General features: G+C 42.0%; 4 protein-coding genes across 7 annotated transcripts; 2 read left to right on the top strand and 2 right to left on the bottom strand.

The window, feature by feature from the left end:
* The first annotated feature begins 410 nt into the window (after nucleotides 1-410).
* LOC142000366 (LHFPL tetraspan subfamily member 7 protein-like) lies at nucleotides 411-157,372 on the top strand. The gene is made up of 3 exons (XM_074974586.1): nucleotides 411-753; nucleotides 41,550-41,688; nucleotides 153,766-157,372. The coding sequence occupies exons 1-3, from the start codon at nucleotides 424-426 to the stop codon at nucleotides 153,990-153,992; spliced, it is 696 nt and encodes a 231-aa protein (XP_074830687.1). The 5' UTR covers nucleotides 411-423; the 3' UTR covers nucleotides 153,993-157,372.
* A 1,977-nt stretch (nucleotides 157,373-159,349) lies between these two features.
* Nucleotides 159,350-170,957, bottom strand: SPATA22 (spermatogenesis associated 22). Its single transcript, XM_074974761.1, has 8 exons — nucleotides 170,853-170,957; nucleotides 170,268-170,396; nucleotides 168,224-168,284; nucleotides 167,987-168,079; nucleotides 165,876-166,221; nucleotides 164,140-164,269; nucleotides 160,901-160,998; nucleotides 159,350-159,541 (listed from the first exon to the last, which is right to left on the bottom strand). The coding sequence occupies exons 1-8, from the start codon at nucleotides 170,893-170,895 to the stop codon at nucleotides 159,350-159,352; spliced, it is 1,092 nt and encodes a 363-aa protein (XP_074830862.1). The 5' UTR covers nucleotides 170,896-170,957.
* A 4,146-nt stretch (nucleotides 170,958-175,103) lies between these two features.
* Nucleotides 175,104-184,767, top strand: ASPA (aspartoacylase). Of its 4 annotated transcripts, none has more exons than XM_074974462.1 (7): nucleotides 175,104-175,232; nucleotides 177,211-177,473; nucleotides 179,652-179,847; nucleotides 181,101-181,194; nucleotides 181,815-181,922; nucleotides 183,185-183,294; nucleotides 183,855-184,767. In XM_074974462.1, exons 1-7 carry the CDS (start codon nucleotides 175,170-175,172, stop codon nucleotides 184,050-184,052), a joined length of 1,032 nt encoding a protein of 343 aa, XP_074830563.1. In that variant the 5' UTR covers nucleotides 175,104-175,169; the 3' UTR covers nucleotides 184,053-184,767. The 4 variants fall into 4 exon arrangements, with proteins under 4 accessions (XP_074830563.1, XP_074830562.1, XP_074830560.1 ...); XM_074974461.1 differs by lacking the exon at nucleotides 175,104-175,232 and adding an exon at nucleotides 175,586-175,682; XM_074974459.1 differs by lacking the exon at nucleotides 175,104-175,232 and adding an exon at nucleotides 176,154-176,276.
* Nucleotides 184,768-191,008: 6,241 nt separating this feature from the next.
* TRPV3 (transient receptor potential cation channel subfamily V member 3) lies at nucleotides 191,009-214,942 on the bottom strand. The gene is given in 18 exon segments (XM_074974942.1): nucleotides 191,009-191,275; nucleotides 192,397-192,467; nucleotides 193,175-193,287; nucleotides 194,684-194,955; nucleotides 195,399-195,465; nucleotides 197,310-197,475; nucleotides 198,286-198,359; nucleotides 199,057-199,158; nucleotides 199,702-199,860; nucleotides 201,007-201,183; nucleotides 202,431-202,711; nucleotides 203,832-203,972; nucleotides 204,195-204,371; nucleotides 205,056-205,213; nucleotides 207,794-207,880; nucleotides 209,616-209,720; nucleotides 213,841-213,963; nucleotides 214,818-214,942. Coding segments are annotated over 18 exon segments (2,493 nt in total). The 3' UTR covers nucleotides 191,009-191,180.
* Between the last annotated feature and the right edge of the window lie 1,176 nt (nucleotides 214,943-216,118).

Below are 216,118 nucleotides of genomic sequence, written 5' to 3'. Positions count from 1 at the left end.
CCGCTGTGGGTGGGAGGAGGGGAGGAAGGAAGGGGCCCGGGACTGGGACACCTGCCCGTGGCAGCAGCCGGCAGAGCAGCCTCGCTCCCTGCCGGCCGGCCGCCCGCCCCTCTCCGGAGTCCCGCGGCGCCCGCCGGGGCTGGATGTGCCGCGGGAGCCGGGCGCGGAGGCGGCCTCGGGTGTCACGAGCGGCTCCGGCCTCAGCAGCAGCTCCACGTGGGCGGCCCCGTCGCAGTCAGGATCCGAGCTGACAGCGGCTGGCTGGGGGGGGGACTGCACCGGGGCGGCCGCCGCCGCCTCCTCCCATGGACCTGTCCGGGTGCCAGCCCTCGCCGCCGCTCGCATGCTGATGTGAGGCTGCCCAGGGGGGTGTCCTGAGCTCCCTTGCTGCCCCCCCCCCGGCCCCAGCCCCAGCCCCCCCAGATGCATTCGCTGCTGGATCGCAAGAAGAAAGCAGGCGGCTGCGTGGATGCTGGGCTGGAGCTGCCGGCTGCAGGTTCCCTTCCCCAGCCTCAGAGGATGTTCAGCTGTGTGGGCTGCTTCTGGGTCCTCCTATCCTCCTGCCTGGTGGCCGCCTGCAGCTTCAGCTTCCTCTCCCCGGCCTGGATCGTGAAGGAGCATCTCCTCCAAGCCCACGGCGGGGTCAGCTTCGGCTTGCTGTGGCACTGCTCCGAGGCGCTGGAGCAGATGTACAGCTGCTACGCCTTCGGGGGCCTGGGCACGTTCCACGAGATCCCCTCCAGCGCCTGGCAGGTGAGGGGCTGGGGGAGCCCAGCGGCGGGGTGGGGGGAACCGGCTGGTCTGCCTGACCCCCAGGCAGGCGGCTCCCTGGGCTTAAACGGTGGCTTCGCTGCTGGTTTGGAATGCACCTTCCCTCCTCCCCTACGTTGGTTGTCTGATAGGAGCAGCCCTGCACCCTGGGGATACAGCCCGGCCGGGCAGTGCAGCAGAGGGGGTGTAGGAGCAGCCCTGCACCCTGGGGAGGGGATACAGCCCGGCCGGGCAGTGCAGCAGAGGGGGTTTAGGCGCAGCCCTGCACCCTGGGGATACAGCCCGGCCGGGCAGTGCAGCAGAGGGGGTGTAGGAGCAGCCCTGCACCCTGGGGAGGGGATACAGCCCGGCCGGGCAGTGCAGCAGAGGGGGTGTAGGCGCAGCCCTGCACCCCGGGGAGGGGATACAGCCCGGCCGGGCAGTGCAGCAGAGGGAGTGTAGGCGCAGCCCTGCACCCCGGGGAGGGGATACAGCCCGGCCGGGCAGTGCAGCAGAGGGGTTTAGGCGCAGCCCTGCACCCTGGGGAGGGGATACAGCCCTGCTGATGCACACAGGCGACCGAGGAGCTGAAGGCTGCAAAGGGCGGGCTGGGCTGTGGATCCGAAACTGATTTCAAACTCCAGAGGCTCTGAGCTCCCCGCAGGGAAGGGAAATCAGGAATGGCCCTGGGGGAGCCAGGCTGGCCCAGGACAGGTGTGGGCACGGTCAGGATCGCCTCCGAGCCCCGTCAGCCCAGGGAGCTTTCCAGGGGCAGGATTAGCTGGCGCTGATCCTCAGGATCCAACGCACTGGAGCGCGGAGCCCATGAGCCGGGCTGCCCAAACCAGCCCAATCCAATTAGGGCGGCCGGAGGTTCCGGATTAGCACCTGCTTCCCCAGAAGCATCTATTTTAGGAACCGCTGGGAGGGGCAGGCTCGGGGGAACCGGACCTACATACAGAGCCGTGTGTGAGCGGGGTGATGGCCCCTGGGAGCAGAAAGCGAGGCAGATCGCTTTCATCTGATTTCTTCCGAAAACTCGGGCAATTATCTGGTTCGTGCCGCTTGCCCGGAGCGGAGCGAATGGAGATGCACATCTCTTTGCAAGCACTTTAGGATTAAACTTCTGAGTTCCCCCCTCCCCTGCATTCACCGGGGTGAACCCCCTGGTACCACCCCTGTATCAGTGGGTTTCAGATATAGACACTGCAGGCAAATGTGGACCTGCTAATGGGGGAGAAAATGGGGAAAGAAAGGGAACAGGTTTTGCATATTTGAAAGTTTGGTTCTTACCACGGTACCCGTGCAGGAGAGACGGCAGGTGGTACCAGCACCGCACCCCTTGAGTCTTTCCAAGATTTTCCAACTCGGGCTGTGTAAAACTGTCTTTTGCACGCGTCGACTTCAGCGGGAGCTGTCCCCCTCGCCGCAGTCCGCGCAGTGGGAGATTAATGCCTCTCTGCTCGTTCTGCCCTGGCTGGTGCTACCCCTTGCTGTTGCCAGACAAAAGTTACCTGGACTGATTCTTCTTTGTGTTCCTGAGAGGTCTGCTGTCTTTGTGTGACAGGAGCTTTCTGCACTCGATACACCCTTTGAAACACACCCAAAATAAAGCAGCGTTTCAGCACCCAAGCGATGATTTATTCCCCTCCCCTTCATTCTTCATCTTGTTTCCTTTCTTTTTATTCCCTGCTTGTAACGGTGGAGGCTCTGACTATAATTTTCCTCCAGGTTTCCAAACATATGAGCTTTGAGCTGCGCAGCATTGCTCTGTCGCTGGACTCCCACCGAAGGGACGGATCCGGGGAAGGTCATGCCTTGTGCTTGACACAGTGGGGCATTTAGTGGTTGAATTTCTCAGGCTGTCACGGAATCAAACTGTTATCACTTGCAGGAAGCAAGTTCCATAGGGTATTGTGTGTTTAAACGGTCAGTGGTCTCTAAGATTGTCATGAATAACAAGTACCCCAGTTGTATATTGCACAGAGTGGAGCAGGCTAACCACAATGCTCCCTGTTTGGGCAGTAAAGGATTTTTTTTAAAAAAAGAATCATTCAGTTTTTAAAACTTGGCCTTTATACAACTGTGTACAATTTTGTCACTCAGATAAACACCTCCAGGTAATAACCTAACTTTAAAGATAAGTATGAAGCACAATAGTGATTCATTCCAACGAGATTCCACTACCCAGAGCTTCAGGGCTGTAATATCCTTTTAAGAAATACAGAAAAGAACTGAATACAAAGGCTCAGAGCTTCTTGAATGGATCTTCACTCCGAACAAACAATATTCAGGTATGAGGGGGAGACAGTGTACACAAGGTCTTAGTCACATTCCAGCCTCCTTTATTAGCCCCTCTGAAATATTTAATTAAGAACAGCATACAAACAATGCAGTTTGCTTCAGTGGAATGGGAAGAAAACGCCCTCCTGACTGCTTCCAGCTATGACACAGATGCCTTTTGTACTGGTTGTACAAGCAGGTAGAAGGGAATTGAAGTCCCTGGGATCTTCACTGAGAAGCAAGGTTGCTTTGGCTTCCTTTACAATCCATTGTAGGAGTGGCCCCAGGCTTTATAAACTCACAAGAACTGGGAGAAGCGCAGTGCTGCCAAACCCAAACATGAGTCAGGGTTTAACAAACTCATTGTTTGGTTATTTTTAAAAAATGAAATCTCCTGATTTCAAGCCAATGTGGGGTTGTTTTTATTTGCCTTCTGCTTTCTGAGCTTTCAGAGTTCACTCAGGTCACGTTCTCAAGTTTTTCTCTAAATCTTGAGAGCTAGAAACTTTTCTTTTTGAATGAAGGCTGAGATTCCTGTTTCCAGTTGACTCCAGGAACTGGAGCTTTAAAGAAGAAACACAAAATATCTTGAGAGTCTCAATAAAATAATGAGCATTGGGCAGCCTGGCCAATGGGGGAAGGATAGTTCAGTGGTTAGAGCACTGGCTTAAGCTGTGAGAGACCTGTGTTCCATTTCCTGCTCTGCCACAGACTTTCTTTGTGACCCTGGGCAAGTCACTTAGCCTCTCCGTGCCTTATTTGCACATTGGGGATAATAATGCTTCGTACCTCACAGGGGTGTTGTGAGGAGAAGTACATTAAAGGCTGTGATTTGCTTTGGGGTCTACTGATGAAAAGTATCATGTAAGAAATAAGCTTTATTAATCTGGTAATGGTTGGCTGTGAAGCACTGTGTTTTGCAAGCAAAGGGCCCTATTGGGAGTCAGTATTGCCGGGTCAGCCTAGTGGTTTGTATGGGGAAGAAGCACTCGCTCTGCTGCTTACATGAACTGTTCTTCCCACTTACCCAGATAGCTGTTACCCCATTTCAAATGTTTCCCCGTTCAAATGTGCTGATTTTGCAAAGGGGCGGGGGGAGCATTCAGCTCTGCAAATGATCGTTAATGTGAGTTGTGTGTTTGCACTTGGGGGATTATGTTAATCATCCTACAAATGATGCTTTGAATCATGTCTAGAGGTTAATTACCATGCCTTTCTTCTCTTAAGAGGGCCTTTTTGCTTGCTTGGAATTGCTGGCTTTTTTGCCTTCTCTATAATTACTTTTGCAGCTTTGCAATATCCAGGGTTCCTTTAGTTTAACTCTATCGCCCCTTAAGAAGTACGGCCTTCCCAGCCTGCTCAGGGTCACTTGTGCAGCTCTAAGGTGCACATGTCCTAAGTGGAAGGAACAGGATGATTTCCTGGGCATGCACAGGGTAGACACATAAGAAGGGGAAAAGTCTTGTGGGTGATAGACCTGCTTGGGTATGGCATGTTCCAAGCTTGCTACAAAACCAGAACTTGGAACACACAGACCCAAAGCATGGGTTCCTCAGAAAGGTGGCTGTTGTCTCTCTCTCCATCTCTGCCCTGACACGCAGACGGTTGTTGCTGGGATGATGCAGGCTGCAGACACAGGGTTCTCTTGCACTGGCAGGTCAGGAACGCGTGACCTCCTGCAAATGGCTGGTACATCTGTGCGACCAACACGCCATCAAAACTGAGACCCAGTCCCCTCATCAAAATTCTGGTGTTCATCAAGTAAGGAAAGACGACAGCATGTTGTTGCCCAGATTTAAGGCTCCGCAGTCAATGAACCAGTTTACGAGCGGAATCCGTATTAGAGCTATTCTTGTAAATAAGGGTCACCCGTGTCAGGGTCTTGGTCAGTCAGTTCTGTACAGTAATTTGGTGACTCGGAGCCTTAAATCTGGGCAGCACTGTCAGCCTCTCAGAGTTAAGGAGACTTGCTCCAGCTCCTCAGGGACACAGGAAGTCGGTATGAGTTCGTGCTACTTATTTCGGGCTCTGAGGAAGGCAAAAGCAGTTCTGTATTCTGAGAGAGTTTGTTTATTTATATATATTTTTTTTCCAATGGAAACATCAGGCTGGCCTGTCTCTTATGTCAAGTGCTGCAATTTGAAAGTGAAAGTGCTCTTTGATCTCAAACATCTATCTCCCCCCCCCCCCCCCAATAGTCTCCAATTATTTTCAGGCTTTGCAAAGCATGTCATTCAAAACAACAAAATAGTTGATCAGCCCCTGATATTCAGCCTGGAAACACATTGACCATTTGCCTCTGAAGAATCTACAAGAGGATGAACATTCTGTCAGCACAGAGCTCAAACTAGGGAATTCAGATTAGGAATGGAGGATTTGCCTGACCCAGTGACACCACTCGTCTGATCAAGTCTGAGATCTTGTCTCTAGTAGGATTCAATGCTCAGGCTTCAGAGAAAGTCAAAGCAAACCTCATAATGCAGCTAGCTAGTTGATCAGATACCACGATGATGGGCATGGAATGAAAACTAGACAGACAGACAGCAATGGAGGGGAAGGTGGGGGGCAAAATCCCTCCGTGGATCCTTTTAGGGTTGACCTGGGGCTAATCAACTCTAGCTGTGTAGCTTCTCCAAGTTGTACCTCTGCCACTTGACTCCCATTGTGATCTTAGCAGGTCACTTTGGGGCAGGGTTTTAAAGGTATTTGGGTGCTTAAAGTTGCAGATGGGTGCTCTGTGGGATTTTCAAAGCACCCAACTGCCTAACTACCATTGAAAATCCCAGTAGGTGCCCATACTTGGATTGTCAGGGACAGGGACTGTCTTCTTGTTCTGGGTTTGTACAGCGCCTGGCACAACAGGGTCCTGGCCCGTGACTGGGGCCCCGAGGTGTTAACGCAACACAAATAACAATAAGAACTTGACCCCCTGCACTTGTGCAGTGTCCTGTTGACTCACGAGGCAGAGCAGCTTGAAGGATCGGTACTTGTTTGGCATTATCAACACACGAATCGGTTGAGTCCTCAATACAAGAACCCTCCCAAGAGAGCGGGTTCTTCCGGGCTCCTGCTGTCAGTTACTTTGATTCCTAATTATGCTTGTACAGCTTTGGCAGGAGACTGGAGGGGCGTGTCAGCATTTCTGAAACCAGTGTCTTCCTCTCTAGGCATATTACTTAGCTATGGATTTTATGCTGTTTGATTAGGCATCCGGAGTTCTGTGACTTATATTCACTGAATGGAAGATATCCTTGATAATGGGAACACAGAACTGCTGTATTGGATCCAGGTCCCAACTGAGCAAAGCACTTAAGCCTGTGCTGAGCTTGGAGGACCTAAGCAGTCCCAGTGAAGTCAACAGGGGGTCACCTGTCTCCAGTAGCAGCCAGTCCCGGATGACTGAAAGGACAGCGTAAAACCACCATCATGGACCATTCTGCAATACCAGGCCTATGGGGCAATGTTTTTTCCTACAGCTAGGTGCTGAGTGGTTGGTTTGTCCTGGTTAAACTTCTATCCTGCCTAATGCAACTGCTGATGATACTCTTATTATTCATTACACCTTTTGTTAATTGTATTTGACTCTTTGCCTCAGTAATATCTTGTGGCTGTGAGTGCCACAGAGGGCTTATTTCTGTTCATCCATGCGGTTAGAGCTTAAGCAACATTGAAGGTTTGGGTCAAAAGCAAGGTGTTCATCTGGGTTACCCTTCCGGTCATTTCATTAATCAGCAAACAATAACTAAGGTTCAATTTGTGTCAAAGGTTGTGAAGAAAAGTTGGAAACATTAATCCGCTGTTTACTTCATCAGTCTGTTCCAGTTAGAGCAACTCTGGCAGGAATTAGACCATACTCTGTTCAGGTTCTTGGACAACACCCTCCGTCACCAAGCTATTGGAGCTCCTCCCAGTGGTGCATCAAGTGATATGACTCTCCTGAATGATGTGCGGTTCCTTCCCCATTTCTCTCAGCAAGGAGCAAAATTGTATACGGCTGTTGCTTTTGTTTTGTGATGTGCTCTTTATTTTATCCATGACGTCAAGGTTGGAGAAGTGGGCCTTCCGTTTGGATTGGACACTGTGGCATGCTATAGAAAACTTAACGGAGATAAAACTAACTGCAGAGAGGAAGCATGGGCTTGTGACTAAGACAATGGACTGGGAGTCCAGACCACCGCTTCAATTCCCAGCTTTGCCACAGACTCTGTATGTGACCTTGGGCAAGTCACAAACTCTGGGCCTCATTTCTCCAGAGTAAAATGGGACTAATAGCACCTCCCGGGGCATGGTGGATGAATTGTTTGTGAGCTGGTTGGATGCTCGAGGGATGAGCCATAGAAACATCTAAGTGGCTAGAAACTCCAGATTGGCCCATGTCAGAATTATTTTTGATAACTTCAGTTCAATGTGGAATGGAAACCTCTGTTTCAACGTGAAGTTGAGAGGTCAAGCTCTGGCTACATCCATCGGTGGGCAATGCTTTTACTTTGGAAAAGGTGCACAGTGAATGGAGAATGTTCAACTTTTATAACAGAAGTCATCAGGGCAAAACAAACAAATGGTGAGTCATTAAAGACGACCCTTGAGAAACAGGTATCCTGAGTAGATTGGTCAAGATTTTGCGGATTAAGTGTTGCGTCACACATTCTGTGGCAACTCAGAGGAGAGGACAGTGTGAGATTTGCTGAACATCATGGATGACATTTCAGGGGCATGCAATTCCACTGTGTATACCTCTAGGCCTGTGGACTGTATTGAGATGCTTGCAGGGGGCAAAGAAGGCAGTTGGCTGCAGTCACCTTCCATTCTATCCCCTCTCTGATGAGCCTTTGTTCTAAGGAGCAAGACAGGAGCGTTTCTGTGAGCTGTGGTGAGTGCTCCACGCCTAGAATGATTAGCCCAGCTCTGCCACTAATACTCGGAAAGGACTCATCTCAAGCAAAGATAATCATAGCCTGCTGGTGATAAGGTCTGAGCTGGTACCCAGTGACAGTGCACTGCATGCTGTCTAATTAAAATTTCATTAAGTCGCTTTGCGTCTCTTGAGGGAGGTCACAGGCCCACCATTGATGTGCTAATGTCTTCGTTTTCCCCTTTCTTTCTCTTCCACCATCATCCTCTTAGATAAAACAGCACCATTAGTAACTGCTGTCCTTTGTCCCCAGACACTATGGGCCTGGAAAAAAAGCAGCTGTAACTGATCAGCTGTATTATCTGTCTCTTACTTATTCCCTAATAAAAATGCATTTTTTGTTGTTGCTTGAATTGGCTTTTGGCATTAACCTCTCTCTCATTTGTGCTGAATAACTTGATGAGCTCAAAAACAGGGGAGTTATTCCAGTGCAGGGATTGTACAGTGCAGGGATTGTACAAGGTGTAACTTTGTTTAGAGAGAAGTTTAACTCACTGTGTAAGCAGGTAGTCATCAAACCCGTCCGTCGCTCTGGAGTTGCGTGGGAAATGTACCTTTCTGAGAGGAATCCCTCTCTTGATGCGCTGACTGTGCTGGGAGACTTGAAAATGCATGTGCCATTATGAATGTGTGAAATACCCCGGGGAACAGCATGGTCGTGAGGTGCGGGCTTTGTAAGAACGGTCTCTGAAAGAATAGCACGCGCTTTACTCTGAAGCTGCTGCTCACCCAAGAGCAACAGGTTCCCCTGGCTCAACAGGAAGCTGGATTATTTTTTAAAGCCAAGGCTTTCAAAAGTGCCTAGCAATTTTGGGTGTCCAGAGCGAGACCCTTTAAATAGGCCTGATTTTCAGAGGGTCAGTGCAGGGCACTTTTGGAAAAATCGGGACTCTAAGAGGTCTCAAGTTTGGGCTTCCAAAAGTCATTAGTCACTTTTGAAAATCTCAGCCCAAGTCTATTGAAACGTGGACTAAGAGCTAATGGGGAGTGAGGGTTTAGGAAAACTTTGAGAGTATCTAAAAGATCCACCCTACCTGGAGCTAACAGTATGTATCAACCATGTTCAAGCCCTCCACGTGTCTATTGCCTTGTTCTGGCACAGTCACTGAGGAACAGGCGACTTGTGATCCTGGAGCAAACCTCACCTTTAATATGGTACCCACAGAGCACACCTGCAGGGCCTGATCCTGGGAGCAAATGACTCTACTGAGAGCTGTGGGTGGTTGGCATCTCTAGATTAGGCCCTTAACCCATCATAAAAGAAATTAGGAATGGAGCATTCTTCTGCCTTCTGATGACATTGCTCGTTACAGTGCGTGCATCGGCCTCTAGAGTAGTGCATGAGCAGGCACAGGATGAAATGGCCCCCCCCAAAGCACGGATCTTCTGGGGAGAAATGGATTTGCTTATGCTGAAACTCATGGCCAGGATTTTGTTCTCCAAAGATAGAGGGAAGAGTCAAGTCCAGGCTCTCTCCAGGGTCTTATCAAACTCCTCTCCCCACCCCCAACTGCTGTCGTTGCAGCATGTAAATATGAACCAGTCGTGTCCCTCTCTGGGGAACACGTTCTGGTGGGGATGTGTAGGATTTTCCTTCATTAAAAGGGAATGATTTGAGCAGTCCAGAGCTCTTGCCAGTTGTCATGATGTTTAGATAATATCGGTCGCTTCCTGAGCACTGATTGAAGGTGATGAGCACACAGTTGCTTTTCAGTTCAGGTGTTTGGGGGGCAGGGAGGGGAAAAATAAAACAGGAAGAAGAAGAAACCTCCCAGATGACTCCAAAGGGAAGGAAATTGCCTCAGGAGTGTCAGAGGGTTTCCAGAGGGAAGGAGGAGGAGACAGGACAGTATGAGCTTCTCTTCCTCCATGTGACGCTAATGCTGGCCAGATGGCGGATGTTTGGTGCTGAAACTGGGGGCGGGGGAGATATAAATAAGCTGTTAGGTTTATCCACCCACTGCCATACACTCAGCATCTCCGTCCGCAAGAAAAACATCTGGCAGGAGAAGGAAGCGTCTGGTATTGCAATAATCCCAGTCCAGATCCTGAATCTGACTGTATCACAGGGTCTGTAGCAGCTGAGCTGTTCTCCAGTAGGCTGCACGTACCCCTTCCAGAGCGCCTTCTGCTGGATTAATTTCTGTTTGCCTGGGTAGTGCCTGCCCATGTGCTCTTTTTTTTTAATATGTCACCCCAAAATCTTCCCCTGCATTTGCTGGAGTATTAACTGTGCTGCGAGGCCGACCAAACCATGCAAGCTACAGAGGCTTTGCCTGATCGCCATGAGGACCTGCCTCTAAGGGTGAGAAGGAGCTCAGTCACCACGGGCCTTTCTGCTCTTGGCCTCTGTGCCGTAGCTGCCAACCCATGGGGGTGATCAGTGCCGATTGCAGGGGTGGTTTTAGTGATACGCCAAGCAGCTGGGGGAGTGCAGGGACTTCAGAATCCTCAGATGGATTGGAATAAGCAGGCTAGAGAGAAAGGGCTCTGTATCCCCTCTTAAAGCCCCCGGTGCCATTACAGTGCAGTGGATCAGTGTACCAGCATTTCAGCGCACAATGGAATCCATTCACTGACTAGGATTTCCAAATCCAGTGCTGTCGTTTGCACTTTTATCTCTGGGCCGTAATTCACACAAATATTTGAGGAGGAGCAGATGACTAATTTTTAAAAGGACTTCTAGCCCCCTCCCCGCCTTCACTGTGGAGCAATCATGTGCACCACTGACATGGCTACATTATGTGCCTGTGTCCCCCTTCCGCATGTGAGGAGGAGGAAGAGGGGTTGAGGAGGGGAGAGATTGCTTGGGGCGGGGCGGGGGGGATTCTGCGGTAGAGATGGAGATAATGTGGGACGTTGTCCACTGCTTTTCAAAGCCAACCTGGCCTCATTAGCAAACAAAACCCTCAGCCAGGATCAATCCCTCAGGGAGCCATCAGCTGAGCTGACGTTGAATAATTAAACGGAGTTTTCCTCTTTACCAGAAGGAATATGTTACGTGGCCTGTTAAGTCGGGCAGCTGGGACAATAACAAGAGGGGTTTGTATATCTTGGTATTGACAGCTCAGACGAGGAAAATCAGTCTGACTGAGACCGGCCGGGTGGGAGGATGGGTCCAGGTGCATTAGGGTTACCCCAGGGAGGAGGGAGTGTGGTGTGACATGGGTACATCAGAATTGTCCGGGTGGAAAGGGGGATGTCGCACTTGGGTTACTCAGGTGGGGGGAGGCAGCTACAAGTGTATCAGGGTTGCCTAGATTGGGGATAGGGCAGCGATTCTCAAACTTCATTGCGCTGCGACCCCTTTCTGACAACAAAAATTACAACAAGACGACAGGAGGGGGACCAAAGCCTGACCCCCCGGGCCGGGGAGCCGGAGCCAAAGCCAAACCCCAAGAGCTTCAGCCCTGAGGAGAGGGGGCTGTAACCTGAGCCCTGCCACCCAGGGCTGAAGCCCTGAGCCCCAGCAAGTCTAACACCAGTCCTGGTGACCCCATTAAAATGGGGTTGTGATCCCCTCTGGGGTCCTGACCCACACTGTGAGAACTGCTGGGATAGAGGAATGCAGCAGTGTCAGGGCTGGCTGAGCTGAGCTGCCCCTTGGCCTTGCAAACGTACGGATTTTTAGTGGTGATGGTTAATCTTGTACATTCAGGTGACTGTTTCAAGAGTTGGATGTTGGGAGGAAACGAGGCCTACCCATGCCTTGAATGGACCTCGATAGGCCATCTAGTCCAGTCCCCTGCACGGAGGCAAGACTAAGTATTAGCTAGACCATCCCTGCCACACCAGCGTGCCTCTATTCCCAACCTCGGCAACCGAAAGTAATTTGTTCCAGTGCTTAACTGCCCTGAGAAGTTAGAAGCTTTTCCTAACGTCTAATCTAAATCTCCCTTGAAATTTAAGCCCATGACTTCTTGTCCTGTCCTCCGTGTTAAGGAGAACAATTTATCACTCTCCTCTTTATAATAATTGTATATGTACTTGAAGACTGTTACCACGTCCCCCCTCAGTCTTCTCTTCTCTAGACTAAACAACCCCAATTTTTTCTGTTTTGTTTTTCATGTTTTCTAGACTTTTTATCATTTTTATTGCTCTCCTCCGGACTTTCTCCAATTTGTCCACATCTTTCCTGAAGTGTGGTGCCCAGAACTGGACACACTATGTCAGCTGAAGCCGTGTCCGTGCTGAGTAGGGTGGAAGAATTACTTCCTGTATCTTGTTGACAACACTCTGCCAGTGCATCCCAGAATGTCTGCTTTTTTTTCGCAACAGTGCGACACGGTTGACTCTCATTTAGTCTGTGATACGCTATAGCCTCCTCCAGATCGTTTTCGGCAGTACTCCTTCCTAGCTGATTAGAAGCCCAGAGAGATTAAGTGATTTGCCCAGGATCACACAGGAAGTCTGTTGAATAGCTTGGAACTGAACCCAGGTGTCCTTAATCCTATTCCGGAGCCTTAACCACAAGATCCTGCTGCCGTGAGATCACGGCCCCTTGTTACCGGGGCGGCTGGGGATTCCACCTTGGGAGATATGCGGCCGGTGACGTCCGTGGCACCAGAGTACAGGAAGCGCTACCAACCTTTGAGGTTGGTCACCCCGCAAAGTAAAGCCTTTTTTGGATGCTGTGACTCTTTCCCTTCTATGCAAACCACGATGACAGTCACGGGCTGTGGAAGTGCTGCTTGTTACACTGATTTCCTTGGGAAGTCAAATTATTTCCTCCTCCCCCCCCCCCCCCGAAAAAAAAGCTCACGAGAGGCTGCTCTCTGCACCTGGCCAGAACACAGGTTCTTGTTACGGCTGCATTTACAGCCTAGCCACACGCCCACGGGTGGGGCTGTCCTGCGCTGGGGCTGTGAAAAGCCCATAGCACATTGCCCTGGTATTCTGATCCCTCTGTCGCCCTACCGAGATGCGCTGAGCTGATCGTTTCTCGCCCTCTTTGCTTACAACAGTGCGGATACTTTTGCAGCAGAGAGGGTTGATTTAAATCAGGAGACTCACGGTGGGTGAGGTCATATCTTTTACTGGACCAATTTCTAATCAAGGCGATTTCAATCACCAACTTGAAAGCCTTGATGTAAACCGTCAATTCTAATCAGCTTTTCCATTTGTACTTCAAGTATTTTCTAACGGAAGGTGCATCCTCATTGGTTGATATAATCATTGTTTCCATGGTGGGTGGAGTCAGAACTGTTCATAGTTTGAGAACTGAGCCAATCACAGCCCAAGTAGGGAGACATTATAAAATAGGAGCTTCCCCTCCGCCCCCAGGTGGACTCAGTGGATGATCCTGATGAGACATGTGCTGGTGGGTGTCTCCTGCAGTCAGAGACCGGGTCCCAACACCTGTGACGACTTTGCCAATCTCTTGCCCTCAGCAGCCCAGCCCCTCGGTCCCTCACAGGATCAAGCCCTTACTACAGTACATGGCCTATTGTGCCATATTTATAAAGCCTGACCTCAAAAGTTAGATGTTTTCCCCTGATTCTCTCTTTATATAGGAAAACAGCCTTTAACTCAAAGTTTTTGATAGAGGCTGATAGATTCAGTATATCTATTTTTTATTTAAATGTTCTAAGAGATTATAATAAGCTTAGGCCTTAACATATTTTGTATTAAATTCAGATTTCATTTTAAACAGGTTTATTTAAAGTTTTTCAAAAAGAAAAACGTATTATAATTTAAATAACAAAATAAAAAAATCCGATTATTTTGATACTGTCCAAAAAAATCATCCATTTTTATCCACCCTGCTATGAAGCCTTTAATTTCAACATCAATTAGCACCCATTCAATGCCTGGCTGCTGGGAGTGATGATTATTTTTTCTCTGTCGGGTGCCTGGCAATGAGCCCAGCATCTAAAGCCACACTAACGAGATTGGCCTCAGCAGGACCCAGATGTTAACATCTGGATTCTTGGCATCAGTTCTTGGCCTGGCCTCTTTGGCTGCTAGGTGTTTGCAGTGGGTGAAGGCTTCTCTTAGGGTTCATTTTTTCTGCACATTCATTTTTGACAACACAGGGTCTTGGTGAGGGATGGGAGACCAGTAGGAGGTTAAACAAGAAGCTCCTTTGCTCAGATTCATTCCCAAGGCTTAATCCGCATTTTTAGGGCTCAAAAGCATAGGGGTAGTTTTCAGAACAGTTCTGTGTTGTCATGCAGTTTCTGTCCTGACTTTTCCTGCTGCACATGCCAAAGGGGAGTCCTGCTTCCTCAGTCTACTTCTGCAGTTGGGACAATGTCTGGGTAACATTTGGGTGCTGCACCTCCAAAACCTTTGAGAGACCCTCCTTTCCTCCCCCTTCCCCATCACTGATTCTGTAAGGCAGTGACTCGAGGTCCCAAATGATCTTCAAAGCTGGACCCCGCAGTGTGTATTTCTCGCCAGCGGATGTATGGCGGCTGGATAAAGAGACAGCTGGTTGTATTTATTGCCCCAGTACCCTGGTGAAGCGGGTGTATCAATCCACAGCTGTGTGGTCTCAGAGCAGAGCTCTGCATGCCCAGTGTCTCCCCTTTCAGGCCGCCTCCCTCTCCCACCACGACCCCTAACTTGCAGAGCTAATGGCTCAGCGTTTACTCGGCTGCTGTCCACTCCCAGCAGGCTTGTTCCACATGTAGAGATGAGGCTTTGCCTGTTCTCTCTGCTCCAAACAGGAATCTCTCTTTGCCAGCCCAGGGCTGCTCAGAACGCTGCTGCAAGGACCTCAACCGAAACCCTTGGGTCCCCCGTCAGCACTTCCTCCTATGGCTGATTTATTTTTTAATAAGGTTAGCGGTAGGCAAAGCCTTAGTAACATCGATTAAAAATCAACTCTAATTGATGGCACCAAGGCATGGCAGACAGATGATTAGAGGAACGTGGCTGGAAGCCTCCTGGGTTGTGTCCATTTCTCCTGAGTCGGGGGAAATAAAGCCTTTTGTACGAAGACTCTAGCGCACCCCATAGACGCCGTCTCTATCCCCAAGGTTTGGGAGGCAGGGAATTGGGAAATGATGCAGCAGGGCCATAATTCACAGGGGGCTCATGGCCTTTCTGCAGTGGCGGGGGCATCCTGACCAGTGAGAACTTGGGGAAGGTTCACTAACCTCACTGCTAAGCATCCTAATGAATGAACTACTTTCTGCAGGGGAGCACAGCACAGAGGAGACAACGCAGCCAGCTTCAGCAAGCACCCATAAATCCCACAGCCAGATTGGGGTATAGTCCAGGAGCATATACCTCTTCCTGGCTGCGAAAGTTCTCAGAGAACTCTTGGGATTCAACCTGGGGAGGATTTCGGGGTAAATGGCGGTCACATCATAAGTTTGTCACCTCTGCAGTACCGTGATGTCAGAGACCTTGGGTGTCAAACCCCAGTCCACAGGGCTCTTAGGAGCCAGTCAGTTCCAGCCCACCACCTAGTGACCCATTAACAGGTGTCAGAGTGCTCTGTGTCTGCCCCTTCCTGGCTCCTAGGCAGCCTGCAGACATAACGCCACAGTGCACATGGCTGCTCACTGCTGGTCTAGAGGGCTGGGCTGCCCTTTCTCATGTTCCTGAGTTGGTGCCTAGAAGTAGCGCGCTACCCACAGGGCCCCATACGCCTCCCTGGAATTGCTAAGTGGGGCAGCTCCACACTTCAGAAGCATGGTCCTTCTCCACTGTTACTTGGCATCTATTCAGATGTCCAATGTTCCAAGCAGCAAATTTATTTGTGTTTGGAGAATGATCTGCACTCTCCAGCACTTAGGGCCCGATTCTGAGCACCTGCAATTCCCATCGACTTGACTGGGAATCTGACTGAGTAAGGACAAATTTGACCCATTAGCTTGTGTCTCTGGTTTTGATTAGGCTCAGACTTCGCGTCACCGGAGTCTGTGCTTCCACTTGGCCAGGAGTCAGATGGCTGCACCTGCCCTGTATTGTTCGTAGAGCTGGCTGACAATTTTCCAACAGAACATTTTCTCCATTGGAAATGCCATTTTGTTGTGGGGGGGGAACAATGGAAAAGGTGTTTTGCTACGGCTGAAACATTCTGTTTCGATATTTTCAGAACAGAACGTTTCAGGGTTTGTTTTAGACATTCCTTTTCTAATTTTTTTTTACAAGTGTCAAAATTGAAATGAAACATTTTGGTCCAGAATCAAATTTTTTTGTGTGGAAATTTTGTTTTGTTGGAAACCTAGACATTCTTTGTTTTCTCTCTGATTCAGAATGAAACAAGTTTTGAAATCACAGAATTTCCCGCAAAATGGAAATGCCAGTTCCTGAACAGCTCTACTCGTTACAGTTCATACACGTGAGCCTCATCTCTGTGTCTTCTTTGGTAGCTGCAGGGAGATAAGGTTCTGCTGCAATCAGCCAGCTCACCTGATGGCTGCAAGGGCAGGACCGCTGGGGGCCACATCCTAAAGCAGCTGTCGGTCACATTTTGGAGACACTTCAAAGCTAGTTGAATCTCAAGGAGAAAGAAGGGTCCTAGCCTGCGTATCTTTCAAGGGGGAGAGGGGTAACAGCTGTTTGACTTGGAGGTGCCTGACAAAGGGGAAAGTGTAACCCTGTCCCACTCCTGCACAAAAAATAGCAATGATTTTTTGTGAAAAATTAAACAAATTTTGAAATAATTTTTGTTCTGCTGGTTTTTAAAAGAAACAATTTTTCATGGAAAATTTCAGTTTTAAAATTGTTTTGGTTTTTTTTTCAGGGGGGGGGAGGTGTTCTTCCCTTCTCTGGTTTTCCATTTTGGCACGGGAAAGGGAGGAGAATAAAAAACAAAGAAAAAGAAGCGACCCTGAACATTTGTTTTCCAAGTTGATTTAAAAAAAAAGAAAAGAAAAATTTTGCAAAAAGTGAGAATTTTTTTCACAAAAATTTTGTTTTTGTGAAATATTTTTGACCATCTCTGCTTTGCAGTGTCCATCTGACCATCTGTCCTCAGACTAGACCAAGGCTCTGCAGATGTCTTCTGGCTCAGTAGAGGGTCAGAGAAAAGATAGCCACTCTGGAAATACTAGTATCTCTGTGACCTTCACTCTTTTTTTATTTATTACCCCCTGGCTTTATTTTGTAATGAATTAATTTTTGCGTGCTCCGATTACCCCTTGGCTTGCTGGGATTCTGATTAGTTTACTGACAGTGACATGGTGTCAACTCCAACCTCTATCAATACCAGTACCCTGTCAAGTGTGATTACATCACAGGGAAGTAGCGCATTTCTCTTACTAAAAAGAGAACACCAAACCAGTAGTGAAGGGTCTGGTTCAGCCAGTACACAGAGAGGAAATGTACTGAGTGGGGGAGTGGTGAGGGGGAAGATTTGCACTGGGTGGAAACTACAAGGCCATGTTTTTAAAGAAAGCCTCTGACATTTGTACCTGTAACCCTTCTGCCAGGCAAAGCCAGCAGCAACCAGGGCCGGGTTCAATATCTAGGGGTTTCTTTCCATCAATACAGAACCATCTCGAGCCCCCCACCCAGTAACCTGGGACAATTACACACCAGCCCTGGGCACCTCTGAGAGGCAATACTTCCCCTCTCGCAAGCACAGAATCTGAAAAGAAACTTAATAAAAGGAGGGAAGTAACTCGGCGTTAATTTGGGAAAACACCACAAACAGGGCTCATAAACATAAACCATAAGCAAAAGACCCACCCCCAAGTAAGTTGGGCAGTGTCCTTTTCCCCTCAGGTTCTTAAACCCAAAAGTCCCTTTAGCGTTCCCATCCCTTCTGTGCACCCCATTCACAGCTGCTGTCCTTGGCCAGTGCAGACCCAGAGTTCAGAGGTGCATCTGCAGAATTCACCTCCCACCCTGGGTGTGTGGGGGGGTGTAAAGAGGCACCTTGCTCGCTTCGCTGCTGGAGCACTCACTTGTCGCCCCTCTCTATGGGGCTCTGCTCTGGCCCTCTCCGCCAGCAGCCCTGCTGGCCGCATGCTGCACCTCTCCGTCTCACCAGCCACTCGTTTGCCAGCTGTCTTCTGCGACCACCGGCCTCTCTGCTGTGACCTCTGCACATCAGTCTCTTAGTAATTTCCAGCTCTTTGCAGACTGGGTAGAAACAGAGCCCCATCTCAAGTGATCTCAGCTCTCAGTGATTTTTAGCTCTTAGCAGAAACACGGTCCCACCACAACTGATTTTTATCTCTGATTGAGCATTTAAAAGAACAGAGAGGCTCCTAATGAAGCCCATTTAGCTCTTTCTTTAAACAGTGGGGAAGAACAGGTTAAACCAGTCCAGGAAGGACCCTTGGTGATGGTGTGCAGTCTCCTAGATGGGACACCTGTCCCCAGTTCTCTTACTGTCACAGGGCTCTGGCATTCAAGCTTCTGGCTAACAAGATCCTTTCAGCTGAAGGTGACCCCCCTCATTTGGGACAGGTTAAGCACAGTCCTGCTTCCCTGTATTCCTACAATAATTACAACAATTTGATAACAGCATTTCACTCCCTCCTGTATTCAGTACTAAAGTGATTTGTACCCAACACCAGCGAAAATTGATTACTTTGGCACCGTTCTATGTGCTGAATATCTAAGCAGAGCAGGAGCAAACTGTATTTACATAGTAACAGCCGTGTTAGTCTGTATTCGCAAAAAGAAAAGGAGTACTTGTGGCACCTTAGAGACTAACCAATTTATTTGAGCATGAGCTTTCGTGAGCTACAGCTCACTTTATCGGATGCACCCGATGAAGTGAGCTGTAGCTCACGAAAGCTTATGCTCAAATAAATTGGTTAGTCTCTCAGGTGCCACAAGTACTCCTTTTCTTTTTGTATTTACATAAACACACTCAAAGTCTGTCCCCCTCCCAGCGAGCTGTCAGGGAAGCATTCATTCAGACCCTATTTACATATCAACAGATTTTTTCTTGTATAAAACCCTGCATTTGAATGTGCAGATTGAGTACATATACATCCAGCTTCCCGACTTGCATGTGCAAATGTGGGGGTGTGGATTTGCACATGGAAAAGTTTCCACACACAAAAACTTCAGGTACAAATCTAGAGCTTGAGCTGAAGCGCCTCTGAAAACTTGGCTTACATTTTAGCTCTGCATGGAGCACATCATATAGCCCAAGTGAGGGATATTTTAATATGAAAATCTGGCCAGAGACTATTTCAACCTTTATTTTTCTGTGGCAAGGAAACAATCAGGAAGTTTTCCCAGTTTGTTCTGGCAAGTCATCTATTGTCAGGTCCCAATCCTGTGAGCTCCTAAGCAGGTGTGTAACTGTGTGTCTTCATTGGGACTACTTGTGAGTGTAAAGTTATGCATGTGCTTAATTGTTTGCAGGATTGGGGTCATGCTCTGTGATTGGCATTGCAGAAGGTACTGTGGCCTAGTGGGCAGAGCACGGGGTGTGGCTTGTTTCCTATCCCACACAGCCATGTAATTATGCAATTGCAAAGTATTATTAATAAGAGTAAATAGGACAGTGGTAATACTAGCTGGGAGATTTGTGTGCCCTGATTCCGGTGTTCCAGAATAGCCTGAAATTGAAGCCCTTTCCACAGTGAAAATTCCAGTAAATGCCATTATAGGATGATTCCACTGGTGCCTGGCTTCTACTGGAGGATCAGTAAGCAGACCAATGGACCTGGTGCTTTGCTCCAAAATCTACTTGCTGGTTGGAATCTGAAGGAACCAATTTACAGCTATGCTTTCCAGCCAGCACCTTTGCTGCCCCCGTGAATTCAGAGGAGTTTAAATCATAATAAAGTTTTGGGTTCTTTTTATTTACCTTCTGGTTTTGGAGCCACATATTTTAGCTTTTCTATGCTATCACAAGGTTTGGAAACTAATTAAAAAAGATACTTGAGAACCGTATATAATCACATGACTCCAGGAGCTGGAGATTTAAGGAAACACCAAATATAGCGAGAGTGTGGGTGACTGGGGCAAGTCATTTCACTTCTCTTTGTCTCTGTTGGGCAGGTGGAGCTTGTCAGCCATGGCAGGCAGACCACCTAGGAGAAGAAAAACACTTTCAAAACAGGAACATCAGGCCCGGCCAGCCAGTTTGTAAAAGTTGTGCTGATCACACATGCTGCATGGGTCTGTACTGCTGACCCCGGCTAATGGGACAAGGCAAAGGTGAGGCAAGCAAGCAGTCCAGCTAGATATCATGATAAATTCGTGAGAGCTGGCACCGCTGACTCGGAGATTAGTGCTCCGATTATTACAGTTCTCATTTTCTCTGGTGTCCCTTCATTTCAGGCCATTGAGAGAACTGAGTTTGTTGTCAGGCTTCAGTAGGGGGGGCTGGGGAATATCCTATCTTGTCTGCTTCAGTCAGACCCTGAGAAAGCAACAAACAAAGCAAAAAGCCAAAGGTCTCCTGGAAGGGAAGGGCTGGGTTTGTGTCCGTTGATCGTTTCCTCCAATTAACTATGGAACAGAGAGCTGCCATGAAAATACCTTCCCCCTAGAGTAAAGTCTAGGTTAGAACTCCCGAGCTGGTACTTGCATTCTCTGGAGTTGCTGGCAAAAAATGAAGGAGGCCTGTGTTGGAGTTGTGTGTTGTGACTTAAATTCAGCATTTAAACTTCAGTGGTCCTCTACCGGATAGCCCCACCCTACCTGCTGGTTCGACTAGTTAAAGCACCTGTTGATTCCTGCGTTCACTCTGCCAATGTTGTGAGCCTAGAGCATCCACTTCTCCCTCAAACACCCCCACGCTCTCCCTTGCTGTATCCCTTGACATGGGAAAACAATTCCCCATCAACGCTGGGAAAGCTGCCACCTTTCCAAGCCCTCCTTCAAACCTTCCTCTGCAGTACAAGCCACTCCCGCTTGGCACTGGTTGGGCAAGCTGGTGTACCAGGACTTCTGCTAAATACTGTTCATTTTATTGTCCCATCATCCTCCCGCCCTGTTTGTCCATATTGTCCACCTAATGTGCTGTACTCGGCATTTGTGAGGCTTCCGCGTTGTTTAAGAAAAATGGGAACAACTTGGGAGAGGGTCCAGAAGACAGCAACAAAAATGATAAAAGGTTTAAAAAACCTGACCTGTGAGAAAAGGTTGAAAGAACTGGGCATGTTTAGACATGAGAAAAGAAGATTACGGGGGGACCTGATAACAGTCTTCCAATTCGGTAAAGGCTATTATACAGAGGGCAGTGATCAATTGTTCTACAGAGGGAAGCATTTTCCCGAGTAGCTTCACAGTTTCTACAGTGGGCGTTCTCTCTGCAAGATTGGGGTGTGAAAGACCAAGCATCGATTTATTTCCAAGTAGCCAGACACCTTTCCAATTGCTTGGACCTAATTTATCTGTCTTCTTTCCTATCTCTCTCTCCTCTTTTCACTTCGATAACCCAGCCATGGGCGCTGTATGTCATTGGACAGGTTAATGGATTTCTTTTTTAAATTTAGGAATATTAAGTATTTTTCCCCTGGGATGAATATTTTATAAATAATTTTTAATTTTTGGGGGGAGTATTTTAGCTGAAGTGGAGTCTGCAGCAGATTTATTGTTTAATGACTGGAGCTGCTGCAGCCTGCATGTCAGACCCCAAAGGTAATCAAATAATTGATATAGGATTGTTGTTAATCAGAATTTATTATGCTACATAAAAGCATATTTACAGCTCCACAGAGGGACTATTAATTTGTTTGGGGATAAACAATTAATCTCCCTGGGAGCGGGCACACAAAATACGACCTGTTTTTATGTCTTTTAACAGTGGCAGACAAATAACTCAAATAGCTTCTGAGCACAGGATTTCAGAGATCAATAGTGAGCAGGAGAGGGGAAGGGCTGCTCTCAGGAGCGTCTCTGCATCTCTCACCTGCTGTGTAATAAACAAGCAGGAGGTGAAGATGGTGGCACAGCCCTCTCCCTTAGCGTGGCTGAGAAAGAGACATGGTTGCATTGGAGGATTCATGGTTTTGCTTTCGAAGGGAGTGTCTGTATAAACACGGGCCTTAATCTGCAGCTGCCCTGATACTACGATGAGGGGCCCATTTAAATCTTTGCAATGACTGAACAGTGTGGCTGGGGAAGGCATAGTTAAACTGCAGGAGAAAAGGCCAGTGGAGAGGTCACTGAACTGGGAATTGGGGCACCTGCTTTCTGTCCCCAACTGTGCCACTGACCTGCTGTGTGACCTTGGTCTAATCACTTCTCTGTGTGCATCTGTTTTCCTGCCCATCCTTTGTCTGCCTTGTTCATTTAGGCTGTCAGCTGTTTTGGGGCAGGGACTCTCTCCAGTGATACATACAGTGCCCTGTGCAGTGGCGGGGCACTGCCATTCCTCTGCTTCGAGGCACCATTTTAATGCAAATTTTTTTAAAAAAGGAAAAATTGATAGAGAGGGGTGTCAAAAGGGCCCTCAGGATTCCAGACAGGACCCATCAAAGTGATTGGTGGTGCCCTGTATTTTGTTTGTTTGTTTGTTTAGATGCCTATCTTTAGGGCACCTAGCGCTGAAGATTTTGGCCAGCATGTTCCAAAGAGCCACTTAGAGTCAGAAAGGCGACTCTGCCTGTGACCTTGTGAGGTCCCCTGTTTGTTCTTCTCTGTTGAGCCTGTTTCAAATTGTCTCCATTGATAGAAGTCTGGAGACTATTTTTCAAGCTGCCTCTCTGCCCCTGACGTCCCCTGTCCTGCAGCTGGAGCCTCGCTGACTCTCAGAATGATGTGGGAGGCAGAACAGAAGCCGGCTCAGTGCTCCTGCAGGGCTATTGAAAGCAAACAAATCTGTTTGTGTCAGTAAAATGAGCCGATGTGACAGGAATACGTGCTGGGAGCAGATCTGTTGGGTCGCCAGGTGCCATTTCTACATAGTCATTTTTCTGATGGTAGCTGTACTTTATCATGTGATTAATGGCCCTTTTCCTGAAATTCACTGAGCTGGATTTTCACAAACAGCCTTGATGGATCACGTTTGTTTTTCTTTGTCTATTTTTGGTACCAGCCCTTCAACTGTATCCTGTTTCCTGAATCCTTTCCTTTGGTGCTGAGGATGATACAGCCACAAACAGAGAGAGACAGGCCAAATCTCCCCAGATGAAGGAGATGATTTCTAGCCAATAGTATTTAATATCTTTCCTTTTTTATTTTTTCCCCTTACACTTTCTGATTTTTCTTTGAATGCAGTTTGTTGGTCTCGTGGTGCAGTTCTGGTATAGCGCGTGAGAGGTCCTGGGTTGAAATCCTGGACTAGTCCATGCAAAGGCTGGGAATATAATGGAACTTTATCTTTACAACAAGATTGTCAGCGTTATGATAGTTAACGCTAACATATTCTGGAAGGGATATTAAACCTTGTGCTTCAGGGCTTAAGACAATCTCTAATGATCAGAGACCAGGATGAGTTCCAGTCCGGGCGACAGATTATCTCACATCTGCTGATATGGGGTTCTTTTCTTGCATGGCCACTGTTAGATACAGGATACTGGACTAGATGGATTTGATCCAGTATGGCAGATCCTATGTTCCTAAACTGCCCCTTCAAATCAAAGCCATTGGTGAATCTATGCAGGGAATTAACTTCTTATTCTCCTGATCAGGTCTGTTGTATAATACACAGGGTAGTAATTTATTCATTTGTTTATGCATGGGGCTGTTTCCCCTCCCCACCCTAGTCTAAGTCCCATCCAAGATGCTCAGTGAAAGTTTGAATACATGGAAACAAACCAGAAGAGTGGAAAATCCAGGACCCTGCATGGGGATTCTCCCACTGGGTGACTGGGACAGAAGGCTGCTTTTTGGACTCACTACCTTGCAGTCCTGTTACAACTAGTTAGTATTCATATTGCTCTTTCCATCTTCCTTGCACTTTGTGGGTAGTAGCCAGTCCTTGCAACATGCCAGTGAGGAGGGAAGAGTGATCTCCTTCACAGAGGGCAATGCTGACACACGGAGGGAGGAAGAGACTTGCCCAAGACTGGAGAGTCAGTGTTAGTACTAGAATTAGTTCTTGGGTCGCAGCCCTGCCCCTTGGTGCTGCTTCTGTCTCATGGCAAGATGACTTTTTTTCACTTTTGTTTACATAAGCATAGAAGTATATAAAGACTTGGCGCATTCATGCAGGTCCGGCGTGTTTGTGTGCATGGCTGTGCATACAGAGTTTTGTGTGTGCATCTCCATATAGGTATCAAGGGGTTGGATTTTTTTGCCTGGGATGCTGAAGGACGTTCTAGCATCTCTGCTGATGAACTGCCTACCAGAATGTCTTTAGATGAGTAACAAGTGCATAAAGCAGCTTCTGCAAGAACTTTTGATCTCCTTCTCCTTCTCCCTTGGGCCAAGGTGCTGAGCCCAGCTCATTCATCCCCGGTCAGGGCTGCTTACAGAAGGCAAGGGGTGAAGTGTCAGCGAGGTAGCTTGTTCTTTCAGTCCCTCACAGGTTCAACTCAGCAAGGGGGCAGTGGGTGGTTTGCTGTCATGTGACAGGCTGCATTCTGAAGCTCCAAGCCCGAAATTCTCCAGTTCTCTCACCAAGTCCCTAAACAGAGGACTGCAGAAAGGCACATGACACTAAATATCCAGTGCCTTGTTGCACGAACCCTTGGCTTTCTTACACATTCAGCAGCTGCTTTGCTTGCTTCTGTCGTGATCTTTGCTCTGAGCCATCAGTCAGGCCAAGCTGGAATTCAACTGCCAGAACCAGATTTCCATGTCATGGGAACCTCCTATCCTGAGGGGAACTGGGGCTCAGCTCTGGGGCGATGCCAAGATGAAAGCACAGGGGGAAAGTGCTCACGCTTCTTCTGCTTTGCATGGCTGACACCGGGCCACAGTGTGTTGTGCAGACTGCACGCACCATTACTCCCCCCAGATGCTGAGAAGGCTAAATTGCACATTTATGCAGGTTCTAATACCTCTGGCTTCATTGGGCTGCAGCCTATTCATCTTTCTGAAATGAAGCAATATCCCCCCATTGCGGTAAAGTAGATATCTATCACCAGGCTAATACAATCACTGTGTCTAAAGCCTATACATCTTGCTGCCCCAGCCTGTCATCTCCACTCAGCATTTAATAACTACCATGTGATGAATATGTCCCTTTTGAGGGCTAACTATTATTAAGCGATGGTTGAGAACTTGATGATAGACTGCAACAGTTTGGGCTCTCTTTGGATGCAAAGCATCTCCAGGGATTTGTGCAGCTGCAAGAAAGGTGACCTGTGCAAGCCACAAGGGTTTGTTCTCAGAGTTCTTACACATACACCAGGTGTGTGTTGGGCAGTACCATGCTCATGGTGGTCTGCTCTGCCAGCTCTCTGCGTGTGGAACGCCTGTTGATATCGGTTGTAGCTTTAGTTATCGCATCATGCTTTTGAAGAGCAGCTTGGTAACCTTGGAGAAGCCATGTATATAGAAGCAATTCAGCTTCTTTCCTGCTGGGTCTTTTCCTCTTCTCCTTTCAGGCTTTTGCATGCTAATGGGATCTGCGTTGTGAAGGCGTTCTGTTCTTATTGCTTTCTCTGCACCTGAGGCCATAACGCTCCATCTGTGGCATCACAATATGGCTGCAGTGGACCTGATGATGATGTCACAAACAAGAGAATGAGGCCTTCTTGTGCAGGAAATGAACAGCAGGAGCTGACTAATTCTGAAAGAGATCCTATTTGCATGCAAAGATCCTTCGCCATGAAGGGTGAGGAATACAGGAAATGTATACTGGTCAGGCAGAGTTGTTTCCTCATGGAGGAGTAAACCTACCTATACACTGCATTGGGGGGTATCTTCAGGGAAACAAAACTCTGCAGTGTCACTGCACTGACTTTCCTGGAATTAAACCACAGGAATGGCTTTGGTCCAACACATTTGTCAAAGGTTTCTTGTCGTAAGGTGTTGGATGCTCACTGGGTCTGATCCTACCACTCTTCTTCACGTGACTCGACTGTGGTCCTGTGGAGACCTGTGTCAACAGATGCTGATCTCTAAGTGTTTTTCATTTAGTGCAGTCAGAATGGTTTTCTTGAGGCAGAATGTGTGACCCTTTGGTTGGTCTGTAGGTTTCTGCGTGCATAGCTGTGAGTCTGGGGATGACGGTGAGGTATTAAGGTGGGCCTGCTGTTCTGTCATTGAGAACAGTTGAAGATTACAAGCGTCCAGTTTTTGAAGCAACATCCCAGTCAAGAGCTCCCCAAGTCCCACCCTTGGATTCTAAAATTGGCATAAAAAAGTCACTTATGTGCTGAAGGGCGAATATAAGCACCCCAAAGGTTTTGCCATCCGATTGAAGTGTCCTTACTTCCCAGCTGGACTCCCCCATCAGCATGGTGCTGAACTAGAAGCCCACAACTAGGGGTAGTGCAGAGGCTGGGTTGGAGACCTGTGGTGCTGGATTGGGCAGGAAGGAATCTGCACGTGTCAGGGAGCGCTGCTTATCGGTGAGTCAGAGCAGGGGCTGCTGTGCGGCACGAGGAGATTATGATAAGGCTCAGACCAAAAAGAAATGCAAATGATTTTCTGTGAAGCTGCTGACTTTAATACCAGGGAAGTGACTAGCCAATGGGTTAGCAATCTGACTGCACTTTAGAGGGTAAAGGAATTTGTGTATTTAATCTCAGACTGGAAAGGAGTCAGGTCGGAAGCAAACTCCATGGATGACCTCCACACACCCAAGAGCTGCCTTGCATACAGCTGTACCCCTTGATGGCCATCCCTTGTTCTCAGCCACGTCTCCTTGCTCCCAAACCCTGCGTCTGATCTGTGTGCTCTCAAAGATGGCCCAGAAGAGACTAATGTTTCAACAGGCAGATTCTGGCCCTCAGACAATGATGCTCCATGTTACTCCTCTATGGCTTGCTCCATGCCATTAACTAGATGGAGGCAACTCCCAGGTGAGACCACTTCAGCAAGGCTCCTACTGATTTGGCTACTTCCACCTCAGTGTAGCATTCAACCAAGGGAGGCCTCTCCCAGCTCTGCACATGCAGCTGCTGGGAATGCTCTCTTCACCCCACGGACAAGGGTCCTTCTCTGATTCCTGGCTACTGCAACATGTCGGATGCACGCAACCCCACCAATGTGATCTTGCAGTCACATTTATTGTTGACAGCCTCTTTATTCCTCATTCCCTTCAGACACCTGGGAAGGTGCCTTTCCATCTATTTAATTATGCTTTCGCAATACTGTTTTCCACACAGATCAGAGTGAATTTCGTCGCCTAATTTACACCAAATAAACCCCCGAGCGAGGTGGTGGCTTACCTTCTCTTCAATACATAATTAATCAAGTGGACAGAGGTGCCGGGCAGACATGTTATTAATAGCTGGCACGCACGTGTCCCAGCATTTCCAATGATAATTTCATTTCTGATCTGCCATGTTGATGTATTATTTACTGGCAAGAAGTGAGAAAATTGTTCTTTTTTCCCCAAAGCACTACGACTCCACTGCAGCGCTCCCTGAGGGAGCCATAGTTCCATTTAATTGGGGCCCTGCCTGGCTGACTTCTCAAGCATAGCAGCGGGTGCACACTCGCAACCAGTTGTTGCTTAGTCTTTTAACTAAAAGGCTGCGGCTGAAATGAGCCAGTTTCCATGTAATGCTGCCGATACCCACCTTTCCTCTGCTTTAACAGCTTAATTGTTTGGCTGTAGCAGCGTTGGCTTGAGATCACTTTATCCTGGATGTAACGAGCTTTCTTTAACAGCCGCCATAGAGAGGGTGTGTGGGGGGAGAGGTTCTGCAATTTTGCATGCTGTTCCCCAGTATACTGCATGGATATTGCCTGCCACGTAGACAGCATTGTGGATCTATTGTGTATTTTTTGTCATGAATATACATGACCTTTCCAGGCAAGTATTAACAAATCTTATATATAGTCTGTATTTGGTACCCTTTGAAAGACCCATTTTGGTTAGGTGATCCATTTATTATCTGTGTAGTTTGTTTTGATTCCAAAAACGGTAACTGTGCATTATAAAATCTACTTGATATGGGAAAAAGAACTTTGCCTTCCTATCACAGCAGAAACTGGGGTGGATGTCTGGCTTAATGTGAAAGATACTCCAAGTTCTTTATCCTTGCAATTCTTCCAGAACAAGATATTGTTTAAGGTACTACTGAATTCCTGCACGTTTGTTAAAGCTAGATTGGCAGCACTCAGCGAATGTTAGAGATGCAAACAGCCACATACCTGTACACACTATATGCCAGCCACACACTATACCTGTAAAAAATGCATGTGTTCTGGAACACCATATTCAGTGCGCTCTTAAAGATTGTAAGTGTTGCTAACTTTCCTTCTCCAAGCTTGTCTATGGTATTACCATTAAAAAATGGATTGCAGTAACTTCTTTAGTGTCCAAAAGAGTTATTCTGAGAAAATGGAAATCTGCAATTCCTCCCTCATACGCAGACTGGCTTAGTGAGCTCTCTACTACGACAATAATGGAAAAAATGACTCTGTCTAATAGGAACGCTTGGAAAAAATCTGATGATGTCTGGTTACACATGAAACGATTGCACACTTCTCAGTTTAGTATATATTAGTCCCTGATACTCAGAGGTTATGTTCTCACTGATTTATCTATTTAGTCACTTTAATTATTGATGCCCTGCATGACTTCTACGCTGGGTTTTTTGTTTGTTTTTGTTGGGTTTTCCCCCCAGGTTTTTACAAATAAATAATCCTGAATGTTGTTATCTATATGGTATTTCCATCTTGTGCATGTATTCAGAGCGGTTGTGTTTTATTATGTGTTTATATTTTATATAAAAATTATAAAAGTAAAGTTAAAAAAATCAAATCTACGTGATCCCGATTTAAGGCTGTCTGTCGCTTTTTTCCATAGAAAAGGATTTCCCCATCTTTTATTTTTCCACGCTACTAACGTTGGGAGATCCGTTCTTTTCCAAAAATGAGCTCTCCCACATCTGGTTGCTAGTGGTAATGGTGTTTGCAGTGGGTCCTTGCCCAAGCCAGAATTCTCCTTTGGACTGTAACCCAACAGAATCACTGCGGGAGCTCAACGTAGTTGTCTTGAAAGTTCTATTTATTATTTCCCTCCAGAATACTATGATCTTAAGGCGTTCCCACTGGATACAGTCCTCTCCAGCATTTGACTCCCCTTCTCATGTATTTTATTATGAGCCCAATTTGCCTCTAATGCTCTCAGTGCTGGGCCAGTTGCTGTCACGCTGTTTTATTACTGCTTGATTCCCTGCACATCTTCCACCTGGTGGGAGGAAGACTCTTGTCCCTGATGGAGAACAATGGCACACGGACAGTTTGTGGCAGGGGTATGGCCCTTAGCAATAGTCCTGGCCAGGGAAGCAACTCATGCAGATGCAATAGGGATAAGCTCTGATATATAAACCCCTTTGCTGATAATCCACTGTCCTCCAGTTGTTTGATAGGAATGATGCTGCGGGGGGAGGTTGCCACATCTCTCTTTCCCTGTGGATTTTTTAAGACATTGGTTTGACCTAATAACAAACGACACTTCACCAGCGAGATGATGAGGCTCCTTCCAGGTGCAAGCTTGAAAGGCAGGCGGCATCAAACTGACCACGAGGCCTGGATGCTTTAATCCTATCATGTCGTTGCATGTGCATTAATTATTGAAGAACTCTGCAAGCAGATCATTTGGTGGCCTCCTGTCTTCTTTGTTGTTTCCTTTACACCGAGGGCACGAGCCACAACAGAATAGACTCTTACTTACAAACAAAAAGAAAATACCTCCAGGCCTGCTCTGACACTGACTTGCTAGGGGACCTGGGACAAGCCACTTATCTCTGTTCCTACACAATTATCTCCTCCCTAGGGGTGTTCTGAATGTTTCTAAAGCCCTTTTCACCCCTCAGGGAGAGCAGCTGATCGTGTGTGTGTGTGTGTGTGTGTTTGTGTGTGTGTGTGTGTATATATATACAGGGAAGTAGGCCAGCCCTGAACCCGACCTGACTTTCCTCTGGGAGGGCTATCCTGCTGAACAGGGAGCCAACAGCAAAAGGATGCCCTTCCTCCTCCTGGAAAGCAACAAAGCTGCTTTCCCTCCTCACCAGTGTCCTAGTCTGGACCAGTGCTGACATGCCTTTCTGTGGTGTCAGTGCCATCCTGCCTGAGCTGCCCGCATGGCTTCACTCCTGCCCCTTGACCCTGTGGAGAGATTCAGGAGGTCCTAGGTCCATATCTGGGAGACACTGGGAACAGGAAGGTTCTGTTGGCCCAGGAGTGAGTGGCAGCCATTTCTCCCCCACCGCCTAGTGTGCGGCCAAGAGTCATGTCATGCAAGGACATCGTTAATTATTTGTATTGCGATAGCACCTAGGAGTCACGGACCAGGATGCCGTTGTGGTAGGCACTGTCCAATCACATAACAAAGGCATGTCTGAAGATATGTGCCATCTCCCCAAAGAAATGTGAAGTCCACTGGCCTCTTCTTACTCAATATAACGATTATCCTACCTAGCTCTTGCATAGCACTTAGTATAAAACCCAATCCAAGGCCATTATGTAATTATCTCTACTGGCTCATTGATAAACTGGTCCCATTTGCACTTCCCCTTCTGGAAACGTGGCCAAACTTACTGCCCCCCCAAGCCAACCACTCACACCTCAGCCTTTTAGCTCTGAGTAAGAACTTGAGTGGCTCATGGATCATTTCCAGAAGAAACAGTGAGATTGTAGGGGATTTGTACTAACATAATTAAGAGGAAGCCTAGATCATTAAAACTAATGTGCCTGACATAAGTGAGGAGAAAGAAGTGCTTCGCAGAGACCTCTTTGTGCCGTGAAATATTCATCAGTCTAAATATTTCATTGGGGAGGCCGTAGCTGCCAGTGCTAGGCCCGATGCTAACAAATCCAGATCTTCATCCCAATTCTGAGGCAAGAAGATGAATGGGTGGGATGTGTGTGGGGGTGTTTTTACATCATTGGATGAAAAGTGCAAAGCAAAATGCCCAGCAGAACCTGCTTCAAAGAAGAAATTAAAGATGTTATTCCTGAAACAACCGCTGTGACTCCTTAGCTTCAAGTCAACCTGCTTTGATTATTGTTCGCCTTGCAGTAGTGCCTAGGGGCTGCAGCTGAGATCAGGGCCCCATTGTGCTAAGTGCTGTACAAACTCATAGGGACCATCCCTGCTCCAGGCAGACAAAGGGTAGGAGGGGAAACTGAGGCATAGAGTAGGGAAGGGATTTGCCCAATCTCACAAAACAGATCAGGAAAAGAGCTGGGACAAGACCCCAGTTCTTGTGCCTCCCCAGGCCACTGCTGTAGCCAGGTGACCACGCTGCAGCCCTGCATCAATCTCTGCTGAGCTGTGGATTTTCACCAAACCAGCAAATTTTCTGCGTGCAGCACCGACCAGCAGACAAAGGCAGATTGACTCAGTGAGAAGCAGGATTAAGCCCTTTGGAAGAGTCCAGCTTTCCCTTATACAGACCTGTGGGTGGGCATCTGCAGTGAAGTTACTGGAGACTTTGGGGAGGGGGCGGTTGGCTTGAGAGGTGGAAGATCTGTGAAAAGCCATCTCCTGAGCAGAAAGAAAAAGCTCCCGGCAGCAGCCGCAGGAGCAGCCCAGAGAGCAGTTGTCGGACTGCTCCTGCTGGATTGTGATGCCTTTTTCTAGCACTTGGCTGGGGGTGTGTGGGATGCACGCATAAACCTAGATGCATGCGGTCTGCGTTTGCGGCCCCAGTCAGTCCGATTGGGGGCAGGAAGTGTGCAGGAGCAGATAATGCCTCATCGTTAGTGGATGCTTCCTGACCTGGATTCTTTTCTGCCTTGAGGATCACTCGTCTCTTTGGATCTGAGCAGCTCAAAAGACATCAGAGCGAAGCAGCTATCCTTGCTCAAGTGATTCATATGTTTGTCTCATGTATTTGGGTCGTGGGCACCATTCCCTGGGATGCAGAAGGGGCACGAGGCTGCCCAAATCACTGTCTGAACTCCCAGTGACTGAACCAGCACATCATCAGTAGTGAGTGTCATCGCGTGGGTGTGGAGTGCAATACAGGGGGCTGGTAACCCATCCCCCCATAATTTTTTCCCTTTCAGCAGGACTACAGGTCTGAGTGACATGGTGCCACCTCTGGTTAACGGCAGGGCTACCCCCAGATTCACTGCCCCCAGAGGGAAAGTCTGTGGCATTACCTTGGCTGGAATCTGGGCGGGATTTTGTGGCTAAAACCCTGATTCTGCCAACCAGCATTATTCCACGGCTTGGGTTTGACTTGTTCTTTTAATGACAGCAGCCGCCCCCACACCAGTCCTGCCCTGCTTAGCTGAGCTCTGCTGGGATTCTCCCCTTTCCTGCTTTCAAATGGTGCCCGAAGACCTTTATTCTGTTCCATGTTAGCTGTCAGACAGCCCCTGCCAGAGACCTGCCCTGCAGGCTCTTGTCGGCTCTAGGTTTTACATAGCGTATTAATAATCATTGCCATGGTAGCATTTGGATAGCTTGTGTGGAGCCCCCAGCTATAAATACCAGCAGGATTATTAATCACTGTGCAGCACCTGGGGGTGGTGGTGGTGGTGGGGTGGAGGGGAACGACACCCTTCCCACGCGTGCATTTAAGAAGCTGCTTTCCTGCATCTCTGCTCTCCCAGCTTGTCTCCTGCTAACATCACCCGGGGCTGCCCAAGGTCAGGCCTCCCAGATCTCAAACACAGCTTCCCTGGGGCTTGGGGCGAGCTATAAATAGTGCCAGCGGCAGGGCATGTTTATGCCGAGCAGCTCACACCCAGCCGTGCACTGGGGACTGCTTGTCTGGAGACAGGCTCTGCAGGAGTGGGTGGTTGTAGCATAGTGTCTGTTGAGGCCCACAACCCTGGGCCGCAGGGGCCCAGCAGTGGCTCCTGGAAGCTCGCAGACAGACAAGCTAATGTGCCCAACCGGTTGTCCGCTTGACTGGTTCTGCAGCTGACCTTCTCGGCGAGCGTTTGAGGCTATGAGGGAAAGCAGCAGCTGGGGGAGAAATGCCCGTCGGTGGGAGAAGCGAGTGAGCATTTGGCTCAAGAGATGAGCTGCCCTCATGGAGACAGCATCGGTGAGCTAGCATCACTCAGGTTCCATTGCTCACCCAGGGCAAGTGGTGATAAATGAGCTTCTGAGGCTAAAATCAGCCCCCTGGCAGAGTGGCCTCTGCACGGATCCCTCTCTTGCACCGCTGGCTAACCCTGCCCAGGTGGGCTCACCCCCCGGGATAGAGGGATTGGCCTTAGACAGCTCTTGTTCCCCCACCGCACAAATTTTCTCACCTGCCCGGTTAACTTTCCCACATCTGACTGGCGACGCACTGGGGCCTCCAGGGCTGCACCCGCTACGTTTTAGGGGTAGGGTGGAGCCCTGAAATATTAGCAATGACCCACCGGCCCAGAGAGGGGTCCAGATCTGCAGAAAGAAAAGGCCCAGCAGAGACGCTAGTCAACACTGGCTGGGTTTAGTCAGTGATGGAGCTAGAGAGAGCCTCGGTGTCTGTGTCCCCTTTACGTTCTCTGCAATCCAGTCTTGTCTCTTCTCCACCATGAAGGGCTCCAGGGCCCACAATGAGCCTAGGCCTAAGCCTTATCCTGGCCACCAGCTGAGGGTGTCGGCCTGGCCCAGGACGCTGCCCATACCACTGACTGAAAGGCAAAGGGCAGTATCCGGGGAGGGGAATGCTGGAACGCTAATCAAGGGCTATAGGAAAACAGGAGTACTTCCGCTTGGCCCAGGGAGGCTCTCTGGGCTCTGTGACCTCCCTCAAAGGCCCCAGAAGGACTGGAAGAGCTGCCAAGGGCCCCCCTGCCAAAGCTCCAACACCAGTGCTGATTTCTGCAGACGGGGCTTTCCTTCCTGAGTGCCAACAGACTTTCCGAGCTACCTGCCTGGGGTAACTTCTACTTAGAATAACCTTTGCCACTGAAGTGCTTTTAAAGGGGCTCAAAGCTGCCAGCTATCGAGACCTTATTGGTGCCTCTCCGCTTGTGCTGTCTGCCTGTGGGATTATCCTGCCCTTTGTTGTACTGTTCAGGCTGGAGACGAAAGGTGCCCGGCTGCAGAGTGACGTGATGGGGATGCACGCCTCATCTTTGTCGGGCTCCATCAGGCTTCTGCGCTCGTCTCAGCCACATGCGTGGCCACCCCTCTGCCACATTTGTAGCTGGGCTGCAGCCCCAACCTCAGATCCAGTCTGGGTCAGGCGGCATCTCCCTCTGTAAGTCCAGGAGACAGCAGGCTCCACCTTCTCGGCATCAACCCGTGGCTTTAACTGTAACAGAGAGCGACAATGCAGTGGGAGAACTCCATGTGGCCTGCACTTACGGGAATGATGCAGGGGAAGAGTCCCTCTCCTTTCCCCTCCCTTTCCAGACACCTGTCTGTTCGTCTTGCTCCCTGTTTGCACCAGGAGGAAAAGCTTTCACTGTCCTGTCTCAGACCCTTGCACAAATCCTCTGCTGCAGTTTAGGGCTCTCCATTGATTTGCAAACATGACATGGGAGACTAGATTCATGAGAGGAAGGAGAAGATCTGTAGGCATCAGAGGTGGGGATGGAAATCTGGCTTCTTAGTAGGTCGGGTTTGGTTCTCTCTTCAGTTTAGCCTCTAGTTCTCCACCAGTCCCTCATCCCCAGTGCACGCTCGCTGTGACACACAGCGGTGTTTCCCTGCTTATTCGATCTCAGCTGGATGTTTGCAGCAGCAGCAGGGCTGGTGGCAACAGCAGGAAGAGGGCAGCAACAGAGAACCGGGGGCAAACGCAGAGTGTCCTAAGGAAAAGTGGGAGCTACGTGGTTCTTCCCTTCTGCTCGAAAACTCTCCCCGGAGTGTCGCTTCTGGCACCTGGAGGAATTGCCTCCACTGGCCCAGAGACCAGCTACCTCTGGGCTCACTCCATCGCCATTCTGCTGGAGCCAGAGCGGAGCCGCCGCTGCGCGCAGAGCTGAATGGTCGGCAGCAGTGGTGGGATTTCGGGGGTAATTACGGCTGCTGTGGTTCTGCAGGAGGAGGTGGAGCAATGCGCACACCCCACAGTCAGCCCGTTTATTTTCCAAGGGGGGGCAGTTTCTGCCTGGGGAGGTCAGAGACGCTCACAGAAGACCAAGGGGTGATCTGTGAAAGTCAGCCTGGGTTCGGGGGGCCCCTGGTAAGATGGGGTGTTGAGGCCTTGCTGGCAATACACAGGGTGAAACTGGACTCTGAGCCCAAAGCCAAAGCAGCTAGGGGGCACTTACACAGGCGAGGGCTCAGTTCAGGGGGGTTGCAGAGTCCATTCCATTATTTGTTTGTGCTTCACAATTAATATTATTCCTCCCCTCCCCCCACAAGGAATTATCTCAGTGCCCAGTGCCCGTGATCACCCCTACACGAACACACCACTGTTCCAACGCCACCCTACAATAACAAACCAGTAAGTGCAGCTCAATGCCCAGGAATGAATTTATGAGAGTGACCCACAGCCTGCGGCCCAGCGTACGTGAGGAGCCCTACGTCAACAAATCAGCATTCCCAGCCCAAGGTGTGTAAGCGAACCTGCCATCACAAAACAACAGCACAGCAGTGTGCATGCGTGATCAAAGGAGGCATACTCTGGTAGGGAAACATCCCATGTGTGAGCTTCCAAAGGCTTATATTGTAAAAGCGCAGTGAGGCTAAAGAATCCTTCCATGATTTCTGACAGATACCCTGACAAGTTCATGTTTTACAGTGAGCCCTGGTAAAACGTTGGCACCCCAGTGGCAACATTTCAAGTGTCCATTAAAGCAGGAGCTTCTCTAGTGTTAAATTATCATGGAATGAACACCTGTGGAAATATCGCTCACGTGACGTGGGCATGAATAGCAAATGAATTCTTTATGGCCGGCTGGCGGCCTTGCCATGAATCCTAAATGAATTCTGTAATAATGGAACACTTGGCCTATGCCGTCCCTGCCACGCCGTACTGGGACGGCAAACGCAGATTATGGTTTAAGGATTTTATAATCTAATCTTTTCTTCTGCGTTGTGTCCACCTTGCTTATTTAAATGGTAAATTCTCTGGGACTGGCTTACCATGTGTACGTAGAACACTCCCTCTTTCTGTACGCGAAACACTTCTCTAGTGACTGCTTCTTAAAATAAAAAAGAGAAGGGAAGAAGCCGAGTGGAAAATGGCAAAGCAACAGTATAGTTCGGTCTAGTGCAGTGTCTGTGAATAACAATTTCTTCTTGGAAGCTGACCCCGGAGTGAAGTGAGCAAAACAGCCCTGCCAGCAGTGCATCAGCTGTGTAACTGCAGATGGGGAAAGCACTATTCTGGTGTGCAAATCATCCTATGCCACTGCATGTTTGAACAAAGCAGAGGGTATATTATGTTTTATAAATCCTTCAGGACCTAGGCTTATTATCGAGGTGGTGCTACGCCCATGAACAAAGGAACGCAAGCGATGGGGAATGAAAGGCAGCCCGCGTCAGTCACTTTCAGAAGGTGGGGGTAGAAAGGAATCCAAAGTGGATTGGAGAGAGGCAAATAGAAATGGTCTGGTGCAGGGAGGTGTTAACCCATGGACTTGAACTTCAAAGGGAAAATCGGATCGCTCTCTGACGTGGATTGCAAAGGGATGAGGAGAGCAGTGGGTTGCTGCCGTAGCTTTTTTTGCTCCTTTGCAAGAGCAGAACTTTCCCCCTGAATCTTTAGAGCAGGGGGGGCCAACCTGTGCCTCCGGAGGCTCATGCGGCTCTTCAGGAGTTACTGTGCGGCTCCTTGTCTAGGCACCGACTCCGGGGCTGGAGCTATAGGCGCCAACTTTCCAGTGTGCCGGGGGGTGCTCACGGCTCAACCCCTGGCTCTGCCACAGGCCCTGCCCCCACTCCACCCCTTCCCATGCCCTCCCCTGAGCCTGCCATGCCCTTGCTCCTCCCCCCTCCCTCCCAGAGCCTCCTGCACGCCACGAAACAGCTGATCGGGAGGTTCGGGGGAGACGCTGATCGGCAGGGCTGCCGGTGGGTGGGAGGCGCTGGGAGTGGGGCGTGGGGAGCTGAAGGGGGGCTGCTGACGTATTACTGTGGCTCTTTGGCACTGTACATTGGTAAATTCTGGCTCCTTCTCAGGCTCAGTTTGGCCACCCCTGCTTTAGAGCTTTGACTGTCTCCCCACTGCCCATTTAGCTGAACCTGACCCTAACACGTGTCCTTTGGCAGAAGAGGAGAAGGTCCATTTCTGCTCTCCTGCATTTTGTTACTATCATGTTGCTGCAATTGATTGCTATCCCAGCAGGGCGGAACCTGTTCTTGGTACATTTGGCTTAAATAACAAGCGAATGTGCAATCTCAGTTGCAAATATCGTGATAGCTACAAGGCAGGGACAGACTTTTCAAGTCAGATCTGTACTGCCTGGGTCATTGTTCCTGGAGGGCAGGGGAATTTTTATTAGGCTTTTTGGACAGCACCACAAGATTTCTTGAACAAACCCAATTGCTGTTTTCCCTGCATTTGCTTGATCGTGAGTCCTGCATCTTAACATGCACTTAACAGACTATTTAGTTCTGGATCCTGATTTATAACCTCTTTGGCGGTGGGGTCGGGGGGGGGGGGGAATGAAAAGAAGGGTTTTATTGGTTTTGTTTCTATGGTAACCATGGTTGCTCAGAAGCTGGAACAGGAAAAGAAAATTGTGCATTTTTAACCAGAAGTGTCACTGGGGCAAACGGGACACACAATGACTCAGAGCTGATGTTATACACTGGACACACCAGCAGCCCCATCCGCACTGCCAGGGTAACAGTCTATGCCACCCAGCCCTGCCATCCTTATTTCTGGAACACCTCTCATTACAAAGACCATCGCTCACATCGGATCCTCTGCTACATCCAGGGTTGCACCTAGCTTGGAAAATTTAGGTCCACCAGGATGGCCCTATCACTGGTACCGACAGGGGGAGTGCTCGAGGAGCCAAGACTTGGATGCTTTCAGCACAGCTCAGAGTAGGAGCAAAGGGACATGGTGGAGAAAAAGCCAAGTCCAGTGGACACTGCAGTCTCCATGTCTCTATCAAAGGTAGAGCTGCGATGTCAGTGAATTATTGGACCTATGTTTGCAGTCAATGTTCGTTACAGGAAAGAACCAGCCTCGGGAATGCTCCCTGGCTAGCAAGAGCTGTATACACCTCACAGAAATTAAGCCCACACTTTCTTAAGCACTGGCCTGTGCTCACAATCTCTCTCTTTGTTATTGTGGGTCTCGGTTCCTGTTTGTGTCGGTCAGTGCCCTGTGGAGGCTGAGCTGTGACAACAGCTGCCATGTTCAAGGTGTGTCAGCTTTCCCAGTATAACCCTGCTAGGGTGACCAGATGTCCCAATTTTATAGGGACAATCCTGATTTTTGGGTTTTTTCTTATATAGGCTCCTATTACCCCCCACCCCCTGTCCTGATTTTTCTCATTTGCTGTCTGGTCATCCTAAACCCTGGTGTTTGCCTCTTTTGTCCCTGTTCAAGCAGGCTCAGGACCCATGCAAAATCAGATCTTGCTTTCGGTCTTCAGTGGCATTTGCATTCCCATTTCCAGCACCCTTGGGGCATAAAATGGCCCTGTCACTTCTCTTGTCTGCCATGCGTGGGAACAGCTGCTTCTTGTCTGGAGGGAGCACGTCACATATTTGTTTTTTGTTACATGCTGAGTTCAAACTCCTGAGCTAAAATTATTGCTCTGTTCTTACCCTGGGGTGGATTTCAGGAACTCATCTGGAATACACACACGTGCCTGGGCTTCTGGTACCCAGTGGTGCTGAGCAATCACAGGCACCAACTGATGAGAGGCTTGCAGTGTGGCTCCTTGCCCATGCAGCTGTGATTTATTCCCCCCATTTCCCCCTGACGGCCACGGGATGCAGTGACATTTTCTCTTCTCAGTTTGCCTATGTTCTGGCCAGGTGAGAGCTGCAGTAACCTGATTTCTGCCTGCCACCTGTACCCTCACCTGTCCAGACTGAGCCACTCTCCAGCTTAACAACAACTCTCCGCTCTGTGGAGCTCAAAGCGCTTTACAGAGGGGAGAGAATATCACTGGTTGGGATTGTTACTAAGGGCCTAAGAGAGTTAGGCACCCTCTCCTAGGCTCCTGAAATCCCCAGCCACTATTGTACAAATGAGGAAACTGAGGCACCAAGGGGGGAAGTGTCTTGCCCAGGCTGGTCAGTGGCAGAGCCAGGTCTCCAGCTTGCTCCAGTCACGGGGGCACTGTTGTCACCTAGGGTATGTCCTGATTGCAATAAAAGATCTGCAGTGCAGAGTCTCAGAGCCCAGGTCAGTTGACCTGGGTTGCAGGGCTAAAAATAGCAGTATAGACATTTGGGTCCAGGGCACAGCCTGGGCTCTGAAACCTGGTTCTGGGGGAGGGTCTCAGGCTTCAGCCTGAGTAGAAATGTCTACACTTATTTTTAGCCCTGCAGCTCGAGCGCCACCAGCCCAAGTCAGTTGACCTGGGCTCTGAAACCCAGTGCTGCAGGTTTTCCTTTGCAGTGTAGACGTACCCTTAATCTTACTTGGCCACCTCTTGGAGGGCAGTTTGAGGTCACTGCTTTGATCCACTTTGGACTGAGCGATGCCCAATGATGGTGCCTCAGGCAGTGCTGGGGATGTGGCCGGGTGAGGAGTGTCTCCCCTGGATCCCAGAAGCTCTCAGTTCTGGTCTGGTGGGATCACAGTCAGGCCATAGAGGAACAAAGGAGAGATCCCCTGGCCCTGGCCCGGGCCCAGTCCAGCTGTCTTCTGAAGTTGTTCCTGATCCCATCCTAGATGGCTGTGTCCCAGTGCTATCTGTTTGCACCACGAATTAGCTGGGGTTTTATTTTTAGATGCTGTTCCAACTTGCACCCTCAGGGTGCAATGTTAAATGGCAAGGCAGTCATCTGGCAGAGGACAGTGCGAACCTGTGAAGATGCGAGCGGGATACCCACCTGCTCTGCCCTGAGAGCAGCTAGGAGGGTGGCGAGTTGCGATTGGCTAAGGATTGTGCACAGCCTATTATGGTTGTTATGCTATCTCCCACCCTGCCCTCTTGTTTCTCATCCACCTGCCAGGTCTTGTCGTTTAGGCTGTAAGTTCTTTAGGGTGTGCTGGGTACAGCAGGGGTAGTCAATTATTTTTTGTAAGGTCCAAATTTCTTGGTCAAGTTCCAGACTCCAGAAAAAATAATAAAATAAAATAATAATAAGTAAATAAAAAGATTTTGGGGTCCGTTCAAAAGTGTCTGGCAGTCCAAGTTTGGCCTGCGGTCCACCTATTGACTACCCCGGGATACAGTATGAAAATTACAAGCTATCACTGTAAGTATGAGGGGTTTCCTGGACTTGCTTCCTGGCTGGGGGGTGTTGTAGGGAAGCATCCAATCTGGGTCTTTCAGCAGTCAGTCTGCAAAGAGCCAGCCTAGGGTAAGTGGGGAGTTGTACCGCTCTGCCTTAGGGAGCAGCCTGCTTTGTCTCTCTGTTGTGGGTTCTCGTCTGTTAAGGTTCTGGATTTTAAGAAATAAAGTCATGTTACCTTGCAAACTTCCAGCAAAAGTATTTTATGTTTTTTCTAACTTCTCTGTTTGTGTGCCATAAACATACAGGGACCATCATTTACTATATGTCTGGGCAGCCCCTAGTGCAATGGGTCCCTCGCCTGGCTGGCCTGCAGATGCTACCATAATCTAAATGTCTAATAATAACTGCACTGCTTGAGCTCTGATTTGATCATAATAAATAACTAGAGACACTTTCAGAACAGAGAGAGAGAGAAAGAGTCTTATGAAAGCTGGTCAGAGGTGGGAGGGGGATGCACCATGGCCCAGGTGTCGGGGAGGGGACAGGGACGGCTGTGCTAGGGGACGCAATGCCGCCCATGTTCCAGAGTAATAACGGACTAGCGTTTCTTTAGGTGAATGCTGCAATGGAATTAGCCTAGTAGCAGGTCCCACTTCACAGGAGTAGAGCATCTTCTGAGAAGTACATATTAATGAGAGAACTTGCAGGCCTGGACGCGATAACTAGATACATTTTATCTATCAGTGGAGGCGCTGAAATGCATCGGAAGCATCTAATGGCACTTGTATTCGTTACATAATCCCGTCATGCATGTAATACATTTGCTATTATCACTATAGCCTGAATACTGATAACCCAGGGGACTCAGTGACAGGTGAGCCATGGGCTAAAGATTCAACAGTGAACTTAAGCACCATAACATGAAAGGGAAGGGATGGGGGAAGCCTAGTATGACAGTGCTCTGTTTCTAATTTCAGGGCAGAATAAATGTTAAAAGCTCTGTTGGGAGACCAGAGACATGATGTCAGATTAAAAGAAAATCCGTTCTATTAGTCAGCACTCCGGCTACTAATTCGGTGAAAAAATATTTGGAGGGCAGTTAAGATTCCAAAGGTACAGCTGGGCATTGTGAGTCTTGCATGGCGGGACATGAGGCCCCCCCAGGTGTCAGACCCCACCACCTCTCATGGGAAAGGCAGTGTTAAGTAATGGCTTCTCCTGCAATAGTCTAGAACATGCCGGTTACCCAGGGCAGTTTATGCATGTGAAACAGTAGGACAATTGGACGGGCAGTGGTAAGTGATGCCACCACTACCCAAAATCAGCTTGATTTCTGAGCTGAGCAAGTGGGCCGGTGGACGAACAGCGCTCAGCTCAGGGGCTGCCTGTTTTCATGCTCGCTGTCCCATTAACACCTGTGTGTGTATGTCCTTTCAGACGAGTGCAGTGCTGTGCTCTGGAGGCTGTGCCCTCTTGGCCATCAGCTGTCTGCTGGCGATCATCGCTATATTCCTGCCCAGCGGGCTCTGTGAGAGACGAGTGTGCACCCTGGCTGGCTACATGCAGACAGCAGCGGGTAAGTGACCTGGACCCCACCCTCAATGTTTTCTCTTGTGCCCTCTGTGGTTAAAATGGCGTTCTTATTTTCCAGTACAATTTACCGCACAGGAACTCTGGCCAAAGCTGTCACTGACCTCAGTGGGGCAGTGAATGCTCAGTGCCTTGGAAAATGAGGCCACTTATTTAGGTGCCTAAATACAGATTTTGATGTCTTGCTTTGGGCACCCAAATCTGTAGATTTTGGCTACGGGTCTTGAGACACCAAATTGGACCATCAGCTCTGGCATCCTCCACCTAGTAGCGGATAATGCTTCAAAGGAAGCCAACGTGCTAGTCACCTAGCATACATGGAAATGCGAATACATGTGAAAATAACATTAAGGCCCAAGCTGCAATGCAGAAGCTCTTCAGGATGGCAGTCTTGCTTACAAAAATGTTTGTCAAGAGTTGTCTTAACCAGACCTTTTTCTAATGCTGGTTTCTTAGTAGAAATTATTTGTATCACCAGGAAATTTGCTGTTCCCTTCTGTTAATAGTTTTTATTCTGTCCAGCCAGTTAGGAACATCTCAACTCACAGGTTTCCTTTTATTCTTATTCTTATTATTTATTCTCTACCCAACTTTTGCTGTAGCTTTCCTTAGAACAACAGAGAGATCATGCTATAATTGTGGACAGTCTGGTAAGCCCAGGTGAGATCCATTTCATAAAGAGGGGCCTAAACAAAGCTTGGAAAACACCTGACCACTGTGAGACATGATGAGATCTGCCAGATATTCTGGCAAGTTGTGCTCCACATTCAACTCTAATGAAGGGATGGAGTTACATTATGGTATTGTCCCACTGAACTCAGATATGCCTCTGTTTCTTCAGATATATTGGCATCTGAATTTGAAGCAGTTGTTGAGCTTCTTGGCTTGGTTTAGTTTGTGTGTGAACGCACCGGTGGGCTGGATTCTGCCTTCTGTGCTGGTGCAGTCACTGTAACAGAGGGCAGAATGGCCAAATTTCTGGTAGAGATAAAACTAGCTCACTGGGCTCAATTGTATTTTCCCCTGTACACGTCAGGAGGTAACTCTTCACTCTTGTTGTTAGGGCATGTCTGTTGCTTCTCCCTCACTCTGCTATAATAATAATAAGTGAGGATAATTTGCACTTGCATGGCATCTTTCATCTGAGTATCTAACAGCAATTTGCAAACACTAATTAATTCCCACAGCAGCCCTGTGAGGTAAGTAAATATTAGCCAGCAGGCGACGCTTTGCTTTAGATATTGTATCTTTTATGTGAATTACCATATTGATTCTTGTAATAGGAATTACAATTTAATTAAAATAAAACATTATCCATTGGGCGGGAGAGAGGAGAACAATGTCTCTATTAGTATTATTTGTATTGCAATAACGACTAGCAGCCCATCACGGACCAGGACCGCATTGTGCTAGGCGTTGTACCAACAGAACAAAAAGACCCTAACCCAGTAAACTGGACAAAGCTGGATTGACCAATGATCGCCCACAGATGGGAGACTCCTGGCTCCCAGTTCTGTGTGCCATCCATTCTCTTATGTACAAATGACAGCTCTCACTGTGGATTTGCATATTTTTGTTTGATAAAATTCCATACACAGAATTTAAGTGAACTCAAAAAAGTGTACGTATGGGCACACACACTTCATGTATGGTGTGAAGCAGGATTCTGAGCCAGTAGTTGAATGAAGAACTGCTGATTCACAAGGACCTACGCACAATCAAACCCATCATTCTTCATGCCTGACACCCCCGTGGTGATGTAACTAACTAGCCAAAGACTCATAGCATTAATTGCTACGCACAAAACAAGGGAACACAGGTTCACTTTGCTAACAGTGTCAGAATTGAAAAATACTGTAAGCAACTTCTGACATTTAGTAGGGCTTAAAAATATTGCCTCTTGAGACCCAAACCCTGTTTATAATGGGTGTCCAGATTTCATTCACGTTCTTACCATCACTGCTGTTAAAAGTTTTTGCATATAACTGCATCTCTGGAGACTTGTGAAGTCTCTGTTCCTTGTACCCAAGCTGTCCTGAAACAGACTAGTTTTATGCCCACACTGCCTTGTGTCGCCCCCATTCCCCACTCCACCCTTATACTACCCCAGCATGCCTGGGCAGAATGGCCCCACTTTATCTTCGTGGTTATTTGTGTTTAATTCTTTGTACCCCATTAACATCCTTCCAAAGGGTTTTAAAAACCTCTACAAGAAAGAAAGAAAGAGTTTAGTCTTGTAGCTCCTAATTTGTTGGTCAGAATAAAAAAATCCATTCCCCAAGAAGCTGATGACATTCCTGATGTATTTTTGTTCAGCTCCAGGGGTCTTCTCCTGGAAGCTGCCCCGGGATGGGGCTTGAAGTAAGGTACCCCAGACAGATGCCGTCGAGGGAATGGCAGGTGATGAATTCAGAGATTTTGGGAAGGGCACTGAAAATAAATGCCATGTCCTGACAGAAAACACCCAGAGCCAAACTTTAGTTACCTGCCAGGGAAGCACCCACTGCCATACACCTGTCTGTGTGCGCAGAACCCCTTGAGGCTGTGCAGGGGCCGGCACAGTGGCCTCACTGTCATATTTGAATCACCTAGGCCCCTCCCTAGGAGATAAATCACAGTTTAGCCGGTTTACTCGGTTCGGTCTCTTATGTGAAACCAAGGGGGGGAAGTGTTGTAAGGCCTGTGTTCCTGTTGTGAGCAGAGAGGCGTGCCCTCGTTCAACCCCCCCACACCGTTGTTTAATGCATTACGTGCTGTCTCCTGCACCTTTGCAGTCAGCAGCTGAGCATCCCCTGCCCCTCAAGGGCTGGGTCCAGCGTGCTCCCGGGCAGAGACTGGGACCAGGAATCTCTTTCTCCAGCTATAAATCTATCTTGCAGCCTGTGCCATTCACACCAACACCCACTGTTCTCAGGGAGTGCCTGACAGCTGTTGCCCGGCAGGGTTTATAGCTGAATGGAGAGTGCCATAGCGTACCTTTTAGAAACCCATCAGGGTGGGTGTCCTCAGGGGTGTACAGAGAAAACCTATCGCATCTCCCCAGTCATGGATGTACTGAGGTACCAGCAAGTCCCATAGAGGCAGATAGAGATTGCAAACCCCAGGCTTTGAAAGACAAGTGGCTGGTGGAGGTGGAGGTGTGTGTGTAGGGAATTGCTCCCTGAATGCTCAAGCGTTTGCCCGAAAACATCCTGATTCAAGACCATTGCTGTCAGGACTTTAGCAGAAATAGATGGTGTTGGTTCTGACCGTGATCCTGAGTTAAAGCAGGAGGACAAACCCACTGGTTTGTCTGTGCCATAGAATAAACACACTTCCCTGAAGATCTCCTCTTGCCCCAGAAATCCAGCAGAATTTCCACATGATATGCCTCATCATCTGACCTGCAGAATTCAATCAGCTTTTTCGTGTTGCGAGGGAAAATCCTGTTACACGGTACCCTCACTGCAGCGTTAAATATGAACTACTCCTGTGGGATCTGATCTGAAAGCAGATGGACAGACCCGTTTCTCCCATCCCACTGCACTGAGGCTGTTATTAAAGATGACTGTTCATGCTCGGCCGAAGGGATAATGAAAACGAAGAAGGAAGCTGCTCACCTGTGAGAATCGCTCTGGTTCCTGCCCCCAAATGGCTCGCTATTATATCTGTGTGTGCAGAGGCCAGGCTTCTCATGCAGCCTGCCCTTGCCCTCTGCTGCTGAACTTCCTAGTTGTTGGGGACAGCAAATAGAATCTAAGGGCGCCTCATGCCCCCGGTAAAGTGCTCCCCTGGGAACCGGAGAAGGTGGCTTCTTGCTGCAGCAGTGCTCTCTGAGCCTCCTCTCTGCTACCCACCAGCCATCGATGAGTTTGTTCCTTCCATCCTCCATAGAACCACAGAACTGGAAGGGACCTCAAGAGGTCATCTAGTCCAGTTCCCTGCACTCAAGGCAGGACTAAAGTATTATCTAGGGTGGGTCTGTTGCAGGAGAGTCAGGGTTGGCTCCTGGAGAGCTCTGCGGTATCAAGAATACTTTGTTGCTGTACTTGGCTCTTGATTTGATTGCTAGCTAGTGTCATAGATGAGCCCAAGTATCGGGGGTAGCCGTGTTAGTCTGTATCCACGAAAACAACGAGGAGTCCGGTGGCACCTCAAAGACTAACAGATATATTTGGGCATAAGCTTTCGTGGGTAAAAACCCATTTTTTCAGATGTATGGAGTGAAAGTTACAGATACAGGCATCTGTATCTGCCTGTATCTGTAACTTTCACTCCATGCATCTGAAGAAGTGGGTTTTTTTACCCACGAAAGCTTATGCCCAAATAAATCTTTAGTTTTTAAGGTGCCACTGGACTCCTCATCTCGTTGTTTTAGTAGATGAGCCCAGCGATCCATGGCAGTGCAATGTGCAGCTGAGCAGGGCGCCTGAGTTAAGGTCCTGAACGTGTTACAAGCTTCCTGGGCTCAGGGAGTGAGTGCTCAGCCCTTTAGGAAAACATCTCAGAATTGCCTGTCCCATATTTCCTCATTTGCCTCTTCTGCCGCATGACGCAGCATCAATAGAGACCAGAAGGGGCTCTGCCCAGACCTCCCTGGCGGAGGGCATGTCCCTGTGGCACACGGCCTTCACCCATTCTGGAGGTGCTGGGTAAATAAAGAAGTGAACTTAGGGTCATCCCTGAAGAAGTCTTCCTGCCTTTTGGACTGAAAACCTGCAGAGGGCCAAGTCTCACGCAGAGGGAAAGAGGAGGTTTTCTTGGTGGGTGGCTAGGCTAACTGGCCTCAGGATTAGAGCTTTATGTACCATTTTCAGTGGCTCAGGAGATGGGAGGAGGGAGAGTCCAGACTTCTTGTTGTGCAGCCTTTTCCTGAGCCTTCATCAGAGACTATGAAGGCACCACCAGGGGCAATTGCTCCAGGAAGAAAACAAGGGAAGCCAGTGCTCAGAACCACTGCTCCGTCCCCTAGCTCTGGGGCAGTGGTAACCTTCAGATCATCACACTTCAAAACGCATGTATCCAGCTCTGCATCCTGCTCGGCTCTCGCTCCCACCTAGCAGCTCTGGCTCAGGAACGGGTTTGGAGAAGAACATGGTTCGGGTGGTGAATTTCCCATGCCGTGTACCCCAGTCTTGGTTAACGTTCTCTTCTCTCCAGGCCTGGCAGCACTTTCCGCAGGGGGGCTAGAGCAAAGGAATGGAATAAATGCATCGACGAGTGCTCAGAGGGAACATGCAGCAGAACCAGTTCACAGGGTCAGTAACCAACCCAAGACTGAAATCACAAGGCCCTGGAGTCAAAGAAGATTCCAGCCCCACTGCCGCTTCATGGCTTTGCTTCGTCCCTGGTGAAAAGCCTTGACCGTCTGGAGATGGTTGGGGAGGAGAGAATCACTCGCCAAAAGTGTTATGGAGCCCAACCAAACAGCTGAGTCCAGTCTGAAGTCAGGATTCAGTATGGAGCAATGGCCTGGAAAGGCCCTTTCAGTCCTAGAGCTGGTGACACAGCATGCTGAGCTGCCCCGGAAGGAATCATACACCTTCAGAAACAGCCATGTTGCCCATCCCACTACAGAGACCCCAGAGGGTGACGCAGCAGGAAGACAGCTGAGTTTGTCTTTGCAGCACTTTCTACCAATACCCGTTCAACATAGACGTTGCAAAGGGGCCAGCCTTGCTTCGTCCTGGGTTGAGATGAGGCATATTTAGTGTGACTGCAAAGGAGGGAGATTATCCTGGAGAACATGTGGTCTAGTAGGTAGCAAAGAAGGCTGAGGATACTGGGCACATCACTTCCCCCACTCGCTGCCTCAGTTTCCCCCTTCTCCGAGAGGAACGATGTTCCAGATTAAATCCCCAGCTCTGCCACGAATGTCCTGCACAACACTGGGCCAGTCACTTAGTCGCTCTGTGCCTTAGTCCCCCATTTGTAAAGTGTGCACCACAGCACTTCCCTTGCTCACTGGGGTGTTGTGGATACAGGCCTGGATTTAGGGGCAGGTGACCCAGACGGCCACCTGGGGTGCTGGGCTTGGAGTTAGCAACAAAAGGGAAAATAGAATGTTTGAAGTAAAATGTTTCAGGTATTCTGTATGTGCTTTCATTTTTCACTAACCTCCTAGAATGTTCTGGACCTTTATAGAATCTTGTGGAACCTTCCAGGCTTTCTGAGATCTACATTTTCCTTGAACCCTCTAGAACGTTGTCAGCCAGGCCCTCATGGGAGTAAGAGGGGCCGGGCATAGCCAGTCGGTCAGTGAGATACAAGAACAAAGTGAAGTGAGAGCCCAGCTGTGATATTGTTAACCTCGTTTTATTGTGTAATTGTGAAAGTGTATATGTGACAGGGATAAATCATGTAGACAAATCGTGCATCACAGTCGTGAAATGGGCTTCAAATACAATATAAAAAATAAGGTATTCAAAAGTTTAACAGTTGGAGGGAGGGGTGCCAAAGACGTTCCTCGCCTGGGGCACCATTTGGTCTAGGGCTGGCCCTGTGGGGATGAACACATTACAGATGTGAGATGAAATGCATCCTAGAATACTCAAGGACCTGGCTGAGGAGATATATGAGCCATTAGCAATTATCTTTGAGAAGTCATGGAAGACGGGAGAGATTCCAGAGGACTGGAAAAAGGCAAATATAGTGCCCATCTATAAAAAGGGAAATAAGGACAATTACAGACCAGTCAGCTTAACTTCTGCACCCGGAAAGATAATGGAGCAAATAATTAAGCAATCAATTTGCAAACATCCAGAAGATAATAACGTGATAAGTAACAGTCAGCATGGATTTGTCAAAAACAAATCGTGTCAAACCAACCTGATAGCTTTCTTTGACAGGCTAACAAGCCTTGTGGATGGGGGGAAGTGGTGACGTGGTATATCTTGATTTTAGTAAAGCTTTTGATACTGTCTCGCATGACCTCATAAACAAACTAGGGAAATGCAGCCTAGGTGGAGCTACTATATGGTGGGTGCAAAACTGGTTGGAAAACCGTTCCCAGAGAGTAGTTATCAGTGGTTCACAGTCAAGCTGGGAGGGCATAACGAGTGGGGTCCTGCAGGGATTAGTTCTGGGTCCGGTTCTGTTCAATATCTTCATCAATGATTTAGATAATGGCATAGAGAGTACACTTATGAAGTATGAGGACCATACCAATCTGGGAGGGGTTGCAAGTGCTTTGGAGGATAGGATTATAATTAAAAATGATCTGGACAAACTGGAGAAATGGTGTGAAGTAAACAGGATGAAATTCAATAAAGACAAATGCAAAGTACTCCACTTAGGAAGGGACAATCAGTTGCACACATACAAAATGGAAACGACTGCCTAGGAAGGAGTACTGCGGAAAGGGATCTGTGGGTCTTAGTGGACCACAAGCTAAATATGAGTCAACAGTGTAACACTGTTGCAGAAAAAGTGAACATCATTCCGGGATGTATCAGCAGGAGTATTGTAAGCAAGACATGAGAAGTAATTCTTCTGCTCCACTCCATGCTGATTAGGCCTCAACTGGAGTATCGTGTCCAGTTCTGGGCGTCACATTTCAGGAAGGATGTGGACAAATTGGAGGAAGTCCAGAGAAGAGCAACAGAAATGATTAAAGGTCTAGAAAACATGACCTATGAGGCAAGATTGAAAAAATTTGGTTTGTTTAGTCTGGAGAAGAGAAGACTAAGGGGGGACATGATAACGGTTTTCAAGTACGTAAAAGGTTGTTACAAGGAGGAGGGAGAAGAATTGTTCTTCTTAACCTCTGAGGATAGGCCAAGAAGCAATGGGCTTAAATTGCAGCAAGGGAGATTTAGGTTGGACATTAGGAAAAACTTTCTAACTGTCAGGGTGGTTAAACACAAATAAATTGCCTAGGGAGGTTGTGGAATCTCCACGATGGGAGATTTTTAAGAGCAGGTTAGACAAACACCTGTCAGGGGTGGTCTAGATAATACTTAGTCCTGCCATGAGTGCAGGGGACTGGACTAGGTGACCTCTTGAGGTCCCTTCCAGTCCTGATTCTATGATTCTATGTTCAGACACTACAGTAATGGGGTTCTGATAGGTACTCTAGCTTGCTAGCTTTCTAAAAAGGGGACAGAGATACGTCCCCTCCTTTGTAAAGCACTTGGAAATCTGTGGGTGAAAAGTGCAATATAAGATTTTAATATTATTAATTACTTGTTGAGCAAAGAGTGCACAGTGTTGCACAGAACCTAGAAACAGACTCTCCCACAGGAATGCCCTCTTCTTTGCATTCAGGACTAAGCCAGTGAAGCTGCTTTATGGACTCATTTTAACCCTGCAGGTAATGGATTTGCTAATAAAGCATGACTTTCTCATGCTAGGTTGCTAGGGCAGCCGATGAAATTCACACCCTTCTGGGATGTTAAATCATTAATCCATAGAATGTCATTAGTTACAGGTCAGGAGGAGATATCAGCCTGCTATCATCCTGGCTCCCTCTCTATTTAAAAAATGACAGTGTGCATTGAATTTCCCCCAGCACGAAATGTGTAAGATAAAAAGAACATTAGGGCTGTTAATGAAGGAATTCTACAAGCGTCCGTTCAGCAAAAGAGAGGCTGATATATGGATGCGGGAATAGCTCGGCCGGCCAATTCATTATCACCCAGCAGCATTAATGTGCTGGGGATCTTCCAGCCTTCTGGGTATTAACTTGTACAATATATAAAATTCTAGGTGAAATTTTCTCTCTCTCTCTCTCACATACACCCACACAGAGCCCATTCCCCTGTGCACAGCCTGCTTACTCTGGATTTGTGTGGAGGGAAATGGGGGTGTGTGGCATCCAACATAACCCCTGCCAATTTGCAATCAGTGCATGCGCAGCTCTGGGTCTCCTCTGCAACTGCTGTGCGCCCCTCACATGGGCAATGGAATCCAGATAATCACAGACCCTGTAGCCATGTCTTCTCCTCCTCCCCAGTCCCATCATGGTGGATTATGTGGACCCGGTTGCAGAGCCTAGATCCACCATGCATACGGGATGAATAATCTCACTGCCTGCCCGCTCAACTTCACCCCCCATCCTGGGCAGCAGACTCAACTCTACTTGATAAAGACCTTTGCCTGGGGGGATTTTCACCCACTGGAGTGTAGAATCATAGACTGTAGGGCTGGAAGGGACCTCAAGAGGTCATCAAGTCCAGCCCCCCACGCTGAGGCAGAAACAAGTAAACCTAGACCATCCCTGGCAGGTGTTTGTCCAACCTGTACTTAAAAACCACCAACGACAGGGATTCCACAGCCTCCTTCAGCAGCTTGTACCAGAGCTAGACCACCCTGACAGTTAGAAAGTTTTTCCTAATGTCTAACCTAACTCTCCCTTGCTGCAGACTGAGCCTGTGACTTATTGTCCTGTCTTCAGTGGACATGGATTACAGTCAATCACCGTGCTCTCTCTCCTTTTTGTGACCCTGTTCTCCATCCACTCACACACTTTGTCTGTCTTGTCTATTTATACCTCAAGCTCTTTGAGGCAAGATCTATCTCTTACTATGTGTATGGACCGTGTCTAGCGCAATGGGCCCCGAACCAAGTACTACTGTCATACAAATAATTTCAAAAATCCACATCAGGCAATGTGGGGAGGAGGGAGCAACCAACAGATCCATGTAACTCTGGCTGCAACAGCTCCATCACTACCTCCAAATCTCCCTCTGCATAGGCTGCAATGCAGCGAGTCCCTGCAGAACACAGCTCCATAGTGTCATGCAACACGTCAGTGGCAAAGCTGGGAACACAACCCAGGTTGCCTGGCTCCTCAGGCCGGTGCCCGAGCCACTAGCCCACACAGTTAACACCCCCTGCGCGCAGGGCTTTGCATTTGGTGCTGATGCAGTTTGCGTTGAGGCCAGCACAGGTGCTAGGAACAGACAAAAATGTGTGGGAATGAGGCAGAGTCCCTGGAAAGGCAAGCGGCTGGGACAGTGAAATAAAATGAGGACCTCTGAGTGTTTTACTGATATTGAGCAGGCTGGCCATAAACCGTAGCCTCTATGCAGTATTGACAAACGAAAATGTACTAGGTACATTTGGTCAAGCTAATGGGCTGCTGAAGCCCTCAATGGGCCTCAGTAAGTGCTGTATATTGTGCCTTTTAATATCATTTCCCTATGGATTAATTCTTATTCAAACTGAGGTGGCCCTGAGTCAACAGAAGTAAGTCGTGCAGTTTATTGTGATTCAGACACGATGCATCACTCTGTTTTGTCATTTCTTTCCCCATTTCTCTCCCCTCCCTCCAAGTGGGAATCTTTGTTCGAAATTAATCTTTCCCCAGCAGGAGGGTGAGCACCAAGGAGAGAACCTCCCTCAGAAAATAATTACGTTTGTTGCATGGCACTAGGGTGTTTCTTTAAGGTAGAATCATTGTGGCTGTACTGTGTAGAATAAATTGTATGTAGGCCATGAAACAATGATCTCTTGAGTCTCTGCCCAGGAAAGTTCTGTCCTTGCTATGGACAAGTGTAGGACTGATTCTGTCACTGGTAGAGCCAAGAGTGCTCACTATAAAACTTCATTAGAGATCCTAGGAAATACAGTGCATACAGAGGAAGGATGGTTTTGTGGTTAGTGCACTGGGCTGACAGTCAGGAGATATGGATTCAAATTCTGGCTCTGCCATAGACTCACTGTGTGACTTGGGTCAAGTCACTTACTCCCTTTGTGTCTCCTCAGTTCCACATCTGTAAAGTGGAGGTACTAATACTTCCTTTCTCTGTTGTGATTGTAAGCTCTTTGGGGTAGGGATGATATTTTACTCTATGTATGTACAGAACCTAGCGCCATGGGGTTCTGATCTCAGTTGGGGCCTTCAGGCGCTACCATAATATAAATAAATAATGCGGCCACATTTGTTGCTATAGCACCAGCTAACTGTTCCCAAACCTTCAACGAGCTTTCAGTTTTTTAGCCACTCACAAGTGGAAACTATGGATGAATTGAAGTCAATAGCAAAATTTTCCCTGAGTTCAAGGGGCCCAAGATTTTACCCTGTGTGTGTGGTTTCCCCCAACAGATAAATGACATTTGTAAAAAACTGTGTACCCATAATGTGTGTACATGTATATTTGCATCTATATGTATATAGACATATTCTCTCATGCATCACATACCAAATACAGTTCATTCCATCTATCTATACTTTATTTGGTATATGATACATTAGTGAGAGCTCAAGCATTGTAAATACACAAGAGTAAAAAGCTGTTAAAGCCACATTTGAACTTGCCTCTGAAGTACCAGTTTAAATTGATTCGCTTCAGATACCTCACTCCAGCTTTCCCCGAGACCCAGGAGGAGCAGTACAGGGGGTGGGGACCGAGGGCTAGTGAAGTGTGAGGAGGGGAATTAATAGATTTTTTTTTCTTGCGTTTCTCTGCTGTTTTATGTTCTTGAATAGAGGTGTGTGTTAATTCCGGTCACTTTTAGGTGGCTATGTTAGTTGGTAGTAGCTGTGGTGCTGTGCAGACCTATGTTGTTAAATAATAAATACAATAATCATGGATTAGAATTTCATATTCATCATCTTTGTGGCTGTGATTATTACCTCTCTGGGATTCCCTGGTGGAAGGGAGCAGATCAGCAAACACATTATTTCTTCTCGTCAGAATATAAACAAGAACAAATATTGAATCAGCCTTTGTCCCAATCCTGCTGGCTCCCTTCTAATACAGATTTGACATGTATCCTCGTTAGTTGGGTGGCTTTCTGGGCTTTATCCTTTTCTCCTCTGTTATCAGTAGCAGCTTCTAACCCCTTGCAAAATCAGTCTGGACTTGGCTTTTTAAAGACAAGGGTGGCATGTTCCCACTTCCACTATTTTTGTCAGTGTAAGGGGAATTGGAGAATCCTTAGCTTCCAGGTTTAGATCTCCTGAACCCTGCTTTACAAAGGGGCTGGGCTACTTTAGCAGGCACTAAGACGGGTGCCTCCCACGTGCAGTGATATTGTCTGAAAGGTGGAAATGTGATAAACATTACTGGCTCCATCAATAAATTAACTTTCTCCCCCTTGATTTGTGTTAAACTCTCCTTTCCCGCTGCCTAACCTGACCTTTGTGTCTTGAAATTAAAACTTGGTTCCTATTTTCCCTCATCCCCATCCTCCTGCCCCACTTTGCAGAGCTAAGGGAATTTAGCAGAGCTCTGCAGACAGGAGCAAAACGAATACAGTATAATAAAAAGATGGATCCAGCCCTCTAACTTCAAGATAAAGGGCCAGGCATAGACAACCAGAGGCAATGAAAGATACTTTCACGTATCTGAGCAGGGGAGCCAGCAAAAGTAATGAGAAGATATCTGTACCAAGCTCAATCGTTTCAGCCCTTTCAGCTATAGCTGATCAAATAGACACATGGGGCTTTGAATTTCATTCACATAAATTCAGACATGGAGCCCGAATTGAACCAGGTGATGCAGGTTTGGGGCCTGTTTCTGACAGCAGCACCACTGAGAGCTGGGAGGAGGGGAGGTGCTCAGCGTCTTGCAAGGGATCAGGCCCTCGTGTTTGGCTCTTGGCTGCTATTTTTAAGCAGCTGAACCCCACAGCCCCTCCCTCATCGCCCCCTCTCCCCCAATTCCATAAGGAAAGACCATGTAAACTTTGTGCAGATAAACCAAAATGTGAATTGCAAGGCGAGCGGGTCTGGCAAGGCTATGGCGCTCTGGGGATTGCTTCCAAGAGAGAACACGATTTAAAGCTGGGGTGAGGGGACGAGGCAGAAAGGGGTGGACGGAAGGGCAGCTATAGAATGACTGCCCTTCGCAAGCGCCGCTGCTGCCAATTACCGGAGACATGAGACGCACATTGTCTCCAGCCACCACTGTTGTCCTCAACATCAACATCAGAGGGGGAAGGGCTGCATTTGTGTAATTTTCATCCCACCAAGTCTGGGTGCTCTCTCAGAGTGCAGCTCTTGCCAGAAGCTTGGTAGCTGTTAAAATGGCACCCTGGCCTGGGACATGTTTTTGCCTCAGACTCCATCTTGAGTTTTCTCAGTTTACCCAGACAAAAAAGTTTCTGTCCCCTCCCTGTTTGCTCTGGGATCTGACAACCAAGCTGGGTTCCTTCTGGCTTGTGCATCATCACCAGCCAGAAAGATTCTGCAGGCCAGATTCTGCCCTCATTTATACTTGTGTCTTCAGTGGGTTTACACAGGTGGAACCGAGGGCAGAATTTAGCCCTGCAATTGCACCTTAGTTCACACTCTCTGTTGATGATGTGTGAGCCAGGAGAGAATGCAACTCACTTCCCATGGCATGGTGAGCTCTGCAGGGCTCATGGCAGTGCGAGGAAGTGCGAATAGGTTTCTGTCACTAGAGTCAGCAGGTGTGACTGTGAATGCAGCCTGGGTGCTAATCTGCTGAGTAAGAATGAGGTTACAGCCACGTGGTCGTTGCCAGGGAGGAACAGCACTGTGGCTCAGGTGTCCGAACGGGGGCCAGCTTTTGATCATTGTAACAAACCTGTTCCAAAAAACTCCACTGGACAGAACAGGTTGTAAAGGGAGGGAGAGGACCCGTAATGCAGCTGTGTGTCCTGTAACCATTTCCTGCTTCTGATTTCACCCTTTCCTTGAGTTCCCAGAAGCTTGAGTCAACTGTCCTGGTCCAATGCCCCCACGTGCGGCAGCTTTAGCACTGACCTCCAAGAGCAGGGAGCGATTCACTATTTGCATTCCAGATGCTGAGTATTCATGGCCACATCAGAGACTTGAAAGAGGGAGAAAGGCAGAGGGAGGGGTGGAGCATGCCTGCCCAAACAAACCCAAACCTGACATGTTGGCAGAGGTCTCCACTGAGGGTCATTGGGAATGCAAAAGAAGCTGGGGCTTTTTGACACACTATCTCATGGGCTGATGAACACGGTGCGGTGTGACATTTAATTTCACATGGCCCCAAGGAATAGAGAAGGGCAAAGGGATCACCAAGACTGTTCAGACAGGACACTCGCCCTGATCAAAATCACACTTGCCTTAGTAGCTGATGATGCAGGAATACAAGAGAGACCGTTACCCTGATCCCCTGGAACTTACTGGGGCCAGAGCGAGGGGCACAGGTCTACCTTTTCCTAAAGTGATCAGCTGGAGATGCTTTAGGGGGGCGAGGATGCTTAGCACTTACTGAAAACTGGGCCCTTTTGAAAAACTAGCCCATAATATCTGCATATCCCAGAGATAAAGGGGCAAATTCAGCTCTGGCATAAACAGATACAATTCCCCTGGATGTCAATTCAAGTAGTTCCATGGCCAAATTTGGCTCATGGTATCTAAATCCTCCAGCAACCACAAATTGCATCAGTGGCAACAAAATGTGTTCGCCTTCTCTGAGACAGGAAAAATCATTCTGCCTGCCAAGAGGCATGATTCTTTCTCTTGCTTTGATCTTCTTTCCTCAGCCCTATTTATGGAGATAAGAGGCCAGTATACTTCGAGCTTCTTTGATTGAGAATTTGTTTCTCCTTGTCCTTTTAAAAATGATACTTAACAAAGAACATAGATGAGGAAAAAGTCCTTTGCCATATGGCGCGATAACATTCCGAAGGAGGAATGTTGGTTAAAGGACATTAAGTCTGAACAGAGCCATGCTCAGCTGTGTATTGCCTATGCCAGTCTCTCTGTAAGAACAGCTGCCATTCAGATTCTGTCTATCAGGTGCTGGGCTGGAGAACAAGGGCATAATGTTTATAGACCAACATTAAAATTAATCTTTGAGAAGCTATTGCACAGCGTTTCAAGTGAGTGCCGCAGGAAAGGCAGCTAAAAGGAGCACACGGGATTTATCTGTCTGGATAACAGACAACAGACTCACCGATCACCCTATGATCCCTGAGCACTCACCCTAACCCTAACCTCACAAGAGACCCCCATTCCCTGTTCTGAACCCCACAACCTAAATAGCATCCAGCAACTGCCATATCAGGGAACAAGACCAAAGCCAGGTATAGTTACAAATTAACAGATTTTTCAATTGACATAATTCCCCCCTCCCCTTGCAGGTAAATATAATGCTGGTGAAAGGTGCTAGCCTGACTGTGCCTAAAATGGACACAGTTTATCTCCAGGACAGGTACTGTTACTCCCCTCTGCATTGTTCCTCTCTCATGTGACTCAGCATGTAATTGCACTTGGTATTCTTGCTGATTCATGGTAGCCCAAAGTGAAAACCCAAAGCCAGGGAGAGATTGTATGCTGCCCTATGAACTCTCCTCCACCAGATGGTGTCCCCATGGCAGGTCATCTTAACCCGTCTTCGTCTAGTGTATGGTGAGGCTCCGGTATCAGAACAGGACTGGCCATACCCCTGCAGAGAACATACACACCATGTTGTAAGATAGACAATCAATGCAACATCGTAATACTTTGCACGGCTATAGTGCCCTTCATCCTGGGATCTCTGCAAACTTTATAGATACTTATCTGTTGTAGCTCACGAAAGCTCATGCTCAAATAAATTGGTTAGTCTCTAAGGTGCCACAAGTACTCCTTTTCTTTTTATAGATACTGTAAACCTGATGAATTAAACCTCACAACTCTCCTGAGAGGTAGGGAAGTATTGTTATCCCCCTTTTGTTGATGGATAAAATCATACAGCTAATCTCGAAAGAGATGCCAGGAGTCCTAACTCACAGTCTCACTCCCCTTTCCAGTTGATACTGTGTTTCAACTAGCAAAGAATAATGACATCACTCAGTAGGATTCCAAGGAAATGGCCTATTAGCATCACAAATGCTCTTGATTGGTCTGTGTGACACATTGTAAGATTCGACATGTCCCGCACTTGCATTTGTAAATACAACCTGGCTGAAAAATGCCTTTGATTATTATTTTTATAGGAATCAATGATAGTAGCAAAGCTAAACTTTGTATTGATCACACTAATTGTGTCCACTCTCCAGCTGGAGGGCATCTGAGCATGCAGTCTAGAAGTTTTCTGAGATCCGAAATGGCCTGAGCTGCATGAGAACTCAGCTAGTGGGTGGAATCTGAGACAGCATCAGAGGCTGAATAAACACAGTGAAGAAAGGCAGCTTTCCGAGCATCTGGGACGCTCACGACTAAGGAAAGGATTAAGGGTCTGGAATTGGATTAAACTGCTGGCAACTGCAATTTGGCCCCCAAAGTAGATTTTGTATATTGCTTAAGAAATTGCATTAAGCCTTGTAGGTAGACAAGGGGATCCAGAATGTGCAATGGGATGGAGCGAGCAGGGGAAGCTATCTGTTCAGCAGCAGGTAAAACTGAGCCATATAGTGCATGTGAAATTGCAGAAGCGACAATTGCTTCACTGGCCCAACACAGAGTTTTTAAAATAAATTCTGTTCAATATCCTATAGAAGGCTAGGAAATAGTTTCCTGAATACACTGTTTTGTTTCTCTTACAGTTTCTCTGGCTGTGAAAGTTCCTAAAGTGATTTCACCCATTTCATATCTGCAGCCGCCCAGAGCACTGGAGCCAGATAACATTTGTAAAGTTGAGGTTTGATTTTCATTTAAGTCATGGGAGAATCCTCCACACATTCTTCTTCTAGTTACCCGTGGGCTGCTGGAGGAACTGCTGTGCATTTCTTGGCAGAGATCAAAGACCTGCACACAGCCTCTCTTTGTGTGCGTAAACTCTCATTTGATCTTCTTTTGTTTTCCCCTTTGCTGTAGATTACTTGGACACAAGCCAGGCGTGGCTTTGCACTGGCTCTTTTGCAAACCCCATAACAAATGAGGTGAGCATTGTGAGTTCATCTGCAAACACAGCACAAAAAGAGGCATGTTGGTGTAAAATAGCTCTGCTCCAGAGCCTCAGCGGTTCCTCCTGTGGGCTGCAAGGGGCTTGCTTTCATCAGTGGGGCTCATGCATGTGCAGGCAGGACTGGAAGAAAGAAGAACGGCTTTGGCAAATGGGAAGACTTGGAAGCGGTAGGCCACACTAAAGCAAAAAACCAGGCCAAGGATCTCAAAGAGCTAACTCTTCCTGAGACGGCTCCACAATGCATGGGGGCCATCCCGGAAGCATCTGAGTTGAGACAGACAGCTGATAAAATGTAGATCTGCCCCACACTGCCAGAGCCCCAGTGGTGTAAACAAAGAGGGGGCTGTGAAGGCTCCAGGGCTTCAGAAATTCCTCCCACTCTGTTGGTCCAAAATAACCCCTGTCTCATGACACTCAGGGCATATGCAAAGACTCGTCTCTTTCCCGAGGTGTCTCGAAACAAGGGGTGGCAATTGTAAGGGTGGAGAATTATTTGAGAGGAAGGACTTCAGGGAAGTTCAGGAACCCTGTAGCCTGAAGGCAGGTAAGGAAGAGTGTATGCATCCAGCATTGTCCTCTGGAGAGAGGCAGAGGTTTGTTGGCTCTTTTTACCTCCATTTTGGAGGGCAATGTGCTGCAGATTGTGTGTTAGATCCAACATCTATGGAAGCCAGTGAGAGTGAGATCAGGCCAATAAGCTGCATTTTCAAAGCACTTGGGTTATCTAAGGAAAAAAGAGCACCGGTACATCCAGCAGGAGTGGGTGATGTAAGCCAGGGAATCCTTCCATGTTACTTTCGAAGGGCACAGTTATCCCTGGGACTCACCAGGTAAGGAGCCATGGAGAGAAAAGGTGTGGTGCCCTACCCTGTAACGTAGCTGCTCAGCATTGTGCATTTGCATTTACACTCACTCCCCTCAAAGTCGCTGTCCTAAGGTTGCCAGGGTAGGAGAGAAGACTGCACAATATGGCTGCTGCCTCCTTTGATCCAGGATGCTTCTTGAGATGCCCTGAAGCGAACAGCCCACCAAATGGCTTGTAATGGAGCTTCCGGCAGTGCCTAATGGCTCCCCACCCTCCATGGGGAGTTGATTATCCGTGTCTGTGCTGCTGAGCTCAGCTCCTTTCCCTCCCAGCAAACCCACCTGCCTAGGTAAGCTCAGCATAAAGCACTGAGGAGGCTGTTGCTGAATGAGAATGTTGGCTCGGGGAAAACATTTGAGGCATAGATGCTCTTTCCCCCTCTAGCAGATCTGACCCATGCTATGCAATTTGCAAGCAGATGTCTGCCAGGCATTCCTTCCATGGGCTGCCAGCCAAACCCAGACCCGCCATCCAGACCCTTGTCCCCTGCACTCTTTCTGTGGCACAGGGCTGCTGATGACACTGACCAATGCATTTTGTTGCTGAAGGCCAGGCCTGTCGCAGGAAGCAAAGCTCATTCCCTTTGACTTTGCAAGAAGGTTTCTGCCTAAGTCAGCGATGCGTTGCGTTGAGGAGGGCTCCGGGCGAGAGGCCCGGGGAAACACTCACATTTGGTCATGGTCTGCGCCTGCCCCAAGTGGCTCCATACTCACTGGGCCTCCCAATGGCAAGTCAAAGATCTTGCTGCACCCCAAGGATGGTTGGTCGCAGTCATTTGTCACGCTGGAATACAAAGCCCTCCGCAGCATTGCACCCTCACCTGTGGTTAGTACATCTCCCTGCTGAGCCTCACGTCCAGGGTTGTAGTGGATGGAAAGACAAGGGAGCGCTGTCAGTTCCCGGTCATGGGGCAGGGGGAGCTGTGGGGCAGCCCTGCTCTCCCAAGCCAGGAAGTGGATGCGAGAGCTTTTAGCAGAGAAGGGGAACTATGCATCACTTCCTCATGTCTGCTCAAGCACATGTATTTCTTCACGTTACTTATTCAGCCACCAAAATGAACTGAAAAGCCGTTTGTATGGTTAGCTTGGAGAAGGACAAGGGTGAGAAGGCAGTTTACAGATGCATCTGAATCCTCTCCCTGGAATTAAAAGGCCCCCAAAACTCCATTGAAAGGTCCCTTGTTGAAATCATTATGAGTAGCAGCTCAATGACTATTGAACTCACAGTAAGACAAAACAGATAGATTACAATGGAAAGAGGCAAAGGAGCCATCCAAAGGTGCATAGAAGAACTGTGTGTGCATCAGGTGATCATTTGGGGGAGTTAATATGAAAAAAAAACATTTGATTGTATGGGGAGAATAATGTAAACGGATGGAAGAACAAGATGCTAAACAATGAAAATAGCAGGCTGCAGATCGCAGGTGCCAATGTTGCTGCTACAAGAGGAGGGGATAGAAGAGGAAAACAGAGGAATGATCATACCTGGCGAGGAAGGGAGCCAGCAGGAAATGGGATGGAAATGATAGGGGTGAGAGGCAGATAGCAGCAGCTGAGGGATAAGAGTGGAGGGGAAGGATACTGTAGGAACAGTCTTTTCTTTCATCTGAGGAGATGCTATTATGGCAGTAAACCATGTGTGTGGGATCTAGGGTTATCCTCAGCAGGGGTCCCAAAATGCTCATCAGAAGGGGCAATTGCAGAGGTCATGGAAGTGCCTGTGATGTGAGACGCAGTGGCAAGCAACAGCCATCACAACTTGTATAATCTGCTGTCAGCTGTTGAATGGTTTCTGCCAGGCATGAGTCTGCCAGTTCCCTGCCCTCTAAGCAGCTGGTCATTTCCCACCAAGTAGACAGTAAATCCTGTTACTGAAAATACATGAACATTAATTGGTGCCGTGGGAACCTGGATTCGGGCAGAGAGGAGGGATGGAGAAGGCACTTTGTTACATTCAGTCTGGGGAAGAATGAAGGTTTAATGGCTGCTGTTGCACTGGGACTCTGCGGTTTCATTGGCATTGTGTTAGAGAACTGGTGTCTTAGGTTTGCCACTTGTCCTGTGTTGAGGGGGAGAGTTACAGTTCATCGTGACTTTTGCCTGCAGAGAACTGTCCCTTGGTGAAGTTAAGCTAAGACGCAATGACTTCCTAAACATTAGCCACCGCTATCTTGGTGTCACAAAATTCTCTTGCAAGTTCACAACTGGGAAGTCCCTGGTAAAAAGGATCTTTTTCTTCCATGCGATTTTTACACACTCATGATGGCTGCACCTCGCACGTTTTTGGGTCATAAAGGGTGGGGTAGGAGGCCTCCACTATCCTGCAGAGTGAGATATTAGTCTGTGTGGAGATCTAAAGACATAAGTCATGATCCTATAGGCCAGCAGTAAGGAGCTGGTGCCTGTGACTCCAGAATTGTTGACAGAGGGCTGGTATTTCTCTATTTTCCTTGGGAATGAAACTCTCTCTTTGGACAATCAGTTCTGTTATATCTAGCCAATTCCTTGTCCCAAGGAATAACCTCACAAGCGCTAACTTCAACCTGTTTGTGCACAGCTCAGTAATTGTGGGGCCAAATTCTCTTCTTGGAGATTTGCTACCATTTAATTGGATGGAGCGTGCATTTGGTGGCCTGATGTAAAAAATGGCTCTTATTCCTTTCTCTTTACTGACCGTTCTGGACGAGGCTTCCATGCCTGAAACCTTTATGTTGGATTCTTGGCATCCCCTAGGTTCCTTACGAGTCTGTATTTTTCAGAATAATGAAATAGAAAGAAGGAAAGTCTCACAGACCTACGGAGCAGCTGTTGTTGTATTCAGACCCAGCGGGCTGGAAAGGAAGGTGGCTTTTTAGGGAGCTTGGACCACTCAGTATTTGGGGACACTGGCATTCACTCTTTTACGTGTTATCTTCCCCATTCCCTCACAGTCATGTATTGGGGAATGCTAAAGGCCTGGCGTGTTGTACTGGAGATGTGTAATGAGAGGACTGTTAAACTCAGCGCACTTCAAGGAAAGAAGACAGAGCCTTACATGGGACAAAATTCAACCCCTCTTTAGCATGCTGTTCCTGGACAAACCCCCTCCCACTTACCCTGCTGTGGCTAAAGGTGGCTGCTTTGTTGGCGTTTCGTTACTGGATGTGAGACCCCAATCATGATGCTCCTGTTAATCCTTTCCCCTGTTACCTGGGCATGCCTGAAAGATTGCTCTACATGAGAAGGTCACGCTGTGGTCAGGTCTTTCCCATACAGGCTGGGGCACAGTTACGGCCCAGCCTGCAGGATCACTGATCCAGGCCCAGCCCCTCAGTAGGCCTGGCATTCAGGGAGTGGTTTCCTTTCATTTCACATAACGGCCTTTCTGATTCTGCCCGAAGAGGCTTCCTCTGCTGAAGAAGACATGCAGAGCTCTGAGGGTGAAGGATCCTTGACCCTTCCTGCATAGCTAAGAGTCTCTGTACTTCAAAAAAAACGCTTTCCAGCAACTCTGGGAGAGAATCAGAATATTCATAAGCGCCGCTGCAAAAAAGAAAAAAAATATGCAAACTCCTTGTATAGCCTCATTTAAATCCCAGCTTTGGAAACTTTATTAAGGCTTGGCAGGGACGGTTTGGTACTCATAGGAGCAGCTTGCTGTAAAACCTAATGGCATTTCAGAGCCAAGGTTCATGTGAACAGTAGAGGCATCTCGGTGGGCATTACAGATGTCGACTCAGGTTGCATTCTGCAAGGCTACTACAGCAGTTTAGAGAGAGGAAGGAGACAGTTGACTCTCTAAAGCAGCCTGCCTGTCTGTGATTATTGAACAACACAGGCAGGGATTTGGGAGGCACACAGAGAGAGAATCTCTCATTTTTCGATAAGAATTTTTCTCTTAAACCCATCTGAGGCCTAAAGCTTTAAAAAGCCCAGATTAAAAATAGCCCGTGTCATTTGAAAGTGAGTGCCTAGGGTATTGCAAGGCGGGCGTGGGGAGGGATTGTAAGGTTAGTATTGGGCTCTGCTGTCCACCAGACTTGGAAGAAGCGAAGTGTATCTTGGAGGGTCAGCATGGGGCTTGGTCTGTGCCCAATCTATGTGGAGGACGTGGACTTTCACCTCCTCCCTTAGCTGGCTTGGCCCTTGATGAGAGAGACTCGCCTGTTCAGAGAGCTGCAGTCGGACTTTTTGAACCAGGCATGTAATTATAAAGGAAGCCCCCGATATTTCACTCAGCTCATTCTAAACACGAGCATTATCAGCTGCCTTGAATACACTGCCTGGCTCATCATGCCAAGTGGGCGAGCAGTGCTTGCTAACGAGCCCATCTTCCCTTGACCACTGAATTCCAGCATGGCTCCCTCGGAACCTGAGGATTAGCCCAGACAGCATTGCCTGAAGGAATGGGTGCTTGTCTCAGCGTGTTTCTGATCTCTTTCCATTTCACTCCTCTCCTTCTGATGCGGCTGGAGGGCACCTCGCTGCTTCTGACACCACCACCTGGGGGCTCTGTTGGTCCTTGGTGAAGTGTTCTCTGATATCTCTCCCCGTTGGCTTGTGTTTCTTTCTGAGAGTCAGTGGGCTGCAGGGCTTCGACAGCAGGTGACTTTGCTGTTGCTTTGGGGTGGAATTCAGCTATCTGCAAAGGGCCAACAGGAGCTCTCTGCAGAGGGGAGAAGAGACTAGTAAACAGCACGGTCCCTTCTCCCAGGTCATTCATTCCCCCCACTTTTTTTAGCCAGCCTTTCAGATCAGTAGAGTCCTGTTCTCTCCAGATAGCACAGCCCCTGAATGGCAAGCAGTAAACACTTCAGTGCGCCTATCGATTTCTCTGACTAATATTGATCAGCTTGGTGACATATAGGTAACGTGTAATTAGTAACTGGGAAAAAAAGTAATGAGAGGGTCCTAAGGCTGGGCTCCAAGATGTGCAGGAAGTCTAACCTCTTGTCAGCATCAGAAAGTTAATGACAAATAGGGGAGGGGCAGCTGACCTGTCCATAGATGGACCTGGCTTGGTAATGGTCGAACCCACTATTAAAGATAGTAGCTAATCCTTGGAAAAGGCCTTCTTGGGTCTCTGATCTCATGAGCAGCAGCTTTTACGGGGAGAATCCATGAGTTACAGATGTAAGAGGAGAAGGGGGCTACTTAATAGAATTTGAACCTATGGAAAAGGCATCCAGACTCTTGTATTTGAAAAAGAAATCTGAAGGAGCAGCATGTAGAGGAGATGCTTAAAATGATGGACTATGGAAAAGCTCCTCTGTATAAAAATGTATATCCATAGGTATTTAAAATACACATCTATAAAACGCTCTACCCATTGGGGCCGTAGGCAGCAGTATGTGTGGGCATTTCACCAGCAACGTTATTGCTATTTAACGTTTATGCTGCCGTATCACTCAGATACCCCTCTGTGCTAGGCGTTGTACAACCACATCAGAAGACGCAGTCCTAGTCCAGAAGCACTTGCAGTTCTATCTGCTGAACTTCACCAAGCACTCTTTGTAAGAGGGGTAACAGAGCGCAGTGCCAGCTATGCTGAACAATGCGTGGGTAGGGAGACCTGACAAAGAGAGATTTTCCTTCACTGACAAAGCTGGGGGGCTCAGAAAAGGAAAGCATCAGTTTCTCTCCCTGAGTTTTATTCTGTGGCTTCGGTGCTGGGCTTTCAGGGCCAAATTCAGTGCTGGTATAAATTGGTACAGGGAGGGCATGCTGACAAATATTGGCTCCAGATGTCTTAACAGGCCTGTGGCATAAGCTGCTAGCTTGGGTCTCAAATAGACTGGGCACTTAGTCACGTTGCATCTTGAAGGATCGTTGGAGATGTTCTAGTTGGAGACAGTAAATAATAGCCAGTGGTGGGGGGAAGCAATCACTTCATGTTGACAGGAGTATCAGTAGTGATGCACACCACCATGAGACACACCTGGATGGTCAGACATAAATGGATCAAATAGCTGTATACAAAAGTGGGGAAGGAAACTATTTGGGGTTTGATTGTTGAAGCTGAGTTTTGCTGATCTGAGCCTGTTCTTGAAAATGTTGAGTAAGAAGCCAGGTCTGCTTCAGAGAGGCCAGTTCAGACCCTGTTAACAGATACACAGGAGCCCTGGCTGTGAAATTACCCCTCCCCAATATGATCACTGCAAGGGATTGGATTTGTAGGCCCGAGATTTCTGGTTAAATCACACCCTTCAAAATAAAATACAGAATGTGCCCTCCAGGATTCTAGGCTATTGAAGTAAATTGAAAGACTAGAGGGAGCTGCTCCAAGAATTTTGAGCATACGCGCACACACACACACACACAATTATAGTACATGGTAGGTTAGACTGTGGAGTAAAACCTTGTAGTGGGGGGTCACTCATTCTAATTATGAGGGGACTAGACTGTCTAGCTTCATAATCTTCTCACAAGGGTGCTGTGAAATAGGGTCAGTAGGGTGTGATGTGGAATAGACAGAATCTCCTCAGAGATCCAGTTGTGTCTGAGCCGTTGTCTGCACTAATTAAGGCATGGCTGCTCAGATATTAAGGCTACACAGAAGCGGTGTTTATAGTATGGGTTATTTAGCTGCTTATGGCCTTGATCCTGTGGGTCTTTGCAGAGCTTGAGCGCAGTGTGTGCTGAGGTGTGTGAGGGCTCCGGTAACATTAAGTACCAGACAGAGTGCTCTACATTAGGCCCTCCACACTAAGAAGTAATAAAACTCAACCACCCCGTGTCCTTGTTTCCTTACTCTAGGGTAAAAAAAAAGGGGGCAGAGTGTGAGTCTATCTGAGGAGACATAGGCGCAGGCATAAATCCTATCGTGCAAATGAAATGCTCTGCTACACACGCCCTTTCCAGACATCGCTCCTGCTACTAGGCTGGAGTAACGTGACAGCCCTGAAGCAGCAGCTCCGTAATGCAGGACCAGCACTGTGCCCCTGTGCTGGCTCAGGTCCCACCTGCTACCAGAATGGACATTTCTCCTCACTGCCTCGGACAACAGAGAACAGGAGCCCTCCTGCTGTTGACACTAAGAGATTGTTTGTCAGGAAGCAAATGTTTCCTGGAATTCGGAAAAGTGTTTTTTTCCTGGGGGTGGTGTGGTTGGTGGCGCTGTGTATCCTTCCAGGAGTTTATTTTATAAAAATAAAATAACTATTTTAAAAATAAACCCTTGTTTTTATCACACAGGCTCAGTCAGCTCCTCTCTTTCCTGAAGCAGCAGCTGCAGAGCATCCAACACAAACAGCGCCAGCATCTGGCTGTGGCCTTCTGGGGTTTCTCTGGGATTTGGGGCATTGTCCTGCTCTCTCACAGTTGTTTCCTGTCACAAGCTGGGAATGCTCTCCAGTCCCTTTCAGCCTGAATGCAGGGTGGGGAGTGGGGGCAGGGAGAGGGTCTCAGTCTGTCTGGAAACAAAATCCTCCTTAATCAAATGGAGACGCCTTGGTTTCCTCTGTGATTGTGTCTGGGTGACAGACGTTCCGCTTGCTTAGAGGTGCTGGGGCTCTGGCATGCTTTATAACAGCAGCTTTGTGTTCTTGTGGGTGAACTTCACCACTGTGCAGAGGGCCAGCACGGGGCTATGCTCTGTTTCAGTCCCACTTAAGCTCTTGAGACATGGATGTTGCCTAGGCTTTGGCTGAATTTCACCCGCTGTTGGCAGTGCAGTCTTGATATGAACAGGATTCTTTTGCAGTTGGTAGATTGTTCCACAAGGCACCCAAAGGGAAGAAGAGATTTAAAATAATGTCATAAAATATTTACTTAGCCCAAATGGCATGACATCGCTGCATTAGTCACTACATTGGTTAAATCACTGGGACTGTAGTTTATAATTACAGTGATAAAATTGTTTCCCGAAACATCCATAAACACCCGCTTTTAGAACTATGTGTTGGATAAACAAAATGAGAAGTGCCAGAAACTTAGTGAAGTCCACTAAGGATTTGGCTGTTGCTATGCAAGGTGCTCAAATATGATGGTGATGGGCAGGAATATAAAACCCTAAGATACATTTAGTTAGATAGATAGCCCCCACTCTATATATCCCAAGGGTGGCTGTTCTTTCTTTCTTTCTCATCTTCCTATCATCAGATTAAGTATCACGAACGACATCTTCGCCGTTCAAACTCTTTGATTTAAAAGGTAACCATGGCGATAGCCAACCAGGCAGATGGAGGCCTTTCATATATTACCATACTACGGACAATAATCTATTGGACAAGTGACCAAGTCATATTTATTTATTATTGACTGACACATGCTTTTACCTGCACAATGTCCTTTTCCTTTTATTTGAGGGGAATACGCCATTGTCCCTGAAATTTCCCCATTTTCGCTGCTTTAACTCCCCTCCTTGCTGGCTGAGCTGTCAAAAGCTGCTTACTAGTTGTTGAGCAACCTTTCAGATTATTGCATTAAAGGACGTTTAAGCAGGGAAAATTCAAATGGGAGCCCACAGGATTAATGGGCATCAGAGCTGTCAGATTTGATATAAGCAGGGTGCCAGGTTGGGAGATGCTACTATGTTTTGTATCACTCTTAACATTAAGGAAGCTTGAAGGTCACTCTGCTGTTTAGACAGATGCAAGTGACCAGGCCACAAAATTGGGGACGAGTGCAGAGTCATTAGCCCTGTGCCATAAAATGTTACTCTGTTTGTCTTTGAAATCTGGGGATGCAATTCACTGTGAGTGAAGTGCTCCGGGAGTTTTATTTGTTATCATGTCGAAGCTCAAGGGTTAAATTTAAATCTTCCAGCCTGTGCCCATGCTTTAAATCATGACTTTTTATACAAATGGATTGAAATACCAGCCCCTTTAGCGTCCGCTGAGAGCTGTAGCCAGTGTTACTGCAGTTTAATAAGTAGTTCGGCATCTTCAGAGTCTGCAAATGTTTATGTGCCCACAGCGTGAGATCTGCTAATGGAAATATCAGATACCGTTGCATGGGGATTTGGGTTTTCAAATATTTCAGGCCAGTGGTAAACTGGGGAAGTGGGAACAGATTAGATAACAATTTGACTCCTTTCCTCTGCCAGACCACCCAGAGGTGAGGTGGGAGCGCACCATTTCCAGGAGCAACCCATGCTGCTGTGACCATTCATGGGCTCAGCAGGGCCAGCAGTGTCATTCTGAGTGGTGATTTGCAAAAGGGGAGGAGTTGGGGGGACCAAGGGGAAGAATAAAGTGAGAGGCCGGGTGGCAACAATTGGAGGTTTGCTATTGATTTCAGCAGGAGCAGGACAGTGCTGCAATCAGGCCCTAATCCAATGAGGCACCTAAGCTTGTGCGTAACATTAAGCACATGAATATCCATTGACTGCAGCTGGCAGTCGTGTTACACACACGAATTCTTCAGGCAGCTCAGTCTTCTTGGAAGTTGTCATTCTTTACATGGACACACTGAGTGCCATGGGTTTGCGTATATATGTGTGAATGAGGGCTCTGGATAGCAGCCGTTGCATTGTCCCACAGCTGCATCCTGTCGGGCATGCTGACGCTGTGCTGTAGCCAGCAGAGACGTCTCAAGATTTGATGGCTGGGTCAGCCATCCTGGGTTTGTGAGGTCACAGTGGGAGCCTAAGGAGCAGAGCTGGCCCACCAGTCAGTCAAGTAATTGTGATGGCTAATACAGGAGGCCGTCACAAAGATTGTGTGTGTGTGCATGTGTGTGTGTGAGAGAGAGAGAGACACACACACGCATGGGCAGATCTGTCAGGCATGATAGTACAAGGACCAAAGTACGATGTATGTTCACTTGATAAATATATTGATCAAAAAGGTAATTCAACTGGATTGTTGTTGACAAGATATTTTCAGAGCTAACAGCAAGTTGATGTGGGAGAGAGGCAGTGTGTGAACAGGTGATTTCTGAACGACAGTGCCACATATTTCGTCCCCAGTAGTTAACAGATTAGGGGGAAAGTCCCAATCTTTCTCTTACCCTAACTCAAGCGGGAAAGGGAGCACACTGAAACAGCCAGCGGCCACTCTGAGGTTTAAAAAGCTGGGAGCTATTGCTCATAGTCGGTTTTTCACCATTAAGATGCTGGTTCCATTCCAACCCTTTCTTCTTGTATTTCATATTTCAGTCTTACAATGGTGAAAAAAGCCATCAGATTCAGAGGCACCGTTTCTCCTGGTGTGCAGCCTTCTCCCATGATATCCTTAATTATATTAGCAACACTGAAAAACCACTTTTGGCATGTTATTATTCAGCCAGTGAACTCTCACTAATTTCTGACAAAACTAATAAATATCAGTGGGTGGAAGCTGGTTCACTCCAGATAATGTTAGTTTAAGGAGCTCAGGCCCCTGCTTTGGGCTCCATCGGATTGCAGTAGTAAGCATTGTCTCTTATTCATAAAAGGAGAGGCTAAAGAGAGATTTTATTCCCATGGGGATATTGTTACTTGAGCATCAAAAGTTCTTTGGCCCTGTCACATCACTTCTTGCACCCCCCTCATCTTTAAAGTTAACCATGAAAGAGTAAACCCAATTGATATGACAAACTAATTTGCACCTACTATGAAGTCTCCTTTCACTCATGCTGTTTGATCTGATTTAAATCCCTTGACATCAGTGGAATTACCGCTGATTTACACCAGAGTACATGAGACCAGAATCAGGCTCAGTAAACACACATCTATGGATGCCCTAGGCACATGCCCCTTTTAGCCCAGGTTGAGTTCCCACTTCTATCCTAATATCCCTTTTCCCGTTGCTTGTGTGTACCACAGAAAAATCCCTCTGGACGTTAAATTGTTCATTGCTAGTGTGTTCAGTTTAGACTTTGTAGGGCACTCTTCTGATACTATCATTATTACCTACTTGTATTTCAGTAGCACCTAGAGTTGCCAGAGAGGATGAAGGCTCTGTTGTGCTAGCCTCTGCACATACAGCTAGTAAGATACAGCCCCTGCCTTGGAAAGCTAACAATCTAAATAGCCGAGACAAAGAAAGGGTGGGAGGAGAAAGAGAGGCACGGAGCTGTGCCTTTAACAAGGTCATGTAGCCCATCACTGGCTAATCCAGGAATAAAACCCAGATCTCCTGAGCCCAGTTCAGTGTCCTATTCCTGGTACGTAAATAGACCACAAACCCCCTTTACTCTTTTCTCATAGACAGAATCCTAGGGTTTGTTTACGTGGTCTGCACTGGAGGGGTGTGAGTTCTAATGCGCACTAGTGTGTCGCGCATTAACTGGCCCGTGTGGGCCCAGCTGGTGTGCACTAGAAGTTCCCGAGTGCGCGTCATTGTAGTGTGTAGAACTTAAGCCCCTCTTGTGCAGACTAACATACCATGTAGACAAGCCCTGAGAGACAGAAAAATACTACATGGTACTCTGTCCATTCCTTGGAGCCTGAAGCCTAATTATTCCTTATAGTATTAGGCTGTGCTGGAGATATATCCAGCCTCGTTTTAAATTAATCAGATGCTGTGACTTCCAGTGTGTCCCTTCGGAGACTATGTCTATAGCCTTTCTGTGTATTATTGTTTGTTTAAACAGAGGGACTCTACTGCACCCCGTGACCCATTGTGTAAGTCCTTTTGCATGCTGGAGCCCAGGACTGGTGTTTCTCGAAGCACGGCCTCCTGTGGGTGACTCTGAAGACATTTTAAATCCCTGGTGCCTCGCATTGACGATGACTTTTCACCCATCTCTGCATTTGAAGGGACTTAATGAAGTTGTGTGTTGAAAAGGACCGAATGACTTTCTGCAATGTGCTTTCCAACTGGGAGCAAAGGCTTCCACTGAGAGGATATTATAGAAGGACGAAAGTGAGCTTTGTAAGATCTGTGAACTGAAGTACTGTGAAAGTGAAGCTATAAACGTTTACTGGACTTTAGCCTTTCACTTGGGGAAGTTTTACTTCTGCTGAAACAGTACTTTCTCTAAGTTCACTTCGGCGAATCCATTAGAGTGACAGATTGTATTTGTTAGAGAACCATTCTGCAGTTTTATTTGTAAAACCTAAAATCATCAGCAAAGAGACAGCCCATTAAATTTAACAGCAAAAGGAAGAGGGGCTGGCAGCACTCCTAATGGACAGGCTGCCTGCCACAGGTTAAGTGTAGATTAGCCTTCAGTAGCATTTGAGCTCATTTCACACAAGGTGCACTCAAGAGTGTAAAATAGATGCTAAAGGATTAGGGGCCAGATCTTCAGCAGCTGTGAATTGGCCGAGCTCCGTGGGCTTCAGCAGAGTTACACTGATTTATACCAGCTAAGCATCTGGCCCTACGCATCTCTCAGTCAGGGACATACTGGCATCAGAGGGCTGAATTTTTAAGGCAATGTGTGATCAAACTGTGCTTTGTGGAGAACTTGGCACAAGCTGCCTTGCTTTGATGGCATGCTACCGGAGGCTGCCTTCTTTTGGAGTTAGCATGAAAGATTCATATTTTACCCACAGCAAAGAAATGGTACAAGCTCTGACTTGAAAAGAACAGATGGAGGGGTTGGAAAAAATTAGCTGAAGCACCTTGTAAGAGTAAATTTGAGAATTAGGATTCATTTACGTTTGCCATTTTGAGGGTTTTGTTTCATAGGTTCAGTTTTCAAAACCATAATTTAATATTTTTGTGGTTCTTGTTGTCATTCAGTGCTAAGATCTTCTCGGAGTGATTTTGCCCCTCTGCGTGATCAGACAGACACAGCCACTAACACATTGCCTGGGCCAGTATTCCTCAGTATTTCTCAGTAACCTCACTTAGCTTATGAGCCAGCCAGGTTGTTTCATTGGTTTCCATGAGAAGGAAAAGACATTTTCACTGGCACCCGTGACAGAAAGGAAATACCCTTCCATTGATAGCATTGAAAGAAAGAGGTTTTATAGCATAGGGAAGAATTGTTTCATTTTTAAAAAATATATATTCTTTTCCCTTAAACTTTTTTCTTATTATTACAAGGCAGAAGAGCTTCTATTTCAACCACTGTCTTAGGGATTTGAATTTAAACTAGTTATTTCACTTGGATACATTAACATTCTATAAAAAAAGTACATATTATAAACACCAACAGGGCTGTCATGATTAATAACACCAGCAAATCACCAGACTCCAGTGGACTCTAAACCGGATGCTCACAGTGGAAATGACAGGCAACCCTGGGATACCCCCGTGGAGACCCAGCATGGCTGCAATACCTGGTTTTTTCAGAATGGAGAGGTAAATCTGAGATCCCCTCAGCTATGGACAGACCTGGAACATGATTCTGGGTTGGCGTGACAGTGGGGGTGTGGGTCCCTTCGTGCCTGCTACCTTCTGAGATTCCATGGTCTGGGCATCGTCTTCAACTACCTGAGACACCCTGAAAGAGGAATTATGTACTGCAGGAACGTGGGTGTGTTCTGGAGAACTTGTGCTCCCATGTCTTCTTTAGGAATACTGGGGGGAATGAAGCTCCAGTTTAGAAGGAATCTGGTTGTGTTTGCCTCAGGTTCTTTATTTGGTTTCTAAGTGATTGTTTCCTTCCCTTTCAGCTGCAAGACTCTACTTCTCTATTATTTTTTCAGTATACCAAGGGCCTGTATGTTGGCTATCAGGGGTTGTCATGCCCTGTTTCCTTTCAAGTCGGCTACCTGCCATCTGGTTTTTTTGGGATAGAATGGTTTGGGTCACTGTTCAGATTTGACGGCCTTAACATTAGCTTGCCTTGCCAGTTGTCTAACTGGGGAACCCCTTACATTTTTGGGTTCCTCCTGCTCTGTGTGTCGCTGACCGAGGGCTGCACGTAGCCCGGTCAAGTGACAGGATGGAGAGCTATCGGATGTAGTATTGGCTGAACAGAGCTGCAGAGTGCCTATCGTGAGTGTCACGCGACAGGCACAGGCTAGTGGAGCAAGAAACAGGCCATTTCCACCCATCACAGCCTTTTACTGTGCGGTGCCTACTAGGCAATCCTGGAGCTGGACAGAGGCACTGGGAGCAACCAATGGCAGTGGTCGGGTGGGTCTGCCATTGACTAGCAGGTGCTGTGGCATCACCTGACAGGATTGGGTTAGTCGTCAGCCATGCTCCTACAACGCCAGCTGAAATGGCCATGGCCCCATGCGCTTTTATCTAAAAGGGCTGTACAGAGGTGGACAAGCATTATTCAGGTATCTTATTACTGCATAAAGATAACTTTGAAGTATAAAAGCCCGCACATTTCCTCCAGCTCTGCTAGCATAAAGCACACCTTGTAAATAAGATTCAGAACAACTGAAGAAGGCAGCAGGTTGCATGCATTTTTAAGAGGGTATATTTCACCTCCAAACACCAACCTGTCTCTAACCTCTCATCACGCGGTCTGTGCTGTGAAGATAAATCTCACAGAAGATGGGTGGATCAAACCATCGTCCTCCTTAAAATACTGATGTTTGTTGTTAAACCACCCAGTCCCGCACCCCACACCTTTGTAAAGATACAGGGTACGTGTCTCCCCTTATCCTCCTGGTATTTTACTGCATGTTTATGTCTGCTTGAGCAGCTTGCTTTGTTTTTCCCGTCTTCCTAATGGTTTCATTCACATTTGTATCTGCTGTTGCCAGGAAGCTGGATGCTCCCACTGTTGTAAATCTCTTGGGGCACCTGAATATCTTCTGAAGCTAAGTGGAATGTGGATCTTAACTGCATTTCATGCCTCCTGAAGCAATTGTGTAGAGTTTGTATCATAGTTATTGACTCATCCATCTGGGCTGAGTGCATACTGTGAACAGGAGAAAAACCTCCAGGCCCGTCTACCACTAACAGAGTGCTCAGTATTGTCAAGTGCAGTTTTAGCTCTGAATGCACAAGAGAGGGAGGCATTCATTTTAGCTGGCTTTTGTTACTGCCCCTCCTCTCTCTGGTGCTCTCTCAGCAACATGGGTGTTTGGGAGGAGGTAGTGTGATTCTTTAGCCTGTTGGTGAGTCTGTCGCCCATCAGATGTTAGCTGGAGATTTTCAGATGGGGGATGGTGTCTCGCCTTCATGTCAAATGTAAGTATTTACGGGCCTGGTGTGATCTCTGATGGTCTTATAACAGGTATCTGAATGTGGTATAATTAGAAAATGTCAGCTGATTAAGCTGGGCATGTTGTGACAAGTGCCGCACACTTCCAACCTGCCAACAACAGCAAACTGCCAACTGGACACTAATGCGGATTTCAGATTCGGGTGACACAGTGAGCCCAAAACATCTCTAAATCTGTTATCTTGAGATTAGGTGAAGCACCAGCTCTCTGTGGGTTCCCCTGGAAAGTCACTACCAGGATTGTCTGCTGTACTCTGTGGCAGAGGAAGCGTATTAGACTGGCCTTGGAGGAAGAGGTGGTAAATCTGGGCCGCAGCTGCTCTCTGACTTTTGTGTTACCAATTGCCCAGCCGGTTAAGAATGCTAACGTTCGTCCACTGGCCATTCCAACTCTTAGAGAGGAGATGGCCAGATATGGGACCTTTCAGGGAATGCCGCTGCTTCTCTATCAGATGGCAAACCAGGAACTAACACAACAGGCTTCTCCAGCACCTACACTTTGGGATGGATTGTGGCCTGAGTGACAGACAGCACGTAACTATGCTGCCTCCGGACTAGGACAGGGACCCATCTGTGACTCAGTCATTGCTTCCCCCTGGCTCCAGATGGAAAGTAAACTGCTCCATCCCGATAACTGGCATGGATTACTATGCGCTCTGTGCCGGCTCAGCTGTGCTGGCTAGCACGTTTCGTAGATTATAAATCCAGAAGGTACTACTGTGATCACCTAATCTAACCCCTGCAGAACACAGGCCACAGAACGTCTCTGAATTAATTCCTGTTTGAACTAGAGCAGATCTTTTAGAGAAACATCCCACCTTGGTTTAAAAATTGCCAGTGATGGAGAATCCACCACAATGCTTGGCAAATGTTTCCAGTGGTTAATTACCTTCACAGATAACAATTGGTGCCTTATCTCCAGTCTGAATTTGTTTAGCTTCAATTTCCAGCAATTGGATCATGTTAGACCTTTCTCTGCTAGATTAAATAACCCATTATCAAATTTTTGTTCCCCATGTAGGTACTGATAGACTGTGATCAAATCACCCCTTAATCTTCTCTTTCTTAAAATAAGCAGATGGAGCTCCTGGAGGAACTCAGTGCTGCAGGTGTGTGGAGTCAAGGCTCTGCCCATTCCCCACCCACCAGTGTGGAAATGGGAGTAGTGGGCCTGTGCCAACTATTGTCTCCTTTGTTCACAGACTGGCAATACTGGTAGCCCATGCAGGGGAGTATAGGGAGCACCCTACTCTCCCTTGCTCTCTCACACAGGCATGGAACAAGGCTCACAATTGAGCTCTTGGGCTGTTCCCGGTGCTTTGATCACAGTTACAAATGCTTCGTTCCACCTTGTCATCTGAATCTGCCCTGAGAGCTTCATGCGGTTATGAGAGAGGAAGAGATCTTTTAAGAGAAGACGTCTACCCTGCACCAAATGTGAATACAGATGGAGACACAATGAAGGTCTTGTCAAAGGTAAGGGAATAAATGTGTTTAAAAGAATGAACATCCAGTGTGGCAAGAGGCAAAGAACTGCTGCTGAAGAGTTGACCTGTAAAAGGACAGTCCTGATAGAAGAATGCTTGTTCGTACCAAAGCATAGTTCACAGAAAAGCAGATGCTTCTTCAGTGGATAAACCTTTCCAAAGAACAGCGTTTTGCTCCAGCGAGAGTACCTGTTCAGCAAGTGTTAATCTTTCAGTGTCTTGTATGCTTTCATAGTCTGCTGTGTCCCCAGCACTGAAGATGAGGCATCTCCACTGGCTTTTCCTGGTGAACTAATCTGTTCTGACCTTTTCGAGACACAGAATTCAGCAGTCAAACGACTCGTATTTCCTATAGCTGTTGGTGTAAATAGCATTTGACTTCCTGTTTACACAGTGAATGCCTTACTGTATCCATTTACTGGATCTGAGGGGTACCACCCTTCTCTTTGAACTGAACAAGCCAGTGGCCATTCTGCAGGCATTGCTCTTGAAGAGGCGCAGAGGATCATCGAGCAGAGCATATACCTAAAAACCCACTATGGGCTGGATCCTCCACTGGTGTCAATTAGCATAGCTCTACAGATGTCTGTGATTTACATATTTATGTAACATTTGATGATTTCTGTGCTGATCAGGTTCTGACCCTGTCTTTTCAATTTCCTCAAATCTCCCTCTCCTCCCCCTTCCCCTTCCCCCCACCACTTTACTGTATTCCACTAGTCTTTGCCTCCAAAGCTGAAAGTAAAAGTCTGAAGTTTGGATCCATGTAGTTATTTGCTGGGAGGTGACTGACTGTCCTGGTTGTAGCCAGAGCCTTTTGCTACAAGCCACATTACCAGTGTCTTGAATATTTAGCAAAATACTGTACTTTGTCATTTCTGCTGCTGTATTTTTGCAGTGGCTTTGTATGGCCAAAGGATGACGTTTACCTCTGTGCAGAGAAGCCAGCATAAGGCTTATACCCCCACTTAAGTCCCACTAAAGTCCCTTTAGCATGCATTTCACCTGGAGTGACATTTAGACGCCATCTGATTGGTATTATAAATGTGTAAAGGGGGCGTTCTTGGGTTTCTTCACCCACATTTCCCTGTGCCCAGGGAGAAATCATTCTGGGATCCTAGCCTGGTTTGTTAATTTTGGGAAAGTTTGTTGTACTGTGTATGGCTAAATAGGTATTTACATTCAGTGCTTATACAAACTGACAATTTCACCTTTAAAATAAAATATCAGAAAGTATGTTCTTGTCTAATATGTTACAGGTTGCACATTACACAACTCTGTGTACTCAGTAAACAGCTACTTACATCTCGGAAGGTGGCCAGAAAGGCTAGAGACATCTAAAAGAAAAAAGAGAGAGAAAGCTTAGATTCTGCAGAAAATGTTGCAATGCTCAGAAAACATCTTTGTTACTCGCATGAGGGCTTTCAACCTGAGGCTGAGAATCTGCAGGATAAAGCATCTTAGTCTTTGTATTTCAGGGATATTGGGTCTTTAGGAAGATGAGAAAAGGGCCTTCCATGATCTCCATTTCAGTTTCCAATTTGCTGTTGTATAATCCCGCAAAGATTTATGCATGTGCTTAATTTTGCACCCGTGGACTAAAGTTAAGCACACTCAGAACTCATGGCCAGATCGGTACCTCAGTGATTTCCAGTGGATCTGGGAGGCTGAGCTCTGGAAACAGAGAGGAATTCACTACTGTCGGTGGATGAGGAAATGTTAACTTGTGTTCTTCTCATCTGCGTGACCTTGGCTGTGCAATTGCACTGAATGTGGAGGCCAATAAAATGAACAACCCCTGTTGCCTTCTGGTAGGGGTATAAAAATATAATTACTTCAAGAGTGACTTATGATTCAATGAAACAGGAACCTTCTCTTTTTTGATTGAATTATGCAACGGTATTCCTAGAAGACTGGAAGCAGATGGCTAGCTCTGGTCAGGCATTTAATAGCCTGAATTACGGCTGTGCAGAGGGGAAGGTGGATGAGTTTGAATTGAGCTTGACTGGAACGCATTATTCTTGCCCTTCTGGTTGCCTTGTGCCATGACACAATGACACATTCATGTGGAAGAAAGAGGCTGGGGGATGGAGCGAGATGTTTTGCAGAAACAAATCCATGAGGCATGTCTGCTGTGGAGACTGGCTGTGATACAGACTGTGATTGTTCTGAGAGGCGCTTTTGCAGCCAGGCCGCACAGCTGAATGCTGAGTGAGAAGCAAAGTGCTGTGCAGGAGGGCATGTTATAAAACCAATGCGGACATCCCAGTGCTGTTTGTGAGATGGGGCACTGTTCACGCTAGGCTTGTTGCTGTTCTGCAGAAACATTCATGAGGAAAACTGGGGAAAGAAAGAACACTGTCATGCAGAAAGAACTCTGCAAAGCCATGGAACTCACCGGCTAAAAGAAAAAATAAAACCATCAGCAACATACCAAATGCACACAAGTATAAGACATGTCTTCTGCACATATGGTTTGCCTCTTTTGATTGCTGGGTTCATGTGACTTAGTTAAAATTAGCACGGGTTGCATATGTTTTCATGAAAGCATGTGTGAACTCCCACATCCGAAAACACATTTGCTGCACTCTTAGGGGAGCTACCGGTGAACAGTGAGTGAGCAAGTGCCAAACCAACCACTAGGGTTTGGAAGGGTATGTTTAGTTCAGAGCATTAGTCTTCAAAGAAGCCAGCCAGAAATCACCGGTTCTATAACTCACTCTTTCCAGGGAACTGCAGTCCCAAAGACGAAATGCAAAGCAACCTCTGCTAAATAAAAATGTCTCTTTTGCCTTTCTCGTCTCACCAGCCCATGGCCCCTTTGTCAAGCTAACACACGGGAATATCTGCTCTGTGCTCCTGGACTCATAGCAGGACAATAAGACACAGTGCTGAGTTGAGAGTTTTCTTAGGCATTTTTATTCTCCTTTCCCACCATAGGAATCTCTAGGTCAGTACGTCCAGGAACAATTGCCATTCTTTCTCAAGGCAAGGGGGGGTGTCAGTTTCTTATTGGAACATTATAAGGAGCAGCAGAAGTAGGGATTTTCTGATCATGACTTGTCAATTGAGTTTAGTAGCTTGAGAGGGAGAGCAGGAATCTGTGACCGTTCTGCGCCCTTGCGAAAGGGCGTCAGTGCTGTATCTCCTGGTAAATTCTCCGACCTACATAAAAAGCTCTCGCCTTGTGTTTGGGATGGTTTTTCATCGTTGTTATGCTCCAGTCTCTCTTGGGCAAGGTCCCCATCACTGTTTGAAGCAGTAAGAAGTTTCCCCCAGGGCCCTACTATTAAAAAAAAAACCAAATAGCGATTTTGCTGCCGGTGAAAAGGTCTGAACTAACAGGACTTCAGACTGAAGTTGTCTCTTCGTTCACAGATGAGGCTGAGCAGCAATAGTGCCAGTGCCAGCTCCCTGTGCATTGCACCCCAATGTGCCTGACTCCAAAGTGGGAGAGGACAGTTCACTCTTTATGTCCTTTCACTGCTTTGCCAATGCTGAGGTGGCTAGGAAGGCTGCCAGTTGTAGACATGGCTCTGTGTTGTGCACATTTCACATTGCCTGCCTGTCTGTTTTTCTAAGTGGTATCTGAGCGCAAACAAAATGTTAAGAGTGAACAATCAGCCAGAGAGTATTCTCCCATCCCTTTGAGATGTGCTGAGAGATCATAAGTCTTTTCTTCTGCGGCTGCTTCTTCCTTTACTTGCCACCTTCAGAGAAGTTATGGTGGGAAAGCTCATGCAAAAAGATGGGTTGTGATTTTTGTTCGGAGAGTGGTAGGGTCTGTGATTGTTACAGCATCTGGCAGAGAGGAGTTCCAGCTGCTGATGAGGCCAGAACCCCTGAACTTGCAAGTTTCACCCAGGGCATTGTCAACAGCAGAGTCCCATAGGTCCATATCCCATTCCTTGAACAATCTAGTCCTCCACAGTGAGAATGACTAATCTGCACTCTGCTGTGGTTAATGTGCACCTTTCTCCTGACCCAAGAGCGCTCAGATGCTAGGAACTGTCCAATACAAGAGGAGCAGGAGGTAAAGGCAGCACTTAGAGCTGTTTGACTCCAGTTCTCCACCTGGATGCAGCGTTGGGTTCTCCAGCTGCAGTCTCTTTAGCGCTAACCCCATTCTCTTTCCTGTGGACCTAGTGCTCACGTGGCGTCTGGGAAGCGTGCTATGAGCCTGCAGTGTCACTCCATTACCGGTGTTTGAGAGGGAGTAGGGAGAGGCCCTGAACTCCTAACAATGACGTCAAATCACCTTCTCCTCTGACCATGACAAAACCATCACCTGTTTGGCTTTGTTAGTGAGCTAAGTAGCCATGTGCTTGATCTAAATGGGGCAGTAGCTTTCTTTGTTTAAAACAGCAACATGCAACTCAGCCTCCTGAGTCAAACTATTAGGTGTCAAACCCTCCACTTCCCCCAAGCCCAGGAATCTGGAGAACAGGGAATGGGGCAGTGAGAAGAGAACAGACGAAGACAGATGTTTCCATGACCTTGTCTTGAATGAACAGCATCCGTGCCATTTCTCCCCTCCTGCCTCCCCAATGGATCTATTCATCTTGAGTGTGCCAATAAAATCAAGCAGAGTATTGGCATTGTGTCAAGGTATCAGCCATGGATGTGGGTTCCATACGTTAAACAGCCATACAGCCTGCATTTTATGAAGCCAGCTACTCATCGCATCACTGGGTTTATGGTGATTATCGAATCAGCCACTCATAACTAGGGGATGGGGAAATTGTTACCAGTGGCTTTTATGATCTGCCCTAAATCAAGGGCTCTTTTTTCATTTTCATTTTTTAATTTTAATTTGGGGTGGGGGGTGCCACTCCTTTTTTTTTTCTTTTTTTAACTGCATAGTAACTTATCAGTCATCTTGAATGTTACATGAAATGCAACTCTTGTTTCTGCATTGTGCCTATTACATTGTCTTAAAAAAACAAGCAAGTGTTCTTCTGGAGCTCTGAAGTATGGAGATTCATTTTCTGCTGCTGTGGTCTCTTTGCCATGGGCAGGATGATGTATGAACAGGAATAGCAAATAACTGTTTACAGCAAGCAAAGTCATGGAACAGCCCACTTTAATTTCTGCTCTCCACTGGAGACCATCTTTGCTGATGGTCGAAATTAATTAAGCAGGAAGGAGGAGAGTCAGGAGGCAGCACGAATCCAGTTCTGACATTGAAATATTAATGGAGAGATAATCAAGAGAGAGTATGTGTGAATATCTAATCAGCTTACAGTTTGCATGTTTACTGATGCAGTGAGCTTTTGGGCACAGTCATTTAGGGCAGTCAGTTAGGAGCGGAGGTGGGTGTGACTGCTGGCTGACTTCTCAGTCTGGAAATAAATAATGCAGGCGAGTGTAGTGGGGTGAGGCATGTTTCCCCCGTGCATTTTGATGTTTCTTATGTCATCTCTGTGAGAACATATTGCTCAGGCTCGGTGTGTCTGGCTTTAACCTGAGACAGGAGTTCTTCCCTGGCCAAGATCACAGAACCCTACTGTCGCACAGCTTTGTTTTCACAGCAAGGCAGCTCAGGGGCGTGGTGGCAATTACATGCCTGGTCCTGCAAGGTGCTGCGCATCCTCTGTTCCCACTGATGTCAGTAAGGATTGAGCGCTCAGCTTCTCATAGGGATTGACCCTAAGAATCTAATCCTCTGTACAGAAACAAATATTCAAACGGCTCAACCCCCTAACTCAAAACCTAATATCTGTGGGTTCAGGAATGGCTCCTAATAGACAGGGGTGTGTTGCCATATCCTGCCAAACAGTGAATGGCTTGACTGTGCTATGCCTGCATGTATGTCAGATCTCCATACCATTTTGCAGGGGAGCTCAAGGCAACATACATCTTGCATGAATGGCACATGTTGTAGTCATATGGTTCCCCAGCACATGCTCCAGCCCTGTGGGATGTGGGGTATAAACAGCTTTACGGGTCCATTCGCAGAAGGGGAAAGAAAATGATGAGAAATGATTCCGTGACAAAACTGGACTGAATTTAACGAAAATCCCAAAAGTAAATGTCACTATTGGCACCAGAAACAGTCAAATACCATTTCTCACATGAATGTCAGGGTAATAAGGACTCAGGCCTTGGAGATTTTTATTGCTGTATTTCTGAAAACAGTTTTTTCCTCTAGCACAACGGAAATTGGATTTTGCAGAGCTGTGAGGGATTTGTGTGCAGCAGATAGTGGTATGGAATGATAAAGCAAAAACCTGTTTACAGACCTGTTCATAACGAACGGTAGCATTGCACAGGTTACCAAGGAGTGGCCTGGCTTTTCAAAGGTTTTCTCGGGCTCTGTAGCCTAATCCCTGTGGAAATATCTGTTGTTACTACTTAAAAGGGAGAATCCTGAACTCGCCGCTTGAATGCATAACAAATGTGAAAAGAACTTTGTGTAAAGCAAACATACAGGGTCAGTAACTTAGACATTAAATTACATATGGAGTTTGGTAATAGGATAGTGTACATACCCTTTCACATGCAAGCCAATGGTTCAGACACAGTCCCAAGTGAGTCTGAAAATGGTCGCTAACTAAGTGAAGTCTGCTGGTAGTTGGTGGCCTGAATCTACTGCTCAGTGGGCAGGTGGACACACATCCCACTTGACACCAATTGCCCCCGTTGTTGGCAGCGAATGGATGCAGACTCCATCACCCTGTTGACCAATAGTTTCTCCAAGACAGGTGGGTGGCTGTTTACAGGCAAACTTGTACAACTAACTAGGGAGCCTTTGCCACAGCACCTTTCTCCAGCACCTGCAAGAGAATGAAAAGCAAATGATTTGCCATCAGAGCCCAAGGTGGTGGTGTGCTACACAGAGAGCAGCTAGTGAGGTGGGATGCATTTCTAGAGGAGGTGGTGGAATATGGTAGCATAAGTATATTTAAGCAAGAACTGGATGGCTGCATGGACTCAAATACATTAATTTCTGTGAGGAGTAAGAGCATGACACCCGGCTGGGGGCAACAGAGAATACGTTTTCTGATTATGCTCCCTCCCCCGCCCCCCAAGGTAGGCTAATATGGCAATGTGGAGGGGGGATCATAAGTCTTTTTTTCTGGCACAAAAAGCTTTCCAAAGCGTTGTGAATTATTTTTCAAAAGTGGACAAGCTGTAAAGGTAAAGGTGGCAGAATTGTAATCCAGCTCTGGTGCAAGTGGTGTATTTTGGCACATGACCATGTGATGACACTGGCTAGCTGTTGGCTTCCAGTTCTTGGTTTTGACCTGTCAAAGCTCTACAGGGGACCTGCCTACTTGAGAAACAGCTCTCCCCGTGTGCCACATTGCTGTTGTTGCAGTCAGTGGAGGCATCTGAGCTGGAGTCTCCTTGCTAGAAAAGAGGGAGCTGCTAGCAGGGAGTTCTTCATGAAGAGCCCTCAACTTTGGAACCCACTCCCCTCCCTTGCTCTGATATCGCCCAAATCCGTTGACCTTTAGTGTATTTGTTGGGGAGGACTGAGTGATTGGCTATCATGGGGCATGGCTTTTTGGCAGGGGAGAGGACATTTTGCTACTTTGAATTACTAACTGGTTATGTTGGATCATATTAAAGAAGTTCTGTATTAAAATCACAAATGAGTTTGATTCCCCATAGTTTAAATTCCAGGGTATTACTAATTAAGAGGTCTCTTGGGTTTTGGTACTGTTTCTCTCCCTCTATGTGTGAAACTTGCAAGCTGCTAATTGTGTTAGTACATTCTAAGACAGAATCTGTTCTCAAAGCAATTCACAGAGACTCAAAGCAATACTCTAACAACAGAAACAGCACCCAGAGACTCCCCGCCCTTTTGTTGTATTAACAATTGTGATTAAAATAGAGATAGAGGATGTATGTGGACGGATGCTTGGTGTGGATAACAACTGAATGATCAGGGAGGTGCCAGCCTAAGAATCCAGTGTCCATCGGCTGAAGAAGGCGTCAAGTGGAAATAACCAGAGGACCCCCGGAGGGCAGACTGGAATCCACCCAACAGCCTCAAGAATGGGAGAACCAAAGAACAAGATAACTTCTTGGAGCCGTCAGGAATGTGCTATCTGCTGATTGATTCAGCAACAGCATGATGAAGCAATTCCCATAGACTGGCATAGGAAGAAATTCCTATAAAAATAGACTCTTAAAAAGTGAGAACTTTGGGGTCTGATTCTGCAAACCAACTTCCAGGAGCATCAGATGAGCATCTGACAAGGCCCTGCTCCCTCCTCATGTCCAGGCCACCTGGCCAGTGGCTTGGCATGAGCAACTCTAAGGCTGGTAACTATGATGACAACCTTGCAGAACCTCTGTGTGTGTATGTGTGTGTGTGTGTGTGTGTGAATGTGTGAATAAATATGAGATTGAATGGAATGTTATAGCTATAACTAACTGCTTACTATGATAACAACCTTGCAGAACCTGTGTGTGTGTGTGTGTGTGTTTGTATGAATGAATGAGTGAATAAAGATGAGATTGAATGGAATGTTACAGCTGTAACTAACTGCTTACTATGATTCTTTCTGTATTCACAATAAATGTGGTATTTTGCCTTTTTCCCTTTAATAAGATCCTGCTGGTTTTTAATTTATTGGTACAACATTTTGGTGGAGAATTGCGAAAGGGGGAATATTGGTAAAAAACCTCAGTTATTGTAAATATTGGTGTGCACACCGCCAGCTCTAGTGAGCTAGGCATTTCTATTAGGTTAACCAGACCTGCTGGCCTCCGAGAAGGTAGTAGGGGACCTGCTGGCCTCCGAGAAGGTAGCAGGGAAAACAGATTAAACCAGACCTGCTGGCCTCCGAGAAGGTAGCAGGGGACCTGCTGGCCTCCGAGAAGGTAGCAGGGAAGAACAGATTAAACTAGACCTGCTGGCCTCCGAGAAGGTAGCAGGGAAAACAGATTAAACCAGACCTGCTGGCCTCCGAGAAGGTAGCAGGGGACCTGCTGGCCTCCGAGAAGGTAGCAGGGAAGATCAGGTTAACCGGACCTGCTGGCCTCCGAGAAGGTAGCGGGGAGAAATAGGTTAACCAGACCTGCTGGCCTCCGGGAAGGTAGCAGGGGACCTGCTGGCCTCCGGGAAGGTAGCAGGGGAAAAACGCATAGATTAAGCTATGATTTCAGAATCTTGGCTGTGTCACTTGCTAAGTAATACCAGCAGTGACAAAGAGATTGATATATCCATGTTAAGATGTTTAAAAGAAAACAGGGTAAGCCAGTACCAGAGGGAGGAATGGAGTCAGAAGGAACTCCAACCTCACCTTTTGTTAAAGAAATTACACCTTTTAAACAAAACCTTCAATAATTTGGGCACAGTCCTTGGACTAAACAAGCCCTAGCTGATGTCTGCACTATTTCGGACCTGGAGGATAGATTGGCTCAGTATATCCTCATATACAAGCCTTCTAGTGCTGCCAAAAGAGATGCAGCAGCAATTTGGTTGTTGTGTGAGGCATGTAAGGATTGTTCCCTCCGCTTGTCTTCACATAAAGAGGAAAAGGCACAAACGGAAAAGGGAGCAGACAATTCGAAGGTGCTGGCTACAAATACCCAAAGCCAGCTGAAAATAGTGAAAGAGGCACTCCAGGAATACAAAAAGAGTGAAAAAAGTTAACTCTGCAGAGGCTGGAGGGAGGCAGATAAAGGGGGAGAAGGTCCTATGTATGGCACCCCCAGGCATAATTACAAAGATAAAGAGTTAAAAAAAAAAAAAGTTAACTCTGCAGAGGCTGGAGGGAATTAAGCAGCTAAACTTTGTGAAAATGTTAAAAAGGAAAAGTGTTAGAGAAAGAGCATTCTTGGTTTCTTTGCAGCCATTCTGAAAGAAAAATGGGCCCTTTTCCAAAGGAATGTCTGTAAATTAGCCAGGCAAAAATAAACTGATTAAAATCATTTGACTGGACAATTTAGTCAAATTTGCTAAAAGAACATAAGAGGGTTCTATTGGAACTTAGCTGCCTCAAATGTATAAAGGGAATGTAAGATGTAAAAAAACCAGAGCAGTGTGGAAGGGATGTTAAAGAAAATGTGTATGTATCTATCTCTGTGTGTGTAAATATGTAAAATTCTAAGGACCAGTTGGTTTTGTTTTAAATAATGCCACTAAAAATCCATTTGACTCTTTAATTCAAAGTTGCAAAACTGACAGACCTTTTTGCTAGACACAGGTAATTAGTGTTGTTTGGCTTTGGGATTTGGCATTTAACCCTTAAAAGGTAACTCAATGCTTTACAAAATTTAAAATGTTTTTAAGTTGTGGCTGCAGCAGTGCAGTCAAAATCAGGAGAATATAAAAAAAAAAATTCTGGATTCTTTTTGTTTGTTTGTTTTTGTAACAAAATAGCAGATGAGAGTTGTAGTACAAAAAAAAAATTAAAGACAGTGCCCCTCTGAAGCAACAGCAGGGGTGAGGTGCACAAAACAAAAAGAAGCAATGTTAGAAACACTGAGTCTTAAAATGGCTCTGAGTAATCAGACTGTCACTTTGATAAAGGTACATGAAACCTCTGTAAGCAAAAAAAGAAATAGTGACACCTTATGTAAAAATGGATCTGGATAATGTTATAGAAGTTAAACTATGGAAGGAATGTGCATTTGCCCCAGAACATGTGCAGGGTATATTGTAGAAGGGGCAAAAGAAATGCAAACATACCATGCTACTTAATTAAAATGCTATTAGGGCTCCAAAGGGAGCCACAATAGGTTGGGTTTTCTTTTTCAGATTGCTGTGTGTTTTGGAAGCAGAAGTTAAAAGTAATCAAAACTCTGGTGAAAGTTGATGGTGTCCCTTTTAGTGAGCTGCTGATGGCTTTAAATCCAAAAGCAGGAAGCTTCTGTGAAAATGCAAATTACCTAAATGATAAAGGAAGGAAAGAATTAGCAGCACAAAGGAGCTGCAGATAAAGGACATACCTGGTCAGCAAACAAATTGTCTAAATAAAAGGCATGGGATAACAAGATAATTTTAATAAATTTAATGATAATAAGTATCCCTGTAACAATGTATAGTGTGTATGATTTTTGGAAAAACCCTTTAACGTCGTATGGTAATGATGCTTCTCAGTTATTACCTGTAAATAAAACTTAAAGCTTAACACAGCAGGAAAAACATTATTAACTTGGTCTGCAGTATAAGAAGGAAAACTCAGGGATTTAATGACTAAACAGTGGGATAATTTCCCCATAACCCTTAAAAGATAAAAGCCATTGAAACCTGGCCTGCCTATAGAACAAAAACAGGAAAATGTGGGGGCAATTCCTCTGTTTTGCCTGCAATCAGCAAGGGTATTTGTAAAAGAAATATTTTAAGCAATAATCTGCCACCCCAAAAGGGGTAGAAACATGTTCTTTTTGTCTTTCAGAAAATCAGGAAAAGCTAATGCCAGCTGAAAAGCAACCCAAAACCATGAATCTACTGTCACAATAGAAATTGTGTTTTGTGTTCTATGTTTTGTCTTGTGTTTTGTCTTGTTGCTAGCACTGTTGTGTGTTTAAAAAAAAAAAAATACTGAAGACCTGCAGGAACTTAAAAATAAATTAAGCTTTCTGTCCCAGCTACAGGACAGCCTGATACAAAAACAAGTACATGCCAACGTAGACTTGGTCCAAATTGGTCTGGGTAACCTAAAAGCCCGATGGAATCTTTGGCAATGGCTTAATACTACCACATGGCTTATGCATAAGAAAAAAAAAATTAGAAATAGGAAACTACACAGCCATAGCTATGGGATGCACTGAAATGCAGAAACTTGCACTAGCTACTTTGGAACACAAAATGTTCTGGGTCATATTGGGAAATATTAAGGTTTGATGCATTTGTTAAAAAAGAAAGAGATCATTGTTTGACACTTATCAATATGAATGGATTCAATATGTTTCCAGTATTGTAAAACCAGACTTGTTAATGGGAGAAATTGTTGTCAAAATTGCACACCAACAGTCCCTGGAGGCAAAGGTATTGAAGGTTAGCCCACTCCCCATATTACACATGGGATCCTTCTGGCTACCCTGGACCTTGAGCCAGTGGGCTGGGGAGGGAGGGAAGCTATTGGACACTAGAGGTTGTACCGAATGGACTCCTCAAAAGTGGGTGTGCCTCACCTTGCCTGTTGCCCCAGAACCTTGTAGTAAAGATACATCACTAGGATCGTGTATGTGGCATGAATTGGAATCACAAACTCAAATTGCCTCACAGTACCTTCTCTTGAATAGGCTACATAGAAAGTGACACTGACGATTATAAATCTTAGTGTCAAAAGGGGGATTATGTTGGATCATATTAAAGAAGTTCTGTATTAAAATCACAAATGAGTTTGATTCCCCATAGTTTAAATTCCAGGGTATTACTAATTAAGAGGTCTCTTGGGTTTTGGTACTGTTTCTCTCCCTCTATGTGTGAAACTTGCAAGCTGCTAATTGTGTTAGTACATTCTAAGACAGAATCTGTTCTCAAAGCAATTCACAGAGACTCAAAGCAATACTCTAACAACAGAAACAGCACCCAGAGACTCCCCGCCCTTTTGTTGTATTAACAATTGTGATTAAAATAGAGATAGAGGATGTATGTGGACGGATGCTTGGTGTGGATAACAACTGAATGATCAGGGAGGTGCCAGCCTAAGAATCCAGTGTCCATCGGCTGAAGAAGGCGTCAAGTGGAAATAACCAGAGGACCCCCGGAGGGCAGACTGGAATCCACCCAACAGCCTCAAGAGTGGGAGAACCAAAGAACAAGATAACTTCTTGGAGCCGTCAGGAATGTGCTATCTGCTGATTGATTCAGCAACAGCATGATGAAGCAATTCCCATAGACTGGCATAGGAAGAAATTCCTATAAAAATAGACTCTTAAAAAGTGAGAACTTTGGGGTCTGATTCTGCAAACCAACTTCCAGGAGCATCAGATGAGCATCTGACAAGGCCCTGCTCCCTCCTCATGTCCAGGCCACCTGGCCAGTGGCTTGGCATGAGCAACTCTAAGGCTGGTAACTATGATGACAACCTTGCAGAACCTCTGTGTGTGTATGTGTGTGTGTGTGTGTGTGTGAATGTGTGAATAAATATGAGATTGAATGGAATGTTATAGCTATAACTAACTGCTTACTATGATAACAACCTTGCAGAACCTGTGTGTGTGTGTGTGTGTGTTTGTATGAATGAATGAGTGAATAAAGATGAGATTGAATGGAATGTTACAGCTGTAACTAACTGCTTACTATGATTCTTTCTGTATTCACAATAAATGTGGTATTTTGCCTTTTTCCCTTTAATAAGATCCTGCTGGTTTTTAATTTATTGGTACAACATTTAATCTAATTGGGTGGTCGGGGGGCGGCATTTTCATTGCATTTGTTGTGTCCTCCTTTTGTAAAATTAGCCCTTATAGTTGCTTATGAGGGAAAATCTGTTTAGGTCTCGTTTAGTAAATTTACTGGTGAGAAGACACCCAGCTTCATATCATGCTTTTGTGGAAGGGGATTTAGTTAACTGGACAGTGAGAAAGTATTTTCTGACATTTAGTGGTTGGGGTGGGAGGAAGCTTGTGGTGAAAGATCCCACAGCACTTTAAAAACCACAGCTTAAATTCTCTGAAGAAGACTGGAAAATTGGGAGGATGGTTCCTGAACAGGGTTGCAAGAATGCAAGCTGGTGAAGGATGGGTAGTATTGATAAGTCACCTCCTTAGGCAAGGAGCACTGTTCATTTCTCCTCAGCTAATTATCTCCCTAAGGTCTCCATTAGTCCACTTTAATCTTTCTGACTGAAAAGAAGTGTCTCCATCTCATCTAAAACACTCAGAAGACAGAAAGACATGGGTGAGGATAGCCAAACACATAACTAAGAGGGCCGTTCTGTTCCCTGAGGTTGTATATTGACTGTAGACAGTAATATAAGCTTGTTTGTAAAATCCTGTGGTGAACACTGATGCACAGGACTGTCTAGGATTTGGGTGAGTTAGTCCCACTGTTATTAACAGGAAATAGTAGGCACATGTACACTTCAGAAAGAACACACTCTTTACAGATGAGTCATTTAGCTTTAGCATGCATAGAAATGTTCCAGTGGAAAGGTTCTTTTTTGTACATGCTGCTTAATATTCTTTAAGATGCTCACGACATTTATTGGCAAGATGTATTTCTTGCAAATATCAAAAGTGAAGGATTTCAAAACATCTCATGAAAAAAATTAAGGTCAGCCTGAGGGAGAATACAGGAGCAAACAAAAGATGAAATAATTTACTATCTACAAGGAAGGTACATGTATAATGACAAGTCATGCTCAACTGTGGTCTGAAGGAAGATTGTTTACATGTGTGATGGGAAGCAGCCACAAGGCACTGGTTTTACAAGTTATGGTGATTTACTCAATTTAAACAAGATTTTTCTTAATTAAAATAATCTTAAAATTAAAGGATTCCTTGATAATCTGACTGTCAGTAGTTTCTCTATAATTGTGCACGTGAACAACTTTACACCTTGTATTCTCTCCACTAATTAGCAGAATTTGCTTTTAACCTATGATGCAGTGTGTCTGGGAATGGCTTGTCTTGACTATCGGGCAGTGTTCAGAATGCTGTAGTTAAGGCTGAGAACATAAGAATTGCCATATGGGTCAGACCAATGGTCCCCCTAGCCCACTATCCTGTCTTCCAACAGTGGCCAATGCCAAGTGCTTCAGAAGGATGAACAGAGTAGGCAATCATCGAGTGATCCATCCCCTGCTTTTGGCAGTCAGAGGCTTAGGGACACCCAGAGCATGGGGTTGCATCCCTGATCATCTTGGCTAACAGCCATTGATGGACCTGTCCTACGTGAATTTATCTAATTCTTTTTTTTACCCTATTATAGTGTTGGCCTTCACAACATCCCCTGGCGAGGAGTTCCACAGGTTGACTATGCATTGGGTGAAGAAATACTTCCTTTTGTTTGTTTTGAACCTGCTGCCTATTCATTTCATTGAGTGACTCCTGGTTCTTGTGCTATGTGAAGGAGTACATGGCACTTGTTCGCCCAGTCATGATTTTTTAGACTTCAATCATATCCCCCCCTTAGCAGTCTCTTTTCCAAGCTGAAGAGTCCCAGACTTTTTGTTTGTAACTTATATACTAATGATGCCTGGCCAGGAACTTGTACTTCACAGTCAGGCATATCACAGAGCTAGCAGGTCTGCTTATTCCTTATTCCTTCTGCTTGTCTGCTTATTCCTCTTCATCCACAGTCACGGAACTGGAAGGTTGTTTTGTTTTGTCTGTTTGTTCTTGCCTTGTGGCTGCTTCCCGTCACACATGTAAACAGTCTTCCTTCAGACTACAGTTGAGTGTGACTTGTCGTTTTGCATCTATCTTCCTTGTAGGCAGAAAACCTTTACACTTAATGGTCATCACTAGGTCACTAACTCTCACTGGTCTGAAACAAGACAAACCAGCTGACCAACTGAATGCCCAGCTGAAGATTAAATTGACTTGGGGCCCAATCCTGTGAGGGGCTGGGGGCTTCCTGCGAAGTGCTGAATGGCCTGAACTCTAAGGCTGAAGGTAAAGCCTGGCAGGGGGTCCAGCTCATGCAGAATGAGGCAGACCACCTCCTCAGCGGGACAGGCTGGTGTAAGCACACCATCCCTGTCCCAGGTGCTAGAACTAGGGGTGCTACTGCACCCCCTGACTTGAAGTGGTTTCCATCATATACAGGGTTCACTGTTTGGTTCAATAGCTCTCAGCACCCCCACTATACAAATTTTTCCAGCACCCCTGCCTGCAATCTAGTCTTGAAACTGGCTCATAGTCCACTTCCATTACCTCTTCAGGGCTTTGGTTCTTAATTTCAGAGCCATCCAAAGTACTAGTCCAGTACCAGTCCACACATGGAACAGTTACAATACAATGTATAGGGAACACCTGTCAGTAGGAAAGGCAGAAGGTGTAGAAGATTATGAAAACCAGGTTTGGGAGCAAATGACTGAGCTTTGGGAACTGGGAGGGTAATGGAATGGGATGTAATTGTTTTATTGGCAAGTAGTTTAGGTAAAGAAATTTTGAGACTGGATTTTATGAGATGTAAGGAGTTTAACTAGGTGTAGAGAGGCAGAGAAGTTGTTCCAGATGGTGGAGGAAGAATGAAAGAAAGATTTACTGTCCACTCTCTGGAAACAAGGACAGGGAGATGTCTGGTCCTTGAACAGTGTCAGAAATACACTCGGAAAATGGCAAGAGATGAGATGTTAAGAGGAGAGGCAAATGTATAGAAGATATTCCAAATGAGTGATTCAGTCCTGGTCCCATATAAGTTAATTGCTAAATTCCCATTGACTCGAATGGAAACAGGAATGGACTGTTGCGGAGAGACTTTACACAGGATCCTCCAATGAACAGGAAGCTGAATGGAGATTTTGGAGGGTGGAGAGAAATTGGTTTTGTTTATGGATTCAGGAGAGGAGATGACTATGAAGTCCTGTTCAGTTACTGGAAAGGCTTTTAACTGTAATTCCAATGCCAATTAGTTCACCCATCAGATTAAACTATGGTGGAACTGCAAACAAACTACAAACCAAAACACCTTTGGCAGCTTCCAGTTCCGTGGATGTGGATGAAGAGGAATAAGCAAACAAGAGTTACTTGACAGCTCTGTGATATGCCTGAGTGTGAGGTACAAATTCCTGGCCAGGCCTCATTAGTAAATCACTTTTCCAAACACTCTCTTGGCATATAATTTTTTTTCACCCTTCCTGACGTTTTTGAAAAAAAAAAATCTAAGAAGTTACAAATGACATGACTCTATGACATTTTAAATATTTAAAACAAGAGTAGAGTCTACATCCACGACCTTTAACAAATGTACAGTAATGTGAGAACAAATTTGCTTCGGAACAGCTGCTGTCTCGGTACAAACTGGCATGAAGATTAGGAAAGTAATTGGCTAGTTTTCAGATAATTACCATAATTATAGTGACACCATTTGGATCACATCTAACTGTGTTTCTGCTGCACATTGGATAATTTTATAATTGGCAGCATTTAAATCGACAGTGAAGGTAAAGATTTTCCTGGAGTGTAAATCCTGAGCAGGTCAGAGATGGGAGGACATAAGAGAGTTTGAAGGGAGTGGGATTGGCTTTTATATATATGGCTGCATTCTAGGGCATTCACACCACATGTTCTCAGTAGCCTAGCGGGCTGGACAATTATCTGCTGATTGCACTGTCAGCCAAACGATCTGTGTTTGAGTTCCAAGCTCTGTTCCTTGGTGATAAAGAAGCACCTCTTACTGGTCAGATTAATGTTGTTTCCTGGACCCCATTGCTCTCAAGTTATACTCTCTGGCTGACCTAGGAGCAGTGCTGATAGGTTACAATGGGAGGAGCACCCAGCTCTTGGCCTAATTCCAGATAACAGAGACATGGGCCTATGGGTGGGCAGAAGAAAAAATGAAAGGAGAAAAATGGGGTAAATTCAAGACAATCTCCCCTGCCCCCAGCTCTGATTCCTGTTAAATGTGCAGCCTGTGTACCTAACCATCCTCCTTATGTAGGTATCCGTTTGGTGCTGAATAACACAGTGCAGCAGGTGATGGTTTAATGATGTTTTGGGCAAGGACCATATTATTGTTCTTTTCGTACAGTGCTTTGCAAAGTGGGTTCCCTGGTCCATGACGGGGACTCCTTTTGGTAGCCAAGAGCACTTCCTGGAGCTGGAACACTGATCCTTTGGGGCAGGCCTGACTCTGGTTAATAAGGTCTGCCAGGCTGCAAGAGAGACATGGTACGACATATGCCTAAGCATGTCACGCCACACGGTACAAGAGATTTTATTACCTCCTGTGTCTCGTCCCACTTGCATCATGTGGACAATGTTAAGTGGAGAATTCTCTTAAGATTCCAGTCCTGAAGGCAGTTCATCCAGGGTCCCTGAGAGTAGAAGGGGCCAGAGGTAAGTTTAGGGCCCAGCTGAGGGATGTCTTCAGAAAAGAATGCAGCTGGCAGGGGCAAATTGGGCATGTCTGCTGGAAGACTCTTAGCACTGAGGCAAAGCATTGGGTCACTGCCTCTGAGACTTTGTAGTTTTTAGAACAAGGATCTGGGACTCTCTAGGCTCCTTACTGCTGTATCCAACTTCCTGTGTGCCTTGCTTAGAACAAGCCACTTAAGGCATCTCTGTGCCTCAGTTTCTCTTCTGTAAAGTGGAGAAAATAACCCATAGAGGCTTATAGTCAGACTTGATTAGCAGATGCCTGCAAAGTGCTTTGCCATCCCCAAGCATTTTATAATGTTTTACTTTGTGCATTAGGCTCCTCTTTGCTGTTTTCAGCAGATCCTTTCTCACGGGTCCAGCACAGGCACCTGCTGTGTAGGTTTGCAGAAGAAGAAAATCTGTTAAAGTGGGGGAAGAAATACCATGCAGAGCTGTATTAGGAGGGATGCTGGACACCAGCTGATGAACTGGAGCTTCTCCTGCCCCATGGCTCATAGCTTCTGGGAGAGCTTTATTCCTGTGGTCAGCAAGGCCTCTTGTCAATCCCTTATTTTCTAGGATCTGTAGGGCTGGCTTGTGAGATTTGCGCACAGCCTGAGCAAAGCTGACTGCCCCAGGTTGAGCTCCTGGAAGGGTTTTCCCTCAGGAAGTCATAACCCCCACTTCCTGAGTAGCTGATTGCACAAGGGACTTGCTGTCTCCCCGTGGGCTGGTGTGGAGTGGGCCAAACTCACAGCCCTGCCTTCTCCCCTCCCGTCACATATCATTTGAGTACAGAAAGTGCAGCTGTGACAGGCCCTGCTGCTAGCTGCCCAAAGGGCCGAGGGTCCTTGTATACTGCCACTCCCCTGCGCACCTGCACGACAGCCCATCTCTCTCTAGTCCTGGGGGGTTTTAGTCTGTCCTGGTATTCCTAGAGAAATCAACACATACTCATTAGACACAGCACATACATGACACCTTCCATGTCCAAAGCTGAGTACAAACATTAACTAAGCAATGATCTGCAGAGAATAATCAGAAGCCACTGGGAGATTCTTCACGAGGCCATTCTGACCATAGCCAAGCGTCTCTCTGTGTTGCTGGGTTGTATGTTCTCTCTGCCCTCGCACTCTGCCTGCATTTGCGTTGGAAAAGCAGACGGCAAAATCTCTGCCTATCAGACCTGATTTTCGTTTTCAGCGTAGCTGCTCTGTGATACATCAGGGAATGACTGTTACTTAGACGAACTTTCTGCTGGCTGCTGTGTGGGGAATTGGAAATGTAGCAACCAAAGCATTTGTGCAGCTTTAAGTTGTTGTTTTTTTTTTTTAAGCATGTTAACTGCTTGGCAGGGCTGGAGCTTCCCCTGCTGACTGCCCAGACATTTTTCACAGCTGTCAGGTAATCCCTGCTGTGGGTACCATGGAGCTAAAACTAGCATAGCCTCCTCTGCTAGGCGACTGGCTAGTCCTCCAGTTTACCTTGTGGCACTTCCACAGAATGGGGCGAGCGCTGGATTCCCCCTCCGCAGGCTGGCAAGGAGCTGGGCGCTCCAGTGACTGATGATCTCAGAGCCCGAGGAGGTGGCTCAGTTCACTTTGTTCCCCTGAATCCTGGGCAGCTGATGCGGCTGTTGTATGTTTAGTGCGGCATCAGGCGGAGCTTGTACACACACGACACTGTCAGGCACAGCTCCAAGGCGCACACGGTTTGTCCCTTCGGGGAAGAGGAGAGGTTTAGGAAGCAAAGCGGAAAATGGCAGCTCAGAAACTACACTGAGCCCCCTTTGCTGGCGCTTTAACATTTAATCCCATCTGGCTCGTGTGCTGGGAGGACAGGAGGGGGTTAAACTCACCTTGGGGTGGTTTTTTTTTTTTTTTTGGCATGGAAAAAGCATGTTACAAGAACGAAGATAATGGCTGCAACGGGCTTGGGTGCGGGCTGCTGCACAGACACAGAGCTTCTTTCCCATTGCCCTGTAAACACGACATGAGCTGCCGCACTCACAGCTTCCACCAGCTTGTGCGATGAGCCGCACGAGAAGCTCTGAACTTCGCTGACCTGCCCCGCTCTGAGGTCACTAGTGAAGGCAGCCGCGCACAGCCCCGTGCTGCATTCCAGGGCGGGCCTTGGTCGCTGCTCCTGCTTCACTTCACCTTTTACAGAAGCCTGAAAGCTTCAGTGGCTGAGTCCCTCCCCACACTACCTTTTGGAGCCGTGACCAGGGGAAGTCACGGAGGAATGGGCGCCTCATGCTTTTCCTCAGGCTTCTGCTTCATGCGGATTTGAGAAGTCCCACCGAGCAAGGCACTGAGTGGTGGTGTGCTAATTCTCCCAGCAGCCTGGCCAGCTGTAACTGCATCAAGGATCAGCGATGGTGCTTTTCTCTGTAATAAACCCATCTGGCCCCAGAGAGGCTTAACAGCTCTCTTCAAGCCCGTTTGATTTGGGGGTGCCTGAAAAATCCAAGCAGAAGGGGGAGGGGGAGGAAATCGGGTTGAAAAATGGAGATCTTGTTGAAAAATGCCACACCAGATCTCGAATATCTGTGCGGGGTTCGGGAGAGGGTGGTTTGTGGGGAGAACCGGAGGTATTTTACAGTTACCTTATGCAGTGGTAAGTTGTTTGCTTTATTCCAGGGATGGGGTTGTATTTGTTCTGTCTCCCTGCCTTGCCTTGATAGAATTCATGCCAGTCACAGATAACGATGTGTACCAAGGAAACTTCATTGCGGTGGGAGAGGAGGGAGGGAGCTGGGTTGCAGGATGCCTGTTTCCTAGCTATAGCTTCCTCCCCGACTTTGATTTATGGCCATAAAGAGGCCGTGTGTATGGAGGTGGTATAAATCTCATCCAAAACAGCGGGAAGGAGGAAATTTACACTCACTCACTATGCAAAGTTCAGCTTCCTAGCATATGGAATGCAGCCTTCCAGTCCATTGCTGAAGCACTGAGTCGCTCAGTAACGAGGCAGAGATCCTTTCTGTAATTTCAAAGGGTCTGTGTGCTGGGGGACTCTCCTTTTCTGAGGAGGCTTTTCCTGATCTTCAGCCTAAATTTTCATTTTATTAATTTCATCATGTTCCTATTTATACTCCATTGTACCACCCTAAATAATTACTTTTCAGTGATCACATCCTTCAAATACTCATCATGGTCTCCTTTAATTGTCTCTTAACAGCTGCAAGCTCTTTACATCTTTCTTTTTCAATCAGTCCTCCTCAGACCCCTAATCATTTCTGTTCCTCCTCTCTGAACTCCTTCCAATTTGCCTACATCTTTCTGCTCTTGTCTGAGTGTCCTAAGCATCCATTTGGCTCACAATCAATGCTCTGGTGTTAAATACTTGAGAGCTGATATGAGAGAGAGAGAAAGACACCAAGACAATAGAAAGCAATTGGGGAGATTACAGACATAGCAGGTCGTTGTTACTAGGTATGGAAATGGACATATTGTCACAAGGAGCTGGTTTAGACTAAGAAGCTTTCAAATAACAGATTTCAGAATAGCAGCCATGTTGTGTTCGTCTGTATCCGCAAAAAGAAAAGGAGTACTTGTGGCACCTTAGAGACTAACCAATTTATTTGAGCATAAGCTTTCATGAGCTACAGCTCACTTCATCGGATGCATGCAGTGGAAAATACAGTAGGGCAATTTTATATACACAGAGAACATGAAACAATGGGTGTAACCATACACACTGTAATGAGAGTGATCAGGTAAGGTGAACTATTACCAGCAGGAGAGAAAAAAAACCTTTTGTAGTGATAATCAAGGTGGGCCATTTCTAGCAGTTGACAAGAATGTGTGAGGAGCAGTGTGTGTGTGTGTGTGTGTGGGGGGGGAATAAACATGGGGAAATAGTTTTACTTTGTGTAATGACACATCCACTCCCAGTCTTTATTCAAGCCTAATTTAACCGTGTCCAGTTTGCAAATTAATTCCAATTCAGCAGTCTCTTGTTGGAGTCTGTTTTTGAAGTTTTTTTGTTGTAATATTGTGACTTTTAGGTCTGTAATCGAGTGACCAGAGAGAAGTGTTCTCCGACTGGTTTTTGAATGTTATAATTCTTGATGTCTGATTTGTGTCCATTTATTCTTTTAGGTAGAGACTGTCCGGTTTGGCCAATGTGCATGGCAGAGGGGCATTGCTGGCACATGATGGCATATATCACATTGGTAGATGTGCAGGTGAACGAGCCTCTGATAGTGTGGCTGATGTGATTAGGCCCTATGATGATGTTCCCTGAATAGATATGTGGACAGAGCTGGCAACGGGCTTTGTTGCAAGGATAGGTTCCTGGGTTAGTGGTTCTGTTGTGTGGTGTGTGGTTGCTGGTGAGTATGTGCTTCAGGTTGGGGGGCGGTCTGTAAGCAAGGACTGGCCTGTCCCAAGATCTGTGAGAGTGATGGGTCGTCCTTCAGGATAGGTTGTAGATCCTTGATGATGCGCTGGAGAGGTTTTAGTTGGGGGCTGAAGGTGACCTCTAGTGGCGTTCTGTTATTTTCTTTGTTGGACCTGTCCTGTAGTAGGTGACTTCTAGGTGCTCTTCTGGCTCTGTCAATCTGTTTCTTCACTTCAGCAGGTGCGTACTGCTGAATTGAAATTAATTTGCAAACTGGACACCATTAAATTAGGCTTGAGTAAAGACTGGGAGTGGATGTGTCATTATACAAAATAAAACTATTTCCCCATGTTTATTCTCTCCCCCACTGTTCCTCACATGTTCTTGTCAACTGCTAGAAATGGCCCACCTTGATTATCGCTACAAAAGGTTTTTTTTCTCTCCTGCTGGTAATAGCTCACCTTACCCGATCACTCTCATTACAGTGTGTATGGTTACACCCATTGTTTCATGTTCTCTGTGTATATAAAATTGCCCTACTGTATTTTCCACTGCATGCATCCGATGAAGTGAGCTGTAGCTCATGAAAGCTTATGCTCAAATAAATTTGTTAGTCTCTAAGGTGCCACAAGTACTCCTTTTCAAATAACAGAGTGTAAGGAAAGACAAAATACTACCTTATTGTTTTTTCCAGAGTTCAGTTTCAATTGAAAATCTGTCAATGTTTTCATTTGTTAAGAACAGAATGGATAAAAAAAAAAAAAACCCAAACCAAGAAGGAAGGAGAAACAGAGGTGGATGCAAAGTATTAATCAAAAGCAGAAATCTTAGTCAGGTTTTCAAGTCAGCCTGAAAACCTATGATCCTTCAAGGACTGAAGACTATAAATAGCATTTTGAAGCAATGGAGGAAGTAAAAAATTAATTACAGTTCTGAGATCCAATCCCAGTTCTCCCACAAGCAGCATTTATTAAGATCTCACTGAGGCAGGAAAGATTGAACAAGGGACATATGGGACCATGAGGTGGAAAAAAGAATTAATCAGTTTGTCCCAGAAGACTAGAGAAATCAGATTATATGAAACTGAAAGTTAAAATGAAAGGAGGCAGAAAGCAAGGAGATCTGAGAACCTGGAACCACCTGAATGTTAAATTCAGTCTACATTCAGGTTGGTAAGACCCTTTGCTTAGTCTCACACACCAAGAACTTGCATTGCTACCAAAGAAGTCCATAGTGTGAAAGTTTCTCCTGCTGTCTTTAGTTCTGTAAATGTTACAGGTAGGCCCATTGCCTCATTCAGCCCTTCTTCATTTACACTGTGTGGTTTTCTTCTATGTTTTGTAGATAGCTGAAGGAATACAGAGCATTTTCACTGCTGGCTCACTGCTCCAAATCTTGTTTTGTGTCAGTAGTGACCAAACATCATTACCCTCTGAGAGTTCTTAGTGGATAGGTGTCCACAGATCACAACCATACACTGTCACAATCGGTCATAACAGCAGAGAGGCCAGCGATTTTAAAAGAAAGCAAAGACTCAATATCCTCTCAGTCCTAGACTTGGTCCCTGTGGTTTAGGACTGCAACACGTTGGCAGGGCTAAAACAACAAGGAGTCCTTGTGGCACCTTAGTGACTACAAATTTATTTGGGGATAAGCTTTCATGGGTTAGAACCCACTTAGCCTACGAAAGCTTATGCCCAAATAAATTTGTTAGTTTCTAAGGTGCCACAAGGACTCCTCCTTGTTTTTGCTGATACAGACTAACACGGCTACCACTCTGAAACCTGTTGGCAGGGCTGTGTAGGGAAGTTTACCCATGCTGTTCCTACACTGTACATAAGGGGAAAACTCCTGTCACCAATGTTATCAATCCCGCACATTTCAGAAGCAATAAAATTCAATTATTTCTGTTCTGAAGTGTAAAATCTTGTCCTCTCTCTTTTGTCTTGGTTCTTTTCTTCCTCGCTCCAACCTGATCCCGTGGTAAAGGTCACTAGGCTTCCTACAAGCTAATGAGCTGTGACAAATGCTGTTGATGGAGACCAAGGATTGAGTTTAACAAATACTAGTCATAGGATTTGGGCCTGTTTGTTTCTTGCGAGTATCTGTATCATAATTGGGCCTTATTCCGCTCTTACTGAAGTCAGTGGCAGAAACTACCACCATTGACTTGAAGAGGAACAGGATTAGGCTCTTTGTTATCCTGTTTCTCCCTCTTAACAAACCCTGAAATAAATCATATAGGAAAATGCATCCCTATAATTAAAGGAAGCAGCTGAACAGTGGTGCATAATTTGTTATTCTTAACAATTTTAACTCCAGAAAACAGGTTCAACCAGAAAATAATCATTGTTTCTCAGTGTCTCGGGAAGATGTTGGCTTGAGCAAATCCTTACTGAAATACAAAGTAAAGATCCCACCCTTCCAGCTCCAAACATGCATTCAGAAGACTGAAATGATGTTTGGATGCTTTCTCAACAAAATCATGTTCAGGGGAAAGACGCTATTCAGGCCAAATCCTGGCCTTATTGAATTAATCTTCTTAATAGAAGGCCATTTGTAATACAACTCTGTGGCTGTTTACTTAATAAACTCACAGCTGACTGCAAAGCAGAAGGCAGATTATTAGCAGGTGGCGAAAGGAGAGAGGAGGATGTATTAACAGGCCAGGTAGGGTGGTAGCCTGGCTCTGTAGAGTTATAACAGCTTTGCAATAGGATGTGTTGTGAAGAAAAGCAGTCAGAAAAGTGGGATAATCTGCAGACTCCGCAAAACTGTTTCATAGCAAAACGTATAAAATACCACTGGGTCTGGTGATAGGGCAGGACTATAGTATATCAAAATGATGTAAAGTCTGTGTGTGTGTCTGTATTGGAAATTATTATCCTAGTCCATTCAAACCAGACATCAAGCATTTGTTCCAAGTCTGGTGGAGATCCAAGCCAAAACTCACCCCACTGTCGAGTCAATTTGTTATTAGTATGCAAAAGGCATTATCCTGTCTTGAATAAATCCAAATTAACTCCTTCTAATCCAGTTAGACATAAGGCAGGCCCCTGAATTGCCCCCTGCTTTTACTTCATCTCTGGGTCTTTATATATATATTTATGAAAAAATCAATACAAGACGTTCTGTAATTAAAAGTCCTTCATATTTTGTACACGTACACACAGACACACACACATGGGTATAGAACCGTGTTTAGCCACATGTCTGTTGGCTTCAGAATGGATGATTCTGTCAGCAAGTGCTTCTTCCCCTTTTCAGGGAGTTTTAAAGTGTTTTTACAATGCTGCCTGCCCTGATTTACTTCTTTCCAGAAATTATTAACAGCTTTGCAGATCAGTTCACACAACAGTACAAATATATCTAAAATCTGGCTGGTGCTATTACACTTGATTTTTGGAAGTACAAAGCACACAAAACTCCCCCAGAAGACAATGAGACATGCAGGTGCTCAGCATCTCTGAAAATCAGACTCAAAGCCCTTAAAAAACTAGTAGATATGGGAGGCACACTTTAGTGACTATTCAGTTCTCACCAGAGCTTTTAAAACAAAACAGACATTTTTTTAGACACCAGAAACACTTTATGCCCAAAATTCTGTGGACGTTTTAGCATGACATTACCTTTTCCAGTGTTGATAATCTAATCAGAATTTCTTGGTAACACTTTGGAACTTAGAGGCTTGTCCAGTAGCTCGGGCACCAGTCTTCGATTGGGAGCGAGACCCAGGTTTATTTACCTTATCTGCCACAAACTTTCTGTGTGACCTTGGGCAACTCACTTAATCTCTCTGTGCCGCACTTCCCTACTTCATAGAGTTGTTATGAGAATAAAAGACTGTGAAGCATGCAGGTGCTGTGGTAACATGGGAGCCATATATATGCCTAAAAGTTATAGATAGATGGTCTCGGTAAATATGTCAGAAATTCATTAGGCACACAGGCAAACTGCAAAGAAAATTAATATCCATCAGTTTTAAACTCCTTAAAAGTGTAATCACCAAATCTGAGTCTGGGGAAAGACTACCATTTACTGCCGGACTTGGGGATAGGATTCATGCAAGCCTGTACTGTAAATCTCACACATTTCACAGAACACACACAGTTTTTGTGGAGAACCATGGACACACCTGAACTGACCTCAGTCTGTAATCTCCAGACAGATCACTGCTATCTTGCCATTTCATTATTTTGTGGTATATCTTTACGTGAAATTAACTTGTGCATTTATTCAGTATCCGCATGGAACAGTCTGTGATATTACTACAGTGCCATCAGTGGGTGGAAGTGGGAAGGGAAAGAATGCTTCAACATAGCAGTGAAATTCTTGTTGGAGACAATTTTACTTTCTTTTTCCAGTGGAATCAACTGAGTTCATCATGGAGAGAGACTTCATGAATAACAGTCTGGTTTTGCTCCTCTCCACCTTTGGTGGTCATCTTTAAGAGGAGAAAAAAAGAGATCATGTTCATCATACTTGTAGCTGAAGGCAGGAAAATTGCTTCCAGGAGACTGGTTGTCTATTTATCTTGCCCGGGTTCTTAAACCACCACTGTGGTGGTATCCAAGTGTCTTATAAATTTATTAAAGTGTACATGTGAAGATTTCTGTTTCTCTTTTCTTTCTCTCTCTCCTTCCCCACCCTGTAGGCATTTTTAAAATGTGTACCCAAGGGAAGCTGAGTATAAGTTGTCAAATCATAGAAATTAAAGATGGACAATACCTATTAAGCCATCTATCCCATCCCCACCCACTGCAGTTTTATATCCTTCACCATATTTTTCAGTAAATTAATTTGTCCCGTCCAGTTTTAAATGCCTCAAGTGATGGGACCTCTGCTGCTTTTCTTGTACTGAGGATGCAGATTTGGGGCAGAAATACTAAGGCAGTAACATCACCTTTTGTTCCTGTGAAAAGCCTCATTTCATGAGTGTTCAACTCCAGACTTCTTAAAATTCATGAATAAGTAACATTCTGTTTTGACCGAGTGAACTGTGTTTACCCCCCAGAAATGGCGCTATTTTCAGTGGGTTGTGGTGAAATGAGAAAAAAGTGTATGTCAGTGTTGAGCCCATCCTGTTAGAGAGACAGCCTTCCTTAAATTTGTAAGAAATGTGAGGCAGTAAAGGTTTTCCTTCAAAGGACACCCCTCCCCCATCTCTGTGTTTTGTTTTCAAAAATTAAAACTACTTCAGGTAATAAATCATCTTGTGTTGATAATGCTTTGGGTATTTCAAGCAAGAAAGATAACTAGCAGGAGCATTCAATTAAGAAAATAAGTCTGACTTTTCCAGGGGACGTGGAGTGACTTTAGCAAATTGGAATATCATGCAAGATCACTAACTCTTCTCATGGATGCAAAGTAACAAAGGGAACCCAAACATAATTTTGTAATATTTAATTAATTTTTTTCTAGATAATAGTTAATGAAAATTGCTGCTTGAGAGTCAAGGTGCTTGAGAGATGCCTTAATGGATGAAATGCACTTCTACAATCCGCTATGAAACACAGCTAATGCTCTTAAGCAACTAAATATATTAAATTTCACCTTGAGTGCTATCCTCTGGGCATAGCAAACCTCACCCCCTGTTTCTAATAATCTTAGTGAGACAAAACTTGCCTTGTATTTAAGGTAAATGAATTGCCAATTTGGGGTTTCAAGGAAGGCTTCAAAAACAAAGCAGATTTTGCACAGGTCACTTTTCATTATGTGCATGCATATATATGGGACCAGTCAAAGAGCAAAAACTCTGTCTGGGCCACAGGAGCGCATTCCCCTTCTGAAAATGTTGATGAAAATCATTGTAATGTGGGTGCATAGATGAAAGAGCAAGTTGTTTGCATTTTCTATAATGTTAGACTTGGAGGTAGAACCTGAACCCAGCAGGTGGGGAAATCCTACATGGATTGCAAATAGTATTGCACATCCATGCATGAAGGCATGATTTTGTAGCTCTGGTTTTCAGTCCGGTGCAATCTGTCTCTGGGTTAGGGGGAGTGATTGCAAAGTTTCCATATTCTTTTTGCATTGAAAAAACCATCATGGAACATTATCATGATTTGCATTTAGTAGCGAGCCATTGTGGGGATAAACTACGTTTTTAGTGATATCATTTGTCCACAAATCTGCCAGCTGAGTGAACCTCTCCACTGTCCTCCACATGCACACACAGTAAGGAATATAACCAGAGTAAACAGAATGTACCCAGAGTAGCACTTCCCACATGAGCTTATTATTTTCCTGTCAATGTTACCAGCCAGTTCACACATGTTCATTCTGAGACAGTGCATTGCATGAACCTATGCTTTGGACGTCTCTCTTCCATGCGAGATCTTCACCAGCTGTGCCTAGATATTAATTGATTTTTCTTAAAGCACTTTTAAATTAATGTAGTGCTGCTGAAGGGTGCCAGATTAACAACTCTAGAGACTTAAGCTTCTGCACATTGCTCTGCCAACGTACCTCAAAGCTAACCTGGAGGGATCTCTGGGAATGAGAGCCTTATTTAACCTCCAACCTCAATTCTTGGTCGCTCTACTGAGAGTGCCAACAAGTGAGCCAGGTCGTTTTTTTGCTAGGGTCACCTGTTCACTCAGAACTAGACTGAGATCCCTACGTATTTGACACAGGTCACCAAATAACCCTTAGATGGTAACAACTTCCTGTCACTCGCAAACTGGCATTTTCAAACCTAGAGGTAAAAGGCTCCATAGCTTGTTTTTATGTCCCTGGAATATGGCATCAGATTTAAAATTAAATCAAGAGACCCACTGCCCACAACACTTCTGCAGTTTCAGAAGACTTTTTTTTTAATAATTAGATTAAAGGTAGCTCAGCTTGTTTTTTAATGAGAGGCTAAGTGCTGCTTTTGCATGTTGTGAACGCAAGGCTTCTTTGGTCTGTAGCAAGTCCAAATAAGTCGCCAAGCTAATTTTCTTGCAATTCCCTCTGGATGCTTGAACATTAATTAGGACTGTGAAGATAGAGTAATCAAGTTAAGCCAGCCAATAGACCCAGGATCCCTTTTTAAAAAAAGTGAATCTACATGTAAACAAGTACTTCCATTCAATCTATCACAGTGCTCTAAAGTTATTACAGATGCCATGTCAAAAAATGGGGTTTTAATGATAGATTGAGATCTTTCATGGAAACAGTCTTTAATGGACTGTAATTTCCAGTTATAAACAGTGTACAGTAACCAAATTCTGCTTTCACTGACATGTGGAATCCAATTAAAGTCTTAGGGGCTATACACTATAACTGTCAGTAACATTCAGCCCTGGATTTTTCAACTGGTTCTAACACAAGTTTTCCTGTAATATACTGTACATATATAAGGTATAAGCAGGTAAATTATGTTATACACGGAAGGGATTGGTTTGCTTGTCAAACGTTGGGTTCTCTGCAAAGACATAATTGTAGAGCCCAGCATAGAATAAGAGATGAAAGACCACACAGCATGTCTTCTTCCTAACTAAATTACAATTTTAGGATTTTCTAATCACTTTCCATAAAAGAAGGCATATCCAACAGGATAAAATATTCTCAGCCTGGTTAAGATATCACAAACAGATTGGTGTAATTGCTCATAAGTGGCTACATTTTGTCAAGCCTTTTTGAAACCACTCATTTGGGGATTGGGCACAGCCTAAATACTGAGTCAGGGTAGGCCATGCTGTATCTTTCAATGAAATGGGCTCAAAGTGAATCTTCATCTAAATGCCAAGGGCTTGAAGAAAACAGACAAATAGGAATGGCCCCTGAAGAGCCATTAAGAGGAAGACTTTGGCTTTATCTTTGACTGCCTGCTTTGCTGTAGAGTTCCTCTTTGGTTTTTGGATTGTGTGTCTGCATCTGTGCCTGTGACATAGTTTATTAGAATGTGAAAGACTTTTCAGAACCTTGTTTAAGGAACATGCAGTAAAATAGATTTTATCTCATATCCAATTAACAGCTGAGTTACACTACTCTAGTGAAATAAAGGGCAGTGAGTCTCCAAGACTCTATTTACATGATTTATTAGAAAATGGCTGTCTACAAGAGCGGGTGGCAGCAGTTATGTTTAATTCATAAGGACGCAATGGGGAGAGGGCTCAGATATCAAGCTGTTGGAGATTTTGATTCTCCAGCACAAAACTAAAGCTGTTCTCATACAACGGAGACATTAAAAGCCTCATACCACTAACAGATCTAGCTGTTAGCAGAACTAAATGGCATGCCAGACGCAGCATGCCAACTGGGCTTGGCAAAACAGCTGATAGGAAATGCCATTCATTTACGCTGCATGGTCTCAGGTTTATTCAAAGGGAAATGATGACACTTAGAGTTCCAGGGGGAAAAGAAGATGAATTCCCCAGTTTTTATGAGCGTACTACGGCTGACAAGCAACATGTGTAGTTGAGAGGTTTTGAAGCAAACATGAAGATGATATAAAGATGAGAGAATAATGTATTTGAAACTTCAAATTTTAAGCATTTTGCAGGCCAGCAAAGGACATTCCGCTGACAGTCTTGGATAAGGTCCACCATGTGGTGTTTGTATGTTTATAAAAGAAGCATGGGAGGATTTTCAATGACAGACTAAATCTACGCAGTCCTTCTATCAGACCAGTTAAAAAGACTTTTCCCCTTAGGAGCTACATTGTATTGTTCCTAACAAAGATGTCTGACAGTAGTGAAAATGGGCAGGGTGGGGAGAATACAGAGCAGGTGTAATTTGTCTTGCACTTCCCTCAGTGTTCATGCAAAGTAGCTGCTGTACTAGTCTTTCATAGTGATGTGTGATGGTCAGGCTGAATGCCAGATGCCATTCAATATTTTTGGAAGAAGCTGTTGTAAAATGTCAAGAAAAGACAACCACAAATAATAAGCTATTTGCGTGTAGCCAATATAAATAAAAATATGTTTTGCTTCTTGTTGAATTACACTAGTGCTGCTTTGAGCTCCCCTGCAGAGAAGAGGATCCAAATGCTCTGTGATTTCACTGTTGCTCAAACTGGCTTCACGTGTATTCAGTTGGTCAGAGAGGGAGGGTTTGGAGAGATAGCAACACTAACTAGCTAAAAAAAAAGATGTATTTCTACTAGAGTGGCATCTGATTTAGCAAATTCACTCCTCATGTTCCAGCCAAATTCCATTATTGGGAAATGAGACCGTTTTGAGCCATAATTTGAGTCTAAGAGCTTCTAAAAGCTTTTTTCTAGTGGGTGGTATCTCTCCAAATTTCTGCTGGAGGTGTAAGGATCTCCCCAGAGGTTGGCTTTTTACTGGCCTGAATGAGATCTCACACTGGTGTCAGAAAGTTACACCAATATAAAACTAGTGTATGTAGGATCAGAAGTGACTGCTATATGCACAACCTTGAGACTCCATGCCACATCCAGCTTCTCAGCTCCTCACTGCTGTCCCGTAGGTAATAAACTGGGATCTCTTATAGGGTGACCAGATGTCCCGATTTTATAGGGACAGTCCTGATTTTTGGGTCTTTTTCTTATATAGGCTTCTATTACCCCCCACCCCGTTCTGATTTTTCACATTTGCTGTCTGGTCACCCCAATCTCTTATGAAATTCAAGAAACTCCTTCAAACCGTCCTGAGAACTTCATTATATGTAGATACCATTTTCTTTTAAAATATCGTGCCTAAAACTCGAATACAAGTACAGTTTGTAGTGTTAGAGCCACAGGTGAGAAACTTATAAATCATACATTTAGTTTTCAAGTGCCTGTAAGACAGTAAGGAATAATGACAGATTGTGCTTGTTAGGTAAGGTTTCAACCATTCTAGGTTTTACACTTCACTTATGTGTCTTGTTATCTAAAACAGGAAGATTCAAAATATTGCCAAGCTCTGGTCTTCTCAAATGACAGTTAACATACTTAATTATCGTTGGCGTTTGAAGTGTGAGATAACAAGACAACTGTATGTTATGGTGAGTTGTAGGCCGGTGTACTTTCTGTCAAAGTTACTGTGATTTTTCATGTCCCAATTTAAGATGCACATGGGAAATGACAGAAAACACATTTTTAATGATGGGCATGAAAAATGTTACATAAATGTGTCAGTAGTTAAGTATCTGTGATATAAATCTTCTGTAACATCTTTCCCACCTCCATTATAAACACCTCCCATGTCTGAGATACTAAAATTCCATGACTCAGAACTTACGTACTCTTTAACAAGGGTTTTGTGGCTCCTGTAATAGAGCCTTGGGAACCATGTGATTACAGCCTTGATAGACTGAATTAGCACATGCTTTCCTTTTCTTAGTCTGGATGGGTGAATTTGGCATAGCAAAGGGTGGCAGTCATTTATTACCTGAAAATTAAGCTTCAATGACTCAGATCCAGCTTGTGCTGGCAAACCACCCAGTTTGCCTTAGGCTCCTTCTTAACGAATATCTCCACATACATACACCCATTTTCTAAATTCCAGAAGCATGGGATGGAAAACAATTTTTTAAAAGTATTTTTAATGCCATTTCCTCCTCTTCATGGACCCTTTCAGTGGTGTTCATGCCTGGTTTTGTGGGAGCCATGTTTGTAATTTTCAAACACAATTCCCCTGCATGGAGTGGAGAAGAGGGCTTAGCTGCAGGGTGAGGGGTGGGCTGTTCTGTCTCTTGCAAATCCAAAGCACACAGAAATTTACATACCCTGCTAAGGCAAAGTAATCATTCAACAAGGAAACATTATTGGCAAAATGGTTCTCTTGGCTTCATTTCAAGAGCTTGTTTCAGAGGCAGGAGCCCATTTGATCATATTACTTCAAAAATAGCTCAGTAATCAATTCAACCCCAGGTCCTAGGAAAGCTAGTGCAACATTTAATGTTTTAATTTTATCAAATTATTCAGAGTCTGACAGCTGAGTGATGACTCTGACAAAAGGTTATTATTATCATTGTTATTATTTATTATTTCTAAGTGCCCAAGAACGTGCCGGGTGCACCCAAGAGAAAAAGTAAAGACACAATGCCTGTCACAGAGACCGTACAGTTTAGGTTTAGGCATGACAAGATCAAAAAATTCCTTGCAATCTTGGCCATAAAAATGTGATCTCTTAATTTTTGGAAGCATTTGGTGTTTGGGGAAACTAAAGTGGCATTAGCATGGATCAAAAACCTAACAAATTGATTGTCTCTGATGCTGTTTTATAACTTACTAGTAATCTTTTATTCCATTTGTATTTGGATAAGATTATTCCCAGTTTATTTCTGTATATTTCAGAGCTGGAAGGAGCCAACAATATTTTAAAGAGGCAACAACCCCGCCCGTCCTTTTAAAATTGAAGATTTCACATAAAACTATCCACCCAATCCTGAGCTTGATTGGTTGAACAGCGTGCTGGTGATCTCTGTGCTGGCTGTGGGGACCAGTCCTCCCTGGGCTGGCGAATGGCAGCGGAGCTGCTCAGTAGCTCCTGTGGCTGGTGTTCTTCCCTTGTGCAGGAGAGAACGATGGGTGAACCACGCCTACTTCACTCCCGTCCTTGGTCCTGGAGATCCCCTGTAGAAGAGACTTCGGCTATGGAGCCCGAGTGGGTTCCCAAATACTGATCTCCCTTCGTGCAATGGAACTGCACCAGGTACCTAGGTCAGGGCCCTCCAGGGCAGCATGGTAGAGTTTCCTGCCCACTTTACAAGAGTCAATGAGCAGGCAAGGGTCAAGGCAGTGAGAATCAGACCCAGAATTACTAACTTTCCCCAGCTTTGAATATTTTATTTCTCCAACCTTTTTGCTCAGCGGATCAGACCCTCCCCTCCTAGTTTCTCAGCCACTCACTATTCGCCTCTCAAAATGTCTCATGCTGTGGATTAGCAGGAAGAGTTCTGATGACCACAGTTTGAGAACATCTGCTGTGTACCATCCAAGAGCGAACTGCACTGTAGCATGGCTAGATTGCCAAAGAATTCTGCTCTCCCCCTCCTTTTTCCAAAGGCTAGATACCCAGCCACATTTTGATTGAAAAAACACTGTTAAAATGAAAATATTTCTGGATAAAATATTGATATCCTATATACAGGTACCTTGTAAATATGTTAATAAGTATAATCTTGCCTTTTGGCAGTTTCTTAGGATCCTGCAGTTGTTTTCTCAATCAAGCTAACCCCCTAACAAATTCATTTTTTAAAAACTGTATCAGCTGTTAGGATGCAGATGGTCACATTTGCATCAAACACCTTTTAAATTATCATTCAAATTAAATTAAATTGAAAATGCAATGAGCTGTTCCTGTAGAACTAGGCACACAAAGGCAAGTTAATTAAGGTCACATTTTTAACCCATGAAGCGTATTTAAACTGTAGCATGTCTAGTAGTGGGCCATTAGCGTAACATTGCTTAATAAATTAAAATAAATCTCTCTTGAAAGCCTTATACAGGCTATATTCTCCCTCCTCCCCCCTCCCTCCCCTGCGCACACTCCCAAGTAATATTGTTCTCTGCAATTTAAACTGTAAGAAGGTGTGATTTTTTTTTCTTGGCGTGCAGGCTCATGTGACGGGGGAGTCCTGTGAGGAACCTTTATTACAAAGCCTTATCGTGTGCGTGAACTGTGCTGTTGTCACTAGTGTACAAAAATACACGCATGTAAAGTTACAAATAACTGAGTAGGGAGGCAATTTTTCAAAGGGGGGAGCGATAGCTTTGTGAACATGCATTCTGCGTATCACTGAAACAATTTCACATCTGAAAAGTCATCTATACTTGTAATTACATGATTTAGATGCATAAAACTGTGTATATTTTGCATGCGCAGTATGTGTGCATTTTTGCAAGTGCACCTTCTTCACCGTTTGTTGAAAAATTGTCCTTTAAGGTTTTCTTTTGGGGACATCCATCATCCTCACAGGACCCAGCTGTCACAAACAATCAGTGATGAATTAACCTTACCTGTTTCCCTTGGCTGAGAAGAAAAATGTTGCCCACTCTACTTGAAAGCAGAAAATAACAACCTTGTCTTCATTTCCCGCAAGCTGGCTAGTGTCCCAGCATCCCATTCAGCCAAGAGACAAAATCTGAAGTATATGCAGGAATGCATTGGACACTGTGTTCAAATGATCAGCGAGCCATCCAGGGGCAAGAAGAAACGAGGGCTTCTTAGGTTTTAACCAGTGAAGGTACAATATCCTTTTCAGAAGAACAGCTGACTTTGTCCCAGGAGCTTGAGTTCTCTCTTCCATGGCATGAAAGCCTTGCAGGTGGAAGGGTGTGCTCTTCAGATTCCTTTTGGCTAAGGAATCTTTGCGTGAGGGGTTGTTTCTTCTTTTTCTGGATTCCCCATTACAGGGTGTTGGTGTGGAAGTCCCTTAAATCCATTAAACGTCTATTATGTCTAAAGGACTGTGGTTCATTTTCCTTCTTTGTCTAAGGAGTTGAGCAGACAATCACGTCAACTGTTGCATACCATTCTTCGATGGATGAAGAGTGCAATACCTTATATGCAATATAGCATGTACTTATCTGAAAGGGGAGAGAGAATAAAAAACAAATTGAATATGCCTAGTTTACTAGGCCAATATCTTTGAAATATGTCACACAGAAATGAAAGAAGAAAAGGAGTACTTGTGGCACCTTAGAGACTAACCAATTTATTTGAGCATAAGCTTTCGTGAGCTACAGCTCACTTCATCGGATGCATAAAGTGGAAAATGCAGTGAGGATGTTTTATACACACAGACCATGAAAAAATGAAATGAAAGAGTTGACATGTGAAGGTCAAGTAGACTGATTCAATATGTAATTTGCCATTTTACATCAGAACTATTTCCCATCTGAAACATCTGCTGTTTGTCTGCTTGGGAACTATAAATTCCTCTCTAGTAACTGAATCCATCAACACTGTGTGCATTATGACTGGATATATTTAACGGTAAGGTAACAAAATTAACCTGACATTGAAAAGCAAAAATCCAACTTTACAAATATCATTCCAATCTAATGGGTGGAAATATTCCATATATTTTGTGCATGAAGGCAGAGCTGATGGCTATAAGTTTTATTTTTGACTGACACTCTAAATGAGTACCATTGTTTTTCAGTCAAAAAAGTGAAAGTGGTTTTCTTTTAAGTTTCATATTTCTCAAGTTCTCAGATTTATTGCAGCGCCAGAAATCTGCTGAGTGTAATGGGCAATCATTTTCATAAGGTTGTCAAGATGAAGGTGAGAAAGCCAAGCTGACATCCTTACTCGAAGCATAGTGGTAACATTAAATTATAATGTCTTGATGTAGCATTATTACATCATGACATATGGTCATGACAGAATGATGATCCATCAACTTACAGAAATTCTGGGCAACCTCATTAGTTAACTGATGAGTGTGCCTATTACACTGTGGAGGTCACACACAGTGTGAGGGACTTGACTGAATTGTTGTTGGCCATAATATAAAAACCATTTTGGTTTAGTTAACTTGACTTTTCAATGTACATTCTGGGGAAGGAAACTTCATTACATGACAGCACAGATGTATTTAAACAACACAATCTTTAAAAGGGATGACTCCAAACCTGATTAAAATGCAGGTTCACAGTGTATATTTCATCAAGTCTGACAACTAACAATCCGTTTAAAATGTTTCCCTTGATGGCTGGATGTTTATTTGGATGCAGTGAATGTAGGTTTGGTGAATGACAATTTCAAACAGGTCAAGAGACGAGACGGACACAGAGCCCTAGAAATTCAAGCTTTTATTATCTGGTCTCCATGGGGTTTCCTTTCCCACATGGAAAAATGTGTGGTAATACCATAGCAACCACAAAGGAACAAATATGTCTTTGCTGTTTAAAGCTTACTAGGCTGGTTTTTGTAAAAGGACACATTTCCAGAACTGTTATTTTGCTTGGAGTAATTTGAACAATGAAAATGTGAAGGCGCAGAAAAGGAATAGCGATCAGCAGCTTTCCAGCCTTTCCTCTTCAGTGATTTTTTTCAGCTGGGCAGGGGGAATATTATAAATGCAGGAACCAGCTCAAAACTCTCAATATTAATTTTAAAGCACTCCCATCCCCAGCCTTGCGGCAAACCTGTAATGGAAACATTAAGGAAACACACCGTAAAACTGCACTCCTATATATGGAATCACAGCTGTCTAGAATTATTTGTATTTCTCTGCTAGTTTATTCCCACTGAGAAAACATAGTGCCTATTTTATGACACCCAGGAGCTTTGTTTAAGGATTCAGGGGCTAAACGACTGGCGATGTGATACATAAATAGAGATTCACACAACTGGAAGAGGCCCACACAGTGAGTGCTGTAGTTTAAAGTTCACCAGCTCTCCTGAAAGAATAGTTACTTGCATGAGGATCTGAAATTCACTTACATCCATTACTGGGTTAGGCCATCATGCTATATATGCACCAGCAAAGGAAGATATAAACTGGTCACCTTTCTAGGGGGGTTGATCTTTTAGTTAATAATAATATCTAGCACTAACACAGTGCTTTTAGTCTTTGAAGACTTTTGCAAACATTAATCAACATGATTTATGAAAACTGCGTTGTAGTCAAGACAGGTAAATGCATGGTTAGGAGTGGACATTGGGAAGCGTATTTATGAGCCTCCAGCATCCTTTTGAATTCTCCTCCTATCATTTGCAGCAAAATGGGCACTTGTGGGTTTATACAAGGCATGTTACAGAAAAGGAATATAAGTCTGCTGCCTTTTAAAAGCAAAAATGGACTTTATAAGTTACATCTGAGAAATAGAACAGTAGCTGAGATTTCTTTGTGGGTGATTGAGAGGAAAATGAAAGATATTTCCTGCCGTAATGCAGTGATTAGTGCTTTAAAGGGATAATAAATGTGCAGTTTTTAAATTAAAATATGATTATCTAATGTAAAGGGGTGGGAGGAGCTGTTGACTTGATAATGGCAAATGACCTGATTGCTAGTGAACAACAATGATTATGCATTGTTAATAAGGAGCACCAGCTTGACAGATAGCTCTGACTTGACCTGTAATATTTGGCATCAAACCTCATGCCTATGCATCCGGCTCTGTACCTTCTATCTTTATTACCCACCGCATTTTCTTTTCTGAGAGAAGTATGATTTCTACTAATCCTCCCCACTGCAACCTCATGCTCTGTCTTTAAATGAGGGCCCCATATTTTTAATAGTGTCATCGTGTACCCTTATCACCCTCCTCTCCATAAGTGATAGCATGAAATCTGACTTCTCTATTAACCTGTGCTGAATTAGAATCTTTGTTATCAAATTGGTTGACGTGAGATTTTAGAATCTTGTGCCTTAAAGCTCGGGAAGCATGAGGGTTTGTGACTCCTGCAAGAATCTCTTTTCTGTGTGACAGTTTGTTGTGGAATTCAAAAATAAAAACCTGTTCTTCCTGCTCCATTTAGATAATTTCAGAGGGAAACAATTCATCAGAGTTCAGCATAGGTAATATCCTTTTGCAGTAAAAGGGAAACAGAGATGGGGAAATCATTTATGTAGTCTGAAAAATAGTAGAGCTCCAGAGCTGTAGCAAGCAGGAAGGCACAGGTTGTTTGGGTATGTCTACAAGATAGAAGCTAGACAATACAGAAGTTAATTAAAAAGATTATTTAAACATAGCTTGCTAGGATGTTATATTATACTTAGCCAATTGAGCGTGAAGGTGCATTAAAGGTATATTTGTGTCTTTTGCATGTTTTCCAGAAAATGGCCTGAGAAAAGGTCCTTTTTCCAATTAAAATAATCTCTTGCTTGAAAACCCCACCTTCCAAGTGGGATCCTCATCAAAGGACTAAAACAGAGAGAGAGACTGGAAGTAGATAGCCAATAAAAACAGGAGTTTCCACCTCAACAAGGCAACATGGTTTATTTATTGTAGAAAAATCTCAAAAATTTTTCATGAGCTGTAGTTGGAAAAAGACAGACTCTCCCCAGAGCTGTGTCATGGTGGTGAGTTCCTCAGTTCAAACAATGCACCCTCCTCATAATGCTGCCTATGTGAGCATTCTGAGCATTGTCAAGAGATACTGGAGTACAAATACTGAGAATACAGTTTAATCGATTTTGTAATTGAGTAATTAGGTGCTATTGATAAAGCGTCTGATTCTGACCTCACACATTACAGAATGCCATTGACTTCAGTTACTCCCAATTTACACTATGTAAGAAAAATCAGAATCAGGCCCAAAGTATGCTAGCAATGAGGAAGTTGTGAACTTTTCTGTACCTTTTCAAATACTTGCATGCCCTATATACTGTAGTACATTCCCCTGTGATGCACATGAAATTCTCTACTTTAGGAATGCTGAACACGTAGGTGTTCTGATGCTATGGTGACGACTGTAGTACAAGAACCTAAATCAACTAGAAGAGACAAGAATTGTGGTAAAATCCTGCTTTGAGTTGTGGAGGCAGACTGAAAAAGGCAGAGGGAACATCTTGTTTCTTCCCATCCCAGTGCACCTCTGAAACTGCTGAACAGGATTCCAGTCTAGTACTCTCTTTGAGGAGCGAATGACTTGGCTAGCACTGCTCCATGGACCAAAGGGAGTGAGGGCTGTCTGTCTGGGGACTTGTTTAGGCACCCAGCTTTGATGCTCCAATTTAATAATGGGAATGATACATTGCTCCTTTCTGTAAGCTGCTTTGTGAAGTACATGACTCAGGATCTGTGAGAAAGTCTTCTGAACCCTCTATGTATCAAGCTTTATGTTGGCCTCCCCTACTCCCTCTGTATATCTTTGGTGAGGTAGGGTAGAATTTTGCTCGGAAGGCATAAAACCTTCAGTCTCCTTGCTCTCTAAGTAGGCAAATGTATGTTTTCTAATTAACATCCTCAGTTTAAGATCATAGAAAAATATATTTAAAAAAATAATATAGAAGGAAATTAGATACTGATACCTCAAGGAAAAGATTTAGAGGACAGCTAGAATATGTCTAATATGCCATTTGTTTTCTTTGCTGTGATTTGTGCTTTGCTGGGAAGGTCAATGACAGCAAATCCTATTTTGATTAATAAAATCCTGTTGAAGAGTCCACCATATAATTACTCTTTGTATGAAAAGGCAGACATGGCCAGGTTTAAATTTTGCATAGGGCTGGATTACTCTCCTTTACTTCATCTTGTCACCAGGGATCTGTAATGCAAATATTTTTCTTGTTCAAACAGTCCCATCTAGTTATAGCTCTTTGTGAAGCGGCAGGCTTCGTTACTAATATTTATGGGATAGTGATGTACCATAGTAGGGCAGTGCCAAACAGTTTATAAATCCCTGCCCTGAATGGCTTACAGTCTAAGGCCCAAGCAAAAACAAATGCTGTAAGATGAAACAGAGCGGGATGTGGCCATTAGAGCTTGATTACTTCACAAAAGAGGTGAGAATTTAATAGGTTCATGATGGAGAAGATGGAAGGAATTTGATATACCAGTAGGCCAATTTAAAACTCTATTTCAGAGACAAACAGTAGTGTAGAAAAAGGCACTGAGCTGAGTGTATACAAAGGAGACATATGAGGAAGTAAGAGTGATAGAGACAAAAAATTATGTCAGAGGGCGGAGAAAGAGTTATGGAGAGCTCTGAAGCTGACTGGATATTAATAAAGGCTTTTTGACATTCAGGTTGAAGGTTGTTTCATAGATTTTCAGCATGGATGCTGTTTGGAAAAATTAGTTTTGTCCTACAGATGGTTAGGGCTAAATAATTATATATCCCCGTGGAACAGTATATTATTAGTGGAGTAAGATTCCTGCCCACTCTGAAACTTTGAAAAAAGATATCCCTGTCTTTAATTGGTAGCTCAGTACACGCTGAGACTTCATTGTCTGCTGCTAAATTACACATTGGAGGCATGTGCTTTTTATAAATATATTCCTCCTTTGCTGAAAATTTATTTGAAAGGTATCCTTCTAGTCTATCTAGCATTTGAACTCCCCTTATTAGAATCTGTTTAAATTTACATTACTTCAGCACTGTCTTGAATGTTTGCATAGTATTTCAAAGCAATTTACAGTAAAAATGCATTAAGGTATGCAATGATACTATAAATAAGAGGCTCTTTAAGGAAAGTCCTTGATACATTTTGTTCTAATGACAGTAGGCCTCATTAAACAGCTGTATATACTGCACAGATTGGTAAAGTACTGAAATGCTCACATGCCTGCATTTTATAACTGCTCTGAATGTGACCCCTGGGAGAATTCTGGTGACTTAAAAATGCAGGCCTTATATTGAGGTAGCAAAGGAAGTGAAAATATGTTCTGAGTCTCTCTCCTCTGTTCTTTTCCCACTGCACTTGGGTGTAGTCTGGGAGCTGACCAGGGTACTGTCTCAGTTCACTTCAGCTCAGTTCATTGTTATTCAGCTCATAAGGATCTGTTGTGTTGTGCATGATGACATTGTCACATGTGTGACAGTTACACATAAGGCTGTTTCTCACCATTGACAAGGGCCTGGTGGCAGTGTGCGAAGTGCTTATTAATGCAAGGCTTTTAAAAAAATTATTATATTGTCAATCAGGATGTGACAGTACATAATTGGTTGAAAAGGTCTTTAGCTTTAAGAACACTGAATGCTGGGTGAATGATAAAGATTTGCTCATGACTGCAGCCCTCATTGTTTGGGTGTCATTCAAATCAAGTTTGTGAATTAGGAACATAGATTCCCATGTTGTTCTTAAAGGGGAAAAAGACACGTTGTGGGCAAAATAACATGTAGTTAATGTTGACTTTTGTATGAAGATAAAGGGCTATCAGCAGCAAAAGCTTTTTCAAGAGAAATTTTGATTACACACGCACGCGTGCACACGCACACACACACCCTCAAAGCAAATACAAATAAACAGAGGAACTATTAAGGAAAGAAGGAGTCAGCAAGGACACTAGAAGCATCCTTCTTTTGACTTAGCAGTTGCACCATAAATAATTTTTTACTTCCCAGTGCTTATCTAGCTCCTTTTTGCAAATGATATACACCAGCTGCTCTTGCTATTGCCCTTGGAACACTGTCCCTTTTAACTACTTTCAGTAAAAAGAGATTCAACTCAATTCCAGTGTGAACTGCCCTTCCTTAGCTTAAATTCATGCCCTCTTATTGTACCTAAAAGCAACTAAAATAGCCTTGTTGCCTCTGTTCCCTTTAGAATTTTGTGTATCTCAGTGCCCTAGGATTTAGTGTTTATTAGGATCCTCTGTGAGAATTATCAGGTGTTTACTTTGCCCATGTCATGACCAGGGCTTGGGTGGTCAGATCTAATTGTCGGAGCAGTGGCAGTTACAAACAAGGAACAGCACTGATGGTCAGAGCTGGAATCAGGAACAAGAATCAGAGCCAAAGGTCAGGAGTCCAAGAGCAAGCCACGAGACTAGTCCCCCAGTATAATTAGCAGGGGTGTCCACCTTTTTGCATAGATATCTCTGGAGCTCCTCATGTGCTTAAATAGGGCAGCTGGGCCAACCAGAGGCCATGAAAAAAGCTGTCATTCTGGGCCTTCCAACGTGGTACTTCCAGTTGTGTTTATCTCCATATGGTGTTTATGACAGTGCACACAGTCCTATCACAGGTAGCAGCACGGAGGAGTCGGCCATCCCACAGACTGGGGTTCTAGTCCCCACAGAACCTCAGCCTCAGTTATTATGGGGAAACATGGTGTATTTTACTTCTTCATGTTTTTGTCTCTAACTTCATTACTTCTGTAAAATGAATTGAATAATTCATTTAGTTATCAATACAATTAGGCAGACCAAGTCATTCTGAATTACATTGCTTTCCTCTATTGTATTTAATGCTCGCTTCACTGTTTAGTGCTCTCAGCAAGTTCCTCCACCTTGCTGAATGTTCTTTGGCTTTGGGTCGGTGATGTGTAAAGTAAATGCTTATTACTTACTGCTTACTACTCCACTAGACATCCCCCGCCATACAAAATGCTTTCATTCACAAATGTACTCAAAGCCAAATTCTGTATTGCCTGATAAACCATGCACAGCTGTTGACTTTGGTGGAGTCCTACAGGGTGCAAATCAATGATGAATTTGGACCCTGTTTTAATACCAAGCAGCTCTCCCAACACTATACCTTATAGATTGGTCAATTTCTGTTGGCTCTGTATCCACATCTTTCCTAAAGTCTGGGTAAATTATGTTACTTTTCCCCTTGAGTGTTGTTAAGCCTTCAGAAAATCTCGGCTTGTATTAGGATCATGGTCTTGGTTTTATACAATTATTTATATACAGTGCCCATCACAATCACACCATCATATTTCTAAAGAGCACACAAGTTAAATCAACACAAGCATCCACAACGATTAATCAAATCACTGCTATAGAAACCCAGCCCTTCATTGGTGAGACACAGCTCTCCTTCCTGAATGCTAAAGGACTGAAAGCCTACCAACAGATGCATATGTTCTAAATGCTGTCAGACTCTGGCTCTTGTGAGTTCTATAGATGAGAATGCTGTATGAAGAATGCCAAACTACTGGTCACAATTTCTGACAAAGGCCTCCCAGCTGATCACATCTACTCTGAGTGGAAACAGTTGGAGAGGCAACAGGGGGAAGATGCTAAGATTCTTCTGCGCTTGTTGAGTCATACTGCTGTTAGACACTTGAGCTCTACTTAGATAGGGGAATATTTTTTCTGATTCATGCCAGTAGGTGGATTCTATTTACTATAACCAGGAAATAAGATAGGTTGGCACACATAACAAGGGGCTGGGACAGAGGAGGTCATACAGGGAAAACCCTAAAACCAGCCAAGCGTGAGGAGAAAGCTTTGACTATGGCTTGGTTTGTTGCTGTAAATAAATAATAAAGAACAATGCCAGGAAGGGGGTGAATTTGGATTATGTACTTTGCTCAGAGCAGGATGGGAATTCAACCTGTTTGCAGGCAGCTTTTAAGTATACAGGTTCCCATACTACACAAGATTTTATTGCTCAAAAACATCCTCCACAGATATCTTGCGTGAACCCATGCTGTTTGTGTTTAATTAATTTATAACTTTTTAGGTGTCCCTCCTACTCTGTCCCTGAACGCAATCACAGTATTTGTTAGGAAGAAAGTTGTAGTTACCTAGGGACAGACAGACAATTTTGAAATACTGTTTGTGTAAGCAATCAAGGAACTGAGCATAGAGGGGTGCCTATAAAACATGTATTGATATTAGAGTAATTATTAAACAAAACCAAAAGTAGTGGCTCAAACAAACTTGGCTCCAAATAATGCTGCTAAAAGTTCAAACTATTCATTACATAGAAACTAAACAAAAAGATACAGGTCATTCCTTGAATGGCATGACAGTCATACAGGATTTTAACCATGAGCTTGTAATTTGCCTGTAGAAATTCTGAGTTACGAATTTGTTCGTGAACCATTTCACAATGGCTAAGATTTTGATCCTCAATGGGTCATTGGTTACAGTTATGTCACTTTGTGAAATATTGTTCCTTTAGCATTTCACGAAGTATATACAGAAATACCAGACTTTCAGTCTGCTGAATTAAAGCTGTAAATTTGAGCTGTCAAAGCCAAAAGCTGTTGAACCAGGCAGCCATGTACCTTTATGGCATTTTCTTATTAAAAGTACTGAGCTGCAGTTGCTCAAACAGACCATTAAATCAAACAGTAGAGAGAAGCTGGGACAGAAATACCCAAGCTTCCCATCTTGTCATGGGCACTGGCAAAATACTTGCAATTAACCTGTGTGGCCTCATACCTGAAAAAGCGAAATGTATTTCTTTCACACAATAACTTTTAGCCATCATTTTGTAACTAGTTAGAGGCATGGTCACCTTAACCAGTTACAGATTATCCATTTTGGTCCCCAAAGCAGCTTCTCTGCCATCACAACATGTTTATGTGACCACATCTACTATCTTGCCGTACCACATTTGTGTCAGCACATTTGGGGAAAATTTGGGCAGCTATCCCATAGTGCTTCAGTAGAGGATAGAGTGCCTTAAGGATATACACAGAGAGTGGCACTGATGTACCCTGACATGTCCAGAGAACTAGAAGAAAGGATGACTGGCCACACCAGTAACTCAAATATAGTTAAGGGTGCCCTATTGACACTGAAAAAAACAGTATGCTGAACTGGTTACACGAAGAGAATCCATTTGTCATGCTAGGCCTCTGGCAGGGGCAAAAGACTGTTGGCCAAGCACAGTTACTAATGGAGTTTGGCCAATGTTGTGTACGGACACGAACCATGTTTAGCACCAACCATGCATAAACTTGGTTAGAGCTGTAGTGTGAACATGTCCCTATTAATGTCAGGGAGGATGTATGCAATAGGAACAATTTACTAGGCTTTTGTTATTAATCACTCCTCATTCACTCTGTACAGTCAATCAAATTTAATTCAGTCTCTGGATTTGGTAATTACATATTCTTGTTTTTATGCAGCGCTAATAGACTACCTAACACTTTGTGTAAATTAGATAATGTTTTCCCCTGTGAAGCTGGCATTTTGCCTGTAAAATGGTGGCAGGTGTAAAATATTCCTTATGAAAGAGCATATGACAAGCCACTGATGTACAGCAAATACTTATGGGTTTTTTGAAGGATGCAGTTAAAGAAGCACATTCCTTTATGGAATTATGTAGGAGCACAATGTTAACTATATATTTCATTGGTAGCTTGAAATGCCATCAAGTTACTGATAAGTAAGCAAATACTTCTGAGGAAATAGAAATAGATGTTAAGTAAAGTAGGGATATAGTGTCAGATTTTTAAAGGTGCCTAAGTTACTTAGGAGCAGCCAACACTAGGTGGAGATTTCTAAAGAATGAATATAGATCAATGTTCATACATTAAAAATCAAGCTTGTAAAACCAAGTTTTTCTGACCAACTACACAAAAAATAAAGAATTATTCAGGAAAAAGTAAAATATATCTACTTTGCCACTGTAGTTCCAAAAGTACATGCTATTATTGAAAGGGTATCTGTTCATCACATTGCAAGGGTATTCTTAAATGGTTCTATATAGATATCAGAGGTGAAATTCTGGCTGCAGTGAATGACTTCAATAGAGACAAGATATCATAGTTCTTCAACTTCATTTTTTTCTGCAAGGCTTGTTTTCTAATGGGTGGGATTAAACATTTTTAGGGGAAGCTTATTTCTGAGCATATTTTCTACAATACATTAATTAGGTTGGTAGCCAAAATAACTATACACTAAGGACAATCTTCTGACTAATGTTAAACAATTTGCTTATATTTTTCCCCCTCTCTCTGTTCCCCCAGTTCCATCTGGGAATTTTGGGGTGTCCATGAGAGATGCAGTGTGAGCACACACACCTCTTCCTTCGCCAGTTGTTCCTGAAGTTCCTCCACCTCCAACCAGTGCATGAATTAGAGGGGCATAATTAGTTAAGCCTTGGACACCCCTTGCTGCTGGTGCCATAAATATGAAAAAGAAAGCAGAGAAAATGTTGGAAGATATCATGACTTTCCCCGCACTTAGAGTGCTGTTACCAGCCATCATGTTGTATAAGAGCCTGAAGTAAGCCTTAAAGTTGGATCTCTCACACAGCAGTTTCATTAGAGAGTCATTAGACATGCGTTTTCATATTTTTTCAAGTGCAAGTATTTTACTGAACTTACCTATCCCAGTGACCTGGAATTCATTTATTTGACAAAGATTTTCCCTGACTAAGCTTTCAAACACATGGGGGAAAAGCATGATACATATGCTTTTAATTAGCAAGGGAAAGAGCAAACTGGAAAATTAACACTACGGAAATACACATATAGCATAAGGCATGAACAGTATTATTAGAAACTGTGTGGCAAAACATGGTGACTTCCAGGGAGGAAAAGCTGTGCCAAAACATTGAGTTAATATCAAAAATATGGTGAAATATGGGAGAGATTATATTCAGTACATACCCTCTTAGATAGAAGAGGAATCAATATTTCACTGGTGCTACAAAATCTAGGCAAGATTTGAGAGCACCTGATGTATATATCATTTAAACTTATTAACCACCTCTTGGTTCCATCACACTATAATCATAGATTCATAGATTCCAAGGGCAGAAGGGACAATTGTGATCATTTAGGCTGACCTCCTGTATAACACAGACCATAGAACTTCCCCAAAATGGTTCCTAGAGCATAGGTTTTAGAAAAACATCCAATCTTGATTTAAAAATTGTCAGTGATGGAGAATCCACCATGATCTTTGGTAAATTATTACAATAGTTAATTACCCTCACTTTTAAAAATTTACTTCTTATTTCCAGACTGAATTTGTCTAGCTTCAACTTCCAGCCACTGGATCATGTTATACCTTTCTCTGCTAGATTGAAGAGCCTATTATTAAATATCTGTTCTCCACATAGATACTTATAGACTGTAATTAAGTCACTCCTTAGCCTTCTCTCTTAAGCTAAATACACTGATCTCTTTGGGTATGTCTACACTGCAATAGAACACTTGTGGCTGGTTCATGTCAGCTCACTTGGGCTCATGTGGCTTGGGCTGCAGGGCTATAAAATCACAGTGTAGGGCTCAGGTTGGAGCCCGGGTTCTGGGACTCTCTCCAGCGCAGAGAGAGTCTCCACAACCCAGGCTCCAGTATTAGCCTGAAAGCCTATATGGTAATTTATAGCCCCACAGCCTGAGTCAGCTGACACAGGCCAGCCACAGGTTCTTTACTGCAGTGTAAACATGCCCTTTGAGTCTATCACTATAAGGAATCTTTTCTAACCCTTTACTCTTCTCTGAACCTTCTCCAATTTATCAACATCCTTCACAAATTGTGGGCACCAGAACTGGACACAATATTCCAGCAGCAGTCACACCAGTGCCAAATACAGAGGTAAAATAACCTCTCTGCTCCTACTTGAGATTCCCCTGTTTATGCAGCCCGGGATTGCATTAGCTCTTTTGGCCACTGCATTGCACTGGGATCTCATATCCACTACGACCCCCAAATCTTTTTTTTAGAGTCCCTGCTTCCCAGGATATAGTTCCCCCAGGTTCTGTAAGTATGGCCTACGTTCTTTTTCCCTAGCTGTGTACATTTACATTTAACCACATTCAAACGTGTAGTGTTTGCATGCAGATGTAACAGAGCAGGTCTAACAGCCTACTACCCCACTTCTCAGGGTGCTGCATTTTTTTTGGTGGGTCATACTCAGTCTAAGATGTGACATTCTGTCTTATCTCGATCATTACCTGTGCCTGTTCAGCTTGCTTTTTTCTTCATCTCAGGGTAACTGGCTTTATGGCAGATTATTCATCTTTATATGTTAGGACAAGGTCTAATAAAGAATTCTCACCTGTTGACTGCAACACTTTTTACGTTAGGAATGCGTCACTCGAATTGAAATCCCTCATGATTACGCAGTTTTTCTTCTTACACTTTATAGATAGGTGCATAAGGAGGCAGTCATCCTGTTCCCAAGTGTATTTTAGTGGTCTGTAAAAGACACCAACTAATACCCCATCTTGTGCTTTATCTGTTAGGACATTGATCCATAAGCACACAAGATCATTTTCTTCTGACGTATCAGTGACTTGGAAATAGGGAATTCCATTTCAGATATAGAGTGCCACTCCCCTTTCTCTTTTGCCTACCCAATCCTTCCTAAATAGGTTATAACCATTGATTTTAAAATTCCAAACGTGCAAATTGTCTCACCAGGTTTCAGTAAAGCCAACTAGATCGAATTTATGCTCATAAATGAGCAATTACAATTCCTCTTATTTGTTACTCAGGCTCCTAGCATTGGTATATAGGCAAGTCAAGAATTTCTTCTCTTCGTGTCCTTTGGTTCCTTGCTTAATTTTGTCCTCAACGTCTCAATTTTGTGCTAACAGAGTGCTCATTTCATCGCCCTTTTTGCCCTAGTTTATAACCCCTTGCTGACTATTCTGTCCAGCCAACAAAGCTTTGTTTTTTATGTTGCATGGTAGACCAAAATATGCAGCAGGGATTTGTTAGATTTTAAACATTTTGTGGTGAGGACTGTCTTTTACTATGTATTTTTACAGTAGTCTAGCACACTGGAGCCCTGACCTGTGTCAGGGCCTCTAGGCACTACTATAATACAAAGAATAACAACAAGAACCCCTGCATTATGAGGTAGGAATTCTTGAATTATGTGGCACTTCCCCTACAAACCTTCAACCTCTTACTGTATTCTCCTTAGTCCAAGGCAGTTTCACAGGCATAATGTCCCTTGTGTTATTCATTTGCTATCAAGTTGAATTTATTCTATATAGAACATAAGAATGGCCATACTGGGTCAGACCAATGGTTCATCTAGCCCAGTATCCTGTTTTCCTACAGTGGCCATTGCCAGGTGCATCAGAGGGAGTGAACAGAACAGGGTAATATATTGAGTGATCCATCACCTGTCATCCAGTCTCAGCTTCTAGCAATCAGAGGTTTAGGGACACCCAGAACATAGGGTTGCATCCCTAACTATCTTGGCTAGTAGCCATTTATAAACTTATCCTCCATGAACTTATCTAATTCTTTTTTGAAGCCAGTTATACTTTTGGCCTTCACAACATCACCTGGCAATGAGTTCCACAGGTTGACCGTGCCTTAGGTGAAGAAGTACCTCCTTATGTTTGTTTTAAATCTGCTGCCTATTAATTTCATTGGATGACCCCTAGTTCATGTGTTAAGTGAAGAGTTAAATAACACTTCCTTATTCACTTTCTCCTCACCAGTCATGATTTTATAGACCTCAATCATATCCCCCTTTAGTTGTCTCTTTTCCAAGCTGAATAGTCCCAGTTTTTTTAATCTCTCCTCATATGGAAGCTGTTCTATACCCCTAATAATTTTTGTTGCCCTTCTCTGTACTTTTTCCAATTCTAATATATATATATATTTTGAGATGGGATAACCAGAACAGCACACAGTATTCAAGATGTGGGCCTGCCATGGATTTATACAATGGCAATTATGATATTTTCCATCTTATTATTTATCATTTTCCAAATAGTTCCTAACATTCCGTTCGCTTTTTTGACTGCTACTGCACATTCAGGAGATGTTTTCAGAGAATGATCCATGATGACTCCAAGATCTCGTTTTTGAGTGAGAACAGCTAATTTAGACCCCATCATTTGGTATGTATAGTTGGGATTATGCTTTCCTTTCCTGTGCATTACTTTGCATTTATCAACATCGAATTTTATTTGCCATTTTCTTGCCCAGTCACCCAGTTTTGTGAGATCCCTTTGTATCTCTTCACAGTATGCTTTGGACTAAACTATCTTGAGTGATTTTGTATTGTCAGCAAACTTAGCCATCTCACTCTTCACCACCTTTTCCAGATCATTTATGAATATGTTGAACAGCACTGGTCCCTGTACAGATCCTTGGGGAACACAGCTATTTTCTTCTCTCCATTGTGAGGACTGACCATTTATTCCTACCTTTTGTTTCCTATATTTTAGCCAGCTCCTGATCCATGAGAGGACCTTCCCTCTTATCCCATGACTACTTACTTTGCTTAAGAGTCTTTTTTAAGGGACTTTAGCAAGGCAGGGCACACCCCAGCACAGCATCTCCTGCTGGTCTGTCCGGGAATTAGCTCATCCAGCTCAGGAGTGCCCTCTATGGGCCAGTGTCTCACCCTCCGTTACCTGCCCTGTTGTCTCCACCACCTCTGGCCCCATGTCCCTTCGAGACCCAGTGCCCCTTACTTTGGGGGGCTGCCCCACAGCAGTGCCCCCACACTCTGGGTCTCCCCTCCCAGGGGAACCCCAACCTCCTATACCCACCTTGCCTCCATGGCTACTGCCAGTCATCATTTAGCTCTGCAGTCTGAAATGGCCACTCATCACTGGCAAGGGTTGGACCTGCTGCCTTTCTAGCCCCAGCTGCCTCCCTGCAGCCCTAATACTTCCCCTGGCCTTTAGCAAGACCTCAGCCTGGGGACTCACCAGGCCAGAGCTCCTCAGCTCTGCCTCCCCTTCCCCAGCCCTGCTCTGTCTCAGGTACCCTGCTTACTCTCCCACGCAGCCTGGTCCTCTCTGCTCCCCCCAGCAAGAGTCTCTCTTTCTTACTCTCTCAGCCTGCCCTTTTATCTGGGCAAGCTGTGCCCTAATTGGGTGCAACCACACCAGTGGCTGACTACCCAAACAGCCTCCCTTGGCTGCTTTTAACTGCTCTCTGACTGAAGCGGGGTGACTGCCCCGCTACAGGGATTATGTCAAAAGCTTTCTGAAAGTCCTAGTACACTGTATCCATTGGATTGCCCTTGTCCACGTTTGTTGATACCCTCAAAGAATTCTAATAAATTTCCCTTTACAAAAGCCATGTTGGCTCTTCCCCAGCATATTGAGCTCATCTCTGTGTCTGATAATTCTGTTCTTTACTATAGTTTTCAACCAATTTGCCTGGTTACTTACCATCCTGTAATTGCCAGGATCACCTCTTGAATACAATACAATTATCGTGAAATCAGAATACTGATTTCATTTAACTGATATATGACAGTCACATTGTACCACTCTTCTAAGACATAACTCTCCTTAGATAGGGCCTAGAGAGACAAAAGCTATTAAAAGCATTAAAGCAAGGAAAGCATTCATTAACATTAGTCATTTTAGTTTTTCACCTCCTCCTTAAGTGGCAGATGTGAAATATGCCATTTTTGGACTTTTCATATAAGATCCAAAAGAAAAGCAGGTGCCATATGTCCTGTCTTCTATGTTGGGACTTTCTATTTGAGTTATAGGTTTGATTATGTATTTTAAAGAGGGGAATGTTCTAAACAATTTGAAACTCTTGACTCCAGTGGGGCTTTGCGTGCAGACTGGGGTTCCTGATTAGTTCTGCCAGGAGGCACATTGGTTCACAGTAATGGCAAATTAGTATTGCTTGATTAATCAGTTCTCACTAGGGCATTGCTCTTTCTGCAAACATTTTACCTTCATTAATAAGCTTAATACACTGAACTGGTTTCAGGGTATTGAGAAATGGTAAGTAAATTGTGCAAAATGTACTATGTTTATCTGACAGATTTCTTTGTATCTCTTCCACTAACAGTGTAATCCAATATCTTCAGGTGATGAATGATGTAATTAAGTTAATTCTTCTGTGCTGCCCAATAAATCTGTTATTAACTCAGATGTCTTCTAAATGTAGAATGATGTAGATGTTGTTTTTTTTATTTTTGTCATCACTGAAGGAGCATTAAACCATTGCATGCCTTGCTCATCAACATCAAAATATCATCAAAATGCTATTTACTGGGCGGGACATCTTTGTGTCAAGAGACTAAGGAAATGTTTCAGTTGTTGCTTTGAGGTAAAGAAGCTAGATTCTGGCTTTTATTAATGATGTTATGCTGAGTTGCAGTAGCCAAACAGAGGTTCACTTAGCCATTCTGCACACACAGGACAGTTTCTTGGGTAACAGATTTGGTGTTGCTCCTTACAACTGGTCCAAAACAGAAGCAGTGTATTCTACCCACAGCACTTGCTTCTAGGTAACAGCAAGCATGTGGGGTGGGGAATAGCACATTTGCAGGGGGCATGTTAGTTAGTCCCCCCCATCTAGCAATTAGTGGAGCATTGGATCACCATTCTGGCTGCCTTCTGAGCAGGTGCACTGTAGAAGGGACTTGCTGTTCCCTTTTCTTGCCCACACTCAGCACACCTACAAAAGATGAAGCAACATCAAGTCTTAGTACTTTTAAAGCTGTGTTCTGCATCATAACCAAAAGGGAGTTAAAAAGAAGGACTTGGATACTCGAGCAGAATATTAGGTAATGATCTAGGTTATAGTTCTTAAATATTCCATACTTCAATTACATAGTATCTTCATAGAGTAATTACATGCGCCAGCAGATTACTAGTTAATTACACTTACTAGAACCAAAAGTAAGTGCTGTGTGATCCACACTGTAGTTTAGGAGGCAGAAGTAACCATGTATTTACCTAGTAATTATATGGCATTTCCCATATAACTAAGTATCTTGCTATTACAGGATTCTTTTCATGTAATTAAATGGTCAGCAATAACTGATAGGATACTTCCTCATTCTGGTAACTTAATGGTCTAATTCTGGGGCTATCTGGGTCTATTGCTTCAAAATGATATATGTTATTTGCTCTCTTAGTCAATAGTAAAAAGTCTCTCCTCCCTTCTAGCCACATATCTGACCATTAGTTCTCTTTGACTTCTGCCTTCTGATCCAATTGAGGCCAGAGGGTGTCATGGAGCATCCAACTGCTTCGTTCCTGAAAGCATCTTTTTGCTTTTCCTTATTCCGTGGTTGCTAACATGGATGACTGTGAAACCAGTGCCCTAAGCCAAGAGCTATACCCTACCATGAATCAGACAAGAAAGCATGTGTTGCCTTCTGACCACATCACCTCCAGAGTCAAAATGTGTGAACTTTGCAATAGTCATGAGCTCTGTTAGTGCAGGTGCAAGAATAGTGCAATCTGGGCCAATTTGAAAGGAAATGGGAAATAGTAATCAATCATTTCAAAATAAATGACATGGACTTATCCCTCCCACTATTGCTAAGATTTATATATGTATAGAAAACAAAAATAAATCATTAGGTATAGGTAATAAATATTACAAGAAGCTAACATCCCATGTCATTTTCCCAATTATCCTTTAGTCATTGTTTAGGCTAGCTATACATATATGTAAGGAGAAGCTATATATATATATATAGCTAGCCTAAACAATGACTAAAGGAGAAATAATATATATATTAAACTATTCTAGTCTTTCTTTGTAATTCAAAACATGCAGCCTCCTAGCAACTTTTATTACTCTTCTCTAAACGCCTTCAAATTTTCAATAGCTTTCTGGCAACGAGGGTCCCAGAACTAAACACAATGTTCCTGGTACAGTTGTGCCAAAGCTGTATAGGCCATGACTATTAACTCCCTATTCTGTGGTGGAATACTTCTAGATATGCAGCCATGCCACACTGCAAACTCATGTCTACTTTGCTGCTTCAATATTCCCCCAGCTCTCTTTTGGAATAACTGCATTGAAAGTTGGTGGGAGGGAAAAACCCAGGGAACAGCAGCATTAAGGTAGGTTCTGTGACTGCATGCCCTTCATACAGGGCATGTGGTGGGTCGGCTAATAGGAAGGCTGCTGCAGTAGCCATGCTGCAGCCGGGCAGAAAAGCTTGGGAAGCTGTGTGGAAGCCCTAGGCCTTCATAGGTGTCCTGAGATCTGTGTAATATCTCAGGCCATCTGCTGGTGTAGGGAGCTGAAACACCTGCCAATACACAGGAGGCAAATCTACACACTGATAAGAAGGAACTGCCATGAAGTTCATTCCTGCAGTTTCCTTCTCCTTACATTTTTATCAGATAAAGTAGAGCCTGGCCCTTTCATATTGTCTCATAATGGGCATATTTTATTTCTCTGTTTTAAAATTAATTATAATACAAAGCTTTAAAAATAAATAAATAAAACAAATCTGCTTGGATCTCAACAGAATGTATAGACTTCAAAATGATAGATAAATACAATTTTAAGGGGACTGATTTTTTTAATTTTTTTTATTATCCAAGATATGAGCTTAGAAATCGGTCTAACCTTCCTGACCTCTAAATCTTATAGGGCTCTGCACTTCTTGCACTGCTTCACATGTTAGCAATGTCATCAACTCCCCCAGGAGAAACTCAAAACTCATAACTCAGGAATCAGCAGAAAAAAAGTGGGACAGATTTTCAAATACTATATTTAAAAAGGTATTTATTGGAAATTTAAGCCTGCACACATTTTCTCCATGGTTTGGAGTCTTAAGTGTTTTTTTAAAAATCCATTTATATTTTAAATAAGCATTTCAGTTCACCTTCAAGAAAGAAAGTCTATAGAAAACAAATAAATTTCAGTGTCAGAAGATCCATAACAGCGCTATTCCCTGTATTAATAAAACAAAGGAAATAATACAGATGTCCTTAAGAGCAACTGGTTCTTGCAGAGATAAGATGGTGATTAATTGAAAATTTGTTCTTGCCAGAGGTGGCTATCAAGTGAAAATAAATAAATGGTATGGCTCCACTCTTGTAGTCTACCTGCAATAAATATTACTATTCTGGTAATAGGAAACAGTATAATGCTGGCCATTTGATGGTTAAGATGCCAAAAACATCCTTGCCCTTGAGGTTATTCTGTTGATGATGTCATTTGCTATTGTGCCATGAAAAATAAATGTCCTGGCAACTCACTTAATTTGATTCCAGAATCATTTGCAAAATGTAACATTCTTTGTTATAGAGTTACTGCACCATGTCAAAATTAGCAGGAAAGCCTAATCTCAGAAAATGGAATAGCTTTTCTGAAGCTGGATTTTAAAACTGATGGAGTGTTGTGTGTCTGAGAATGAAACCAGTAAAGGATGTTAGGTGCCCCTCTGAGAGCAATGTGACAATATCTATCTGCAGGAAATGGTATTTGCGTTTCAGCAGGTGGCACATTTTCCTACGAGTCCATACTGAACCAATGCCCCACCAGAATGCATGTGGCCCCGAGTCCTGCTGGAGAGTGCTGTTCTTTGGATGAAATATAAAACCAATGTCCAAATTACTTTGGTCTTTACAGGTTTTAGGGCAAAATTGTTAAATCTGATTTTCTAGTTAAATTCCAGCTTGGGGATTAACGTTCTCCCTACCTAAAATTACCCCTGTAATTTCAGCTGGAGACCATTTTTTTCTTTACATCCTATTCTAAACTGTTGAGTGATATTACTGTGTACGATAAAAAAATTGCAATATTTCATCCCAGAGCTGCGTACACCATTTAAGTGGTGGGTGAAATATTGCCAGTATTCTGGAGAGGTAATTGCCTACGCATAGGTAATGTTGCAAACACCTTTCATTGTAAAGACTGATATGAGCCCTCCAGTCGTACCCCACATAACTTGGACTTGAAAGTTGGCAGTTGTCCTCCGAAGGCAAAGGAAAATTGAAGTCAACAAACTATTTTTGAGTTACAAATCAATAAAAATAGTATTCTGATTTGATTTTTTTACTTTTGCCTGTTTCCTTTTCTCCCAGTAGCTCAAGAATGGCTTGCTATTACTGCTATAAACTTTCCATATATAAAAATCTCCTTGAAAACTCATTTGCCAATACTTGAGGAAAATAGATGATAATTAAGCAAAGCTGTTAATTATGTATGTTGTTGATAGTCTGGGGTCAAACTCTGCACCCAGTGATTTCATCTGCACCCTTCTGTGTGCTGGGGAAATTATGGAAAACAGATCAGCTCCAACAAACTGGGCTGTCATTACTGTTTGATAGCTGTTTGGTGACTTTACAGTATGCAAAATGTATTGGTGCTTTCAGTTTAATGTCTAGTGTACATATGGCCATATCACTAAAACCTATCACTATTGGAACTAATTAACAACCTGGTTAGCTATTTCAACAGAGCTGCTAAAGACTGAATGCATGATGGAAACTAAATATCCTTCTACATGTAGCTTCTTTTGGTCAGGGTTGAGGCACGTTGGAGAGGCAATGTAGAGGCAAATTACACCATTGCTTCCTGTACCTGAATCTGTCCTGTAGATAGGGAACTTTAGTCTCCAAAGAAAAAAGAAAAGGAGTACTTGTGGCACCTTAGAGACTAACCAGTTTATTTGAGCATGAGCTTTCGTGAGCTACAGCTCACTTCATCGGATGCATATATAGCAGTTAATCTACACTCTTCATCAGCACTAAGTCCACATAAAAATGAGGTGAAGTGTAACGTTCTCTGTGTAGCTTTTTTGTTTAATATTTTCATGGACTTAGCTTCATGGAAGAGATGGTTTTCAAATTTGTCTGTACTGCAGATCTATATATATAAAAACACACAAAGTTATGCCCTTATCCTTAAAGTTTAATTATGGGTTCTATATTTCACAGTAAAAATATATTAGCTAAGTTAGTCCATCAAGAAATATAAATGATGATCATTTGTAAGCTACACCACTTGAAGAACTGTATCACAGTGTAATGAAAGTATTGGAGGGATATATTAACCTGGTGAAGTAACTCATTAAATCCTTCAAATGTATTAATAAAGAGGAAAGGGATGACCCTTTTAGAATGACTGAAGAGAGGAACTCATCTCAGAACCCATCTTTTTATTCTCTTTTACTATGCACTGAAGTCATAATCCTGTGTTTACAACTTGGTGAGTTGTGACACAAATGACTGAAAAAAAACGTGATTTCATTTCAGAACAACTGCAGCTAGACCAGGAGGATGGGAAGAATATCATCTTTTAAAACACAAATAATATGGCAAATTGCAACAATGGCAAGAACAATTATGAACAGTGAACTGTCTATCTATCTAGTTACTGGTCTCACCCTATTCCCATAGAATTTGACCCTATGTTTAAATAAGATACATTCTTGGTCTGGAAACCATAATATAAAATTAAGATGAGGAACATGGAGAACGAGGGGGTCACAATTTTCTGGAATACATGAGTTCAGATTCTTGGTTTAGGTAAAAAGTGTGTTTTGTGATGTCATCCTGATTTGTGCACTTCAGAAAATAACCACATAAATCAGCACAATTCAGTTGATTGGCAACCCCTGATCAACAAAAGACTTATGTCTGGAATAGCAAGGAGTGGAGTAGGAATCAAATGCATTGACTGAGGTATGGTGGGCTCCTGGACTGGACTAGCAAGCTATTGTGCAGGTCAGTATTCAAATACATTGACAGGGCTGTGAAAGCTCCAGGACTAGAGTTCAGAGTAACAGCCGTGTTAGTCTGTATTCGTAAAAAGAAAAAAGAAAAGGAGTACTTGTGGCACCTTAGAGACTAACCAGTTTATTTGAGCATGAGCTTTCGTGAGCTACAGCTCACTTCATCGGATGCATAGCATATCGTGGAAACTGCAGAAGACATTATATACACACAGAGACCATGAAACAAAACTTCCTCCCACCCCACTGTCCTGCTGCTAACAGCTTATCTAAAGTGATCATCAAGTGATCATCAAGGAAGGCCATTTCCAGCACAAATCAAGGTTTTCTCACTCTTCCCCCCCCCCACACACACACAGACACACATACAAACTCACTCTCCTGCTGGTAATAGCCCATCCCTCTTTGAAACCTCTCTTTATAATGCGCATGATAATCAAGGTGGGTCATTTCCAGCACTAATCCAGGTTTTCTCACCCCCCCCCACACACACCCCCCCTCCAAAAACCACACACACAAACTCACTCTCCTGCTGGCAATAGCTCATCTTACAATGTGCACAGCAATAATCCAAGTTTAACCAGAACGTCTTGGGGGGGGGGGGGGGGGTTTGTAGGAAAAAAAACTAGGACTAGAGTGTTACCAACCAGGATTCAGGTGCATTGCCAGAAGCCTGCATAGTTCTTTTTTGCAGTGTGCTTGGTTTAAGCCCTTGCTAAGCACTAAATGAACTTACAAAAAAAAAAAAAAGGAGCAAGGTTTTCTTAATTTGAAGAATAGCAGTGTTAGAAGTCTTCCATATATTCAGATAATATTGTTAGAGTTTTAGAGGAACATAATCCCTACATCTGTAACTGACTTCAGCAGCATGCAGTCCACCATCTGGGCTAGACTTTGTACCACCTGGGCCATAAAAAGAAGGAACAGACAATTATTTCCAACATTACTTGCAGAGTTGCTGATTTATGATGTGTCAGAATCAGAAGCGTGAAATGAGGGCTGATACAGAACTGTTTTTTATGATCAGGTGGCAGTTTGTGTACTTCTCCTGAATGATGACATTTACAGGACTCGGACGTTTGATAAATAGAAACCTGTCAAAGAGTTTTTATTAGTAGATATGAAAACATGCAATTTGTTTCTCCTTAGTAATTCCTGTGATCTGGGGAAAAATAAACCTAGTCGCTTTAAAACTTAAGGCAGTTAGGAGCAGGTTGTATGATACCTTTTTGGTTTAGGCATATATTTTTTTTAATATCATTCCAAGTAAAACGTATTGTGTCAGGGAGTCTAATCACCTTCATCCATTTATGTAAAATACATGCCTTAGAAAGACATAATGAATAAAGTATCCCTGAGGTCTGGCAATTGTTGGGATTTGAAACACTCCTGTAACAAAGTGAGACATAGGCATCATTCTTGGGTACTAAGCTTCCCTTATACTATTGACTCACTGTCAGATAATGTGTGTTTCCGGGATATAAGAGAGACAAAAAATATGGAATGTGCAAAGTCAAAATCCACAGTACTATTATTTTACAATAAGGTTACCTCTGATGTAAGGGTGACTACCAGCTTAATTATAAATCTATTTTCATGGATGTCTGCTCTGTTTAATTTGTGAGTCTCAGGAGACATTAAATATCTTGATTTAAACAGACCTTGTTAGAGAGGAAATGCATCACATCAAAGCATAGCAGAGTTTACTTCCATGTTCTATGACCTTTGGACCCCAAGTTCTGTCCCAGATAGCTACTTAGGAACTTCCATTTGACAACTAGAGTAAGATCCAGATATCAGAATTTTTGGGCAAGGTGTGAAATACTGTAAATTGAGCAGAATTTGCATATACTATGTTAGTTGGCTCCTTTGGAGTAATACTGTACTACAATTTAAATAGTCTATTGCTTCGCTCAGATCCAACTGCATAAGCAGTACTTCTTTTTTTTTTTTATTCTTACCCAGAGGGCCATCTCCTTTGTTGAAAGTGCTGGAATACAAACATCAAGAAGAACATACTACTGTGAGTTCACTATGATTTTTTCTATAGCCATTTGGATTGGAGCTTGGAATCTAAAGAAAATAAAGTCAGAGTTTGTCGTACCCAGTGTTCTTGAAAATCAACAAACGGTGGAATTTTCAAAATTACCTAACTGGTTCAGGAATTCAAGTCCCATTGAAAGTCATTGAGACGTGTGCTCCTAAATAATTTAAACTCACTAGAAAATCCCACCTACAAACAATAAAGCCCACTTCAAACCTCATAATAGTAATTTTATACCAGTATATTTACCTCTAATTATATTTACATACACTAAGATGGAATTGTTTTAGAGTGAAAAAGCAAGTATTACCCAATATCATATTGATAACCAAGGCTGTTGTGATCTAAAGTCAGATCTGTACACATGTTTTCTTTTACAGGGGTTTTTATCTAGTTTTCCCAAACAGAAGCTTTTCTTAGTAGTAGTTAGTTAACTTACAGTTGATCACTACTCAAATGGTTAGAATTTTTATGGTTCTATAGTGTAATCAATTTAGAAAACTGACATGGCACAATCTGACAATAAGTAAGTATCCCAAAAAATGCAATCAGGGTATTCCTGTAATAACTTTTTCCACAGAGTATATTGTGCAGTGTCAATAAAGAAAAGGGAAAATGGAATAAATTTGGCTCATAATAGTAAACAATGGAAGAAATTTATTGGATTATAACATTAAATCCCATTCAACATAATGATGATATAGTTTCCTGATAGGATATGTATCAGACAGTAAGCTGAAACCACACTTGTTCTTAGCCAAAAGACCAAGAAGAAGAAATATAAATTTAATTTTCAGGCATTGACTCTCTCCCACATTCTGAGCTGGAAAAACCTGATGGATATTAGAAGCTCTTAACTAGCTGGAGTTAAGTAAATTAAGATTGGAATAAATTTCAAAAGAGATGCATAAGAATTTAGAATCTTTATTTTCAAATTGTATAAATGGGAACTGAGTAGCTAACCAATATGCATTGGAATGAAAATGTACCTTATTTATATGTAACTAAAATATTACAAATAGAATGTGTATTTCTTAATTCCACATTCTAATTTTAATCAAAATGACAAAACAACAGATCTGAGAACACAAACACCCACACACAGTCTGTACATAGAGTATTATATACTACTTATAGATTTATAGATATTTAGGTCAGAAGGGACCATTATGATCATCTAGTCTGACCTCCTGCACAACGCAGGCCACAGAATTTCACCCACCACTCCTGCAAAAAACCTCACACCTATATCTGTGCTATTGAAGTCCTCAAATCGTAGTTTAAAGACTTCAAGGAGCAGAGAATCCTCCAGCAAGTGACCCGTGCCCCATGCTACAGAGGAAGGCGAAAAACCTCCAGGGCCTCTTCTTAAAGGAAGCACAAACAAAAATGTCCCATTATAATGGAACGTATTCATTATCAATTTACTGTTTGGAAGGCAATATACTGTATATTGTTTATAATAATGTGTTCTAAAAGATAAAATAGAAAATAATACAAAAAAAAAGTTGTAAAGGTTAAAACAAATTGGAGTGCCCCTAATTTACTAGAGTTCTGTAACACTCTGAATCTTCCAAAGATTCAGTATGGTGATTCAGTTTGCAATTCCGAGACAAATTCGCTTTGTATATCCCTTTATAGTCTGTGAAATAGGCTGTCTGCCTTGTAACCTTGTTGATGATAAAATGCACTCACTCAGAGTAGACCACACAATGCTAGATCATTTCACTCTTTTGAGCGTATGACATGCAACTCAATAACTATATGATTAGATCTATAGATAACCAGATTATACTTATAAATCTTCCGTATTGTTACCTACTCAGTTTGCTAAAATAGTGTAGTTTTGTCATTTGTTTTCATGTAGTGAAATGTAACCTCAGAGGTTACTGGGAATTCACTGGCTTTTGTAGCCTTTCCTAAAGTTTTAGCTAACAGAGCAGCTGCTCAGCTGAGTTAGTTTCATGTTACCTGTTTGAGAGGATTTGGTTTCCAATACAGTTATATTAATACTCTATCAACTTCCATTTGAACTGTGGACCAGCTTCTGCCATCCTTACTCATATTAAGTAATATTTTACTCCACAAAAAGTTCCATTGAAATCTGTGGGACTATGCGCAGAGTAAGGGCCTGCCTATATGAGAAAGATGCATTAGTACAACTTTAATCAGCTTTTAAACAGATATAGTTAAATTGGTGCAAAGAGCTCCTATTTCATTATATGAGTGGCTTATTTTGATTTAGTTAAACCTGTTCCTGATCCACTTCAGCTAAACCAAAGTAAGATGAAATACTGGAATAAGATTGTCCGCACAACCTTTTGTACAAATTTAACTTATATCAGCTTCAATTCACACCTTAAAAATACTGGTGCAACTTTCTCATGTTGGCAAGCCCTATTCAACTCAACATGAGTAAGGCAGAGTCTGGCTCTCAGGGTCTGAAAAGGTTTCAGTAAATAATAAATGTTTGCTTAATATCTAACTTTTAAGTAAAATCTTTGTTGGAAAGTTTAGTTTGACCAATGCAGGGATTCTAGAAAAGTAATGACAGTACTTTCTATTCGGTAGTTAATTTGCTGTCAGCATTTCCATTATAAAGTGTCGGTTTTGAGTGGTTTATAACACATGTTTTTAAAGGGTAAATAAATGTATTTGTGTACTGTATTATAAATGAAAATAAATGAATTAAACGAACCCTGAGGTGTAACTTAATACAACATCTCAGCCTGCTTTTTTCTTTTACCAAATTTGCTTTAAATTGGTTTGGTTATGTATAAGTAATAGAAAGAGCATGAGAAGAAACCAAAAGCAACTCACTAGTCTGTTTCAGAGTAGCAGCCGTGTTAGTCTGTATTCGCAAAAAGAAAAGGAGTACTTGTGGCACCTTAGCGACTAACCAATTTATTTGAGCATAAGCTTTCGTGAGCTACAGCTCACTTCATCGGATGCATTCACTAGTCTGCGTGTGTTACATGTTCCCCTCTGTGCCCAGTCCAGAGCAAGTGAGTTTGTTACAGCTCCCAGCTCATGCTTTTAGCTCTAGAAGTCCCTGGTACCAGCAGATGTTTATTTAATTCCATGTGGCTTGGTTTTACAGAATTAAATTTAACATTGGACCAAGACTTTCCTATTCAAATTTAAGACAGCCAAAATATTAAAGCATAAAGGAGGAGAATGAACATCTTCAATATTTTCTGTTATGTATTCGGTAAAATAGTGATGTGCACCTTTGTGTTTCTTGGATTGATCTTTACATTAAAACGATCTGCTTCTAAATATGGGCAGATTGTCCGGCCAGGAGTATGGTTGTAGATGGTTCCTTCTCCACGGACATCCACTTCCTAGTTATGTGGGGACGGGCTGGGTTTGCCCCTTGTCTCACAATAACTGTCCCCCACTTGAACCTACCAAGTCCTAAAATGGGGCTGGGAAGAGGATGGGCCAAGGCCTTCCGAGTTCATAGATTCATAGGTGTTATAGCCAGAAGGGACCAATATGACTGTCTAGTCTAACCTCCCGCATAGCACAGGCTGAAGAACCTCACCCAATAATGTCTGCATCAAGCCCATAATTTCTGTTTGAACTACAGTGTGTCTTTTAGAATGATACGCAGTCTTGATTTAAATACTTCAAGTGATCGAGAATCCAGTGCCTCCCAATGCAGGAAGTTGCACTGATCCTTCTGCAACCCCCTTTTTACTGGGGAAACTACCCTTCAAGTGGGCCTCCAGGGTTTAGTAGCTACCAGAGCCATGGCGAAGGGCTATAGATTCTCAGGCTAAACCACTGGTTATTCCATTGGGGGGGGGGGGGCGGGCAAATGTGTGATTGAGGGTGCAATTCAGGGGAGGGTGAGGGCAGAAAATTCTTCACTCCAAGTGAAAAGATCCAAGGAAAATTCTGTACATTCCCTGGGGCAATTCTGCTAGAGGGGTAGATTTGAGCATTGGCAATCAGTGGATAGCCCACACTTTCTTTAGAGCTCTTATATTTTATAGCCCATTGAACACCTACATATTTTTAAATAATATCAATAAATATTTACTTATAGAATGATTAATGATTTATCAGATCAATGCTCCAACTTTAAAAAAAGACCCTAAGCAGTAATAGAGTGTAATGTTTCTTAAGATCAAAATACATATTTTAAAATGTATAGGTACATGTGAACCAAACAAGACTCCACTGTTTGAACGTTATGACTACTCTGACTCGTAATTCAGTAGCATGCAGCTGTTATTGAGAAACCTTGTATTACTTGATGCAGCTTTCACTTATGGGAGTTAAGTGAAATGGGGATGGGGGGGGAACCCGGTTGCAATTGCCTATTTTCATAACTGAATATACTTCTTCTCTAACCATCTGAGGACTACTGCTTGACTAGTTCTTATACTGCTCTACTGTCACTCTAGACTCCTTTCATGCTCAGTGCAGCATTGAGACATTTTTATCTGATTTTGAGTCATTCAAGCCTTTCAGACAAACGTACCATAAATACAGATTTATGTTATATATTTTTCTCTCCTTCTTCCTTTTAACCCTGTTATAATGAAGCACAAACATTGGGTTAAACCAGCATTAAGGGATATTTCTGTCACTCTGTTCGTGCATTGAAGCTCCAACCCAGCAAAGTACTTAAGCACATGAGAAATTCCATTGAACTCAATATGACTACTCAGGTGCTTAAAGTTAAACACATGGTCAAGTGATTTGCTGGATTAGGATGTTAGTTTCTCCATTGTAATACACTGCAAACAGTAAACATTAAATATTTTGGGTTTTATCCTGCACTCTTTATGGAGGCAAAATTCCCATTGAGATAATAAGTAGATAGCATCAATCACTATGGTAACTAAGCTTGTGAGCTTTAGTCGGACCCTCAACATTTATTTTAACAGAGATTTTGGAGACATTATATAAAAAAGCTACCAAAGGAAATGTGCTAACAATGAGTGTTAACAAGCTAGATAGCTTTCTTTGTAATCACATTTGTATTATAGCTGCTAAATGCTACCTTGTGAGTAACAGTATCTAGTTGAGCTGGAAAAGAAATTGGCATAATCTTCAGTTTATTTGGCAACAACCCAAGACTGGTACAAATTCAAAGAATTACTACATGCTTAACTGAAATTAAGCCTATGAAATAATTCTTTACCAAAAAAAAAAAAAAGAGAGAGAGAGAGAGAGAGAATAGCTAAATTGTAATATGATAAAACTGGCTATATCATTTTTACTAGTTCCAGCTCTTCATTCAGCAACAAAAGATAGCTACATTTTGATACCACATATGTAGGTGTTATTGTCTCCATTCCCTGCTCTTTAGTCAACTTCCCTTTGATGAAATAATTGGTGGGGCGGCTTACAAGGGCTTGTATTATGAGTACCTGACCTGCACCTGCTTGTAGCTCTGTGCAGAACAACTGCCTCCAATACTGATCCTTGATTTTCACAGCCCTCAAAAGTTTATTTTCCATGATATCGTGGAATTTTGTTTTGGTTTTGTTTGTTTCGTTTTTAAAATTTCACTTTCTGGTTTTGTTCATTTTTGTTTGAAATGTTGTCTGGTAATTTTCAGTTCCTTTCAGGCTGTTTCTGTCAAAAAAAGGTATATAAAAAAAGGTACTTATTCCTTTCTGTAGGAGCCAGAGGAAGTCAACAATTTGCTTATAGCAGTACAGGGCACAGAAATTCAACCTTGTTTCTGTTATTACCACTGGCACCTGAGTGTATTTCTTCTTCTAATCATAACAATTCTATTTAGTTCTTATTTAGCACTTTTCATCTGTAGATCTCAAAGCATTGGAGATTGAATATCATTATCGCCATTTTACACAAGGAAAAACTGAGTCAGAGAAATAGGTGACTTCCCAAAAGTCACATAGCAGGTCAATGGAAGAGCCAGGAATAGAACCTGTCTACTGACACGCAATCCAACGTCCTATTCATTGGGCCATACTGCTGTAGGAGGAGATGGAGGGGGAGAACATTTCCATAAGTTTCTCTTTGTGGAGTTTAATTCCTCTGGAAATGGAGGGAAGGGGTTCCCCCATGGAAGAAGCTATGAGGTCCACTTTTACAACCTGTAGGATCCCAGGGGATCAGTGGACAGCCAGTGTCATGTACAAAGAGAGGCAATGCCTCTGCACTGGCTTTCGGATTCCTGGTGACCTCCCCTCACCCTTAGCCCCGTAGCACCAATGATTGGATCTATAGTTATTGGTATAAATTATATTTGTCAGCATGGTGGCAGAAGAAATAGTAAACCTTAACAAGTGGAAATTTTTTAACTGTGTAAGAGAGAATATGCACTGTTTGATTTTAGAAAAGACAACCAGTTTCTCATAAAATAGTAATTTTTAAACTGTTTGAAAAAAGATTTAGAGTTTACATTGAAAGTAGATATTGTATATGTATTCTGTGAGAAAGGATTCCAAAGAATGGATCACTTTTTAAATGGATATCTTCTCTGTGTGTGTGTGTGTGTGTATACACACACACAGAGAAGGGCCAATTTTTAAATGGATATCTTCTGTGTGTATGTATATATTTAAAAATGGACATCTTCTGTGTGTGTATGTATATACATACACACACACACACACACACACACAGAAGATGTCCATTTTTAAATATATACATACACACACAGAAGATATCCATTTAAAAATTGGCCCCTTCTTTGTGTGTGTGTATATATTGTGACAAAGTTCTGTCCTTGCCTCCATGGGTCCCGCGTTTCCTGGCAGATTTCGCTTGCCTCAGAGGCTCACTGTGACCCTCCACGTAACCCTTCTCTCTCTAGAGACAAGGGTCACAGTCTACTGAGCCATTTTCATCATAAGCCAGCAAGGGAGGTGGGGAGAAGTTATCCTTCCTTGCACAGTCTCTGTTGTCTCCCAGTCTCAGTGATTAATCGGGGGCAAAGGTGGGGGGGGAGCCCGGGCCCACTCTCTACTCTGGGCTCCAGCCCAGGGACCCTAATAGTATCAGCTATGGTAGCTGACCTTTTAGAAACATAACATGTACAATTCCCTGGGCTACTTCCCCCACAGCAGCCCTCATTTCCTCAAGCTCCACTTCACCCTTACCTCAGGGCCTCCTTCCTTGTGCCTGATATGGTGTGTACTATTCAGCCTCTCCAACAACACAACTTCCTCCCACAGCTCCTGACATGCACACCCACCTGACTAACTGGGAGGCTTTTAACTAGTTTCAGCCAGCCCCTGATTGGCTTCAGGTGTCCCAATCAACCTAGCCTTCTCCCTGCCTTCTGGAAAGTTCTAAATTGGCCCCAGGTGTCTTAATTGACCTGGAGCAGCTGCCATTTCACTTATCCTGGTACCAGGGATTTGTTTAGCCTGGAGCTAATATATCTATCTTCCACTACTTTTCCATAGCCATCTGGCCTTGCTCCGTCACTATCTATCTATCTATCTATTTATCTCCTGTATACTCTGTCATTTTATCAAAGCTTGCTATTTAGTTCTGCAAGACAATTCATTTTCAAGAGTTTAAATTTTGCATGCTCTTAATGGCAAATATATAATAAAGATGTTATAGCAGATCGTTTAGAAATATCCATTTGCTTGTGAGGGTACAAGACACAGGAGTTTTTTATTTTGCATATTACCCTTTTTTTTTTTTTAAAATCAGACGAAGAAAAGTGTAAGTACAAAGGAAACCTACCCTGATCAAATCCACTGGTTTGCTAATCACCTGAATTTTCACTCTCACGCCTTACATGTTAACTTTTCAGTAAGTGTTAATTATTTAGATGGTAGCAATGCATTAGATGTAATCCTTCATGGGATTCCTCTGGAAAAGTTTTAAAAGACCTGTTGTATTGAGAAGAGATATCAGGTAAACAAGGAAAACAAAGATAATGCAGAGGGCTGGAAGAATGGACATGTATGGTCAACAGAGGTGCCTCATCTGGATTCCCCTTGTTAATAAGGTAGGGGGATACTGACTGCATTCTCTCTGAGGCCTCTGAGACTGGGACTCTGGAATTTGTTTTCCCCCATCCCTGTAAGAAATGCCCTGAATTTGGTGACCTTCCAAGTATGTTACAAAAGACATTTGCTTGATAGGGTTTTTGGAGACTGCAAAATATATGCTTCCCAGAACAATGAAGAGGTAAAGGGGTAGAAACAAGATTTGGGGAGGGGGGTAGTTGGCTGGCTGGCTGGCTAAATTCCTGTTTGAATGATTATTTTAATGCTGCTGGGATTTTTGTTGTATTGCTAATTACATGTTAGGGTGCCTAGTGCCTTGTATAGGTGTCTATTATTTACACCTAAATAAATAAAAATATATAAAAAGTTTAAGGGAAGTTAGAGTGACTCAAGAGCTCTGTAGAAATTTGAGAGCAAATAAGTTATTTGAAGTTGACTAAGAGTGTATTATGAGAGTTAACGACCTTAAGAGCAAAAATAGATTAGATATGAGGGAAAACTTAATGATGAGAGCAATTAAAAATACAACAGCCTGCTTAGTTAGATTAGACACTGTAAATAAAAATGTTCCAAAAAGAGATTAGTTAAAACACTTGGGGAATAGTGAAGGTGATAATCTGTAATAGCAGTATGAAAATGGATTTCCAGGCCTACTGTAAGAATCCCTTCCAGCACCAACTTTGATGATTGTATGAGTCTCCCTACAATCTTCCAACTAATCCAACTTAGTCACAATTTAGTATAATATACTCCTATAGTAGGCAAATTAAAATTCTAGGACAAACTAATCTCTTTACAGTAGGCACTTTCAGGAAAATGATTTATGAATTCAGAATATTTTATTCTTAGCTTTCAGTGTTTTGTTTGCAACAAGTAAATCGCTATAATTTGAAATCAATAAAAGACTGATAACACCATAAAGTGCTGTTTGCAAAGTATTGAAGTTGAGTTACATTTATTTTGTTTTATTTGTATATTCATATGTGAAATGGAATGGAACTGAATGCGATTATTCAGGGTCAGTCTTTTACCATATACTTCTTGCTGTTACCTTTCACAAAAACCCTGGGCCAGATTGACTCCTTTGCTTTTGGAGCTCCAAAGTAAATCCGCTTGGAGTGCCACAAGCTGTTCACAACCCTCTGTTCTTCAGGGGTCTTTACTCAGGGCTGCCTCCTAAAAATAGGGGGGCCTCTCCCAACGCAGCTTTGACCAGAGAGGTTCCAGTAGAGTCCTGAGTTGATTTTAACGTTGTCTTTCCCACTACTGAATTACTAAGGGGTTCAATTCCCCCTTAGTTGCAGCTTCTTTCATGTCCTATTGAGGTGAATCCAGCTTCAAAAGTTAAAAACTAAAATGGGACATTATTTTTTCAAGTGTTTTTGGTTTTTTGTCATGCAGAACAGAGCACAAGTAGCTGTGCTCCATCTCTTTGGTAAATCTTTGTTTAATTTAGTAGATACGTATTCTTAAACTGGTACATCCAAACCATAACAGAGAATAAATAAAGCCCTGCATTTTATAGGATACCTTTGTATTCCCGACAAATGCGTTTTTGCGTGTTGACTTTGTGCTGTGCTAAATTATTGGAACCATCAAAAGGAATGTGTGTGTAGTCAGTGTACCAGTATGTTCAACAGTCTCCCTGGGGAATTTATGAACTGATAATCTCTGCTTCCATCTTCCAGAATTTAGAGATTAGATAGTCACTATCCAAACTGACAACAGGCATCTGATATGAAATAAAATCCTCCACCTGTGCTTGTAGATCTTGACAACAATGGGTTCCCCTCTCTAATTCTTTTCAGAGTTTAAACTTAATTAAAGCTTCTTTATAACTATTTTATTATAAAATATTCAAAGGGTTTAAGTGTGGTTTGTCTCAGGCTTTTACTATTTTTATTTTTGAAGGAGTGCACATTCATGAACTTTGTAAAACACACACACAGGCACACACACAGAGACACACACAAATAATGATTCCAAGTGGCTTACAGTTCAACTCATTTAACTCCAATGCACTGCACAGCGATTCATATGCAAGAAGATGTGGATATAGCATTGGCAGAGAGATAGCACAACAAAGCTTCATGGGTGAAAAAGGTGGAATTTAAATAGAGATAGGCCCAATCCATGAAGTTTGGTTGTAGAACTGGCATAAAATTTGGGAGAAGATCCAGTTTTCCTTTTTTTCCTGCTTCTAGTTTTAAGTAAAAATTCAAAGGAGGCAAGTGAGTGCATAGGAAGTGGATAGAGTTGGCATAAAACAAAAGTCTGAAGCCAAGAGTGAGAGGAGGTTAAAAAAGCAATTAGAGAGCACATGAAGAGTAAAGAGTGGGAAGAGATGTAAGCACGGTCAGTGTTCTGTAGTCTTGAAGGTGAGAATAAGTTAGTGGAGGAGGAAGAAGATTATGTCAGAGCAGTAGGTCAGTAAAATAATCCAAGAAGTAGCTTTTTGAATAGCACAAGAAGGGAGATAGGCCCGAGAAGAAAAAGTTGCAATAGTTTAGGAGAGATATGGCTGAAGTATTGATAATGGTTAAAAAAAAGAGGTTATACCTGGGAAATTGACTTCGTAAAAAAATCACACTCTGGGGGTCCACTGTTAATTGCCACTCAGTCACTTCATATCAAATGAGCCAAATTTACATGTAAAATTAGTCTAAATATCAGCACTGCAAAGTCAAGCTGGGATTTGAAGGGAAAGTTGTATTCTTGCTGGCTTGTGCATTATAGTTTCTGCAATCATAACTCAATGACAAATTCTGTTGATTACGCATGAGCCAGAAAAGGATGCAGCCTGTTCTCTCTTAGGACTCTTGACTATTCAGAAAAAGTAGTGAGAACTTAAGATTTGATTCTGCTCCGGTTTACACCAAGACTCCTATTAACTTTAATAGGACCAGGTCCTTGGTCCTATTTTTGCACAATTTGATTAAGTCTCTGGAAAAGATGGATTTCCTCATTGGTGGCTTATAAACTAACAAGTACCATTTAAAGGAAAATGGGGGGTGGGGGGGAGAGGAAGCAAGAAGCTAAACCCTGACATGAAATACTTTTATTAACTATGGTTATTTTCATTTATAGTTGTTATATAGCACTATACACAAATCTAAGCTTAACTAAGGTTTCTCTCTCCCCTCGTCATGATGGATAAGGCTGTTCATATATCCAAAGACGGTGCTAGCCCACTGGGGGCCTAAAGCAGGAATATTTTTGCCCCACCCCCAACATATACTAAAAAAGCAAATAGGGGGCCCCTTTGAGCTGCCTAGGCTTATGCCTAGCACCGGCACTGCACTTATCTCATCCTACACTTAGAAGACTTGGACAGCCTTGTAGAAAGAAGTGGAAGGTAGGACTGGCTACCCATGGCTTTGCTGGGCATAGTGCCTTAGGAGAATTGTAGACGAGTGCCCTCTAGATATCGTATAGAGAATTGCAGCTCAGGCAGTGGTTTTACATCTGTTTAAAGTGAAATAAAAAATGTGAAATTATATAATTATTTTTTAAAAGAAAAAATAATTTATTATTATTTCTTTGAGATTTCCAGTATTACATATTTCATTTCAGTTGTTTTGGATGATTATAACCTAGGAAGTCACAGTCTACATGGTATCTTCTGAAACAAACTTAGTCAACAGGATTTCCATAACTTCTTAACTAAGGATCTAAATGCAATGGAAGAACCAGTGCACTATACTTTATTAGCTTTATTTAGAATATACCTTGAAATGACAGAAAATGGTGCTATTTTTCCTAAGAGAGAAAAATACAGCAACAGTAATTTAAAACTTTTTGTACAAAATGTACTGAATTCCATAAGTAGAAGTGCCTTCCTCTCTGGTATTATAATGCTTATTACAAAAAAAAACAAACAAACTGAAGTTATGTTAATGCTTCAATTTGAAACCTCTGAACCCAGAAATTTGCTTTAAATTAAGAAAGAAGCCCTTTCTGGTTTCTTGTATGCCAAATGTCAGCCAAGAACCAATTTTTATGGCCAATTTATAAATCCTTTAAAAGAGGGTTGCAGAGTGGAGAGTATCAGTATGGTTGAGGCATATGATACAAGTAAACTAAGGAGGGGACGGGGGGAGAAACTGTAATTGTTTGGGAAAGTGGAAGGTTAGAAAGCAGAAATAAAATGTGACCTTCTCCTGCTGAACTGGTGTACACAGACATAGCTATAAGCAATAAGAACCCAAGTGAGGAATTCTTAATGGTAACAAAGATCATGTGTCAAAAGGATATTACAACAAAATAATGAATGTTTTTAATGAGAACTCTATATCTGATGAGAGATCAATTCAAATACTAATAAAAACCAAATGATCAGTCAAAACCATGTTAAGTAAAATCAAATAGTTTCTTTTCATATTAAGAAAAGGAGTACTTGTGGCACCTTCGAGACTAACAAATTTATTTGAGCATAAGCTTTCTTTTCATATTGACTCCTAGAAATTCTGTGCGCTGCACTTTATGGAATAGGACCTAAAGTATATTTTCTGTCTAATTTCCTGATGGTCTTGTATGTGATACACTTGAGGGGGGGATACACTTGAGATAATAACAACATACTGACTGCTGAATTCTGACACATTTTAAATTGATGTTTGTTGTTTTAAAACCATGCAGAGGGATAAATGTTCTATGAAGAAGCTAACTGGACCCCCACTGTTTCTTTGCGTATTCTCCCAGCTAACTGCACTGGTGATAGACAGCGCTATTAAGTAGTCATTAGCACCATGTCTGAAAGCTTGGCTTCTGCAGATAACAACAGGCCATTCAGTATTTTAAGCCTTTGTAAGAAGGAGCACACAGTGTGGTTCATATAACTGAGTATAATGAGGTCATTCTATGACAAGCCTGAGAATACAGAGCCATGGGCAACTTATTAGTCTATTTGATATTAGAACAGATTCAAGTCTAACATTCCAGTGATTTTTTTCCCCCCCTGCCAAAGGCTTCTGCCATTAACTGAGACTACAAAACAACATCACTGAATGGTAGATTGAAATATTGATATCACTGTATTGTAAAGTCTTCAAAATACTTCTGCTTGACTCTGTGGATAAGGAAATATATATGGACAGATATTTAAAGTGTAGCATTTGTCTGTTTTCAAAAAGCTAACAATGTGACAGAAAAATAGGAAATATTAATGTAGTCAGTAGTGTTCAAAGCAGTACTAAAGTGGTTAAAGAAAAAAGAAAAAAAAGAAAAGTTGCATAATTTTGCATGATAGTTTTTACTGTTTTGTTTCTGATTTCTGCAAAATTTGAGGAAGTGGCTATTTTTACATTGACAATATGCACAAACTGAAATTTAAACTTTACAGCTGTCTTTTGCTCAGAACTATTCCATTTTCACTCAGAAATGGGCCTACTTTTCTTGGGAAAGAAGCCCTGTTTTTGAATGAAAATTTTGTGGTATGTGCTGAGTTTTTCAGCAAAATAGGCCCATTCCAAGTTTGTTCATGAAACATGAAAAACTTCACCTTTTGATTTTGAATATTTTGCATATCCAGTTATCATCATAAACTGGTCAATTCTGATAAAATAAATTATGCTGTTTGTTAGTTGCTGTACACAACAGTATTAATAAGTAGCTATCACAATACATGTGGATTCCAGGTTAACATAAATTAATATATTTCTCTATTTTAATACCTTAGCACTTAGCTAAAAGTTAGCACTTTTAAATATGCTAACTGTGTGAAAACTGACCATTCTGGTAATGATGTTTCTTCAAGGTGATTTCTGCAAATTATAATTTGTAGGATATGTTGTCCTCAGGGCACTGCAGCACTTTGGAAAAGTTTGAAAACAGTACTCATTGGGTGTTGTATGAGTGTAATCTCATGACACTCAACTTTCAGGGCTGAGGATATTCAATTGACTTATGATCCCAATTGCCTCAGTTCCTTTTCTTCCATTGTGGAACCTCAGTGCCCTTAGCTAGATGTGTATGTGTGTGTGTAAATGGAATTTAGTTTATCTTAAATTTTAGTTTTCATATTTTAGCAATTTACTATGCTTGTAGTAGTTATTAAGACTTTGCTGCATGTGATGCAGTCTAATTTCTTTGCAGTATGGCTTCAGCTTGGGAAAAGCTCCTATGGTGGATCTGGTCTCTCAGAGGCCTGGATTCAAGAAGCATACATAGTGTCTCTCCATCTGCCTGGAGTCTAATGCACACACTCAAAACCGTATCCGCATAGGGATGGAGCCTAACTGGCGCTTGGTGTGGCGCTTTCACACCCTGAGCCTGGAAAGACTTGCAGCTCTGGCTTCAGCTCTTCCTTCCTGAGAGTCCCCAAAATCTAATTCAGAACTGCCTAAGGCAAAGAGTCTGGGTTCTGTGCAGGGCCCAAAAACTCTGCCTTGGCAAGGCAAACCATAAGAGTCAGTGCCAGAATCAGCACTGCTTTCTGGATTCATTTAAGAGGTGTCAACAAGGTGGCTACCTTGATTAATGCTCAAAGAACTCCATTTATTGGTAAACAGATTCTATTTACACCTTCATCTGAGTTATCACAGAAAGAAACAGAGATTGGTAAGGTGCTACTAGTTCTATTTCATAGAATCATAGACTATCAGGGTTGGAAGGGACCCAGGAGGTCATCTAGTCCAACCCCCTGCTCAAAGCAGGTCCAATCCTCAACTAAATCATCCCAGCCAGGGCTTTGTCAAGCCTGACCTTAAAAACTTCTAAGGAAGGAGATTCCAGCACCTCCCTAGGTAACACATTCCAGTGCTTCACCACCCTCCTAGTGAAAAAGATTTTCCTAATATCCAACCTAAACCTCCCCCACTGCAACTTGAATTTCTACCTTTCTTTTTTCTGTTGTAATTTATAGTGTGGTGTCTATTGAACGGAATGGATTCAATGGCCTCAGCTACGCTAGAAGTAAACTGTCTTAGCTAAAATACCCTAGAGCAGGGGTCGGAAACATTTAAAAGTGGTGTGCCGAGTATTCATTTATTCACTTTAATTTAAGGTTTTGCGTGCCAATAATACATTTTAACATTTTTTAGAAGATCTCTCTCTATAAGTCTGTATATTATATAACTAAACTATTGGCGTATGTAAACAAGATTTTCAAAATGTTTAAGAAGCTTCATTTAAAATTAAATTAAAATGCTGATTTTACACCGCCAGCCCACTCAGCCCACTGCCGGCCTGGGGTTCCGTTCACCTAGGCCAGCAGCAGGTTGAGCGGGGCCTGTGGCCGGGACCCTGGCTGGCAAGGGGCTGGCAGCCAGAACCCCAGACCGGCAGCGGGCTGAGCAGTGCCAGCGGCCGGGACCCCAGACCAGCAGTGAGCTGAGCGGCTCAGCCCACTGCTGGTCTGGGGTTCCGTCCGCCGGCTCCTGCCAGCCAGGGTCCCGGCTGCCAGCCCCGCTCAGCCCGCTGCCAGTCTGGGGTCCCGGCCTTGTCCACATAGAGTAGGTACCTACTTTCTGCCTGCACGCTGGGGGAAAAGGCGGGTGGAGGGGGAAGCTTGCCTGCCCTGCAAGGAGAGAACAGTGGGCGGGGGTGGAGAAGAGTGGGCCGGGCCGGACAGGATTTTTAATTGCACGCTGCTGTCCCCGGCAGACAGCAGCGTACCATTAAAAATTGGCACGCGTGCCATAGGTTGCCGACCCCGCCTTAGAGTACGGGTGAATCAGACCGCTTGAATTCAAATAGCCTACAAACTTTCTAAAGAATTCTTGGGAAGCAAAATAAACTAATATGAGAGGTATTATCTCTTTCTTAGAGTAAGCCTCTCAGAATTTACAGCTGAAGTAACCCATATATTAGTATGGTATATTAGTCTTAAATGGCACAGTACAATTACAATTGCTTGTAACAGTCATGGCACTGTTTAAAATGTTTATTTCACCATTTTAATTGTTCTTTCAATATTTACAAGTTTTGAATAATCTATCAGTTCACACTTAGCTGTGGCTAATTCTGATTTCCACTTATTATAGAAACTTAAATTGATAATATTCCACGGTGAATTCAAACCAAACATTGGGTAGTACATCATAGACATCTTCTAAACTTCTGGGGTTTTGTTTGTTGTTTGCTTACTTTGTTTTTCAGGGAGTGGGGAAAAGGGAGGGGATCTGTCTCATAATATCATTTTGATTTACAAGATAATACAATTTTAAAATACAATAAAATAGATTTTTTTTAGATCCAACTATTCATTATTCATTGTGATGCATCGAGGGTAGAAGAAAAAAGAAAAAAATATTGATTTATAAGTGGCACTTGTACTTTCCAATAAATGGTTATACACAATGGATGGGTTGGACTTTCCAAACCACCTTGATGTGACCCAATTTTGCTCCTTTTTACGTCAATGGGAGCAAAGTTAGGCCAGTCCTGGGTGCTTTTTGAAAACCTACCAGTGTATTTTTAGAGTATTTTTCTGCCTATTAATACCATGATTTACAGTTTGGACAATCAAATTACACATAACTAAATATGGAAAAGCAGTTTTGTATATTAACAAATTACATATCCATGACCTTAAAATATGAAAAATATTCATTATATATTGCAGAAGTTAGTCCTTGACTTCTATTAATAGCTAACTGGCAATGACTTTTTTCTTTAGGTAATACAGATTCTGTTTACACCATCTGCTGAATAATGCAGTATAGGTAACAGTTCATCAGACATTGCAATGACATTTGTTTATCTGTGTAATTGTACTCTTTTTTTACACATTAATGTTAGAAGAGCAATAATTGTTGATCACAGATGCTGTGATTTGTAACTAAAATGCACTTTTTCCTTATAGTCATATTAGTCTAACACATAACTCAAGAAGAGTATGGCAGAATCTTTTTTATTTTTGAAAAATGTGAAAAGACAAAGCATTAGGAAAAATACATCAAAAGGTGAAAACAACTCTGAAGCCAAATACTATTCATCATGTGTCATGCAAGTTTAGGGCTCAGTTCACCACTTTCCATTTAGTGCCCCCAGTGGTGCAAGTAGATTTTAACTCTTACTGATATGGTACCACCCCCCACCCCATACTGCCCCCCCTCACAAAAAATGTTCTGTGACAAGCCCTGCGCAGATACAAATTTATACCTGTGGATGCGGATATCCGCGGATAGATATCGGTATCCACTGAACCCCAGGGCTCTCCTGAGAACCGCAGAAACAAAAGGAACAGAATGTGAGGCCACCGCTCCTCAGGGGCCAGCGCCCTGCACTGGGAGGTCCTCTGGAGTGGCTGTACCACCACCAACCCTACCCCTAGCCCTTCCACATAGCTGCGTCTCCTGTCTGGGATCTGTACAGCCCCGCTAGAGGACAGGGCTGGAGGCAGGGCTAGAGGCAGTACAGCCGTGCCAGAGGAGCTGCCGGCACGGAGCGTTGGCTCCTGGGAGTGGTGGCCCCATGTTCTGCTCCTTTCGCTGCTACAGTTCCCGGGAGAGCCCAGGGGTTCAGCGGATACCGATTTCTATCTGCGGATATCCGCATCCGCAGGTATAAATTTGTATCCGCACAGGGCTCTACAATTCATTCTTGAAAATGTGTCTTTCTGGTACAGCGTACCGGCAATAAATGTCTTAATGGTTCGGCGTACTGACCATACCGGCTTACTTGCACCACTGAGTGCCCCTGAGATATTTGAAAATATCTACATCTTTGCACACATTCACCACGTAATTATATATCATTCCTAGTGTTCTCAGTATGATTCCTCCCTACAACTACAGAGGTCTAGTAAGGCCTAAACTGGGGGTAAAAAAAGAACCAGCAATAACAACAGAATGAACAATTTCAGGAAGCAAATCCAGTGCTGCCATGTCAAGAAAGGTGTTATCTTTAGCACCTTTTCATTCTATCTTGGCTCATCTGCTCACATGCTACTGTATCCAAAAATCTAACCAAAAAGTTTGAGACAAATCATAGTATTTTGGAAGCCAGTGGAAATGTTGCCATTCACCTGAACTGAATCAAGATTTGCCCATTGAACATAAGAAATACTTTTCAACGGAATTAAATGTTTATTAAAAATTTCTCTTTTTTTTTTTTCTAGTATTCATCATGGCGTCTGGACTTTTGGTTTATCCTTTCGGTCTCAGCTCTGCTACAGTGAAGAAATTCTGTGAGAATTCAAGCATATACTATGCAGGAGACTGCCAGATTGGATGGGGGTACATGTTGGCAATTGTTGGAGTCATGTTATCTGTCTTTTTACCATTCTTTGCAAAATATGCACCAAAAGAGCACATATCTCCAACTCCAATACCTACTATTTTATAGTATTTTATTAGTATTTAACAGCAAAACATTCCTGTCAATCAATGGGCAGAAAGTATTATAGCACTTCCTTTTAGCTGTATGGCTAAAAAAAAAAAAAAAAAGGCGAGCGAGAGAGGGAGATAGAGGGTCAGAATCACAAAGACCAAAAGTGCACTGATAGTCTTCCATAAGCATGAGAAGCTAACACTCTGGAATTGAAATAAGACTAATTAGCAGCCTTTACGCTGCTCTAAACTTATAATGGCTTAATGCCTTAGTCAAAAAATCTGTTTATCCTCAAAACATCTGTCTACCTCCCGAACAATTTATTTTATGTCTCAAAACAGTAAATCTGTTAAAAGCCTCAGTTCCCTTTTATATGTTATTAAATGTCAGAAGTTTTATGAACCCAATAATTTTAAATCTGATAATGATATTTTGTTATAGTTATTATGAGTGGGGGAAAAAGCCTGCTAGAAACCAGAGCCTAAAATGAAGCTTATCTATGAAAAAAGATGTATGCAACAAAAAGTGCTTTTGTTTGTTTGTTTTTAATCAATGCATGTTAGGAGTGTGCCTGAATACTGTAGTTTGTAGGCACATGTTTTAATACTGGTCTAACAATTGGGAAGTATAGCCTCCATAGTGATTGCTATACATTTTAGCTAACTTTTTGCTAAAGAGATCTAACCTTTTCAAAAGGCCCAATACTAAAATAGCTTAAAAAGGAGAAAAATATATTAAGAGGAAAAGTGCATTTGTTTTACCGTAGTTCTTAGATTATTATTTTGCATGGAATTGTATACAGTTATTTCTAGTTTAGGGGTTTTTATAAGCCTGTAAGGTAAAAAATTCATTTACAAAACATACGTGTCCGATGGCAAAGGTACCTGTGCGCATTTCATCATGATGCAAGGCAGAAAGGGCCAGAGTATGATGGCCTTACTCATGCTGATTAGAATCTTGCTCCATGTGAATGTGATTTCTTGTGGAGTAAAATACTACTCAGTGTGAGTATGTGGCAGACTCTGACTCAATATCATCCAATGTAATGTTGACTAGAAAAATGTCACATCTGATGGATATTTTTTGTGTGAAATTTATGAAGTCTAGTTCCAGGAATGGCATTTTTGGTTTCATTACCACCAAGGATTCAAACAAATGCACCACATGCCTTAAAAAAAAAGAATGATTGGGTTCTAATATTACTCCATTGCCATATTTCTCCTTTAAAATTACAGTAAAATTCCCATCCAGTATCTAGGTCATGAGGATGTTATTTATTTTTAATATTTACTAGTAAGGAACTGAACCTCTTAGATTATATTTTAATACTGAACCTTACTTTTCTGCTTTTTATTTTGTCCTGTGAACCAACTGATCAAATCTATTATCTTTGTTAGTAGTATGCAGTGTTGTTGTAGCCATTTGGTCCCAGGATATTAGAGACAAGGTCGGTGAGGTAATACCTTTTATTAACCCACCTTCTGTTAGTAAGAAAGACAACCTTTCAAGATTACACAGAGCTTTGAAAGAAGAGCTGAAGAAGAGCTCTATGTAAGCTCAAAAGCTTGTCTCTCTCACCAACAAAAACTGGTCCAACAAAAGATATTACCTCACACACCTCATCTCTCTATCTTTTTTGGTTATTTACGGAAGCCGGAGTAATGGTTATTCCTGAATTTCTTCTTTTCTGAAAAATGTGTGTGAAGGGACAGATAGAGAAATGTTGAGGAAATATAAGAAAATGAGAACTGATAGAACAATCACTTTACTTTATTCCAATATTTATCAAAGAAATACAATCTTGTTTACATTGTGAAGCCTTCTAAACTCAAATTAATTAAGCATTACATTATTTTCTAAAGTAGCTGACTGTTACATCATCATGAGCTCCAAAGGGCAAATTATGCATATACATTTATAATATAATTCAATTACATTATTAATGTTTAAAAATGCATATTTCAAAGCTGAATAAAGCAAATAGAGAGAGCTCTATGGTTTTTGTTATAGAGAACTAAAGAATGAAATCTTCTAAATATTTAACAAAAATGAGGCTGAAGGAATTTCCTCTGCCCTCCTAAAGTAGGCAGAATAGACTTCAGTCTTCTCTGTATGTAGCATGTAGCATTTTTAGTAGTGTCTTATGCTCTTCTTTTCATAAATTGCTGGAATAGATTGGAAAGCTTCATATAAGATTCAGAAGGTAAAAAGTGAGAAAATAAACAGATAAAAAAACCATAACCACAAAGTAAAGAGAGAGATGCAGGCTTTTCTTTCCTAACCAACCTGTGCCTTTACAATAGAACAATTATACAAGACAGGATCAATATATAAAAAAAATTCTCATCAACCACTGAAAATGTTATACTATGTGTAAAAAATTGTATTCTGTGGGTTTTTCTCTGTTTTGTGTAATGTTTACGATTGTTCACTTGATGTTTCACTAGAAAAAGTGATTTGTTAGTGTAAATTAGAAAACATTTTTGCAAAGATTTAATTGCTTACCAAAAGTAAAATAATTTTAGATTTCTATTAATACCCATAATATATCTAGTAGACACAGAGGGCCCAATCCTGTCACCACTTATAAAAATATCTTTACTCGTGCAGAATTGTGCCCATCAGTAATCCCATTGAAATCAGTAGGATTACACATGTGAATAAAATTACTTACATGTGTAAATGTTTGCAGGATTGGATGCATAGTCTGAAATTCCTTTATAACTTTCACCTACTTTCTCAGTAGGGGTCTTAAAATTTTCAATATTGCTATACCAAACTACATATTGAAAATTTATTTTCAGTGTTTTGAACAATCAAGTTAAAAACAAGTTTTTTTTCCACAGTATCCTCTACTTTCTAAGAAAGAGTGAAACTGATGCTTCCATATTGAACGTCCTTTAAATAATTTTAAACATTGAAAGGAAATACCGTAGACTTAATAGAGACTGGTGACATCTAAAATGAGGTAGACAGAATTGCCATGTAAAAGGTCCTTGTTCAGAGCCAATTTATAACTCTGGGTAGAGATCATACTGTAACTGACTCAAACCAGAGTAAGCAAAGCATATACTGCAGAAGCTCCTCTGGAACTTAAACAGGGGGAATTACTACGAATACATTTGCTAACACTGATAAATCACTTTTTTAATGAGGATTGTCTGTGAGTTATATTGTGTATAATAGTTTCCTTGTTAAAAAAAACAGAAAATTTACTGGATCAGGTTCAAGTTTTATTCTAAATATATAATTTTTTAAGTGTAACTAAAAGCTGTATTTTCCATTACTGTGTTTCTGCGTTGACTAGCTGCCTCCTTTTTAGAATATTAACTGTTTTCTGTATTTGACTTGTTGAATAAAATATTTCAATTATTTTCAATGTGAAATTTACAATTGCCAACACTGTATAATAAAATAATTCACATTGTTCACTATTTTCCTGACTTTGCTTTTGTTTTACAGTTGCAGTCAGATATGATGCACAGCAGTTACTTTAAGGGAAGAGACTGAGGGGATAAGGAAATGGCCACAATAGGAATAATCTATATAGGTGTCTGTGTATAGGAACATAGGCATGCAAACATATAGTTTGTGATCCCTGGCCTGTACAAATAATGATCCAGTTGGTAGTAGGCTGCTATCCTGAGACTTGGGAGAAGCAGGTTCAGTTCCCTACTTTCTCCCACCTCTTGCATGGCTTTGGGCAATTCACTTACTGTTGCTGTGTGCCTCAGTTCCCATCTGTAAAATAGGGATAATAGTACTTCCCTACTTCACATGGATGTTGAGGATACATTAAAGATTGAGGCAATTGGATACTTCAGTAATGGGGACCAGATAAATACCTAAGATAGGCTTCATCCCAGAACAGCTTGGCAGTGCCTGTTACGTTAGCCTGTAGAACTTCTACAGGGGTTTTGGGAAAGCCAGAAAAAGGGAGGCAACTTCTGCAGCCCAGTTTCAATGCTGGCTGCAACTTTTATGACAGATGCCTATTTTGAAGACTTAAGTAATACTACAGTAGTGCACAGGCTGTGCGCTGACTTTCTGCTCAGAGGTGATTTTTCATCGAGCGTTCAGAGCCAGTCAGAATATGGATCTACATATAATATATGTTTATCAGCAATGAAAATCAATTTTTAAAAAACATTTATTCTTAAAATGAATTATTTCAAAATATTGACGAAATATAAGTACTTAATAATATAAGTACAAAATAATTTCTTGGAACAAACGTACTGAAAAGCAACAATAAACTCACTTAGAATTTATTATCTGATTTTTCTAAGCCATTTAGGTTAATGATGGAATTAGTGCCTTATTTTGCTCCAGTTACTTACACTTGCACTGACTAACCATATAATTCTCAGTAAATTTCTGACGTGAGGCTAGACTGCCTCCTCTCATGGAGAAACCAACAGGCAAGGCCCAAGGGGATGAAAATGGTATGAGGATCCAGTAGATAATTTGGGTGAACAGGTTCCCCTCAGAGTGGGCAGTGGATTCAGCCCTATACTCTCAGACATTTTGAGATCCTTTTCAAGTTAAGACCATCTATGGAGAAGCCCTATACTTCTGCACTCTCTCCTGCTCCCCGTAATTCTCCCCTACTCCTTTCCCCTTAAAGGGTTAAGACTAAATTTTTAACTCTTCAGTGGATTGTCTGTGGGGTTGGTGGAAGGGGGATGGACATCTCCCAGTTCAGCCTTCTATGAGCCTTACAACTGTACCCTCAATGTTAGACAAAAGGGGTGGGAAACTGTGCTATGAATGGGATGCTCCCTCCACCTTCCATGATAACACTGCGAAATCCATTCATTGTTTACATTCAGGGCACATGAGTTTAGCTAAAAGTTGAGAGTCTGTATAAATTCATGTATTTGTCACCAAAATGTAATACAGGCAGTCCTCGACTTTATGACATTCGAGTTACGAAGAACTGCACTTACGACGCTTCTACATGGACACCCTGATTTGACTTATGACTATAGGTTTTGAGTTTACGATGCTCAGTCTCACAGTGGAGTAGATTGAGGTTCCGAGTTCCAATTTACAACGCAATTGTAAGGAACCAGTTGTGTCATAAGTCTGAGGACTGCCTGTATTTTGATCATATTCCTTCAGTAAAATCTAACAAACCACACAACAAAAAATCTAGCACAGTGAACAAAGAAATATAATGGTAGAAACAAACCAGAATAATTTTATTTTAATTTTTACATAACACATACTATAATTGTGCTTTCAAGTATTTAATAAAAGAATACTTTTAATATGAGCTTTTGTAAATACTCAAGATGTGCAGCCTTTATGCTAATTGATCAACAGGAGTGTGATCTCAACTTTAAATTATTGCTTAAATAAACATTACTTTAAACTTCATTCATTGTTTTCACACATTCTCTCATCTCGACATCTGAAGTTTTAACAAATTCTTGGAAAGTCCTTTGTTCTACAACAGTTGCAGATCTTACAGATACACACTTGAAGATGTTTCTTTTTGTGTCATAGTTTCCCATGCACCTGTGGACTCTACCTCTAATTAGTCTTGGAAGCTCCCGATCCTATTTCAAAAGTATAATAATCAAAAGGTTACAATTAATTCCCTTTTCTGACATGAACTAAGCTCTTCAAAATGTCTGAAGAATAATAGTGTTAGTTGGGGATTCCTGGAGGCTAGGTAATGTTTGCAGGCTACATCAGCTCTACGGTCCCTTGCAGGTTTTGACCACTCTCTGGCAGCATGGCTGCACAGGAGCTACACCCCAAGAACTTCTTCTTTTGTCAATTGCTGTCCCTACAACTCTTAGGAAAAGTGGTTCCATTACAAGAAGGGAGCTGCGGAAAATAATATGTTCTGAGGGAAGCTGCAGTACCACAAAGCTAGATGAAAAGATGTCTTAGCAGTGAACAGAAAGGGGAGATACTGGGTTCTCACTGACAAAAGACTCACAATAACTTTGGCCCAAGTCTATCCTGAGGTATGCACAAATTACCATAAAAAAAATCAACAAACTGAGGTAACAGAAAACTTCCTGTTATATATTCTTTGTGAGAAGAATTGAACTTTGGCCAAATTATATAAATAAAACTCCTCTGGGTACAAAGAGGATTTTCCTACATCTGCAGCTAGCCGTAGATCAGGGGTTCTCAAACTGGGGGTCATGACCCCTTAGGAAATCACAAGGTTATTACATGGGGGGTTGTGAGCTGTCAGCCTCCACCCCCAAACCCCACTTCACCTCAAGTATTTATAATAGTGTTAAATATAAAAATAAGTGTTTTAATTTATAAAGGGGGTCACACTCAGAGGCTTGCTGTGTGAAAGGGGTCACCCATATAAAACTTTGAGAACCACTGCCACAGATAGAAGGCAATTATGTAAGCCCAGAACTGCATGGCCCTTTTATAGCCTCATTTCTGAATGGTCAGTGCTATGAAGGCATGTTCATGCCATCCAGACAGGTACACCTTTTCTAGAGGGCTGCAAAAGCTCAGTAGCACCAAGAGGTTGGTGTGTGTAAACGACAAATAAAAATATGCAGAGCAACCCTTGAAAAAGAATTAACTTTGCCCCATAACTTCTCTGCTATATAGATGTTTCCCTCCAAAATCCCAATCCAGTTTTCCACAACCTAAACAAACTCTTCTCAAATTTAATTTGATCTGAGAAAGCCCCAAGACACTTGTACAAACATTTCTCAACAAGTTTTGGCAAAACAGGGGTTTGGGCTTGCCTGAAATGCAACTGTATTTACTGCCACAGACCCAAGAAGCAGTTTGTTCACTTTGTATGGAAAGTGAACAATACAGCTTTTAACTTTCTTTTATACATTAGAAGTTAGTGTTAACAGAATACATGTTATTAGCCTCCTAACTGCACCACATATAGTGTATTCTGTAAAAACACAGAAAATACTTACAATTTCATAAAATACACATGGCAGACTCTCCTTTCCATCTCTCAAGACAAAACTTTTTGCTCCATATGCTCCAGGAGTGACTGCAGAATCAAGTGTGCCTAAACAATATGTCAAGAAGTAAACCAGGATGTAAACATGAGAGCACTATTAAAGCCTGGGCTCTACAAATATTAAGTGACATGAATATTCAATAGACAAAAATACTAAGCAACATACTGATGTCAGTCTTCTAACTCGCACCGTTTCCACTGACATCAGTGGGAATTCTACTGCAAATTAAGGGCTATATATGGCACACTAATAGTAAATTCACATATTTTGTCTCTGTGAAGTAGGTGAAAAACTGTACTTTTCGTAAGCATGATTATAAACTGATTAGCTCCCTAGGTACTGGTGCACAAGAGAGCCAGTTTTCTTAAAGCTGTACTTACTCATATATGCAAATCAATTCTAAACCATTAAAATTTATAACCAACATTTCCAATGTAAAAGAGTCCATGAGTTCATGTTACATTTGGTATTCCCAGCCACCCCAACTCTTAAAACAATTGGTCACCTCTAGCTTCCTTTGTCAAATTCTATTTTTAGGTAACGTCAATAAAAGTCAAAAGTGAAATAAAAATAATTCATATTCAGAAGAACTCCAGGTTTGGACTGATTCCCAGGTTAATGCTATTAAAAAGTTATTGCAGAACTCTGGTACCCTTGCTAGCTGGATTTTTCAATGCAAATTTTCTTTCTGTTTCTTAGCTTCAATAATGTCTCAAGCTTTAATTATTTTAATTCTTTTAAAAATGTAATAATCCTGAAAAATAGAAAGAAAGCCTGCTACTACACTCTTAACTGATGTTGTGATGGCTTTTTATACAGTGTGGATTAGTCTTTCGGGTATATGAAGAATTTAGGTTGTGCTCATCCTTTTATCAAAGAATTCAGATTTTATAGACAAAGTTCCAGGCTTCACCTCTAAAATTCTGCCCCAGTTTTCTAAGTACAGACAGGTTTTAGATAGTGAGCACAGTTAATCAAATCAGCCACAGAAAGATGTAAAGAGGACTTTTTTGTGTCAGCTAAACCCATTGTGGCTGGAGGGAAATTCATCCCTTTGGGATCATGTAGTGTTTTCACCTCTGCTGTGTGTAAAGGTTCCTTCAAATGAGGGAGACAGTTTTAATTTGTATCACATCCCATAACTCATGGCGATCGGGGGAGGTCCCGGACGACTGGAAAAACGCTAATGTAGTGCCCATCTTTAAAAAAGGGAAGGAGGAGGATCTTGGGAACTACAGGCCAGTCAGCCTCACCTCAGTCCCTGGAAAAATCATGGAGCAGGTCCTCAAGGAATCAATGCTGAAGCACTTAGAGGAGAGGAAAGTGATCAGGAACAGTCAGCATGGATTCGCCAAGGGCAAGCCATGCCTGACTAATCTAATTGCCTTCTATGACAAGATAACTGGCTCTGTGGATGAGGGGAAAGCAGTGGACGTGTTGTTCCTTGACTTTAGCAAAGCTTTTGACACAGTCTCCCACAGTATTCTTGCCAGTAAGTTAAAGAAGTATGGGCTGGATGAATGGACTATAAGGTGGATAGAAAGCTGGCTAGATTGTCGGGCTCGATGGGTAGTGATCAATGGCTCCATGTCTAGTTGGTAGCCGATATCAAGTGGAGTGCCCCAAGGGTCGGTCCTGGGGCCAGTTTTGTTCAATATCTTCATTAATGATCTGGAGGATGGCGTGGATTGCACCCTCAGCAAGTTTGCAGATGACACTAAACTGGGAGGAGATGTAGATACGTTGGAGGATAGGGATAGGATACAGAGGGCCCTAGACAAATTAGAGGATTGGGCCAAAAGAAATCTGATGAGGTTCAACAAGGACAAGTGCAGAGTCCTGCACTTAGGATGGAAGAATCCCATGCACCGCTACAGACTAGGGACCGAATGGCTAGGCAGCAGTTCGGCAGAAAAGGACCTAGGAGTCACAGTGGATGAGAAGCTGGATATGAGTCAACAGTGTGCCCTTCTTGCCAAGAAGGCCAACGGCATTTTGGGATGTATAAGTAGGGGCATTGCCAGCAGATCGAGGGACGTGACCGTTCCCCTCTGTTCGACATTGGTGAGGCCTCATCTGGAGTACTGTGTCCAGTTTTGGGCCCCACACTACAAGAAGGATGTGGAAAAATTGGAAAATGTCCAGCGGAGGGCAACAAAAAGGATTAGGGGACTGGAACACATGACTTATGAGGAGAGGCTGAGGGAACTGGGATTGTTTAGTCTGAGAAAGAGAAGAATGAGGGGGGATTTGATAGCTGCTTTCAACTACCTGAAAGGGGGTTCCAAAGAGGATGGATCTAGACTGTTCTCAGTGGTAGCAGATGACAGAACAAGGACTAATGGCCTCAAGTTGCAGTGGGGGAGGTTTAGGTTGGATATTAGGAAAAACTTTTTACTAGGAGGGTGGTGAAACACTGGAATGTGTTACCTAGGGAGGTGGTGGAATCTCCTTCCTTAGAAGTTTTTAAGGTCAGGCTTGACAAAGCCCTGGCTGGGATGATTTAGTTGGGGATTGGTCCTGCTTTGAGCAGGGGGTTGGACTAGATGACCTCCTGAGGTCCCTTCCAACCCTGATATTCTATGATTCTATGAGAACTCTACCAAAAGGAACTTCTTCAGAGAGCTATATCAGCAGACTCTCTAGTCACCATGGCCATCTCCCCTTTTCAGCCAGCTCACTTTTGGTGATGTGCTGTCCTCTATACCTTTACCTTTGTACCCACCTGTAAGTGGAGTTGTGGCTGCTTTGCACAGTGCTACAAAATCCTGAATAGAGTTTTCATCCCCTGGAAACTCCACACCTCTTTTTATCAGCCTAAACCCCAGATTAAATTAGCACAATTCATTTTATACTGCCCTTGAACCTTGGCTAGAAAATATTATAACAGAAATCAAGACGATAGTAGAAATATTAAGATGGGGAGAGTTTAAATATTGTAGGGTGATACTTTTCATTTTGCCATGCTCATATTTTGGTCACCTTTGATATATAGACAATTGTCTAGATATGAAATTAATTGGAGGCTCATGTCAATATTAAAAGGAAAATGGGTCAAATATTAATCAACATTTGAGAACTGGTCCTTTAAATATTTTGACTATTGTCACTCTACAGTAAAAACTGCATTGTCTTTGTGGGACTGACCCACCAATATTCTTAACTATAGCATAAACTACTATACATACCTAACACTTCAAATAATAGTGCAGTTTTATAAGTATACTGGCTCCAATGCTTCATACTTTCAATGACTGCACTTATAATTCGGAGAGAATTGTCTTTTTCTTTAACTTTTAATTGATATGCTGGAACTTTCTTTCAGAGAAAGATGAGAACTCAGGTTAAATAGAGACCTTTACAGTCTTTAAAGTCAGATAGATAGTTACACATTTTTCTTACATTAATTATCCAGTATTTAAAATAAACACATTATTTAATTTATTTAGATTAATAAAGCATCAATAAACCACTTCCAGTAATACTTGTTTTATGAAATCACAAAAGTCACACAACAGACTACTGTTTCTGTTCAAATAAATAAGCACCCCTATTCAAAACAATGGTCACACAATCCTCCTTCATACCCACACCTATACAAAAGGCATTTAATAAAATGAAGATTTTATTTAGGAATTGGACTTTCTAACGTGTCTAAATGACTTCAGAACACAAGTCCCAAAATCCGCACTAATTGGAGAGAACAAGTAGGACTTGACAAAATCCCATGGATATGCACCAGACCACTGATTTGAGTCCAGCCAAGTAGAAAACAGTTGCTGGCAAGACAAAGAAATAATATAAACATGCTTGAAACACACAAATTTGTGCTGCCTATTTCATACTGAGTAGCAGATAGAAACAAAGTCATGACTAGCAGTTGTCTAAAGCATACACAAATAAATCTAATAAATAATGAACAGCTATTCTGTTTCTGGTTTATACTGTACTATCATGTAAGTCAACATTGACCAAATAGATCATTATCATTCATTTGTGAATGCTGGGCATGGCATGGGGGTACAGAGAAAAAGAAAGTTATATCTTTAGGTAGGATGGGATTTTTGTTGTTAAAAACATAAGCAATGGAAACATTGCTTAGTCTAAATTTGTGCTATTTTTGATAGGGAAATTGCATTTAGAAAAATAAAAAATAAATGCAAGAGTGAGGGATGCACCAAAAGTAAATAGAGGTTTAAAGAACAGAAGAATAGATTAAAATCAGTCAGAATTTTTATTTCTATTAACAAACTGCATTAACAAGAGCTATGAAGTGTGCCAACAGATTTGAAAAAGGTTTTGTAAATGCATAAGAAGAGTAAACTAGAGTACAATACTCATAAAGAGATATATTTGTTCTCTTTACAGAAAAGAACTTCAACTACAGTAACTAGGAGACAAAGCCAGCTTTTCTAAAAGCAGAGCAACTCTTTACCATTCAACAAACAGCTGAAGAATAAGAACTACTATTTACCACTATATTGCATTCCTCACAAAGAATGACTTAAAGAAGCATAATTTTATTTCACTAGTAAAAATTATTTCAATAAATTACATTTAAGTGAGGGCATGTCTTCCTTTAACACAATTCAAAAATGTTGCTGCCAACATTTCAACAAAATTTCCTGGGACAATTCTAAGAAAAGGCCAGGACTCTGAGCAGGAGGCTGACCAGGGTGTGCGTGTGTGATCATAGGGCGTAGTGGTAATTGTGAATGTTTGGAAATTTTAGGTTATTTTAATATGAAAATCTTAATTCCAAGGCCTCCCAAAGTGGATGCCTCCCAAAGCTAGAATTCATGGTGGCTTCATCTTCCCGCAAACATCTTTTCCTCCCCCAACAGGCATCTGTCCCCTTATTATTTTCTTGGGAAATGTCCTGAGGCCTGTAATTTCTTCCCCTTCCTACTCCCCAAAATTTTACCTGAATCATTTTGTCTTCTGGAACATGATCAAATTGTTTTTCATTAACTTTATTTTGTTTAAATGTATATGATGGACTATGATCCTGTAGACTTCTTGATGTGGTGCTGGATATAACTGGCCATTGTGCTTTGGATGAATATATTTGTCCTGTTACAGTTGTCTCAATATACTGTGATGCCTTATGATGGTCAGGTAGTTTGTGCTGCTGAACAGTTCTCAGACTATTTGAGATATTCTCAAACTTTCGAATGATCCCACTATCAGATATCATATTGGTTCTGTTACTTGGTGACATATGCTCATTTCTGTTCCAAACTTTAGCATCGGTATTCTTTTCTTCTGCTCTGCAGAAGAAACCATTATATATGGTTCAATATCACAATACTGAAATATTGACCTGCATATTCTGAAATATTGACCTGCATATTCAAAATGTATATAAGTGCATTCCATAGATTATTCTGTGACCTTTTTAAAAAAACACTCTGTATTTCTTTAAGCCCTGATAAAGTACTTAAACAAGTGCTTAACTTCATCCTTATTCAGGATAGTGATTAAGCATGTGGTTAATTTTACAGATGTGCTTAACTTCAATGGGTTTTAAACAGGTGCTTAACGTGTCTTGAACAGGGATGCTTTCCTGAATCAGGGTCTTAAAATGATTTTCTCAAATTAAATACACTGTAAATGCAACTTCTCCAAATTATAGAAAAGAATTCTTTGTGAACCCTCATCCCAGGGTCACTACTCAAAAATTCCTCCTACAATTGGCTGTAAGGCTGGCCTTATGATTTCAGGACCTTACACTTCATAAAGAAAGCCAATTAACTGCTTCCACGTCCAGTCCTGCCACTGGAGGTGAAGTTAGGGAGGTCTTGTCAGAAAGATACTTTCTCTCCCACTGATCTTGCAGCTGGAAATAGAAAGAGATAACTATTCTGCAGATAGGAATGTTTCCATGGGATGTGTGGCCTCCAAAAGAGCATAGCCCCAAGCAACCGCTTGCCTGGATTGTAGTAAGGCTCAATACTGACTTTCCAGTTAAGAGAAAAGGAGTACTTGTGGCACCTTAGAGACTAACAAATTTGAACAGTCTCTAAGGTGCCACAAATACTCCTTTTCTTTTTACGAATACGGACTAACACGGCTGCTACTCTGTTTCCAGTTAAGATTTCAAGTTTGCTTAAACTTTTTTCCGTATAAATAATGGGCAATAATTGCCCTCATTCACAACCACACCTCCCAATTTAGTCAGTAGGAGTTCGTCACATAAGACTATATCAGAGCACCAAATTTTAAGCAGAATTCAGCATGGCTAAATAGTTCTGCTTGAAAATTCTTGGCATGATATGAGCTATGGCATGGAGGCAGAAACAGACCCTTCCATGTGTGCAGTATATGTTTTGAGATTTTAACAACAAATTGTGTTTATTGTTCCATTTATCAATTTAAATGGGAAGGTGCATTAAAGAATCCAGATTTTGCAACTGAAAATTATTTTTTGAAATCACATCTGAAATTACAAGAAACAAATTGGACTCTGGAATTCTTCCTAATTATTCCAGTTCTACTGGCTCTCTATTGATCACCTTTCATTTCTAAGCATTTATTTATGTAGTTCCTGATTCAGCAAATAAACAATGTTTTGCTGAATTGGAACCATTGAAATAAAAATGCAAATTTGGTTTGAAAGTATACAAAATTTGCAGTATACATACCTGGTAATCATGCCCAAAGAGGCTAATATACCATTAGAAATAAATTATTAGTTAAAAGATAAATTAGATAAGCAACACTGCCAGCTCAGAGTTGTCTGATAGGCAAATTTTCATTGATTATTAGAGTGCTGCCTGTGTAAAGACTGCAGGATTAGGCTTTTACACCTGATCCAAAGTACACTGCAGTCAAACGAAAAATTGCCATTGATTTCAGTGGACGTTGGCTCAGAACTAGAATATAGGTTGGGGAGCATGGCAATTATCTGAGACTTAGAAAGTTTCTTTTGAATGTTATAAGAACATGAGAAAATAAGAAATATCAGATTTACTTTCACATGAGAATAAGTATTTTTCTCTTTAATGATAATAAGAAATTCTAAATGTTACCAACCTCAAAATATTCAGGTTCTTTCCAGTATTTGATATATTCGGCTTTGATGTGCTTTGTTTCAACAGGGAAGGAGCCATAGAAGGTTCTATTTGGCTTTCAAAGAAACATTTTAAATGTTAGAATGACAGAGTAGCAGCCTGATTATAGGTTAAACATGTGAATTGTATTTTATGAAATAATTAAATGAGTAAGTCGCTAAAAGAAAACTAGAAGGCAAAAAAGTTTGGTTTTACATACCCACTGTTTGTTGTTTTCTGTAGTTGAGCCAGCTCTGGCTTTGCAACTTCCCACCCTAATTCTTAAAAGACAAAGGATGACATATGGATAAAAATTGAAAATACGTGTATGTACTAAATATACTTACGCCCTCTCCTGCAAAGACTTATGTGTGTGCTTTATGCACATAAAAAACCAAATGCCACCCACACCCACCTGCCTCAACAGGTGGGGGAACCTGATGAGCTGGCGGAGAAAGGGACAGTCCCAGCAGTGAGGGAGGGAGATACTTGCTGAAGGACACCAGGCACCTTCTCCTGTGCCCATGCCCTACTGGAGTCTTTGGTACCCCTTGGCCAGTTGGAGGGGAGGGACACTGACTGGCTCACATCCCCCAGCTCCAGGGATATAACAGGGAGGATGGGCCATGTGAAGTCTCTTTTGGCTCCATTCCAGTAGCCCCACCCTACCCACCCTGAACTAAGAAGGGGAATCAAGCCTTACGGATGCTGCAGGTCTCACCGATTGCCCATTTGGGGTCAGGAAGGAATTTTTTCTCTTATAAGGATCAATTGCCAGCAGCACAGAGAGCTTTTTAGCCTTCCTTGTAGTACCTCCAAGCCACAGTAGATTAGGCAGAAATGCATTTAGTACCTAACAGAGATACTTGGTGGAGTTGCTAATTCAACACAACTTGCAGCTGGTTTCCAGTGCCATTAAAAGGATAAAATAAGGGTTCCCAGAGGTAAAAGACATGGGATTTTGCTAATGGGCATTGGGCTTATGGGATTGGGTCAGATGTTGTGGCTCATGTGGGTGGAGGTCCCCTCCCTTCTTCACTCTCTGTCCCCTTGATGGAGGGGTGGGATTGGCTTCACTCTCTGTCCCCTTGATGGAGGGGTGGGATTGGCTGGACTCAGCAAGATGAGTCGTGGGGGGGGTGGGGGGGGAAGTTGATCGAGGAAAGATGACAGAACAAGGAGCACTGGTCTCAACTTGCAGTGGGGGTGGTATAGGTTGGATATTAGGAAACACTATTTCACTAGGAGGGTGGTGAAGCACTGGAATGGGTTACCTGGGGAGGTGGTGGAGTCTCCATCCTCAGAGGCTTTTAAGGCCTGGCTTGACAAAGCCTTGGCTGGGATGATTTAGTTGGTGTTGGTCCTGCTTTGAGCAGGGGATTGGACTAGATGACCCCCTGAGGTCTCTTCCAACCCTAATATTCTATGATTCTATGAAAGCATGCCCCAAGTTATGAGTTATTTGATAGGAGCCTGTAACCCCCACACTGGAACCACTTAAAATTCCTGGTATATGAGAATATGGGTGATGGGTGAGTAGCACGCCTCTCCTGTGTTTAAGTTTAATAAAAAGTTTCACCCTGCTACTTAAAATCCATCCATGTGTCTGTCTTCATTTCACTTCTGTGTCCAGATCAATGGGGAATCTGGTTGATTGATATTACACAACTTTTTTCAAAGTGAGTTTTAATTAACCCTTTTTTCTAACTGATGCTTAAGCTACCAGTTTTATAACTGTCTGTAGTAAGCACAAAGAAATTTTTATTTTAAGCAGTAATTGTAGGGATAACAATGATGACAATAAATAATCCTGGGAGAATTCTATGTCAGAGCCTTTTAAACACACAGTATTGGGGATAGATTATTTCTCTTTTACAAGACTACAATAGCACACTATAAATGTTCCATCCTGTAACATGGACTTTGAAACCATTTCTATTGAAACCACCGAAAACCAAAAGGTCACCATTTCAAGAGGCATTTAAATGCCAACATGCTACTTCATTCTCTAAAACAGAAAAAAGTCAACTTCCCTGCAAGCACACATTAAAATGGCTTAATTATACAGAGGAGAAAGAAACTTACTGCAGGACAGAAAAGAGTAGAACATATTTTTCTCTCACAAAATGAATTTTTCTACAGAAAACTTAAAGTATGCTTGTGAGCTCTAGATAAAGATGACTTAAAACTTTTACAAAATGTTATTATAAAGTTAAAATTAAAACTGCCTTAAATGCTGTTTTTTTAAAAAAATCTTATTTTACCAGTTGTTCTAGCAGAAAAGTCATAACTATGAGTCACAGTGCTCGTACTTGGCTCATTTTTAAGTGGATTTGAAGTGAGCGGCTGTCTGGTTCTTTTTTTCTGATTGAACAGTGGTACAGGTAGAAAACCTAAATATAAATTAAAATAACTGTATCAGATACTGTTGGAATGCCATCAAATCCTTCTGGCTAAGGGATACACTATCTACATTTTCCATTCATAAAATGGGTAAATGATAATTACTTAATTAACATTTCTATCCATTTTTATTATCTTTATTATTTATTTTATATCACCTGAAAGTGTGGTACTTTGTAAGGAAGACAAGGCCCTTGCACTGAAGAGTTTACAATCTAAAACCCCAGTCCTGCAAACACTTGCACATGTGCTAAACTCTTCACTCTGTGAATGGTTCCATTGAGTTCAACATTACCACTATGATCTCAACTCTCCAATAAGGTACAGATTTAGTGGAACTCTATTTGAGCACTGGGGTCTGGCTTAGTAGGAAGTTTTTGCAGAATTGGGTAAATACATTGATAAAATGATTTTCAAATTGTACAGTAATAAAAAGTGATTGATACCTGCTGTGCTACGAGATGAACTGTCACTTAAATTTCTCTTCATTTCTTTCACAATATCCAAATATGCAATAATTTATTCACGATTCCAAATTCCACATGTGAAAGTTATATTTCAATTAAATCTGCCTGTAGAAAAAAAAACTCTAATTCACATTATAAATATAACTAAAGTACACGCAGCTTTTCATCAGCTTCACTTCATTATTTGTGTAACAGTTTATGTATATCAATTTAGGCGCATTCTTAACTTTATTTATGTGAGTAGTCTCACAGATTTCTGTGGTACCATTAATGTGCATAAAATTATACCACATGAGTAAGACTTTCCAGGATCAAGGCCCCAGTTATTACATTTTTGAAGTAAAGAAAATATTTTGCATAGTTACTTCTATTTTTGTCCAGGTTTATTTTTGATAAATTTAAACATTCTAAAAAATCTTCACCTTTCAGCTGAAAACAAATCATTATAACTTTCAATTCAAAGGGTAATTTTGTATAAGTCCCTGAAAATAGGGAATTAAAAGGAAAGTGATGACTTAACCATAACTTTAACATTGTTATAAAGTGTGGTGCTATAATAAACCCTGAAAAGTTAATTATCAAAATGGAATGCCTTGTGGTTATGAATAAGAAATGAAGGTTTAATTATTTTATGAAAAATAGTGTCACTGCACCCATTGCACATGATGTGAAAATGAAAGAGATAAATTTGCTGTTCTAAAGAATACTGTATAGGCCCAAAACCTTTTAAACACTTTCCTTTTGCGACAGGTATTTGATATGACCAGAATCCATCATTATAAACAGGAGATTCTGTGGGAAGAATGAACAGAAATTAACTTTTAAAGTACATTCACATTTGATATAAATGAATTTTTGTTTGCCATGCTTCCTTTCTGAGTAATCCACGACGGTATTATAAGTAAAAACAGTGAATTAGAATGCACATATGGTATTTTATTTCTAGACCACACAGTCTGAGCTTCTATTCTATCTTTATCATTTCACTTTAAATGTTTAAAATGGCTTTAATTGCATCTGACCCGGTGTCACATATTTGTGCACATAAAATCACTATCACAGAATAATTAAATTTTGCTCATTTCTAGATGTGATAGTTACATGAGTCTTGTAAAACTTTTGTAAAATTATATGTAATTGTGGTATTATATAAGCAGTGTTGCCAACTTTCTTCATTTTATTGTGAGTCTTAAGATACTGGGTGTTTTTATTGAAGCTTAACCTACTGGAATCAAGAGAATGCATGAGAATCATAGCTTTCATTAAATAAATAAATAAAAGTAAGTTTCTATCCCTGGGTGCAGAGAAAAGCTTGAAAAAGTGAAGCAAGTTCTGTATACCTTAAAGCCTCAGAAATCTAAAGAAAAATAAAAAGAACCCAACATTTATTATTTTTAATCTTATTATTTTTAACTAATGTCACTTTGGGGGTCCTGACTCAACATTTTTTAATGTTTGAATTTACTGTTGCCATATCTGAGGTATAAAAAAAAGAGGACTTCCATAAAACTGAACAACCCATAAAACCGGACAGCTGGCAGTGTTTACTGAGTACCCTTACAGATTTCCCAGGACAGCTACCTCAAAAAAGTCATGATCCTGGGAAAACCTGGGCAGGTAGCAATGCTACGTGGAGTTGGCTGTATTGTATAGGGGCTGATCCAGCAAAAATTATTCTTGTGTGTTTGCATAATGGAGCCCTAAATGATTACCAAAATTAATAATAATAGTAGTAAAAAGCCACAAATACATTAATTACTTGTCCTGATTCTTAGCATATAAAATGCTGAAAATACTTATGTACATGCTTAACTATGATCTGGGTAATGTCTTGCATGTTTGTAGGATCAGAGCTCAACTACCTAACCCATAAAATAGACAGACTTTATATATATGTAGCTAATTTATAACCTAATTTATGTCATGGACATCAATGACAGATGCACATACATAAATTAGGGCTGAATTTGGCCCTGAGATCTGTAATAGTTTGTATTTCAAACACATTTTGGTGGTTCCATAACCCATCAATGAAAATAAATGTGTGAGATTTGTAAAATGAAACAAAATAAAAAGCATACAATCCTGTAATTTAATTGTATGGCCTCAGATCTTGTTGTGCTGTGTGTGATTTTACAGTGACTTTTATTTTCTTGATGCTGAGGTAAAAACGTGTCCACTGCTAACGACTGAGGGGCAAGCCCGTGACAGGACAAGGAGCGGAGGAGAAACTGGGGTAAAACCCTTCCCAGGGCTTAGGAAAGCGGGAAAACCCAGCTCCAGGATCAGGGTTTAAGCAGCTAGGCTGAACTCTGCCCAGAGCTAGTGGACGAGTCTGAGGGAAGGCTGAGAACAAGCCCGCCAAAAATCAACGGCTGGAACAAGCGGTTACTTCAGCGCGAGGCGGGGGAAAGGCGGGAAAGCGCAGACTAGCGCCCCTCCATTCCACCGTGTTCGCTCCTTCTCTCCACAGCTAGGGACTAGGGGGAGACTCTGAGAGGGTGAATGTGTGTGTGGAGGGTGCGGGGCTGTGTAAGGCACAGATGACAGGGGGCACACAGCCCCGTGGGGAGAGCACAAGCTAAGTAGGGAGATTGGTTGCACAAAAAGAATAAAGACAGGTATCAGAGTAACAGCCGTGTTAGTCTGTATTCGCAAAAAGAAAAGGAGTACTTGTGGCACCTTAGAGACTAACCAATTTATTTGAGCATGAGTTTTCGTGGGCTACAGCTGTATCCGATGAAGTGAGCTGTAGCTCACGAAAGCTCATGCTCAAATAAATTGGTTAGTCTCTAAGGTGCCACAAGTACTCCTTTTCTTTTTAAAAAGAATAAAGTAATTTCCCTTTGGATTTTATTGCATCTGTGCTTGCCCAGGATAGTGCCTAGGGGGCGCCAGAACTCCAACAGAAACATGCAATAAATCCTCCTGAACACTGATATTATATACACTTATCTCCGTTCTCCAGCCTGTGACAGACTTTCCCCTCAACAATCAGCTCTGGGCTGGGTTTCACCCTTTATCCTTTGAGTGGCTTTTTCTTCAGCCATTAGCTGTGGGCAGGCTTTTACCTCTGCAAGAAAAAACATTATGAAAATAAATAAAGTACCTGGGAACCTCACAATTAAAACAATCACACCCAGCTAAAGTAATGTAGATGTGTGTGTTTTTTAGAACTGCCCTTACCCTAAGCTCTGGGTGCTTTGCAAGATAGTCAGACTATTTCATACAAAACTTTAAAAGATGTATCATGCACTTAATAGAGCTACCAATTAAATATAAACAAAGGATTCATTTATTTGGGGATGAAAAGGTCCAGGTGCCCCAGTTATCTGGATAGGAAAAACATGCCCAGTCTTTACAGTTACAGATATTATTAGTCTTATCATCTTCATTGTAATCAATTTATTTAAGTGTAGAAGATCCACTGCCTAGTGCAGTAATTACTAGTTCACACAGGGGATCCTAGCTAAAGTAGCAGGGTTCTGCCCATTGCTCCTAGTCTGGCATGAGTTGTGTGCATTGCAGAGGAGTCACTCTCCTCCCCTAGGGATGGAGCCCTTATTGTTTAAGTGGAGCAACACTCTCTTCCTGTCTTTAAAGTAGTGCTGATAGGGGTGGGTCTAAGCACTATGATGCCTTAAGCAAGTTGGCAAATATCCACTCCTACCAGGCTGCACTGACCTACACAAGTAGTTACTGACCATTTTGCTGCCTCTAGTATTTTGCTTTCAGGGTCAACTGTCTGTTACAGTGGTAGATGCAGCCCTATGTTAATATTCTTTGGAGGCAGTCAATTTCAGCTTTCAGTCTTTAGGGCAGCCAGTCACTCCAACACAGAGCATTGTGCGGGAGAATACACAGAGGAACCTCTATACAATTATTTAGACTAAATAGCTTTATCATCATTAGTAATGACTTTTCAAAGTCCTCCCAACCCTGCTCTTAAGGCTTTTGTACTGCTGTACAAATAAAAAAGCAATAATTACAGAACACAAAAACAAAACAAAACAACCCTAAAATGATATTAAAGAAGCCAAAATAAGTGCCTGAATAATTTTCCAGGGATACAAAATATAGATGTTGGCGCACAACACAGTAATAAGGGATTACATTGTTGTCAGCATCTTAACTCAGAAGACTGAAAACTCTTTAAATGTTTTTTTTTCATTTATGACCACAAATCCACTAGAGTTAGTACTGGGAAACCAGGAGTTAAAATTTCTTTGGACGTTAACTTGCTTTAAGGGTATAAAAGAAGCTTCCTTGGCTTTAGTCCTAAACTCATGTTTGAAAATGCACTGTATCTTTTCTATTAAAGCTCTTCTTAGGAGACAAACTTCTTGCATGTTAAATGAGGTAAGTGTATAAATAATTGCTGTGTTTCACTCAACCTCTTGCAAGGAATTATAAACATTATTATACATTCAAAAATAAAAGAGAAACTGTGTTTACTAGCACTGTGTATTTGCATTTTACAGTTTACTTTCAAAGTGCTGCACTGTTTAAATTCTTTAAACAAGTTTCAAAGTGTGAGTCATTTGTTCAGTCACTGTGTAAGTAATAGCTTTGGAACCATGACCAAAAGCAATGAGGTCAAAGGATGGTACAAAACAGTCTTTTTGTGTAAAATATAACTATTCTAGTTTGTTTAATAAATTATTTACCACAGTTATCTTTCTTTAAACTATGTGACAAGTTACTAAAGTGAAGAAATAATACCATTAGGTGTCTGAATAAACATAGTCTATCCAGATTAGTTCACTACAAGGCTCAGTAAATCAGTATGCATAGGCTGAAATTTAAAGTGTAAGTTTTATTATGTGAGTACGCTGCCAGTAGATTTAGTCAAGATGTATGAATCCTGTGTTCAGCTTTCTTTTCTTATATCTATAACATATCAAATCTTGCTTATAAAACCTCTCTCACATAGCAGTGAAATCTTTTCTGGATGATTGAAATATAAATCCTATATAAATTCTAACAGAGACAAAGCAAATCTTGACAAAAATTATATTTTATACGCTTGAAATGTAGAGTTCATTTGTATCTCTGTGGTGTGCAGTGAGTCGTTACAGAGTTGTAATTACAATTAGTACAGATTACTCTTGCCTATAAAAAAGCTGTTTTTTCCTGCTGAGACCTTTTTTTCTACAAGTTATAATACTATATGGTAAAAGCCTTTAGGAAAGGATGTGTGAAATGTTCACAATAGGGTGTGTTCAGGCTAGTCTAGACTTGTAGAAGACCTCATATAATGGCTTGGGATTGCAGGATAGTGCTGGCCATAAAACATTGCCAGGATGTCCTTTGTGAAAGGTAGTTATGGTGTACGTATTGGGATTATGGAACAATTCTGAAGTTGGAAAAAGGCAGGTTCTTGACCTCTGAAGATTTTGAGAGGCAAGTACAATTATTTGATCTTATGTTGGCTACATCCATCTCTTTTTTGAATCATTAGAATCATAGAAGTTAGAAATGTAAAACACCAATTAGATAATCTGCACTGGCACAGAGGTCCATGCTAACAGATCCCATTGCAACATTGGGGCCAAGAATATTACACTTTGATGTGAATATATTGAATTTTAATTTTTAATTAAGCCTCCAGCAGTCACTGTTCATTAGCTAAGTATGATAAAACTGTCATATTATATATATATATATATATATATAATTACATACACATACACAAACAATAAACACACTTCAAGAAAACCAGCTGTACTTTGATACCCGCACTTCTTTGGTTGTTGACAGTAATGAGCTTTCAGCATTATGTCTCTCACAATACCTAAGATGTGAAATCATAACTTTATATTTTGTTGTGTATTTTTGCTCACTTTAAACCATTTCTCTATAGCATATTGTACTGGCTATGTGATATAAAACACACATGAAGTGATGCACAAATATACCTGATACATTTAATCTGAAGTGCTAGCATTCTGTGGATTTTCAATGTAGAATGTGAACATTATTTTAAAGTACAAATTAAAAATTATACCGTTTTTCATTAGTATAGTATTTGATTCTACACAGTATAACATTACAGACTGAGTACAGGAGTTAGTAATTGAACTATATGACTGTATCTTTAGCTTATTTATACATATTATGATCCAAATATGGTACAAAGAAAGGCAGGTCTTCGGAAGGAGGAGTGTCAGGTTAGCAACACCCATGTATTGCAACAGAAAACTGGTAAGACTTGTTAGAGAAACGTTAATACACTTCAGTTAACATCTGGTCTAGACAGCTAAAAAGTCAAAACATTTTCTGTCCTTTCTTAGGAACAAATGTTTTACTTTGCTATTATTTTCTGTTTTGATTGCAGCAATCATTAAAGCAGCTTAATAGAATGACTTCCTGTTATGTTGTTCATGAGGCTCCTGTACGAAGAGTTGCTATCTTTGGAGGGACTCATGGCAATGAGTTATCAGGGGTATTTTTGGTCAAGCATTGGGAAGAGAATGGAGCTGAGATTCAAAGAACAGGGCTGGAAGTGAGACCATTTATTACTAACCCAAGAGCTGTGAAGAAATGTACTAGATATATTGACTGTGACCTGAACCGAGTTTTTGATCCTGATAATCTTGGGTAAGAATAACTATGTGCTTGTGTATTTTTAGTTTTCTATCTTAAATGTTATCAGGAGCTTCTTTTATCATTTTATTGGTAAAATTTTTACATGAACACCACTAATCTTTTGACAGTACAACCGCATGATAACGTTCACTGACCTTTAACCCAGAAAGACCAAATAGAATGTACTTAGTTGATTCACTGTTTAAATAGTGCTAGTACAACAAGAGACAAATTGTCATAGGAAGTTAGAGTATATTTAAAATCAATAAAGAATTTGCTGTATTCATGTAAAGTTAAAGTATTGCTGTTACTCTGAATGACAGTGTCATTTCTCACAGGTCCTGAAATAAACCCCTTGGGCAATTTAACTTTCAGACTGTTGTTAATGCCACTGTACTGGTAGCCACATAGCTTTGTGTTTTAACAACTGGCTATTTAAATATAGATAAATATGATATCAAGTGTCTCTGAGAAAGAACACACATGTTATATAAATATTGAGAGTATTTTAAATTTCAGTCACATATAGTGTAGAATGAAATGTGAAAACAGTCAAGTTTGAAATATACATAGTATGGCAAAATTATACAGACAAAATTGTCAATAAATTAAGCAATCACACTGTATTTCTTGATTTACATAATCTAAAACAAAGTGTAACTATTCTGATTTAAGAGGCTTATTTTACAATGATAAATGACATTTTTAATGGAACTTTGTGTTAGCTCTGTGTTTAAGATGTTAACTGTTGAAATGGACTTTGGTAGGTGAACCAAGCATTTTTAAGAATGATATATCTACACACTCAACAGATAATTATGCAACACAAAGGTCCTGATGGGAAAGGTTGATACGAGCAAAGACCATTTATATCATACATGCTGCATAAAAATATTTGTCTTTACAATGCATCTATGCATTTTCATTTGGCATTTTATCTAAGAGAGAATTGTTTTATTGGTAGTGCCACTTATAAGGTAAATACTTGGCAAGAGACAAAGGTCTGCACCAACTTTTTAACTGTTTATGCATATATATACTTATGCATTTAGAATAACTGCTTTGTCTTCCTGTTTATTATTTCACCTGCTTTGAAACTGGAATGGTTTAATAAATGTACTGTCAGGTTATCTAATTGAAAGTATTTCTTCTAAAATACTTTTTGTATAACTTTTACTAATATTTCTCAGTAAATCCCAACAGATTACTCAAGCCTAGAGCATTAGTAAGTACATTTAGAAGACTATTATACTTTTTTTTTCTGATGTGGAGACATACAGTTATCAATGGCTTTACAAAAATAGAGTGTGATATTCCAGCCCCATTGGAGGCAATGACATAGCTCTCATTGACTTCAGTAGGGCAAGATTTTACCCAGAGTACTTACATCTTTCCCTTATCCCAAGAAGTTCTCAATTTCAATTAAATTAAAGCACAAAGATATAAAATTATAGACTATGACATCATATCAGATGCCATTTTACAATGAAATTAATAAAGTACAGTACATTCAACTATAAAATATCACAGCTGTAAACTGTATTAAAAAGAACAGTTTGATTTAGTCTTAAAGACATTGAGATGGAATTTACTAAAATCTTGAGGGAAAGAATTCGAGATGGAATCCATAAGTATCATCTGCTTTGTGGAGCAGGAGGACCCAAACCAAAGGATCTTAAGAATCTGGTCACAATATGAAAAGTAAGAAGTAGATCAAAAAGGAAATAATCCATGAAAGACATTATAGATCAAGACCAAGGTCTAAGGGCATGAACTAACTCCTGAAAGACTTCTATGTTCAACAGATGTTGGATTAGGCCCTAGAAATGACTTTACATGGTGCATAAATCTTGTGCTGCCTTTCTGTACAGAGGGAGCATTTCAACCATTTTGAACTGGGAGCGAATGCAAAGAAGTAAAGGAGAACTAATGTAAAATACCATTTTAGATTAGGTGAGAAATCTTGCAAAACACTGATCGAGGCAGCAGCAAGACATATTGCCTACTAGTATTAATACTTGTTGAGTTCCAGCACAACCTTTACAGGTCAAACAGTTTGATAGGGTAGTTGTATATGGTATATCAATTCTAATCAGTTATGGAAAAATCAAATGAAAAAGATACTCTAATTTTTGTTGACAGCAAAGCTATAGAATTGGTTAATTAATTTCTTTGTACTAATATTAACAGCAGGAAAATGATAGAAGATATTCCATATGAAGTGAGAAGGGCTCAGGAAATCAATCATGTATTTGGTCCAAAAGATAGTGATGATGCCTATGACCTTATTTTTGACCTTCACAACACAACTTCTAACATGGGTGGCACTCTTATTCTTGAAAACTCCAGGAATAACTTTACAATCCAGATGTTTCATTATATTAAGGTAAAAACTAATTTTTAATAAAGTATAAGAATACATTTAGATTTGTATTTGAAATATATTACTGTATATCAACTTTGTGCCTTTATTTAAATACATTTATGCTGTTTTGTTTTAATTTGCTAAAATGTTTGGTAAAGAATATTAAAACTAATTATAGAATGGGACATTTACTATCACAAAGAATTATTAAATTGGGTCTAATACTGGTTAGTACTGATTCCAACCTGTCATGATCACAATTGATATAGACAGAACTAGTAAATAAATTAATCTGTTAATAAGACAAATGTGGGGCCTGTAGCAAAAAACACACACAGCAAAATTAATAAAAACGTAAAGATCGTTGGGTCTGCTTTTAAACTAGTCTGTCATAAAGCTGGGAAAAAATATAGGCTGAATGCAAAATTTTGTAAGACATTAGTTATTTAAAATGCAGACTTGAAAAATTTATGGAATAAGGCTATGACAAAAGAAACCCTGATATACATTGGCTGCAATACTAATAAGTGCTGGAAATGTTTAATCTTGTTGGTATTGCAAGTGATACACGTTTAGGGTGGGATTTTCAAAAGTGCTCCATGTTGGCCTGTTATCTTACTGAAGTGAATGGTAAGCCTCCTGTTGTCTTTAATGGGAGCAAAGTTAGGTCAATATGGTACATTTTGAAACCCACCCCCCCCCTTAATTCATATACTGCAAAATATTTCATATACTTTGACATATGATATTTAGTCTTCATTGTGTCCCATCCATCTGTTTATATACTGTTCAAAGATGTGGTCAGTTTATGTGTAAGAGTATATGAGGATTGGCATACAGCTAATCAAAATGTAGAAATGATAGGCAGTAATCTAGAAAGGAATGGATAGGAAGGCTTTCTGCCAAGACATATAAAAGAACTGGGCTAACTCACTGCATGTGTCTCATAAGAGAATCTAACCCTAGCTAGAAGGAAAATATTTGAAATCTGCCCTAAAGCAATTTGATTCTGGGTAAATTAACACTGGAACTGTGTTCATTTATATTAGTGTGCAGCAAAGTTCAGTGGAGCATGCCTGACATGAGCTAAGAGAAAGCAGACCAACAAATATAGCTTTGTATGTTTTCTAAAGATGTCCTACTTATTTTAGGACCATGAAATAAAAGCAACATATTGAAGACATTGTGTAAATCACTTCAGCATCAGTAGTCTTTTGTAGCACAAAATTTTTAATATTTGAATAACAAAGACTTTTTTTGACAAATCTTCACAGAATGCTTTGGCCCCAGAATGCTGTCCCGTTTTCCTGATTGAACATCCTAACTTGAAATATGCAACAACTCGATCTATAGCAAAACACCCTGTTGGTAAATATGAATGTTGAGACCACTTTCCAATCCCCAGAAATTATTAAAATAGATGCCTGTCTCCAGATATTTTTCTTTCTAAGTTGTTTCTTTAAGTTAAACAAATTGCTATGATGAGCTTCATCTGTCTGCTTCATAATCGCATGGGCTTGATTTGGTAAATAAATTATCCATTCTGCATCCTAAAGTGTCCCCCATTTTTTTTTACACTCAATCAATTTTTTAAGAGTACTATTTTATTGGAGATATTTATAATATTTTAGGATAGAAAGTAAATTATGTTGTTTGATTATCAGCAGTACTGATGTTGAACTCAGAAGAGGTATTTATTTCTCATAAATAAAACTAGGATGCAATGTTGATTGTTAACCAGAAAAGGGATGGTGGGATAAAGGAAAGAGAAATTGTGTCTGAACTGAAGTGGCTAACCTGTTCATTTATACTGCAATAGACAGGATAACGTTAGAGAAATATTGCATTATTTTGCCTCCAATGTTAATTAAACTGGTAATTCTAAAACAGTAAGCACAGACACACACACAGGCATGTATATTTTTAGTATGCATTTTAAACATATGACATACAATATGTCTATCAATATCTCCCTCATTTGTACACAGGTGTGGAAGTTGGGCCTCAGCCCCAAGGAGTTCTTAGAGCTGATATTTTGGACAAAATGAGAAAGATTATCAAACATGGCCTTGATTTTGTGCACATTTTTAATGAAGGTATTGTAAATCATGCAAGCATGAACACTCCTATTCTAGGCTAGTAACTCATTGCAAAAGAGTAGTTTTTTTAAATAAATGAAGCTACAGCATTTTGCAATGAAACAAATGGAACTCATATTTTGTATTATTATTGTAGCATTAATAGTAAGTTCATTCATAAAGTCTTTAATAAATTATTTACAATTTATTTTACTCATACTGAATTACAGCATGATGAATAATTATATAAGAATGTTGGAACTGAGAATTGGACTTAAGCCTTCAGAACTTCTGTTATTAATGACTTTTGCCCTTTTTTATTGAATCTTGAGAATCTAGAACTATGGTGAAACTTGATCCTACAAGATACGTCATAGCTATAAAGTGGTAGTTCACAACTTATTGTATAGTAAGTGTACGCTGAGAGTGTTATATAAATAAGAAATATTTATAATGAGAAGCTTATTCATTTCCATTTCTTACGTATACCTTTACCTCAAATTATTGTATGTGAGTCAATAAACTTTTGTTATGCACCTATACAAAGTCAAATACACAGTTGTTATAAATTAAAATATTTTTGTACTGGGAAAGTTTTTGCTTGACTGCTGATGGTCAGTTTATTCTTGAAGCAGTGACATAGCTATACATCATTGCCATCTAAGAATTCCCCATTATTGTGTCAGAAAACAAGAATTGCATGTGGCACCTTAGAGACTAACCAATTTATTTGAGCATAAGCTTTCGTGAGCTACAGCTCACTTCATCAGATGCATCGGATGAAGTGAGCTGTAGCTCACGAAAGCTTATGCTCAAATAAATTGGTTAGTCTCTAAGGTGCCACAAGTACTCCTTTTCTTTTTGCGAATACAGACTAACACGGCTGTTACTCTGAAACGAATTGCATGCATTCTCATCAATATCATTCCCTAACTATTAAATAATGCTGTCAGATTTTATGAATTCCTCATCTACAAAACAAATTTATTACTGTGTATGCAGTGATTGAGATCCCTGATTTCAACAATACTGTTCCAATTTAGATCCAGATTTTTATGCAACGTTAAGCAACTGGGTCATCTTTCAGCAACCTGGCCTTCATGGGCTAGGAAATCTGGAGCTAGACATATTCATGTTACTTGAGTTAATTACTAACTGATAAATTATGAACAGATACAAATTAATGACTTCAGCCATTCTAAATAAAATAGTAAATTATGTGTACTATTTAACTGGGAATTTGCTGATATGACATTTAAAAATATATTTATCCTTTCTAGGAAAGGAATTTCCACCATGTACAATTGAAATTTACAAAATAATGGAAAAAGTAGATTATCCCAGGAATAAAAACGGTGAAATTACTGCTGTTATTCACCCTAGCCTGCAGGTAAAATCTATCATTCTTCATTTACAACATTTTTATAGGTATTCCCTTTGATGTTTGGTTTACGGTATAGTATATGGTATATCATCAAACAAGATATTTACAATTATGTCAAAGCCACCAATGGTTTGTTTTAGAACCGTTCATATAAGTTTTATAGCTAATGGTTTACAGCATTTCAATAATTGATTTGGGAAGTTCTAAACTCAGTTTTGAAAAAAAACTAAAGGAAAAGAAAGTATGGTATACTTTCATTCCTCAACAGGTACTTCAAATTTTGGGAGCCAAACCTTTGAGAAACCTTGGGCCTGATTTTCAGAGTTGCTGAGTATTCATAGTTCCCATTTATTTCAAGTGCTCAGCACTTTTAAAAATCAGGCCCAAGATGCCTAAGGTCAGGCATCCCAAATCAGTGGTGCTTTGAAAGTTTTGGCCATAAACTGTACAGAGTAGTATAACTATGCATAATAAACTTAAGAATTGTATATGAAAGTTGTAAAAAAATATGAAAGTGAAGATATAATCTATTTTCTAACATAATCTATAATCTAATTTCCTATAAGGATCAAGACTGGCAGCCACTGAACAATGGGGATCCTATATTTTTAACTATTGATGGAGAGACCATTAATTATGAAGGGGATTCTACAGTATACCCAACATTTGTGAATGAGGCTGCATATTATGAAAAGAAACAAGCTTTTGTAAAAACAGTCAAAGTAAAACTTACTGCAAAAGGTATCAGATCCTCTTTGTTTTAGAACTAGGACATTTGTAAAAGATTATGAAACTTTTTTAGACATAGGACCAAATTCATTGCTGATTTCTACTCCATGTAATCCAGGTGAAGTCAGTGGGGATTTATGGAGCATAAGTCAATGCAGAAATTAACCCTTAATTTAAAATGGTGTATTAATTAATTTTGCTAAGCACTTTGAAGATGAGAAGCACTTTTGAAATGCAAAGTATTATTTTTAGCCACGTTCAATAGTTTATTGCAGATATTAAAAATAAATATTGCTAGTTTATATAGCTAATTATTTAATGCATTCTGCAAAATTGTGTCTATATAATATGCCAAATTATTGATCAGTGTGTTATAAACTTTTATCTAAAGATTTTCCTACATTCAAATTTTAAATCTTTCCCAAACGTTATTCAGAATTGTGCGACCTGAAGTCTGTATTACTGAAAAAACGCACACTGTGTTAGGAAATGTTTTCAATTTGAGTAAGAAAGTTACTCTGAATAAAATAAAATGGAAACCAGGTATACTTAAAGTATTATCTAGTTAATGTTAAAGACAAATAAATCAAAAATTGATTTTGTAGAGTTAGTGGCGTATGTTTAAATTAATGTTATGTGCCCAGGAATTTACTGGTACAATATTATACTTCATGGTCAATATTTGTGGAAAGTGTAAGAATTTTGAGGAAAATTTGATAAAATTTCAGCAGCAATGAAAATATAAAGCTTTCTGTAATTGCAAAGTTTTTCAGTTGTCTGGCTATGCCAAAAGAAGGACAGGAGACATGTGACATTGGTTTAATCAGGCCGCAACTTTATTATTAGATGTCTGGGACTACCTGGCAGATAAACATGGGGTTACCTGCACTGTACACTGTTATTCCATAATTACCCTGGGGGCTTTTACCAGCTCACCCTCTTTTTCCATCCATGCCCCTCTAGCAAATCCATTGCCGGGACCTTACCATACCTGGGGTGAGGGGTTTCCATCAGCTCCCCCTCTTTTTCCCTCCCGGTCCCTCCAGCAAATCCATTGCCGGGACTTTACCATCCACTCCTGCCTCCTAGGAGGGTTAAGGTTGGCTATAAGAACGGGGGGTTGGCTCCCTGACATACCAGTCATAGAACTCCCCAACCTTCAATGAATACTTCTTTTTAAGTCCTTTTCCAAGCCGTTTATCTGGTCACTGTATACCTTTCCTGTGGAGCACCTGCACTGGACATCTGCCACAAGGAGGCACCAGCAATTAGCTTGGCTGCCTCCTCCCCACACCTAGTCGGGTTCCCAGAAATTACTGTCCCTCCTATGGTCCCAAGGAATTTGGCCACCTCCCTATTCACATACCTCCTTGCCTTGTCCACCTTGGGGGGGGGGCTCATAGCTCCCCACCAGACCCTGCACTGAAGCATGTCTGACCAAATCATGTTAACTCCTGGAAAAAGTTCAAGGATCAGCCTCCAAGTCCCTCCTTGCTCTGAGCACTAGTTCCACCCCTTTAAGCATTCCCAATCGTTTTCCCCAAAATGCACCACATTATATCTGGGGGCTGCTGATGGGCCCGCACAGCCTGATAGCATCGGTATTAGCTGATCCCATAACTTGCCCCTTCTTGCATGCCAACTGAATATCGCCTCATCACCAAAGCCCAGCTGCGAACCCTCGGGCAACCCTGGACATGTGTCTATGGGCACAAAAGACAATACTATGCCCACAGATCCATACCACTGTCTGCATGGCTGGTCCTCCAATATCTGTAATTAGATTACGACAAATTAATGCTGATTTACCACCTCAGGCCTTACATACGTTCGGTACACATCCAAATGCCAATGCCCGATTGCCTGGATTGCCTCTGCTCCCATACCTAGCTGTGCTGCTGCCGTTGCCGCCCCGATTCTGAATGAGTGGGAACCAAATTCAAGGGCTGGCTGCCCCAACCTCATCAGCCCCCGTCTCAATATGGTAACAAATCGATATGCTGTGAGGGGACTCCCGTCACCATGCATAAAAAGGGGGCCTTTCCCCTCTGGCCGTATATCCCTGTAGGCCTTCAAAGCCCGAACTGGGCAGACCCCAGGCTCACCACCCTGCCGGGGAATCACAGATTCACCCCGGCCAACTTGATCTGTCTTTGACCGTCGCAAGTGTAATATCATTGAATGCTCCTGCCATTGTATATCCCGCAGTTGCAAAGCCCTTCCTGTTGAGTCCCTACCGGACCCAGATACTAGCTCACTGATTCTGAAAGCACCAAAAACTGCTGTCAAGAATGCAGCCCTGAACAAGGCCGCCTCCTGCCCATTATGACATACATCACCAAGGATCTGCACGAGATCCCTAAGTATGTAAGCCATGATGGGACGACGGGAATCCACCCTGGGGCCACTGGTATGTGACCACTCAGCCAAAAACCTTCCATCTAAAAAAACCACTGCAAAGATCAGGATAACCATTTAGCCTACTGACGAATGTAATGGCAGAAAGGCGATTCGTGATTGTGGAGGACGCCAGTTGATGGTTTGCCAGTGACAGCATGTACCGCAGCACCTGTTCCTCTGTAATGGGCCATATCGCTGACTGGCCTTCCTAATCCTGAAATTGCATGAAATCATTAAAACTTCTCTCACAGCCTTTCCATGTGCATGGAGCAACTGATCTCCGCACCACACTGACAACCATTCTACGCCAAGGTTCCATAACACTAGTGGCATCTGCCTGGGTTCCTGGCTGGCTCCTGGTGCCAACGCCAGAAATCTGTGGACCTGAAAATGAGACAAGGCGTGTGCTATGTCACTGTCAACCCCAGACAGGTTATGAAGCAATATAATTCCCTGAAGCCTTTCTGGGGGCCAAGCTTCAGGGCAAAACACATAAAGGGGATAAGAACCCCCATTAAATCCAGCCCACAAATTTGACCCAACAGCCTTGCTGGGGTAGTCCCACCGGAGCCCATAGCTCATTCCATTGCTGCTTGAAACTAGTCTTGGGGGAAACCCACAAGTTGTCCAGGGGCAATTGGCTGGATGGCCCTACCCTTGTATCTCAAATTCATTCTTGTGGAATTATTGACTTAACTTCATGGCCAAACCCCACCCTTGACTTTAATTATTATTATTTTATATAAAGAGGATAAGAACAGGGTTTAAAAGAGAACTGGATAAATTCATGGAGGTTAAGTCCATTAATGGCTATTAGCCAGGATGGGTAAGAAATGGTGTCCCTAGCCTCTGTTTGTCAGAGGGTGGAGATGGATGGCAGGAGAGAGCTCACTAGATCATTATCTGTTAGGTTCACTCCCTCTGGGGCACCTGGCATTGGTCACTGTTGGAAGACAGGATACTGGGCTGGATGGACCTTTGGTCTGACCCAGTATGGCCATTCTTATGTTAAGAACCCCCATTAAAAAACCCAGCACATAAATTTGACCCATTCACTTTGCTGGGGTAGTCCCACAGTATGCCTTAGCCCATTCAAATGCTTGAAGCTGGCCCCTTGCACTGGTCTGCCTTCTGTCACCCACACCCTGTTCAAACAGGGCCTACCTGCAGGTGCCATTTGTTCTACCCTGCGTCCTATACCTCTCCTCACCAACATGGCAGGAATGTGCTGTATGAGCCTCAAAACATGTTTTGCATGCATGCCTGAACATACAGATGCTGCAAAAGCCACTGCTATAAAGAAATGTATGCCCGTAAATGTATTGCGTGCCTGCCCAGTGCTGTAACAGCGACTGCTGTGATTAGATGTATGCCATTGAATGTATTGCATGCCCGCCCAATTATATTTATATATATCTAACGAGGCCAGGCTTCTCTCTGGGCAAGCTTCAGCCGTAACACAAGCGTGGCTAAAGAATTCAGCCTTGGCAAGACACCTCTCCCATGGCTGTCCCCGTATTTGAGGAACTTACAGTTAGCCTGTATCAGCTGTGCAATACCCTGCATCTGCTTATGAGAGAGGTGGGGGTCAACTGAGAGTTTCTGGTTGGCCCAAGTGATACCCCATCATGTTTTTTTTGTTTTGGGGGGGATAAAGCCTCAGAAGAACCACTAGTGCCCACAATCCCCAACTTTGCCACATCATTTTGGTATGGGATCCTCATTTAACTCACCCTTGCCCTCAGTGTCTGCCTCGTCTCCTGCAATCACCTGAGTGGAATGTCCTAGATCTGGGTGAACCATTACACCTTTGTACGGCCTGCAAAGCTGTGGAAACAACCTCAGACGCAATAACCCTGATTACTTGTATCAAATCCCAGCTGACTATCCCGCCATCAAACGCAGCCAGCTCACTTGCTTGGGTTTTTATGTTATTCTAGGCTTGATAACTTTCTAACCAAAAATATTTTCCTAAATCTTTACAACTCCAACCACTGTTTGAATTGAAAAAAAAAATTATAGCTGGGTGTTTTATACCTTCTCTTCCATACCTTACTGCTGCTGAATTAAAAAAGGAAAGGGGCTATTGAAAAAAGCGAGAGTTGGTGAGTTTGAGAGATGCATATTATCATTTTTTTCCTGTTCTGAGTGCTGGCTATAATACAGTAAATAGAAGAAAAGGAGTACTTGTGGCACCTTAGAGACTAACAAATTTATTTGAGCATAAGCTTTCGTGAGCTACAGCTCTCACGAAAGCTTATGCTCAAATAAATTTGTTAGTCCCTAAGGTGCCACAAGTCCTCCTTTTCTTTTTGCGGATACAGACTAACACGGCTGCTACTCTGAAACAGTAAATAGAAAGATTGATGATTTAGAATGTTTTAATTTAAAATATATTGTATTTCTCACTAGATTTAATCCCTCATAAATTAACATTGATTTATGTGGTAAGGCCATTATACAATACCCATATGCATCAGCAGCTATACCCCAAGTCATTATTTAGATAGCCAAAAAAAATTATTTAATGGGCCAGAAAACTATTGCACCTTCCTTTTCCTTTTAGAAGTGATGTATTTCTTCTCCATCACTCCCAACCAATATTCTTTATCCTTGCTTTGTGTTTCAATTGCAATATTAAGGCAATAATAAATACAGGAGAAAAATACATGTTATTAAATTATTTGCTTTATTTCTTTAATTTTAAATAAATATTACTGTATATCAAAAGTATAGAATTTGACCTTCTCTACCTATTATTCATTGCAAGGTCCTTGCAATCCTACTGCATAGAAACCATCTGGCACTGCGTGGTCTAGCTAGGCTCTTTGGCCACAATGGCATAAGTGTATTCTGATTGGAAAACTACTAGAAGCAATCACACAAGATGTCTAGAGTAAGGTTCTGTGTATGTGCTGTGCCTTCTCAGTTCTATATATGAAGAGGAGTGTTCTCCCAGGTAACTGACAGGCGTAGGTGAATTAACCAAAAGGCAAACATGTGGCCCTACTGCAATATTCTTGGCTGACAATTTCCAAAAAAGCTGTTAGCACTTAAGAAATATTCCTGTAAGACTCTGATTTCTTACTCACATGTGCTACTAGGCCAAACAGGGTTCAGTCATCAGATTGATACCACCCAGGAATCTCCTCCAATAAAAGTAAGCTTTGTTTTCTAAGATTTCAACTCTGTGGAGTCTGTTTCAATTCTGCTTGACATCTGTGCATAGTAAGAGGCAGAGGATACAGGATCTATAGAAAGCTAATTAGTGACAACCACATTTACCATCCCAACTAGCTCTGCACCCTGCTCCCTCCTTTATATCCTTTTGCCTTAAGATATTAGTCTTGTGGATCAGCTGACCCACTGTGGAGATGATTGATGCAGTTGTAAGGATCTAATGCATCTCTTTCTACCACACAAACACAGACCAAGATTTGGCTGTACCTTTTCTGAATAGTCTCTTCAAAATAGATATTTTCATCATTAAATATATTACATCAGAATCCATGAAGATTAAGGCACATTCTACAGGAATACATTACCAAATATTGAACATACATAGAGCAAAAATATTTCTTTTTATATGCATACACGTACATAAAATAAAAAAATATATATAATTCAAAGTTACATGTCTTGAGGACTGATCAAATAAAAAGTGCTACAGAAAGTGCAACATACAGTACTTTGAATACAGAAAAGCTTAACGGTTCACAATTACAGTGCATTCAACTGATTTTTTTAAAAATAATTTCTTCACAGATAAATATTTACTGCTAATCTCCCCAAAGTAGCAGGGATTGGGCACTAATTTAAACCCAAGAACAACACTCATGAGGTAACAAGTATTCTGTTTAAGCACTAAAACATGACAAGAGGTGGATTTTCAAGTGGCAATAGTAAAAGGCCAAAGACCCAGTAATTTAAATCAACCCAAACAATAATCCCTCTTAAATGAATTAATTTTAGTGACCTATTGCTCTTATGAAAGGGAATGTATACATACAAATGAGGAAAAAGAACTAGACATACAAAATTACCCTGAGCATTATAGACCAGAAAGCAGATCCTGCAAGGTCAGTGAAAGTTGAAGGAGTTCATCTTTTCACAGAAGGCTCACCACACTGTGTAGAATAAGGTCCAGGATAATAACACTGGTAGCCAAAATGAAAACATCATTATATCCAGAACTTTCAAAATTACATACTTCGTATTGTGGTTCTACTTCAAAGCTGAAATGTCTTTTTTTGTATTTTCAAAAACTTAACTATTCTCAGTACACAAAATGATTTCTCATGGATTAGAGATATCACTATAGAAAATACTGTACCGGACATCAAAGAAATTGGAAGAATTTCTCCAAAAGGAAAAAAATATTGTATATTACATTTGTTTGATTTGTTTAACCAATAGAAAGTAAAGAACTCTGTTTAAACACCATCACACAAACTTTGACACCAGGGGTTTTGTTCAAAAGGCTCAGTCCTGCCTTGAGTGCAGGGGACTGGACTAGATGACCTCTCGAGGTCCCTTCCAGTTCCATAATTCTAAAACAGAGCTACATGCAATAGTCCCTTTTCCTTTGGCTTCTTTCTCTTGATATGTGGGTTGAAGTCCCACATGTGGAATGATATGTGGATCACCAAAGAAAGTTTGTTCTCGGACTGCTTGCAGCTGTCCAGTATATAGATGTAGGATTTCAATATCCACTGTTCATTCTCTTAACCTTCTTAAACAACCAAATATCAAGTACCATGTAACTAAACAGTGGTTTCTAACAAATAGTCCATTTCATCAAATGTATTCAGGGTGTTTTTGCTATTACTTCTTGATGTATCTTGAATTCTGTTGTAACCTAAAAAAAAAAAATTTTAAGAACTTTCTATTTACATTATTTTTTGCAATAATTTAATTTTGCATATATTCTTTTTACTTTTTAAAATGGAATATTGTATTTGTTAAAAACACATTCATTTATTTAATCAATAAATTGTAGATTAGTACCATAACTTGTATGAAACTGTTTTATCCCTGTCCATTTGGCCATTATTGAGATTTTTTCCCCACCTAGTAATTATAAATATTTCTAACCTTCATGTACTCACATAGCGAAGACTGGGGCCAATTGGCTAGAAGGTTAGCCAATAGTACCGAATCTAGGAATTTCCATAGTGAAACAGACCACTGATCCAACTAATCTGGTATACTGCATTTGCTGTTGGTCTTTACCTGTTGCAAAATGTTCTAACCTCCTATGAAAATGTATTTAAAGTGGCTGGAGAGTACATAGCAGGTTATTTAAAACAGTTTGTTTTTTCCTTTGTAACATACACCTGTCCTGCTAATCAAATCTTTGCAAGAGGCCTAGAGCAAGATTTTCAAAGGTATTTTAGGTACCTAAATTAATTTCAATGGGAGTAAGGTACCTAATTTACTTAGGGTTTTTTTGTAAATCCTACTAGGTACCTATCTACATTTTTAGGCACCTAAATAACTTTGAAAATCTGGCACCTACATATTTATGACCTTAATCCTGAAACTTGTTATGAATAGGTGGATCCCTGAACCCACATGGAGCCTGCCCAAAACAAATTGTAGGATCAGGGTCTAAATTTCTATTTATAAAGCTGAATTGGAAGCATATTAAGTTTCCTACCTATTAGCTTTTAAGTCAACTTAAATTTGAAAGAAGGCAGCTTCCCATAAATCTGTGAGGAGCAGGGAACCAGGCCTGGTGGAATTTTTTATTTTCCTTTGAAATTCACCTGCCCAAAATATTGATGTCAATATATCTTGTTTACTAAATTCATGTTTATTTATCTGGTATATATTTCTAATCTCAGTATTGTTAGAATTTAGATTTTAGCAACATTCAAGTTTAAAGATGTAAAATATACATTTAATCCCTAAAAAGAACAAAAAAAAGCTTTAATACACTAGGATATTAATCTAAAGATATTTTTAAGTTAACAGTACCTGTTGGCCCTGGATCTTCATTAATAAATGAAACATGTGTTTTCCATTCAGTCCATTTCACTTCATTAATCCTGTTTATATTGTATATAAATTGTGTTATTAGCATGAATTATCTCCAGTTTCATAGCTACACTTCCTCTTTTGTTTTTTAATTATTTCTTGGAATTGCCACGGTAACTCATCAATACACATTTTACCAGTATGGAAAGTATCTATGTATTTTGCAGCATTATGCATTGTATTTAGCTGAGAACGTTGCTCATTGAGCTACTTTATTACACATATTCACATCTGAAATGTGAGTTCCAAATGTATGCTTGCAATGAATGAAAATATAAAGTATTCTGGTACTATTTTGTAGTATGTTAATCATGTTAAAGAACAATCTATTGTAAATGTAATTAGTTTTAAATTAACATTTATAAGAGATTACAACAAATTAACATTCACAGCAAAGAGAGATTTAGTAAGTGTGTATTAAAATCAAGTATATATATGAGGAAATTCCCCTTTTTGCCTACAAAAAGATGAATCTTGTATTTATAAAACTATCTATTCCCATCTTTTACTAGCAGTTGTTCGCTGCAGAATATCCCAAACTGGATTTTTGCACACAGTCACCAATTTTGATTCTGCTTACAAAAATCGACACAAAAGAAGCAGAAATATTATTTTATAGATTTAAATGAAAAGTATTTTACAGTGGCTGTTCTGAACAGACAACTCTGACAGTGCATTCAAAGCAGACTCACCAAACAGTGCTTGAGTGTAGTATTACCTTAAACATACCCTGGTGTCATTTTCAGCCACTTTACACAGTTCTCCCAGCTGGAATCTTTTCTTCAGATATTTTGGTAACATTTTTTCAAATTCCAAAATGGTCCTGGCTCTCTAGTAATAATAAGTAGTTAGTAACAGTATTGGAGTGTTCTTAACCACATTCCAAATTAATATTTTCTGCTTCATATTACCTATTTCACATTTTTAAATTATTTTAATTTTCAGAGTATGTTCCATTATTATATATTGTGCATCCACCAACAAATTTTATATTGAATACTGACATCAACAGTAGTAAATATAATTTAATACTGAGTACAAATGGTGTACACGTACCATTGGTAGGTACAAGCAGGAAGTCTATAATTTCCCCAGTTACCCTCAGCTCGGGGAGCTACACCCAGATGGGAGTCAGGAACCCCTAGTCTGGAACCTGTACTAGAATTTAAAATCCTAATGCAACTCTCTGGAACAGCAGCGCCTCCCTATCAGGGAAAGATGTAGGTAGGATCCAGACAGTCTACACAGAGCACTGAAGAACATGCACACCCCCATCCCGGCAGTGCGAATTTTGCAACTCTTAGGTTGGTACTATCTCCAGTAGTAGCAGGACTAGAAGGAGAGGAAGCAACTTACCACTAGACCCTTTCAACCCTTCCAACAGTGGGATTGGGGGAGAAACAACTCAAGTCCTGTCTTTCTCCCTTTTGGTAACTTGGGACTTCGAAAATTATATGGATGGTTTTGAATTAGAGTTTAAGTTAATATAGTATACATGAAATTAAAGTAAATCTATATATTCTGTGGATCCTAAAATAAAGGTGGGAGGAGACATTACCGGAACAAAGCCCAAAATGGCTGGCACATCAAGAGGGAAAATCATGAGTTGCATGGGAGTGTATGGCATTAAAATCTGAACCATAAAACTACTATTAAACTTTTGTTTATAGTGGCTTATGCCAAATTACAAGATCAAATATTTCACACAGTTACACTAGTGTAAATGTTGAGTACTGTAATGGTTTTTGTCCAACTTGTCCATATAGTATCTATCACTGTGGTTTCTATTGAAGCGATGTGACTTCAATGGTGGTACTCCAAGTTTACATTGGTGTAGCTCAGAGGTGAATTTGGCCTAGAGCATCTATAATTTATAAGTAAGAACAAGACTGTGTGGCTGGTGAGGTTCCTGTCAAATTAAACCTTAAATATCATCATCATGATCTGATATTTTCTGATTTCAGAGTGAAACTTTGTAAAAGTGTCTGGGTCTTGACCAAGCCAAAGAATACTAAGGTCTATGGCAGGGGTAGTCAAAAGGCAGACCACAGGCCAAATCCAGAACTCCAGACACTTTTGAATGGACCAGAAAATATTTGTTTTATTTATTATTATCATTATTATTTTCTCTGGAGTCTGAACCTTGACTATAGCTTGACAGAAAAATTTGGACCTTGACAAAAAATAGTTGATTACCCCGGTCTATGGTTTAATGTTGCAAACAAACCTGGAGTCTCCAAATGTGTTCACTCTCTTTAGAAATATTTTCCACTGTTTCTCCCATTAATGCAATCAGCATGTTCAGAAGGAGAACAAAAGTCAATAATACATAAGTAATGAGAAGAAGAAGAAACAGCACAGGATATTTTGAATTCTGTTGGATCTCCAGATCTCCCAGTCCTATGGTAAGTTTAAAAAGCTCCATCAGAACGGCGCCCAAACTGCTGTGGGTATAACATTTACTGTCATTGGGGCATGTATCAATCAATGCAGCAAGAGCTAAATAAGAAGCAAATGAAAAATCCATTTTAGTTATCATAATATTTTGCATTTATAGAACATCTTTTATACCAAAGAATAATAAAGTGCAATATAAACTATAGAGAGACAAATGCAGCAACTGTCCAGAAACACAGAGCAACAGAAGATGACAGTTTCGCAAAGGAAGTTAAGAATACCATATTCAGTTGAAATTTATGGGCAGTTTAGCTAGACAGAATGTAATTATATTCATAGGTATTTAGCCAGAACACTAGATTTAAACACTCTTACAAAAACTGTTATGGATTTTTTAATATCTACAACTAGCACTTGACATCAGCTTGAAAGAAGTAATGTTCTGACCATCACAATGTTGTTCTTATTCAAAATAGTGCAAAAAGCTTTTACTCACACAAAATATCAATGCTTTTCTCCAGTAACAGTCTATAAATTATACTTACCTACGCCAAATCCAAGCAAAAACACGATGTATACAACCAAAAATTTTAGTACATCCTGTAAGATCACCTGAAAGTTAAAATGTTTATGATTAATACAATTTCAGAAAGTTCTCTTTTCAGTTTTGCAGTGATGAAGATGTGCCACAATCGATACGAGAGTGGTTAAATCTACTTATATTTTTAAAAGTGATCACATTAGCATCCGATGAAGTGAGCTGTAGCTCACGAAAGCTTTTGCTCAAATAAATTTGTTAGTCTCTAAGGTGCCACAAGTCCTTCTTTTCTATTAGCAAGTGGGACATTTTGAAAAGTTAGTTGGCCTGATTCTCTATGATTTGACTGGTAGTCTTATGCATTAATGACAGGTTTCAGAGTAACAGCCGTGTTAGTCTGTATTCGCAAAAAGAAAAGGAGTACTTGTGGCACCTTAGAGACTAACCAATTTATTTGAGCATAAGCTTTCGTGAGCTACAGCTCACTTCATCGGATGCATACTGTGGAAACTGCAGAAGACATTATATACACAGAGAACCATGAAACAATACCTCCTCCCACCCCACTCTCCTGCTGGTAATAGCTTATCTAAAGTGATCACTCTCACTTTTCAGCAGGAGAGAGAGTTTGTGTGTGGGGGGGGTGTGAGAAAACCTGGATTTGTGCTGGAAATGGCCCACCTTGATTGTAGGGAGAGTGGTCACTTTGGATGAGCTATTACCAGCAGGAGAGTGAGTTTGTGTGTGTATGGGGGTGGGGGGGTGAGAAAACCTGGATTTGTGCTGGAAATGGCCCACCTTGATTATCATGCACATTGTAGGGAGAGTGGTCACTTTGGATAAGCTATTACCAGCAGGAGAGTGAGTTTGTGTGTGTGTGTTTTTGGGGGGGGGGGGTGAGAAAACCTGGATTTGTGCTGGAAATGGCCCACCTTGATTTTCATACACTTTGTAAGGAGAGTGGTCACTTTGGATAAGCTATTACCAGCAGGAGAGTGAGTTTGTGTGTGTATGGGGGTGGGGGGGTGAGAAAACCTGGATTTGTGCTGGAAATGGCCCACCTTGATTATCATGCACATTGTAGGGAGAGTGGTCACTTTGGATAAGCTATTACCAGCAGGAGAGTGAGTTTGTGTGTGTGTGTGTGTGTTTTGGGGGGGGGGTGAGAAAACCTGGATTTGTGCTGGAAGTGGCCCACCTTGATTTTCATACACATTGTAAAGAGAGTGGTCACTTTGGATGGGCTATTACCAGCAGGAGAGTGAGTTTGTGTGTTGGGGGGGGGGGGCAGAGGGTGAGAAAACCTGGATTTGTGCTGGAAATGGCCCAACTTGATTATCATACACATTGTAAGGAGAGTGATCACTTTAGATAAGCTATTACCAGCAGGAGAGTGGGGTGGGAGGAGGTATTGTTTCATGGTCTCTGTGTATATAATGTCTTCTGCAGTTTCCACAGTATGCATCCAATGAAGTGAGCTGTAGCTCACGAAAGCTTATGCTCAAATAAATTGGTTAGTCTCTAAGGTGCCACAAGTACTCCTTTTCTTTTTATGCATTAATGTGTGTTAAACACATTAATCAAGAGGTGAATGTAACTCTATGAAAAGAGTAAGCATTACACAGTCTGATTCAATTATATATCATAACTCCATTAGCTGAAAAATACCATACGATTTAGAGATTTAAAAATAAATGTTGCATAATTTGAACAAATTAGCTAGTTATCACTATTCATTTTTTTAAATTACACAGTACATTCTGTTGAAATAAAACACATCTTAAAGAGAAGAAACTGGAAATTTCAGTGTGGATTACTTAATATATAAGCAACATCTAAACTGCAGAATGTACATGAGTTAGATAATACAACTAGAGTAAATAGATAATATAACAAGAGTTAAAAATTATATACATGCCTTTTGGATCATGACACTATAAATTCCCATGGATTGGAAACCCCTGGTAAAGTACAGCATATTTGCCCATCCTAGTGCCATAGCCAAGACAAGACACACCAGGTGTTCTTTGTAGGAAAACAAGTACAAGAAGACAGAGAAGATCACAAGCACTGCTTGTATAAAACTGTTGAAAAAAACCCCATAAATATTGTAAATACTCTTACACAACACAGAAATGTATAAAATATAGTGGAAAATATAATGCAGAACTTCCTTATTTCAAGTTTCACTTCACCTTGTGTCCAAACTGTGCTTGTTGTGGCTGGGGAAAGCTATAAAGGTAGCTCTATATCACTTTTTATTTTCCTCAGTTCTGGGGCCAGCCTGGGGCCAGGCTAGTCCCCAGCGTAACTGAGAGCAACTTTAGGACTGTTCTAAATTACGCCTTGTGCAATGTCCCCCAAATGATCATTCCAGAGTCAGGGATCACAGAAACGCAGCATCACTTTGACTACACCCTCTTTCCCCAGTCATACCTCCTATGCCAGGAACAGGAAGAGGTAGTATAGGGCCAGCTATGCTGGCTCTAAACCACTTAGGGATTCCTGTACACTGGGGGCATCCCTAGCAGCTGGCTAAGCCATTTCTTTGTTAACAGAGCAACACATAGAAGCTGGAATGGGTAATCAAAATCTGGCTAACTGACTTGTTTCTTTATAAACAAAATAAAATTCTCTATTTTGCAGTGCTTACAAAGATAAAAATAGTTTGTATGTACCAATCCACAATATTGTTACTGGTCAGTGAATGCAGGAGATATACCTGGTGTCTTACAGTAAAACTGCATATAAAATTATGTTCTTTCCTCTGACAACTGACAGTCTAAAATAACAAGTGAACAACGGTTAAAAGAATTCATTTTCTGTGTACCAAGGAAATGTAACTGACAGAGCGCATGTTATTTCAGAAACAACAATTTATATGCCAGACTTACAATGCAAAGTGGAACCATGCATCTGACAGAATTGACTGAAGATCTGAGGGTCTTAGCAGAAAGATGGCTACACTCTGTGTAGACAGATATATATAAACAGATTAAAAAGAGTAAAAATTAAAAGATGAATAAAAATTCAAAACCAACTAGTCTACTAAAAACAGCTACAGTATCTAGAATTTCATTCTTTCTATATTGTTTGTGCCTCTGAAATGCTTTTCCAGATTTTTTAAATGTGTCCTGATTTTCTGCTGTACTTAAGAGTTTAACAGTTAACTTTACTAATAGATGTTACTAATAAATAACTTTAAATGTCTTACTGGAAAGTAAGTCAGATGTGCTTGTCCTTTCTGATATAGATCCTTATTCAATAATGTACTTAACATAGTACTTTAAGTGCATGAGCAATCCTATTTACTTCATGACATTAAAGTACATAGCTTAAGTATGTTGCGGAGTAAGAATTTAGTATGATCACCATATTTCAAATCCCATTTTGTTCTCAGTCTTTCAAAAAGGAAGGCCTCACATCAATTTCATATAATATCTTACAGTTATATTAGTATACATTTGGACCATCAAGAATGATTAACACATTTATGCACAATTAGCCATTAGCCTAGTAATTGTACAATAAGAGATATTATGAAACATATAAGTTATAAAACATATAACTTATAAAATGATCATCAAAATTGTCAGAGTCTTTACAAATCCACAAAAGATCTTTATGCATACAATTATTTTATATTAATTCTGAAAGTGTCTCACCTCTTTTATGGCTAAAAATATTGCTGCTATCATAATAAGCACTTGTGCCAGCAACTGCAACCATCCCAAGTTACCAGTCAAAGCTAAGGGGTAGGGCGGAGCCTGGAAAAGGAGGGTTAGAAATGAATTGTGGGAGTTTAAAGCTAGGTATTTGAAAGCACAATAAAGTAAAAGGTCCCAGACAGAGGACCCAGTCCTTATAGCCCTCTGTGTGCAGAAATTTCCATTGAACTCAAGCAAGTGCTCTCCATGGAGGACTTGCAGGATCAAACTCAAAATGAAGTCAGATTATTTAATATATATACTAATTCTTTCTCAATTATTAAAAAATATAACTTTTAAAACCACAGCCAGGTCCACACACTGTTATGCATAAACAGGTTTTTTTTTTGTTTAATAACTCAAATGAATTTCTCTTCTCTCCTCATTGTTCTGTTCCCCCTTCAAGTGATTTAAATCCATGGAGGGAAATTCTGGCCCTACTGAAGTCAATGGTAAAACTCTCATTCACTTCAATGGGGCAATGATTTCATCCTAGAATCTCCAGTTCTATTTTTGATTCACCAAACATGTTAAATCTGAGTTAGGGAACGTTACTGCATTTTGAAAACAAAATTCTATGAGATTTTTAGTTGCTGCACATACCTCATCTCTTCGGGGTCTATAGTAGGAAACCAGCGTTAACATTATGTTGTATATGAAATAAAAACAACATGACATAAAGAACATGTGCCTTGCAAACTTTTTCCATTTCATTCTCAGTAGTGAATGCAGGGGCTCCAAAGTCAACATTTCATGGCGGTTCTGTAGAAAAAAACAAACAAAGAGAAAGCCAAATCTGATTTGTTCGAAAACTGGAAGTAGGACAAATAAAAAAAATATCAACTACATATTTTAAACATTTCATTTTATGGTCTCTTCTTGTCAGTCTAGAAATACCACTTTGCTCAACGACCCGTGTGACAGCTCCTCAGCTGGTGCGAATGCGTGTAGTTCTACTGAATCCAGTGAAGCTACACCAGTTTACACCATGAAGATCTGCCTGAGATGATTATCTGCCAAATTAATTCGATCTTGTTCTCGGGAAAATGTGATTGTGTTAAAATCCAAGTGTTAACTTCCATACCAGGCTCCCAAAGTAGTATGTTTATTTTTCAGGAATTGCCACTTTAACAATTTGAATTTTAGCAACATGCCAAATTCTGCTTTTAAATAGTGACAATTTCTTTATGCACTGCTTCTATGCATAAAACACCTATGTGTATAGTAAATTTACAAAAAGAAAAGGTATGACATCTGTAGAATATGTAAAAGGATACACATCTGAAACCCATAGCTTTTTTAGTTTCCATATTCTGTATTAGTCAGAACTTGGTTAAAACATATCCAATTGACATTGTAAATCATGTTTCTTTACAAAAAGAAAAGGAGTACTTGTGGCACCTCAGAGACTAACCAATTTATTTGAGCATGAGCTTTCGTGAGCTACAGCTCACTTCATCGGATGATGAATACAGACTAACACGGCTGCTACTCTGAAACCAGTAAATTTACAGTTTACTGCTTATTATAGTATCCTTGCCTCCCAATAATATTTTCTTTTAAATAAAGGATATATAGGATATCAATTGATTATCTTAGAGACAAAATGAGGTGTGCTGACCATTTTAGATGTCCCAAGAAGAAAACTTAAACTACAGTACAACAAACTAATGCCCCAAATGCAGGCCAAACTACTTCTCTAGTTCTTCTTTGGGATCTGGACCCAGGTGCATTCCTAATGGGACTTTGCATGAGCACAAGGGTCCATGCTAGTGGCTCCTGCTGAAAGACTGAGACCTAGAAGTTATATTTTTAGTAGTTTTTCAAGTTCTCCAGGTAATTTATAGGTTAAAGAAGTAAGTGAACGTATTGCTGGAAAATATATTGACTTAATGACAGGCAACTTACACCAATATTTGTGTTATAAACAATAATCTCCAGTAATGAGTTGTCTGCAGTCGTATCTAGTTCTGTCAGGTCATAAAGAGAAGACTGAACAGGACCATAAGCCCAATCTGTGAATTTTCTGGAAAGGCTTCTTTTTGGCTTGTCTTTTATTTCTCTACTGAGAATGTATTTCAGAATCTAAAACATTAACAGAATCACATGTAAGTAAATTAAGTCTTCTAAATGGAAGCGAGAACGTGTGCACACTTGCCAAAAATGTACTTTTTTCCGAACACTTTTGCCAAAATGGCACAATTAAATGTATTTTGTAATTCAATTAACCTTTTGGTAATTGAGGGGAGGCATTACAGATGACCCCTCCCTGGGAAATAAATATAGTTTTCTTTAATTGCCTTGAATTTTCTATTAGATCTGCAGTTTTTCCTAATGAAAGCATTCCATTGCATACTTTGGTATAACTTTTCTTTAACTGGTGACTTTCTAATTTATCCCTTGTTAATCATTAACCAGGTACTCCAAGCTTTTGCTTTCAGAGATCCAAATTCTACTTTTTGTTATAAATCAGACTAATTCCATTTATTACCCTACAGTTACACCTGTGTAAGAGAGAACATTATGTAATTCAGAAATATTAATGTGTGCTATCAACAGCCTTTGATAGTATTAAAACCAAAACAATTTTAAAAAATTACTGTTCACCATTTATGCTATGTTATTTGTTTAATTTTTGTATTTCAGCTCAGACCATGCCAACAGACTGTTTAGTTTCAGGTCATCATGTGCTAGTGCAGAACTCCAGTGGCTGAGTTGCAAATACTGCAGGAAAAAGTTTAAAATCAAACAAAACTGATTTTTAGTTTATTTATCATTAAAGTATTTCTATTAATGGAAGTATCATGATATTATAATGTGTGCTGTGCCTCTGACTCTTTCACAGTCTTTCTGGGAGTATACCCTTCTCAGTGATAGTCCCTGGGTCTCCACTCCACTTTGCTCAAGGGGGAACCCCACAACTCTGATACTCTGAGATTGGGTCCGTGGCTTCAACACCTGTTTCTCACCGTGTATGCTTCACTAGGTCCAAATGAGCTTGGACTCCTGTTGGATAATTATCCTCTTAGGAAGATATGCAATCATCAAGAGTGTGTAAGATTGAATTTTTAAATAGCATTTGTATTTTGTAATAATACCCAACCAGCATTGAGGAAAACCTGTGAGAATCTGAGACGCTGAAACAACAGAAATAATGGAGCAGTGGTTTACAGTAAATAATCTTACCCAACCAACTACCACTAATTTACAATACAAGATAATCACCATGGTAGACTGCAAATTTGTGCACCTCTGGTTTAAGTACATGTAGGCAACCTAGACTCTGTCTCTCTATTTAATTTCTTTCGTAGGATATTACAATAGAGCCTTACCTCTAATTTTCCACTTTTTGCAGCTAGTTGCAATGGAGTTAAACCATCTTTATTCTTCATTGTCTCTAAAGTTCTGCTCTTACTTTTCAATAGAATCATGTCATACATTCTGATTACAAAGTCATTTTGTGTTTTAAAATCCTCTGCTACAGTGACTAATGCATGCAGTATATTGTTTCCTCGGGAATCTTGTGAGGTAATATCAGTCCTCCTATTGTCCATCAGCAGTTGAACTATATCTGGTTGATTAGTACATGCAGCTAATGCCAGTGGAGTTTCACCTAAGAAAATACAATGCACAATAACTATTAATTTTCAAATATTATGAGTATCAGAAATGTATTTGAATGATTTTGACATTTTATGAGATTAAAACATGTTTACAAATTAAGGATAAGATTGATTACATTACATTATTTTACAAAGAAACAGTTTACATGAAATTGTTATTTGAGGAAAAGCTACAATTACACAATAATGCACTTTTATTGACAATTTCAGTCTTTACAAACAATTGCCTTTCAACTATTTCTGAATATTTGTAATTCACTGTACTGTGGAAAATTGCTTTGTATTTACTATGTTGCACTTTGTAATACAGTTGCTACTGCATGTTACATTTCCCAATATTTGATATGTTATTTCAGCACTTACACTAAATGCCCAATTAACAAGATAAATATACACACTTTCTTGTCTTTATGTGATATGAATAGATTTATGGACAACAATATTTTAGCCTGCACTCTGTTTACCCACTAGTTGTACTTTGTGTAAGTAATTCATCAAATTCTCTCTTCTCTCAGGCAAGTATTCATTCTGGAAGTATGAAGAGTAATTAGTCCTTCAGGATTCTGAACTGTAGTGTTGCTAGAATGGAGGTTTCCCTGTGAGTTTGGATTGTTGGTTTGTTTGTTTTTCAGCTAGGTGGGGTTTTTTAGTTAGTTAGTGTGGCAATTGAAATGAATGAAAAGGATTCCCATTGACTTCAATGGACTTTTGGTCTAGTTTTGTATGTACAATAGATGTAGTTTGGGTTCTTATCGACCTATCTGCTTATGTTGTGTGCATCACAGTGGAATCTGAGCATCTTATGACTAATATCAATCTTGCTTTTTTCCTTCTGAGCCTGTAGGAGAAATAACTTGATTAACTGGTAATTTGTGTATGGGTGAAAGAAACTGAGTGTTTTGGGTACAAGAAACTTATTGAGGTAAAGCAAAGGTTATGAAATTAGTTTTGCATTTAGTTCTAAAAATGATGAGGCCCATGGCCATTTTTAGATCTTGTGGGAGTTTGACAGATGTGCCTTCTGCACTCCTGAGCCTCCCCTATTGCCTGATGGTTTCATTGTTCTAGCATCCCAACCCAATTTTTCCATGGAGATCACATTTCACTTACCAAAATAAAATCCCTCATGCTTGTGTTTGGGGTTAAAGAACACACCCTGTGAATGGGCATTGACATCTGCTCCTTTTTCTATGAGGGTCTGAGCAATATCGTATTGTCTTCTTTCAATAGCAATATTTAGAGCTGTCTGGCCTGCAACAACATAGACACAAATCTTTAGAGTATAAAGTCCAGTTTTTGTATCTTGTACAGTGCTGAGCTCAATGATGATGCATAACAAATAGCAATAATAATTAATAGTAATAAACAATCATTTTAATTGTCTTTAGAATGTTTCAAGAAAATATTAACTATATGTTGAGGCATTAAAATACATGCAAAAATATACTCTAAATGGCTATTGGATGGAAATACCTTTGTATGCTTCTTCTGTGTACTCTGCGTTGATAAGCCTTTCCAAAAAACTATTTTCTTCTCCAAAGGAGAGCAGCATTTTCACAATTTCATTTGTGTTCTGGTTGATGTTCAAAAGGGCTTTCATCAGACAGGTTTTACCAGTATCTGAATCTGTTAATTTTTTCATCAGATAATCTACAAAATTTGAATTTTATGATTGAATTACATTAGGTTTTATTATGTTTTAAGGGGAATAGGAAGAATTCCAACCTCATGTTATTGGGAAACACATGCATATAGACTATTCCCCAAACTATTCTACATCTATTCACGCTATTAATTTAACTTTATATTCCATATGTACTTAGTGAAAGGACATATGTATTCATGAACAAACAACCCCACTAGATGGATATATACATTACTGACATACTACAATTCTGCCAATACATAACAAACCCTGAAGTCCTTAGTCCTTATTCAGTCATAACTCTCATTGGCTGAGCTAGGTTGACTCTCAGCTTTGTGTTCATTCCTCAGGATCACATGCATCTCAGTTCAGCAAGAAGGGGGAAAAGAAGCTGGCTATATTTAATTAGCTTCTTTTGCAGCATTCAGTCAAATCCACCCTGAAAAGGTACAAATATTCATGCTGGTGTGCCGTGCCCTCAGAAATCACCTTCAAGATTGCTTCAATTGTTTGCCAGTAGGTGGCTTATCGGGGGCCTGACCTGACTACTATATTAATGCTACCCATGATATTCACCAAACACCAGCTTGGGATGCAGAGCTTAGTTGCTCATGTATAAAACCATTACTCAATTCTCTACCACACATATGGTACAAAATGAAGGACTGTGGATACTCTATACAGCTTACCTTGCACAGTCATGTTTCTACATGCATTTGACCTTTCCTTCACTTGCATAAGCAGACATTGTAATTCTTCTATATTCCCCTCAGATACTGCCCTAAACATATATTTCTTCAGCTTTTTTCGGGCATTGTTCTGGTGACCTCCTTGCAACATGTTTGTACTGAATTAACAAAAACAAACAACCAAAAAATCATAATTCTTGGTTAAATTTAGCTAATACCAATGTGTTTAATTTCATTTCCATCATCTCTTGTTTATGTAGAAAAATAAATGTTATGTACCACAGGTTAACATGTCATCATTACAAAAGAATGTGTGTGTGTTCCTCCAAAAATAGTTACAAATAATTTATTTGGTGAGAAATGGCTATTAAAGCAATTTTTAACTTAATGTAGTATATAGTTAACCTTTTACAAGTGATTTTTTTTAATTCTCATGTAATGAGAATAAAATTCAGCCCTTTGCACTCAAAGCCAAAGTAATTTGGCTTTCTGGGGAGCGCTCAGAAGAGACAGAGTGGAATTCAAATCCTACAACAAAGGGGAGACTACAGAGCAGTGGTGCAGCCTCTCCACAACTGTTGTTCCAGCCTAGAAGGTAGAATGTAGGGGCTGTTGCCTCTTTGCAACCCCTATGTAGGGGTGTTGGGCTACTGGATCCATGTAAGTGCAAATCCAATAGCCTCTTCCTGGCCCATCTCCAACAACCACCACAGTAATAAGTGAATTCAGAGTCCTCCCTACACCACCACTCCACTTGCACCCATCTTCACTGTACACAAAGTACTTGTTCTGCTGTTGAGATGGTGGAAGGAAATTTCATCAGTTTTCAGAGTGTTTGCTGAACGTTTTATTACAAAACTGATATGGCTTGATGATATTCTGTATCAATGAGAAGAGACCTGTTTCCACTAGTATGCACTCCAGTGTGGCTGAGATTTGGATGAATCACTTGGTAGGTCCTTCTATTTTGCAGATTACGACAAATTTCTGTCACAGACTATTGGATTTATCTGAACACTGTTCCAAGATTGTCTAAGCATTCTCCAAGAATATAGTACCAAATTCAGTATATAAAATCCCTGAAGTCCCGCTTTTACTGATTAGTAAATTAAAGGGAGAGGAAACTCATAGGATTTTGTTCATATCTAGTGCACAAAGTCTATTTTAAAATAATAACTTACATTTATATAGTGTCTTTCATCCCAAAGGATCCCAAAGCTCTTTACAAACTATATGTACAGGAATCACTTCACCCACCACTGAAATGCAGCTGCCTGTGGGGTGGAATGTGGCAGCTGTTTAACAGCGCGCAACAACACTATTCAACAATTTAGGATAGGAAGTAGTAAGGAATGCCATATCCATTTGCAAGTGCAGGGGGAATTTAAGTAAGCAGGATACATTAGTTAACCAAATTAGAATTTGGCCAACTCTGTGGCTAATATTTCTATGCTGCAAAAAGCAACATGGGATCTTTAGTGGCCAAAGTTAGGGTTTCAGGTTTAGACGGCATATCCAACAGAACAAAGGTTCCTAACACCACTCTGGAGGATCATTGCCACCTACTGAATCACCAACACAGCTCTTCCTTCAGCACTCTGGGGTATCCTTGGAGGTTTCCTGTTCCAGTGCTGACTAAGCCCATCACTACCAAATGAGGTTTTCCAAAAATGAGCTCAGCAATTATACGTGGTTATTCTTTAGAAGTTAAATAATATGATGTTTTGTTTGTTCCATCCTCCCATATATCTCTCTCTCTCTCTCTGTCTCTTAGGATGGCTGAACTGAAGGGCAAATGCCACCTACCTGCATCAACTGGGTGGGGGAAATTGATGGGGCTGATGGTGAAAGATGGACAGTCCCAGTAGCAAGGAAAGGAGGCACTTGTGAAGGGACAATAGGTAGCTCCTCTCATGGGAGTGTCTGGCACTCATTGGCCAGCTGGGGAAGAGGGGTGGTGATTGGACAGCATTCCCCAGCTCCCAGGATTTAGCCCAGTGCAGGGGCCACGTGAAGCCTCTTTCAGCTCCATTCCAGCACCCCACACTACCCACTTGAACTAGGAATGGGAATCCAGCCGGACAGATGCTGTGGGTCTAGCCAATCACCTGTTAAGGGGGTCAGGAAGGAATTTTTTTCTCCCATGGGCCAACTGGGACCAATTAAATAACTGATATAGGAGGGTACGGATATGGGCGGGTAGTATCCCTCCCTTGCGTTAAAAGTTTAATAAAAGTTGTGGCCTGCTGCTTAAATCCGTGTGTGTGTCTGTCTGTCTGTCCTCATTTTGCTGCTTGTGACCACATCCATATCTTCCACCCAAATTAATAGTTTTCTATGTAGATAACATCTTAAAGTAGTTCGTTTTTAAGAAAGGATTCTACAATGAAAAGCGTTCAGTTACCAACAAATAGTAGTGGTATTTGAGCACTGTACTTGCTCACTGCTCAATGTGTATGGCATTTAGATGCAGCATTTTCTTCAGTGAACTAGGAATCAGCAATTTTATAGGCTCTGGCTTTCTCTGATCTCAGATATTTAAGATGAGGATGCATGATATACACTTTCTAAAGAATTTATTTATTGCTGATAAGGCTCAAATGTATAAATCAATATCCCCTGAAATCTTATGGGCTCATTTTTAAACCACAACAAGAAAAAAAAATCCGTAAATCTACTCTGTCATATACTTAATCCATAGAAAACACACTACAGAAATACATTATGTCTCCACTTACCAATAACTGTCTATGTTTGTGGCATACTCAGTAATATCATCCTGAAGAGATTGTGGGGAATCCATATCTTCCCCATTTACAGATGCACTGTAGAAAATACAGAAACGGTTGAGTGCTTAAGTAGGAGGACATCTTGGCAAACTGCACTAAGACTCATTCGATAATGGGAGGTGATATCAACAAAAGAGCTGAAATTAATTTAATTTGACAATGTGCTTTTTAATACCATCATTTAACTCACTCTGTGTGTTTTAAAATATAGGCCAAAAATGAGAAGAGTTTCAGGATTTTATCATGTTAACAAGTTTCATATTTGAAACCCTACTTTGTGTTTTTATTTCACTGAGGCTCCTAATGTTGTATTTGTCATTTCCACACTGTTTTTAATCACGTCACTCTTGATACTACATTGTAAAGCCTATACTCTTCTTTTTTCCATGTGTTCATTATTAATTTGACATTTTCCACAAGACAAATATTGAAATGGCTACTCTACAGGGGTTGCACACACATGCACACTTGAACTGAAATACATAAAGATTTACTATACAGTTTTCTGTGGCGGTCGCTCATTCAGTGTTTACTGCTGACTTTGGTGGAAGCTTTGCCTATAAGCAGTTCAAGACGGGGCTAAATATGTGTTTGTACAATAAAACAATGGCTGCAATGGAGTTTGTATTTAGTAAATACTGTACATCCTTTCCAGATTTTCTCAGTGTTGGGTCTGACTTAAAGGACCACTGGCAATTACTTTTTCATAGGTTGGGTTTCTTTTTAACTTGCTTTTGTAACATATTGAATGCTGATGAAACATCCCAGCCTAAAAATTAAGAAGACTGAAATCTGCTATTTATTTACAAAATGGATACACAGACAATAGTGTGAGGCTTCCCACACTACCCTACAAATGTTCCTCTACCCTAGCCTAGAGGGACCACCCTTAAAATAAAGATGGTGCTTCAGATTCTATTCCCATTCATTCTGATCACTCTGCAGAAAAAAACAAGGAATATAATTATGATTATTTATTTATTTATTTATTGTTGGTGATTTGGGCTCCAGTCCTCTGGGAACGAAAACAAGCTTGTCAACTAATTCCATATAAACAACCAAATAGTCATTGAAAAAAACAATTGGTCATTATTAACCTGGCTTTGATTCAATTTATATTTTGCCATCCAGCCTCTCCTTTCATAACTTTAAATTTGTCCCATTGACACCTAATACAAATAACCACTGAAAACCTTGAGAATAGAATGGGTCTTTCTGCACTCATTTTTCTTATATATTTGTCATAAATAGCTTTTTTTCAATTTCCTGGGCACAGTCATGTCTCTCTTTTGTTTGAAACATTTTTGGCTATCACCAATACAGATGATGGCAGAAAAGATCTAACAGGGATTTTTGTTTACTTGTGCTCCCTCTGCTGGTTCTGCGGCAAATCGGGTTACCATAGGCCCGACACAACCAAGTAAACAGTGGTTTTCCCCCTCGTAATTAGAAACAAGTTGCTAAAAAGAAAAATCATTCAGACTACAGGGGACTATATCAATTTTAAGACTGGCCAAATTTTGGGCCTAAAATATTTAGCTGTGGCCCTTTTAAAATAATGACAGAAGTGTGAAAATTCAGGATTAAGGCAGTCACTGCAGGGAAAATGCTAGCCCACTGAAGTCAATTGAAATTTTGCCCTTGAGGCAACCCAGATGAGAGGCCACTTTTGACATTTTAGCCTTGTCGTCTATGCAGAACTTTCAAGCAGTTGTTCAAACATAACCATGTTTGCAATGTGGTTAATGAATATACTGTATATTATACATACCATGGGCGAATATTTGAATCCATGGGTTTTGAAAATACAGGAGGAGATGTTTGTCTTGGAGATGAATTGCTTTCAAAGCCTTCAATTTCAAAGAAAAACTGTGAACTGTTGAATACATTGTGTTGAAAGTTTATTAGTGGAAAAGCATGTAAAAACGTAATATAAACATAACACAAACAAACTGTGCATGTGCCCAGCTAGGACCAGTTTTAGGTACAGGTGATATGCTGCATAGCATCACATCTGATGAGGTGCTGAAATAGTGTTTACCCTTTTTTGGTAGTGGAAGACCCCCTACCAACACATGTGGCCAACCAAGCATTTTTAATCCTTTGTGTTGGCAGACAAGGCAAAAGATTCTGAGATGTCTTTGGGAGACATGGCACCAAATCCGGACATTATCAGAGGCACCACTGCAACCTAGAGACAACTTTGTATCTGGGTTTTGTGCACGTCACAAAATGTTACTGTAACTCCAAAGAATACACACGCATAAAATGCACACACTTGCACACTCTAATCTGTTCACTGAATCCTTTGCATTGTAGCCATCATCCTTCCATCCAAGAAGAACTGGGGAGGAATCCTGCCTCAACCCACTGACACTGATGAACACTTAATGAACCAGAAAGGTTCAGAGAGCACATATTAAACAACACAAGGCCTTTCCACCATCTAGGACTGAAATGTGCTACCTCAGAATATAAACTATATTTAGCTAGTGCATTGCAGTTTATAGACAGAGTGGAAAAAATAAATGAAATGCTGAACAACATAGCATAAGGGTTCATGAGGAACTCTGATGGCCAGCTTTCTAAAAGCATGGAGAGTTGGTAGGGAGAAGTAAATGGTTGGTGTTGCTAGATGCCATTCGAACAGCTGTCACATTTTATCTGTGATGGCTGAATTTTATTGGTGGGTGAAATGACTTCTATATGAGCTATAATTTGTAAATTGGCTTTCAAAATTTCTAAAATGCTTTGAGAGTCACCTTGAAAAATATACTGGTTCACATAATATGTGACACACTCAGTAGGGTACTAATTATTTCTCCTTTTTTCTAATTCCCCTCTCAAAATATTCCGATGCAGTTGAAGCAAGCACCCTAGTGTCAATTTACAAAATGCTGCTATGCTGCCGCTTAGCAGCCTGTGGATGTATGTCAAAAATAGTGTGATGTAATATCATCCCTAGTTAACATAGTTTCCGTCTTTGGAGGAGGAAAGTGTTAATACACTGCATGTGGTATTTTAAACTTAAATGACCTTTAACATTTTGTATGTGCATGCGAGCGTATTCCACAACACAAAGATTAAAATACCCATTATATTTAACAGGAATGTGTATCTGAAGTTATACTGAGAATAAGTGTTGTTCATAGCACAGGAAGTACCTAGATTGAAACAGGGCCCTATTTTGCCATTACTTACATTCCATGAACCAGATTCTCAGCTGGTGTAAATCATCATAACTCCATTGACGTCTGAGCTTGGCACAGTGGCTGACAAAGGCCCTGTCCTGGGATGTCCTGGGATGGCCCTGACTGGCAACCAACTGTATATGGCCTCAATGAACCTTGAGGGCAGAAAGGAATGCCCAACTCACGTAGCTCTATGGCCCTGTCCTTGACACAGTCCCTGCATTGGGTGGGAGGAGTGGGAACTCCTTCAAGGGCTGACTATGTTAGCTCAACACCAGGAGAGAACTGTCCTATGTTGGGGGAATTCCCCAGAGCAGGATTGCTGTCTTCACAGCTCCTTTACGTCAATATACCTGGCACAAACGAGCCACAAGGCAGTAATGAATTGGGTCACATGTATCTTGGAGGTTGGCATAACGTCATGTCTGAAGCCGTTCCTCTGTTCTCTGGGGAAAATGGATTCTCTGAGACATACCATGAGTAAAAAAATTAGTAACTGCCAACAAATACCTATGTCCTTACTGTCAGGAAGTGTGGGGGAGACAAGGCCCTGCACCCCCCACTTCCTGCGATTCACCGTGACTCTCAACCAGCCAGTAAAACAGAAGGCTTATTAGATGACAGGAACACAGTCCAAAACAGAGCTTGCAGGTACAGACAACAGGACCCTCTCAGTCAAGTCCATATTGGGGGGCAGGGAGCTTGGACCCTGGCCCCGGGTCTCCCTCTGTTTCTCCAGCCAGCTCCAAACTGAAAACCCCTTCCAGCAGTCTCTTCTAGCCACACCCCCGGCTCCTCCTCCAGCCTTTGTCCAGTTTCCCAGGCAGCAGGTGTCACCTGGCCCCAGCCCCGTCCTGGGTTCAGGTTACGTGCTCAGGTATCATCCCTCAAGTGAAGTCACACCCTGATATCCCACCACCAATGCAGACAGTACCACTAAAACTCCCCCGCAACATCCCCAGGTCAATCCTCCCCACTCTGTCACACTTACATATTCAAACCACGCCACAGGAAACACTAGCCATGAAAGCAACCTAGTTATGCTCCAACATCATTGCAGCACTCCTCCCAGTCCACATGGAGATCTTCCTGTATTTAATGATGTGCCTTTAGTTAACGCATATCTCATTGAGTTAAAGAAGGTAGAAATAAATTGTACTTTTTACAATATATATTGCCAAAATAAAGTATAAGAGAATGAGACATGTTGCTTAGGTGAGAGTGAAATCACCTCCGAGCTTGCCAGTGATGGTATACCCAAGGACTGAAATGTTTAAAAGCATTAGACATATACCAGTACAGAAACATATAATTAAATGGAGTATGTCAATGTTTGTAATTAAAACTCATGTGATCTTTGTTTCTTATATAGCAGGAATGTTTGGTGCCACACCCTAGCTCCTAATGTAAGATGGGAGAGGTTAGTAATAAGCCTAAGGTTATTACTATGGATGCCAAAAGCCTGAATCTGGTAAATGAACTTAAGCAACTTATGATTAATGGCCACACATATTTGCCAGTCTTCTGCAAATTTGCTTCTATTTGAAACATTAGGTATATATAGTGACCAATTCAGACATCCTTCCTGTTGCCCACATTGCACTACAAACACTGATTCAAATTTAGGCTTATGCAGGACTACCCTTGTACTTTGGAGGGCCAATGATGCCAGACGAAGGGGACATGGAAAAAGAAAATCAACTGGTCTTATTTCCCCATCTGGATTTAATGACAGAGGGAGAAGTCAGGCCAGCCCATGAGTTTTCAGATTGTGACAGCTGCTTGCATCACTTCTGCTTAAGGTGATCACTCAGATCATTAACAAAATTATCATGGATGCTAAAGCAATATTAAATTCTCTTGGGGCCTTTCTGATTGGGCTATATTTTGTGTTGTGCGGTCAACAAAATTAAAGGAATCAGTTGCAGGATCAAAGTTTATAAGCCAAATTAATCCCTATCTTGCAGTAACTTCAGTGACTTCGGTGGCATTATATGAAGGATGAATACAACCACTTGTATTGTATTTCTCCATTCATAATAGACAAAATCTTTAATCAGAATATTAATGAACTAGTATAAAATATGCATAAAAATAAATATGGGTGATATGGATTATTAAGCATGAAAAATTGAACATTTTACAGAAAATCTCCATGTATGAAGGTTTTTCTGGGTATTTCTCACCATATGCTACACCCCTTACCACTCCCCATCTCCTTCCACTTTTGATTTCACACCTTCTTGTATCAATCCATATGTCCCTATACTTGAGAGAACCTCTCATTTCTTTTCTGCCAACACTGCTCTCTTCTTTAAATGCTTCCTTAAAACCCAGATTTTCCCTAAATGATCTCATTACAAACTCACTCTAAATCTTCCCATATTTGAACTGTTGATCTTTATGAGGCCCCGATCCTGCAAGCTCATACATGTGGGCTGACCCCAGTGCCTGCAGAGAGCGAGCCTCATTGACATGAGGCATGAGTTGCCAGATAGGGAGCCTGAGACTGTAAGCTCTTCAGAGCAAGCACTATGTCTTTGTCCACATTTCCTAAAGCACTGTATACATTTACATATAAATGCTTATTCCTACTAATAGTATCGTAAGTGCATCAGTTACTTTTTCAGCATACACTACGTTCATCAGAACTCTCTCATTCATACATTCCGTGTGTGCTGTTAGCAATTATTTCAATGTTAGTATCTGCTGTATGAAAGATAATAAAAGGTTTTACAAATAGCACCAATCTGCCATGTCTAATAAATTGTCTAAGGCTGGTCTTGTGAAAGTATTGTGTTCTACCTTTTCTTTGTGGGAGTGTTTTCAGTCAGCTTTTTCTCCTGGTGGTTTGTAGTGGGAGGACCTGATGTATTTGTTCTCTTGGCCATGAGTGGAATATTTTCTTTGTTATCTTTAAGCATGTTTCTGTAATAGATAGATTCATAGTTATTTAACTTCATTTTAACACATCACATGATCAGATTGACTATTTCTACTCCTTATGTACACTAACACAAATCTTAATTGTAATATTTTTCAAGGTTCTTCATTTGCAAAAGATGTACTATTTAATATATTGGGGATTGAGATTTATATTTTGTGGTATCTTTGATTAAAATAGATTCCAACATGAGCAGCATCAAGGATGACATAGAATCATAGAATATTAGGGTTGGAAGGGACTTCAGGAGGTCATCTAGTCCAACCCCCTGCTCAAAGCAGGACCAATCCCCAACTAAATCATCCCAGCCAGGGCTTTGTCAAGGAAGGAGACAAAACAGGAGTCTCTCTGTGTGTGTGTGTATATATCTATGTTCCATTCTATGCATCTGATGAAGTGGGCTGTAGCCCACGAAAGCTTGTGCGCAAATAAATTTGTTAGTCTCTGGGGTGCCACAAGTACTCCTGTTCTTTTTAGGTATATTCTCAGTATGTAATTGAAGGGAGCCCATCCATTTATATGGCAATAGATATTATTTCAAGTATCAGAAGGAACAGAGTAACCTTTATAAGCAACACTGAGGGTTTTGCAGTCTGCTATTAATGTAAAAGTCTATTTATACTTTAACCTAGATAACTTTAGAAAACCAACAAGTTCTAGCAGTCAAGCAATATTAAATCTGTTAGGTCCTAATATAGGAAGGTTGGTGCCAGACACTAAAGGTGCTGAAGTTAGATGAAAGCAGAAACTCTGCAAAGTGTTGGATCAGCAGAAGCAAGGTCTGAGTAGACACTACTAACACCAGGGGCAGAGCTCAATGAAAAATTAAGCCTTTTACCTGGACTTCCAGGGACTCCTGAGTTCTGGTGCCACTCCCATAAAACTAGTACAGAGAGAAGACGAAGACAAGTTATGGCCCTGTTATACATGAAGAATGTAGCATAAGGACTTTGGTGCTTGCATCTGCCCATCAACATTCAGAACACTGATTTCATAAGAAGTAATAACTATTTGTCATTGTAATATTCTAGGTTACCACTTACAATCACTAAGGATAATTTCAAATGAAGAAGTTAATTTTAGCATCTTTTAAGATATACTTTTATTGTAAATAGAAATAGAAAGTTCAATGATGTGACAGAGTAGTTTCTCCAGGAAAATGGTGAAAGTGCCCTCGGTACTCAAGAAGAATGTACTGAAGGGAAAATTGACTGGCAGGAGATGGACAAGATCAGCTACAAATAACAATTATTTTTCATCTCAGAGTTCCATGGTTCTGGGGAACCTAAAGAAGATCTCTTCTCCCCAACTTTTGGCCTCAACTCTCCCTGACTAGATAGGAGTTCAGGCGGATTTTACATTTGTGGGAGTGCATTCCTTCAGTGTTGTGATTCCTCTAACATGGGAATAACAAAATAAGAAAATGAGATCGTAGAGAGTGCATGAAAACCAAAGATGGCTGGAGTGATAAACAAGGCGTACATGTGGCATACATGAATAGATGGGTGAAGAATCAATGAGGTAAATATTCATTTATGTGTGGAAGCATGTATAGGGAATAGACAAGTTGCAAATGCTAACACCTGTAAATAAACTCTTTTTGCTGTTTCTTTTGTCTTTAGATGGAGTGTAAAAGAAGTCAGAAATGCTCAGTAGTCTCCCTGCCCCAGCAAGCCTGGGTTTAACACTCAAACAGAAATAAAATATTACTGTATATTCTGTTTTTGTTATATATATATTTACAGGAAAAATGTGTAGTCTAACAAATGCAACTTCAAAAACTCAACGTTTGGATAAGTATCATAAATACAAATCATACCTGCATAGAAATCATTCATAAAGAGAAATAGCAGCATTATTCACTCAATATTTCTGTTATATAAACATACTATCCCCTATGGTACTAAAGGTGCATAGGAATAGAACTTAAGAGCTCAGAGAACTTAGATGAGGGAAAGAATAGGCCATTGTCCATCACCTTGCAAATATAGTACATACAGTAGTCCTCAGATACATGATTTATCAGTTATTAAACTGATACATTTGATCTTAACCCAGCCAAGAACAAATGATTACTGTCTTGTCTAGTTCATAAGTTATTTTGTTATGTATCTATTCTGGAGTGCCATAACAATACAG

Source organism: Natator depressus, chromosome 17, assembly GCF_965152275.1.
Source record: "Natator depressus isolate rNatDep1 chromosome 17, rNatDep2.hap1, whole genome shotgun sequence".
Taxonomy (NCBI): Eukaryota; Metazoa; Chordata; order Testudines; family Cheloniidae; genus Natator; species Natator depressus.
Note: the sequence above shows the minus strand (reverse complement) of the source record. Positions and strands in the feature narration are given on the sequence as shown.

What these genes read in the sequence shown, in the direction of transcription:
- LOC142000366 (XM_074974586.1), top strand. Translation starts at nt 424, where the DNA reads ATGCATTCGCTGCTGGATCGCAAGAAGAAAGCAGGCGGCTGCGTGGAT. An exon ending in TCCCCTCCAGCGCCTGGCAG is followed by an intron (nt 754 to 41,549) that starts GTGAGGGGCTGG and finishes ATGTCCTTTCAG; the next exon opens with ACGAGTGCAGTGCTGTGCTC. An exon ending in CTACATGCAGACAGCAGCGG is followed by an intron (nt 41,689 to 153,765) that starts GTAAGTGACCTG and finishes TTTTTTTTCTAG; the next exon opens with TATTCATCATGGCGTCTGGA.
- SPATA22 (XM_074974761.1), bottom strand. Translation starts at nt 170,895, where the DNA reads ATGAAGAGAAATTTAAGTGACAGTTCATCTCGTAGCACAGCAG. An exon ending in TTCATCTCGTAGCACAGCAG is followed by an intron (nt 170,397 to 170,852) that starts GTATCAATCACT and finishes ATTTATATTTAG; the next exon opens with GTTTTCTACCTGTACCACTG. An exon ending in AAGAACCTGAATATTTTGAG is followed by an intron (nt 166,222 to 167,986) that starts GTTGGTAACATT and finishes TTTCTTCTGCAG; the next exon opens with AGCAGAAGAAAAGAATACCG.
- ASPA (XM_074974462.1), top strand. Translation starts at nt 175,170, where the DNA reads ATGCACTGTATCTTTTCTATTAAAGCTCTTCTTAGGAGACAAACTTCT. An exon ending in TTTGATCCTGATAATCTTGG is followed by an intron (nt 177,474 to 179,651) that starts GTAAGAATAACT and finishes TAATATTAACAG; the next exon opens with CAGGAAAATGATAGAAGATA. An exon ending in TTATTCACCCTAGCCTGCAG is followed by an intron (nt 183,295 to 183,854) that starts GTAAAATCTATC and finishes ATTTCCTATAAG; the next exon opens with GATCAAGACTGGCAGCCACT.